Source organism: Periophthalmus magnuspinnatus, chromosome 4 (assembly GCF_009829125.3).
Source record: "Periophthalmus magnuspinnatus isolate fPerMag1 chromosome 4, fPerMag1.2.pri, whole genome shotgun sequence".
NCBI classification, from domain to species: Eukaryota; Metazoa; Chordata; class Actinopteri; order Gobiiformes; family Gobiidae; genus Periophthalmus; species Periophthalmus magnuspinnatus.
The window spans coordinates 13,123,678-13,412,035 of record NC_047129.1 but is presented as its reverse complement, the minus strand read 5'-3'; the positions used below and the strand labels follow the sequence as shown (position 1 = coordinate 13,412,035).

General features: G+C 39.1%; 1 protein-coding gene across 19 annotated transcripts; it reads left to right on the top strand.

Moving 5' to 3' along the window:
* Positions 1-114,510: 114,510 nt before the first annotated feature.
* Positions 114,511-222,600, top strand: adgrl2a (adhesion G protein-coupled receptor L2a). 19 transcript variants are annotated; one of them, XM_055221113.1, is made up of 24 exons: positions 114,517-115,265; positions 135,965-136,141; positions 156,879-157,092; positions 167,724-167,833; positions 173,254-174,054; positions 190,375-190,665; positions 191,884-191,987; positions 193,226-193,411; positions 194,698-194,736; positions 197,144-197,327; positions 198,616-198,738; positions 199,513-199,718; positions 200,341-200,514; positions 200,992-201,201; positions 203,151-203,371; positions 204,083-204,149; positions 210,871-210,962; positions 213,760-213,928; positions 214,113-214,241; positions 215,462-215,558; positions 217,386-217,514; positions 218,677-218,694; positions 219,592-219,630; positions 220,244-220,334. In XM_055221113.1, exons 2-23 carry the CDS (start codon positions 136,066-136,068, stop codon positions 219,627-219,629), a joined length of 3,678 nt encoding a protein of 1,225 aa, XP_055077088.1. In that variant the 5' UTR covers positions 114,517-115,265; positions 135,965-136,065; the 3' UTR covers position 219,630; positions 220,244-220,334. The 19 variants fall into 19 exon arrangements, with proteins under 19 accessions (XP_055077077.1, XP_055077088.1, XP_055077089.1 ...); XM_055221114.1 differs by having other exon boundaries at positions 219,592-219,643; positions 220,244-220,289; XM_055221102.1 differs by lacking the exon at positions 219,592-219,630 and having other exon boundaries at positions 114,511-115,265; positions 220,244-222,600.
* Positions 222,601-288,358: the final 65,758 nt, after the last annotated feature.

The following is a 288,358-nucleotide window of genomic DNA, read 5'->3' as shown; positions in this document are numbered from 1 at the left end:
CTCTGTCTGCTGCTGTTGCACTGTACGATGGACGTGACGTGACAGGAATAGCAATCTGTCAGAGCTGGCATTTAGGTGAAGCACTTGACATTGTTGAAGAATGGAAGAGTTTGAACATTTAAAAAGATACCACTAGTGTTTGTTGTACTCTGAAATCACTTGTATCCAGTGCAGTGGAGTGTACAGTGTCTATTGATTAGCTGATGGTATTTATACAATATTTGACCTTAAAATGTCTTTGCAACACGCAAAAACCACAGCTACTTCCCACAGTTTAGTATTGGTGTTATTTAGTTGAAGATTAGCCGCTCACTTTACTGAGCATCCATCATTCATGTGTATGTATTTTTGCTTCAGGCTCAGGAATTAGGAGTTCAGTTGCACTTCGAGTTTTGATATTTTCATCATTTTGGCTAATCAAATAAACTTTGCTTTTGCACATTTTGATCAATTCTGCAGAGAGTTCTCCCACTGCTTTGTTCCTGTTGTAATTATCGTGCAACAATCGTCAAACTATTCAAACTTTATGTCCTTATTATATTGTTTAAGTCAAAACATATTTCACTGATTTATTTATTTATTGTAGATTCACTGATATATCGATTGGCCCATATAGAAGGCAGATATTTGCACTTTTTAATGAATTATCGGCCTTAAGGTTTGCGATTAAAAATGACTGTGGGTGAGTTTGTAGAATTTTTAATTAAATTATTTGGGGAAAATTAAACTCGGGCCTACATACTGACCCAAAAATATCGGCAGATCTTATTGGCCATCGATCTCTCTGGAGTCTAAACATTCGGTATCGGCATCAGCCATGAAAAAGCCCGTATCAGTCGATCTCTATTTCATTGTATTCTTGGTTTGGTTTGTTTTCAATACAATGAATTTATCTCTATGCCTTGGCCAGAGATATACAACAAGTTATTAAATCAGCTTGTGGCACTATTTTCAGAAAATAACAGCAATAGAGTAAGAAACAAATCAAAATCTGGAGCTCTCAACAATATAAAGGTAGAATATGAAACTTTTCTGGTGGAGTGTCAGCCACTTCTCCATGGAGATGTTCCCCACTATGTCATTACACTTAAATTTCACTATAAAGACAAGAAAAGTTCCAAAGTGCAGCTTCAAGTCAGAACCTATTTTACTTTGGTAAACACTGACCTTTTATCACGTTGTTGGAGGTGTTTTTTGATCGCACTGGATTTATTTTTTATATCTTGGCAAGAAAAACATAAATTATACAATAAAGTAAACCTTATATCAGGTTTGATCAAACTTTCAGAAAAGAACAGCAACAACATTGGCCAAGAAAGAAAGAAAGAAATTCAAGCTGTGGATATTGCACTCTCATAGGATCATAAAAAATCTGAACTTTTTTTTTTCTTTTTCTCAGAACTTGTTATGAGTCATGATGCCCAAAGCAGCTTAACCGGCCTGTGGGAGAATTTGAACAGTTTGATGAGAGTCTTTTGTCTTTGTTCTTTTATCTCCAGCATTAATGTAGAAATCATGAATTGGAGTTGATTGACTTCTGTAATACTGACTGACCGTAGTTATTCACTTTTGACACTGCGGATATTGGATGTCACTCTTTTGGATCCATTGGCAAGTGTCAATCTTTGGGATAGTTTTCAGCCGAACCTTGCGGTGAGATGCATTACATCCAGGAAGAGGATCAGCGGTCTCTCACGGTGGCTTTTAAGGACTCCAACATTGGCAAAAACAGGAACCTGAAATTCTATATGACAGCCATTAAGTGCGGAGTAAACGCGCCGACACCTTCTCAAAATAAACTCAATACGATGGGATTTGTCAGCGTGTGAATAGTATTGATCATGGGCGACAAAAAGCTGTTAATTGATATAACGACCCGGCCGCTAAAAGGTATCTGCTCTGGTGTAAATAAAAAACTTTGTCATTTATTTTTAAAGGCAAAAACTGTCTCTAGAGATTGAAGTGAAGCGAGGTCATTCGAAGAGCGAATTTAAAGTTTGTAACTTTTCTAGTGGAGGATTCGCCACATGCTTGAGTCCATCGAGATGTTACAGCTTTGCCTAGAATGTTCCGCAGCATCGCATTAAAGTTATCTATCTCCATTGAGCGTAGACTGTATAAAGAAGTGGACTAAGTGAGTGTGACTTCACCCATAGTGTTCGGCTTGCAGTTACGGGACGAACTTGAAGCCTGGCTGGATATTTGGAAGTCTGGCCACGAGTATCATAGCAACCAAAGAGCCAATCTGGAGCGAAGTTCTGGAGCGAAGTTCTGGAGCCTGCGCCGCTGGTTTAGCAACGTTGTCAATCAAACCTGTTGCTTATCCTAGCGGGAGAGAACCTGTGAAAAGAAGGTAGCTGACTTGGACGGACGCAATAGTGAAATAAAAACACCAGGATCACGTAGTATGGGACAATACTAACATTTTAAGACCAAAAGGACGAGCCTGACAGCAGCGTTTAAGGAGAAAGGAACCACAGTTTTCTAATGTAAAGTGAATTGGAGCCAGAGTCGATGGACCCGGAAGCACACCCATGATCACTTCCTGTTTGGAACGCGGCGGCTAGCAGGTTAGCTACGTCCATTTACACAGTCTATGCCATAGAGTCAAGCAGGTCAAGGTCTGTAGAGGCTTTTCAAGATATTTTTGAGTAATAAAAGTGACTGCAATTGAATAAATGCAGAACAGGTAAGTTTAAGGCCAAACTGTGGAAATTCCAGCCAAAAAAGTAATACAAAAGTTATACAGTGCATCTTTAAAATAGTTTTTCTGATACTCATTTCTGTCTATACATACCATTCACAATCATGAACTCTACATCTCCTCTGGTCTTGTTCTGTGCTTATATCTGCACCAAGGTCTTCTTCTTCTGCAGCTCTTTTAATACACGCAGAATCAATGTATTCCATCTCTATACTTTCTGTACAATAAGTTGCTGTGCATTCACTGTATTTAAGTGCAGTCCACAAGGATAGTTGTGTTTTGTAGCATAAGTTCAAGAGGTTCTTTTTCCTCATCTCCAATACATCCGCGTGAAGGCGTTTGCTAGCCATTTAAAACAAAACTTTCTGTAAAATGAAAGCAAAGTTTTGTAATAGCGTTGAGATTAGCAATACTGTGAATTATGAGGCTGTGTTTGTTAGTGGGAAATACAATATAAAGTTGGTTAAGTTGTGAGAGAAGAGGATGTGTATCACCAAATGAAGATAACATTACGTGCCCAAAGAAAGGATTAAACAGTCCCATTGAATATAAATGAGGGCTCTTGACTAAAGTGTGCAGTGCTTTTATACTAATGCAAAGTGAAAAAAGGGAAGGCGCTCGTGTCAGTCAAAGAGATTGATTTCCTTGTTCACAGGGGGGTCAGCATTCATATCAAAGATGCTGAGATGGGATTTTGATTATGACTGCCTCAGTGCCACCCTACTGCGATGATGTTTTTTGGCTGCTGTCTCAGACGTTTGAAATTGCTTAAACAACAAAATGAACTGGCAAACAGATAGACAGACAGACAATGGAGCGAGTAAACAAAGAAGTAAAAGCAATTTTTATAATTACTTACCTTTTCAAGTTTGAATTCAGTGGTTATGTATTCTAGCGTTTGCAACGGATTACAGAACTTGTGTCACCGCCGAGTTGTTGTGCTGTTTATGAGAATAATGAAAGGGCGTTGGGATGCTTTGTTTCTCCTTGTATTACAACGGAGACCTCTTTCAATGTTACTGAGAAGACATCCAATTAAAATCGGAATATATGGCCTTTGAGCTGGAGGTTACGGCTCCCAATGGCGTTCCGCTAACAACATATTCATGGACAAAAGTCAGTTGATGAAAATAATACAGTGCGCCACACAACCTTTCAATGCATTCATTCTGGGAAAAGTTGGTAATGACACGATAAGGAGGAAGTCAGGCCTATACATCCTTATGCCCGGACAGGAAATATAAAAGACCAGAGAAACAACATGTTATTGTGGGAATAATTTCCAAATGCCAATGGGTTATTATTTTCAATAATATGGTTTTCTGAGACATTGGCGTGTGCATTTAGGTGGAGTTAGTGTTACAGGTGGGTCAAGGTTAGTTTAAGGTCATAGCTCTGTTTAAATGAGGTGTTTTGATTTGTGAGGACATAGTGCAAGAATAACACAGGGTAAAATAACAAGTGTCCTTTCCCATTTATGTACATTATGATGTGTAAAACACACCACTGGATTCCCCAAGAAAGACTTCATTCTTCTGTAGCATAGCAAGTGCTGAGATTTTAGCCAATTAAGCAACGCTCATTAAAACTGCTAAAGCATGGAGCGGTTATTCAGCCCATTCACAATAAAACCAACATTGTTAAATTACATAAATGTACTGTGGTATTTTTACAAATAGAAAATACTTAACAAAGAGCACAGAGACGTGGTGTGCAGACCTGGACTAGTACCAGGACTGCACCAGGACTCCACCAGTTCATCTGGAGTGCTTTCACCAGCTCACAGTTGTACTGCTGCTTTATATTAGTGTATTCATAGTCCTGATATCACTTTTACCTTCAGCCAGGATTATGGTCGGGAGTACCTAGCTGGAGGATTAATTTGCCGCACATGTGTTATGAGGGATAGAATACCAGGATAAAATCCTGTGGTTAGGTAAGAGTGCTAACCACCCTGCCACCATGCTGCAGTGCTGTTATTGTAAAGTACAGACCAATTCTGCAGCATCTAATTATACACCTTCTAGTGGGAACATGAGGGTTAATTGGGTTAATTGCCTCATAGTAAAACAGTGAAAGAACTAGAATTAAAATAATCCCCACAAAGACTTGTTACTCTGAACAGTTTAACCTTCTATAGTGAGAAATGACCTGAATCAATCAATTGAAATGAGATGAAGTCACTGTGAGATGGATCACTTGTACACTGAGGTCAGTGTAACTCCATAGAGCTGTCACAAACATCTCAGGCCTAATGCTCCAATGCGCCGTGTGCTGGGAGAGTGTATAAACTGACCGACATTTGGAATGGGGTGTGTGCGAGCGCTTTACACCTTGTATGAATTAGCTGGGCTTTGCCTGTGCGCCTGTAATTACTGCCCCCATCTGAATGGGCTTAGCAGACTAGTGTGGAGGAGTCCCAGTGGGCCCCAGCGTGGGTCCTTTCAGCCTTGTATATTTCTGCCCTGCCATTTCAAAAAAGTGTATTACCTTCTGGCGGCGCTGCTAAATGTCATGCCATTCTCCGCGGCGTGGGAGGACCGGCACACATCAGGGTGGTCAAAAGAGACCCCAGCCCTCCAACCCAACGGGACGCCAGACATTTGGAGCTATGGGAATAGATGAGCAAACAATACGTCTTGTGTATTTTTGCAGACTTCTCCCCTTTTTGAAAAATGGAAGGAGAGTGAAAGAAGGGAGAGAGATATTAGCATAAAAATGATCAGGTGTAATGGAATTTGTGAACAGGCTGTTTTTGAATAATAGTTGGAATAGACTGTGAATGTCCCCATTTTAAAATATATCTATAATGACTGCTTATATCATGCACAAAACTATTATAACAACCTTTCAAATCAGGAATGTTTTACTGAGCAGAAAGCTGGAGAACTGTCACCACCAGGAAGAATGGTTTTCATAAAAGTAGACGGATGATGTGGGAAGATGTGCTTATGTTTATAATACAATCTGCTTGGATCTGTTTAACTGTAATTGGACCAGTCGGAACATGTTTTCTTTATTAGCTAAAACATTTAAATAAACAACAAAACTAATTATTGGATGAAGAAAAAAAAAACATTTGTTGCAAAATTTTGCACTCAAATTCTGCAAACTAAGTAACTTTGAGCATAGTCGTGTTACAGTTTAAATCTGCATAATTTTGCACATAAACTTTCAGTGGACTTGTATAAAATGCAGATATCTTGTGGAATTCCTTTGGCTTAAAACCCCACTCGACACATCCGAGTAACACATCAATATTTGTCAAACATCATTAAATATAAAGCAGTTTATTTAAAATGTGCTGCTTGAGATGTGCTCTGGTTTGGAAAAATAAATATAAAAAAGATCAAATGAATCATCTTTATGTGCGGAGGCAATTAGGCGAGTGCAGAGGTCTCCCATGTGGCACTGCATCTACTCTGTGTGTTTTGAGTGCAAAATGTGCATTCATCATATCACTGTGTGCTCTTGTGATCAGCCTAAAGTGTCCCTCAGGTTTCTCTTCTTTAAAGGCATTAATCATGAATACTTATTACACCTGACCTGCTGATCCCAAGTTTCCGCCGTTTATCTTGGCTCAAGGAAGACTCCCCTTGCGTGTGGTCGGTAAAATAGCTTCACCCTGATCTCGGTGAACTGTACTTAACAGTCACCCGCGAGTACAAGCCACAGCAGAGGTAACCCACAGCAACAATAGGCTCATAATAAATCGTGTAACTGAGGGTTTGGGGGAAGCAGAAATGAAGGTCTCGCTATATTACTTTACTTAATTGTTCATGTGGGAGATTTGTCCTCTGCATTTGACCCCGATAACAGTGCTGTGTCAGGAGCAGGGGGCAACCACAGGCCAGGGCTTTGGGAACCTTCTCCGTATGTTGGTCAGGAAGGCAAGGCAAGTTTATTTGTATAGTTCATAGTAATTTGTACACAAAGTAATTCAAAGTGCTTTACAGAATAAGAAAGACATTAAAATCACAATGCAAACAAGTCAAAACATAAATAATCAAATAAAAACCTTTCAGTCATATGCACAGCTAAACAGAACCATTTTGAGCCTAAACATTGTCAAAGTAGAGGCCTGTCTCACATCTTGAGGGAGACTTTTCCAGATTTTTGCTGCATAAAACTGAAACACTGATTCTCCATATTTAGTCCTGACTCTGGCACCAGCAGGAGGCCGGTCCCTGACGTCCTCAGAGTGGTTCATATGGCACTAACATGTCGGAGATGTACTTTGGTGTTAGGCCATGGAGAGACTTGGACACAAGCAGAGCTACTTTAAAGTCAGGGAAACTGCAGAGTAAGCCTGTTGTTCCTGTTTTAGGATCATAAGAGTTACTAGACCCAATTTGTAAATAACAATTAAATGTAACTTTATTGAAGTAGAAAAGAATATCTTTATAGTCCATCAAGGTTCATCTTTGGCTCACCACATAAAAAATACAAATACTGCGTTAAAAAGTTGTAGTCCTAGTAAAAAGTTTGTGATTCTAAGTACGGTAGTATAATCCATGGAATATCTCTTAATGAGTGAACTCTTTTTCAGTGGGAGTTCTAAGCTGTAACAGTCGGGATCGTGTCAGGAATATCATCTTCAAATTTATGTGCAAAATACCTCACACTGCAGAAAACAAAAATATTGGGCTTTTTAATTTTCCTTTTGAAATGTATTAAATTGTAAACAGATTTTATATTTAATTCATTATCAGATATATTTTACATTTTATGAGTACAGTATGTGTGAACTACCCGTACTGTAAGCGCGGGTCTATGGGGCTGTTACTAGGCAGACTACAAGTTGTGTCCCATGTTCCGGGGTGAAACAGAGGCTATGGAGGCTCGTGAATTTTTGATAGAGGAACCGCTCCATAATTAGGCATATTACCTGTTAGCCATGCCTTGTGTGCACAAGCGTGCTTAAAACACTACTGTCCTCCAGGCAAATGGAGAGGAAAGTCAAAAGAAATTACACGCTGCCCTGACAACAGCTAAACTCACTATTAAGAGCAGTGCCATTGGCGAAATATACTAAAGCATCTAATGTCAACTGATGCTGATTAATATTTTAAAGATTTTTTTGAACAAAAGGTGTGGTTAAATTTTAAAGAAAGAATGGCTGCCATGGCTGTCAAATGTCAAAGTAGCTCAGGTCTTGTATGTGAGTGGTCCACCCTTCTGTGCCATAAATAGTGCATTTTGGTGAAAGGGCTTTTGTGTGTTCACAGGCTGTCTACTGTATGAAGACATCTCCAGCCGATGGGTTGCTGACATAAAAATACTCTACAACTCATGAGATCATATTTTATCGTTTACACCCATGTGATATTTGTTTACCTTCAGTTTGGCGTACTTTAAAACTGCACACTGGCATGAAGTTTTGACGTATTTTTTTGTCATGTTTTGGCGAAATAGCAATTTTTTTTTCTTATTTTCTATTCCGATTGCAAAATGTAGTAATAATAAACAATACATTTCCTGTCCATTTTGTGTAGACAGATACGAAACAAGAAGAAAAACTTTTAAAATCGGTTTACAAATGCATTTTGGCTAGGTGTTCAAATACAAGTGCATGTTATGAGCACATTCAAGAGCAAAATATATCAGTTTCTAGGCAAGACAAGTTTATTTGTATAGCACAAAAAGTAATTCAAAGTGCTTTACAGAATAAGAAAGACATTAAAATCACAATACAACAACTCAAAACAGAAATAATAATAATAATAAAGTTTTTGGTTTGGTAACATCAAGCATTTTTTTTTTCTGCCTCTTCCCGCACAAAAAAATACAAATCTATGCACTCTGTTCCCATAAGTCCTTGTGTCTCACGTTCTTAAAGTGACATGCCCTCGTTAAATAGGTACAATGAAATGATAAAATATAAGTAATTACACATTAAATTAAACAGTTTTTAGCTATTTAAATGGCATATACATTTTGAAATCAATTGTCTAATGAGTTTTATAACAGCCTTTTTGTATTTTTAACTTTGAGAGCACTACAGTAATAATAATATTTTGAGCGAAAGTTGAATAAATCCGTCCTCAAAAGTTAAGTTATTCTGCCAATGCAAAAAAAAAAAAAAAAAAAAAAAAAGTAAAAATTCTGCACATAACACCATTTCTGCTTTGGCCGCGGCTGCAGTCTTGCCAGTGATAAAATGGTGACATAATTACCATATTACTGTATAATTCCTGCTGTTCTTAAACTGTTCCACAAATGTCACACTATCTCTTCGGCTGGTGGAGTCCTGCAGTAATTAATGGCTCCTGTGTTTCCGATATAATCACCGTCGTTTCGGGCTCTATATATATCTGAGTACAGTGTGATGTTTCCCCAGTGGACATGGGACCATCTGTGTTGTCATGTTTTTACTGATGACACCAGTGCACAAGTTTCACATGTTTCTAAACTTGGACTGTACTGAAGGGTCTGGCTGGTCCACTGTCAGGATTCAATCTGCTGCTGCGTTATCAATGAGGAAATATAAGGAGGTGATGTTTTTTGTATATTGTTGACTATCTAAAGCTGACACATTAGTGGACTCACGGGCGACTGTAGCTCAGTTTGTTGACCAGTTAGATAACTTGCTAAATATATGCACTGAACCTAAGCCCACATGGGAATTAGAGACATCAAACTCATTAGTCATGTGACGATCATGAACGAGTCAGATCTTTTGAACGGTTCCTCAATGTGAACAACTGGATCCGGATCTCATTTGTTAAGAGCCGAATCTTTTTTCTTTCTAATTTGTATGCATTTTTATACTGATAAACACTGAACCGACACAAGAATCCAATGAAAAACCAATGAGAGATTCATGCACAAAAAACCTAATTGACATCATAATAAAAGTTAGTTTTAAAATTATTATTATTATTATTGTAGCTCAATGTTTTGTTTAGATTATTCATAATTCCAAAGGGTAAACACAAGCCCACTCTCAGTTTGAATCATTTTAAACAGATCTTAGCCTTGGTCGTTTCTCTCCGTGATTAGTTTGTTTTTAAAATAAATTATCACGTCAGCTTCTGTCAAATACATAATAAAAGAGTCAGTCTTTTAATCTCTTTGAAATGAACAGATACAAAAGATTCAGATCCTATAAAAGAGCCATAAGTCGCATAAGTAAAACCCATGACCTTCTTGCTTTGAGGTTGGAGAATTGACCGATATGCCACTGTGCCAGTCCATATGGCTGTTTTAATCAATTCTTGTTATACAGTATATATGTATATATGTATGTATGTATAGTAGGCCTATACATTTTCTATTGAAACATTCACAAACAATTTTCAGTTCATTCCTGTTGTAAGTGTAACCCAGGTTGAAATAGCAAATACATGCTACATAAGCGTGCTCCATCTGCGGCAGAAAACATGATGCAAACACTTACTTTCCATTCATTTTGAGTTGATGGCTGTCAAATCTTTATAATCTAATGAAATACATATGGGATGTACCAATTAATGTTTAGTACAAGTGATACAGCTTGTATAAAGCCTGTTTCCTCTGTCAAAGCAAAGTCGTAAAATAAAAGCAAATTGAAGAGATTTCATTTGTGGTCATTTAAACACCCACACATAATTGACACATAATTAAGTTTAATCTACATTATTACATATGTTCCACTTAAATAGCATTCAGACCCACAGTTAGGACTTTGCAGACATCATCGCGCTGACACCATGCAGTCTGCTATTTCTGTTGCTGATTGAATTTTTATGGAGGTCATTGTAAACGTCAGGCTCTGGATTTCAAAATACAAGAAAGAGGGCAATCCTGACGCAACATTATATCTCTCAGCACCCACATAAAGCCTAATGAAAAGCGAATACATCATGAGAGCTGCTTCCACCGCTACTCCGGTCCTCAATCTGTATGCAAAGATGACGATCCAAATCTTGAGGGACTTCAGCCAGGGTAGAGTTGAGGACACGCAACTGCTTTCTCAAACTAACTCAACAGCTCCCTTACGCAAACAGCAAAGAGATGCCAATTCCGCGACAAAGCAAGTTGGATGTTGGCGTCACAGGCGTTCTATCAAGGGGTCTACTGTCTTTTTAATCAACTTCGCTCATCGTAATGTCCAGAAGCCCGATCACTTCTACGTCGATTGTGAAAGCTCTCTCCTCTCCCCGCCGCGATTCTCCGTAGATCAGCTTTGATTGACCCAATTAACCCAGTCCACCGGGTGATGCTTGCTTGCTGCTTGTTAGTGTTTCGTGTTGGCTTAATCATCGAGTGGAGGAACGTGAACGAGGTGCAGAGCAGACCTGGGCTTTTAAGTGCAAATCAAACCGAAATGGTAACCTGTGGTAATTTCAACAGCTGGGAGAAGTTAGCGGGTCACTGTGCGGAGAAGTGTTGAAGAAATTCCCCAAGCAATTTCATATTCCCCAGAGTGATATCCTCAAGTGTGTGTCAGCAAATGTTGAAGGACCTGATACCGTACATGCTATACATATGCTGAGGCAATATCGCTATGGTCCATCAAGGATTTAGTTAGTTCTAGTATTTCGTTAAACTATTTTGGTTCGAGAAAATACAGCTTATTTGAATTGTTTTGTTGCAGCGCGATCAAGGCCACGATAACATATTTTGAAGTTAGATATAACTGAAGTAAATACTGGCGTTAAACAATAATATTGAAATGAATTTATGCCACAGACATAACAATAACCCAAGAGCAGATTTAAACCACAAAAATAATCCTAAATGTAAAAAATGTAAAAAAAAAAATCATAAGCTGCAATAAATAAAGAGCGGAATGAAACTAGTGCGTAGTTTGCATCTGTAATGAGGCATACAAGTTATTAATTCAATCTTTTCTGGCTTAAATCTTATCATACAGCCAAAAAGTAACCAAAAAATTCCCAGTAGTGCAAAGAAATTGTACTCACGCTAAAAACTGACGGCAAAAACTTGACGGCAAAAAATATTATTCCAACTTGAACGATAAGTCAATATAATAATTATCATGACAGGCCTAGTGTGAGCTGCTTGCCTCCATAGAGATGTTATTGCTTTCCCTGGAAGGTTCCCCAGTATGACATTAAACATATATTTTGTATTAAATCGATTACATATGGTTTTATTGCTTGAAGATACCTTGAAAGCAGGTGACGGGCCCTCCAGCTGAAAAGTCACGTTGAAGTGTCAATGTGTCTTGCTCGCAGGGATCCACAGACTATTGAAACTACTGTTTGGCCAGTATTTTTGTGTCTACCCTGTATGTCAAAATACAGTAGTATTTCACATCTAACTTACTTTTCTGATGGTCTGTTTGTTGCATCATAGTTTTGGCTTCTCGTCCACTCATTTGATATTCTTTAGATGATAGAGAATGTGAATTTTCAAATATTGCTTCAGAGTGTACTGCAACATACCAACTAGTTACGTTTTGTGATATCATCATCAAAATAAACATATCTTCATCCTTATATTTTTTGTTCTAAATTGGCACCATTTTTATGACTATTCTTTTGCAACATAATGAAGCGTTTTAATGTGACATACAGTGGAGTGAGTGGAGCCAGCAGCAGAGCACAGAGCTACAGCGCAGTCCCTGGTGTGGTGACGATGAGGGGAGCAGAGGCCTGTGCTGCCAACAAGATGAAGAGTGGCTCTTTGTTCCTTCTGTCCCAGTCAGGAGCCATAAGAGAGCCCAGCTTATGCACTCATACCTTGACTGGCAATTGTGGGAGAAAGAGTCCATTCTCCAGACAATACATGTGTTTAAAATAAAGAATATCATTATGTTTTGATTCTGTGTCATTGGTGCGAGTAATTCCTCTTCTCGCAGTGACACCGGCGCCTCTGGGCTTACTGTATGACACTGTTTATAAACAGAATGGGCTCCTGAAGCACTCCGCCAGGCATTTGCTAACGGAGACAACAGCAGCTAAATTAAGGAGAGAAGTTGAGGAGTAAAACAAAGATTATTTGTTGTGTCAAACTTTCATCACAACCGTCAATCACTTTGAATATTTCACTTTATAGGCTGTCACCATTATTACGATGCCATCAGCATCATATGCTCTGATGCTCTGTTGATGTGCCTGTTCAACATTTGTTTCAGCAAAACAGAGTCAGACTTGACTAAGCTTGCGTCTAAAATCCACTGTTTGTTTGAGTGAATACATAAGGGTCTTGACTCGCCCTGAGAAACAGTACTGCCCGTGGCACTTCTCACAACCACAACATGTTTTCAAAAATGTAGAAAAGGCAGTTCTTTGGCACTTCTTTTACCAGACGTCTGCAACCTGTGGTGTGCAGCCCTGCGATTGAAGCTCTTTGGGCATCTGACAACTATAACTATTTTTAATGGCCTACAGCATTAACAATGCACTGTTTAACACAGATCACTACACAGATCACAGTTATAGTTAGCAGTAATTAATGACTCTGCTTTGGGGTTTTGTTATGGCTTAATCAACTTCTGCGCACTAAAATTAATTTGTGAACAGATTGCAATGCTGTTGTCAACGATGTTTTTGACAACAAATTACTTGGATCCTGAAGGTTGCAGACGCTAAAGGAGCAGCAAAAAGTGTGCCACAAAATATAATGGACCAGCAAGGTACCAAGCTGCAGGATTAGAACTGAGGTGGCTGAAGGAAACTCAAGCAGGCAAGATTAACTTTGCTGGTGTATTTAGGTCAAGTTTAAATAATGTTCATGGTCCTTGTCAAGTAATAAAGATAAAATGATAATAATAAAAATCAAGATGCATCTAATCAAAAAAAGCCCCACTATGTTGTGGAATTGAACCCTTGATTTCTTTACTATATGACAGGAGGACACTGTGCCAAACCACAGGGAGTTTAGTCGTTGTATAGTGTTTTAATGAGAAAGTGAATAGTTTTCATGTCACCTTGTCAGACCTGCTACTTGTTGGCCAGTGTCCAGAGTGCACCCTGCCTGAGGCACATACATGGATTGGATGTCAAGGGGAATAAATGAATATGTACATTTCTCACCTAATCTGAGATGCAGACAGGTGTTTTCAGAAGCAGCATGTGTCTATACGCTCGTCCCTGAAGTGTGAGACAGTGAGAGACAGTCAGGAACACATGAGGACTCCCATCTGTCATAAAGAGACGAGGCCGGCCCATAGGAACTCACAGGTACATTCAGGAAAATCAATGAGACTGCTCCCTGGGCACTTAACCTGCTATGTAGAACTCCATAATGACTTGTTTCAAACCATATTTAATTTATGTTGTAGGGCTCCTGAGGAATACCTTATATTTTCATGTTATGCACACTGTAATATGGGATCAGTCAGATGATACAGTGCATCACGACTCTTATGTCTTGGTATTCATGAGTTTCAGCGTCTTGTTATGTGACATTTTGAGGACTTTCTACCATTAAAAAGATATAATATTCACAGCATTCTGAAAAGATGAAATAGTTAGGGAGATCAGTAATGTGGCACAGAAAAAAATGAATAGATAAATGAGAGCGTACATCTCTGTCAGTGATCTTGACTGTTGACTGAATGTCTCTCCCATCTTCCCCCCCATTTCACACAACAACAACATTGGCAGAGCAGTAAAATCCATTGACCCACAGGTTGATGGTGCAATTCCAACTCCCACAGATGAATGGCTTTTATTGTGTACTTTGGCAAGATACTTAACCCACCTTGTCCCCAGTGTCTGCGTAAATATGTGTGTGAACCAGCGAGTTGTTTCTTGACGTAAAGCGCTTTGAGTGCCTTGAAGGTGGAAAAAAACGTTATATAAAAATGTGTATTTACCAGATGTCCTGTCTTTAAGAAACTAGCTTGTATTATTAATCTGTATCTTTTTTTTCAAGCTATGTCATCGCAGAACAAACAGAAGGTGGTACAGAGATGAATACAATTTGTACTTTTGAGTTCAAGGTTGACTCATACAAGTTTGATGCTCGAAATGGAGTGGGAAGAAGTAAGGCTTATTTTAACCCAGTCCAATGGGTCCTTTACAGGAAAGAACATCCTATGCTAACTCAAACCACAAGCCACTAGCTTTTTTTTTGTGGGATTTCAAAGCTGAGCAAAAGATTGTGTTTAGATGGAAACCCAGTATAAAACCACTTTCAAACTAATACAGATTACTGAGAAGACGGCAGTTCATTTGTCGCTCTGGAAAACAACAGGAGGAAGATCATCATTCTGTGTTATCCTCCATGTATTTCATTCTTTCCTTGAATAGTCCCAAATATTCGCGCTGTCTTTCAGGGAAGCACGGCCCTCTCACAGTTGTCACCGCTATCTCCCCCTGGACAGCATTAGTGTCAGCCCTCTCCCTCGAATCCTCATTGTGTGTAATCATTGCATTGTCTCGCGTGCCCCCCCGACACACACCTCACTGCATGCAACTTCCTCAGTCCCACCAGCAGCACCCCCCCCCCCCCCCCCATTGTACCCCCCTCCTCCCCCCCCGTCCCCTGCGCCAATGAGCTGCACTTGTCCCGTACCTAAAGGGATTGCTGTCACGCTGAAAAGGCCGGGCCCGTTATGCCTGACAACTTGTGTGTTTGTATACGCCAGTGCAAACGTGTCCCCGCTGATATCGCTTTGTCTCTTAATACTGACCCCCACCAGAGTGCCATTAAGAGTCAGGCATTCCACCATCGAGTTTCTGCAAAACTCAGCCCCGTAGGACGTTTTGAATACTCGTCCCTTTTGTCATCCGTGTGCTATTGTTCTCATTGCAAACCTATTTTCTGCTTTATTTATGTCCCACAGCAAGATGCTACTGGGGACCCACAGGGAGTGACATTAGTCCTTCACTGTTTTTGCATGAAGGTTTAACTCTTTATTTTGACTGTCATTGGGTTGACACTTGAGCGTTGTCTGTAGTTTGTGAGTTTTTATTTTCATTGCAAAGTAAAAACTGTGAAAGCTTGTACAGTGTGTTAGAACTGTGGACTATGTTGGCTAGTTATGTGTCATTTTACAATTTATACTTCTAGGGTTCTCAAAAGTAAAAAAATAAATAAAAAAGAAAAAAAAAGTCACGACTAAAACTGTATTACTATATTGAACTAGATACTAATTTGGGTGAGTATCAATATTTAAAAAAATACATAAACAGGGCAAAAATTGTTCTTTCACATTTTTAGAATGATCTTGACCTTCATCGCAATTAGTATAATATTATGTTGTGTTTATTGTCCAAAAAAAAGGATTTTAAATGTTTATGTGGCATTGAAATCGAGTATCAAGGCTATTCCTCAATTTTGAAATGTTACTATCATGACAGCATTACATTTTTCTTGTTTAAAAGTTAATCGAACTAAATAAACTCGGTGTACATCCTACTCATTGTTCACAACTTTTTAATTTAGTCTAATCTAGTTAGTTCTAATTTAGGTCTAACTGATATGACCCCAAACACACAGAATTTCCAATTACTTTGAAGTAATGAACATGGAATGAGAACACTAATAAATCATGTGAGCTGTTTCCCAGTGCAGAGCGTAACATATGAGCCATATGGTGCCATATTGTTTTGTGCCACAGAGGCCGCTGCCCTGTCTCTATGGCACACTCTTTACCCTCATACCTGTCCCTCTCCCATCTTTGAGGGCCTTGGTGTCAGCAGTCACTGTCAACAGTGAGCTGCTTCAAAGGCAAGTACTTTTACTCAAGGAAATGACTTTGTTGAAGGCTACTCTCAGAGGCTCACTTTAGTAGAAGGAGGATAAACTTTTTCACCTTAGTAGCAAAGTGAATAGCAGACTTACCTTGCAATCTATTGTAGCTCTCCAAGGAGATATTTGTTCAAAACCATTCAAATATACTTGAATGTGAACTATCTAACTTTTTTAATGGGGGGTCCTTGTCTTCATGGAGATGTTATTACTTTGCCTGGAATGTTTCACAGTTTGACTTGACAGTGTGCCGTATTCCCTTGGTGAGAAATGTACAAACTTACATAGATTTGTAGTTATTCTTTTTTTTTTTTACATCTACTTGAACCAAAACCCCCTTGTCAAAGCCTGATCTTGTCAGAGTTTAGAAACTAAGCAAGGTCAGGCCCTGGTTAGTACTGGGACGCTGGGAATTCCAGGTGCTGCGGTTGGGCAGTAGTGGCAAAAATTGTCGTTGTGTCCTTAGGCAAGGCACTTCACCAGTATGCCTAATATGAAAGAGGTCTGTGCATGAAAGTTACTGATGGACGGATCTGAATGATGGTGCTGAGTGGCAACCTTGCTTCCGCCTGTCCCAGGGCAGCTGTGGCTACAATAGTAGCTTACCACTACCTAGTGTAAAGTGAAGGAATAATGTATGAAATTGCAAGGGGACTTTGTGCGTCTGGAAAACCGTTATATAAGACAAAGGCATTATTATTATTTCATTCATTTTATTTCTGCACACCTTTATTTGCACCTACTCCATACATTGTTGCTTCCGATGAAATGGTATAAAACATGATCGTCAATCAATCACTTGAAACTGAAGAGGCTTAGCATGTCCTTGAAACTCAATAATTGTTGCCAAGCTCCACACATGATAAAGATTTCCAATTGCACCTTTTTCTTTGGCTGTGTCAAGTCTGATACTTAGAGAACCAGTTAGTGACGCTGCCTCGTCGCCTTGTGCAACATTCGCCGAAGGTCAGAAAGATTAATTGAATGTATTCCACATCCCCTTCTGAGCACTCGCAACAGAGAGGCCTTGTTTCTGCTGGAGATGTGTCGAGGATTAAAAGTGTTCGAACTGTTGCTTTCAAGGACATGCCATTGCTAACACTGAAAAATACCTCGGGGGATATTTTACCCCTGCTTAATAGTACATCTTTTACAGTACGTAGCATCTCGTTTTCGCCCCCATTTTAATTAATTGTGAAGACTGTGATACGTGCATACTTATCAGGATGCAGTTCTAAATAGGTAGAGTGGAGCGAGGAAGCCATATGGTGTTGTCTGACATGAAGAAATTAGGCCACCAATGCTGTCTGTTCATTGTCATCAACCTGGCCACCTGCTTTGGGTAGTGGAGATCGCTCCCGCCCGCACATCCAAACTTTTGTTATGTCTTTATTGTTCAGATACACTATTCAAATGCCAAGGGTTCATTGCAGATTGAGTTGAAAGAGCCAGTGGAGGTGGTTTGGCTATTTTCCAGACACTAGTTTTTCAAACATTTCAGAAGTTAAAAGATAAGTTTGAGATACAGATGGTTTGGACTGGCCATGTCCTCTCCGGTTATGTCCTTGACGTAGCGTACGTAGATACCAATGCCAAAAGCCCACGCGGCGTTTCAAACCAACATCCAACAAATATTTTTTACACCTCTCTGCGGTCACGTAAGTTATTATTAGACTGTTTTATCAAGCCACCTTGTTGTTACTAAGCAATGCCTTCATTTGAAACCAATGGAAAGGACATAGCTGGGACTAGGAGCAGAGGATACTTAGGTCACATTACAACTCAGAATAGACATGTTCAAAACAGTACAACACCTCCAGGGACGCGGGCAGCCATCCCGAGGCACTCAATATTTTCTGTGTCCATATTAATTTTTCATTGGTGCACATCTTGACTTGAGCATGGCTTCCCCAGTTTCACTGATCTACAGTGAAGCAAACTGTCATATCCATTTGGCAACCACTCACAGGCTACACCCAACTGCTGTTTGTGGGTCCACAGACACGAAATGCAGTTATTTAGACTGCACTCTGTCATGTCAGCTTATACTGCGTCCTTCACTTTGGGAGAGTAGGAAACCAGCCAAAGATAACATAGCTCTGGGCTGCTTTTGTTTGAAATCTCTTCCAATTTGTTCTTTTACTTCTTTTTAATAGTCGACGAATACTTTGAGTTGAACTAATATGTGTCCCGAGGTTATAAAGTACACTTCTGGGAGATCTAGAAGCCTTGACCTTAAAATTCAACATACCAGTGCTCAAACGCGACCCCCGAATGAAGTAAATGCTCTATGAATAACAGGCAGAGCTCACAAGGAAAAAGAATACACTCACAGAAACATCTTTTAGCTGTCTCTTTACTGTAGCACTACAGGGTTAGCAGTCTCCAAGGTCACGGGTTCGATTCCCAGACTCTGTGGGACCTGCGTAAATGTTGATGCTTACCCCTGTATCCGTCTGGCTTTAATCCGGGTGGTCCAATTTCCCCTTCCAGTCTAATATAAACATGATAGACTGCTCTTCTTGCTATAGGTAATCCTGACCATAAACATAGATCTGGATATGAAAAAGGGTGCCTGGGTGCACATCGGTCTCCATTGTTGTGTCAGTGGATTATGTGTTGAGATCCATAAACTATGAATAACTTTATCCCTTTTGTGCTAGAAGCCTCCCTCCCGCTGCAAATGCAAAAGAATATACTTGAAATGTTCTAATTCTAAGGTCCAACTGTCTACTTCAGGTTAGATATCCATGTAACCCTTGTAATATATTTCTATTTTCTAAAATATGGACTCAGGAAATCGATAATAACTGCAATAACATCATGTCATTTTTAAGTTTTATCAGTCGTAACATGCAAAGAGAAACTGGAATGGGTTGATTTCATAGTGTAGAACAGGGGTGTCAAACTCATTTTCACTGAGGGCCACATCAGCAAAGTGGTGCCATCATGGGCCAGGTGTAATTGTGCGGCAGTATAAATATGACTAAATGTAACCAAATGTCACGTAAAATAAATGTAACTACTTTTTAACTTGTTAAATAACTGTTTCTGTATTTATTACTTATTCAAGTCGCAAATATTACATGTATGTGTAACTGCGTATATCTGACATTTTTAAAAGTGTGTATCTGGTCAGGGCAAACCTGCTCACAGATCTTTAGCGCTGCTTCAAAAACAGCCATTTACAGCCTTTTAATTATTGGACAATTTGTTTGTTTTTTCTTGCATACTTGGCTCCGTGTTTGGTGTCAAAATGTCAACATAGATTGTACTCTTTCACAACCAAACCCGCCTCATAACACAAAAAAACATACAGGTTTTTCTCCTTAAAACATAAAGTTGTATTCACCCTAACATCTTTCTTGAAACTGCCTTCCATACCGACAACGTTCCTCTTCCTGAATATTTTAGGATGATTATTTGCGAATATTTCTCAGCTCCACTTGTTGGGAAAATCTCATTAATTTATGGTCAATGCACACATTAAAACAGTATAGATTAATTTTATGACATTATCTCCTTGCGGGCCACAAAAAAAAAAAAAAAAAAAAAAAAAAAAAAAGACACGGCGGGCCACATTTGGCCCCCGGGCCTTGAGTTTGACACATGTGGTCTAGAATGTGAGGATGTCATACTCCTGGGTGGGGGGCAAGAGCCAGATTTTCCTCTTAATTACATTGTTTTTGTCAAGTAATATCTAAAATGTAAATTCACAAATGTTGCCCCTGATTATTTCTGTTAGTGATTAGACCCATGAGCCTTTTGTATTACAGCAAAAACGTGCCTTTCAACTAATTTCATTTTAGCTAGCTCCATCCGTATTAAAAATGAATGCAGTGATGTCATCTGAAACCCAGCAATAGAGAGGCGTTGCCATATTACAACCCCGAATGTCAGTAAACGCAAAAAAAAATCTTGTAAAACGATATGCAAATCACTTTTTATAATCCATGTGGCATCGATGAAAAAGTGGAACAACCTCTAAATAAGTGGAACGAGGAACAGGGGCCTGAATGTTGGAGCGGGACACCCAAAACAGTAGTTAGGCGGGTGGGACGGTCACCCTAGCTTACATACATCTGCGCTCCTTACCCATGTCAAGGCTTGGAGCAGAAGGGGTTAAATAGGTCCCCTGTGTTGACTTGGCCCCTGTCAACTGTCAACAGGTTGTGAAGGCCTTTGCGTGAACCTTGAATGCTCAGGGTTCCGGCCTCATTCTGCTTTAACGGCGTTGGTTTTCCAGCTCAGAGCGGCCACGAAGCCTGAAGAAGTATTAAAAATTGATGAGAGCTCTCAGAATCAGTTCATTGCTCCAGAGATCCACGCATGTGTTATAAGTGGGAAGATTGCTGTTGCTGCTTTGCTTGTATACTGATGCATTGGAAAAAAATCAAGGCTAGATTGTTGTTCAGATTTTTTTTTCTCTTCAGTAGCAGGAATGATAGCCTTTGGATTGCCAGAGTAGCCATAAGTATGTAGCTGAATGTGAAATGTGATGAAATGCTAGTGCTATCAGGAAAACAGTAGCTTTCGTGTTTTCACAGACTCATACTTTTAAAGCTGATTCACATAATACCAGGACTCTCTTGAATGAAATTGCACTTTGAAAATCTTCGCATCTGTCTAAAAAGAGCGCCAGAAGAGAATGAGAACTTACAAGGACTTGCAAGGGAGTCGGGAATCAAATGTATACTAAGAATATTGTTTCAGCTCTTACCAAGTAACAGATTTTTTTTTTGTTATTTAACGTCTGGCTATTTGAGATGTAGGTCAACAGATTGTAATTTAGTTTTGGTACATTTTGATAATTTATCCCAGGAATCGTCACAACTTTTGGCGCTGCACGTAAAAAGGGTGGGTTGTGTCAGGAAGGGCATCTGACGTAAAACCTATTTCAAAGTCATCGTAGCCCATAACCTATCGTTTAATTGGGATGACCGTGGCTAACAGTTAACGCGAAGCAAAAAATGAATCTTTGAATAACACAGGATGCTACGTGTTAAGCTAATATTGACAAAAAAAAAAAAAATTATATTTTTATGGACAAAATATTTAACTCCAAGTAACAATAAATCAAGTTAATTATTGCGAATAACTTTGCATATAACACGCTTCTTGTCAGACGGGAGAATCTAATATTGCCCGCGTGTGTTCATGACCTATCACTGTAGCGGAGCCGTCAGTGGGGACGCATAACGCCATGTTCGAACAACGCCTTCATTTTTCGGTCTTGAGTTTAATTTTTCTTGCATGAGCCATATACCCAGCACGGCTCCACGCTTTAACTGTCATGTTCATTTGGCAACTCGTCACCAGCTTCACCCAGACGCACCCTGCACAACCACACAACGTTATTACCTGGGAAATTAATGATCTGCGAGACTAAGACATACTAGAGGAACATCTGCAAGAAATCACATCTAAAAAAAAAAAAGACCTCCCCCTTTGTGTTCTATAACAGTTTTATTTCTACTTTATTCTCCGGGAGCATTAATCAGGGCGCTAATTTGCTCTGTTAGCAGATGACAGTACAGTTAGCAAACACCGCCTTATGATTGATCTGCTACTATTAAAATTGACTAGGGATGAGTTATGGCGCGGAATGAGTTTGTTGTCTCGTAATCGGAAATTTGACTTAAAAGTAGTGGATATTTGAATAGAAATGCTCAAACTTTTAGGATTGTTTACTTCATGAAGTGTTTGTTGATGAGGTTATGTTCATATGGTTAGCGTTGTGCCGAGGGACGCTGGAGGGACTATGGCCTGGGAACGCCTTGGGGTCCCACCGGAGGAGCTGGAGGAAGTGTCTGGGGTGAGTGAAGTCTGGGAGTCCCTGCTTAGACTGCTGTATCCGCGACTCGGCCCCGGATAAGCAGAAGAAAATGGATGAATGGGATAACTACGGACTGAATTGCTGTCAGACAACAAAAGCGTTCGCAGTCGCCAGCAATTAAAATGTCAAGAAATAACTGCAGAATTGTGTAGAATTTGTTTGTCAACTGCTAATAATTTTATCAACAAAAAGTAAAAAAACAAAAAAACTTTTTGTGACAGTTTCTTGGTGCAAACTTTTCCTCAAAGTTCCTGTCGCTGCTACTGTTCATGCACTTTCTCTGAATTAGGTCTAGGACCAAAAGTGAAAATTTTGAGCTGGTTGAAAATTTTGAAACTTGAAAACTTAACTTTTGAATTTGTAATTTCAAGATTTTTTTTTCTTCTTTTTGTCAGTGCCAGTTACTCAGGGAAACTGGGACTTGAAGGTTTACGCTAATGAATGCACTTTTTGTGAACCAAAAGCGTAAAGTGGCATTTGGCTAACGGTTTTATGGATGGGACCAGTGGGATACTGTTGACTATTGTTCAGATCAGTATTTGATTGGAGTTTTATGAAGTTTGAAAATTATTTGTTGAATTCACCATAACGTTCAATTCAACTAGAAGAGGAAAAAACACCTCTTTGTGCTGGCTTATTATTACTATTTGTTTTGTCTTTTATATTGGGGCGGCAATTGTGGCTGCAAGTTCAGTGTTTCAAGCTGTTTCTGATTATATTTTTTTGTATTTTCCCCCAGTTTGTGTGAAATTAAACAAGGTCAGGTGATCATTTTTGCGAGTATAATTATTAGAAGGAACAATTCGATTTTCTGAATATTAAAAGATTTTGGTTTTTTTCCCCCAAACTATTATCGTTAGTTATTGTGGTATGACGGGGTGACGCCAGTGAACAGGAAGGCAAATGCTAAGTTTATTTGTGCCGAATTGAAACTTGAACCAAATTTGAACTTTGGAATTTCGTTGTTTTTTTTGTTTTTTTTTGTGGTGGAAAACGGAGGCTCAATGAAGTTGTCGTTCATGAGATTACGTGCACTTCCAGTTTCTATGGGCAGAAAAGTCTTACCCGAACGTGATTGGTTGACCGCGTTTCGGAACCAACCAATACCGTGTCTAGTTATACGTGCAGTGTACGTGCGCCAATTGTGAGCCGTGGCATCACTGTGTTGCACGCTTTCTGACGTGCTAGTTTGGCTGAATCGTGAGCTTACACCACTGGGCTTCACTACGCTCCACAGTTTTTCAGATTAGCGCTACAATGCTATGGCCTCTGCAGAATTTGCCTTCGTTTTTCTCCATAAATCCTGCGCGTTCTGTTCGCGGATTTGTTACTGTAAGTGTTGAAACGGCCTTTGTGATTGGACAGCACACAGAAAAGACTCGATGAAAATTATTTTGACAAAAGGCCGAAGGGGGAAGAATAGCTTGAGCTTTCATGGTGAAATGTGATAGGATTATTCACATGGTGGCACCACAGGACAAAGCTGGAACCACGCAACTTTCTTTTCTAGAAAAACTATGTTTGGGCAAATAGTACTAGAAAGTATATTATTATAAGAATATTTTTACTATATATTATTTCAAGAAACTATTGTAAAAAAAAAAAAAAAAAAAAAAAAAAAAAATTCAAATGAAATATCTTAAATGTACTTTTTATTTTTGTTATGTGACGTGATGTAAAATTTCTCCATGAGGAAACGGAAATAAATGAAACCTAAACCTAAAACCTGCATGAATACTGAAAACTTAAACACAGGAATAAACTTTATATTATGTGCATCGATTTTCACGATTTTAAGGTTATTTGAGAATTTTCTTTAAAAGCAGTTTAAGCAGTTTCTTTAAAAATCCATTCTAACACATCGCCACATGGTTTAAAACTACACAATGTTCATTTTTTTTACGTCCCTGAATGCCCCTCACCCCTGTGTATTTAATTGAGCTGTTAGCAGCCCGGCTACAGTGTGTATATGCTAGCTAGTGTACCTCATCTCTCCCTGGTGCACACAACCAGGAGGCTCCCCGTATAGGCAAAAAGCGGTGACCTTTCCTTTGTGGTGCAATCAAATGGAGCTGCCGTGGTCCTTGGCTCTGAATAATTAATTCCTCCCTCAGTAGGAGTGTTTGCTAAACACTGGGGTCCTCTGCAGTTCACTTTTTCTGCACCGCTGCCACTGCACCCATGGGGGACGCGGCCCACACTACGCTTTAGTCAGGCTTCAGATGTGCTTTTCCCCCGAACACAGAGACAGTCAGAGAGACATTGGGACATGCTTTTTTAAACCTTTTTATTGCTTTATTTTTTCGCCCGTGGAGGAAAGGTAACAGTGTATGTTAGCTGGCAAAATTAGCATTATTTCTCTTTACGGATCGTGCCACGCGCAGGGGAGTGAGTGTTTGGTGTCTGGATCGTATAAAAAGTGTTCAGGTTTTCAAAATGTAAAATTGCTGTAAATTTAAAAAAATAAAAAATAAAAAAATAAAAAAATTGGGGTGCATTGGATGAAATATTGCAAGTTTTTTTTTTTCAGTATAATTTTTTTTATCTATTTTTTTTTTTTTACAATATAAGTCCATAATGTCTTTGCTTGTCAGTTAACCACACTTTTCATTAACGCTTAAACAATTTCTAACACAGCTTCGAATCAAACAACTACAACAAAATTTTCGTTTCCATTTTTCTCATTCAAACGTACGTGCAGTGAATTTAGGAGCTAACGCATTTCTTTTGCTGCTTAAAAAAAGAAAAAAATATATATATTTGTGTCATTTTTACCTCACCCAAAAATACCAAATTTAAAAAAACCTGTTAATTCAACTTTTCGCCGAACGCCACCGCCATTCACACATCGGATTGGTTTACGCAAAAACCCCTCACCTCAAACTATTTGTTCCGCCAGCCGTCGGACAAACCAATCCCCAGTGAGGAGGTCCTAACGTAACGCCCCCTGCTGCATTTGCCTCGTAACAGCGTCATCTCCTCTCTCCCCTGAGTACTACTGCCTTTCATCATACCGGGGCGAGGAGTAGGGGATAGTCTTGAATATGGTACTGTACGTGTGTGTGAGCGCACGGGTGACAAGTGCTTTGATCTCACTCTCAAAAGGGCCCAAGCTGTGCAAAAATTATCAATGAGATGCAGGGAGAGGTGGAAAGCGAGTACTACGATGTGGCTAGGTACATAAGCATCAAGATGTCAGGACGGGCCAATCAAATAACGACATATTTATAATTCACAAATGCACTTTTAAACCAGGTTGGTGACATTACGAACGCTTTTGTAGGGCGATTTCCCTGTGTACAAAATCACTCACACTGATGCGTTGTAAAAATACAATACCAAAAAGTGTATATTATGTGTATTAAAATGCATAGGAAGTTTGCACATTTGCACATTTGCACATTTTTTTAAGGTGAGATAGAAAGCTGCGTTAAGTTTTATGAATGAACCTGTGTAGTTTTTTTTTTTTTTCAGGGCAAAGTAGGAAAAGCCAATACACGAAGCCTGACCTAATTTTCACCAACAATAGTAAGTGACACTATTCTATGTTTATTCAGCAAACACCAGCTTCTCTTCCGGACGTGCTTGAAATCACATGCTGAAATAATGATGCAATTCATGTTTATTTAATTATTGCAGTGTGCTGGGTTACTCTCAGTGTGGCTCATTATTGTAAATTAAACCCATTTTAACAATGTGCTTAAAGCTATGAGGAAAGTGCCTATGTGCAACTAGTGCAAGCAGTGTTTAGACATGCACGAGTAAGACTGTGGGTTTAACTAGCTCCAAAATTACACGTTTTTATTGTTAAAAAATGACATGTATTTCCTGTTTATTGCATTTTTTGTTGTAAGTTATAACAGCAACTTAAGTTACCCTAGTTTAGCTTTACATTCTGCCCCTTTTTAAACAATATTTTGTCATTTAATTATTATTTTCCAATTTAAAGCGCGGTATTGAACTTAAAAAGAGTTATATCTTGTGAATGAAAGAAAAATCCCCTGTGTATTTTAGAAAGAGTACAAAAAAAACATAAATCTTGGGGGGGAACGTCTCTGTGGTGTATGTGAAAAGTGTGTGTAATGAAGACATATGCAGCCAGCGCAGTGTATTGTTGTGTATTGTTGGAAGGCAGAGCTGAAGGGGGAGCTATGACTCTGCAGCAGGTTCAGCTCAGGGCTCCTCTCAGCTCCAGCAGCACGCACACACACACACACTTTGACGAATATTCATATCCACACACGCTGAAACATTCACACATTTTCACACACACAATTTTCTCAAACATTCACACAGGCTCACACACACACATATTCACACACGCATTCTGAAACATTCACACTCACACACACACACACACAAACAGTTTCAAACGTTCATACTCACACACACAGACACACACACACACAGAAACATTCTCAAACATTCATACTTACACACACACATCCACACACACCCCTACACACACACACACACCCCAGCATTCTCAAACATTCACACACACACACTCATACACACACACACTCACACACACAGAAACATTCTCAAACATTCACACACACATCCACATAGTTTCTCACACTCCTCTGGCTGCACTGGGGCACATTGATTTCAATGTATTTGTTGAGGGGAAATAATCAATGTAAATTCCCTGGCAGAGCAGCCCCAGAGTAAGACATGCCTGAGTCATCCACCGGACACCAACTGAAACTACTATAATCTTTAGGTTGTTGTTTTTTTTCTTTTTTTCTCCGCATTTTGATCTTCCCAAAACACTGTAACACTGCAGCTTGCTATACATTCATTTTCGTAAAAAAAAAAAAAAAAAATAAATAAAATGTTAAAATGCTGTGGTTTGCTAATTTGATTTGACTGTATCAAATAGATATATATATACACACACAACATATTGATTACAAATGATCTCAATGATTTGTATTGTTTATATATATTATTGTATTGTAGAAATTATTATTATTATATATATTTTTTTTTACAACTATATAGTTATTTTTTCCAGTAGTAAACTAAATCTTTGTACTAAATATTTAGCTTAGTTTTAAAAGCTTGTACTTAAAACTGCAGTAGTTTAATATGTTGTTTAAGTATCATTAATATGAACCATGCCTATTTCTTATATTCATAAAGTGGGCCAGCATGTTGGGCAGGAAGGAAGTCTAAGCTGACACATAACCTTAACATTTTGTTTTTGCTCCAACTTGAACTTGGTCAAACGCTCTGGCTCCTAACAAGGGCAGAGTGCAGCCGCTTGTGGATATGTAAATGTACTACATGTGTGAGAGGCAGGGAGAGAGAGCGTTGCAAAGAAAGGGACTGGTCTATTTGGAAATTCCTGCGTGATGAAAGGGAAAGAATATCCCTCCAAAAATGATTAATGTGGTGTTCAGGTACACAGAAGATTGAGTGATCCTGTCATCGCACCATATGGTACCAATTTATTCCGGCAAGAATAAGGCAAACTCACTGGAGGAACTGCAAAAACTGTGTCTCCTTCACCAGACTTCAGGAAGGAACCATGCATGTATAAACCAAAAGGACTGAAGCCGTTCTGCTCTCCGTAACATGCACTGGTGTGGGAAAGCTCCTCTTACATGACACAATTAGTGCTCACTTTGCGTTTATTTATTTTTCTAATTGTTGGAAAATAATTTTATAAGAATTGTTTTTTCGCCCTGTCCTGAAATACATCTCCAGTTATCCAGGATTTGGCTCATAAAAACTACCGTATATCGCAGCGTATGTGGCTGGATCCTTCGTTCACGAAAAAAAAAAAACATGTTGAAATAAATTTTTGCAAACATTTGAAAACAGCCTTAGATGTGATGTTGCAACACTCCGCAAGGATTATGCAGAAACAGGCTCGGGTAGAATGCATTTTACCGCATTTACATTCCACGTCTGAATTTTGTTTCAAACTGGGATTATATACAATATCCAGATTTGTGGGGGTGTGGCATATTCTGACCCAAATAAAATTGATGAAGTCATGGGATATTTCCAACCAATGCAATCCTCCCCCGACAGCTCCCCCCATTTGGTTAAATATACCCAGGTAGTAGTGGAATGTAGTGTGGATGTGACAGGCCTGTCAAATCAGTTTGAGAGCTGTAATCTGACATGGTTTGTTCATCCACTCGCACTTTAATGGGGTCTTTTCCCCAAAATAGACAGCAGTTAAAATCTACAGGACGTGCTCTGAGCCAACTGACATAATGTATACAGGATCAACACTTTATTTGTTCCATACGCTGTTATAATATTGTTACACAGTGCCTTTTATTATTACTGGTGCTAACAATAATAATAAGGTTTGTAAATGAGCTGTAAGCATGAGACAATATTGAAATTTGGTGTCATGATTAGACAGTTCAGTTAAAATATTTTATTCAATTCAGTTTTATTTATAAAGCACATTTAGAACTTCAGTTAAAAGTCAACAAAAAACGATATACCGTAAATTTCGGACTACAGAGCGCACCTTGATATAAGCCGCACCAGCTAAATTTGAAGAGAAAATCAATTTTGTACATATATAAGCCGCACCTGAATAAAAGCCGCAGGTTTTCATATTGTAACATGAGATATTTACACAGAAAGACGCTGCATCGACACGCTTTTTTTTAAACTGTGCCTGAAAATTGGCACCAACACGACAACAACACGGGATGAACACATCTGCAGGTTTAGAAAATAAAGCTGCACCAACACGGAAAATCTGCTTTTATTTCCTCTGAAAACTTTTGTCGTCTTTTTACATTGACCAAGTTGGATTCATTGATGTCGAGCTCACGTGCAGTGGCTCTATTTCAGGGGTCGGCAACTCGCGGCTCCGGAGCCGTATGCGCCTCTTTCAGCCTTACACTGCGGCTCTGCGTGGCTTGGGAACTGACACAGACACAGCTCACAGTCCTGCGTATAGAGCCCTGATTTTCAGACGTTGTGCGCACAGGGGTCAGGAGCAACTTTGGCCCGTCCCTAATGACACACTAATAAGCTCGTCCGTAGATGTATCATGAAAATCCTGCTGGAAATCGCCACAGAAATCTATTTGATGTAGTAGCAAGTTTATTATCTGCTCTTGTCTCCGCGGTGACGTATCACGTATAACACATCAGACACGACGCACAAAAGTAGAGCCACAAGCGAGTGAAAATGAGCCAAAACAAAAGTCTTTGGAGAGCTTTTAACAAAGGGGGAAAGGACAACTGAGGAGCCAGAAGAGGAGACTACGATCTCCAAGAAAAAGAAAGATAAATTTAACAGACAATGCCTACTTAAAATCTGGGTTTGTCGCTACAGGTGACTCTCACGCACAGAGTCCGCTCTGCGTAACATACGGGAAAAGCAAATAAGGCAATGAAACCTTCAAACCTGCTTTGGCACATGGAGAATAAGCACCTGGGATTAAACGATACGCTACGAGTTTTTTTGTTGTTGTTTTTTTAAAGAAACTGCGGAGTAGAGTAGACATAATCACATAATCAGCGCAGGGCTCCCTCTGATGCAGCGGTTTGGTGAGTTGTATTTTTTTAATGCACTTAAGTTGTTTTTGCCATATTTATCTGCCACGTGTAGAAGGCTTGTCCGTGAAAGTAAAACCTACATTATTCCGTTACATTATTGTTATTATACAGTGTTATCTTCATTTTAGATGTCAAAAAGTATTTGCGGCTCCCAGTGTTTTATTTTATGTGGAAAGTGGGTCCAAATGGCTCTTTGCGTGTTAAAGGCCGACCCCTGCTCTGTTTCCTTTCTGTTTCTTTATCTTAAAAACTGCATCATATCCATTTCATGATGCGCAAAATGATCGTTCAAAATCAAAACTAGTGAATTCTTCAGAGCAGAATCTTTCCCCACGTCTGTCTCACTTTTACGTTTACAGCTAGAGAGCGCCCCCCAGGGGCCGTTATCCAGTAAAATTCCATATATAAGCCGCACTGCTGTAAAAGCCGCAGGGTTCAAAGCGTGGAAAAAAAGTAGCGGCTTATAATCCGAAATTTACGGTAGATAACATGACACATAGGAGAAGAACAATAAAACTGTAGCTACTGTTAAATGCCAGGGAGGAAAGGTGCTGGGTTTTCAGGCAAGTCTTGAATTAGTCATAAACTGCTAAAGACTGAGAGAATCTATAGCACATGTGTCAAACTCAAGGCCCGTGGGCTAAATGTGGCCCTCCACATCATTTTATGTGGCCCTCGACAGGGTAAATTAAAAGGTATGATGGTCTTAAAATGTCATTTTATCAGGAGATACACAGTTACACAGCCATATTTTTTTTACATCTAGGCAATTGTATATGCAACATTTGTAACTTGAATAAGTAATAAATATAGAAACAGTAATTAAAAAGTTAAAAAAGTAGTTAGATTTATTTTACATCTGGCCCTTTGACAGCAGCCATTTTGCTCATGTGGCCCTCAGTGAAAATGTGTTTGACACCTGATCTATAGTATCGTACTCGTGGAAAAGTAGTTATCTGCACATTCTGGTGATATAATGTGAATGAACTGGACTATAATGCCATAATAATAATGACACTTGTTTTTTCAGTCTGTGCCAAAAGAATAAATATATTTTTGTGTGAAATCTGACACTGAAAATACTATGCTCCACAAAGGAATATTTGACATAAAAACATGAGCATGAATGGTGTGTGTCGGTGGTGGTCAGAGAGGCAAAAGCGCTGATTGGTGGACTCTCTTCCATCAGTCTGTCCCAGGGCAGTTGTGGCTACAGTAGGAGGACAATAGGACCACTGAGTGTGGCGTGAATGACCGTAAATACACTGCAAATGGTCTTTGAATGTCCAAAAAGTGCTATATAAATTGAACGCATCATTATTATTATGACTGTTTTTTTTTTGTTATATTATGCCATTTGCATATTATTGTAAAACTGTTTTGTTTGAGAGCCTGTAACAACATTTAAATTAGCCGACCTTCCCTGTGCAGTAAAATTTGAATTATGGAATTGCATTATTTCTACCTCACTGATGTCTTATCCAGAGTTGCTTTGTATATTGGAATGCATATGGGCGCTGAGTGAGGGGCTGGGGTGGGACGGGGCAGGTTAGGGGGGTGGGGCGGGAGCTCGTAGCACTTTTCTCCCCCAATAGTGTGTCATTTGTGGCATTAGCCCTGCAGGGCACATGGACAGGAACTGATAACGCTCTGTGTAGCCAGGACTGAATTGGGCTCTATTATCTGAGGTGTGGAGCTGTTCCGTGTGGAAATAAAGGAGTTTATCCACTGCCCATCGGACCGGCGCTCACTCTGTTTGGACTGGTCCGGGGCATTCCACAAAGCGCAGCCCCCCCCCCCCCCGGCACACTGGGGACTACATCTGGGAAAAATATACACCTTATGCACGTTTGCCTTCCAAAACGCTTTGTTCAGATGTAAATATAACTAAATAAATACAAATATAATCATAGAATACACAGTGAAAATACATTCGTAAGTATTAGCATTTGAATTATAGTGAATATCTTAAACAATTTTTTACATATATTTGAGTCAAATTAGTCTCACCCCACTTCAGAGGTATTGAGGTCAAAATATATCCGCTTTGTACTGTCTGCATTGAATTATCAAGCGTTTTATTGTATCAGGACGTGCAAGGTTAGCATGCTAATTGTTCTTAGTATAACTGTGATGGCAAAACTCCCCTCTGACATTTGAAAATTGGGAAAAAGCGCTAATAAACTTACGTCAGTGAATAATTAGGATGCTCTGAATTCATTTGGTTATGAGGAAAACATTTGGACCACTGCAAACTGTTTAAAACTAGTTCTGTTTTTCATATTTAAGACCGTAAAAACAGGTAGAGCGCTTTTAATACAGCTTTAGACGAGGCTGGAAAGCTAGAGTAGCCCTTTAAAAACTGTTTGCATCTGATATGGCTATGGGAGAATTTACAGCGCATTTTATAAAGGTTATAATATATATGTAGGCACGGAGTAAACATAACAAAACACAGAAAAAATATGCATTAAAAAGTTCAGAAACCCATCTAAAAGTGTATTTGATCAGCTGTGTCAATTCTGTTTATTCTATTCACCATTTAGAGTTGAGCCAGGAAGGGCATCTGGTGTAAAATATATTTCCACATATGCACATATTTCCGTCATATTATCATTTTATTTTGTCCAACTTTTCGACAACCTTGGTGGTACATTATTGGCTGCAGTTTTGGGTGTATAGCTGAAGTAAAAACAAATATGGCAGCTATGGAGGGTGTGACGACAGCGAAGTGCATGTGTGTGTGTGTGTGCGTATGTGTGTGCGTATTTGGGCGTGACCGTACCAGTGAGCAGAGAAATGGATTTGCTTATACAGCCAGGGCTACGGCCAGATCTCAAATGTTTGACTTTTAATCAAGGAAGTTAAACCAAAGGGGGTTTTAAAAGTCACTCTTGTGGCTTTTGGTGCACTGAAAGGGTTGTGCGTGATTTCACTGGCATTGGACAAATGTAACTGTTGAAAGGGCAGAAGGAAACTGCTCCGGTCCCATAGTGAGGAGTCAATGTGCTTTTTCTACTGAGTGCCTGACTAATGGGAGGCTGAACTATACGGGCATGAACCAGGAAATCTCACAGAATATAATCTGAATAAGTTACAAATGAGGGAGCTGTCGGTGTGTGTCGCTTCCAAATCAACTGAGCATTTACTGTTCTTTTACTATGTGACCTCCTTAAAATACTCTTTTATTGTATATATATATATGTATTTTTCAGAGATTTTTTTTTCCAGACCAAGGCTTAGTTTGTTTCATATCAACTGCTCACTAGTGATCTTCCTCAGAGTGGTCACGTGATGTTGCTGCCACGTGTTCGGTTAGCTGACTGACTGAGGTTTTGGCGCTGTCTTCCTACTGGTGGCGGCAAAACGACAGCGCCATCTGCAGTCGGACCTTTTCAGGACAGTATCCCAGGTGCGTGAGAGTAAAAAAGTCCCCTCGTCCCAGGTTACAGTCACGTTTCCACATTTTAATTACCTTCTTCTTATCGATGGAGGAGGGACGACATCGCCATCTGCAGTCCGAGGTGTGTGAGAGTAAAAAAGCCCCTCGTCCCGGTTTATAGTTCCGTGGGCATGTTTTCGTATTTCAGTTGCCTCCTTAAACAAGCGACACTGTTTGTTGTCCTCCTGTCCCAATGATGTTTGCTCCGTCCCAGTGTTTTATGGTATTGGTTTAGTAATTATGGTTCTTTTGGCATTACAGCGGCATTGAAATAAATCATCAATTGGCTTGTGCTTTCAGTAGAATATAAAGCATGTCAAAATATGGTACGACCAAGTGTAGTTGTTCATTTTCTCATTTTTGCAGTTGAAGGTCAATATTAATGATGTCTTTCTTGGAATAGGCCTGTCATGATAATTACTATATCAACTTATCATTCAGTATGTGAAAGCTGGAACAATATTTTTTATGGCTCAGTATTTATCGTGTGTACAATTTCTTTGCAAAAATGTGGAGATTTTTATTATTTTAGTTGTATTACGATACGATTGAGGTGTAGAGGGTACAATAAGTGACTTCTATGACTTCTAATAATACTGTCTATTTAAGATTGGTTTACTGGGATTATCTTGCATTATTGTTATTGTATCAGTTGCATAAAGTAGTTTCAGTGTTATCGTTTATCGTTATACGTCTCTGTAGCGATTCTGTAATTGTCAGCAAGTTCTCATTTATCAGAAATCATTCCCACAGACAAATAAATAATAATAACAACGAGTCTAATCAAAGGCAAATCCATAAAGGTTTTCAGAAACAGTTGAATCTTAAACACCTACAACAAACTTTAAACTAACTCTGCAAAATAACAATATAAAATAAAATATAAAATGAATAAACGCTTGAGGCTCTACAGGGAAAACTCTTATCAATAACAAGATATAGTTGAAATCATTAACCTGGGGCAGTGTTAGATCTATGCAGTTATTCCTATACAAATAGTTCTTGGTACATAGTTTTGGAGGTTACTCATTACCATCTGCTCTCGCAAAAATACCGCAGAACACAGCCAGGCCTGATAAATTTGTGAAGTATTTCTGATTGAAAAGAGTTTTAATCCAGATCAATACTAGTTGGATATACTTGCGTTGGATGATGTAAGGGCAGTTAATAAAACAACAGTGATTGGCTGGATGGAGCAGAGGGAGGCAGCTGCTTGTGATTTGTGGGCACGTTCAGTATATTTGAAAAAGCCCAAATACCACAGAGCTGCAGGATTCCCGAAACACACATTCTCTCCACACTCACAAGATGCAACGTGACAGCCAAACAGTGCGCTGGAAGCATATGCAAACCAAAATGTACTCCCTGTTTTACTGCTGCTAATGTACAAAGCAAATCTATGATGCGTGTTAGTATGGTATGTGGCAGGGTAGTTTGTGGTAAACCGGATTAACAGTGATTAAAGTAATGCTCGTTCTAATTTTTACTTCAGTTGTGGTAAATAAAAATCATAGTATTACATTCACCAGTCAAGTGGTCATTGTTGAAGAATGACTGTATAAAGAAGTGGACTAAGCGAGTGTGACGTCACCCATAGCTCCAGTCAAATGAAGCTTATCGAGGTTAGCGGTTATAGCGGCGAATTTGAAGCCGAGTTCCATATTTGAAACTCCGACTGCGAGTGTCATAGCAACCAAAGAGCCAATCCGGTGCGAGGCTGTTGAAGGTAACACCCCTTCCTGCCCGCACCGCTGGTTTAGCAGAGAGCGGGCACTTAGCAACGCCGTCAAGCAAGCCTGTTGCTAAGAAGGTGCCTGATTTGTCTGTTATTAATGTTCATATTTTGATTTATTGACACAATAGCAAAATGCAGCTGCAGCAGTTACAGATAGAGGGGTGACAATTTTTCAATGTAAAGTGATTTGGAGCCAGAATCGATGGAGCCGGAAGTGCGCCCATGAGCACTATTTGGAACGCAGCAGCTAGCACGTTAGCTGGGTCCATTTATATATAAACTATGAGAATACAAGAAAGTTATAAAAAGGAATCCTTTAATCTCATCAATACACACAATTCTAGAAACACATTTTTTCAGGAAGTTTAAACATTAATTTAAGACCGTCATTAATTTGTATGTCACATCTGCTGCCCATGTCCAGCCAGGAAGTAAAATATAAGCTTCATCAAAATTGTCAAATTATAAAGCTGATTTCGGATTTGTCTGTTTGTTTTGTTTGTGAAATTATCTTGTGAAATTAGTATTCTATCCTGTCATATTCACTTTAAGTTCAGGTTAGTCCCAGTTTTTGGCTCTTGGTTTTGTTGTGATCATAACTTTTATATGTTTCTGCTTCTGGCACAGGTTAAGTCTATGTTTACAAGATGTTTTTGCAATCTAGTTTAGAGGACTCAGGTTTCTTTCAATCCACTGAAAACCTCATGGCTGACCCAAGGTTAGTTTTAATGGCTGCTGTGTGCATGTACTTTGAATACTTTTTTTCGATACTTTGAAGAGACATTTCTTGGTGTTTACTTCCACTACTTTATCAGTTTCGTATCACACTGGAGAAAATTGTGCAGAACATTTTTGTGCATCATTGAAAAGTACAGAATCCATTTCCGGGCCACCTGAAAGAGATTTCATTTCCAAAGATTGCAGACGTCGCTATAAGTCAGTGCATAAATGGGTTTTTTCAGTCGTTTTTTAAAGTGTCGTTTTACAGCCCAGGGTACTACTAATCAAATACTTGAGTCACCTTGAAGTGATGTATCCAATCCATCAAAAGTGCTTCAGATGTGTAATTGTTCTCGTCAAGTGAACAGTATTAGATTTAAGATGAATGTTATCTAAAGTCATCATAATAACTGCAAAAGAAGAAAAGTAGAGCCTGAAAAGAGCAAAACTGTAGAACTGCATTTTGAGTAATTAGTCTAGTCTTTTTCAAATAAGTCCTATGGGAAATCTCACTTCACTGTTTCATCTCCTGCAGCACTTCTCAGCCCAAGACAACTGATACTTTGCCGCTGATGTCATCAACATTCCCTGAGGGCGTGATGCTAACTTGAGGCTCTGCTCTGTCTAAATTTCTGTTACTCAAGCTAGATTTATTTGAACACAATCTGACCATGAAGAACTGACTTAGGTGGAATTACAACAGGAGAGCTGATGTGCACTGCTAAACAAGTCCCTCTCAAATAACATTACGGTCACAAACGAGCTAGCATTAATCAATGTTTGGGTTTTTTTCAGTTAGTCACTCTCGCCGCTTTTGTTGAACATAAAAAAGTACAGTTGTTAAATCAGTTTTTTTTTTTTACAACAACATAAAAACATATGTATTGCAGATGTTTATCTTTTAATGATTGTCATTTTTGCAGACAATTTGTCAACTTTAAACAATTGTAGCAAGAGTTAGGTCATGAGTTAGTGTGCATTCTTTTCTGTTGCAACATCGTTTTATCCCCATGAAGTGTTAGCAGTGCTCAGATCACTGTGCGCAAACCATATGTGTCTCTAAGATTGGATGCGTGTTTGTGGTTTACCCCTGCTTCATTTATTCCCCTGCTTCTGTACCCAGAGATTTCATGCATGTGAATACCAGTGATGTGCCATAGGGTTTATGGGAGCAAGGAGCAGGGACTATAGACCAGTTCAATCTTTTGCAATTTGGATATCACGTACCACATGTTTAAATAACATCCATTACAGCTTAAATACTATTGTATACATACTGGTTATGTATTCAAGTGTATGTGTGCCATAGTATATTGTTTATATTAAAGCCTGCTCCTCATCTGTACCAAGCAATAGCACTCATTTACTCACTGTCAGTTTTCTGAGCGGAGCCTTGTGAAACGTCTGCGTGCAAAAGGTGGCTGGAGCCAGTTCCGCTCACTTAATATTAGCATCAATGGGGTGGTTTAAGAAATACACATGTCACGGGTCCAAATGCACACGCAGGACTTGGGCTGTTTGACAGGGAATCTTTGCCCTAAGCCAAGTGTATAATGGCACTGTTTGCATGAGAGCGGCAGCAAATAAAGCCAAAAATGCTCTGTCTGTGTAGTTTTGAACTGCTTTAAGCCAGTTATCAAAGCCATCTGTTTAGGCCTATGGGGCAAGGCTGATTAATATGGCGGTGGAAGATTGCCACATAGAAGCTAACGTCACTTAAACAGGCTATAGTTGTTAGCAGCAGCATTCAATTAGAGCAAATTTATATGTCAGTTATTTCCCAGGTATAGAGTGAGGAGATATGGCTGCCGGTCATTCTGTCACGTACCATATTTGACACTGAAAAAACATGCCGTAGAAATCTTTGCTAGATATTTTTGGGTCAGAATAGTGGAGAAAAGCCCCAGGCCAGGCAGAAAAGTTATTGAGTTTTTCAGCAAAACTAACTAGACTGAATTTGGGGTGTGATGTCAAAATTCTGCTTGCACAAAGTTACATGTAGTTAGCAATCAGCAGATTACCAAATCGGTTAAACTGAGCAATTTTCACACAGCTTTCATCCTATTAGCATTTAGATGGGCATGCTAAATGGATATTGCTCAGGACACAGTGTAAAAGCAGCCGATTCATTGACTGCGCGCTAACCACTCACAAATACATCAATAAAAACAATCACGGCCAGTCGTATGCCGCACATCCTTGCCATTTGAATTATTTCAATTCAATTTAACTGCGGGTCCCTCCCTCCACAACAGCACTCACAAGTCTTTCTGTTTTGGCCTAATAATCCAGAAAACAGATTTCCCTTTCGGAGCAGTAAGCTAAGCGTCATTGATAGTTAAAGGAAGACATTAGCATGAGTCGCTGCTTAATGACATTGTTTAATGGTGTGTTCACTTTGTTAATATGGCTGACAACACAGACACATTATGCCCCCAACTTTGAGTTGTCGGGAGTTCAGAATCAAGAGACACTTTGAAGGATGAGGCCACTTTCAGACTACTTCATCACCCTCTTAAATCTACACTGTGTGGTTAACCCTATAGGCTTCTACAGCTGCTAACTGAAGAGCTACACTTTCAATCTGAGGTTAATAAAACGCTGTGTTATTCACCAGACGTCAAAGAAGCTGCTCTTACAATTTGGTAGAACATTTTTACAGATTATTTTAACAAAAAGGGAAATTATTAATGATTACCCTTTACATTAAATACTGTTTGTGGTGACTGGACATTATCAACTGCCAAAATCTTACAACTTAAGACATAAATAGACTTTTTTTTAGTCCTATTTTCTTTGTCCTTTTGCTAAATATTATTATACATAGCTTTTTTTTTTTAATTGAAGCCCTACTGTATAACTTTTTAGCTAAAAATAGACTAAACCTGACTCATACTTGTCCAGGAAGTGGGCCTCCACATTCTTGAAACATGAAAATATAGTTTCTTTGGCTCTAGCGTTTCATAGTATGGCATAAAACTCATCTATCTCCACTAAGAATGTTCTGAAATATGGTTTTAACGTCGTATTTCCATGGAATCATGCAGGTGACATGCCACCTCCAGAAAGTTACGCAGTGCTGTTTTATGGTTGATTTTGTTTAGGGATTGACTGATATGGATTTTTCCATGGTTGATGCCGATAACGATTGTGTAGAATCCACATCAACTAATGGCCAATAAGCTCTGCAAATATTTTTGAGCACATGTGTTAGTCCGATTTTGATATATATTATTCTCATTAAATCCATAAGACAGCTGTGTTGTTACGATTTCTGTAGTTATTTCTTCACACTTAGGTGTTCAAGTAAAGTTTATGTGTATCCTTTAGACAGCTAGTTGGCCAAAATTAAATATCGACCTGTACTGAACATTTAAGGCCGATAGCTGATACGCTAAAAAGTGTAAATTGCAACCCGATTTTCCGCCCTGTAGCAAATTTTGTTCTCTAATTTGGTCCAGACATCACATACACCAAAACTTGATTATTCTTATGGGACGGCATTTGATCTGTAATTGTAATTCTTGCATTGAACATGTATTTGCATCTGCTAAGCCTTAAGCTCCATAACCGCCAGCCAACATTTACATGACTGCTACAATCCAAGCCATATCAGTGCTGCTTCCACCATAGGAAGAACTGACATGTTTACAGCATCTGACGTCGAGACACTTATGATGAGCCCGATCCTCCACTGAAACCAGAAGATAGTGGGTAATTAGTGTAATCTCTAAAGGCTTATTTCACTCTTCTTAGTTAATTATAACAAACTCCCTGTTCACGATCCGAAGCCTGTGTGGATCAAATACTCCAACTGTTAGCGCAAAGACATAAGCATCTGCCGCCGGTCTCATCCATAATCCTGGTGAGGTCATGATCCAGAGTCTTTCAAACCTCTGTTATCATTGTGTAGCTGGAGTGTCCTTGCGTTTGTTTCATTGTAGAATTTCAGTCTCGAACGGCTCCCCCTTCCCTTCGCCTTCCAAGTACCCCCTTTTAAAAACTCGCTGTGCACTCAACCTTGAGAATGTATCAATAATTCAGAGACATCATTGTCTCATGATGTAGCTGTCTGAAATTGGGTAGGCTCTGTCACATGACTAGCTCTCACCTGCTGCAGCATGACTACACCTACAACTAATACATGCACAACCAAAGCTAGCATACGACCATGTTCTCAGAGCGGAGAGTGGAAGCTACATCTTTGGCAGCATCAGGACTAAATATGAAAGTGCCATTTTATCCATTCTGTCATTATCAGATACAGTAATGGAAATACTTATACTGACCTTGCTTTGCCCCGCCCACTTTTGCCTCTAAATGCTCCTAAACTACACTTTCTCTGTGCTGGTACTTCCGGTTAAGCAGGAATTCCATTCATTTCAATGGAGAATATGAGAAACCTCAAAAATCTGATGTAAAGTAGATTGACTTGTGTAAAATGTTCTATGTTTATGTGACCAACAAGTCAATGCTGCACCAATTCCCTGGGAAACTTTAAAATGGCTCTGTAGTCCGTATAGAACTTATTTGCTGTCAAGATTGGCAGCTCCATGCAAAATAATACAACCCGAATGCCGATGGTGGCGCCCAGAACAACTTCCGATATAAAGTAAATAAAATACCTTTGAATTTCGACTGAATCATTAATATAGTGTCACTTGCCTTTATCAAGGATTGGAACTAGCTGGTACTAAGAGCCTTAAAGCTATCATTTGCAAGTATATTAGATTTTTTTTTCACCAGTAGATGGCCGATGTGAAACCTATTTCCCCGTTCCCTCACTTGATCTTTGTTCAGTCTTACCTGTGTTCTCTGGTCTTCTTCTGTCAGGTCAAAGTTGGCACACTGTCAAACAAAAGTAACATAGATTGCAATGGGAAGGCCAATCTAACAGATGGTAGCTTTAAAGATGTCTGTGTAATCCCTCAGTTGTCTAGGTCTGATCCACAGCACAAGCCGAAGTTAAATCTGTCAACTGGACAAAACGTTGTAGGAGAGAAGACGTGTCGCTGCTCATCCAAGCTGCTTCTTCTGTTCTAGTCAAATTACTGGTGGACACTGCCTTATATCTATATCTAAGGGAGGAACTAACTACACTGAAACTAAAAACAGCTATTGCCTCCAGGTGCAGCCTTAATGGCCCTATTCAAACTTTAATGGCCCTACTGGCTCGCACTATTGTTCTCTTTTGTTTATTTTTGTTTGCTTTGGGTCTGAGGATGGACTTATGGATCGGGGAGAGATTATGTCTCAGGCCCCCATTCCTGTTTAAGGAAGGATTGTCTCTCATAACAAAAAATGCTTCTTTAACTCCTTTCTCAAACATTTTTTTTTCTCTGGCTAAGATCTGAACTTCACTATCTTCAAAGGAGTGGTTAGCGGCTTTGAAAATGGAGATGAACAGCAGACTGGGGTCCAGAGGAGCTCTCATGGCGGTGTTGGTACATTCTCTTATGGAGTGGCTGTTGAGTTTCTCCAATGTAACGCTCACTGCACTCTTCATTAAACTGAATGGAGTAGACTATGTTACTTTGTTTTTGGCTCAGGGTTTTGTCCTTTGGGTGAACCAGTTTCTGTCTTATTTGTCTCTGAAGTTTTTTGAGACACACCCACTGTGTAAGGAATGGTTATGCCAATCCTTCTAGATTCAAATTCCCTGTTGTCCTGTTTTTTATCTCTCTTAAATCTATAGAAAGCCCATTTTCCTCCTTCACTTTTCCCTCTGTGTTTGTGGGCACCACTTGAGCTCTGTGTTGAGTACGGCTAACTCTGAGTTTGTGCTGCAGTGGATGGTGTGAATCAAACAGCAGGTATTGGTCAGTGTGTGTGGGTTTCCTGAAGACTTCTACCTGAAGACACTGGTCCTCTCCTATAGTTACTGGACAATCTAAGAAGGCCAGTTTGTTCTCCTTGGCCTCTTCCCGTGTGAACTTGATGTTTGGATCCACAGCATTAATATGTGCAGTAAAGAGCTCCAGATCTTTAATTTTGATTTTAGTCCAGTTGTCATCCAGATATTGATACCAGTGTGTGGGTGGAGTGCCTGGAAATGAGGCCAATGCATCCTGTTCATATTGTTCCATGTAATTTGTTATAATTCCATGTAATTGTTACATCGAACAATTTGAACAGGATGCATTGGCCTCATTTTCAGGAACTCCACCCAGTCTTTAGGAAGCCCACACACATTGACCAATACCTGCTGTTTGATTCACACCATCCAATCCTTCCTTAAACAAGAATGGGGGGCTTACACATAATCTGATCTGTATCCATCCTTGGACCCAAAGAAAACAAAAGAAACAAAAGAGAACAATAGTGCAAGATAGTAGGGCCATTAAAGGTTGAATAGGGCCATTAAGGCTGAAACTGGAGGCAATAGCTGTTTACAGTTTCAGTGTAGTTAGCTCCTCTCTTCAGATAGATATACGGCAGTGTCAACCAGTAATCTGACCAGAACTGAAGAAGCGCCTTGGATGAGCAGCGAAATGCCTTCACTCCTACAGTGTTTTGTCCATTTGACAGATTTAACTTTTGCTGTCGTGGCTTTAAATGGGTATACTGGAAAATAAAAGTAGGCTTTAGACTAGCTTAAAATAACATTGAGATTTAAATTATATAACATTCAAAGGTCAAATGTATGCAAATTAAGTCGTTAGCAAGTCTTAAGAAGATATTTTGACTTGACTTGAATGCATTATCTGATTGCTGTTCACTTTAACTTGAGCCTCTACACAGATTATGTACATACTCTGAAGTAGATTTAGCATTTAAAATAGGATACATATGTTTCAACAGAATGTAACCTAGGATTGGTTGATATTCATTGTTAGTATAAAATGAATCTATTATGTAGCGTAACCCCTTCCTTTTGCACTTTTCGAGTTCATGGTAATACCAAGTTCTTTTCCAACACTGTATATGATTATCTCCACTCTTTAATCTGCACTGCGTTTCACACCATCTCCAACGATACACTCAAATAACCCTTAAATTTTTTATCACATCTGACGCAAGACTGATGCTGCACTCTATATAGCAGCAAAAGGTTATCAGCGCACTTCATTACTGTACAATTTAAGCGTATTAAATGGCTTGAATGGAGGGGTCGAGAAATCTCTGTATCTGTTGTCATTTTCATCACCAAACAAATTAGATTTTCACCATCATTAGGGGGAAAATGAATACAAATGTTCTGGATTGATTTGGCATCCTCCCAGTTTGTTCCGTTTAGCGATAACCCGGCATAGTTAATTAGGAGACCTGAGAAATCATTACCCCCTGTTAATCACATTGTAAGTTTGTCTTGCTCATTGTTGTTGCAGTATTGGCGCTGTTGGAAGACCGGAATATTCCACTCATGTAATGTAATCAGAGATGCCAGAGAAGTTTTGGCTCAATTAGTCCTCCTGAACACTCCACGTTGAGTACAGCCAATTCTGTCCATCAATGAGCACCTGCAGGAAAGTAGTCCCGGGCATCAAAGTTTTAAAGATGACTCGAGGCTGTTAGGAAGTATCTGTTTGCATAGCTAAAACGTCATATTTCTTCCAAAAGGTTGTAAGGAAATCCACAACTCCCCAAAAATACTAGCTCTAGATTTTCAACTTGATAAAATATATCAAGAAATAGATGTGCATCGAAAAAGGAACACCACCAACTTCGTGAATTCATTTTGAGACAGAACAAAACAATTAAAATGGTCAAATAAAATATCTTGTAAAGTAATTAAGATTCCCATAAAAAAAACAAAAAAACATTGAAGCTATATTACCCAGTTTTGCTGTGACTGGAGAAAGTCTGAATTTAAAGCCGACCTATTCTGCAAAATTTACTTTTCAGAGCTTTTAACAATGCTATAATTGTTTCCCCTTCTCATTTACCCTCTTGAAGTTGTTTTTGGAGTCATTCGTGCGTGTTTGACCAATCTTTAATCGACAATTTTCAAGACGCCATTTTGCCGATCAATCCCCGTTTTCACCGCCACTGCTCTGTATTTACTTTTTTCTTCAATTTTATTTTCTTAATCAGTGATACATGTAGGATTCGGGTAGCGTTGCGTAGCCATTTTTGGTACAAATTTTAAAAATCTGCTCCTTGCTAGTGTGATCTGCAGCTATCCGTAGGAGAGGACGACACAGTTCTTTGTTGTGATGCTGACGTCAACTCCCATCGGGCTCTGCAGTTTTTTAAATGTGCAAATGATAACATAATGATCCATGGGTGTCATAGATTATACCTATATAGCAGACACAAGCACAATACGTCTTCTTTAAATCTAAGTTAATAGCTCTCATAAAGTTTTTGGCCTATCGTTTATATCTTTCAGACCGTAAAATGAAACTGGGCAGGACACCAAAGCGCATTCAGTGCTTGTACAGTTTACAGCTCTTACTTATGGGTTAGTGATAGTGCAGTCTGATTTTTTTTGAGAAAACACTAAAATTACCCATTTACAAGAATGAAGTTGGGTACTCTGAGTTTAAGCACGAGAATGAACCAGAATAATGGTACAATGGCAGAGACCCCAATTTTGACACGGATCCAATTCCAGACCTTTTGTTCCTGCCTTTGGTTCGTTTTTACCCGAAAGTCCTTGAAATTAACATAAACTTAACACTTTCTGCTGACAAACTCACCAATGCAGAGCAAACCAAAATGCCCTTGATGAAGTGTTATTTTGAAGTAAATTGAGCATCAAGCATAAACAAGAGGATTAAGAAGTCAGTGCAACATTTAGAACAGGCTTTTTGACAACCGTCTTCTCAACGACAAACACCTCAAAAACAGAACATCGCCGCCACACATTACCACGAGGTCGAGCAGGCGCGTGCACCGCGGCTCCCTCAGGGCTGTGAGGATCTGTGGATGGCTGGGTGAAAAATGGCCCTGAATTCTGACCAATGAAACGTTTTGCACATGCTTTAATGCTTTTCATAAATAATCGCGGAGAGAAGGTAATTAGTGCAGGTGTTTACACATACTCCTGCCATCAGGGCGCACAGTCGGATCACAGTTGGCCGAGTGAGTTTGAGGTTATTAAATTACAGGCCCAAGGTAACAGCAAGAAGGATGGGCTACAGCACGAAGCCCATGAGCAACTACAGGTTAAGCGATTTATCAAAGAAACAACATATATGTGGAGAGCTGCGCAGGTTCAGGCTTATTTCACCTTTATATTAAGCTTAGTCATTTCTGTGTATTGAACAGAGAGATTCCTGCAGGGTTTCTAAGACTAAGCAACCTTGCTCCTAAAAAAATATGTGTTAAATGAAACCAGTTAACTTTGAAGAGAAAGTCAAAGCATGATTATTTCAATTTGATTCCATATTATCATGTTAGATCTTATAATATAAATGAAGACATGTATTTTGGTTGCTTTAACAATAGAAGAACAGCTTAAATGTGGTTCATTGCTTCTAATGGTATACAGTGACACAGACGCAGTACATCTAGACTAAACCTTGAACCAAACCTAGACTAGTCTAGATCCGGACTAAACTGAGCTCAAAACAGGATGAAGCCATGTTATGTGTGAAGAAACGTCTAGTCCAGCTTGCTTCTTCAAATTTCCTCCAGACGTGACAAATTGGCAACTTGGTAAGTGTCACAATACATACATTTCAGATTTGATTTCAATACTAATAAGGAAAAGACTCGATACTCAACCAATTCCAATACCACAATTGTTACATGCCACTTGGTCCAGGGGTGGTGGCACGCATCAAAAAGATGTTAAAACCAGGCGTAGAACAAAATGGGAGCGTGGAGATGTGGTTAAAAAATGATAAATTTGATTTTATTGTTATAAAAATAATGCTCAAAAAGGTATATATATTAAACAACTGAGTACTAGAAAAATAAAATACAAATAACTAAAAGAATGCTGCAGCGGAGGGTCGCTCGTGTGGTGCGCTGCTCCGGGCTTTTATTCACAAATTGATTGCTGGACCGCTTCTGCGTAAGTGGAGACAAGGCCAGAACAGGACTGGTCCGTAACAACAATGATATTTAAAAACACTTTCTTTAGACAATAGAATGTAATTTTCAACATTGTAATACTTTCTCTTATATTAAAATGTGGCCTTATATGTGTGTAATCCCTGAGTCGTCCACTAGGTTTCGTAGTGGTCCATGGGTGTATACTAGTCTATGTGTCTTATACTTATTCTGATACAGCTAAAGCTATTCAAAAAAGGTTCATTTCAGTCCTGTGAATGTGACTCAAATGAGAACTGTGTCTAGTTTCAACACTAGTTTTAGTATCGGTTAGTATCTGATTTGGCAACCCTATTAACGTATTAAAAATATTGTACTACACTGTGTAATGGTTTGGGCTCTCCTGTAGCAGCATGTCTTCTATCCATAATGAGTTGACAGCTCATTTTATCAGATCATTCTGTTGCCAACACGGAGCATTGATTGATTGGCTTTTACAACTCACATCTGCCACTTTACTCTATACACATATATCCCCAGCTTCTTTTGATGGGCTAGTACGGACTCATAATGATTTTTAATGCAGATAAAATTGTGATTGTCTTGGGTCTTGTCAAAACATTGTCCGACATTTGTGAATTTACATTTTGGATATTTTACGGCAAAGTACAATGTTATCTATAGGAAAAACTGTCTCTTGATGCTCATGTGGGATTATAACGGCTGAAATTGAGTTTGAAATGGTTTGATTTTGATATGACAGAAGCTGCGTTTAAGTACTTTTTCTATACGATAGGCGGAGGACAACAGCGCCATCTGCAGTCGCCAGAGCCAATTGAAATTCGGAAAGGTTCCCACGGGACTATAAACCGAGACGAGGGGGCTTTTTTACTGTCACACACCAGAGATAATGTCCTGAAAAAGTCGGACTGCAGATGGCGCTGTCGTCCTGTCTCCACTGGTAGCAAGACAGCGCCAAAACCTGTTTAAATCAGACAACGGGACACATGACCACTCTAAGGAAGACCACTAGTGAGCAAATAATAATATCAGGTATGAAAACAAACTAAATCTTGGTTTGGGAAAAAAAAACAAAAAAACATATAAAACCTTTCTAATAAAGCATTAATGATGAAACATGATGATGATATTCGCAAATTAACTGCTATCTTCTATGAGTCTGGTGCTGTTACTAAAGTGTATCATTCATATATCGCAGTGTTAACATGCCTTTTAATGAATGACAGGGGTGCCAGCTCACGCCTCCATATAACTGAGGCATCACTGAGCAGGATCTGCAGTGATGTGAGAGGAGGCATCACCCTCAGCATTAAGACTTGTTCATTCAGCATTATTCTATCAGCACCCACTAATTAATAAGAAACATCGGAGGAGAACTGTCAAGTAAAATGATGACACTTCCATAATAGTTCTTTCTAATTACACTGTACTTCTAACAATAAGAAAGACTTACAATTTGCATATAAACTTAATATGACTTTATGGTGACTGCTAAAACTGCTTGGTCAAAAAAAAAAAAAAAAAAAAAAAATCCCGGGGTAAGATGGTGGGTGTCATTAATGAATGATGTCAGTCGACGTGGAGTTCACACCTTTTACTCCAACTTCAGTGTAAGTTTCAGTAACTTATGTTCTTAAAGTGGCGCTAGTAGAGTGTTTGTCCACTTATCCGAAGGTTGTCCGTTCAAATCCCGCTCTCGACGTAAACATCACGGGTTGAGCTGTCAGATCCACCGAACCGCAGTTTAGCAGTGCGATTCCAGCTCCCACAGATGAACGCTGTTGTTGTGTCATTTGGCAAGACATTTAAATCACCTCAGTGTGTGTCTTTCAGTATATGAGCAATATATAAAAATGTGAGTATATCCCAGTTTGTGTTTTTCCTCGATAAATCCACAGTACGACAAAAAAAAGCGGGCAATCTCCATGGAGACCAGCAGGTGAAACTACCAAACCAAGTACCTTTAGGCAATAAAAAATCCTTTAAATGAATAAATGATAAGATACGTGTATACCATACCGCTGAACATTCCAGGCATTTAAATAAATCACCAGAAAAGTTACATTGGAGGCTCTTTCCCACCACCAACAAGTGCATATTGTTGTTGTGTCCTTGGGCAAGACACTTTTCCCGTCTCGCCTGTGTACGGATGCGGTGTGCGAGTGTGAGTGATAGTGACTGGAGCAGATTAGCAGCTACGGTCCGCTGTGCTGCCAAGTGGGGAGTGGATAAATAGTCTAATGTAAAGAGCTTTGGCGATTTCCTAAGACACAATATAAATCTGAGACGTGGCGGATCTCTCTGATTGGAGCCTGCGTGTTGTGTTTGTAACAGATTTGTTTCATAATGAATTCACTACTTGTTCTTAAACTAGATAATTCGCTCTGGCAAAAAGCATCGTGAGAGGTGTTAGAAGTTTAGCGATTATAACAGAATTCGGAGTGTTCTAGTGCTGAACAATGAACACAATTACAACGTTCAAGTAGCACGTTTGAGTCCTGATATTCCGACTTTGCGGCTCTGTAGATGATATAAAAATGTGTGTGTGCATGCGAGCGGATCAGTTGCGTACTCATCTAAGCCCACGGTTGCTTCTGGAACAGCCTCAGCCACACGACCTTGTGCTAGAACAGGCGGAAGGCGATGATTGCGTGAAATATAGACTGTCTGCACGATGACCGCTGATATCATTTTCATTTGTTTTTGTGGGGATTATTAATGTTTTGATAGTTATATTTTTGTATCTAGAAGGCTCTTTGGAACACGGGGATACATATACACTTGGGGAGATATAGCTCATCTCAGACAGGATTTGATAGATACCATGTTTATTTTTGTAATATTTCATATAAACCGCTGCATTTCCTCAACCTCAGCTATGTTATTGTAGCCTTAACCTAACCACATGCAGGACACTGGATAGTTCCATTGTGTCTATGTGCCTCTTTTTATGATGTCTTTTGGCCATAGCGGACTCCACACAAACTCCACACAAACTCCCAGATGAAAAGTGATGAAAGCCCACACTTTCCTTCTACGAGCGGTGAGTCATTTTAACATGAATAAATCATACGATCTCTGTACGGCTCAACAGGCTTCATAATATCCTTAAGATCTTACTCAGAGCCATTCATTTGATTCTCTCAAAACTGGTAAACAAAATACAACTTTAAAACTTTCTGCTAATTTTTATTTTACCATCGTCTTGTTTTTTTCTCTTTGGCAAAATTTGAATATATTATTATTTCTGGAATTAAAAAGTTTGTAAAATTCCTTCATCTTAAGTCAGAATACCAGAAATCCATCCAACCATGTTCTTCCGCTTATCCGGGGCCGGGGTGCGGGGGCAGCAGTCTGAGCAGGGACTCACAGACTTCCCACACCCCAGACACTTCCCCCTGCTCCTCCGATGGGACCCCAAGGCGTTTCCAGAGATCAACAAATATTTTTAGATGAGAAACTACAGTACATCATTATTAATGATAGTGTTAGATTGTACAGTCAGCAGACGATCAAACCAGTGCAGTTTATATGGAGCATTTGGGAATGGAAATTTTTAAGGCCAACAAAACATTATTATTATTTTTTTTATAAACGATGCTGTATCATAGCGAGATACAGTCAGTTGATAGTATGAAATTAAAAAAAACAGTGAAATACATATGGAGCATTTGGGACCAGGAATTTTTAAGTCTAACAAAACATTTATTTATTTTTTTTTTTAAATAAACAATATTTTACCATTGTGAGATAGAGCCATTTGATTGTGTTATATTTCAAACCAATGAAATGTGTATGGGGAATTTGGGAGTGGCAACAACAAACAACAAAATGTATTATGTAACAAAAATGTATTATTATTACATAAATAATTCTGTGCCATTGCGAGATTTTTTTAAATCATTATTATTATTATTTTTTATTTTTTATAAACAATACTGTGCCATTGCGAGATATAGCTATTTGATAGTGTTAAATTTCAATCCGATGAAATTTTGAATTTGGGACTGGGAATTTTTAAGTCCAATAAATTATTCTGATTTTTTTTCTTTTTTAATAGATAATTCTGTACCATTGCCAGATAGAGCCATTTGATTGTGGGAAATTTCAAACCAATGAAATTTATATGGAGCATTTGGGGGGTGGGAATTTTTAAGTCAATCAAAAAAAAAATTTATTTTATTTTTATAAACAATACTGTACACTTGCGAGATAGAGCTGTTCCATCTTACCATTGACTTACCATAATTGGACTTTATCTCTATGGGACTCTATGAAGGCTCCAGTTCTTGTCACTAAAGTTTGTCAATTAAAGCAGAGGCCAACAGTCGCCTCTGCTGTGTGTCTGCTGTGTGTCTGCTGTACACTGACACAACTATTTGTTTTGTTGGTCAGCTCATATTGGAAAAGCGCCTGTGGGTTGGCGCTCTCTCTACTAGTTTATTTCTAGGGTATTAGAGACAATAAAAGGTTTGTTTATTACCCTGTTATCACCATATTGTACTGTGGCGTGGCAAACATCTTTCAATGCGTTGCGATGCTGCGCGAACCCTTTAGTGCTCATTTATGCGTGTGTTTTGATAGCTCGTAGCTCGGGGTGACGACTGTGTAAACTAGAGAAAAATACTTCATGGTAATTGCCGCGAGGAGAAAAAAATGTGTTTGTCCCAATCTTTAACCCCACCAGCTTGAGGGAGCAACGCGACGCCACAAAGATTTTTAATTTTAACTGTAAGGTTTTGGTGCTTGAAAAATGAAAAACAAAATGGCTATATTGAGTAAACAACTGGCGCTTATGAACCACGCATAGCTTCTTCAGATATTGAAATGTCAGAAGCATCACATGACCAAATGGAGGAACGCCGCGTGATTGACAGCGCTCGAATACCTCGCTAATCAAAGCCTTCTGTAATATAGCTTGTTTCATATGAATTCATGTGCTCCATCAGATTGCAGCCTATGGAATGCGCGGTGGACGCAGGAGCGAGATTTTAATTAGAAAAGAGGGTTTGAAGTCTGGACGCCAAATAACACAAGCACATATTTCAAATTGTTGCACCAATACAGACAGCATTTTAAAGGTCTAGAGAGATACGGGTCAAATTGTAAAGCAGAGGTGGTGAGAAAAGATCGAATACCAAACTTGAGAAATGTAGTAAATTTTTACAGCTGCACAAGGGAGCGGCCGGTCCAAATGTGCCTGGAACTTATCTATGTCAATGTGTCTTCCAAAATCACCACATAAAAGATTTAATCATGTTTTTAAGGTCAGGCAAAATTAGCAACAGAAAAACTGTCATACTGTAACCCAAATCCAAAATTTGTATGAAAAGTACTGCAAAGACATTGAAAAATACACTCACTGGATTCAACACAATGACTAATTTTCACAGTACAAAATGCTTCAAACGTGCTCCCTCTGTGCTCGAAATAAGAATACTGTGAGGATTAGCTTGATTTCTAAATTAGTTTCTCAGTACATATTAAAATGAAGGCATCCTCTTGTGAACAACTTAAAAAAAAAAAAACAGAACACAACAGAATTTCCAAATTTTATGAATTCAGGCAAGTCAGGGCGAGTTTATTTGTATTTGTATGCCACAATTTCACACGCAAAGCAATTTAAAGAACATTAAAATCACAATACAACAAATGAAAATGTAAATAATATCATAAAATTTACATTAAAAGAGAAGAGTGTAGAGTAAAAACCTTTCAGTCGTATGCACAGCTAAACCGCTAAAGCCTGGATTTAAACATCATCAAAGTAGAGGCCCGTCTCACATCTTCAGGAAGACTGTTCCAGATTATAGCTGCATAAAACTGAAACGCTGATTCTCCATGTTTAGTCCTGACTCTGGGCACCAGCAGGAGGCCAGCCCCTGTTAGTTGTCAGTGGGACGTTATGACACTGTAAATGAACCAAAAGGCCAGTTTTCATCAGCAGTCCCTTAATAGACTCCCCAAAAGTATCATAATTCATATATAGGTCACTTGCATTTCACAGTATCAATATGGTAAAATACATCAGGATTCAAATACAAAACTTTATATTTACATCACTATAACTATATTTGAAAAACAGCTCACATTTTTATTAAAGGGCCCATATTACGCTATTTTCTGATCTATGTTATAATGTTTCCTCATCACAAACAGACCTGGAGTTGTGTTTTGTTTCACTCACACATGTTTAACACACAAACCCTGCATATTTAGGCTTTTTTCAAACAGAAAACACTCTGTTCCACCTTGTGATGTCATCATGTGGTAATACAGGAAGTGCTCTGCTGTATTTTTAAACTCCTTTCACCTTCACTAGAATTATGTGGGAAAAAAATCTGCCCTGGAACTGGCCATCTCAACTGAACTAAAGGTAAAAGGTAGCGGATAAGTCGAAAACTACCACATCGTGACATCACAAGGTGGAACAGAGCATTCTGAGCTTTGGAGATGTAGACAGTCTAATAATGCATGATTACTCAAACATGTGTGAATGAAACAAAACACAACTCCAGGTCTGTTTTTGATGAGGTAGCACGATCACAACATAGCTTAAACCTCACAGGAGTCCATTTTGTGTAATATAGGACCTTTAAAATACTGAAGTGATGGGGTTCGTCTCACTGGTTGGGGATTGAATGTTTTATCTCTCTCTCCTTACCATTTATTTCCATTATCACTGTATATTTCCATCTCCAGGGGCATTTGGTGTTGGCCAGTGAGCAGCTTGTGCGCACAGGTCTACGTGACTTTGACAGAGTGAGGAAAGCCCCCTCAGACCACTACATCTTCAGCTGCGCTCCTTTAATTACCCCGCACACAATGGCCCAGTGTGTCCCAGTCTACTCCGATAGTGGCATCTCTTACAGACTTCAGAAAGCACCTGTCAACGAGGATTTTGACATTTCTCCACCTCTCCTTTTTTTTTTTCCATATACATTTTATCTGCACAATGTTGCTAAGCGCCGGGGTGTTGGGTGTTTGTGAATACATTTTTTTGTGAGGGAATCCATCCAGATATGTATTCCAGTGCGCACGGCTGGATGTCACTTAGCATTTAGAATATAGAACAGGTGTGCAGGTGGGGAGCGCGAGGGAGGACAGACACGCTGTGCTCCTGACCGCAGCCGAGACGTGTCCAACCAGATTACTGAGGCAAGTGAATGCTGTGGGAATTAACATATATACAATAAACACGCAATATCTGCTCGTACGTTTCAGTGAAATATAATAATATAGAAAAAAAAGAAAAAAAGAATCAAAGCCGCACACTACAAATAAATATACAAAATAAACTATCAATCCCAGACAAAGTGTTATGAAAAAATAACCTGGCAGTGTAATATATATGATGTTATGTTAATTTGTAGATTGCATTTTTAGTTCTGTTGTTAATTATATGAAGAATTATATGAGGTGTGCTGTGTAACTTTTCTGAATCAAAAGACTTTTATTGCCATTGTCAGTGAACGCAACTCACAAACAAGGAACTTTCTTCGGTGATAAAGTGCAACATAAAACGCTGACTAATAATAATAATAATAATATGTAAGTTAAAAAAGATATGCTTAGTAATAAAATAGTCTTAGAGGTAGATATATACAAAAACATCAGAACAACAGTGCAAACATGATTTATTAAGGTGACCGGTATTATAAAGTGACCAGTTTAGTGCAGATGTTCTAAAGCGTTCTGGTGTGGATACGTAACTTTCTGTTCTCCATGAAGATGTTAATGCTTTGCCTGGAGTGTTTCACAATATGGCACTAACTTTCACAATTTTTTCTTTTTTTTTTTTCATAGGAGTGCTTATATACCTGGAGAATCATGCCGTCTCAGTGTGAGCAGTGTCGCCAGTCCATATCATTGACCTGTCACTTCACCTTGTTTGTCTCCTTGGAGAAGTTTAATGTTATACCGTGGAATAGGCATTGTATATAAAAATCCGATATTGTGCAAATTTCAGTCTTGTGAGCTTTAAGCCATGTTTGAATGTTGTTATCACATCAAAAAACATACCTCAAGTTGTGTTTTGTTTCATTCACAGATGTTTGAGTAACACTTTATTCTTATAGGGTCCCCCATCCTATATTTATCTCCAAAGCTCAACATCACCCTGCGCACCATCTTTTTCACCTGCTGCCCTCAGGGAGAAGGTACAGGTCCATACGGGCCAGAACATCCAGACTGGCCAACAGTCTGTATCCACAGGCTGTGAGGCTCCTGAACTCTGCCCCTCTCCCCTCTCGGCCCCTCTGTGCCCCCCTCTCACGGACAAAAAACACATCCAACTCTTAATAACACTGAACTGGTTGCATTGTTGCATTTTGTCATTATTCTCAAGTCCCTGTCTGTGTGTCCCTGTTTTTATGCACCTTACTGACACCATCATGCTGCTACAAGACTGTCATGTTGTACTGAAGCCACACTGGGTCAATGTTTACACTGGGGTTTAAGGGTATTTATTATTTATGCACTTTATGGGATGCTCCAACACAATTTCGTTGTTCTTTTGTGACAATAACAAATAAAACTGAACTGAACTGAAAGCTCAATATGCTCTGTTCCACCTTGTGATGTCATGAAGTGGTAGTTTTCAAGTTAACAGCTACCTTTTACATTTAGTTTAATAGGACTGGCAATTCCAGGTCTGAAATTATCCAAATGATTCTAGTGAAGGTGTATAGAGTTTAAAGACACAGTGGAGCACTTCCTGTATTACAGGGGTGTCCAAACTTTTCTCATTAAGGGCCACTTACAAAAATACAAAGATGAGGCATAGACTGGTCACCAATACAGTGAAGGCACTTACATCATCAGTGGGACACATTAAATATTTGATATGGGCTTGTTAAAGTAGATTTTCAGAAATGTACAGTAAAAAGTACTGTTTAAGGTAATATGGGCCAATTCACCTGGAAGCTTAAGGGCCAAGAAAAATTTATATATTTATCTGAGGGCCATATTTGGCCCCTGGGCCACAGTGTGGGCATGCCTCCTGTATTACCACATACCACATTACATCACAAGTTGGAACAGAGCTTTTTCAGTTTGAGAGAAGAACTCAGCCTAAATATACAGGGCCTGTGTGCTAAACATGTGTGAATGAAACATGTGTGACTGAAAAAAAAAACCCCACAACTCCAGGTCTTTTTATACATTTACATTTATAACATAGATCTGTAAACAGCATTATATGGGCCTTTTAACATCTCTACTAGAAAAGTCACATAGTGCACCTTTAAATACTTCATATGGCAACAAATATGTGTGCTGTACTACATGTCTGAATATTTTATCACGCATCAAATTGAAAACACTTTAAGCACAATGAAAACATGTTTTAAAGGAGAACAATACGAATCTGTCTGATCTACAACACCGCAGGCTACACGCAAACAGCCGCTATGTTATTTGTGTTGAGTTATAGACAGATACTGGTTACTGCAAAACACTTTTTTTCTCGTTGAGCATTGGCAGCAGTGAGTGTTTGATAAAAGTGGTGGGATTTCCATAGAATACCAAGCTGTGCGCGAATACACAGCTCGGCGGGAGGTATAACAGCTCCACTTATAAGATGCACGAAGAAATGTATAAGGAGGTTTACATGTTATTGCTTATGTTGCTCTGCGGATTGAGTAGAACAAGGTAGTGTTTAAACGTGTCCCCCCCCTACAGCGCTGAAATAATGACCCCTCTCTCAGTGTGGAATCTCACTCGCTTTTCTCCTCCCAATCTCTCACTTTTTTGCTATTGTGTTTTTGTTTTTTTCTGAGTAAATTGTCAGATCTCTGCAGGAAAAACTGTTACGTTCATTAGACAAAGCTAGACTGCGATGCTAATTAAATCAACTCAAATTAGTTGGTTTGGCTAGTCTAATTAATTAGTTATTAGAGACTGCCTTTTTCACTAATTCAGACTTTTCCAGCATGTGCCACATTTGTTTGTTTTGGTCTTTGTGAAGTCGTACAATGGGTTTGTATTTTCCATAATACTGAGTCATGCAGTGATATCAACAATCTTTGTGTAGTTCCGGGATGTAAAAAAGAAGCACTTACCTAAATTATAGAAGAATTTTGGACAGGTTTCACCAGTTACATAATAGATGCCACATCATAAGAGAAAATACGCTGATTTACTTCCACAAACCACCGCCCTGTAGACAGCATTGTGCCTGGTTTATTTATATTGACTAAGGAAGTGGTAGCTCATCTTCTTAAGATCCCACTCAGACATAATGCTGACTTCTGGATATCTGCCATCACTTCATCTTATATTACAACATCAACACCCCGCCCACCCCCTCCTTTACATCATTTATCTTTATTACCAGCCCTGTGACAGATAATCATGTTATAAGTTCTTTGGGTCACCTAGATACTTTGCAGCTGCTAGCATTGTCTTTTGTTTACAATTTCAAATATTTGTGGGGTTTCTTTTTGCATTATTTGTACTTTTAGAAATTATTTGAATCTTGATGAGTTGAGTCACCCATTTAAAGAGGTTGCTGGTTCGCCACATTGTGATGAATGCATCCTTGGTGTGGTCAGAAGTGTCCATATCTGGGACAGCTGGGCCCATCTGTCATCTTTTGGCGGTGACACTCTTGAACGTAACTCAGGTCCTATCAGGGAGGCCATCCATCACACTGGTAAACAGAGACGTCTCACATTAACAGCCCCCAACACTTCTCATCATATACCATAACAGACAAGCAATCATCTGGTATTATGTAGCGCCACAGGCTAATGTGAAATATTAACGGAAATATACAGCGCGCCAGCTGCCCATCGGACGGGATGGCATCTGTGCTTTAGCGTAATGGGTGGGTTCATTTTGTTGAGACAGAAATTTGGGAGAGTTTGGAAAGGGTTTTTCTTCTTTTGTGCTTTTTGTCACTATGGTCTTGCGTAAGAGTAAATCAAAGCTCTGAAAAGACTGGAATATTGATCTGTGTTGTACCGTCAGCGTTTGGCGCCAGAGCTGCAGAGTGGACTACAGCGTTTCACTTGTAATTAAACCTGATCAACTGGTCGTAAAAAATGACTGATACTACGGAGAGGCAGATGTGGAAGAGGTATGCAAAATCAGAACTCAAAATTTGTTACTTTAAACTAAAAACACATGACATAATTATTGCATTAGTAAAAGTTTAAGTGTACTTGTATACTTAATACTTATACAGCTTGGATGAGCAGCGAAACGTCTTCACTCCTACAACTTAAATTAAAAAATTTTCTTGTACACTGGATGTATTGGATTGGATTTTCTTGTAAATTTTTCTTGTACATTGAATCACAGCTGGAAGACCGAGGGATTACGCAGATGTATACTTGTATACTTAAGTCTACTGTTACGGACTCTAATACAACCTTTTAGTTATCCTGACTGCTATCACTGTTACATTTCGACTTGTATTATACTTTTCTACTACTAATGTTCTAACTAATGTTCCAACTCATAATACCACTGGTAGTACTCGTGAACGTATTTAACATAACATGCTCTAATAACTGTGCTCCTATTACGACTATAAGTGTGTTACCATGTTACCCATCACCATGCATGTCACTGATATCATACATACTTTAATGTTAACACGCTACAAATTGAGTAAGTAACACAAAAAAAGATCTTCAAAAACGTATTAAGATGTGCTCAGATGTGCTTGATATTTTAGCTACTCAATGCTGCTCCTCGAGAGAAACTGGAAATCCAATACAATGCATTTGAATGTTGCCTCTAGGGGGCAGAAGAATTAGGGAATTGTGCTCCATGAGATTGGTTACTGATCCGCCACTGCTGCTGCTCAGATACAGTAAGTGCTACAGGGGTTAAGACCACAGGACAGCTTACCATGGATCAACCTCATTGCCTCCTCCACCCCCACACCCTCTCCACCCCCACCCACTACAACCACCTCCCCCCTCCCCTTCACACCCACTCATAAACTGTGTCATACTCACTCCTGGCAGGGATTATGCTGACACTGTAGCGAGTGGGATACGCACTGTGAAGAAAAAAAAAAAAAAAATCAAGATATGGAGCTTTTGTCGGCGGCTGTTGTCAAGTACAGGAGATAAATGCTCGCCTCCAAAATGGAACAAAACATTAGTCCGCTTATTCCGAGTGGAGATAGTTTTAAAACGTAAAACTAGAAACAGCTCACCAGGAGAGTGGGTTTTCTGCCTGATAAATCGGTTACAGCTGGAGATAGAGCGTAGCCGATGCCGGTGATAAAGAACTTTCTTAGCTTCGGCAGTGGCTGACCATCACGGCACACTGTTTGATTTACGCTACAGCAAACCACATGGCATTTGAGAGCAGGAAAGCTCTATTAGATAAAGGGGGTCCAAATTAAGCACAGCTCCCCTGAAACTGAAGCAAGATAGTATTTCGGCAAACTCTTTTGAAATCCAAGCACGCATTTAGAAAAAGTGTGGCTAATTGCATCAGCACCTCTGCATAAAAACTCAGTCACTTATGAAGATGTAATGGGAAACAGGAGTCTTCTGCAATGCTTGAAGTGAAGCGCATTTGGTTTATTTCCGATTTTGCATTTCTTCCGCGCTTTGTGGTCAACAGCAGAGATGACCAAAAACAATGGAAGGCTAGTAATCACGATGGGGAAATAAAATAGCTGAATGTGGAGTATAGTGGCCGGGATGGAGATGTGGTAAACGGCTGCTATCGCTCAATGGAACATTTTGGCCCCAAGCAAAACCTAATACTTCCTGAACTTAACGAAATTCACTTTACAAGTCTCACAAGAATCACCCGACATTGATACATAAGAGTAAGTAGGTCCAAAAAACATAGACACTCACAATGTGTGGTTAATGGGACAAAAGATATGCGGACAACCACACTTTGTGAAAATAGTGGTGTTTACTTTTATCATTTCATAACCACGATGCACTCGGCCTGTGTGGAGAGGCTTATTATTAATGCTTGTCCTGGAACGTTTCACAGTATGGCATGGAACAGATCTGTTTTATATTGGTTCATTTACACATGTTTTTATTTCTAAAGAATATATATTGGAAAAAAAAAAAGGATTCTTCTTTTGCCTTTCCATGGATTTGACCTGTGACTTTGTCTGGAGGCGCCACTTGCTTGTCTCCATGGAGGTATGTTTAATACCATACTGTGGAACATTCTAGGCAAAGCAATAACATCTCCATGGGGACAGAAAATATACTATTTGGTAATAAACCAAATATAGTCACATTTCTGTAACTGTTTGTTCAGAGTAAGTGGTGGATGAAGTTCTCAATTTTGTTGCGTAAGTAAAAGAACAGATAGAGAGGCAAAAAGTTTTTCAAGTAAAAGTATCACATGAAAAAATCTACTTAAGTAAAAGTATCTGTTTAAAAATTTACTTAAAGAGTATTTCACAAAAGTGCTGTTGATTTGTTAAAGTGTTAAATGTAGTTGATATGTATTCAAAAGTGATTCACAAAATTCATAAGAAATTCAAACAAAATTGGTTTGTATTGCTACTGGCCAAAATCTGTATTTATTTGCTGAAAGCCGAAGCTTGAACTCAAAAGCAGCATGTTACCGCAAATATAGTAAAAATAACCTCTCAAATCATATGAAAAGTACTTTTTACTTTTCAGTCCAGTGGAGTAAAAGTCAAAAGTATCCACTGTAAAATGTACTTAAGTAAAGTACAAATACCTAAAAATTCAACATAAGTACATTACTTTACTACGTGTACTTGATTACCTTCCACCATTGAGTATAATTACAGGCTGTAAATACCGTTTAGGATTTGTAGTAATAAACCAGCTAAATGAATAATAATAATAATGTTTTATATCAGTGCAGTTGAATACACATTGGTGAGCCGTAGTAACTTGGAATCCAAATGGTCTTCTTTGCTTATCAACGTATACTAACTCAGTATCAGTATATGCAGTAGTGGAATAATCAGAGCCACTCTCCTCCACATCACATCTGTTTAACATGTGTAATTGTCCATGTATTGTCAGCTTCCTCATGCATCCCCGTTAATAGTCATTTGGCTCTGTCTGTCCCTGTACGTCGACTCCGCTCTCGCTGGTCAGCCTTGTCTTTTTATTCACTTCCTGAGCGCAGATGCTGACTTTGCAAACTCACATAATTAATCACTGCTCGTAGCCACAGCTCTGCGCAAATGTGGAGATTTATAGAGACATCGAGTGCACATAAGTGAGGAGAATTGAACACTCTGGTAATTGGGTGAAAGTTAGTGATACTTGTAAAACACCATGACCTCATCATATCAAGATTGACCATATGAAAGATCGCAGAAGCACCTAAACTGCTTAAATAATGCTTGTAATATGGATTAATGTATCAAATTTATTACTAAAATACATACATACATTTCATTATGTAGCTTTTCTGTTGCTTGTGCCCATGTAAATCACATTGCTTTGCCTTGAATGTTCCGCAGTATGGTATTAAACGTGTCTATCTTGTATTCATTTAATTATGGGTGTGTCTGTGATACTAAGGAATACCTGGAAAACATGCTTTTTTTGTCTTTCTACACATCTGGCTTTATCGGTGTGGCTGAGTTAAGGACTAAAAAAGCTTGCAATGCTTTCAAAAAACACATTTACGCCGTCTTTGAAAAGTGTTTGCAATTAGCACCGGATATACATAGACTGATATAACCTCCAGCCAAAGTTGTGCAATGAATGCTTCTTTTCACCCAATCACAAGCCCCGCAGGAGGCCCCTCTCCATGTGCAGGTTGTGTGAATACCATTGCCACACCTTAGCGAACAGCATGCTACGCTAGACTTCAACTCTGTTTGTACAACCTAGCATAAAACACGCTAGCCGTTTGTTTCACTCAAGTTGTAATGGCGCTTGACTTGCCGGCATGTCTCCCTTCATATCTTGGTAGCGAAGGTCCCGCTGAGAGGTGCTCGCTAGATAACTCATGCCACAGGTACAAAACCACGCATGGCCTCCCCACATTACCGCGCTCCCCATGTTGTCTGGCCGATGATGCTCCTAATTAGAAGGTCCTTGGAATTTACGGTCCAAATTTGAATTTTACTGCCTGCATTAGCGACCAGAACCCATTGCAAACCCCTGCAGAAAATGCTAAAGCTAACCATATTTTATGAACATGCGGCATAATTGACAGGCTAACTTCATTGCTTTGTTTAGCGTCGTCACCAGTGATTAGCCCATTACTCACATGACTATTTCCTCCCCTGACAATGGCCTGTTTGCTGTCGGCTCGTGATGGGGTGCTCTGTTGAAGCCAATGAGATAGCTGCCAATTAGAGAGGCTTACTAAGGTGCATTTTAGCTCAGACGCGAGCTAGACGTCGCACCCCATGGTGAATCCTTATAGAGGCACTTTAAATCCGCTATAGACCGAGACCAAAACTTTCCAAAGTATTACAATTACGGCCAGAGACTGCAGACCTTTTTTCCATTGGGTCAAATTTCTGGGGATTGTACATCGTCATGACAACTCACTAAATTCTCTAAGCGGGTAACACAGTATCACTTTGTCCAAACTGACTTTTGAATTCAGAGCTAGAAGTTAACAGTGAAAAAATAATCCGCTTGCCTTTGTTCTGGATAGATTCCAGTGTAAAAGCTTGGAAACAATGTGAGACCACACAGTTATTTGGACAGCCCCCACAATCCCAATGGGGACAATGGGCCTATTATGAGACTTTGCAAGTAGCATGAGAGCTGAAAGAGAGATCAAACCCTCTATTACTTAATGTACAGGTTAGACATGAAACAGATGGTGCATTTTTATTAAAGCATTTTTCATTCATTTTATTCAGTCATACTTTAAATGGCAAGCACAATATCAGCGAAAAACTGGCTTTAGCAGTGTGTGGGAAATAGTACTGCATTAAAATGAGCCTTATTGATAAAACCAACACAACAACTAGACTCAAACTAGATTAAATGAGGAAAACCAGTTGGTGTAAGGCCAGAACCAAAACGGCACCAGCTAAATCAGGTCAGAAAAGTTAACTGAACCAATCCAGCGACAAACCAACGGTAAGAAAGAACTAAACCAAGACTTAAAAGCCATGTACTCCGATTTCAAACCATTAGCGAGGAACATGGTTGTTAGCTCCGCCCACTATAGTCCCTTCTCTCGCTCGGATGTGGAACCATGACATAGAAAAAAGCATAGACTGTATAATGAAATGGACTGAGTGAGTGTGACTTCGCCCATAGCGTTTGGCTCCAGTCAAATGAAGCTCATCGATGCTAGCAATTATATGGGCAAATTTGGAGCGGAATTCCATATTTGGAATTCTGGCCTGTTGCTAACGCTGGCTGGAGTGACCTCGGGGAAAGAAGTCGCCTGAGTTGCCTGTTATTAATGTTCATATCTTGATTTATGGACACAATAGAGAAATAAAAATACCAAAATGACGAGCCTGACAGTAGTAGTTATGGATAGAGGCACAACAGTTTTTCAATAGAAACTGAATTGGAGTCGATAGAGCTGGAAACGCTGATTAGCTATGTTCATTTATACATAGTCTATGAAAACAAGATAGTCGCAGGCAGTTGCTTCCTTATGGTTCTTATCCAAGTTGTGCCTACATTGAACAAAATGGGGCTTCACATCTGGTTGCCACTGCATGGTTCTTATTCAATTAAATGCCTATTAAAAATCACAGGCCATGTCATAAAGGCTCACTCTTTGTTATATATCTGCTTTTTCAACACAATATGTGCTGTAAATAGCTTTTTTCCAACTAGATGAAAGAAAAATCAATTGCAGGGCCTTTAACCACATCTATATTAGAGCTAAACCATGGATTGCAAGAATAGTCTACACGGTTTATTCTGTACAGGACTATAATGTTAATCATAACACTGACAGACTTCTGAGTGCTACAAGGGAGCTGCATTGAGAAGCACTAGGTTTACCCCTTTTAAAGCAACACACTGGGTTTTAATCATGACTGAAAAGACAGGAACAGCATCTACGCAGGTTATGCCACAACTGAAAAGGAAGTGCGAGCCCGCTTCCTGTTTCTCTAATGCACAGCAACGCAACTCCAAAAGTGCCATTAATTTAGATCTAGATTTTTGGTGATTATTCAAATTAAATCCAGTCAGACGAGCGAAGCGGCGAAAGAGAGGGAGCTCGCTGTTGTAAATCTTGCGGCACTACCTCTGTGATTGCTCAGGCCACCGCGGAATAAAGATTAGAAGAAAATCACTAATCACAGCGGATGTCATTAGCATATTACCAATAAGGGCTGCAAAAGGGAAAAGAGGAATTGCCTTATAATGCTGGTTAAAGCACGAATCAATGCCATGTATGGATGCACACAGCTGCTTGACAAACAGATATATTCACTCCCAAACATGGGCGAAGGAAGTCTCTGATAATGATGTTTTTTTTGACTGTTTTTGTCTGAGTCTCTTTTGCCGAAGCACTTGATGGTAATATCACATTCCCCTCTTCTCTCTTTTGATCAGCTTTTGCAGCTGGCCTGCCCTGCCTCACTTGGATGCATCAACAAAGCCTGAAGTGGCCACTCTAATCTGGTTAAGTATTGCCTGGTTGGGGAGAAATTAGCCGGATTCTTTTAACTTTTCAAACAAACATAATGCTGTGAAACTTGCTGGATAGGAATCAATTACATGATCTGAAAATAGGTTCTGGTGGGGGGTGCTATCATTTCATTTCTCTAAATGATCTATTCAATTGGCACGCGCCTGTTCTGTCACATTGGAGACATGGCAGAATGAATGAGATGTGATCTTTGGAAACATTGAGAACGCTCTTTCAGTCACTCATGCTCTCCCCATTATCAACAATACTACAAACAGTTGTTTTTCCTCGAAATCAATTGTCAAACACGATATTGAGCAAATAACAGGAGGCACTGCAGCAAATTGCATATTCTGGTTAAATGTTTTCTACTAAATTAAAGCATCTTAATTGGGCACATATACCCTTCTAAGGATGACGCACGTGCCACACACAGCTTAGCACAAAGAATCGGCTCATTTTTCATATAAAGAAGATGTATTACATGATATTATATTATCTTTGATGTGCAGTTCCTCATGACTTTGGTTGGATTAAATCAGATCTTGCAATGTCAAACAGTGTGATGCATGCTAATTGTGCAGCGTATAGATGCTAAGTAAATGTCTACTTGTTTATACACGCTCTAATGAACCAGTTTTGGGAGTAAGTGTTCAAGTGGTTGTCAGTCGTCATTGTTTGGTGCTAATGCTAATTCCTCAGTTTGAAATGTCTTATGATTTGTATAATTTGTGCGCCACTATTGTCAACTCAGTGTTTTCTGCTGACAAAGAAGCGGTCTGCAGTGCCTGATGTTACTATTGTGATTCAATTAGAAGCCATCCACTGGAATACATACACCTGTAACTCTCCACACAATGCCTCTTGTTGTGTTTTAATAAATGAGTCTACCTCCGTCTGAAGTTGCATGTTTGCTTGTTTTCTGTTATTTGTCCATGTACCTGTCACACCACATTGTCCCTGAACTAATCGCTCTAATTAATGACACGATCTGGAATTGTACCAAATTTCACCCATACAACTTTGAAACTCCCCAAATCTCCAACTTTAGCGACGGCAGATGGTATCGGGCACCCGAAAAAATCAGATCACAATACAAACATTTTAGCATTGAAGATTTTCTCCTATTGGATCTTTTCGACCAGATTGTGCCCATTTTTCAAACTTGTCTGAAAGCCTTTGTCTGAGAAAGATCTGTTAAATCTGTCTTGCTTCTAATAAACTGCCATTATTCCTCACAACAAGGCAGCTCTCATTAATAATGCTTCTGTCACATGCGTATTCTCCCTGTAGAAAATAGAAAATATCATTAATTACAGTTTGTGTCAGCCCTCCTGACAGCTCAGCCGATTGTTCCCCATCACTGCGTTCTGTCTCATTGTGCGAGTATACCTATAGTGACCAGACTATTCTTTACAGTCTGAATGGGGATGTCCGCACTGTGAGGAGCACAAAGGCCTTAGGGATCAGGGCGCACATTGCCGCAGCTTCTGTTCATTAGTCATGTGCGGGGCAGATCCATCTCACTCTGTCTCAGTCACACGGCCAGGCCTGACTGCTGAGAGAGGGTTTGATGCAACGACACACGGAGAAACAAAAACCTGCGAATACAATAGCATTCACACCACAGAAGTAAGCATACATAATACAACACTCCAGTAGGATAACTATCTGCGGATTTATACTGGACGCATGCTGACAATATGTAAAGAAGTTTTTATATTCGGTGTCAATTCAATTCTGTTTAGTTTTGTAAAGCCCAAAATCACCTCTTACGGCTGAACATGACGTGATTTAACCAACAGAAAGTTAGAAAATCAACAATGAAACACACATTAGTCAGTAACAGACAAGCAAATTAATCAGCAGAAAACGAGCCAATGGAGAACTGTTCTTAGACCCTCCTTCTCAGCACGGAAAAACTCAAAAAAAAGAAAAACCTCGAGGAGAACCACAGTGACGGAGAGCTCCACTCACATGGACGGACAGGCTGCAGATGTGTCCAAGACTAATGTTCATCCATTTGCACTATTACTACACAATAACATACGTAGATCATGATTTTAGTGTTGTGGAATCTGTACAAGCAAACAATTAAAGAATAAAATGAACTGAGAAGCTGTTTTGAATCAAAGAGTCTGATTTATTAAAGCAATTACGCACAATTGTAAAGAGCTACTTGCCTCTGACAAAGCGTCGTCTTGCCCTAAGCTGTATCAGCGTCAGTGCACACAGAATATTTCTACCACACAGATACAAATTACATGAACGAGAAAACCAGTTTAGACCCGTTAAAGGAGCACAAAGCCAAAACACTTCTTGGGACATAGGATAATTAGTTTGTCTAATGTGTATGAGACAGTGGACAACAGAGCAAATGGATAAGATATAATTGAAGTAGGAATTAAGAAACTGGGACTAGGAGGTCTGCATATAAGTACCCAGTCTATATGACAAAGTACTAACTAGGTAAAGCACTGTAAGTAAAGATTTCCAGAACATTACATTTTATTAATTGTAATGGGAAATATTGAACTAAAATTGGTTAATATTTGATTGACTTTCATTGACCTCCTGTTCAGAACTGTAGAGTCGACAGGTCCCACCTCCTTATAGTGGCATTTCACAGTGATATGGGGCACGTGAATACATGAATTAATCTAAATATTACTTTGAGTATAAGGGAACACAGTTTGAACATGGTTAGAAGATCCTAAAAGTTTATTTCACACGTTCTCTTTAATATATGTGTTCTTACATGGGTCTTACTTCAAATACATCAAAACAACAGAAATAATGAATAATTCACATAGTTCCAAAGTTGCAAGACACCAAGGAAACAGAACGTGAATATCTCTAATTGGTAATAGCGTTCTCCAGTGTCCTGCTCTCTACCAGTCTCTTCCGTTGCGTTGAGTGATCCGTGTGGGTGGTGGAATTTAAACATGCTGGTTTGATCTTGTGTGATCAGCTGCATCACATTTGGATGGTGTCAACAAGTATCCATATTCCACACAAACACTGATCAAACACTGACTAAATATAAAACATAAACTTCTTAGAAACGTGTTTGGATAGAACAAATTTCCTCTAAATGTTTACAATCACCATTTTATTTGCTATCGCTAGAAAACTGTAGGTTTTTTTCCCGATCCGTCAACAAGAGAGATGGATGGAAAAGAGTTTGGACCACAGCTGCTGAATTGAGAAACACATTTTTATAAGAGTACCCATGGATCCCATTTTACGTGTAATGCATACGAATGAAATATGACAGATCAGCAGCGCGAGGAGGCCATAGCAGGACACGAGTTACACTGTGTACACGGTTTAAAAGAGGCGTTATATCTGTTCAGTTGTGTTTACATATTTTATACTCGCTCAAGGGGTCTGGGTGAATGATGGGAAATGCTCTGTGAACCTGTTGTTACTTGGGCTTTAACTTCGAAGAAACGTCATCAGGAGTATTTAGTTCATTCATGATTGGGATTATTCAAGTTGTAATATATATAGAAAATACTCAAAACAACACAGTTAAAGTTAACTGGCTGTTTATGTTGCATTAACTTTCTATTTTATTTATGATGGCCTTAACCTCCTGAGACCTGGCGTCCTCATATGTGGACAACACGTTTTTGGCTTTTAACAGTTTAGAATGTTTAGAATATTTTATTTATTTTTTTTTTGTTTTTCTTCCTGCTCCTGTCAGCAGCTCTTCACATGAGACACATTGTTCCAAGAGGCACAATTGTTGTTTCTCATTTTGTTTTTATATTCAGGACAAATGATGCTGTGTTCAAGGTCTTAATAAATAGTTTTTGCAAATCATTATTCAAATGTTTTATCAAAATGAGTAAAATGTCCACATATGAGGACAGTTGCTTTACATAATTTTTTCTCAGAAACTACATAATGTAAAAAGATAATTCTTTGTATTTAGACTCATCAGGTCCCAGCGAGCCCAAATAACAAAGAGAAATTAATAAAGCGTGTCATGCAAGAGCTCGGGTCTCAGGAGGTTAAAATGTCATTTTACCAGGAGATACACAGTTACACAGCCATATTTTACATCTAGGAAAATTCACATGCAATATTTGTAGTTGAATAAATAATAAACACAGAAACAGTTAATTAACAAGTTAAAAAAGTAGTTAGATTTATTGTACATCTGGCCCTTTGAGAACAGCCATTTTGCTGATGTGGCCCTCAGTGAAAATGTGTTTGACTCCTCTTTATTAGACAATGTGAATTAAATGGCTCATATTGCGCTATTTTCTAATCTATGGAGTTGTTGTTTCTTTTGTTTTATTCACACATGTTTAACACACAAACCCTGCATATTTAGGCCCATGTGTAATACTGGAATTTCTCCACTGTGTTTTTAAGTTCCATCCATCTTCACTAGGATCATTTGGATGATTTCAACTCTGGAATTGCCTGTCTTTACTGAACTAAAGGTAAAATCTAGCACTTAACTTGAAAACTACTACAACATGACATCACAAAGTGGAACAGAGCATTTTGACCTTTGTAGATGCAGACGTCCCAATAATGCATGATTACTCAAACATGTGTGAATGAAACAAAACACAACTCCAGAAATATTTTTAATGAGGTAATGACATTCTAACATGACTTAAATCTCACAAGAGTCAATTTTGCCTAATATAGGACCTTTAAGGATTCATTGTTGTTTGGTCATACTTTAAAGTTAGCTCTAAGCGCCTTAAGAACACAGATTTACGAATGCATATATAGAGCTGTCTTAGAAGAACAAAGCAGGGCCAGTCAATAAGCTGCACCACAGTGGGTCACGGTCCTTTGTCTCCATTGACGCAGACCTTATCACCCCAGTCTGAGGCACATCAGCGCTGAATGATGGAGGAATCATCAAATGAAAGGAACCAAAGTTTAATAAGGGTTAAAACAGTCTAAAGGCAAAACATATTTTTCCATAGTCCTTGTCTATAACCCCTCTTGTAACGCACCGCTCTTGTAATTACACCTTCATATTAAATAGTCAGGCGATTATTTATCAGAGTTGCACTATAGTTTAAAGCTCCTATATGATGCAAAATTGACTCTTGTGAGCTTTAAACCACGTATAAATTGTGTTTTGTTTCATTCGCACATGTCTGTCTACATCTCCAAAGCTCAAAATGCTCTGTTCCACCTTGTGATGTCATGTAGTGGTAGTTTTCAACAGCTAACTTTTAACTTTTATTCAGTAAAGATTGGCAATTCCAGAGCTGAAATCATCCAAATGATTCTAGTGAAGTTGTATGGAGTTTAAAAACACAGTGGAGCACTTCCTGTATTACCACATGACATCACAAGGTGGAACAGAGTGTTTGAGAGAACAACTCAGCCTAAATATACAGAGGTTTTATCTTAAACTTGTGTAAATGAAACAAAACACAACTCCAGGTCTGTTTGTGACGAGTAAAGAACATTATAACATAGATCAGAAAATAATGTATAGTTAATATAGTACAATTTTGTTTCCTGAAATCCAACGATGGAGGTGCATTGTCTAGAATATTCCACAGTATGGCATTAATCTATCTTGCATTTATTTATTCATAGGTGTTTTTATAGCTCAACCAATCACATCTTGTAAAAAAAACGTGCATTCTTACTGTGAACAGACCTGCTCACTGCTTTAATGCCATACTGTGGAACATCCCAGGTAACACAATGTCACCTCCATGAAGGCAAGCAGGTGAGCAGGTGACAAGATCCTCCCTTCTGTAGGAGTTACACAGTGTATCTTTACATAGCAGTATAAAGTTCAGTGTTCCTCGTACTTGCTCGCACTTTAAAATGTGTCCTTCTGTGCCAGAGTTTGGACACCCCTGGTCTAAATCATAACCGGAGCGTCTCGGGGGAGCATTGTACGAGCTCTTAAATACAAATGAAATACACTTCCCACCACCATCTGCAGTACTGTGGACCAGATGGCCCTTTTACCTCAGTCCAAAGTTTCCAAACATTAGCCACAATTCAAAGCTTATATAAATCATACATTGTTTTCTTCTAAAACTACAACTTTCACAAACAAATAATGGCTGTGTAGTGTAACGGTCTAGAGCCGCTGCATCGATTTTTCTCGTGAAGAATCATCGGTTTGATTCTTGGCCTTGAAGAAATGTACATGATGACGTATGTATGTGCTTTGTATCTTTTTATTGACTGAATAGGTGGTGTGTAGCTAGGTAACGGAGAACAAGTAGTAAAGTACTGCACGTAGAACATGAAATTGCTCCCAGTATTTGCGTACCCTGGAGGACTACACCTTAATGTAAAGCGCTTCGAGTGCCTTGAAGGTGGAAAATCGGTATATAAATTCATTAGAAAAATTAAGATATTGATTCATATTGTTACTGTTGACCCAATTATTATCTTTTTTTTTTTTTTATCAACATCACTACATTTATACTTTAACAACTGAACAACACTTGTCTGAAATACTTTTACTTACTCTTAAAGTACATTTTTACTGAAGTATTTGAAATGATAACAATAGAACGTTGGTTGGCCTTGGTATCCCACCAGAGGAGCTGGAGGACGTGTCTGGGGTGGGGGAAGTCGGACAGTCCCTGCTTACACTGCTGCCCCCGCGACCCGGCCCGGAATAAGTGGAAAGAAATTAGATGCATGGATGGAACAATAGAACATGGTGGTACAACTTAGAACCCAAGAATTAGTTAAAGATATCACTATATATCCCAACGCTCTTTCTGCCAGTCCCAAACCAGAATAAATGTAGACAGTTTCATGCTCAGGGAGGGCATCTGGTGAAAAAAAACAAAAAAACAACCCAATACAACTAAGCTGTTAATTTGAAACTGAATGTTATGAATCTTGCTCATTAAAAAACTGGTGATCGTGACTCAAATGAACAGACAAATCACAGTTCCAAGCCTTAGCTAATTCAGAAATAAAGCTGCACTATGTAACTTTTCTGGTTGGCTCATTGGAGATGTTATTTCTTTGCTTGGAATGTTCAGTTACTGCTAAAAATGATTCAAAAACTGTGAACGTACTTGCCTTTCCACAGGTCTTACTTGCAACTTCACGTTTTTTTTTGTTGCTGCTTCATTACTTGTTCTGAACGTGAACCTCGCGACAGTCGTTTTCGTACCCATTACCTGCCTTTTCTTTCAGGCCCCCGTGTCAAACCGTGGATTAAGTGACGCAGGGAGCTTAAGCCTGACTAAGATAGATCCGTGTGGAGGGACGTGACAGCGGACCACATACACGGGTGTAATTAAACAGAGCCTGAGATAGAGAGCGTGTGTCGTGGCAGCAGCTGAGGTTGTGGCTTCTTCCATAAGGAGACAAATGATCTGCAGCGGTCGCCACCATCACTTGTAACGCTGGAGCTGTGTGGGCGGGTATTTGTCACTGTGCGGGGACTCGGATCGGTATACATACTGAATTTATGGGGACATGTCTCCATTATAGGGACAACAATCAGATCGTTGTGAGGACAGTGCTTTGTTATTAGATCAGCTGCATGGTTCTAAGTTTAGATGTGGGTTACAAAAGGTTAAGATTATGGGTTTAGGCAAGTTTTAGTCTGCTTTATAGCTATAATCTATGACAACTTTGGATCGCTAGAGTGACAGTAGCTCAGTCTCGACGTAAACATCACAAGTTAGTGGTGCAATTCCAGCTCTCACAGATGTCCTTGGGCAAGACACTTAACCCATCTCACCCTCAATGTCTCCGTATACTAGTGTGTTAATGGGTGAGTGGTTCCTTGATGTAAAGCGCTTTGAGTGTCTTGAAGGTGGAAAAGCGCTATATAGAAACGTGGCCATTATTTTACCATCATGTTAGGGTTAAATGACAGTACTGATCTATAACGACTCGATGACCATTCCCTTTACAGTACTCTAAACTTCACCACAAGTGCCCTTCCTCTGGGTGGCTGCACATAACGAGCAGCAGATTTTTTTCATTTGTGCCAAAAGGGCTATGTGACACTGCAGAATCCTATGTGCATCACGGATTAAGAGAATATAATCGGAGAATGAAGTAATTACAGAGTAGTGGGCGTGTATAGGGGACAGTGATGGAACGTAATGAAGTAAAATTAGTAAAGTGCTGTACTTACGTAATATTTTTAGGCATCTGTACTTTCTTTTTTACTTTTACTACACTACATTTGAGAGAAGGTATCTGTACTTTCTACTCGACTACATTTTTGAACTGGACTGAAGTATTTTTTATAACTATTTGAGACCTGGTGAAAAGGCTGATGTTCGTAGTTCGCGCAAACAAAAATATACAGATAAAACCAGCCAGAACTAGAAAATTCAGCACTAATCACTACATTTGAAGATTTACGTACATTTTTAAACCAGTACTTTAATATTTTTACTTGATTTTTCCATGTGATCATTTACTTATACCTGAGTATTCGTTTGTTCTGCTATCTGTACTTCGACTTAAGTAACAAAATTGAGTACTTCATCCACCACTGATCAGGGATTGGAGCGTCAATAGCGTCTTGAATCCAGGACAATGACGCTTACTCAAACATGAATCACTCCAAATACAACTGCGAGAGGGTCAAAGAGAAGAGAAAACAATTACAACATGGTTAAATTCCCTGAAAAGTTGATTGTGCGTAATGTTTCCCCTTTAAGCTAGGATCAGTCTGCAGGAAAACAATGCAAGTCAGTGTAACGTCCTCAAGAAGCATAGAACACCAACATGTGCGTGTATGTATGAGTGTGTGTGAGTGTGCGTATGTGTGTGGAACAGTGGTGGGCCCGGCCAAGACAAATGGGCCCTCATAATCCGCGCGCTGGTGGAGACAGTGGGCTGTATTACAATACCATACACTGCACATGAAGTATGTGTCTTCCAGGGGGTTCACAGTATCGCATTCCTCCGCACACGACATGTTTTCTTTAGTTTCTTGAGTGGATTCAGTGTCCGGGAGACGGGGCTTCAAAGTGAGATAAGTTGTCTGTCATTACTCACAACTGAATTGGGGTGAATGTATCGTAGACTTTATGAAATGTGTCTTCAGGCATATGGCCCAATCAGGTAGCTCACTGGTGGATATGATCACTATGCACATTTTAGACTGATTTGTTTTACAGGATGCATTTATTCTATTTATTTTTTTAATTTTGCAAGCATCAGTATTTATAACATGAAGTGCATATTTACAAGAGAGAAAGGAACAATAAGTAGATATATAAAAATGAGGGAAATATGGGATGCAACACAGAGGTTTGTAGTAAAGTAAAGAAACAGACGCCACACTAGAGATAATAATAATAATAATAATAATAATAATAATAATAATAATAATAATAATAATAATAATAATAATAATAATAATAATAATAATAATAATAATAATAATAATGAAAAAAACATATAATAAACATATATACACGCCAGCTGGAGCCAGACCCCCGCGATACACCCAGACTCCCCCAGATAGACCCAACCCCCGCAATACACCCAGACTGCCGCAATACACCCAAACCCTCACGATACACCCAGACTCCCCGATACACCCAGACTCCCCCGATACACCCAGACTCTCCTGATACACCCAGACTCCCTCGATACACCCAGACCCCCCTGATACACCCAGACTCCCGCGATACACCCAGACCCTTGCCATACATCCAGACCCCCACTATACACCCAGACCCACCCTGAATGAGACTCCACAACCCGTCCATCCTCGCTCTTTGTCGCATTTCACAACACAAGTGTGTGTTGCATTAAAATAAGCATTTGTCTTAGCGTAGCCTTTTCTGTGAACATAATTGTGTGTTTTTATTCTTTACATTTTTTCCCTTTTTTTCTTTTCCTTCGTATATAAACAAACACAGATAAATGTCACTGTGGTATTTTTATTACATGGACTAGTAGATGTATTTCAGTGACAGTAGTAGCAGTACTGTAATTACAAACATGATCTTAGTCTTGATTCTCGATACCAGTTTGAATACCGTTTTGGTTTTTTTATTTATTTATTTTTTTCAATACATGCACATGCTCTTAACGAGTATTTAATTTTAGTATCAATCAGTATCAGTCAGTATCTTGTGACTCCAGCAGTTGACAGTCAAACATGGTGTTTTTGCTTGCACACAGATATTCAGCCTCATATCAGAGTTGTTCTAATATTGTACTGTTTATTTATTCGGCGCTGAGATGTTCTGATTTGAGTCTTCCTGCCAGAAACGCTGACACCGACTGATCCCCACATTAATGCATATGATTACATGAATAAAATATGGGGATGATTACACGCAAAAGTTTGTTAAACAATTCTCCAATTTCACTTTGTTTGGGTTAGAGGAGGAAGGGCTGGGCCGAAGCTTCTGTCAATACAATCACAAGTAATAACCTGTATTTATAATTCATAATGCACTTGTCTTTTTAAACACAAAGAGGTCAAATACAGCTATCAATGTTTTTCTGTATTAAATCATGTGTTACGTTCTATATAAATAGTTTTAAATCTTTGGTAAATGTATTTGGAGTTTCTACGTACACACACAAATTAACGTATATAAAGTATGACATATTTGGGCCCTTGATCATTTCGTTTAATACGAGATATTCATAAAATGTCATTAAGTCAAATGAGTGATAATCTGCTAAATTTGTTAGAAGGATTTAAGGCTTAGAATACAAAAGGGTCAACAAAGATTACATTTGTATTAACTCAATAATATTTAGAAAGTTTATAGATATTGTTCCTTCATCCATCCATTTCCTTGCGCTTATCCAGGGCCAGGTATAAGCAGGGGCTCCCAAACTTCCCAAACCCCAGACACTTCCTCCAGTTCTTCCGATCAGACCCTAAAGTGTTCCCAAGCCAGCCAAGAAATGTTGTTCAATGTTATCATAAAAAAATAATAACCCATCATGCACTGCAGATCCTCATAATTGATGTTGCTAGACTGTTATGGGATGTTGAGGCCACAGACGTATAAAGAAGTGGACTAAGTGAGTGTGGCGTCACCCGTAGAGTTCAGCTCCAGTCAAATGAAGCTCATTGACTATGAGTATCATAGCAACCAAAGAGCCAATCCAGAGTGAAGTGAATCATTAAGTGAATGATTAAAGTAACGCCCCTTCCTGCCTGCACCACTGGTTTAGGACAGAGAAGGCATTTAGCAACGTTGTCAACATTGTCAAACCTGTTTCTAACGTTAGCGGGAGTGACCCCCGGGAACAGAAGGCCACTGATTCATCTGTTATTAGTGTTCATATCTTGATTTATGGACACAATAGTGAAATCAAAACACCAGGATCATGTAGCGTGGGCTAATACATACATTTTAATACCAAAATGACAAGCCTGACAGCAGTAGTTACAGAGAGAGGGGTGACAATTTTTCAGTGTAAAGTGAATTGGAGCCAGAGTCAATGAAGCCCGAAGCCGCCCACGCTCACTTCCTATTTAGAACACAGCGGCTAACAGGTCAGCTATGTCCATTTATATACAGTCTATAGCTGAGGCCAACATACATCATAAAAACCTGGGTAATTCATTTGCACATTAACTCCTAATTATATACAGAACTTAAATCTCTTTTTAGTGGGACAGTATTCATTTGACAGTAATTACTAATAAAAATAAAGGCAATAATTAATATGTTTTTGCCACTGACGCTTTGACATTAAAAATCAACCAGTCAATCAACTTAACGTTAAACTATCCCCCATTGTCCAGCCCTGTTTACATCAGATCAGGTCTAACCTCTTCTGCAGTACTACTCCCTCCCCCCGACAGCCCTCTATTTGCAGTAGGTCCCAGAGGATGCTAGCTAGCTCCGTGGATCGCGCTCGGGGTTAGCGTTTAGCCGCGGAGCCGAGCTAACATGACTCATAAGCTGTAAAGAGCTGGCATATGTCTGCATCATAAGTCCATTTGTGATCGGACAACATGACCTTTGAATCCGCGCCCATCTGTCCTGTTCATGTTTACAAAGGCCCAGCGAGCGCCACTGCTGATCCATGAATATAAAAATAAAACGCTGCTTTAAAAGTCAACCGTTTTCTCTAGAATCAAAGTTTGTTTTTCATTTTAATGGGAGAATAAATGCTAGGATTTGTCTTCCTTTTGGTAAAGTCTGACATTCAAAGTTATAATCACTATAAAACAAGTCTGGTAAAATCACTAAATCCTTTCTCCTTGTGTGCGTTGTTTACTTCAGCAAAGGCTTTCCTAAAACGTTCAATGTTACTTTCGTTTGTTTGATTTAAGTCAGGCGAAGTTAGCATCCTGTGGTAAACTTTGTGAAGGATTTAGTTCACAAATGGGTCATCGATTGGCAAGAGCCTGAAATATTTAGACAAACTATTAGCTTGGCAAATTTCCTTCTCATAATCGATCATGATATTGTATTCAATTTTATTTTGGCTTTCACTGTTCATTTCCTGAAAATAAACTCTACAGATTTTTAATGATTGCCATTTAACACAAAAAGAATCAAATTTCATCTTCCCAAATCTGAACTCAGCTCCAAAACCACAAGCTTCACTGACAGAGGATTGGCTCGCGCTCTGCATTAAAAATGAATCGTTTGACAATGGGATTATGCGAAACCTTGAAATGTACTTTTTGTGGACGGTATATTTTATTTCCTAACCTCAACAAAGAAGTTTGAATTTTTGCTGATTTTACATATCATTTTTTTCTTAGTTAAGCTTCACTATGTAACTTTTATGACAGTTGCTACCCACTTGTCTCCATGAAGCTGTTTACTGGAGTGTTCCATATCACAGCACGTATAAGTAAATGTAATAAATGCCTTTAATGCCGTACTGGGGAATCTTTCAGGTAAACCAATAACACCTTCACAGAGACAAGCGGGTCCACAAGAAACGTTACACAATGCAACTTTAAATATACAATACAATGGAGAGGGATCTGACTGTAGATGTCCATCCAGAGGACCCTCATGTGTCTTACCTCCATCAACACGTAAGCAAACATGCAAAACACCACCAAAGTCTGCGATTTCCTGACTTTTTTTTTTAACGCTAGAAAGGTTGACATGGTTTAACGCTATAGTAAAGGCCAAACCCTTTTATCATGTTTAAAATTTGTTCACATTTAATAGACAACTAAGCCAAGAACTGATGAAAAAGTGTAGTTAAACAGTTTATAAGGAGTACACTTATGTAAATGTAGAGACTTGTCAGTGGAGGTGCATCCCAGTGGAGGTCGGGTCCTCTGAGTTGAAGGTCTGCGGTGTTGGGTCTTCTCGGTGAAGGTCTCCAGGTTGACTCTCTTGGTACAAAGTGACAATCTGATCTCATCAAAACTGTTTTAACAACCTCCCAGTTCTTTGTAATGTTCTTAAGCACGACCAAAATGAACAAATGTTGAGTAACCGTACCCACTCCGTACTTGTTATAATTGTCTTCCTTTTGCGCTCGCACGTCCACTAAACCCCATGTGCTTTGCAAACCGCACGGACCAGGCAATGACAAAACAAGGGAGCAGCTATTTTAAATGAGGACTCCAGTCTCTGTGGACCAAGTGTAAAATTGCTTTCACCTCATGTGTGTGGAATTGTTAGCAACACTATTACTGCTATTCTGCCATTCACTGTATTCCACTGTGAAATGAGGAAATTACAAAGACAAAAAAGTGAAAAATACAATTAAAAAAAAAGTTAAAGACGCTAAAATTTTAGAGACTGAAAATAAATCTGATATTAAAACAGCAAGCGGCATTGTAGGCATGGCATACGGCATACTGTTAGTGTTACTGCAATGCAAGATCAATTTTTCTCTCAAAATTGTTGCCTCTAATGTTTGGCATCTTTTACTACATATTTGAACCAGTTTATTAAGACGGGAACAGGCCCCGGGGAAGATCCAGGACACGCTGTAGGGCCTATTTCTCTCCGCTGGCCTGGGAACACCTTGGGGTCCCACCGGAGGAGCTGTATGCCCTGTCTGGGGTGAGGGAAGTCTGGGAGTTCCTGCTTAGACTGCTGCCCCCGCGACCTGAGCCCGGATAAGCGGAAAGAAATGGATGGATGGATTTATTAGGACTGATTCAGGGTTACTAATTTAGGGAGTCAGGTTACTGAGCTGGAATCATTTGTTCATTGAGAATAACACTCACACGTTCTTCATGTTTTATTAAAGACACACAATGTAACTTTCTTGTATGATTTTATAAGAATAGAAGGTTAAAACCGTACTTTGGGATATTCTCCATGGAAACAGCTTGGCTTTATGAGATATGGTTTAAAACTATACCCAAAGAGAGACGAACGGGAGGAGTCAGGTTTGTGGAGATGCAAGCAAGGACGCATAATTTTCAGTTCATTAACAACAAAAACAACAAATCCCTCAGTCGTCCAGGTGTGATCCATAGCAAACTGCACATTAATTATCCTTAAAGCCACACAAAGCACTATGAAAGTATGTGTAAAATAATTAAAATTCAAAGCAAGTGGGATGTCCAAAAACTATAGTTATTGGTAACGTTTAATAAGAACTGCATATTAATTATCCTTAAAGCCACTGTATATAACGTTTTGGCCAATAAATAGAATGGTAAAAGAAAATTTCAAATCTGTCAACTGGATTAAATGTTGTAGGAGAGAAGATGCTTCGCTGCTTCTTCAATCCAGAACTGACCAGAACTCAGTAATCTGACCAGAACTGAAGAAGCAGCTTGGATGAGCAGCGAAACATCTTCACTCCTACATCATTTAATCCAGTTGACATATTTGAATTTTTCTTTTAGCATTCTATTTATTGGCCAAAACGTTATATACAGTGGCTTTAAGGATAATTAATGTGCAGTTCTTATTAAACGTTACCAATAACTATAGTTTTTGGACATCCCACTTGCTTTGAATTTTAATTATTTTACACATACTTTCATAGTGCTTTGTGTACAGCGGTGTATAACAAAATTGACAAGCCCATTCTTCAAAGCCCTTTGTTCCACTTTCCCAGATGTGCGGTGGTCTGTGTATCTTCATAGTTTTGACGTAGGAAATAAAGACTATACAAATTAAACTCCGCTCCGTCACTCATTAAGACCATCCATCACGCGTGTTAAAGGGGTTTTAAATATACAACACCGCTGACATGTGAAACTAGCTGTTGACATAGCTCAGATACATTAGGCCCCTAAACAAACCATTCCCGGGGAAATGATCTGTTAACGTCACGCTCTCCTGAAAAACCTGTTTGGCTTTGGTTGGCCAGAAAGTGCTCCACTGCTAAATCAATTGATGACCACCATCAGTCTTGGCCGTGTGAGAAGAGGGAGATATTACACTGTTAGATTGCTTCTGTTTTGAGATCATAACATCGTTTTTCCACCACAAGACCAGAGCTGCTGGCGGAGTTTAAATATGAGCGGAGAATGGGCGTTATTTTGATAAGATGACAGCACGAGCTAACATTTACGCTTCTAAAGGTGAAGTATAGTCAGCGAAGGCCGTACACATGCCAACAAAATTTCCCACACATTTTGCACTTGTAGTAAGCGTTAAACATGAAAATAATGAAGTTAAGTTTTAAAAGTACATGAATCTCGTTTACTGATCATCACGTTTTAGTTAGTTTATATTTTATTTTACTTGTACATTTACAAATCTGTGTAATTGTTCTTTATTCGACACATTAGACTACATTAGTGTTAGTGTTTTAGTTTTTTCTCAAGTGATGCAGAAAAGAGCGAGCCACTGTCTGTGTGAATGGTCTTGTATTTTGCGATGCTTGCGACTTTAATTATTTAGAACTTTAATACAATTTAGTTCTGCTCTTTTATATTTTAATGTGTGTGTCCAAGTAATTTCTTGCTTGGCAAATTCAGACTGATATCTCTGCATTTTTTATACAGATTGATATCAGTCTGGTCCCCACATCCTCTGTTGCATCTCAAGCTCAGCCAAACGTGATCGCGCAATTGGATCCATTTTTTTCAGTGGCACGTGTGAAACGAAGGATTACATTAACAGACTTTAGCACTTCGCTCATTGATTCTGCAGAAATCTGTGATGTTTTTCAGCCTCCTGTGATATTTGTTTCCTTTATTTTTTCCTAATATGGACGGACCATGCATGCCCCTGATTGGCTAATCCACCTGTTAATCACGCCCATTTGAAAACAGGCAGATTCACCGGTGACCAGACTCACATATTCATAAAGTATTGAAGAAGTGTGTATTGTGAATCCCAGATAAAGTAATTACCCTTGTAGATCCATGAAGTTTGTCTAAAAATCTAATACCAATGTTACCAAAATGCTAAATTCCATGATTCAAACAAACGATTTCTTTTCTGCAATGAAAATCAAACTTTTTCTCTCTTTTTTGATATCACAACAAAGCCCTGATATCTCTCTCTCCGAAAGACATTTCCGTGTACAAACGCAGAGGTGTGAGAGTCCCTTCCTGCCTTGTCAGCTTAGCCCATCACAGTTTATCTTACTTAAGAAGCTGATAACTTAATGATCCCTGGGGACCCTCCACTCTAATAACGTAAAGCATCTGATTCCTTATTGGATGGTTTGTTTTGGGCCAGCCAGGAAGTAAACCCCCCCTCCTCCTCCTCCCTCTCCAACTTCTCTTCCCCCCTTCTTCCTTGTGGGCGAAATCTGACCAGGCCACGTAGGTCACCATCTTGTCACAATTATCCCTCAGGTCCTTGTTGCTTCCACTTAAAGCAGAGGTAGAATGGCCCCGGTGTCTGCTCAAACGCTGGCTCTTTGTGCCTGGGGCCAATCAGGAGTGACACAGGAAGTGAAGACTCCGGTTGGCAGAGGCGTTATCGGGCCATCACGGCAGGCGCACGGGAAGACAGGCAGACATTCTTCTCACACAGGAGAGCTTAGGCTTAAGTGGACTCCTCTGCCACTCCACTGCAGCTGATAGGAGCTCATTTGGCACAGAGATAGTGGAAGAAGAGCCGGGCTGTGGCCATAGAAGGAGAGACAGCCAACCCCAAGGTGTAAGACGTGAGCTCAGTTATATTAAAAGACAGAGCATGGACAATAAAATGTAATTCAAAACGCAAAATAAACGTAAAAACGAGGACAAACATAGACATCTGCTTCGGAATATACTTCTATGTAGGGCTATAGGTAAAGAGTAAATGCTGGTTTAAAGGTGCACTATGTAGCTTTTCTGGTGGAGAGCATGCTGCATTGCCATGAATGTTCAACCCGATGGTATTAAGCTTGTCATTCATTCAGTTTCATGCGTTTTTATTGATGAAAAATTACCTAAAAAAACCTGCATTCTTATTATGAGTTGACTCGTCTCTCCACAGATCTGACCTGTAGCCTGACCTAGTGGTGTCACCTGCTCGTCTCTATGAAACTGATCAAGAGGCAAAGCATTAACATCTCCTTGGACACAAGCAGAGACCCTCTACCAGGAAAGTTACACAGTGCACTTTTAATTAAGCCAGAAGGATAATAAGAATTTGTTCAAGTCTTTAACTGTGTGAATGAGGTCTACTCCATTGATTCATTTTAATAGTATTTTGATGATAAGTCTTTTGAGCAGTTTTCTATAAAGGCAGAAAATAATCTTTAAACAAATGGACTGGAGATGAGAAGAGAAGTTTGTGGTCAATTGAAAGCTTCCAAACCAAAAGCTCAACAACTTCCTGGACCTGGCAGTGATTTTGTTTGAATAAAAGCATTTGAACTTCACCAAAAGTCTGATCCAACCACTTTTCAAAACATTATGCACTTATTTTCAGTGTTCTTATACAAAGTAGCTATCACTCTGAGGTAAAATTAACTACTAATGTTATTGAGTAATTGCTTTGGAAGTACTTGATATACTTGGAAAGTACGAGACCTCCGCCAAAGCCAAAGTCCCAGTGCCATTCCGCAATAAACCCAAACCACAAACCTCAAAATAATGACATATGTTTTCCACTTGTATGTCTGTCAACTTAATTTAATGCTATTGCTAACAAGGTCCAAGTACCGTGAAATCATACAGATTTACATGGCTCAAAAATGTACTGACCCTCGGCCAGAGCCGGGATGTACAGTAGTATAGTTTGTTCGGTAGGAGGTCGTTTAATTTGCCAGCATGTGCTCAAATATCATTTACAAATACATAATGTGAAGAGCAGAGCCAGTGTTTCACATGAGGACCAAGAATAGAAGCAGCGGTAGCACTGATAAACTGGTGTATAGTGGGTTTTATTAGTTTAGTTATTCATATTTATAAGTAGTTGCAACAAATAACTTTACAATTGTTCAGAACCTTTTAAAGCTTTTTCATATTAGTTTGCCCCAAAATTTTTAGAATTAGAATGAGATGATAAATAATAGGTACTAGCCTTAATAAAATGACCCATAATTCATAATGAGCAAATAATAACTCAGGCTTAGTGACGATTTCATTACGTAATATCCTAACCATAACCTCTAACCCCTTAGTAGTGGTTAAAGGCCTGAATCCATCCATTTTCTTCCACTTATCCGGAGCTGGGGCAGGAGTCTAAGCAGGGACTCCTAGACGTCCCTCACTGCAGACTGGCGACACATAGTCCCTCCAGCGTGTCCTGGGTCTCCCCTGGGGCCTCCTCCCGGTGGGACAAGCCCAGAACACCTCCCGAGGGAGACGTCCAGGAGGCATCCTGAACAAATGCCCGAGTCATCTCAGCTGGCTCCTCTTGACGTGTAGGAGCAGCAGCTCTACTCCAAGCTCCTTGCATGTGACGGAACTCCTCTATCTCTAAGGGAGCGCCCACCTAGCTTGCAGAGGAAACTCATTCCAACCCTCTATCTGCGATCTTGTCCTTTTGGTCATTAGCCAAATAGGTGAGGGCAGGAACGTAGATTAGCTGGTAAATCAAGAGCTTTGCCCAAGAGTGGTGCAGGCCCAGCTTAAGCACAGCAAAGCTAGGCCTGGATCACTGTTAATAAACTATGAGTATTTGTTCATGCTTTATTAAAGCTACCATCTGCAAGTTTGTTTGATTTTTTTATCAGTAGATAGCAGATGTGAAACTTGTTTGTTCTGGCTCACCTGTGGTTTTCTTCTGTCAGGAGAAAGCTGGCACACTATCAGACAGCAGTAATGTAGATAGCATCTAGTGGTGATATGTGAGAATGCAAGTGGGACAGGTCAACCAATCCAATTACAGATGGTAGCTTTAAGGGTAATTAATAAAGTGGTACTGACCCAAGACACCGTAACACTTACATATGCAAATGTTTCTGTACTTATAAAGGTACTTATATTAATAGTAAATAGACAAAAAATATACCACATACTAGGCCAGACATGGGCAAACTACGGCCCGGGGCCCACAGGGCCCACAGGGCCCACAGGGCCCTTTAGGCTTATTAATCTGGCCGGTTGAACGTAACCAAATTAGATTAAAATAGATAAGAGTAAACCTTGTTCAGTTTACCTTTTCAATATGTTGCTGATCTTTTGACACTTGATTAAACTGAATTTGTGTTTTTCTGTTGTGTTTATTTAACTGAAATTTAATACATTAATTATTCATTTAATTCATGCATTTGGAAAACAGTTTGTACAATGAGCCTTGCTACATGTTACAGGCCAAATCTATATATACATATATATATCCTGACCCAGCCCCTCTGTCAAATTTTAGAACCCGCTGTGGCCTGTGTGTCAAAAGGTTTGCCCACCCTTGTACTAGGCTTACAACTTTACTAAAATATTCTTCTGTCATTCGTTTAATTCAAAAACTGAAACTGACTGTTTTGTTAGTTAGTTGTTTCCTCAGAACATGTTATTGTTGTTTACAGACTTCTAATCAATAGCCTCGTGCACTTTTCATGGGAGTGAAAACTATTCTCTTTGAGGTTTCAGTCTGAGCGTTCATCAAATCAACTCTGTGTTTGTTTAACAATTTGTGGGTGCCTCGTGTTTATGTTTTCCTGTGTGAGTAATGCAGCTGTTTACCATTGTGATTGGTCCAGATCTGATTCGGAGGCCCTTTTGACGAAAAGGTTCTGCTGCAATGATAAATACGCCAGTCAAATTTACCACAACAAACAAATAGTTCCCATTAATGAGCGGTGCTAGTATTTGGGGTGATTTATACCCAGGGTATTAGCAGGGCATGATTGAGGCTAACTGCCCGCCCCCTCTCTGCCACATTGTGCCTGCTCCATTGACACGGCTCCAGCCCGAGTCCCATCCTTCACGTGGCCCCTCTCCTCTGTCAGAGTAGAGATTATTACAAGAGCACTGGGGGAGAGCTGGGGTCCCTGTCGTATTATCCGTGTACAAAGGCTGTTGTGTCTGGTCAGATTTTTCTTTGTGAAATGATTCCTCAACACTTACAGTCGCAACTGACTGTTATGTAATAGTTTGTTGACAATTTGTAAATTACACAGATAATGAAATCTATCTGTACAGAGTTGTTATCAGTATCAGTAGAATTCATTAGTGCTGCACTGTGTAACTTTTCTACTTGTCTCCATGGAGATGTTATTGCTATGGCATTAAACTTTTATATTTCCAGTGAGACACACATATACGCCACCATGCCAAGTCACATGATCATAATCTTTTAGAGCAATAAAATGCCTCTAGTTGAATAAGTGCAACGTAGATATGTTTAATGCCATATTGTGAAACATTCCAGGTGAGGTATTGCTTTTGTGGTTTGCTGGGGTCCTATAGATTGCGTAAGATTATTCGAAGATAAAATTGTCTGTGTGTTTGTGTGGTACTTTACCTATACGTTTCTTTCTTCTGTTACATAGTTGCAGTCTTTTGATGCCAAATACAGATAGTTTGAGTTCAAATTGGTTCATTTTGTCTATTCCCAGAGATGACATGTGGCCGCCGCTGCAGCCCTGACGTGTTTAACAGGAAACTGAGCATATAAATATAAAGTAAAGACAGAGGGAGATTGAGCTCCTGACCATGAATCAGATTTCTTGACAGATAGTGTGGCCTATAAATAGACTGGAATTCGAACTGTTCACTGGAATGCAATATGTGCCCTATTCAATTTAATGCTATACTTTCTTTAACTGGCGCCATGTTACTACTAGTGATGTCAGTATACAGAAATATAGAACATATTAGCACATTTTTGAAAGAACTTGCCAGAAGAAACTAAAATACTGGTAAAATGCTCAAATATCCCAAAAATGTTCAAAATGGTTTAAGCGGTGATGACGTATTATAATTGTAATAGGTGCTGTATGTGCAAATAGTAGTAGTAGTAGTAGTAGTTGGTACCATAGACAGTATGAAGAAGTGAACGAAGTGAGTGTGATGTCATCCATAGCGTTCAGCTCCAGCCAAAGGAGGCCAGTCGAGGCTAGCAGTTATAGTGGCAAATTTGGAGCTGCGTTCCATATTTGGAATTCCAACCGTGAGTATCATAGCAACCAAAAAGCCGATCAGGAGAGAGGTAGTTGAAGGTAGCACCTCTTTCCGTTCGCACCAATGGTTTAGCAGGGTACGGGCACTTAGCTATGCTGTTTTTTAAATTATTGATTTATGGACAAAATAGCTAAAGAAAAAAGCAGGATCATGAAGAGCAGGTAACTTAAAATGAACATTTTAAGCCCAAAATGGCGAGCCTGACAGCAGCAGTTGCAGAGAGAGGGGTGACGGTTTTTTGACCTGTGTTTGCTATGTCCATTTATATATGCAGTCTATGGTTGGTACACAGGTCTGGAATACTTTTAGTTGAGCAATATTTTCAATACCACTAAATCTGGAATCCTGCTACCTAGAAATGGCATCTTTATATTTACATTTTGAAACTACAAACGTAACTGTTCCCTTTGGTGTATCTTAAATCTCACTGAATATTATGTAAGTGTGCATATGGCTGTATATGCAATATTAATAAGCTACATCGCAGGTTATATTTTCTACTGTGTCATCTTAAAAACACCATGCTGCATTCAAAGCCATGTCGTAAATAGTAGATGTTTACCCATTCACTTGAAGTCAGCATCCATTCATTTGCCTCCCAACAGGCTCTATCTGTGTGCATTTCTCAGGTTTAAAGCCCAGGTTCCTACATCTTAAACCAACACATTGCTTATTAATAGAATTTATGTGGTGTATAGCTTATTCTCAGGGTCCCCGTGCCTAATTATCCCACAAGCCACATGACATTGCTGTGCTTTATTAATGTTGCCAGAGACAACCATATATACAGCATGGGGTAATGTGCCCGATGAAATGGCAATCTTTCAGTCTTATAACAAAGGCACTTCCTGTAGAAACTTTATTAAAACATGCTCACCTTTCTACATAAGTGTATTATACAAAGAGAGGGAAAATGATGGCTGCTGACTGGCTTTTTACAAGCACAGAGCTGCTTTGTGCTGCCCAAGGTCCTTCCTCATAAGCAAAACAACCGTAGTGCATATAGATAGGATTCACTACATGATAATATTGTTCCTTTGGTGTACTTAATGAGCACCCAGAGGCCTCGTGCATATCTTAAGCATCTTTCCGTGTGTCTAATTATGTCACAATAAATAGCAAAAGTTATATTGTCGGCTTAGCAACAATGGGGTCCGGCTATCCGAGTGCCCAGCCTCCTCTCACCTTTTATTTGAACATAATGGAAAATCAAACATCATTATCAGTACTCGGAGCTGTAAAAGACAAATGTGTGTGTGTTGTGACGCACACACACACACTGTTTTCTACAGTGTTTTATGCTCTCCCTGAGGACATGTTCACGCCTGTTGCAGACTGGACATAAATCCCAAACAGGGCTTATCGTTGTACAGAGAGGTGGCCGGAGAATGGACGGGCGGTGCTGAACAAGTAACAGTCATACACTTAAAGTACAGTATAGAAACACATGACATGCTTCAGGTTAGGTACTGCCAACGAAGGGTTTTCATCCAGTCATATTTTCAGTGTCTAAGTTTAAATGTACCTGGGGCATTCTCAGCCAATATCCAAACAAAACAAATCCGGTTGCACAGATGTATCCCTCTGCCATAATTAGAAGATTCAATCATGTGTTAAAAATTAGAAAACTGTATGTTGTACACAGTGATATGAAGTCTGATATAATTATATGTTAACATCACAAATATACCATAATATAACCCATAATGAAAATTAGTTTCATGTAGTTTTCCTAATGCAGAATCTAATTATTGAAGAAGGCTTTTCAACTAGAAAGAGGTGACCCTAAATGCATCCTTTGGCAGAACACATTGCTGGGGATCCAAATTGTCCTTCAGAGAGTGTTATTATTTGAGAGAGCTATTGCCATGCACAGAGCACGCTGAGGCTGGAACAGGCCTGCATTTGCTGTACACTCCACTGCAAAATGAGACTAGTCAAGCCCTAATGTAACCAGCAAAAGCTGGATAAAATCTATACAAACCCAATTATGAATCAATTTGAGTTTGTGTCAGACTGTCTGGTGCCAACAGAGTGGATTTTTTATTAACTTATGGTCTGGGAAGAATGAAACACTTTTCATTTGTGTACTTCACTATGTAGCTCCGTGATTCAGGGGATGGGTGTTCACACTGCCTTTGTCTCTATTGGAGCTCGTGAGAAGATTTGGAAAAATGGAGATTATGATTTGAACATCCTCCGCTATAATATTGTCTTATACATTACAAGGATTAGGCGAACACTAGGAGGTCTATGTCTTAAAGCAGAGCAGAAGGTAGCTCAACAGTTGATTGAGTCGCTCAAATCTCTCACACAATGATTCCTATTACAATGTTTCTGTGGCACATTTGAGCTGAAGCAGATCTTAGCCTGCACCCCACTGTCCTGCTCTGGCATATCAAACTGGGTCACATGCTTGAATATTCATGATCTTCTATGACAACTCCCTGCTATTCCATGTCAAGACCTATGTTAATTCAGAGTTTAGCACATTGAGCTCACTTGAAACTCAAACTACCTTACCTGAAGATGTGAGCAGAGATGCAGTTTGGTGAGTGCACAGCTCACTTCAAAGACAATAATGCTGCAGCACCAACTTATTAAATAACTCTTATTTTTTCTGTGTTTACTAGACATATGGCAGCCATTTCTCCAGGGTCACTGAGGCTACAGCTGTGATACACTCAAACTGTATTGATCTGAACAAGATAGCCAGGTGGCCAATGGGATCTGTTGGAAAGTGGTCCTCAGAGTTGGTGCTTTAACGCTTCTGTGTCACTTGATGAAATGTTGGTTCCATATTCTGAAATGCACAGGTCAGCTGGGCTCACGGCTCATCACCATCACAGTCCACATGTCAATGGTTTTCTGTCAATATCTTTAGCCACACGCCCCCCCTGTAGAGACGAGGGGCCAGACGTCATCAGCATCAGGACTGTGGTGTACAAGAAACACACAACATTTATAATAGTCATCAGCTGGAAACAGATTCTTCAATAAAAAATATAAAGTTTGATTTAGCAGTGTTGTCAAGATGAGGAAAACATATTTGGTCCCTTTTTTCCTATCTTAATTTTTTACAGAGCTACAAAGTTTGAATCCACCCATTATTTTGATTAGCTTCATAAAAAAACATTAAACAACTTAAAAGGCATAAGAAAATGTGTGCTTAATAAATCAGTTCACAACTACCTATCTTGGATGAAAGAGAAATGTTTATTAAAGCAGGTGCATATATGTTTTAGGGGCTTTGATGGGGCCTAAGCTGCTGGACCTTGTATCCCTCCCTTATCTGAAGATAAAGCAGAGAATAGAGTTAGGAGAGGGTGGAGGGTGGGAGGGTGAGGCACAGAGACATGAGCAAAGTGGTATTTGGTCAGGTGGTTAAACAGCATAGCGTCCGCCAGAAAGGACGTGGATGAGGTGTGGTCCTGCTCTTAAACTTAAGATAACAAAACTTATCTTTATTAAATAAGCATCATGAGTCTTTCCAACACACTGTGTCTACAATGTATGTGTGTTCATAAGTACCAGATGTTCTATGTGTGGTTTAGCCCTTTACTTTTCAAATACCAATCCTCATTTATTTTCTCTGATCTGAATTTTTCTTTTATTGTAAGTGACATATAACATACTAACCACATGCCACATTTTGCCGTGATCTCTTCTGCCTCTATAGGTTTGCCAGTAGCTAACAGACATAAAGATCCCATAGGTTCCATTAAATGGTGCCCTACAGTACTTTATCTCTGTGCTCCCTAAGCCATTCAGCTGCCACCTACAGCGAACACCTGCACGATCCCTACAGGTCAATAAAGGCTAAAGGACTGGGCAGCAGCAATGACAGCACACTCCCCAGATGCTTCCTTCAACGTGCGATGACCCCTCATTAGTCCAAAAGTAGGTCATATATACGATGTGGTGGTAATCAGCTGTGGAGTGAGCGGAGTGCACTTCATCGAGGGATATTAAACAAGACTCTTGGTAATCATTTACTCCTTCACTGCCAAGAGCGCCATCATTAATTGGAAATGGTGCGGATTGCTTGGCATGTTTTTTAACAAGTTTGACTGAGAAACACTGAAGGGAGCCAAGCTGTGGGAGTGTTCGAGACAGTAGAGGCATTAGTGGTAAAAGCAAAAGTGCGAGGAATGTGTTGTGTTAGAAAAGAATACAAGTGGCGTGGTGGCAGCCTGTGCACTATTCCTGTTTCATCCTCTATTCTTTTTAATCCTGGAAAATTTGCACTGTGACAACACCATAACTGAACGCAACACAATAGTCCAAAGTCCATGGAATGTCTGGGATTGGCTGTGAATGTGGTTAAACATCACATTCTCGGGGAGCTAAGGACTACACACGAGTCACACTATGTGTTTCCATGAAGAACCATCAAAACATACAAAACTACGAGGAACGATGAAATCAAAACACTGGTCGCAATAGTGCTGGCAGCTTGGAAATGTAGTTTTCCATGAACAACAAAATGTGTCCCTATCTGAATGAATCAATCATTTTTAAGTGGACATATGCAAACAGCATACGCTCAAACAAAGTTGTATTTTGAGTAATTAATTCCTGTGTTTTTCTGAATTTGATGCTTGAGTGCTCAGACAATTCTCATTTTTGTATACCCCCTATCCACCCAAAGCTTTGTAATTACTTCACTCTTCAGTTTGGTTTCATTCAAATTTTGGAAACCTGTTTTTCACCAAAAAGTTTAAAGTGACATACTATAAAAAGCCATTGGGAATCAGATCTGATCTTTTGAATCGGAAGTCAATGGACCATTTTGTTATAGATGAATTTTGTGATGTTAAATGAACACAATATAAAATAATTATCTCTAAGATTATAGATTATATGAAAAATCTGAAACATATTACAGCTTTAAAACATATGAATGAAGTGTATGAAATATGAATTTTCTTCTTGACATAAATACAAAATGTTATCATTTTGTTTCTGTGGCAAGAAATCCTGTCTATATACAATACTTCCTATTTCCTCCTGCAATTCCGCACATTTTCTCAGCTCCATTTGCTCAAAATGACAACTTCCTCTTTGAAAGATTAGCTCTCTATATCTGAATCTATATCACTTTGCAGTAATAGTCGAGAACAAAGAATCAGACAAGTAAGGGAAGAGTGGCAATTCCACGGAGCTCCAACAAAGCCCAGATTCAAGAGCACACCTCCCCCTCTGCCGGCATACGTCTACAGCAGCAGCAGCACCCAGGAGTCAGATATACCGAAGCTTATTGATCATCGTCTGCTTACAGCTGTCATTCATTCAGACAACTCCACAGTCTAATAAGAAGCGCTATTTCCGTCTGGACTCGGAGCCTCTGCATCTTCCTCTACCGACGCTGCCCCATACCTCTTCACCACCCTCTCTCGCCTTCGACCAAATCCAACATTTAAAGATTTATCTCCTAAATGAGAACCTGTAGTAAACAGGCTAATCTGTTTGGCAGCACTCTCGGCCATGGCTGAATAAAACATTTGACAACGCTAAGCTCCCTGAATCTTCCTATCTCTCCCTGGCAAAAGACATCTCCGTGGCCAGCTCACTTCATTGTTAATCCCTGTACTGATCGCGTTCTTCCAAGCTCCTTCTTTTTGTTGCCTTGCTGCAGGGGTGTGGCCGCACTTTTGTCTCGCCTGACAGAGAGTTCATTATGCGATTGGCGAAGAAGAGCTAATGCAATAACGGTGCTCACTTGCTAGCAAATCAGGGGCCAAGTCCAACGATTCATGCAGCACAGTCCCCAGTCCCCCTGCGCACTTGTATCGTACGGGCAGTCTGCCATCTTGGTCTGTGGTGACAGGTTCCCTCTGAGGCGTTTAACCACTCGTAGCGCAAAACCCCTTTTAATTGAAATTACACACTGGAAGATAAACTTGTGGAGGCTTATCGAGGAGGAGATGTAGCGGTGGCTCAAGTCTTTCATGCCTTTGTTCTTTATTATTATTTATGTCTCTATAGACTATGCCACAAGTGACGACTTTGGAAGATGACATTTGCATTCTGTTTACAATTACTTTTAGGATGATTTTTATAGGATTTTTAAATGGTTGGTTGGCGGAATTGGTCAAAGTACTGTCTGTATTTAGCAAAAATGATTATCAGTTACATTTAAGTTGACATATTTTAGATTTTTATGGGTCAAATATGGACCAATAAATCAAGATGAGCTGCTGCTGTCATTGCAAGACACTTGGTGATGTTAGAATATTGGTAGTTAGTGTTGCTTGCATGTAATTAAAAGTCATATATGTTACTGCCAGTGATGTTAAATGTAATCTTAGTGCGTTTTAGTGATATGATGTTCGTGAACAAGTCTCCTCTTTTGAACGGTTCCTTAACATGAACGGCTGGACCTGGACCTAATTTATTTTTACTGATTTACATTAAACCAACACAAGAATCAACACGGAAGTAAAGCAGGCAACACAAGTCAAAGATTTGTGCAGAAAAAAATGAATTTGACATCATAATAACAAAATATATTATTATTATTATTATTGTAGAGCAAAGTTTTATTTAGATTTTTGATCATTTCAAAGGGTAAACACTCACCCACTCTCAGTTTGAACCTTTTTAAATAGATCTTAGCCTTGGTTGATTCTCTCTGTGATTACTTTGTTGATAAAAATGAGTTCTCACATTGGCTTCTGTCATATAAATGCATAATAAAAGAGTCAGTCTTTTGAACGGCTCTTTGAAATGAAGGGATCCAAAAGATTCAGATCCCATAAAAGAGCCGAACGTCCCATCACTAATGCGTTTTCAAATGCTTTTTAACTGTGACATTACATTGATTATGTTTGTTTTTACATTTATTGGATTTTGACTAACCTTTACAGTGATTTCTACACTGTTTTGCCTGCTTTTTCTCACACTTCCTTGGTCTTCCCACTTTTTGTCCTCAGTATTTTGTTGTTTACGACCCGTACTTTACAATATAGTGAATCCGCCTTCAGTTCTTATCTGACATTCCCGGGCCGGTGAGCTACAGCGGCACTCGTCCTCTCTGCTGGAAGCCGTCAGCAGGCCCAGATGGATCAGCCTTCTCCTGCCCGTGTCACCCATTTGTGTCTGAACTAAAGAGCTTTGTACCTTTGTCATCCATCAGCTCACAAACTCCTCATTTTTCACCGAGGCACTTTACACACTAATGCACAAGCCCCATAATTAGGTCAGAGACAGTCTTGTCACTTGATGTTATTTAAAGCCAGTTATAAAGTCGTCCACTCACCTCCTACACTCTTTTTACTGAATGAACAGATAAAATCAAGCCGATGCCATCATTTTGTAATAAACATCTCAGTCACTCTCACTTCAGCCCTACTTCAAGTCATCACTACAGAACCATTGTGTTGGATTGGGAACTTCGGAGCGTGCTGAGTCCTTTTGTGTGAAGAACAATGTTATCAAGTCAGACTTCTACACTACGCTGCTTTGCCAATAGAAAAGCACATTAGCTCGGTTCAATATCCCTCCTTCCTACTCACAGAAAACCACAGTGCACTTTTGAATGGGATCCAGCACAGCAGGCCTAATTCAATATGAAAATACAATAAGCGTATGACCAGGTAAACAAGCTCAGAATCTAAAACGCTCACTTCTGATATGTATGTTTAGTAGACGCTCAGTGCAAGCGGCTTCCACCATAGCCTAATACTAGCATTAGCACCATACTCGCAGTAGCAGTAGCACCATAGGCTAATTCTCACAGTAGCAGATATGGGTGTCATTGTTGCATATCAGGTGTATGTGTAAAAGTGTCTGTATCAGTTGTAGCAGCTTTTCACTTCCCTTTCCTACTTAAATTAATGAATGAATGAGATTATAGACTGAAGTAAAAAAAATATACTGTATGAAAAGAGTTAGTGCATATATATATATATATATATATATATATATATATATATATAATAGAATTGTCACAGGTGTTTTGAAGCATGTGAAACATCTCTTTTGGGTGCCACTTACACTCCATACAGTGCTACAGTTTATTGGGAACTGAACACAGATGTAAAAGATGAGGACTCGTACAATGAGGTGCAGATGGAATGTATTGCAGAAAAGTGACTGGGCGTGACCTCTCAAACACCATGTGGAAGCAGAGAGCTTCAGAGAGCCACCTGAGCTCTGAAACAGGAGTCTCTCGCTGACAAGGCTTCACCAGGGACCCCCCGCTCCCAATCTCCCAACACATGCTCAAACCCTACACCAACGTATGTCAACATGGTCATTAGTCTAATTGCTGATTACATGCACAATTGTCCCACACAGTTTGGCCAGATGCGCACAAACTACATCACCAGAATATTTGGCCCCAAACCTGAAAATGAATCCTTTTTCCCAATAGCTTGTCTTGTGTAAATGTATATGCATGAATTACTCATGCATAACTGCACTACGTGTCACAGATTATAAAGTACACTTATGGCCTGTCCAAGTATTTGTGGAATTCAGTGGTTATTCTTGTGGGCTCTCCATTATTTTATATAAGGCAGCTCTGGCTGTGCGTCTGAGAGAGTGAATGTAATGTTTTTACAAGGTCTCATAGATGTTCTTGTTTAAATACCTGCTGCATATTTCATATATTGGGTAATGCATATTTTTGAGACATTTCAGGAGATAAACTGCTGAAACATATTGTAATGATCTGATATTTTGTTTTTAGTTCAGAGTTGACACCTTTTGCTGTTCTTGTAAGTGTTTATGTGTTGTTAATGTACCTACTTTTGTATGTGACACTTGGTTGCTAAGTCGACAAATTGATGTGAAGGTTTTATTCTTCAGTTACTGGTCTGTTTTGGAAACTGGTTATGGTGAGTTGAGGCTGCTGTTGTTTTGCTCTTGTTTTGGCGTGGGTTACGGCCTACAATAGCTCTTGTGTTCAGACAATAAACAATCAGATGAAATTTGGTGCATTTCCTTGCACCACAGCTCTACAGTATATACTGCTTTCTGCTCAAATACGCACTCTAACTAAGCCATGTTCAGTTTCTTTCTGGTTAAAAAACTTGATATATTGAATGATATGCACTTACCTTGAAAAGCTTTTTTCCAGTATACTTTTCCAAGTGCCCCTCACTCTCAGTGCTTAAACTGGAGAGACCACTGGATCTTCCATTTGGACTCCTCATGAGAGATCAGATTTTGCCTCGCTCACAAAGCAACAGCTGTGTGCACTCTGCATCCAACAACACCCGTTTGATCACATCATTTTAAACCTGGCACCGTCTCACTGATGAATATTTCACATTGCATTTGGAGGAAAATCAGGTCTCCTTGTTAAAAATGCAATGCATTTCATAACAGAATAATAACCAATTCAAACAAAGGCTCACCTTTGCAATTACACTATCAGGAGTCAATATTGGGGCAAGTCATGTCTGACCTCCAACAGGAAATTCCCCAATGTCTTGACTTTTGTGCACTCACTAGGTCAATAGGCTTTCTGGGACACACCATGGTGGAGAGAACTGCTCCTGTTTGCTGGATTGTGTTGTGTGATTGAAATGGGATATTTCCCCTCATAATTCATCTATTCTGGGCCCTTTTCCTCTGTGGAGTTCACTTACCATTTGAGCACTCTGCCATGATCCCGAGAAACCAAGCCCGTGCTATGAATCTATCAGTGTTTGCACATTTTATTTTATTGTTTTGATATTGTGATATTTTAGCTTTATAACTGTAACAAATTAATCTGCAAAAGTACCGGATTTGCCCCTTCATCCAGTTCATCCAAAGATTTGAATGAAAGTAAGAAACATTGTAGCTTTTGTGTGTTGTTTCCAAACCAGTGAAGATGTGGGTGGCACTGGGAGGTAGACGCCGCTAAAAGGATCTCTCTCCCATCAGTACAAGGTGATGAGTATAAGCATTGTCACTCCCCTGGGTCTCCGAAGCCTTGACCCTTAACCATCCCTCGCTCTCATTCATTTCACTGTTATACATACACGCAGTAATGAGGGAAAGAGACCCAGGCTAAACACTTGTTGTGGAGACATGGCATTGCTCTTCAGAAATACATGGTGTATGGCTATTACTAAGGTCAAGGAGGACATTTTCTCAATCATTTCTTACCTTTCCGTGAGTAAACATCGGTCGGGCCCTCAAATGGACTGACACTCGGAAGATGGATAGGCCTTGTGTACACTGGGGTTGATGGAGCCATGGCTGTGTGCATTATAATATGCTTGGGAGCCTGTACCGGGATTAGCGGCTCATTTCGGTGGCAGCACAGTTGGCCTTCGCAGAGTCCCAGAGGAGGGGGACAGCTGAGGGGGGGTGTTTAGATAGGGACTAGCGCTGTGCGAAGGAGGAAGAGGGGCCACGGCTCTGGCTTATCTGACACCAAGGGCCAAATTTGAGATGGTCGGCCACCAGCTTACCCGATACACGGCACTGGGCTTAACCACAGCAGCTGACTGGAAACCTCTCCAGAGATGTCTTATCGCATCCAGACTCACTCCAAATAAACTACAACTTTAGGAGGATTTACATAGGATTTTAGTCGAGAGCATGAACATGGGTGGAAGAAAAAAAGAGATTTGCAATCATTAAAATCGAGCTATCGATATCCCAGGGAGGTCAGTTTAGCTACAGTGTCCTCTGTAATGATGAAATATACACTGCATATATAAACGGACATAGCTAACCTGCTAGCCCGCCGCGTTTTAAGTAGGAAGTGAGCATGAGCGTCGACTCTGGCTCCAATTCACTTTCTATTGAAAAACTGTTGCCCCTTTCTCCGTAACTCATCATTTTGTCTTAAAATTGTCATGTTTACCTGCTCTACATGATCCTGATCAGTGAAGTTGCCTCTTTCCCTGAGGTCACTCTCGCTAGCGTTAGCCACAGTTTTGACTGACAGCTCCGGATTGGCTCTATATGGTTGCTATGATACTCGCAGAATTCCGATTATGGAACGCAGCTCTACATTCGCCCCTTTAGCTGCTCTAGCCCCGATGAGCTTCATTTGGCTGGTCCACGTCTTTATATAGTCTATGTTTCGGACACTTTCTGGCCCCAATGTTAATCGCTTTTTTTCTTTTTGGATGTTGCCCATAGTGTTATAACAATACTAGAATATTAAACTTGATTTTTCAGTGTAAGACTTGATACTCGATACTAACCACATTACCACAATCATAATTTTTAGACAATAGAAAGTAATTTTCAACAATTTTGCCCTTTTTTCAGTATCTTTTCAGTACTCTTCAGTCTCGAGTCTCTTCCTGATTGTGGGACTTGATAAAAAGGTCCCATTGTACGTTCGTTTTTTAAAATTTTGTAGAGCGGAAAATGATGGCGGTATTGTTCTGTGGTTTTATTCTTTGAGCTGACGAATGATTGAAAGAGATCAACTTTTATGCAAACTCACACATATTGTTTATTATTTTTCTTTTAGACTGAAAGATTTTTCAAAGACTGCAGGGTGTTTTTGATAATACTCAGAGCAGAAACATTTAAACCCCAAAAATAAATATTTGCCATGGTTTCCAGGATCAGGACTATGTCAATTCAAAAGAACTGCAAAGGGCTAAGCAAAAACCCCACAGAGAGGACAAGGGCCAGGCTTTGTAGCGATAATTACATGTGACACTGCTAACTTAAATTAGCTTTGGCTCCCACAGACCATGGGGTTGACTGGTGCAGATAGGATCCAGGTGGGGCTGATTACGCACAGGCAGCAGAGGTCCTGAGTGACGAGGGTCATGTGAAGATGGGCAGGAGCCATGAACTTTCACTGAATCATTTGTAAAGCAGCTCCAGGCAGCTTTTATTTAGACCCTCTGTGACATCTGAACTTACAGATAGTGACATATGGATGGAAACAGTGCGATCTTGCAGGTTTGTAAGATCGCAGTTGAATATGACAAAAGTGTTGAGTACTACTAGATTTGTAATATTATTATTCATGCAAAAAATGTATTAAATTTAAATTTAATTATTATTATTATTATTATTATTATTATTATTATTATTATTATTATTATTATTATTATTATTAATAATAATAATAATAATAATAATAATAATAAATGAATATCATATATCACCTTTTACCACAGATATATTTGATGTTAAATTAATGTATACTGTATATTTAAATATATTGTAAAATTTATTTACAATATATCTAAATATATTGTAAAATTGATTTAATTTTCTTTGGATCAAATTAAATAAAAAAAAATAACTTTTTCTCTTTTTTGTTGTTTTTATTTTTTTTTATTTTATTATTTCAACATTTTAGAATATAGACTTTTTCTCATTTACTACCAGTGGTGGAATGTAAAGACGTACTATATTTAATTACAAATACTAGATGTCTGTACTTTACTTTACTACATTTGAGAGCAGTATCTGTACTTTCTACTCCAGTACATTTTTAAACTAGACTGAAAAGTAAAAGTATTTTTTTATTATTGTCTGAGATCTGCTGAAAAGCCTTTCAAAGAGGTTTATTTTTAACACATTCACAGTTTGAGCAAATAAAAATGTACAAATCAAAACAGCCAGAAAAAATGATTGATTTAATTGTGTCTGTTGAACAAAACTCAGCACAAATCTTTATCAAAATTGATACATTTGAAGCTTTACAAGCCTCAATATATGTGCAAAGTACTTACTTTTTCCTTTATAAGTCAATTTTTAAACAGGTGATACTTTTACCATGTGATACTTTTACTTTTACGTAAGTTTTTTTTTTTTTTTTTTGCTCTTACATAACAAAATCAAGTACTTCTTCCACCACTACCTACTACAACCATAAAACCATCAGCCAGTTGGAAGATTTCCGTGTTTAAACATGAACTAAATCCTTGATAATAAGCTGCTTTATAACATTTTATCTAATGATCCAATGGTTTTCCTCAAATATCTCCAAAAATATGAAGTCACTGTTTTGTCTTAGCTCCTTTTACACATGGACATGGAACTGTGCGTATTTTGGGATTGTACAAAGTGAATTTCCAAACTCACTTAACACCACAGTAATGCCATATTAATGAGAATTTTCAGTTTTACACACAGCTGGGTTTGAGCAGCTCCGGTGAGGTTGTCGTTGTGCCACTAACACAAATGTGCAGACTGTTGTTCCAGTTTAGGGTTTCATGACGGACGGTGGGCCAGCTTCCGGAATCCTACAAAGTGAAGTCCAAAGCAAATAGGGCCGACTTTGGGACTGATCAAATCCACACACAAAGCCAAGCACTCCAGGAACGCCTCTCACTATGTCATGACCTCAATATTTCCCATGCATTTTTGGACAAAGTCTGTGGAATCCGTTCTCCATTTGGATTTGAGCATTTACATAAGCCTGGTCTGAGCCTTAAAGGGCCCATGTTACGTTATTGTCTGATCTATGTTATAATGTTGTTTCCTCGTCACAAACAGACCTGAAAGTGTGTTTTGTTTCATTCACGCATGTTGATCACATAAACCCTTCTTCTTTCAAACAGAAAACACTCTGTTCCACCTTGTGATGTCATGTGGTAATACAGGAAGTGCTTTGTTGTGTTAATAAACTCCACATACCTTCAATAGATCCGGGTTGGCTCATTTCAGCCCTGGAATCGCCAATCTCTACTGAACTAAAGATAAAAGTTAGCTGTTAACTTGAAAACTACAGCGTCCTGTCACAAGGTGAAATAGAGCATTTTAGGACTTTGAAGATGTACAGACTAATAATAAAGGGTTATTCAAACATGTGTGAATGAAACAAAACACACAAAACTCCAGGTCTGTTTTTGAGGATGTAACAACATTATAACACGGCTTAAGCTCATAAGACTCAATTTTACGTAATATAGGACCTTTAAAACTCACTCAAGAAATTTAAAAAACACCATTTCAGTTAAAAGAAGTGAATATTGTTATTAGTTGGATTAATATAGATGTAGTTTATGTAGGTCTAATATTTACTTTGGAGGCACTTTGAGTTTTTTGTTTCTACAGCACATTTACAACAACCCAACCTGCCCAAAGTGCTTCACATGCACATAAATGGTAATAAAAAACTGTTAATATGCAGTATATAGGTATTTTGGAGACTTACCAGTGCTTTTTGAAATAATCAATTCCATATATTGAAACTGCATTACTTCTAACGACTGCTTTTGGCAGCTACAACTTGTTGCCATCCATCAGTGGTGGAAGGTGACAAAGTACAAGTAGTAAAGTGCTGTACTTAAGAAGACATTTTAAGTGTCTGTACTTTACTTAAGTCCATTTTACAGTGGATACTTTTTACTTTTCTTCACTACATTTGAGCGCAGGTATCTGTACTTTCTATTCTACTGCGTCATTAAACCAAACTGAAAAGTAAAAAGTACGAGGTTTTTTTTTTTTTTTTTACCATATTCGTGGTAACATCCTGACTAAAGTTTTCGAGTTCAAGCTTCGGCTTTGAGCAAAAATAAATCCACAAAATTCATAAGAAAAATTAAGAAATGGATTCATATTGCTACTGTTGGACTAAAATATTTATAACTTTTTAATCAATAGAAATACATTTAACACTTTAACAAACACACTTTAACAGCAGTTGTGTGAAATACTTTTACTTTTTACTCTTAAAGTTCATTTTTAAACAGATACTTAAATACTTTTACTTTTTCCATGTGATACTTTTTACCTCTGTGTCTGTACTTTTATTTAAGTTGCGTACTTCCTCCACCCCTGCCATCACATACTTAACATGCATTAGCGTTTGAACATAAAAGGGATCTCCAATCAATTTGCACACAAAGCAATCTTTAAGCACATTGTACCTTTTCCATTGTGGGGTATTTATCCATTTACATGAGAAATAGAAGCGGTGGTGTGCCCAGGCTTCACCTCACAGTTAGATGCCTCTCTAATCCAATCTAGTCCCATAGTGTTTTGTGTGTAGTAGCAGGACTGCACCAGCGGGGGACGGCTGTGGGCACAAAGGCCGGGGTTATCGTCCAGGGATCCGCAGCCCATGGAGGGGTCAGTGGATCGGGGGAGCGGCCTCTCTCACACTGGGCCGACATGATACGAGGGATTGAGTGGATTTGCACAGCTCTGACATCACAGTAGGAAACGGGAGCGCTGGTTTACTGCTGAAATGTTCACACAGGATTTCAACACGATCACACTTGGGCTTTGGCTTTAAGAGGTCATAACGATTTGAGTCAATATTGGGAAGTATGTTCAAAAAATCAAGAATAACACAGTTCAGGTTAGGGTTTATAAGAGAACCAGTGCGCAATTTTGTTACTTAAGTAAAAGTACAGATACAGAGGTCAAAAGTTGCTTAAGTAAAAGTAAAAGTATCACATGAAAAAATCAACTTACGAAAAAGTTTTTAAGTACCTGTTTAAAAATGTACTTTAAGAGTAAAAAGTAAAAGTATTTCACTCAAATATTGTTAAATGTAATGATAACGATTAACAAAATTATACATATTTTGGTCAACAGAAACAACACCAATCTTAATTTTTTTTAAATGAATTTTACGTATTTATTTTTGTTCGCTCAAAGCCGAAGCTTGAACTTGAAAACTTTAGTCAGGATGTTACCACGAATATGAGAAAAATAACCCCTCAAATCATATGAAAGCTACTTTTTACTTTCAGTCCAGTTCAAAAGTGTAGTGAAGTAGAAAGTACAGATACCTGCTTTCAAATGTAGTGAAGTAAAAGTAAAAAGTATCCACTGTAAAACGTGCTTAAGTGACTTACAGATACCTAAACATTCTACTTAAGTACAGTACTTTACTACTTGTGTGTGTAAAATTACGAGAATATAGTCCAACCAATGGTCTAAAAACGAAGCGACTGGTTTGGTGCAGATTTGCTTTGTAAGTTTGGAGTAGTGCTTCTCAAACAGTGGGACGGAATGTGAAATGTGAAAAGTTCATTACCAGGAGGATAGAGGAGAACTTATGACAATGTGGTGCTGCTAAAAAACATTTATCTGAACAGGGTGTGAGAACAGTACTCCTCACGTAATACTAGCTCTCATTCTACTTACCGGTAAACAGCCTCCACAACTAGTTTGAAGCTGAGTTTTATCTAAATGTACTTTTTTTCCTTGTGCTTATAGCGACGGCTGCACAATACTTTGCCAAAATATCGATATTACAGTATTGGCTGATGTCTGTGTAATCCCTCAGTCGTCTAAGTATGATCCATAGCAAAAGATAAAGCATTCTGTCATCTGGACTAAAGTTTTAGGGTGAAGACGTTTTGCTGCGTTTCAGTTTTTGTCAGATTGCAGGTGGACACTGCCTGGAAGAAAGGAGCTAACTACACTGAATCTAACACACCTCTTTGTTTATAGTTTCTATTTGTTGGCGAGGTCTGTTCAACTATTGATCTTGGTCTGTTGAACTTATTGGCTGATGCAGTAATCGATATTGCAAGAAAATAAATATATCGCAACAACATAATCTAGTAATTCTCCAATTTACAAAAAAAAAAACAACGTTGTTTTTTAAGTAAAATGGATTAAAAGGAAGAGTTTATTCAAGATTTTCCTTATTTGGTCATGGTTTGGTTAGCGTTTTGGTGTTTTGTTTTGTTTTTTTGACCCAGTTTGACTCATACATAAAGTGCTTTTCTATTGAACTCAACTTTTATTGTGCCAAAAAATATCACAATAATATCCTTATCACAATACAAAAGCATAGTTATCCAATATAGCATCTTTTTCTCATACCGTGCAGCCCTATAGCACATATAAACACAATAGGCATAGTCGAAAGAGGATAAAGTTTCTAATGCATCTTTTATTTCCAAACTATTAAGCTGCCACACAATTATCTGCTCATCCAAATTAGGTCTGAACTTTGAATATTGGGGTTTGGGAAGGGCACTCAGCCATTGTCCCTGCTCCAACAGCTGTGACTTAATGAGTCCGTCCCAGGCCTCGTCTGCTGCCTCCTCATTGACCACATGACCACAGTGTCGCCGAGGTATTCACTGGGACTTAATGGTAAGACACACAAGAATGTTTTAGGCTTGAGCTCTTGGTGCTCTGTCGAAGTTTGTGGGAAAGCTGCTGAAACCAATTTCCAAAGGCTTATGTTTACCATTATAAACCAGTGACCTATAGGATCACACTGATAATTTAGGGAGGAAACCCCACACGCTGCATGGGGTCTATTCAACAAGCCCGTGTATATGCTTCTTCAGAGCTAATTGTGAATGGATTTAAGCAGACCGTGAGCAGAGATGGAACAAGTAAGACACTCTTGCATAATAATTAAATCTTAAGTAGCCATATAGATACAAATACAAACAGTAGAATACCATTGTCAACATTTGCTGTACAAATATTGTCACAGTGCATAGAAGTTCAGTGATATAGTTAGCTCCTGCCTGGTTGCCATGGCATTACGGATGAAAGGCACAATTGTAATGTAAAGTTTCTTATAACGAGAGTCGATAGCATACAGCTAACAAACTAAAAATAACAAAAAAACAACAAACAAATGAATTGCTCGACACAGATCATTTGCAAAGTCCAATAATCCTGCGTAATAAAGGTGTTCACTTCATTACAGACATTTTTATGACTCTAAAATATCTTTAAAACCATGCAAACGTTCTCTGAGGAGGCTTGTCTCTCCACAGACTTGACTTGTAACTTTTCTGCTCCTTACTTTGCTCTTATGCTTTGCTGTGTTTTATCATAGCGTAAGTTTTGGCAGTGTTGTTCTTCTTTAACTAGGCAATTATTTACTTGTTTATACGGCAGGTTTTGGCGAGATATCTTTATTCTGGTCCCAAGTTCTTTTAATTGAGCTGCACTTTTCACAACATTAAGTCTAGAAATGTATTTAAAGCAGACCTATTGTGCTTGTTTCTGCTGTACAGCTACAATCTATGACACCCGTGGTTAAATATGTTATAATTTGGACATTTTAAATCACAATATTCATTTAAAACGACTTAATAAAAGAAACACATCTGCGTTTAACAACTTAATTTTTTTCATTTGTACCAGAATGACTACACGACGCTGCCGAATCCTACGCATATTACTGATTAACTTGATGGCGTCTTGATAGTAAGTGATTAAAGATCGCTCAAACGTGCACGACTCACTCTAAACACAACTTCCAGAGGGTAAACGGGAACAGAAAACAACTTAAAAGCTCTGAAAAGTCAAGGTCTGCTTTAAATATTACCCACTGTTCCATTTCAATTTCAGCATAGAGACTTTCCTCCCATCACTATTCTACGAAACGTTATCTCGCACCGCACTTGAACATAAATCTTACGGAGTTACAGTGCATCCCAGGGCTAATCATGTCAAGTGTTCCATGCATGCAGAAGTGGGGAGGCGTCAGGCGGCACATATGCATACAAAGTGGTACTCCTTTATTAACAACTATACAAACATGAATGCATTAAAACGCCTGGAGCAGAGATGATGCTAAAGAGCCCGCAGTCACAGCCCCTTAACCCCAGGTATGACCCAGCGTGTGGCTGTCATTTAAGTCAGACGCCATTATCCCTGCGGGTCGGAACTCCACTCAACACTGACGCACACACACGCACACACACAAACGTACACGGTGATTTGATGTTCTGGAGTAATGAAGCAATTTCAAAAGCAGATAGAGACTGGGATTATGTTTGACTGTGAATATTGCATCTGGATTTTGGATGGTTTGACATAAACTGATATGGGTGAATAGAAGGAGTTTGGAGTGAAGGTGTTATGCGGCGTAGTATAGGCTGAGTTTGTTTCTTTTTTGGTTCTGATTTGAGCCGAGTTTAGTCCTGATGTAGACTTGGTTTGGTTCCGGTCTAGTTCCAGGTGTATAGCCCCACTGAACATAATCCCAATCTGATGTACGTGAGGATGAGCGTGATGGTTAGTCATGTTTTTGTCTGTTTTGTTCATTTTTATCTGTGATTTGTGTTTGCTTGTATAATACTGAGTTCATGTGATAATAATTATAATGCAGTACACTTGCAGTACACTTATAGCCTCGTTGAAGCCTCTCAAAGCTCTACACTGTAGTCATTACTCATTCACTCCGTACTCGGTGGTAGTAAGCCCTGTGGTAGACTGATGAAAGCGAAGCTGCCAATCTGTACCTCCGACCACAGCCAACGCTCATCACATTCATACGAGGCAAAGTGGGTGAACCGTCTTGCCTAAGGACACAACGACAGACTAGACGTGTCACTATAAATACTATATTGACTGATTGTTCAATATATAACAGATGGAACAATGTTTTTTGTGCGTCAGTATTTACCGTGGGTACTTTTTCTTTGCAGTAGTGGGATTTTTTTTTTTGCAGTATGATTAGATTTGAGCTGGAGACGGATGAGTAAATAACTTCTATGACACATTATAGATATAAACTAATTACTTAAGCAGGGGTGTAGCATCAAATTATGAGGCCTGGGTGCAAATCATCTTGGTGGGTCTTTATTATGTTGTCTAATGAAAAATGCATAGTTTGTGAGGAACCCTTCCCTCACTGGGCCCTGGGTAAATGGTACTGTTTACCCACCCCAGTCCGACGCCCCTGTTTTAGTGTTGTATTCTATTATTTTGTTATTTCAGATCATTTTTTTTAAATATTGCTCCTTTGGAATTGTTTTTGGGATAATTCTGCTTCATGGTTTGGTTTCAATATCATCGTTTATCATCTATATTTACTTCAGCAGTATATCGCTTTGTCCGAGGAATTGATCTGGGGACCTTCAGGTTGGGGAACCACTGCTCCAGCCACTGAGTCACTGCCGTCCTTCTGCATTTTCTTGATATTAGCACTTATGCATTCACCATACGTTTCATATAATATTTGCACCATGGCTTGTCCTTAATAGTCTTTGATAAGAAAAGCCCAGTTAGCCCCTCTCGTCTTAGATAACATGTTCAGGTTGTATGAAATGCTAGTTATCATCTCTCATCTGGTGGACACGCCATGCAAAGTGAATGACATCATATTAAAACACTTTCTCATGGTGATTGAAGGGCGTAGCAGCCCCTTTTTTGCCTGCAAGCAGTCAATTATTAGACAAGTACACATGATGAACAATGCAAGACTAGTTGGAATTTAATCAAAAGGCAGACATGGGCACTGTGCAGATGGCAAATGATTAAGACAGTTAATCAAACATCCCTGTGTTAGGTTAAACATGGCAGGCCTATCGCTCTCATCTGAAATATGGATCAGCCCCTGTATGCTGCCGCAGTGTAGCCCCTGGAACATTTGCGGTCTTTACCTCCTGTTTGTATGGCTTTTACACAAGGCTATTCACAAAGCCAATTTTTTGAAAAGTCAGGAAGCTGTGTAAGATGTAAATAAAATCAGAATGCAATCATCTCCCTGTCTGGATTCTCCTCACAGTAGAATACCAACTACATAATGTGGGGAAGTGATTACAGACTCGACTACAAACATGTTTTTCTATGTGCTAAAGGTCCACTGTGCAGCTTTTCTAGTGGTGGATCTCATACCTTCTTGTTTCCATGGAAATTGTATTACTTTACCTTGAATGTTCCACAGTATTGCATTAAACGTCATTTATTTGAGAGGTGACCCCTCTCACAGTAACAATGCATGTATTTTTTGACACATAAAAACACCTGTATTTGAAAAAAATAAAAAAGAGAGATAAGTTTAATGCCAAACTTTGTAACATTCCAGGCAAAGCATTAGCATCTCCATGGAGACAAACAGGTGGCTTATATGTAACTTCAACTAAGGAGGGTCTGCCACCTGCATATTTGCTATTGCTTTGCCTAGAATGTTCCAGGATATGGCATTAAACTCTTGCACTCTTGTATGTAATTCAATTACAGATGTTTTATTGATAAAAAGTTTTGTCATTATCTTTGACCTACTTGATTTTCTCTTCGATTAACCCTGATGCAGAAAATATGGGGATTTGTCTGTCTTATCCAGGTGGTATTATTTATGTAAAGAATATTAGATTTTTCTTCTCTGAGTGTTGCTATTCAGGAAATTTGCACCAAACACCCACACAGTTTGTAAAGCGAGGGCTCTGGCAGGAGTCCAATGTGAGCAGGTCAAAGTATAATAGTTGGAAACTCAATAGACAGGCACACATGTAGTTTCAGCCCTTTAGTTTTCATTAGTCTGACACAAACGCTTAATAAATGCCAAAGGGCAACATTGATGGAGCAGTTACTAAATTTTACCAAAGCTTTGCTTTGTCACTTATAATTAACCACCAGCCTGTCAAATGATTCTTTAATAAGTGTGCTTGGGGATTTCTGTTGTTTTTGTGCATTTAGGGCCGACCAACAGCTTGATACTTACTGTAGGCTATTGGCAAAAAAAGTGAGTTTAGAAATGAAATATACTTATTTATATATTTACTTTCAATTTTATTGCTGCCGCACATATTTATTAATTTTGTATTTATTTCATTCTCATGCTATGCTTCTCATGCATGTTCTGAACTCAGAAACAACAATATTGCTATCCTCACTTTGCCATGCAACAGTAATTATCCGTGATTATAAAGGATCTCTTGAGAAATTGGGGCAGCATGTTTGTGTTTGTTATTCACATAAATGAGACTTTCTCTACAATTTCTCATTTTTTCTTTACAATTTAACTCATTTATGTTGAAGTGGCCCGAACAAACACATGTGAAAGTATGAACTACTCAAACAGAAAGTGTTGTTATTGTAAATACACTGATGCAGAGCGGAAAACCCCACTTCACAAAACTATCAGAGGAAATACGATCCATTTCTATTCGAGTGAAAGTGACTACTTCACAGAACAGTTTTATTGCTGGGACCAAAAAGTCATTTTAAGATTAAAATTCTTTTAGATATTTGCTTATGCATTTTCAATAAAACAGTAAACAAAGAAATATACAAGTAATAACAAAACTATAAATAAAAGAATAAATAAATAATAGTATGTAAATGTTTTAATATTACATTGGACCAAAGCTTCAAAATGGACGCTGACCTTGCAGAGGCTTTAAGCATCTTCGACCATGACAATTTGGAGTGTTTTTATGCCCTGGTGAGCAGCTTGTTTTTTCCAAATGTTTTATGGAAATAGGCTATATGCATTTAAAACTTATAATTGTGTTCTTTTATACTTGCACAAAGCAGTTAGTTTTAAATGAGTTGAATTAATCGCAAATGGAAGGGAGGAACGCCTGTCTGTAATGGTGAACGCCTAAGTGAGATTTTGCTTCAATTAAAATTTGAGGCAATTATTGTGAAAGATTATTGACCTCTGTGGGACTGTGGAGGTCATGTGTTTGCTCCTCATTATGGAGAACAATTGGAGGTACCTGGCTCTCATACAGCAGGGCATTAGCAGAGGCAGATAATCCAGCCACACTTCACTAATAAAGTTGATTTCTATTATTGTTCTTCCAGGTGGGGCTTTCCGACCCCTGTCTGTTTGGGCCCATGCGGTATGCCTTTTGTTCATTACATCCACTGTGGAATTTCATTTTGGTTTTATTAACAGTAGCCATTTTTAGTATTGTTTCCTAATACAATAAAACAATGCTGAGGTTTGGTCCAGATATGGAAGTGCTTTTATTACTAGTTCACAAACAGTAAGACGTGGGTTGAGTACGGCTGTCACAATGATAGTTCAGTATTTGAAAGTTAGAATAATATTTTTTGGGGTCAGTATTTATTGTTTGCACTTTTTCTTTGCACTACTGGGATGTTTTTCGTTATTTTTGGTTGAATGGTAAGATTTAAGCTGTAAATTGTTGAATTAATAGCGCCTATGACTCATTACTAAATAGAATTTCAGAATATGTTATGCCTAGGATCGAGTAGCTAAAACTTATGTTGAAGTTGTCTGTGTAATCCTCAGTGATCCAGGTGTGATCCATAGTAAAAAGTTGTCATCCAGTTGACAGATTTAACTTTGGCTTTTGCTACTTATGGACAAGTGACTCAAGTAGAAGTACAAAATAGTAATCAAAAAAGTTACTCGAGTACAAAAACGAATATTTTGGGAAACTAGTTACTACTCAAGTAAAAATAAGTGCTGCATTTTCCAAACTATAAGTCGCTCTGGAGTATACGTCCCAGCTGCCAAAAATGCATAATAAGGAAGAAAAAAAACATATGTAAGTCGCATTTTTGAGGGAAATTTATCTTACAAAATCTAAGACTAAGAACAGGCATTTTATCTTTAGAGGCAAATGATAATAATAACAATAAAATAGACAAATACAGGCTGAATAACAGTACAGCACACTATAGTAACACATAGACAGCGAACTGAATACATGTGTGGTTAATACAAGATATTAACAGTTATCAGGTAACTAAAACATAAAAAAAAAATAACAAGCTGACAAGTTTACTCTGGATCTCACTCCAAATCACTAAATCCATTGAATCCTTCATCCTTGGTGCCACTTTCACTTCTGCATGGCTGTCATACTGGTACAAGCCTAGAGTGTCCTCGCACAGTTCTCAGTGTGACAATAACAAAAATGTGAAATTATATATTCAAATAATTTCACATGTAAGTCGCATCTAAATATAAGTCGCACCCCTGGACAAACTATGAAAAAAGTGCAACTTATAGCCCAGAAAGTACGTTTTATGGATTGAACATCTGACTCATAATGTGGAGTTAATCTAATTGAAAGGACAGACATAATCATTTCAAAATAATGTCACTTATAGACTCATAATGAGAAGGGTAACCAAACTTTTACTCAAGTAAGATTATCGGTACTGTGTAAAGTATTGTATGTTGCTCAAGTACAAGTAAAAGGATGGAGTCTGAAAAGGAAAGGAGTAAAATGTACATGTGTGTAAATGTAAGTCACTGAAGTAAATGTGTATATAACTGCAAACTGCACACATCTGCAAACAATAAAGTCCTATCATGTACATGTAAACCGCCACTGAAGCAAACCACTGAACCTCAAAATTTTGCTTAACTAAACTGAACTAAAATGCAGTCCAAAGTTTTCAAGTACCTCCTTAGAGCATCACTGTCTGGTCTATGGAGAAACACTGACCAGACACATCAGTGAGATATTTAGATGACCTCCTACGGTAAAATACTTTCCAACTTGTTCTGAGACCTCCGCTGAGAACTATTTGTAAATGTTTTATATTTAATAACATTTTAAAGCAAATATTTAATCCCCATACCAAGCAATTATTTACAGATATTAGTAATTTATTCAAAGTCACGAGCCGCCATAAATCATAACAGAAGCACTTGCAAGAACACGGCTGAACATGTAAACCTACTCCCTGTGCAGTGGAAAGTTTGTGGATATGATGTACTTGTGTGAGACAGCAGACGAATAACAACGCAGGCAGAAAATGAATGAGTTTATTATTTCGGAGTTTCCTTGAAAGCCTCAGAAAGCCTCCCAGATGTGCTGTGCTGCTGAGGAACTTTGTTGTTTCTATAAATTATAATGAATCATTGTGATAGATGATAGCGGGGGTAAGTGTGCGTTTGACAGAGAACCTTTAGTTTCCAGTGTGCAGCCATCATAAATGACTTAGGCTCTCCATCTGCTCATTCCAACGTCTTCTGTGCATTCCCAAACAATGTATGGTCTGTTGGGAAAAATATGTCTACATTAAAAAGAGTTTTTAGCAGCGGAAATCTTGTGGAAACATTGTGAAAATGTGATGATTAAAATGTGACACTCGGGACTTGCAACGCTGTACAGGTCTAGTTCTAGTGCCGGTCCCATGCCTGGATAAATGAAGAGGGTTGCGTTAGGAAGGGCATCTGGTAGAAAACTTTACCAGAACAATATGGAGCAGCCAACATGAGTAGTTATTTTAATAGATTCTTTTTTTTAGACCAAGGTTTAGTTTGTTTTCATACCTCACAGTTGCAGTCTTTTTCAGAGTGGTCACGTGATGTTGCTGTGACGTGTCCGATCAACTGATTTTTAAAAGTTTTGGCGCTGTTTTCCTACCGGTGGAGGCAGGACGACAGCGCCATCTGCAGCCCGACTTCTTCAGGACAGTGTCGCAGGTGCGTGAGAGTAAAAAAGCCCCTTCGTCCCAGTTTAAAGTCTCTTTCCGTTTTTCAATTGCCTCCTCAATCCAGCGACGATTTTTGTTTTCCCCCGTCCCAATGCAGATGGAACGGGGAAAACACCCGTAGGAAGATGCCAGAACTTGTTTAAATCAGCTGAGTGGCCACGTTACAGCAACATCATGTGACCACTCTGAGGAAGAGCGCTGGTGAGCAGTCCAAACTGTCAGATATGAAAACAAACTAAACCTTGGTCTGAAAAAGAACCTATTAAAATAAATAATCATGAGACCAGACGAACCACTGTGGAGCAATTCATAATCACAACATGGTCAAAACACAACATGGTTTTCAAATGTTCCATAGTTAAACTTAGCCTGCTTATATTGTATCTTATTCAGCTGCAGGTGTATAAAAAAAAGAAAAACACTTAAAAAACATACATTCTTACTATGAGTGAATACACTCATAGTAAGAATGTATCTTCATCTCCATGAAGATAGATAAGCATAATGCCACTTTGGAACATTACAGGCAAAGCAATAGCATCTCCATGGAGACAAGTACGTGGCCAGCCCTTGGGAGAAAAGTTACATAGATCTTGTTTAATTCTTGTGCATGATGTGTTCTTGATTCAGTCGTATGGAGTCTCACGTTCACAGAGGGATTTAGACAAACTCATTGTGTTTGAGAAATATGTCCACATTTGTAGTGAGGCTAGAGAACGGCAAAATGAAGCAAATTGGAAGTGCTGGCCTCTGCTGAACCATATTACTGGAGAGCATATATCATTTTTTATAGGTCACCAGTGAGACACATCTGTTTCCACTTGGCTAAGTTTCCATAGCAAACATGTGAATGAGCCTCCTCACCTCTGTCTGCTGCTTGTCTCACTTGTTAGAGGTGACACATGTGTCATACAGCTCCGAGCAGAGACAGAGCAGAGACAGGGCAAGCCGCCACAGCATCACAAAACACAGGTCATCCTCTACGTTTACTCACTCACACGGCTCCCTCCAAATGACTTGTTTACTCTGTGTGGTCTTTTCACAGTCAACTTATTTGACAGTTGTGCAGCCACAGCCCGGCGTGCCCGCAGCCGAGCAGACCTGCCTCTTTTTTTCAATTCTGATCTCCGAGCCCCTCATGTGTTTGACTTCTTTTTAATTGCTTCCTGTCTGTTGGGTCAATTATGAGCCGTGGCCCTCTCTCTTAAAGGGGCCTGAGGAGGGCAGTCTTTGGGCAGAGCGAGGATTAAATAACAGAAATGTGAGAGCACGCTGATTTGATCATATTTGACTGGGTGACACTGTTCAGAATATTAAGGGACTATGTGAGTGTGGCTCTCTGTTCTAGGGCTGTAGTCAAAGAAAAGGAACTGAGACAAAGAGGAGACTATTGATTTGAAGAGGCTTAAGACTGTATTTGCTCATATTGATTTTAGGTCAGGTGCAGCCTGGTGAAATCCCCACTAGTATTACTATATTTAACACTAAAAACCGGCTTAAGAGTCCTCAAACACAAAGAAGAAAAAAATCTTAAGGCGCTTTAAAGGCAAGTCATGTCTGTCTAGTCAAGTGGAAATGGAATTCAGCTCAAAGGAATAAGTATGAAGTGTATTACATAGATACAGCCAGTGGTGGAAGTACTCAGTGTTGTTACTTAAGTAAAAGAGCAAAAAAATACTCAAAGTAAACATATCACATGAAAAAATCTACTTAAGTAAAAGTATTAAAGTGAAAAATGTACTTAAAGAGTAAATAGTAAAAGTATTTGATGTGTATTTTTAGGTTTTATTAGGCTTCAGATGTATTGATTTTAATAAAGATTTGCACTGTGTTTCGTTCAATAGAAACAATTGAATGAGTTGTTTTCCGTGCTGTTTTTATTTGCATATTTGTGTGCGCTTATGAACTATGAACTTGATCAAAATAAACCCTGCAGCCTTTCGAGCAGGTCTCAACCAATAATACAAAATACATTTACTTTTCAGTTCAGTGGAGTAGAAAAGACACATACCTGCTCTCAAATGTAGTGAAGTACCCACTATAAAATTGACTTAACTACAGTACTTTACTACTTATAAGTTATAAAGCGTGGCAAAACTTAAAATAGAAAAAAATATGTTCATGTACTTTGGATAAAAAATGGAGAAACTCATTGGGAATATGTGCTTTCATGTGTTTTAACAGAAGATTGCACTATGTTGACCTTTCCTACACTTAATGATGTCTTTTAATATGAATAAAAATAACCACTGCCTGATCTTTAAAAAAAAAAAAAAGAAAACACACATCATCAATAATGCCTGTAATCTCCAGGCCCATAGTTGGACCGGCCCTCAGATTGTCTCATGCTGCAGCATTGAGGTCAGAGCAGCCTAGTTGCCCTTAGCTACATAAATATTAACTTGAGTCTTGGCTGTATGGAGAAGAGCTGCTTTGATTATGACTGTGCTCCGAGTCTCATATCCAAGGAGACGGCAGTGACTAAACTGGGGAGCAAATGGACAGACAGACAGATGGACAGGAGCCGTGCGAAGTTCAAGGATTTTTAAAACCAAAGATGTTTGATTCGATGCTAATGTGACACAGGGAATACTTGCTTCATTATAAATATATGGAGAAGTTGAGCTGATTCATTTATGTATCAGTGTTCACGTCATGCACTGTGCTTTTAAAACCGACAGTCAAAAGTTGCACCAGGAAGGGCATCTGACATAAAATCTAACAAAAGCGTTTCTTAAAATTCTGTGGTCTAAAGGGGGAAAAAAAGTTTGATTACTTTTTGAATTGTGCTCAGTTGGGAAAATGGAATATCAATAAATGTGAGAGCAAATGTTTTATTAAAGTTCAGTGACCCTTAAATCCAGTCCAGAGCTCTGGCTGGGTGACAGAGGGCTGGGACAGGGAGCTGGGACAGGAGCCTGGGACACGGAGCTGGGACAGAGGGCAGGGACAGGGAGTTAAGACAGGAGGCTGAGACAGGAGCCTGGGACACGGAGCTGAGACAGGAGGCTGGGACAGGGAGCTGGGACAGGAGGCTGAGAGAGGGAGCTGAGACAGGGAGCTGGGACAGAAGGCCAGGAGGCTGAGACAGGGAGATAGGGCAGGGAGATGGGACAGGGGACTGATACAGAAAGATGGGACAGGAAGCTGAAACAGAGAGATGGGACACGGAGCTGGGACAGAACGCTGAGACAGGGGGCTGGGACAGGGGGCTGTCCCAGCCTTCTGTTTCTGTGTCCCAGGAGCTGGGACAGGGGGCTGGGACAGGGGGCTGTCCCAGCCTTCTGTTTCTGTGTCCCAGGAGCTGGGACAGGGGGCTGGGACACGGCTCTGAGACAGAAGGCTGAGATAGGAGGCTGGGACAGGGGGGGCTGGGACAGGGTCAACATCAGCCATGTGACTTGTCATGTGAGCCGGAGCTGTCAATCATGTGCAAATATTTTGGGAAAGAACCAAAAAGCAGATCCCTGTCAGGCAGATTCAACACAGCACATAGAACATTCAATAAATACATAAAAATCCAAATACATAATAATGAGTTTTATGTTTTTCCCCACATTGAAACACAAATAGGACTCATACATTTACAAGGCACAACTGTGACATATAATGGTTTGTTATGTCTAGAATTGGATTATTCTCAGTAGGGATGTGGTTATTTATTGATACTTCTTATTTAATCATCTGTCAAAACTACACTTACTCCAGTTACTTTTAAAACTGACCAAAAATGTGTTTGTTTTTGCATCTCCCTGAATACGAATAAATCCCCATTCACACTTGAGATTCTATAGAGCCTTAAATTGGTGCCACGCGCGGGTCAAGGTCATTCTTGTAGAACCCACATTAGTAAAAAGGAGCTGTTTATTTTCCTTTCACACATACTTGTCTGTACCTATCTGCTCAATTATATCCATTCAGAAATTCAATAAAAGTCTGATGCCCTCTGTTGACAATGTGAAGAGGAAGCAGGCTCCAATCTACTCCTGCACTCCGGGCTGCATGTGTTTTTCTTTGGGGCTTATAAATAAACATTTCCCCAGATATGGATGCCTGCCACCGGGTGACCTTTTTATTACATCTGTTTTCTCTTTTTTGTCCAGTACATGGGAAAAGATGGCTGTATTATTATGTAAAATTATGCTTATGAAAACATAAGTTTGCCCCCTCTCCGTTGTTCACCTTCACCTGGTAAGCATGATTCAACTTTACTTTTTCCCTCATTGCAAAAGCGTTTCTTATTGGAGCCAGGTGCGCAGCCACGTCCTTTCTTATAATGGCTCTAGTCAAACTTCTCAGAGCAGATCATAACATGTTCCCCAACTCTACAAAAAGGATGTAAACATGAAGCGTAGAATCATTTTCCGATGCAAAGATAGAGCACCTAATGAAAATACAAAAAGGCAGCTGTTTCTCTGGCTCCATTGAATATGAAAGGACTTGCATTCCACTCTCTTACACACACATGCGCATTGCATCTTTTGACAAGCCTATAGCAATACAAAAGAGCCGTATCAAAGCCTGAATACTGAGTGTGCATGGCTGCGGAGTAATGCGTCCAAACTGTAGCGAGTGCAGGGGTCAACGTGGAAAAGCTGCCCAAAAAGTGCCCTTGAATGTGGAATGGTGTCATGAATCATGTAGGAGACGAGGGCTGGAGAGAAAAAGAGAAAATCTACACTGGCTCTCACAATGGAGATACCTAGAAAAAACACAGCCAGTTCTGGTCAAGCTGCTGCGGCTGGTAGCACAGTGTTATCCTGTGGGGCCAGTCGCTGCGAGGGTTAAAAAGAATGTCTGTCTGTAGGTTCTGTTTGATGCGTGGTAGTATTACAGTAGAATAAGTCCTCTGTCATTGGCTGAATGGGCTGGACTTCCTGTGACAAAGCCCAAGTATGAATAAACAGAGCAGTGTAAAAAGATAGCCCAATATCCAGACTACACCATTACTTGTACAAAGTCTGGAGTGACTTTCTTTAACTGAATGTGATAATGTACTGATGCAGTGCACAAACGCACATGCACGCGCGCGCGCGCCGTCCCAGTCCAGGTGATGCCTACTGCTCCATGCCGGGTTTTCGTGCGTCCCTACGCTCAGACGGCTCGTGCAGACGGCAGCCTGTTCTCCGCTCGCTGCTCTGGCGCTGTTTACTGGAAGCCCCTCAACGCCGCTGCTTCCACCAAGTGTCTCAACCAGACTGTCTGCGAGCCGGATCTTCACTGAGCAACACGCGAGAATGAAACAAACTTTACGCACGCACACGTAGGGACAGAAGAAGGCAACGGCGCACGGGGAAGGAACAACTGACCATTTTTCATTGACCAGAACAAAAATCTTCTCTCTTGTCCACATCCAGTCACTGTTTTTGGTCACTACTCTGCCGCTCCTCGGGAGCTCAAGGCACATTGCACTTGTACAGGAGAGTGTGTGGATGGAAAGCCGCTGAGGTGCTCACTTAACACGGACTTCTATCTTTTGAGTCTTGCCATGGAAGTGTGGGTGAGCCGCGGGGAAACGTGCGGACTGCGAGGAGGACAAGACGACTCCTAAGTACCCCCACATTCTCAGACCGGTGTCCCACATCCGAGCAGGGATCATGCCTGATTCATGCGCTCTCCGCTGCACTGGACTTCCCCACTGACTGTGTTTCTGCCTGAAATGTGCACTATTTCTTTACTTGCATCTGAACTCGCTTTGGTTTCTCAACTTTCTTACACGGTGAGTTAAATTCACTTTTACTGATCACCACACACAAGTGACCTGGAACTTTTTGGTCGACTATAATAACGACGATCAGTTGCAAATTAACAATAGTGGCCCGCATTGCGTTGTAAACGACCACATTCTCACCAAATGCAATTAAATCCAGATTTAAGTTGAGCTCAGGCGTGTTTGTAGTCTTTTAAAATTGCCCGACCGGCAGCGTGGCTAATTGAAAAATGGTTAATCAAAACATAACCAGATGTGGATTGATATGTGCGGCTCCCGACTCTGGATGAATGGAAACTATTAAAAATCGTGTGTATGTGTCTGGAGAGGGAGAAGGCTACAGCGTATTGACGTGATGTGAACCAGAACATGTAAAGGGGCCAATTAACTGTTCTTTTTAAAGAATTTACAAGGCGCTCCAAGTTTTAAATCCATTGCTCGTTCTTCAAATGGAATTTACATTGGACCCATGCAAGTCATAGCGATTCGAAAGCATTTTAGTCCTTTATTCTAGTAGCTCTCGGCTCATGGTGTGTAAGTAAAATGTAGCGCTGAATCGCAGTAATAAGTTTGTGCCATGGACATGTCAGTCTTTACGCGCCACTAGGAATAACCTTTACAAAAAAGAAGAACGGCTGTGAAGAGTCAAGTCCTGATGCAAAGTGCTATCAAAATTAGATCCTTTTACCGGGCATTTATTATTAAAGTCTAGCAATTGTGAAAGCATCTTGTCGAGAACGTGTTAAAGCGAGCAGCAATAGCAGCACTAGCAGAAGTAGAGGCTTTACGCACAAGCCGCTTTATGGTGTGGCGTGCGTCCTCGTCTCCCTCTGACCCCGACGGTAAAACACATGGTAAGGCAGCTTTGGTGATCGATCAGGACGACTAATGTAAATGTAGAACGTACTTTGGTATCTTATTTTAGTGCAGACACTCCCCAGGTTTTCATTGCGCTAAATCCCCCCCATCTCTTTGTTACATTAGAAAGATTATTCTTCATTAAAGTGAAGAGTTATAGACACGTCTGGGTGTCTATATCACATACACTAAGAAGACTATTAATCCAAGAGCAACGAGAAGCTTTTATCTCCCCTCACTATACATAACAAAGCATGCATTCACCTAAAACCCCATTGAAAAGCCCCTGTTGAAATTTAAAGCATGTAGTCAGTGTAAGCATTCTGGTAGCAGTGCCCAAAAGCTAAAAGAAGCTACCATTTTATTTTGGGATAATCTGAGTTTTATTTGGCCATGTAAGACATTTTGGAAGAGAAAAAAATTCCTGTTGCAGAGTATTAGCATATGAAAGTAGTCACAGGAGTTGCTCAATAGGAGTCAGTGTATTTGCGACTTGGTTTAAGCCCTGAATAAAGGTTGTGTGAGCTTTGCCTTCCCCGTGACATCTTGTTTGTAAGATTCCAGGGCTACGCAAAAAAAAAAATCTCTTATCTTTTAGCATGTAAGACCTCACACTGAAAACATGCACCTCCAGTATAACCAGTAGCCCAATTGTAACATAACAGGTGTGCGTGCCTTGTTTGCAAATTCTCACTTTTGAATGAGCTATCAAAGGACATTTTTTGTGAAGTTTGTCCATTGAAGTCTCTAAAAAGCCATTACAATTGCGACTGTACTTTTTTCCGGGCTAGACTCATTCTCATTTCGCTGGAAGTGCGTCCGGTTTCAAAGCAAACTGCAGCTTCTTGATCTGCCAGAGTACTGAATTTCGTCTCTTTGCTTCATCTCAACAAGCAAATCAATACCACACAATTCTATACAGGATTTGGAATAGGGGAGATAGAGTGGTGCGCTGCGTACATGTATCACTCCATTCTCAACTCTTGATATCACACTCTGGCAGCACATGGGACTCTTAAGATAGTGAGTGTGAATGACTGAGAAGGTGTGAACACATCAAAATTTGTGATATTACCGACTGTTGCTTCATATTTGCCTCTTCCTTCTCCAGCAGTGAGCCCATGCACAGACAAGACAACACAGCGGGATTGTTAATTAGCCTATTTTAAATACAAAAAGTGTTCCTACATTTTCTTTTGTGTGAAGGTGCTATAGCCGCGTACTACCATTTTGCTGTGTATGGCGTGGTCTCGGGCGCTGTTGTCTTTGTGTTGAGCTGCGATTCCATATGACTAGTGTAAAGGTTGTGATGTGACTCAAAGGATTGTATTGTTTGAGCCTGCACTAAACCAAAAGGGGGGCTGTGCTGTGCTGTGCTTTCTTCTCCGAGTACTACTGTCTTTGTGGGATCAATATGTAATTCATACAGTACTGTATTAGCTTCTTCATGGCTACTGAAAGGCGTGCGTACGGGCTAGGATGTGGGATTGCACTGTACTGTGAAGGCGATTAAATGTACATTCCATAGCTTATTTGCCGTGTAAATTGTTTCTTGTTGTTTTCAGATGTAATCTATTCTGTCGCTAAAGCAGTTACACGGAGCCATACTGTGCAGATAAGTGCACACTGTTTAAGGGACTAAACAAGGCAGTATGTTTTATGTAGGCTAATGTGCAGGCAATGGTGGCCCACAATACCTGCTCCTTTATGACTAATTTTATTTTACGATTAGTAATTATAGAAAAAGAAGAAAGAAAAAGCTGTACGTAAAAGCTGCGTGTTCTCTTCCCTTCCATTTTGTTGAACATTTGTTTCCACTTGCCAAAGGCCCTGGTGCAGCAGGGGATTCGGTGCCCCTGAAATGGCAGGTGAAACTTTCTGCTTGCCTAAATAATTTTCAAGGAGCAAATTACACGGCAAGGACACAGGCGGAGGGGAGTAAGGGTCAATTCAAACTCTTGTGACAAGGAACAACATGGATATTAGGCGATGGCTCTCGTGTAGCTCTCTGCTGCGTTTAAGTGGCAGCTCCACTGAGCTTATCTGGCATCTCTTTTCCATTGCCTCATTCAATTCATTTGCCTCTAAAAAAAGGCGTTGAGAAAAGAAAGTGCAAAGTGCAGAACTTGGTTGTAAAAGTGCTGGGGCCTGGTTATAAAATAACCGAGTGTGTAACATGTTAGCCTGGTTTCTGAAAGCATGTCGAGTATTTACATCACACACTGGTTCTCTGTGTGTCCTACGTGGTGTGACCATACTGCTAATGAAATGTACAGTACAAAAATAGCTTTTTTTGCTCAAATAAATAAATAAATACAAATATTCCGTACATATAAAAATGGTTTCCCTCAGATAACTTTTTTCGCACACACTACACATGCGTTGTATTGTGGATTCAATGTTTTTCAAATGTAATTTAAACTATAGGCACACACTCACACATCGACCCTGCCTTTTGTTGCCCCATACATGAGCATGTCTTGTTCTTATCAGTGCACAGCTGCAACACTATAGTAGAAAATATTCAATTTGTGTGTGACAGAGGAGAACCTGGGAGGAGTGGCTGTGAGCAAACAGCAGTTATTGCGGCAGTGCCTTAGCAGGGAGAGAGCGAGGCCTGTCTTGTGCACAGGCAGCAGCAGCAGAAGAAGAAGGGGGATCTGCGTACGTCTGCCAGGGGAAGCACTCACGTCTCGCCTGGATTATAGCAGCGCGCTGCACATTCACACTTAAAAGCCCCTTCTCTAACAAGGCAGGCCTGTTATTTAGGCATGTGGGCAAACAAGCCACAGTGCTCTGTCCCCAACATAGAGCCCGCCGCCAGGGTCAGTGCGAAATTTTTTATTTTTTTAAATTATTATCACTTTTTTTTTTAAACTGGGTGTTTAGGTTTATTACCAAAAACAAAGCTATAAAAAAAACACATTGATATTTATTTTTATTTATTTTAATATGTTGTGGAATTTTGCATGTGTAGATGTCGTTGTAAAATCAATATAACACAATTATGAATATCCACATCGGACACAGTTACACGAACAATTCTTAAAGTTATTGTTAAAGGAAAAGAGATCGCGATGGTAATCTGCTGTGATTCCACTTAAAGTCTTTCATATGTATTCCATATGACGCAGTCAGTATATTCTGGGATATTTATCCTCTCAGTTCATTTGGCTTGGTGCAGCCCTGTAACTGACTTTCTATTGTACAGTATTTAGTTGGGAGTGTGAAAGCTTTGTTCTTGCAATGCTCCTGCCAAGTCAGATGGAGTTGAGCGTCTGGTCTGGGACTTTCAGAGGAATATCACAGGCATGGGAAGTCGCTAAAAAACCAAGCTAATCAACAAAATAATTGTCTGTTGAGTTGCTGGCATTCTGTAGACATCAAACACGGGCGCGGTTTGAAAAAACAATCAAATTATCTCTTAATGATAGTTCACGCTGACAGACTTTGACTTTGGGGTTTTGTTGAACGGAGATCTCGTTGTTGTAAGTTAGTGATGGTGTGTAAAACGGCTGTAGATTGTTATAATTTACATACAAATCCATCATCACCTGTAATGAAAAACAATTGACTATACTATGTGGGTTTTGGCACAGAAACAGAGGAGTGTATTAGTCTATTAATTTCCTGCAGTGACTGGTGAATCATGCTGCTTTTATCTGAGCTCTAACCTCCATGTGTGGTCTTCCAAAAATGTTTCCTAAAGTTTGGAGCCCTTATGTGTTCCCTCTCCCCGTTTGCCCCCTCCTCCCCCCACACTCCTCTCTCTGCGTAGATAATGTCTCCGCAAATGATTTAACTGCCCTCGTTGAAGCTCCTTCCAGTAATTGTACCAGAGACTTGGTGCTTTACAGGAAAACAATAGTGGTATTATCAGATCTCTAGCACTCCAGAGAAATTCTGCTAAAACATGGCAGAGTGTGGACACTTTGATGGGCTGTGAGAAACGGAACAAAAACAGGTTTGCTTTCTAAGACTTTGCAGAATGACATTTGGCTCATATTGTTGCATGCCAGACCTCTTTGCATGTCTATTTACATTGCGCATAAGGGTTGAGCACTTTTTTGAGAGCATGTGCAAATGAAAACAGAAACTCGGTAATTACTAAGAATTGTGTTTTGACAACAGTAAATTTGCTTGCAGCAATAAGGCATTAAAGCTATATATTTTGGAATTTATTGTGAAGTATCTGCTTTGGCTGAGCATTTTTCTCGTCCTTGTTTGGTATCGGATTCTGATGGTCTGAGGTGGCCCGAGGAAGAGTTGTTTCTGACAGAGATGCATTGTTGGAGTGGTCCAATAAGTTCTGCTCTGAGTAGCTCCATGTGTGGGTCTCCTCTTGACTACATTAGTACAGGGACTGTCCCTGCTGCACCTGCTGCTGTCGGCTGTGAACATGAGCAAGCCCCTCTTTGCCCATGGAAGTGCATCACTCTAGTGCTCATGACAAGCCACAGGCAGCGTTTGGCGTGTGGGTCAAATGCACAAGAGCTGCTCAGGAAAACATTTTGGAAATGTCAGATAGAAGGAGATGTTAAAATGTTGGTCTGCAGGCTTGTTGATTTTGAATGTCACTAACAGGCAGCATTAGATATTGTGTCTGTGATATTTGAAGTAGGTAATGCAGGTGCAACAAATATTCATCAATCCTTTGCATCACTGTGGGCCTCTATAGCATTGTTACGGAAAGCAATATTTCATCCCACACCTGTTGTGTGCATCAGGGAAAGTGGTTTATTTTAAAACAAATATGAGGCCATATGCCTGTGAAAAGTGCTGTGTGTGTGTGTGTGTGCTATGAATCCACAGTGTGCATTAATGCAGGGGAAGATTGAGCGACAGTGGCCACTGACTCCTTACAGCTCTGATTGTACAGCTGTGCCAGGCCTGGCAGTCGCAACCGCCTTTTGGATCCAACTCCTCCTCCACTCCAATGAGCGGAGTTAAGGAATGAGCATTTTAAATACAGCTCATAAGTCACTGTGTGTGCCAGCAACATGTCAAATTATTCACTTGTATATGATAAAACTCCAACTGCTGAAAATTGTCTTGTTTTTATAGCCAATTTTTTTCATGTATACAAGAGATAGCATGTATTTTTTTTTTTATCTCTGTAAAGGAGTGAGCACCTTGTGTCATTGTGATTTTGGTCACTTAAACACATGCTCAGAATTATGTGGCCACCCACCTTAACCACACAGAAGCAGGTTTCTCTCCTTCTGTCTCCTGCTGTATTCTTCTGCATTGGTATGGCCTGTTCCTGTAGTAATGTGACTTGGGTTAGATTGTCATCGGAAAAATAAGATCTGTGTATCATCTTATACCTAAAAATGGATTAATACAAAATATGAATCTGACCAGCTTAAAACAGCTGGAACAAACAAATCCTTTAAAATCAAACATTTTAGTGAGGACCTTGTAATTATTCATAATTTTGTTTGGGTTTTGGAGCTCATAAACCTCCCCCGAAATCTGTAATTGCATTTGAATTGCAAAATATAAAAGGAAAAAAAAAATGTTTTCAAAAATGATTTTACACCAAACTCATCTCATCATTGGAATATTTTTATTCACATGAAAATTTAACTCAGAAACATTTGGTAAATTGAATATGACATTAGCTAACATTATAAAACTGTTACTATTTATAGACTTTATGTTCACTGAGGAAAATAGCAGCACTCAACGGAAGTGTGTGTGTGTCTCGTACAAATCGCTCAGTGATAAATCGTCATAAGGTGAAATGACATAACTGTGAGAATCAGAGATGTGGGTCCTGGAGCACAGGTTCTAAAGTGTGCAGGACGTTTAGCTTTAGCCTCAGCTGCTGCACCTCTGCATCTGTTTAGTCCCTGAGGGATGAGTGGACAGAGCAAGTGCAGAGGGAACTGTTAAAGACGACAAAATGTAGCTGCATGGACCAGTCACACTTTTGTCATCAGGTCTGAGCTGATTGTGGTACCTGCCACACACGGGCCTGGGACAGTGGTTTGATGGTGATCGCTTACCTAAAATGACCCATAACGCACTTCGGCCTTTTATAATCGGTGATTTTTGGTCTGATCCAATCTGATATTGTAATGTCAATCTTATACCAATGATTTCTGTATTAAAATGTATTGAAAAAAAAACCTGATTACAAATTTGAATAATGTATATTTTTGCATGAGAATTGACATTGACACCTCGCCACATATCGATATATCAATATTGATTCACCCATCACGACCTATTATTTTAACTTTTTAAAAGACTAGTTTGATGTTTTGCCAAAGTAGATATTTTGTGGCCAGGCCATGTGTGTAATGAAGCTTTCACAATCCAATTCATACAACTAGGGCATGCAGTAATAGCCTCAGACAAGCACTAATTAACACAGGGGATGAGTTGTAAAAAGGAAGAAGTTGACAGACTAAAACATCTCCACATGGCTGGAGATAACGCCACAGTTTTCGGTTTATTATGAAATGTGGTGCAAGTGTGTGATAGTACTTAAAATGTATATAAAGATGTCATTTTTTTATGCGTTTTTGTATCCAGTTAAAGTTTGGACCAGATATATATATATATTCCCTATTCTTCCATTGATATGGCGTACGTGTTATATTCTCAAGGAAGATATTCATGGTAAAATAAAAAAATATATTTTATTTTCTGAACTTAAAAAACATAATAATTGCGAGGCAGAAGTAATAACATCATCAGTGTAATTGATGGTCTAATTAACGGTGTATTGCGTATATTTTGGCTGTCTGGTTTGACGATCTAATTAAAACTTCTTTTTTACCTATTCAAAATGCCACAGTTCGTGCTCAAAACTGACCGTGATATTTTTTGCAAACTGGATTGTAAAATTTCAAGTCCTTCCATTCCAAGGTGACACCAGGACAATATTTCTCACTTTTTTCTTCATATTTTCAGGCACAATTTGTTTCTGACTGCTCCTCGTCTTGTTGCTCGTCACTGGAGAGAGCCCCTCCGCAGCACGAGCACATGTCAAAGCCTATCTTTTCCTCCTCTAACATATGAAACTCACGTCTTATTCCTAGCCAGTCTTTTACTTTTCTCATTATTTTTATAACGTTGCAGTCGCAATTACACTTTAGCGGATTACCTATGCCGAGATGTGAAGATTATAGTGATTGCTTTATACTCGCGCTAGTTCAAAAGTGTGACCTGTAAGTCGATACGCTTTCAGGTTGGAAGTGAACAAAATTGGTCAACCTTTTCCGAGTTTGTTTGGGAATTTGAATCCCTTTGGTATTCAAAACAGGGGCCCGTAGAACAGCGAGATAATTTACCGCTGAATGTTTTATCGCAGACAGGTTTTGACAGTTGCTCCTATCTGCGTCTCTCCTTGTGTCTTTTAGATTCTTTGACTTTGGTCCAGGTACGAGGAGAGCGAGGAGGAGGAAAGCTAGCCCTTTTTTTTTCTTTTTTTTTTGCCCCCCTGCTCGCCCGTCGCTCCTTCCTTTTGTTATCGCCAAAGAGCAAACACATATTAAACATACACAAGGTGGCGGAGCAGCGATTGGCCTATCTGCCGTCCTGCTGTGGGTGGCAGGGGGTGATAACGTAAGCCACCGGAACATTTCCATATTTTTTAATCATCGGCCGAATGCTGGACACATTCTTGTAAAATAATACTTTTGTGGGGGGAAGACATTCGCCAAAGTGTCATTGTTTTTGCCATGGACGAGCTCTTGGATTAGGGCTGTGTATTTGCACCAATCTGGGAGTATATGTCTGGGGCTGACAAAATAAATGTATTCCCAGATACTTATCAATAAAGCTACAAGTTATGGAAAAAAAAACACAAAAACGCGTAATTGGACAGTTGGACATTCACTGTTAGAATGGGTTTGATGTTAAAAGTAGTATCGGACTAAAAAGTAATATATATGTATTTGAGTTTAAAATAATTTCTATGTAAAAAGGAGTGTTTTTTGCAATCTGTAAGTTTGAAATTTTAGTATTTTGACCACAAAGTAACTACAATTTTATCATTTTTCTACACCACCTTTGGCAATTTTCTAAAATATATTAATAATTATTTCACAATTTTTAAGACTTCCAATTTCAGGTTGAAATTGTGTTCATTTTTACACCATATGCCGCTCCATAGTGTGATTCTGTAACTAGTTTTGACATTGCACTTGGTCATGTAGCTTGAAGCAGCCTCACCTCCTACGCCAGTGTTTCCTCAATCCCCAAACAGTGTACAGTAAAGAGTTGATATTTTTCTAATAACCATATCCCAAGAGGAAGTATAAGTTTGTAAAGTAATCCGCAAAGTTTTGGCACATTTGCGAGACTTCTTGTATCCCTCACTCCCCAAGTAGCTGCTCGGCTGACAGTGAGATCCTACAGCATGTTTAGTTATTAAAGCAGGGGGGATGGAATGGGCCAATCTGAGCTGGTTTGCATCACAATCCCCCACACTGTGCTGATGTTATGCTAATGAACAGTGCGGGGAAGAAGGCACAGCCCCAAAACTGTCCTCTCTTTTTCACAGTGAGAGGTGGAAAGAGGCCAGGCAACGGTGACACCCAAACCGCACAAGGAAATCTAATGATACAGCCTTAGCTTTAAGCGCAACTTAAATGAGTCCAGTTTGTCACAATAGTGTGGAGATGTGTGCTATTAAAAGCCTGCCTTTTTAGCCCTCTTTGTAAGCATTGTCTCTTTGTGCAGTCATGGTTGCACACACTTGAACACGCCTCTAACACTTTGGCTAATTCAACTTAATAGTATTTCTTAAGGTAAGGCTAGACTTTATTGATTCACAAAGGAAATTAGTAGGTCACAGTCACTCAGTAGTAGAGCTAATAAAACACATGTTCAGTAATATATTGTACTTCAACATTTGTTATTGTGACAGGACTAGTTTATTAGTTTATTGATTGGTTTATTATTTAACTATCATTATGTAAAAGCAATGCAGTCAGCTAGTCTTCCTGAGTCCATTGAAATATACATTATAAAATCTCCATTTTATCATTACAAATAGAAATACATTTGATATTTCATTGCAATAAAATATCTCAGTGCAATAAAATTACATTTACACTAGTAGCTACATAATAGAGCTGCAGCGATTAATCAGAATAATCAGGACAAAATGCTAAGATTACTAAAAGTATACGCCAAAAGACCAAGACAAGGCATTATTAAATGAAAGTGGCATAAAAACTTAAACTTAAAAAATTCAAAATTTAAAATGTGCATCAATAATACACTTTATTCGTAAGTATTCTCTATCTAGAAGTCTTCAGTCAGCATATTTCAAAATGTATTCAGTTCAAAATGCATTTAAAAAAAAATCAATATTCAGTACTCATACATTCTTGCAAAAGTACTCTTATTAATATTCAGTAGAAATAATCCCCTCCGTTAATCAAAAAGAAAAAAAAAATCACTGACTACTCGACTACTAAAATAACTGCAGCCCTATTACACATTTATTAACTCTTTACTCCCTGATACTATTTTTTAATATGTCACAAAAACGATCCATCCATCAAAAAGCCAATCTACCCTCATTAACGTTAACTAAGCGTTACCTGTCAGGGCAGTAGTGAGTGCACATTTAGACTGGCGTGTGATTGCACTGAGCGATGACTACACCCACCTCTTTGTGCGCCCCTGACGAGACGCCGTTCCTTAGCCCGCTCTAGTTTGACACGCGGCGTCTCCGTCTGACAAAGGCATCCGTGCCATCTTATAGATTGAAAATAGACACAACATCACTGGAATAGGAATGTGCCTGGGTAGAACAGAGCATACAGCTGTGCCTCCCTGCAGTAAGGATGAGGTCCTAAATGCTGTTTGCTATTTTGGTCCATGCTGAGATTATGTGGTCTGTCTTATTTTGGTTGTTTTGTTGCTCTGAGCCACAAAAAGGTTAAAAGCCCCAATTAGTCACTGAGCCAAGGTCACCACATAATGCACAATGCCTCTAATCTGCGAAGATTTTCACCCTTGAAAAGTTAAAATATCTGTAATGTTCCAGAAGTGCACCGCAGATGTTTTCAGAGCCTTAGAATATTTATAAAAGAATTTAAAAAGCTTCTTCGTACAAGTCTTCTTTGATAGTTACCTTGAACAAATGTGTACATATGAAAAAGCAGCATTAAAGCAGAGGAATGGCAAATCCACGTAAAAGCTGTCATTAAGCCTTTCCTTTACAGCCACAAACAGATGTATCGAGGAACAAATCAAAGCATACACAAGATTTCAAAGCTTTTTTGTGCTTTGAGCAACGTATTCCAGAAAATTTTGCGTATTTGTCAGTGTATTTTCCCAAACAGACAGACTCCGTCACATATTTTTACACGGATTTCAGTTTCAGTTATTTCAATGTGTCAAATATATTGTATAAGCAGCTCTTGAGGGCAAAATAGGTCTGCTGCTGTGTGCTGTCTGCATAAAGCTTTTACTGTCCCGTAACAGCAGGTAGTGCGTGGTTGGCATGTTAGTTGTTGTTAGCTTTACAGTGACAGCAAAACTCTTTTTCTGAAAATAGTGAAAAGTGGTTATAACCTCATCGCGGTGAGTCATTAGGACGCTCAGGGTGCATATGCTAAGTGAGGAATAACTTTGGACCACTGCAAACTGTTTAAAATGAACTAAAAATCAAGTAGCCTACAGCGTCTTTACTTTTTCTTTCCATTTTTGTCACAATAACACAGCCGTCATTCTCTACATTATAGGCGTACTTGGAGAGCGCGTGTTTAATAGATCATAGAGATGTTTTTTGACTGTTGAGTGGCAGTTATTATCATGGACTGCAAACCAAAGCTGTGTCCCATTGAACGAATAGCTTCCTCTTTTCTAAACAAATCTGATGTTGGAGTAGCACCAGAATACAAATGCTATTGTTATGCGCAAACTCCAGTGACCGCAAAGCTCTGACCCCGGTTGAGTCTTGTTTAAACGAGTTTAAATTTGACATATTTTGTTTCACCCCGTTGCCGTGACAACTGGAGACACACAGCTGTTTATGTTTTGGTCTCTGCTTGTTTGTTGGCTTCATTATATTAGTTTTATATGAATGACAAAACTGTTATGTTATGACAGTTTGGGGCTGCTTCAAAGTGAGTTTTGTCAAATATAAAGTACGTCTGGAATATATTGTCTATATGATGATCTGGACAGGGTAACAAATACCTATTTTATGCTGCCCCGTAATGTATTCCCTGTAGCGACAACCCTTCAAAGTATTTATGTGCACATGCTAATTGGTTTGGCTGGGTGAACATGGGCAGTATACATTACGCATTGCATAGGCTGAATCCCAAGGTGAATAATACTATGTCAAGGGCTTCTTGGGTCTTGATTGGCAGCCACTATCACTATAAGATGCCCATATAATAGTGAGGCTCCTATTCCTGACCTTCCTATTTATCTTGCTGTATTAATGTCAGCCCATTAATTCCTAAGCGGAGGAACATTTGGCAAAGACACCGTTTAACAGTCCTGGCTGCATTCTTATCTCCAACTGGCCTGAAAGGAATAGTTTTGTGCTATCAGCAAGTGGAAATGACATTTTGAAATTTCATTCGAGATAATCCACTTCACTCCCCCAGAATAACATCAAAATTACAAGTACAAATGTATGGAACCTGTATTAAAACTTTGTCACGGTGGCAAATCATTTGGCTATAATCCGCATGGACAGACAGGTGTAGATATCTTTAGCTGTAATGGGATTTGGTTGCACCGCTAACGTGATTATACCTATATGGATTCAATGTATTTTCGAAGGGCAGTGTATCTGGGAGGTGTTGTAAAATGAGTATAATAAAACATTTTTAAATTAACATTTCCAAATTAGGACACACTCCAAAAAGCGGCTGGGATTTTGTCTCTTTCATTCAGGGAGTTTCCCCACAACACTTCCATTTTACTTCCCATAAATGTATTGATGAGGCCGAGTGTTCCAGGGCCTCATGATTGCTTTAAATAGTAGCCATATGTCCGGACCAGTGGGGAGTAGTCTAATCGATTAATTGAGTGCCTCATAAAAATGATAAATGGCGCAAACAGTAAGAGCTATAACCATGACGAACTGCTGGCTCATGTCACACTCTCAGCCCTACCTCTTACGTGAATCTCAAATACAATAATGAAGTGTTTATTTATTTTGACTGTATTTGTGTGTAGTTAAAGTGAATACTCAGTAAATGGATTCAAATATGCATTAAAGTAAGCACAATGTGAGTGTAAAGTTTGTCTGGAAGTATAGAAATAATACTACATACTATACTGCAACTACTACTGCACTTTTCAAACTCCTATTATCATTAGCAATCAGGGTCAAAAAAACATCTTTGTGCCAATTAAAAAATGTATTGTATTTTCCCAGTGCACAACAAAAGTAGGGCGTATAGTTTTGTGAAGTTGAGTACTTGCCGATGTTTCTGTAGTAATTAGTCATCGCTGTACTGTATAATACGGAGTTCTCAAGAGTAATATTAAAACACTATTTTTATTTTTTTTGCAAAAGATTGAGGTTAAACTGTTGACTTGAAAATCCAGGATTAAAAACATCAAATAAACCTTGCACTACTGCCATCCACCTGTTTCCCAAGCCCCTCTCGACTATATATCTTGTCCCCATTCCTCCTGTCGTCCTGTCTCGCCAGGCCGCTGTGTCGCCGCCAACATGTGTGCTCCCTGGTATTCCTCCGGCTGGGGTCAGGGACTGTGTTTGGGGCACCCATGTCACGGTGTTTAGTTGGGTGTCATTCAGCTCCTCTCAGGCTAGTACCTCTCTCAATCATCCCGCGGGTGGAGAGGTCAGCGTCTGATTCGTCCCTGCCCCATATCTGACTCAGCAGGGGTCCAAGCTCATCCCATCACAGGCCCAATCTCAACAGCCCCCACCCCCCTCCGCTCGCCAAATTTTCTGATTTACGCTTGCAAATTGTACATCTTCAGCACTGTCAAAGCGCGGAGCAACAATCTCTTTTGGGAATATATTTCTTCCACGGCTAAGCTTGTGTGTTCTGACACTGAGCTGTGCGTCCCCAGGTAGTTCAGTTTTTCTCTCAAAATGGCGAAGAGAAACATGGATAAGAGGAGGCTTATACTGTAGTACTGTACGTATGAATTCATGTATGAGGCTGTTGTCCAAAAGCCCAATACAAACCAAATGTGAGTCAGTGTCGTCAACATAAGGATTTCAGCTGTATGATAAAACGAGGAAAGTCAAAACAAGAAATACAAAGACTATTCGACCAAAACTAAGCCATTTATTTCAAATGCCTGATTACAATGGAGTCTAAAAATTCAGGTATATTTATTTGTATTTTTATTTGCATTTATTTATGTATTTATTTATTTATTTACTTATTTATTTATGTATTCATGTATTTACTTATTTTTTATGTATTTATTTATTTTTTATTATTTATTTATTTATTTATTTGTTATTTATTTGTCATTAATACTCTAATATTTTTAATTCACTTAAACTGTAATTATTACTTTTTTATTTTTATTTTTTTAAGCACAGAAACTACTATGAAGAACACATGCATTGCCACATACACAGAAATATTGTATTCTTAGTAAAACTGGACTTATTGCATTATCCTTTGCAATTTAATTCCTTTTAATTAGAAATTCTACACAAACGTCATATTTGTTTATATATTTTTTACAATTTTTTTAACATTATCATGAAGCTTCTGGAAACGCTTGCTCTATCCTGACACCCCGCTTTCACACAGTAGGTCTTTACAGTTTACATATAGATTTACATTTCTATCTGTGTTCAAACATCCCCTTCCTGTGCATTCCTACGATGTGCCATGACAATTAACATCCCTTGTCTTTCCCCAGTTTGTTGAATGCTTTCGGGGCTAATTCACGGGTCAACCAAGTCTTACAAGCTGTCAATCTTTTATTGTTATGCGTGGCCCTCCCCCCCGCTAAAGTTCTGACCCCCCTGTTTCTCCTCCTTTTTCCATTCTCTTGAGACCTCATTTTTTGGAGAATGGGGCTGTTCTTCCGTGCTCCTCTTAACAGCCAGGGAGGGACATCCAAAAGCTTTGTCTGAAGAAGTTCTCCTTTGTCTTACATCTGCCACTTGTTTTTAGCCCCCCGCTGTATTCAAATTTCCCAACTGTCCTGTTCAATCAAGCCACATCCCCTTCTGTCTAACTACCATTTTCCTCCCTTAAAAACTTTGTCTTTTGAGGAGAACCAACTGGGCGCACGCAATTCTGAATTTTCCTCCTAAGTGTTGCATCGTGCGGTACATATATCAAGCCTGCATATGGTGAAAGCCTTTGGGCGCATGCTCCTGTGGCTTCTCCATTTCTCCAAGTGCTTAAACATCTGTCTGAACCCACTTTGTATTTAGCCCCAACAGTGTGTCGCCTGTTAAGTTTTTCAGCAATCTGTGCTTAACAATCAGTAAACATAGCCCACATTTGAGTTGTTTGGTAAAAATAGCTTCAACCATGAGGCGTGTTGACAATGATTTTGTACACTGTCTGTCTGTTCACGATAAAGAAATACACAGTAAAGTAACAAATAAAAGACTTTATTTCAAGTAAGTAAATGCTGCTACTTGTGAATTTAGTAGTATTTAGTGGTTATTAGTATTTAGAAGGCCTGTAATATATTTTGAACATATTTTGAAGTTTGATTCTTTCTTTTTTTACACAGGGGAACCCAATGAGAGCACTTGGGGTGTCTTTTTCATGTTCGCCCTGTTTAAAATACAATACAAGCAGAAAAACTAACAAAACAAACAAGTATACAAGTCCATATAAAACATTAAAAACAGGTGCAGATGTGTGTGTAAAATCAGATTATTAAATTGCAATTGTGGCACCAAACTATCCTGTTTTACTTTTCTTTGGAGTGTATTCCATTTTTGTGAAGCAAAACAGCTAAAAGCCTCTTTTTTCCCATCTCAGTTCTGGTGCAGCTCGTCCTGAGACTTATGCAGTCATGTGATCTGGTATTAAATGTTCCGGTATCAATGATTAACAAGCAGTTTTTGACGTAGTCCCTTATAGATACATTTCATACAGTGCTGTTCTTTTCTAATAGACAAGTTAGGCCTGTCAGGATAACAAATTTTGAAATTTGATGTATTGCTGAGGAAAATATCGATAAATGATAAATACTGAAACCAATTTATGCCACTGACACAATAACCCAAAAGCAGATTTAAACCACAAAAACTATTCTAAATCTACAATATTGTTAAAAAATCATGAGCTGCAATAAATAAACAGCAGAATAAAACACTTTAGTACTTAGTTTGCATCTGTAATGAGTCATAGATGTTATTAGTTCAACCTTTTTTAGCTTAAATCTTATTATACAGCCAAAAAATAAACAGAAATTTAACCCCCCCAAAATATTATTCCACCTTTTATATATATTGAACGATAAGTTGATATAGTGATTATCATGACAGGCCTTAGTGTATTTATTGTAAAGTGCATTACTAGTATTGTGCTGTGGGTTATACTTTTATATTTACACCTCCATTTTACAAACCACACAGCCAACAGCAAAAATCTCCCCATTTTTGCGAGTAAATAGTACACACGATAAATACAAAGCCCCAAAATATATTGTTCCAGCTTTCATATGTTGAACACTAAGTCGTGACAGGCCTAACCACACCCAAAGTTGAGTTTTATTGAAGAACAGAGCCAAGGTGGGATAGGGGGCGGTTTCTGTTGAGATGCGCAGAAGAAAGGGTTACCCCCAGCCGAGAGCCGAGACCTCGACATGTGTAATGAGCATCGCACCAGTCTCCTAGTCTCCCCCCAGCCTGCCTCAGCATGTTAAACACTCACAGCATGACGCCAAATATATTAAAGTATAGCACTGTTATCATCGATTTACACAGAAACCTAGCCCATGTACTACCAACTACATCACGCATTTTATCAAGGCAGGGGGCCCGGACTGCCTCAAAGCTGCACATGTTTAAATCTTTGTCTTTGAATTCTGACACTGGAGATCTACGCTCAAAGCAAAGATGACAGGGGAAGAAGAATAATCACATTGATTCTACACTGCGTTCCTAGGCTCCACACGTATATAGTTTGTTGACAAATGTAAACAGCGAGCACCCCACATACAACCGTGACGCAAATGAATAGAAATGCTGTTGGTCTAGCTATTGTTTATTTATAGTGGTAGGAATGACTTTACTTTACTTTTCAATACTTTTCTTGACTTTATATTACTATGCGTTAGATTATGTTACAGAGAAATTGCCTTTCCGTGCTGCCCCAGCCCCACACTGCTAACTCAGAGGTATAATACTCCCTACAACTGAAGCACAGCCAGACCGGGCTTGACTGGAATGACCAATACTATCACATACACTACCAGTCAAAAGTTTGGACACACCCTCTCATTCAATGTTGTTTTTTTTCTTTATTTTTACTACTTTCTACATTTTATATACATACAGAAAACATGGGATATATGAAGTAAGATATATGGAATTATGTAGCAATGGTAACTATGTTTTAAAATATATTTTAGAGTCAAATCCTTAACCTCCTGAGACCTGGTGTCCTCATCTGTGGACAACACATTTTGGATTGTTTAGGCCACAGTGCAAATTTTTAGAAGAACAGCAACAAGAGAATGTTCAATTTTGAATATTTCTAAGAGTTTAGAATATTTATTTTTTTGTTTATTTTTATTTTATTTTTTATTTAATTATTTTATTTTTATTTGGTTTTATTATTATTTTTATTGTATTTACTTATTTTTTTTTTATTATTTTATTTGATTAAAGCTCGGGTCTCAGGAGGTTAAAGTAGCCACCCTTTGCTTTGTCAAAAATATTTAGTAGAATTATTTGACTTTTTTGACAAAGCAAAGGGTGCTTACTTTGAGGATTTGAATATAAAATACATATATATTTTTAAATGTATTGTAAAATTGAGTTATATACCTTTTTTCTTTTTCTTCTGTGCGTATATTAAATGCAGGGGAAAAAAAACATTGAATGAGATTTTGAGTTCATGCCTCTTCTACTGCTACATAAATATATTCTGCAGCAGTGTTACTTTACATTACTTTTACTTTTTTTTTAAACTTTTCATTACATTGCTGTACACTGCTTCACATTGTACTATACCCTACTTTACTAACTAGTGCATTTAGAGTATTTAGACTTCCACATCGCTTTACCAAATATTCGATATCATGAGCTACTTTCGATTTACAAAATAAACAGAATTTTAAAAACAGTTTTCATCCCATTACCAAATAAAACTTGCCATGTATTTGTTAATATCTTTGGGCTTTACAAATCAAAGCATCGTGAAGGAATTGTTCTGCTGTGACAAAGCCCTACCCAGGACCATTTATTGACTGAATGGATGCTCACTGCCTCTCAGATCCCATTGTCGCTGCTATCTCCGTATTATCTTTGTATGTGGACAAAACAGCTTATAGTCTGTGTGCACCAAAGATCCTTAAGCCAATAGTACAGCTTTATATACAATCTCCTTAAGGTCTCGTTATTCCAAATGAACCGAGATCAAAGCGAGATTATTCACTTGCCTGATAAATTTAATTAGGTCCACAGCCATTGGTCAGCTAAAACAAAGGCTTTGGGATTAAACGAAACTCTATACTCCATGTTTGTTCTTTCCAGGGTACTTTCATTGAGAATATTCCAGCCTGCACATCATTCCATTTGATTTAAATACACCTCGGCTTGATGTGCTCCGCTCCTGTTAACCTCTATAAACGCTCTGAAATGAGAGGTCTCAGGTGAGGCATAATGTCATAGGAGATGAGCTGATTATTGCAGGCTTAATTAGAACTATGTTGGTTAATGTGTGCGTTTTCTTAATGGCGATTATTATTAGACTGCAGAGTTGTAAGCTCCCTCCAGTCTGGAAGAGATGATGCTGCGCGGCTTGTACTTCTTTGTTACGATTTATTAAATGCAATTACTACACCTACTGTTTAAAAAAAACTACGAACGTGAACTCAGAGTTAGAATATCCATTAATCGTCTAACTCCTATGCAATTAAGTAGTTACTATGAATTAAGTCTTTGCTCATGGTCTATTAGGGCTAACGAAGCTGCAGATATTATACGCTGGTACTCATTTTGTAGAAAGAAAGTAAAAAAGCAATGATTTTAAGTCAGTCAATCTTCATCTTATTTTATATTTGAGAGTACTGAAGACTCAAGAAACAAGGAACAAGAGGTGTGTAAAAGAAGTCGCATTCAGAGTATGCATCCAACTAGGATCCAAGTACCACCTCAACTCATCTCCTCTGAATTCCTCGTGTGTTTTGTTTTAGCCTCGACTATTATGTGCAAGATCCACTCCTTGCAAATCCTAACCAGCAATCTCGGACTGGTGGCGGACACGCAAATGGAACCTTGTTTTTCAATCTACTAAAAAGGCGAACAGAAAAACAGTTTCTGATGGGGTCCTATGTGCCTTGTTGCCGGAGCGATGCCTTATCCCATGGTGAATGTGCTAATGGTTGATGGGAGTGAGAGAGCAGAGCCTGGGCCGGCAGTGTAAACACGCAGACAAAAGGGAGCCGCTCGGAGTGTGAAACGCATGCCTGGGCCCGCGCAGGTAGGCATTAGGTTTCACCCACTCTCTATCGGTGACAGGGAGGAGGCCATTTATGCCTTTGTAGCAGAAAGAGCAAAAACAAACACTCCAAAAACAAACTACCATAGGAACAAGTGTGATGAGATAGAAAGAGGATTTTAACTTGAGGAGGTAAAAGTCACTGTGTTGTCTGGGTACCGGTGGGTGCAGGGAAGAAAATGTAGCGGTCAGTCAAAATATGCAGACGTGACCAGTCAGGAGTTACTTTGTTTGCAGAGGCGTCACGGGTCATAAAGCTTCAAAAAAGTTTCATATTTGTGTAGCTTTTGGTGGGTTTCTCTTAACAGTTTGCTGTGAGTCCTTGGCCAAATCAGGAAATTAAATCGATTTTTTTCTATTTTGTTTATTTTAGACAACAAAATCTATTTTTTTGAGTTTGTACAAGTCACAAATCTCGACAATATTTTTCTATTTTTTTTTCAAAGTGCTGTCTGACACAATGTTTTATGACATGTTTAATCATTAATAAGCCAACGTTAAAAATAACTCTTATCTGCTGCTAATTTTGAAGCATACTTTTTGACATTGATTTTTGGACATCTGCAAAGCTAATGCAAACCCATATTACTACAACATGTGGAGAAGCTTTTTGGATAATGCTTGCTAAGCTATTACCACGGATAATTTTAGCATTTACTGTTACCATCAGCTAAATTTGCCTTTCCTCCGTGACGTTGGAATGCTTACAGTTTTCTCAGTGTTTTTTCTAGTTTCTGAATACCTTTTGCATTGTTGTAGAAATGGAATTAATTGGCAGTATCGATCGCATGTTTTGACAAGAAAGACGTTATATATAAAATCCCGGGTTTTCTGCAGGAGGCATTCGTGGCCCTCTTTAGCATGGACACCAAAATGTAACCTGACACAGCTCTGATAAGGTTAACATCACTTAGCTATGGGTCATGGGAGCTGGACAGGCCGTGCTTTATCTGTTTGATGACGATGCCAGACAAAGCTCGCCTCCTCTCTCTCTCTCCCTGTCTCTCCTCCCTCTCTCACAGTGAAAATAGTTAGCATGCAGCTCTCATTTATACCAAGATGAATATTGACCTTCTATTCCATTGGCTTACATTGGCTCCGTGGCGTGTCACACATCTCTGCCTGTGGAATGTCTTCCTATAGCATCAAGTGCCTTGTGATCCGAGTGCAACTGGGAAAATCCCCTGTATCTAAAAAAAGGATGTTTCTTCTTGTGCTGTCCAGGTGAAAGGGGGTCAACGATGAGCATCACAGAGAAGGCCTGGCGTGGACTTGTTTAATCCTGAACTTTTAAGCACAAACCCTGTCCACGGACCGTCAGAGCCATGGCATGCGCTCTGTGGAAGTTACCCACCTTCTGCTGGTTTATCCTCACCTTAGCCCAAGTCCACTCTACAGAGGGTAAGTCAAAGAGTTCACTTCTTACTCCTATCAGTGTTTGATTACGATGTGGGTTGATGTCTGTCATTGTAAATCCGGTTGCTTTATGACAATGTCGTTAGTTTGCGCAGTAGAGAAAATAAACATGTGCCTTTTCTCTTGTACCGTATATATAAAACGATTGAATTTAATGCATTAACTTAGGTGTGTGTGATGTTAACAACAATAAACAGAACCATTTTTTGACTTATCTCAATGCCAAAATTCACAACGATATTACGGCGCTGAAACAATCATGGCGGTATTTGAATTTTTTCGCCCAGCTCTGAATGGAATACAGTGAAATTGTGGGACTATATACGTAATTGTTAGTATCACTTTGTCATACATTTATAGAACTTAAAATGTGACTGGATTTTGTATACAGAAAAAAAAAATGTGGCAGCAGTTCTGATTATGTGTGCTAGAACATGTTCCTTAAATCAGCTTATTTTGAAATATACTATATCTCACCACATGTTTCTATGCAAAAGCTTGCCAGTTCGTGCGTGTGTGTGTGAGAAAGTAGTGCTGCTCTGAAGAGCGTGCACAGACCGATGGGGGATAATCTGGCGTACTTTCATTAGTTGGTAAATTGTGATTTGTCTGAGATTTTCTGCTTGAAAGCATAAGTTGTTCCCAGTGGCATCAGAGCTGGAACCATTTGTAAAATTCCTTCCTCTTAAATGTTCTGTCTCGTGGCAAAAGCTCACGCACTGATTCAACACCTCCGAACGTCTAAAGCCTGAATATGTTTTAATCATAGTGCATTTAGCGTAGATCTAATCACTCTCGGCAGTGTCATAATTATCATTTGTAGGCTGTAACTACACTATCCAGGGCTCATTCCTGTTTAATGAGAAGAATAACAGGCCGCTATTAGAGATATTGAATGACTCAGTTAAAAACCTATAACGTAGGAAGACAGGCGCCATCCGATTACCCTTCTCCAGTAGCTTTTTTGTTGATTTTCAAATATCGCACTAATGTAGGGATATTGATTCAAGTTAGGACTAATAATTCCCCAAGATTCTTAATTTACATGGCAGTCTGACTTGATATACAATATTGCTTGTGTCATTTCGCTCAGGATGGAAATTGATCATAAAAAAGTATGAAATCTGAACCTTAAGAGGCACAAAAATGAAAAATGCATTTGTTCAGTTGTGCGTTTGGTTGTTGTGGCGTGGTGCAATGATAAACCTCGTACAAATAGGACAAAATTGACAGGCACACTGAGCTTGTATTGACTTTGGCTTTACTAAGCAATACACAGAAATCAATTGGCAGTATTCGGTGAGTGATGGTGTCGTTAAACTCCCACTGGGTGAACTGGCTTTTTCTCTGCCAAAAGACTGGACCAGGGTGAGCCATTTTCTCTTTGGATTTGAAAAGTATAAGAATTACAGTCTGTCAGTGTCATTCAGTCATCAGGATCACAAAGATAGACGTCCAAACCTACATAAATGGACAGATTTGTAATATTGACATGTGGAAAAATACCTCCACTGTATTTTGGCAAAATGTTGGACTAAAAGCTCCAGGAAAACAGCTTGAAAACCACTTATTTAAACAATTTATCATTTACCTTCAACCCGCCTCCACCCCATTCCCTGTCTGTGCTGCCGGGATCAGCCCAGACACTGTTCATTACAAACAATATCCCCAAGTTAACATGCTTCATTAAACGGCATCTACTGCTAATATCTTTTTAATGCATTTTTATAATTAAATTAAATGGGTTACTGGAATGCCGTGAGTGCTTTATTCAGTGGCCCTACCTTCTATTTTTGGTTTTGAGTCTCAGCCGAGATCGATTTTGTCTAGCAGGGTTAGTTTCTCTGTTGACCTAAACTATCAATACATTAGTGATTTCCTTCGTATGACTTCCTGCAACAATCCTCTTCTAATTCGCTTCAAGTTCTCTTCAGATGAGCAAGGCATAAAAAATACGAGCCAGCCTACAGTTTAGATACTCACAACGGAGCATTCGTAAACACCGTATGAGTGTCTCTAGTGGTGTGAATTATTGTTGTCCTTGTGTGCTCTGAAATGTTCTGCTTGTCAAGTGGATTTTTAGATTATTTGAAAATTGCATTTAGTTGTTTAAAGGCATCTTAATTATGATTATTATGGTACTGACATTTCTACCAAGCCTTGAGTGTATAAGTGGGTAATATTTTAGTATCTATCTATATTTTTTTTGCTGCATTATTACAATAACGATGTTCAGACTATAGCTGACAATGCCGGATTGATTTGCTAAAATGTCCCTGTAAATGTCTTGGGTAAGATTCATGCCTGTTATAAAATGCAAATGTAAATCCCGCCTCTAGTCCTAGTGTTTCTGTTGTTGCCTATTACACCAGTCTGTGTGCATTTGCTATTATCAGTTTGACCACCATGTACTTGCATCGTTGAATCTTTTACAGCAGCCAAGGCAGGTTACAGACAGCAGCCACACCTTCGTCTGGCTCTAATGATGGTACTTTCTGTCCAACTGCTTTGAAACTATTTGCTTTTAGCCCAGGTGTTCCCCTTTGGCATTTAGAGGATTCTGTACTGCAGATCTGCCGTATTTCCCATTGTCCAATATGCATGTCACCATAGCAACCTGGCTGAAAAAGAGGTGAAGATGTAATTTGTAAAGTAATTTATTTGAGCCAAAAACACTGATTTATCCGGTGCAACACATGATTAAATTGGCTCACATGTCTTCCAAAATAATTTAGTCAAGTCTGGCCCGGTTGAAAGGATTTGTCTGTATCAGAATAACAATTCGCACCTAGCTCCCTTCAAAGGCTTTCTCCGCTGTGTGTGCATTCATTGTGTCCAAAGAGTTGCATTCTGGGACACTCTGACTCCGAGTCTCATTGGTGATGTTTTAGAAAGTGTAAAAAGAGTAGTACAGATTTTATAAACATATGCAACATGTCACGTTGTTTCTGAACAAAAACAAAAAACAAAACAAAAACTAAATTCTGAATAGGTGTACACCATTTTTTAAATATTAAAACAAATCTGATATGGTGCTGCTTCCATCTCCAGAATCACTTTACATGTAGAAGGCCTATTGCAAAAGTGCTATAGGACAATACTGCAGGTGTCTCATGTTGTTGGGGTAGGTTCTGGCTGTGCTGATTGTGTTTGTGAGCTGATTGCCATATAAAAGGAATGTCATGGGATAAAAGCTTTTCAATGGCACGACCTGTACGAACAAGCCTGGAACAGGCACTTTTTGTCCAACCCATAACAGCTCTAAACCATTCCATTGTTTCTGTGGCCAACTTAAAATGTTTGAAGTACTCTAAATTCTCAAGGGCAACAAGCAAGGGCACCTTTAAAAGTCCCATTTTTGTCTGGCATGAATGGAACGAGAAAGACTTTAAGACTCCGTCTTCCACTTTCATAGTCATTGGAATGAAATAGACAATCAAGGTGCTCTGAAATGTAATTACAGCAGGTAAAAGCTCAGGGCTCAGTTTGAGAAAGAGCCTGAGAGAATAGGATCTGTCATCAACAGTACAACTCTGACTTTTCACACAATAACAGCTATGTCTGTTTACTCAGGGACTGCAGGTGGAATCGTGACAAACACAGTGGCATTAAAATACATTTTTATGATAACTATAACAGTATACAATAAAGTCCTAACTTTATAATGCACTGAATTATGTGCATTCAAGGCCATCGCGCCTCATTATTGTTGTCAAATATCATTTGAAAACAATAGACATATTGTTTCTTAATCATGAATCAATCCTTTTTTTAATTTTGGAGAGCTGCTTTGAAAAGGTTTGAGCCAAAGAGGTGAGCTTTCTCTTTGTGTGTGTTTGTGTCCTTAGTAAACAGCTCGTGTTAGCTTTGTCTCTCTGCTCCCTCTTAAGGTCCTGGGTTTATTTGTTGGTCCTGTGGGCTGTGCTTCCCTGTGGAGCCGTGCCGGTGTGGGGTCTGTATGAGACCCGGAGTGCTGTCACGTCTCTTTCATCGGCCTGGGCCAATACCAGATAAGGAGACAATGGGGCAGGGTGGGACCACGCCCCCCGGGTCCTCTCCCTGCAGAGCACTTCAAATCCTCATTAGGATTTTCAGCAGAGGAAGGAGGGATTTTCAGGATTAGGACTTGTCACTGTGGCTCCAGGTCTGTGTTTGTCATGCATCTTTGAACCACCTTTATCAAAGCTCGATCCGCTGTCACCTACTGTAGCACCTAACTGAAATATACTCTACAATAGGGCCAGAAATATGACAATAAATATAATGATGACCTGATCCTTGAGACAATCTGATATTTAGTAGATATGATCAAATTCCCACTCACCGATTCTCTGTTTAATGCAGCTCCATGCTCAAACAATGAGACCTTTTCCCATGCACTCCTTGAATTGGACAGCCTCTGAGTGACAGATGGATTTAACCAATCACAGGGAAGTATGAACTCTCAGAAACAGCAGATGGTTTTGGTTACATCTTGAAGGCGTATATAAACTCAAGATTGACTGATATGGGTTTTTTCATGGCTGATGCCGATACTGGTTCTTTAAAATCCAGATCAATCGATAATCTCTATTGCTATTTTTTGGCCAATACGTAGGGCCGATTTAGATTTTTTCCCCAAATGGTGGAATTCAAGCTCACCCATAGACATTTTTTTTACTCCAAACCTTTAATAGAGCTTTGTAGTCACGTTTTGAGCAGTTATCTATCGTGTTCAAATAAAGGTTTGTGTGTATTTTTTAGGCAGCATGTCAACCCAAAAAAAATATCGGCGTGTGCTTGAGATTTAAGGCCTATAGCCGATACGTTAAGAGATGATCATGATAGAGTTTAATGACAATACCCATTCTTACTGTACTGTACATGATTGTTAAGGGTTAAGTGTAAGATGGCACTTCTCTCAACAAGGAAATGTATGTTACAGTCATTTAAAATACTAGAGGCAACGCCATTCTTTCATCTTTTTGTGTCTGTTTGCCAATAAACAAAAGAAAATACTACAATTTCTACAAAAGATACTTCAATGACATGGCTCAATGTCGTGACATTCGCTAAAATCAAATTGCCAAAGTGAAGTCATGCATTTATAGCCTCAGTTAGCCTAGTTAAGCCTGCATTCCTCACTGACTGTTCCTTTCCATCCTTGGGAACGACCATGAGTTTGTTATTCTAAAGTTTTAAATAGTTTGCTTTGACAAATAGGCCTACTGTAATTAGTGACACTAAAATCGTAAAGCATTTCTAACCCACTCGTGTTAAAAGTTTGTCCCTTTTTGCTGCTCATGGTGCCGAAGGTCATCTGAAAACCAAAAAATAGACGTTGCTCACTTGCATCGAGTTCCTAATGCCTCTTTACTGGCCTGAATAGCGCTTCTACCTAATTCCCTGAACTTGCAGCATCAGCGTCCTCCCTAATGCTTATTTATACAGAGATAACCTTGGGAAGCATCATTAGTTTGTTGTTTGCTGTCACTGTCTATAATTCACACTGAGATCTTTGGCCTTGACATGGTAGCAGGAGACGCACCGGATTGTTCAACTCTACTCGTCTTCCTGTCACAGCGGGGCCACCTCAAATTACATTTTTAACCAAGCAGCCATGTCTAAAACCAAGTCTGTTGTGGTTGAAAGATGCAGCCATTTGTTTTGCTTGAGGAACAAAGTATCCGCTGGACTATGCAACATGTGTCTCGCTCAACCTCTAACATGGGCCTTAATTGGTTTTCAGTCGTGTCTGGGAGAGTAGTTGGGGTTGACAGAGCTACAGTCTGGCTTCTCCAGTCATTGTCAGCGCTGATGCTTGTGGATAATGGGTATTCACTCTGGTCCCACGAGGCTATGCAGGAATCCCAGGCACCTCACATTAGCCGTTTACCTCCCTGTCCCCATCTGCCATGTTTTGCTTTGTCTTTCTCTATTCTTTGCACAGGTAAGCATGCAGGTTCCTATTATGCGTATTCGGACCATATTGTGGTAAGCGTACAATGTCCTTTATGAAAGCAAAACAACAGGAGAGAGATATCACTTATCTTTATGCTGTGGTCGAGCCAAAAAGCTTTTATTTGTAGAAGCTCTATTGTTGGTTGATCTCAGGAAATGGGACTATAGCAGTGAGTGTGGGCATCTTTGTATGGACACAGTTCAATTGTTCAAAGTAATGTATTGTATGCTTTTGAAAAGTTGTGTTCCAGTATGCTGCTCCGATTCAATATAATTTGGCACAGGGCCTTTCTACAGTGCATACCATTTAGGTTTATTACAACAATTTCTGAGCAATTAGTCCTATTTACCATACTTGAGCGCATTCTGCTTGAGAGTATGTTTAATGTATTTTTACAGTACTGCCTTTAACAATTAATTTAATGTTTTATTAGTATAAATCCAATACTTGTACACCGCGTCCAAGCTTCTTCCAGATGTTGCTTCGAAACACACAGGAGCCCAGTCTCACTTCCTATACGTTATTTAGAAAAACAGTCTCTTCCTCCCAAGCCTGGGCAAATGGAGAGGTTTGCGTAAGGAAAAAGCATCTGACATAAATTACTATATGCAAAGTAGTGGAATATTTCCAGTGGCGAAGGGAAGCAGAAGAGGGAGATTTGCAAACCAGCGCAATATGTCTTTGTTACTATTCCACCCAGAGTTCCAACAATAGGGTGAGTAGACAGGCAGCAGTATATGTCACATAAAAACAACCTTTAGATAACTGAAATAGCACATTGGTGTCTCTTTAGTGCTTGTAATACTTCCATTTGGTGCAGCCTGTGTAGTGGACATCAAGGAGTGCGCTGGGGCTCATGTGAGGACTGTTGATGAAGTGCTACGTGGAAGGGGCGGGTGAGGAGACTGGTTCTGATTATCCACTATAGATAGAATATCAAACAGCAGCCGGTCTGCTCCTCATGGACACGCCAATGGAACCAGTCCGTTTGACTGGAGTTGTGTCCGGTTTAGAAGGTTAGGCGTCAGGGTTTGGATCAAACGGTGGAGAGCGTGGTTCTAGTCACACAGACTCATATCATGACGCATCTAGAGACTCAACCCAGACAAAGAGAACAGTTTAGGGAGTATGTAGTACTGTATTAGTACTTTAAGAATTGCTGGTTTTCAGTGATACTTGAACATTTTTTTCAGTAAATATCCATGAATCATTATCTCTACAATGTTTGTTGGAGAAGTGGGCTGTGCTTCCTTCTCCCAAAACCACCCATGTATCAAAACAATACATTTTTTGGTAGCTTTTTTTTTTAAATCCTTTTTCCCCTCACTGTAGTGGTACCTTTTATAAATCATTTATATCATTCCATTATTATTTTTATACAGATTAAGTTTCAGTCTTTTGTGTTGACTCGCATTTAAATAATTCACTACATAATGAGCATCATAGTCCTTAGAGCCATTCAAACAGAAATAATTGTTATATTAATATTGAGCAATTATGTATGCTTCCATTGTCTCGTGCCTGAAACAAAGCCCAATTAATTTACAACATGCATGTGGTTAGTGGTGTGTGATCACCTTCTACATAAGACTTTCTTATTAGCTGGTATAACCAAAGAACATCACATACAGTGTAGCAGTCCCCAGATACAGTCCAGGTTGCAGAGTGAGTTAGCAGATACTACTGCTTGCCCTTTGTGGAATCCTTTTTGTCCTCTTGCTTTGGGTCCTGATTTAGAGCAGCCATAAATCGTGGTGAGGCTCCTGTAAACGATGGGTGGTGAAACTACATCCATAAATATGAAGAATTCAGAGGCAGGCCCTTTGAAGCCTCCCTAAGAGCCCATTTATGAAGCTTGTTCCTGGACTCAGTTACATGGTTTCAAGTGCATCTGCTGTTTTCCTTCAATTAAATGCTTTTAGGCCAAGTCAACATGAACACGGAAAGTTTGTTCTGTCTACGTGATATGATGTTTAACAAAATACACCTGGCAGGAAAGTTTATTTTTACATCCAAAGATTTTGCTTACCGTTTAGTACACATTATTTGACGATTTTCTTTTATGCGGATTAGGTTTCAAGTGAATGTATTCCTTGCTTTACTTGTGTTACCATATGACTGTAACTCCAGCTATTCTGCTTGGAAATGGCTGAGGAATTTCACTGATGCATTGCAACTGGGTCCTGAGCCCTGAGACTGAGATTATAGCAGTAGTAACATTACTTCTGTCATGATAATACATTTTGAAGGATGATATAATGCAACGGAGATATACTGCGATAAAAGATAATATTGAAACTACTACTGACACAATAACAATTATGTAAGATAATCGCAGTAAACATTTCTTTTTTTTTAAATAGATAGTACTATTTACACTTATTCAGTCTTAGTGCATGACACTTTATTCTTATTGCACAAATTGTATTCTTATTTAAATGACTTTTTATTTTTATTCTTAAATTCTATCCTGTGGTTGTGGCATCTGGTAACTAAGAGAATTTCCCTTCGGGGATCAATAAAAGTGATTCTGATTCTGATTCTGATTCTGATTAGTCTTTTACAGTTCCCCAAATCTCCCTACTTTTACAAAAATAGCGCACACACCACAAGTTTTGAGCCACAACATACAGTTTAGTGTTCAAGCTTTCATATATTAAACGATAAATTGATTTTGTATTTATCGTGACAGGCCTAGTAACAATAGTTTGAGAAGAAACCGTCGTTGTCATAATGCCATAAACAAATGATCTTCTTCCACGTGTATATTATTCCGTAAAGGTTTTAAATGCAAGTTCAGGTGCTGTCAGTTACAAATTGCGCCTGACCCCTGCACTTTAACCTTTGACCTTCTGTCACTCTGACCTCAGGTTGTGTTTGCCTGTCAGGAGGATACAGCTTTACTCTGCAGTGAAAGATGAGCACAGAATAGAGTCGAAAAGCAACTTCGGAAACACTAAAAATCTAGTACTTAAATTAGTTCACTATTAATTATTCCCTGACACAGGCACAGCTGGACAATTCCCCTTTGCTTGCAACTTGCTGTTTTCTAATTTACATAATATACTTATTCTTCCCACAATAAAAACAAGCTATAATTAAAGTTGATAACCGCTAGAGACGTTTGATAAATCCTGAAATGACAACTTGAAAGTGCTCTGTCCCTTCAGTGTGAAGCCTAGACAGATGGAAACCAGCGATATAGCTTCCATTGAGATTATTTTGTTATTAAAAAAGAGACAATTAGGATCTGTATTTTTAACATTATAACCATTACAAAACCCATTGAGATGTACTAGTCTTTTATATCGCAATGAATCACAGCCAGATCTGTGATTAATGTGTGCAAGACTGAATTCAATTATTTCTTGGCTTGTTTTCTATTTGATTGATTACCTCAAGATGTAAAAATGTGTTCATTATTGCATTATCTGTGAAACAATATTTTGTACTTTCTTCTGCTGCTGCTGTTGTGTTTGTTACCACGTTGAAGCTGCTAAAACAACCCATCTTAAAATGTCTCCTTGCAATGGCGCCACTTCGTCCTTTCTGACTTAATCTGTGTTTAAAATGTACCTCAAGTGTAATACCCGCCTATACTTCCACCTCAGAGTATTCACATTTTGTCACTGAACAATCATGTGACATAAATTCTGAACAAGAGCTGGGTGAAGAATTCAGTTAGGTCTGCCGTGCATGATGTCGCCAGGGCATGACTAGCCGGTTGGTCAGGGAATTTAACTGGCAGGCGGGGGTCAGGGGAGGCAGGGGCTGAATAATGTACCACAAATACATACACATGAGACAGAGGAGAGAGAGGAGGAGAGGGGACGTGATGCCGGGGAGAAGGAAGTGCACTTGGGGAATGCAAAAAACCCAAGCAGATGGACCCTTCTCATTTGTGTGTACTGCCACTGGTGACCCATTGGGAAACGCTTCCTTATTGAATCGAGGAGCATCAAACGGTTCATTGAAGCAGAGAAGGAAGTCTGGGCCCTCACCATGTATCTCAGTCTATTTATTGTAATGGAGGGTGTGATGGAGAGAATAAGGACATGGCAAAAACAACAAATCCAGCATGAAAGGTGTCATAGGTGAAGTGCGCTGTGTTACGTGGTTAAGTAGCTGTCAGTGGTAGAGCTGGTCCATTATCTGTATATGTGTAAGTTTTGGTTGTCAGGAAAAATCTCTGTGAGTGCACCAGATAAACTATAAACGAAATTCAAATAAAAGAGAAAATTATGTTGCCGCCACACCCATTTTTAATATTGAAAATTGGAAAAAAGAAGACATAAAATAGGCCTTTCTGCACACAAATCAATTAAATGGATATTTCACTTATTAGTCTTGGCAATTCTGCAACACTAATTAAAACTCGGACATTAATTCGCAAAGTGTGTGTTTATCTTAAATTACAAAATATTATCAGCGAAGGATTTTTGTTATAATGTTAGAATTCTTCTTAAATTCGCGATCCACCTTTGTTCAACTTAAGGGCAATTTCATTATCCTGTCTTTCACTGACCGTTTCTTAAAATTGAACGCCGCACATTTCTTGGTTACTAGAAGATGGATGTCCTTGCTTTTTGTGTGTGACCTAAAAATCTGTCGTCTGTATTCTGGTGTACACACACACACGCACAGACTTATACACACACACACACACACACACACACACACACGCTCCGGCTGCAGTGCCTGGCCTCAGGGCTATCCGATATTAGACAGTGGGATGACATTGTGCAGACGTGGTAGCGCAGTGCTCCGACATGTGCTGATGATGTGGAGTCAATAATGCATTATGAAAAAAGGGATTTATGACCTTGATGAGGCCCACAGAGCTTAATTAGGCCTAAAGGTTGATTTACATACAAGTGTATATGGAATCTGATGAGGCTGTCTTTCCCTGCCGCTGCTGCTGCTGTGCATTTGGATGGAGCTGCACTTGACCTGAAGGAAACTAACATTAAAATATGAAGTAGAACACTTGCTATTTTTAAAAATATTTTCTATTTTTTTTATTTTTTTATTATTTATTCCCTTCTACTAACTTAGAGGAGCATAACCAACAGCTGGAAAAACATTAATCATACAAATTAAATAAAAATAATATAAAAACACTGAAATTTGATTTTCAAGAAATGTCAAGAAATTCAATTACATTTGATACTTGCTTGAAATGTTACACTAGACGAAGCAATTATCTTTAATTTGGTTTGAGTAGCTCATGAAAAAGTATACCAGCCGTACTTGATGCTAACCACCAGTATGCACTGCTCGACAGCTCAATTAATTTTTAGTTTTAATGCTTTGGGTGGTGCGAATACAGTTTAAAAAATGAAACTGGAATAAACAGTACCCTTTTACAGCTCATATTCAAAGCAAAATGACAAGATCGTCTCCTGACTCATGTACCTATATCAAAGATGCTGCCGATAGCCCCCTGCTGTTGCTATGGAAGTAGCAGAGATGTAAATGAACTGGAGTGAATTGGCTGGTGGAGAATACAGATGAGACGGAGGTGCTCATTCCCCTGCTACTCCGTGCCTCATCTTTGCCCAATAGTTTTCTCTCATCCCCCCTTTTCCCCCTCTCGCTTTCAACTATAGCCCTTCTGGATCACCAATCATTATTCTGCATAAATTTACAATAAAGCAGCTTATTTGGGTTGTAAGAGAATATTCAGGGTGGATTTAATGGTGTAATAGTGAAAAAATGGAACGTGACTAAAAACCCACATCTTCTCCCTGGCATTTAATACAAGCTACACATGATATATTGTTGTTTTATTGTTCTTTGCCTATGTATGCCTGTGTATTTTTTATCCAAAGCCCCTTTAGGCAGCTGAAGTTGCTCTTAAATGTGCTATATAAATAAAAAGTGAATTGAATACGTAACAAAAATGTATTTAAAACTTGTATTAGTGGAGCATAGGTATAGCTATCCTTTTGGTACTATAACACAAAGCCTATCATGCAAAGGAGTAAGTATTCAGTTATATTAAGAGTTCTCATTAAAAGTTCTCATTAAAACAACATTTTGTGGATGCATATCAAATGTACATCCAAAAACATGGAAAACATTATAGCACAGCATATAATTGGCTACACCATTTTATCCAAAAATACTCACGCTTTTGCATATCGCATTGTTACCATAATAACACAATATTGTCAGATTTGTTTTCAGTATATAGCCTTACATATAATCTCATATCTTTTGGGGTTTCGATTACAAGAACTCCACATTCAGACTGATTTCCACACACAAATCTCATTTCTATAGATATCTCAAAAACACATTTAAATCAGAAAGTTTTGCAACCATTTCCCAGCCGCAAAAGTCATAGTTTGGACATCACTTGTCACAAACTTTAATAATGTTCAGATGTTACGGGCTGAATTACAGGAGAAGCCAAAACCTCAACATAACTGACTGTCTTTTTCTGTCAGCCGCTTCCAAAAGTGACTTCAGTTTTCAGCATGCTACACAATGATACATGTACGCAAATAGGAACCCAGTGTCCAAGTGCGTAAATGAGAATTTCAAAAAGACATTCAAAGAGTTTTTCCCTCTTCAATGACCACACAGCGTCAACCGTCCAGCCTCTTCCCCGCTGTTTCCAGGAAATTTGCAATATTTTTCGTCTTTGCCTCCCCTGCGTAGAACTGACATGTTAAGAATACAGGATATCTCGGGATTATCGAATCAGCCCTGTTGGAGGACTTTTAACGTAGAGGTTTGCAAGTGGGGCACAACCTCGCGGAGACTTCAAGCTGAGTTTCCCTATGTCTCCACAGCCAGCGCCGTATACGCCACACTTTTCTTTTCACCTCAAATCCCCCCAGTAAGTAACCTCTGCTGCCCGTGATGCTAGCTCATTTACAAGCAGCTGTTTTTCCCTCATTATAAAGAAGCAGGCGAATCAAAGGCTAGCGCTAATGCAAGTCGACAAGCTTTGGGAGAGTGGACAAGCATTGACCGGGACCTCGACAGAAAAATTATCTGCTTTCACATCAAAATAATCTGGAGACCCCCTTTTGTCCCCCCGGTCACAAAGATGGCAGCAGTGGAGTGGACTGAATAGCGCTTTTGATCACTCGCTAGGGTAACTCTAGTGGCATGAGCAACTCAGATTACAAAGAGGTATTTTGATGGGAAAACTTACCAAAAGCAAAAAAAGTAACAGGAATAAGTTTAGTTTGTAACTTTTGAAGGTAGTATATGTGTAAATATTTTTAATGGGTCCTATACTTTCAAACTACTATAGTGAGACTGACTTTCTAAAAAAAATATACATATGTGAAAGTAAATAAGTACAAAACTACTCTTTTCTAACTAAACCTGCATTTTTTTGTCTATATAATAAGATTTAAGCCATAAAAGGTTGAATTAATAACTTAGATATGCAAACTAAGAACTTAAGTGTTTCATTCTGCTGTTTATTTATTGCAGCTCATGATTTTTTTTAACAATATTTTACATTTACAATAGTTTTCGTGGTTTAAATCTGCTCTTAGTGACGTAAAGCAGTTTCAATATCAGCGTTTATCGTCTATATTTACTTCAGCAATATATCAAACTTGTTTCTAACTATGTAAAACGACAATTTCTGTGTATAGTTTGTAATGTTTGCATATTTGAAATACATCTATAGTAAAAAAACTACAAGACTGGATAAATATAACACAGTACCATCAGGTTGCCATATAAACTGGATTTTCTCTTTGCCACTGAGCTGATGATTCTCTATTGACCCAATATTATTTTAAAGGTTACCCAGGACATGGCAGTCGGTGAAGTGAAAGACATACCTCATTAGAGCAGTGAAGTATTATGACCTATGAATTGAGGAAGAATGGACCGTGTTTGAAATCAATGACATTTAACGATAGTATGCTCATGTTAATAGACTATTACCTTAAAAGTTGTCATTAATTTTGAATATAAAGGAAGCCACGGTGAAAAACTGTCCCATAACTGTTGAAAACTGAAGAAGAACGATAGGACCAGAGGAGTCAGCATCTTTGCATAATAGTTAACTGTAATTTAGACTGTATAAAGAAGTGGACTAAGTGAGTTTGATGTCACCTATAGAATTCGGCTCCAGTCAAATGAAGCTCGTTGAAGCTAGCAGTTATAGGGGCCAATTTGAGGCAGAGTTCCATATTAGGAATTCCGACCGCGACTATCATAGCAACCAAAGAGCCAATCCAGTCAGTTCCAATGAGTGAACGGATATGTAGCAACACTGTCAATCAAACCTGTTGCTAACGTTCGCGGGAGTAACCTCAGGGAAAGAAGGCACCTGATTTGTCTGTTATTAATGTTCTTATCTTAATAATAATAAATAATAATAATAATAATAAAAAAAACAGGATCATATAGAGCGGGTGAATACGAACATTTAAAGACCAAAATGACGAGGCTCACTGCAGCAGTTACAGAGGGAGGGGTGACAGTTTTTCAGTGTAAAGTCATTTGGAGCCAGACTCGATGGAGCCGGAAGCGAGTCACTTCCTTTTTGGAACGTGGCGGCTAGTGCGCTATCTATGTCCATTTATATACTGTCTATGTTTAGTGCACAAGATTTTGTTCCTCTAAGCATGAGTGTCCAAACTTTTTTCCACTGATGGGCCGGTGTTCATTACCGTGGGTCATTTTGATGCAGTTTATGTAACGTAGAGCCACTGTACCTTTAATAAGTCTTATTTATAGGTCTGTACCACAGTGCCATTATCCTATTGAAATTATAGTGGTAGAAATACTTTAATTTGCTGTAAAAAGTTCATCAGGGCCAATACAGCAGGAGTTCTGAGGGCCAACAAAAAACTGTCTGAGGGCTGCATTTTGCCCCCGGGCCATAGTTTAGACACACTCGCTCTAATGCCAAGAATAATGTCTGAATGCTTTAAATATGACCTTTTTGAATAATTCCCCTGTAAGTGAAATCTAGGCCCTATAAATAAATGCTTAAAAAACGTGCTTAATGTATGCTGCTGTATTTGATTTCTAAATAGCTGAGGAGAGTGTCTGATTAAGACTTCTGTCAACAAGGCCACAATAAGGATCCCACTAGTTTTGTCTCTCTGCTTGTTGCCATGGCCACCAGAGCGGGCATCCTTCACTGCATCACACTGAGTGAAATTAGTGCCTATATGACATAGGTACATGTGATGGAGTTTGATTGACAGGCAGAGGTTGAAGTATTCTAATGGCAGCCTTCTTTGATATTTGGAGGAGGTGTTCTGCATCCTGTGAAGAGAAAAGTGCGAAGTTTCCCTGGCTGAGTGTGAAAGTGTGGCTGCGCGTGTGCGACTGACAATCATAAGGGAACACAAATAAGAAAAAACATCTCTGCTTTTTAATCGTGCAGATCTGTTTTTGCACCTCGCGCCAGTGTGTTGTGTGGACTCTCATTCTGTTGGCTCAGCATCCCCTTTCAGCACAAAAACATACCTCAATTACAGCAACAAGTCTCTCCGGTTTCTTTCTTGTTCTTCTTGTGAAAATCCCCAACATATAGAAAGATTCTGTTTATTTATTGCCATGTGAATAGCAAATAATTTACAGATCATGTTTTCCATAAATAATTATGCTAATGATGCACAAGCTAAATCATGATTACTTTTCAGGCTCATTTGAATAATGATATTATTTGGATTAGCACGTCTAAGCATTGGGTGCAATTTGAACATTGTGCTACACTGTGCCAGCAGATGATCGATGGTGTTTGGCTGTCTCAATATTATCTGTATGAAAACAGGGGCTATATAAACTCTCATTATACAATATAAAGGGATTTATGCAATTGTATTAGGATCAGATTTTGATTCAGCATTGCAGAGTAAATATTGCGTTGTTATGCATTATAGATAGATCTCTTTTATTGCTTTCCTTCCACTATTTATAAAGCATTTGATGGCTCCTTCTAAGTTATGCTTTATTACAATAATGTATTTGTGACCATGCAAATGAGATGTGTAGAGTTTAAATCATGTGTCTTTATTAGTTTAATGCTTTGACATTGAAATACACTTAGCACTAAAGCGCTCGGCACTTTTAAAGCTGGGGTCTGCACTTTCTGGGTCATTGTGAAAAGATCAATAATAACTTTCAATTATAATCCTATTGTCAATCTGACAGTTGACCCTATTACGGCAGTATTGATAGCTGCTCTCCATTGTGTAATTGAGGCAATAGTGGAAGAAGAGGGAAAATATTGTATGTCTGGATTGTGTGGACTAAAGACTGGATCTTAATATGATTGATCTGAGTAAAGTGTCTACATTTTGATTTGATCCTTTCTTCAGCTGAATGAGTTATTTGATTCAAACTGAAAGGGACGTTACAATATAAAACGTTAGTCTTATGATCATTGTGAGAAGAAAAATGGCTTGTTTTTCTATCTTTTATTTACAGTTTGATAATGAGTTTGACGATGTTGTTGGCTCATTAGTGTGTGTAACGCCATAATGCAGTTACGCTATTAATATAATGAGACAAACCAGGTGGCTTCTATAATTTTTTATGGACTCATAGTAACACTACCACAATACCTTCATTGCATATGATCTACAGTGAAACATATGGTGATTTAACAGCCAAATTAAGAGTTTAACACGTGCGCGTACGGCCGGTGGGGTCATCCGTGTCTCTGTATCGATTCTATCCGTGCCATTCACATATCGTCTGCTCCAAAAATACCCGTCTACTCTGGAATGAAAAAGTAGTCCAGTCTCAAACGCAATCAATGAAGAGAGGGAGAGGCTGTCCGCTGTTGTTTATGACCATGCGTTAGCTCTGTCAGGTCTAAACCGCTCTGACAAATAAAATGTCCTTTAAGCATGGCCCATTTAGTTTGATTTGCAGATATTTGACAAGAAAAACATCATATTTTTCAGGTTAGGCCATCAGCACATTTGTAAAGTTGCAAGTAGTTTTTGGGTTGTTCCATGTTTTGGAGCACACATTGCATCAGTCTGTTTTTGTACTTTGTTGTAAATCATAAAAGCAGAAGTGGAGTTAGCCGTGCCGAGTCATTTAAGTGTTTTAGCAGCGTTCCCGGGACACTCTGAGCATCCGTGGTTTTGGAGGAGGATTTGGGGATCAAACCCGAAGGACTTAAACGCGGCCCAAGAAGTAGATCATACGCAGCTGCAAAGTAGGCCAGAGTGAACGGGCGGATCCCACCAAGTACATGACGGCTGCTTCACTGACCCATGAAAACTTCTGTAAACTATAATTTTAATGGGGATTAGCAGTGAGAGAAATATACTATACAACTAATGTGTGTTTGTTTTTGATGTACATACTAAACATTCTTGTGGAAAAAACAGTCTATAGAATTTGTTTTTTGTACATGCCAGTTTGATATTGTAGCGTGCAAATTGAGTTAGTGCATTTTAAACATAAAAGCAGCCACGATGAGTCTTTACAGATGGTCACATTTTTATATAGCGCTTCTCCTCCTTTTACTGCACTCAAAGCGTTTTACACAAGGAACCACTCACCCATTCACACACACATTCATACAACAGTGTGCAAAGAAACGGAGGGTAAGTGCCTTGCCCGTGGACACAATGACAGCAACACTCTACCTACGTTGGGACAAAAATGGATGTCAAGATTATTTGGTTAATTGGTAATCATGTATTTCAGGTCACAGTCTAATTGGAAATACAACAAAAATATAAATGAATAATTACAGTAATCGCTAAAATAAGCCATTCCAATTAAATCTTCGCACTAAAAAGTGAACCTAAATGTAAAGTGAACCTAAATGTAAAGTGCTTTCTTATCACGTTAAGTTAGATAGTTTTTTTTTTTTTTTCATAAACTAGAGCAGGGGTGTCAAACTCAATTTCACCGAGGGCCACATGTAACTGTAAAACCATATAAATGCAACTGAATGTAATGTAAAATAAACGTAACTGCTTTTTTTTTTTTACTTATTACTTGACTACAAATATTGCATATGCGTTTAGATGTAAAAAAAAAATGCCTATAACTGTGTATCTCCTGATAAACTGACATTTTGAGACAGTCATACGTTTTAATTTACCTTGTCGCGGGCCACATAAAATGACGTAGCGGGCCGCATTTGGCACACGGGCGTTGGGTTTGACACATGTGAACTAGAGGAATAGTAGTGGATAGGACAGTTTGAACTAAGGATTTCACCGTTGTTTTGACTTGGTATCAATAATCGTGAATAATTGTAAAATAATAAATTGTAACACACAAACCCACAAAAGAAATATTGTAACATCCCTAGTGAAAAAATGGCAAAAAGGATAATAGATGATTCGAGTAGTTCTGGGTACTTTGACTTCTACATACATTTGTTCAGTCGTTGTAGAGTTTGCACCTGGGTATGAACCCTGCAAATCACTCCATATAAATCTGTAAATGTTTGTATTGCACTATATTTGCATTTCATTTCCATCTGTCAGTGTAATTAGGCCAGTTCTATTTTGATGATGCGACATGTGAAAATGATAGTGGAGAGTTATTCATTTAAATTTAATTCATTACGTCCTCTGAGACTTGGTGGTTTACAGCAGCAGGGATCTCTGTATTTTTAAACAGCCGGCGTGTTCCACCAATTAATCAAGTGCTTTAAAACTTAAGATTTATTATTGTCATAATTGGGAAGAGGAAACCACCAAGGACCAGAGAAAAATCTACAGATCTGCAGTGAAAAGACTGTGGTATTAATATAGCCAGAAAACTGAGCCCATGGCAGAGATGGTAAAAAGGCTTAGAAAGTTTGCTAATGAACATTTTACCTTTTCCAGAGATGGACTGTGTGACCAACCAAATAAAAAGAAGTACCACCAAATCTTAGTATAGCTGACAAACCAGTAACCACATGTATTATTGCTGTAATTCAAAACAATGTAGCCATCACATAAGCCAACAAGGTTGGTGCAAAAGTGTAAAAGCAGATTCCGCTACTGCATACGAATAATTTAGCTTACCCTGAGACCTGAAACATTGAAACCAAGCAGGTCCATTGAAAGAAATTTGAGAACCCAGGTAAGAAACCTGACATAGGCCCCCTCTCATATAAATCAACAGGAAGAGGGACCCCTAAGACCTTGGAGCCTGAGACAACAGATCCTTTCTCCCCCCATGTTGACTCCCCTATTTTCAACTGTCACAGTTTGGATGCACAACATCACAGTGTAATGTAAAGAAAACTGTAAAAGCAATTTAACAGTTTACATTGTTACGCTCTGCTCATAAAAGTGAATATTCTGAAATGTAGCATTTGATGAAACTGCACATAAACTTGCATACTGTATGTTTTCTGCTTATACATAATGTCTTTTCAATTATTTACCTCCCATATTTTAAATAACTGCATCTAAATATCTCACATTCAGCGTATCCATCACTTTCTATATAGTGCCTGGTGTGGTGTTGCAGTCAGCGAGAGCACAGCCTTGTCTTTCACATCTTCTCCTTCTCTTATCACCGTTTAAGAATGTAATTTGACATTGACTGATGTTTAACATAGGCCTATAGCATGACTACACATTGTATTACTTGACTTTTGATGGCGCGGTGCTGGAGTGCATTGACAAGAACTCGAAATTGCTTGTCAGCTTCACTAACACGTCTTTTTTTTTTTTTTTTTTTTTCTTTCCACCAGGGCTTGTATTTTTGTTCAAAATATACTTGCACAACATATCTGATAAATAGTTTATTACCTTAAGCAGCTGATTCTGACACTAGAAGGTGAGAAAGGCAAAATAAAATATGGCTGAAATATATCATATTTGAAAGCCTTTAGCCTGTCGGCCACTCGCGTAAGCTTGCTGTCAAGAATAGAGCAAAAAGACAAGAAAAATCATTCCCCACAGATTGCATGTGCCCAAGTAAATAGTGCTGCAAAGGTGAGATGATATCTACTGTATATTACTGTTTTATAGCCCTGAAGTCTTTAATCTGATTGGTCCACCATCAGGAAATACAAAGTGACATTTATCTTCCTTTACAAAACAAGAGTTGCTATATAGAATGCAAATTACTTTTATAGCATTCAATCAGACTAAAGATAATTGTATTTAGACTTAATTGATGAAGTATTCCAACAAAGTAAAATGAAGCCAGCCGCTCCTCTGGCCGAATGGACTGAGGTGAACTTAAAACAATCAACACTGAGCTTTGTAATCACGCAGCACATTGTTGTTGGAGTGCTGACGAGATTAGTATTATGCTCATGTGGTGTCTGCAAATGTCTCATTTGACCTGTCCTTGTTGTCTGAAGCGATGCTAGCTCTTGTCTCTCGTTTTTAGGGAGACTGTATGTTCATTTTTGTTGTGTTTTTGGAAAGGTTGCATTCAAAACCCACCAACTGTTATAATGACTGATTTGAATGAAAACTAGTGCCAGTAGAGTTTTTGATATCATGCACAAAGGTCATAAAAAATATTACATTTTATAATGCGTAAAACATTTTTAGTTTTTTTAGACAAAATATTATGTTCTTTTTCTAAATGTTATGATATTGATCAGAGACAAAAACACAGAAAGGTCAAAACTTTCCTTTTATAACTTCTAATGAGTATCTTTTTCAGTATTTGTTTCAGTATCAATCACTATCTGGGTATTGATTTTCTTGACAACCCTTGTAGCTTATGTCTGTAAAAAAAAAAAAAAAAGAAGAAGAAAAACATTTGAACAGAATGTATTCCTTTCATTTTTGTGTTTTGAAAGCTCCGTCTCCCGTTCATTTCTATTCTCACCCAGTTCTCTCTTGTTGTCTCCAGGGTTTAGCCGCGCTGCCTTGCCGTTTGGCCTGGTGCGGAGGGAGCTGTCATGTGAGGGCTATCCCATTGACTTACGGTGTCCAGGAAGTGATGTCATCATGATCGAAAGTGCCAACTACGGTCGCACGGATGACAAGATCTGTGACGCTGACCCCTTCCAGATGGAAAACATCAACTGCTATCTTCCAGACGCCTACAAGATCATGTCACAAAGGTAAAGGATATAGAAACACTGCATGGGCAAGACGTTTGATTCGACACAGTTATGTTTTTAATATGAACTAGCGCTCTGGGCGTTTCGACTTGGGCACTTGTCAATAGTAGCAATTCCATGCCTTTTGACACCTTTTACGTTTGTTTCGCCTTTGGTAGAAAAACATCTGCCAAAAAACACAATAGCAGGCGATGCTGAATTGATTTATTCCATCAAAAATAGCAAACTAGAAGTCCTGACTGGAGAGAAAATAACTGCAGTTTGTCAGTTTGATTAAATTAAAATAGAGAAAAGAATTCTGCAGCAAATAACCTGCTTCCAAGTGTAATGTTGGTGTGGCATAGGGTTTAGTCCAGATGCCCTTTTCTCACACAATCCTCTTCATTCATCATACTGGCACTAATGGTACACTTGGAGTCTCTGGGCAGTACACTATTATGCAATTCACTACAAAAGAGTTATACCAAGATCCTTTCCTTTCTAACCTTTATTTAGCTGCAGGTTGGGGCTGGACTGGATTTTAATGCATTTTGTATTAATATTAAGAGTCATTAAAAGGACTTTGGGAACTATAGGACTCCTGCTTTTCTCTATTATAAAGCCCGTGTCCTGGAAATACCTCAAAGCCTTAGTTAGCATGACATTTGGCTATACAAAACTGCATCTCTTGGCGTTTGTACAAACTTTGTAAAACTAAAGCTTTACTTCACAAAGTTAAAAACCAAAACCATTTTCACACAGATCAAGTAAAAACACAGAAAGGACTTTAAAAACATAAAGGAGAGACAAACTGAAAATGCCAGATTACTGAAACATGCTCAAATGTAATGATGTGAAAATGGTGTTCATAAGGCTGTGTTACTATCGTTACTATTTTGCTCAAATGTAGAGATAAACACCGATATATCAGGCCGATATTTGCACTTTTTAGCGCATTGGTTATCGCCCTTTGATCTCCAGCACAGGACGATATTTATAATGCACGTCCTGCAGTTTAAAGAATAGACACAAAGCTTTATTTGAAGACTTCAGTGCGAAAAGATAACTGCACAAAACATCACAAAACACAGCTCTTTTAAGATGCATAATTTGGGGGAAATAATCAAAATCAATTCTAGATATCGACCCAAAATATCGGCAGAGCTTATCGGCCATCGGTTGCTTTGGATGCTAAATAATCTGCATTGGCATCAACCATAAAAAAACCCAAAACATATCAGTGGATCTCTACTCAAAAGCTAAAACAGAACAGTTAAACGTGAAGAAAAATGTGCAGAAAAAAAAAAAAAAAAATCAAATACAGAATATTATATCTTTTGAACAGTCAAGAACTCACTATCCATAACCTAAAATGCGTTGTGTTGGTGACTTTATTCCAAACACATTTCCCTAAATTCAAATGATTGCTCTTTTACCCTGTGCTAAATCCTGCTGGGTCAGATTAAGGGCAGCTTCTTTGGCAGGGCGCACTCTAAGACGCCTCATACATCTTAAACTCTCACTGATTGATCACTGACATCCAACCCCGGGCCTTGAGCTTTCTACTCTCCTCTCTCCCCTCGCCATCACTCAAAACCAGGATTATTTCAGGCGGAAAGCCAACCCAGCCGCTAAGGTGTATGGACTTGCCCCACGAGCAATACCATCTGCATGAGACCTTAGACACGAGCGCAGTTGTCGCATACAGAGATGCCATCGGAGCCCAAAATACAGTGGATGGAGGGTCATATGAGAGAAAAGGGAAAGAGATATTGGCTCGCTCTAGGAATGTCAGCATGTCTGTGGCAATGCGTCCTGGGAAATAAAAAAATAAGAGACGCTTGTATGCAGGGGTTTATTGTCAAGCCAGGTTTGATGAACGCGGATAGCTCACTGAAGTCGTCCGTCTTTTCTCGCTCGTGGCCCTCGTAGAACCAGTGTGCTAGTACTAAGCCCGTCTGGCCGCACAGCGCACTTATTGACTCAACAAAATCCACGGCTAAAAAACTTCTCACAGAGCATTACAAACCAGTAGTTCTCAAACTTTTCACACCGGGTCAGAAAATATTTACCTGTCCTGTCTTTATGTCAAGTTCCTGAAGTGTATAGAAAGTTCTTCAAATGTAATAGGAATCTCGGGGTATTTTTTACTCTGTATTTCTCTAATACTGCATCACATGAAGTAGCCGAGTTAATCTATTTATGAACTGATGTTTAACGCCTACTTTTGGAGCCAAACTATCCAATCACAAAAGGCATAGGGAATAACGCGTCACATAAGGCAACGTTTTGTTTCTTACGTAACCCCAAATACAAAGTGTATTAGTATTATACATGGGTAGTGAGTAATTCTGTAGTAGCGTGTATTAAAAAACTCGAGAACCACTCAAATCTCATCTGTTTTCGTAAAGCAAAAACCATCTTCACACTGGAGGCAAGATGAGCACCAACATGATCAGATCGAGTAAAAGCGCATGGACTTTAAAAACACAGAAGCTTGAGTAATTCCAGGTGTAGTGAATAACATGTAAACAATATACCAAAAATATGTTTCTTATGCAACCTCTAATACAAGTTGGTTCGAATCTCATCCACGCTGTTACAAAGCCAGGGGCCGAGTTCAGACGTTACTTTAAATATATATTTGGCATTTCGATGTCACTGAAAAAGCTATTGTACTGTTTGAACAACATGAGAAGTGTGTGTTTTAAAGAAAGCCACTGGATATGAAAGGTCTCTCAGGTGTGTGGGAGGAATTATTCACACTCAAAATCCAGAGAGTGAAACACATTGGCTTCCAAAGAGAGCAGGGCTGTGCAATAGTAATGTTAAAATACCAGCGGACATTTGGGACATGTTCTTTACGTCTTTTTTCCTTTTGTAATTGCCATAAAAACTTTTACTACATCCCTGTTTTTCAGTTTGGAACATGACAACTTGTTTTATGCCAGATGCCTTACAGTATACTACTCTTTAGTAATGAAAACGAACTGCCTCACCTCAGTTAAGATCGTTTAACTATGATTATAAAGGACTTTTCATATATATCTGTGTTTTCACGCAGCCATCAACTTAAAACAAATATAGATTTTTACTGGTAACATGTTTTTTTTTTGTCTTTTTAAACTGACAATCAAAAAAACAGTCACAGATTCTTATGTTTACATTTTACCTTTTACTGTTTAAGCCAATTATCCAATCAGAAAGCAGAATACGCTCTACACTTTTGGTTGCCATGAACATGAACATGAAACCAGTTAATAAAACCAGTTAAATAATAAGCTATTTTAATTATAGGTTGCCATGTTTTCCACCAGCTTTACAAGAGCTTGGGCCTGATAAAAAGATAAAAATATGCATTATTCCATATGCGATTCCAGCAGGGAAGAGTCATATCTACTGTACTGTCTCCATTACTAAAAGATTGAGGAGGCTAAAATTATTTGTTGCCATAATTACCCCGGCCTGTTAATTTTCAGCGCGTGTGTGGGGGAAAATCACATTAGCACTTGTGGAAAGCTGTGTTCACTTTTAAGCATGTGAAATTGATGTGGTCCTAAAGTGTGGAGAATTGGATTAGGCTTCGCTGCGTTTGATACATCCTGTTGGCACACTAGATTGTTTTTTCATATTTTTTTCTTGCTTTTTTATATCTGGCTGGCATTTTATATTCATGAGCACAATGATTTTTATGAAAATAGCCCTAGGACTGTTGTGGCTCAATTAGAACATTCAGCTGCAAGCAATTAGTCGACTCAAGTGGGTGATAATCTGTGGAGGAATTTTTCACATGGACACCTCCCCGGCAGATGTGAAACTGCAAGACTTTGAAATAATTAATTCAACGATAACAATATTCAGCGAGGAGATTTTTCATGTCCCCCCCGTTTTCAAAATTCTAAAATAATTACATAGAATAACGTTAATGATAATGGCGGCGACTGCGGCCACAAGTCGCTGATGAAAACACTTTAAATGTAAAAAAAAAATGTATTGCAGTCGTATTTGTTAATGCCGAGCGCACACGTTTGCCCATCTGGTTTAGTTGTTATTGTTTCATTATATTAGCAGCCCGTAGAAAGCCTTAAGCAGGAGCAGAGATGCAAAGGGATGACGGATCATTGTCACTGGAGCAAACACATTAGGATATACAATATGAATAAGTGACCCGCATCTATGGATTTTCTTGACTAATGAGCTTCAGCCTAAGTATTTGATAACAACACCATTGATTCCTGTAATATAACATGACCAGGCCCTGCCACCACTCTGCCTCATGTGATATCCAAAGAGCATATGACAGACAAAGTGATCAATGCAGATATGCCACTAAATGACTGCAGAAAATTGAATGGAAAATGACACAGCGCAGAATACAATGAGAATATCCATTCATCACACAAAAACGCTAACTCCGGCTAACTCTTAGAAGCTCAGTTGTTTTACCGATTTTGGATTGTTGTGGGCCTTATTAAACCTAGAATATTACATAGATTAAATAAATATAACACAATAAACAACCATCATTCTTACTTCTGCTTCTTTTTGAGTAATATTATTTTAAAGTAATATATTTAGATTCTTTACAATAATGCTCTAAATGTTTCGAGTGGGTTGCAGAATGCTTACTGTGCACTTAATAGCTGGTTGATAATTTATTTATTTATTTATGTTTTAATAGTAAAAGAAAAAGTTAAATCTGTGAACTGGACAAAAAGTTGTAGGAGTGAAGACATTTCGCTGCTTCAGTTTTGGTCACATTACTGCTGGACACTGCCTTATATCTGTCTGAAGGGAGGAGCTAACTACAACTGTGCCTGAGTCATAGTTAGTATAACCATTCAGGCCCCTAATGGATTCTCTCACATCATTTTTACCATATATTTCTTTGATATTTCAGATTTGTACGTTTTCTGTCACATAAAAATTGGTAAAAATCGCTACATTTTCCACATTGTCTGAACACTATCACATTGTAGTTTGTAATTATTATTTTAATGCTATTTATTCAGCCTGAACTGTCTTAACATTTCCCAGCCCACAGTAAATATTCCGCTGTGTTTCTCTTGTGCAGCAGACTAAATGCTGCCTGAACACTATTTATATCAGTGACAGGACTGCTTGCACGGCTCTCAGAGGAGGCACAGTGTGTCCGCCTGACAGCACTCTGCCTTGTTCCTGCTCTCCCTACATACAACCTCAGTGTTTATTTAAAGATCTGCAGATTAAGATTTTATGAAGATCCACATTCAGTTTATGAGTTTCACTGGGACACACACAAGTTCACCAGCCATTAAACCTATCTTAATTCTCAACTTGGTAAAATACTCTTTGGGTTATGTTTTGATATAGGACTTGTTTGAGATGTTTGGATGCTTTCACTTGGTTTTCATTTTGCACTTTTTCTAAATTTGATTTGTTATACTTTAGTTGTAAAACTTTAACATGAAGGTGTGCTCCCTCTGCCTCTCTCTCTCTAGGTGAGGCACTATTTTGATCAAGAAAGTTCAAAGATGACAAGGTTTGTTTCATGTGGATAGCCTTAGAGATTATAACCATAACCCCATAACAAATGTTGGACTCTTGAGATATGATACCACATTAAGAAGATATAATGCAAAAATATTGGTAATACAACCTTTAAGAAGAGCACAGTGTAAACAGTGTATCACTACGCCTCCCCCATACTAAATGTGACTCTTTAAGGTCATTCCATCAAATGTCACTGGAGTAATCCCTTTGACTTTAGTAACATGGATAATACCTCAGCTAGTTTAAAAATCAATAGGTGTAAGTGACGGATGTGAGCCAGACAGACCCGCCCCGAAGTCCCCCTCCCACCAATAAATATAGTCCTAATTCCAACATATGACAGTAATTACACCATTCTTGAATGTCTTAATCCAATACTGGGCCAGAGTCAAGTGGAATGTGAATGGTTAATTCCTAACTACCTATTTCCTGAACAGGACTGAGGCAGAGAGAGCACAAAGTGTACTGGGGCCGCAGGTGACTGTGTGTGTGTGACTCGTGTAATACTTGGGTGTGTATGACTCGTGTGTGTGTGTGTGTGACTTGTGTGCGCGTAATGCGAGTGTGTATGGCATGTGTGTGTGACGCGTGTGTATATGTGTGCGACTCGCATGTGTGTGACTTGTGTGTGTGTTTGTGTAACTTGTGTGTGTGTGACTCATGTGTGTATATCCCTCGTGTGTGTGACTCATATGTGTGGGACTTGTGTGTGCATTTGACTCGTGTGTGTGTGAGACTTGTGTGTGTGTCTTGTGTATATATATGACTCGTGTGCGTGACTTCTGTGTGTGTGTGAGACGTGTGTGTGACTTGTGTGTGTGAGACTCGTGTGTGTGTGTATGGCTCGTGTCCATGTGAGACTTGTGTGACTTGTGTGTGTAAGACCCGTGTGTATATGACTTGTGTGTGTGTGTGTGACTTGTGTGTGTGAGACTTGTTAGTGTATATGACTCGTGTGTGTGTGACTTGTGTGTGTGTGTGAGACTCGTTTGTGTATATGACTCGTGTGTGTGTGTGACTTGTGTGTGTGTGTGAGACTCGTGTATATGAGACTCGTTTGTGTACATGACTCGTGTGCATGTGTGACTTGTGTGTGTGTGAGACTCATTTGTGTATATGACTCGTGTGCGTGTGTGACTTGTGTGTGTGTGAGACTCGTTTGTGTATATGACTCGTGTGCATGTGTGACTTGTGTGTGTGTGAGACTCGTTTGTGTATATGACTCGTGTGCGTGTGTGACTTGTGTGTGTGTGTAAGACCGTGTGTGAATATGACTTGTGTGCTTGAGACTTGTGTGTGTGAGACTCATTTGTGTATATGACTCGTGTGCGTGTGTGACTTGTGTGTGTGAGACTCGTTTGTGTGACTCATATGTGTGGGACTTGTGTGTGCATATGACTCGTGTGTGTGAGACTTGTGTGTGTGTCTTGTGTATATATATGACTCGTGTGCGTGACTTCTGTGTGTGTGTGAGACGTGTGTGTGACTTGTGTGTGTGAGACTCGTGTGTGTGTGTATGGCTCGTGTCCATGTGAGACTTGTGTGACTTGTATGTGTAAGACCCGTGTGTATATGACTCGTGTGCGTGTGTGACTTGTGTGTGTGAGACTCGTTAGTGTATATGACTTGTGTGTGTGTGAGACTCGTGTATATGAGACTCGTTTGTGGACATGACTCGTGTGCATGTGTGACTTATGTGTGTGTGTGACACGTTAGTGTATATGACTCGTGTGCGTGTGTGACTTGTGTGTGTGTGTGAGACTCGTTTGTGTATATGACTCGTGTGTGTGTGACGTGTGTGTGTGAGACTCGTGTATATGAGACTCGTTTGTGGACATGACTCGTGTGCATGTGTGACTTGTGTGTGTGTGTGACACGTTTGTGTATATGACTCGTGTGCGTGTGTGACTTGTGTGTGTGTGTAAGACCGTGTGTGAATATGACTTGTGTGCTTGAGACTTGTGTGTGTGAGACTCATTTGTGTATATGACTCGTGTGCGTGTGTGACTTGTGTGTGTGTGAGACTCGTTTGTGTATATGACTTGTGTGTGTGTGAGACTCGTTTGTGTATATGACTCGTGTGTGTGGGTGTGTGTGTGTGTGTGAGACTCGTGTATGTGAGACTCATGTGTGTATATGACTCGTGTGCGTGGGAGATTTGTGACTTGTGTTCGTGTGACGTGTGTGTGTGTGTGTGTTAGGTGTGTGCGCTCACCTCGGCTGTTTTCTTAGCTGCCATCGCTGTGGCCCTGAAAATGATTTAATTTTTCAATGGCCTGTCTGCTATCAACAGGCTTGCCTCTTGAGAGAGATGTCTGCCTTGATAATTGTGCCATGAACCTCATCAGCATTTCAGATGAAATGGAGCCAGACGGGTCACTTTGAGTTTAAGAGACGCTAATTTGATTGAAATTCTAACTGGGAGCACCAGGAAGTAGATTGTGCCTTTGCCGTAATGCGCTGCCCTCACTCATGTCGCCTCTCTGCTCCAGTTACACAGCAATTGTCTTCACTGCAGCGATTCTTTAGTCAAATTGAGTCTGTGAGGGAACTATTAGAGGGCACACAGGGAGCAGGCATAAACAACCTTTTGGCTTTTCAAATCAGTCTAAATTTAGCTGGGCTTAATGGTCATCCCATGGCAACCAGTACAATTTTATGTAATGTCAAACTGATTGTTCAAAGCTCACTTACTAAATGTTTTCAATTTATCACAGAACAGCAATAGTTATTTTCTTGAATACATTTGGCTCTGTTGCCATTATAAAAAGCTGCTGAACAATTGGAATGTTTCACCATGGAACAAAATTGCAAAAGCCTCATTTTATTTCACATTCATTGCAACCCATTACATTATATTTATTTAATTAGCGTGTACTTTGAAAACAAGCCCAAAATGAACTGACAATTATATGCACACACTTGTAAATTGAGACCTAACACGAGGCACAGTACAAGCCATTTGGGTCTTTTTCTATTGGTCTCACGAGGAACCTGAGGTTTCACAAATGAGATGGAATCACATGGCCATAGATCAGGACACTCCGGCTGCACTGCACCAAAATGAGGGCCATCCATCACAAAGCACTATCAACACTTATGTCAACTTTGCTTTGGAAGAAATATGAGCCATTTGTGCTTATGTGCTGTTGTTTAATACATCTGCTGGCAAGTCTTTGTCTCATTAGTGTCATAAATTTGAATTTTGGTTTTATTTTCTGTCATAAACATAATATTAAGTATGTCTTCATTTCCCCGATGAATCCGATTACTATTTATATGGTATTCTTTACATGAGGAAAAATGTCACGATATTCCAAAAGGCCATAATAAATCCAAGTTATGCTTCTTAGTCATTATTACACAGGTTTTAATGCTAGAAAGAAAGAAAAGTATAATAAAATAAACAGAATAAAATAAACATATTCAAGGAAATAATGTCAAATACATTGATATGAATCATTTGACGTGATATCTTTTATGTCTTTGTTTTCTTTGTAAAGAAACAGCATGAGTACACTTACAAATCTCAAATATCTACTTTTAATCATTCTAAAACATGTTTGTTTGGTGCCCAGTGAACACAGGGGCAGTGTGTTTTACTTAATGATTCATTGCACACAAAGGTGCCATGCAGCTGTAGCTGTTTTAGAGCCAAAATAACACCAATTTCTGGCCTTTTGTCTGTGCTCTGTTGCCCACACCTCCAGAGTAACCAGTGCTAAAACACCTAATATTATATTAATAACATGTGGACACTGAGCAGTGATTACCTCAGCAGCCCAAAACAAAGCAGGCGCTCTCACAGTAATACATTTTATAATGATCCAGTGTGAGTGGACGCACTGCTCTGTCATAAGACACAAATATTGTCTCTGGACCCTGCTAAATCAGCAGAACATACTTATTGATCGGCCTCCTCACATTGCCAATAGAATTTTAAGTCCCACTGGTAGCACAATGTATTGATGTCATTATCATGGTTCAGTTGAGCACAGGGGTGGTCACTGTGTCGGCTCCACTAGAATGCCTCTTATCCACTCAGATTCTCTCACAGGTATTCTTTTGGGACATGGTGTAATCTTTTCAAAACTCAAGCTAAAATGTATGCTTTAATTAAAAAGTATAATTCAGAAAACACCAGCTTAGTACAATCTCTGTTAAATATCTACAGCCTATTCTCATGGTACTTTCATAAATACTTCGTAACGCTCAAGGATTTACATTATATTTTGTCCTCCGATGGGTTTATGCGGCAGCAAATCAGCATCTATAGATGGAAATGATTAAATCCAACAGCTTACATTAATTAAACGGCATATACTGTCTACCACACGGTGAATTGGCAATCAACACATATATTGTCTAATACTATAGCTCAGTATAATAAACATAATGCAATTTTCCTCTTTGAATGATTCCATCGCACTTTCTAATAGCAGTGATTTGAACTGTTGAGAAAAAACTTGTATAGAAGAGCGTACAAAGCCTATCTTTTACATAGTGGAGAACACAGGCGAGGTCTGAGTGAAAAGCATTGACCCTGACTTCAATGTTAACACGCTAAATAGGATAGCTGCAGCTTGTGGTAAAAGCACTTCACCTCAACTTTGTTTCCCTGTAAATGTAGTTGCTTGAGAATTCTTTTTCACCTGTATTAATAGATTTTTGCATGTTATGTTCTTGTTATTTCTATTGAATCCAGCATTAAACAGACACAAGTCAAGGAAATGGTGACTTGGCTCCAGTTGCAAGTTTAAATGATCAGGAAAAAAGCATGTGACAACAAATCATTCAAAAAAGATGGGCTCTGACAGCTCCAGAAATGCAAATGTATAACAACAAAATATATAACAAAACAAAACTATATGATCTAAATGATTTTGCAGTTGCTAGAAAACGGTAATATTATGTGATTATGTTGAATCCAATGCCTTGATTAAAATGTGGGTTGTGGCATCTGGTGTAAAACATGTGTCTTCTGAATGCTCTGAAGAGGCATATTTGTTTTGCAGTCACACCCCTATCTGAGTAAATAAAGACTTTCATCACGCGTTCTTGCAGGTAATTTGTAAAACCTCAATCACAATATAGTAATTTCTCTGTCTTTTGTTTTCCAGATGCAACAATAGAACCCAGTGCATTGTAATCACGGGGTCCGACGTCTTCCCTGACCCCTGTCCAGGAACCTACAAATACCTGGAGGTCCAGTATGAGTGTGTCCCCTACAGTAAGTATAGCCTCCTGTCATGATTTGTACACCACCTCACTTACCATTCCCTTCACTGCTCCCTAATTTGTCTTTTATTAACTCCACTGGCTTATTCTCTGTTCTCATTATTTCAATTTTTTCTGCCGTTTTACCTTGTCCAGACACTCTTGCAACACCTTCCAGCAGTTTTTTTTTCCCCCTTTCCCCATCTCGTCCTTCATCTGTGTCACACTATGAACTTTTCATGAAATATGACCTGTGAAAGCCTTTGGTCGTCCTCTGTACTGCCTTCTATTATTGATGTACTCACCGTGTTTTCAGCCTGGACCTACAAGCCTGTTTATAAGAATGGGTAGAGTAGATGGAAAGGCCAATGTCAGTCTATCAAGCAGAAAAAACAGAATTACCCTGATGACTTAATATACATCTATACAACAGGTGTTTGAATATGCAAACAGATGTTTCATTATGTAACAGGCTTGCACCAGTAAGTCAACAAGTTGATAATTTCACCCATTTTCTCCACCTGTCCCATGCTAAATTATTCATCCCCAAATCACCCAACAAATAACATTTAGTTTGCCCTTTCAATTAAACCACCTCTTTGTCCTTTAAGTTGCGAATATGTCATCTTTCGACACACCTTAAGCAACATTTACAAGATAATTATTCTGAGTCTTTCTTTAATTGATATGACAAAGAAATATTATTTAGTTATATCTGTAGATTTAAATCAGGCCTGCATATAAATAACATTTTCAACCTTTTGCAACACGCATTCCAGACTGCTCATTACTATCCAAGCTGTCCGAGTATATCTCCCTTACTACTAAATCAGAACACATTAGTGCACACCATTAGATGGGGAAACTCATTACACCTTAAAGGTTAACCTCACCAAGGCTTTGAGCACCTGTAATTAAAACCGGAATAAGAAATAAGTATTCCAAGTCACCTTTTTGAGCGGGCCCAATTTTAGCGCCCTTTACCTCTAGTGTTTTTGGCTGACTTGTGAGCGAATGTCTCATAAGTGCAGTATCGATTCTATGTCTTGCTACCTCAAGCCTTAATAGCAGGATTAGCCCAGAGGTGCATTTACGTCCACCTACTGTTATCATCATTGTATTCTGCCACTATTTTTTTTTTTTTTTTTGCACACTTACTAATCTTCTGCCCAAGGACTTTGTGCCCTGGCCAAACTTGCAAGCCGGTCCAATTCCAACTCACTTAAAGTTTCAGAAATGCATGTCTGTAGCCCCTCCGTCTTTTTTATGCTTCTCAAGGTCCATGCCCAACCAGAATAGGATCAAGAACTCAGAATGTTTCGTATCGCAACTGCCCCGGTAAGTGCTTAGTGTTCTCCCCGTCTGATTCAGTCCACACAAGCCCAGTCCAGTCCACTTCTCCCCCCCCCAAGCCCCGAGTATGTCCCGTTCTAAATTGTCTTTTTTATAAGCAGTCCCCATTTGATTTGCCCCTTACCGAGCTCCCATTTTCACCAATGTATACTGTCAAAATTCTCCAAAACAAAATGCGTTTAGTACCATATTATTGCGAAATTAAGGTTTACAAGTGGCACCGTAGCAGTAGTTTCTAGCGGCTTAGGATCTAGCGGATTTGCTGTGGATACAAGGCTTGAGAAGTTATTTTGTAAGAAAACATATTAAATCCCTATTAAGCTGATCAACGACAAGCCTCTAGACAGTGCCCTATTTTAATATATATTTTTTTTGCCACTGCATCTGTGTCATATAAATTTACCCTGAAGTTTACCACACTAGCAGATGTTATTTTTATTATACACTAATAAATAATAAACCTATCCTTAATGCAATTCCTGGAGATTTAACTTGCAAAGAAATGGCCGTCATTTCTACCGTTTTGGCGCTGTAATTCAGTTCCTGTCATCAACTGCCCTCATTAGCAACATTATCTCCACGTTCAAGCCAAGGATGTAAAATGTGCTTCCACCTGGCACTGACTCACCCTTTTGAATTGGCCCTAGTAATTGCACAAATCAGACGACATAAAAGTCAAGATGTTTCTTTATTAAGGTTGTTCAGCGCTCACTATGTTCAGATAGCGAGACCTAATAATCTCCAACTATCTTTATTTCAGATCACATAAAATGCCAAGTTGAGTCATTGGGCATGCAGTCCCAAATGCTAAAAATGTCGTCTTACATCAAATGCCAGTAACCCCTTTGTAATGTACAGTTCACACTCCCCTTTATATCGTAGTTTGCATCTGTTTAAACAATAGTGTGACTGCAGAATCCCACAAAGCATCTCACGTAGATTAGCCTTTATGTCTTGTGATTTTGAGTTCTTTATGGTTGGCGTGGGCTGGGTTGTGCCATGTCTGTTCTTGAATGTTGCTATTTTAAACTACTGACGTTTCTTCCCTTCCTTTGTGCAATTTTCAGGGAGCCTCATCACCTTTGTGAGATTCTTTCTGACACCACTGATCTGCTCTTTACATGTCTACTAACGTCACCACGTCCTTCGCCATGTCTCGTATTTTCCCTTTCAGATGCTCACGGTTTCTTTGCCTGTTGTCTTACCGTCAAGGACACTGCAGTAGTTATAATTTGTTTGCTTCTTCACAATCTCTTTGTTAACAGGGCTGTTGAGTTTCCTTGGCAGAACGACCTGCTTTTATGTTGCATTTTACTCACATTTATTTTCTTTACTCTCTGATGCTTGGGTCAACATCTACACATCTATGTAATTAATCTGAAGTATTTTGGAATGATGAAAATGAAAATGTTGCTTTACCAGTTCTGTTGTTGGTAATTCAAATTCATACCAAATATAATTCTGAGAAACAAATGTCTTCAATGGAAATTATAATGTAACAGATCTATATTTGCATTTTAAAAGGTAAAGTTTTAGAGTGGAACTAAAAAGGTTTACAGTGAAGTTTTTACACCTGCTGTTACTCATTTAATTCCAACTTGAGTGATTGTGGATCAGTAAAAGCAACAGAACCATTTTTTTATTTTTTTTTTTCCCCCCGAGTATTGTTTTCACAATTGACCTTATATGAAATGCATTAAATGTAAGCACGTTACTTAAATTGGCCAAATGTGTAGCTGATGTGTGGGTTGACCCTGGCATATACATAACATACACTGTCTCATGTAGAATCCTAGTTTTGCTGTTTGTTTGTTTCTATATTACATATTAGTAAATTGTTAATATATGAAAAGTAAAGTCCGATTTAGTTTGTAACGTCATAGTCCTGATTAATTGCTTGGCAGAGTTTTAGCAAACTTAAATGAGTGCCTTGTTAAGTATTTCTTATAATGTATGGAAGCCTTGCACACAAAAGGACAAAAAAAACTGACTAATTACGTTTTATTGCTGAATTAATCCATGTTTCAACTGCCAAGTGCTTTAGAAATGGAGCTTGGTCCAGTGATTAACACTGATTACTTGTTTTCTTGATAAGGCCAAGTAGAAAGTTGGTAAATTAAAATGGCAAAACCAAGCCAGATTTGGCTTCTTGTGGTCTAATTGCATTGTACAAACATAGCAATTTATTAATTCCATTTTGGTGCCCGCTCCAATGGAAGCCATACAGTGGTGGGTGGATTAGCATGTTCACATAAACTTCATAACGTTGTAAAAATGATAAATCATTTTTTGGCTTGTGTAAATAACCAATTTAGAAGCCCACAAAATATATCAGAGTGACAACTACTTAGCGGTTGACAAATAGATTATGCAATACAATTTTTTGTATTTTTTATGGCAGCAGCAGCATGGTGCCACAGGCTACTGCACTTTGGGGCCCATGTAAAAAAGAGCAGAATGAATACTGACTTCACATTCATTATACTACTGGCACTTTTGGATTTTTTGATAACCTCTACGGACCAGGTGCTTTGTGTTTGTAATAAAGTTAAACCGATTGGAAAAGCATATAGAAGAAATATGACAGTTATTTGTTGTGGACAATCTTCTGCACTGTTAAAATAAATGTTGGTACTGGTCATGTGCCATGTTAAATCCACAGTTATACTTAGTTATAAAACCCCTCTTTGCTAGATTTTTGTTACATTTACTTCCTCACACCACTGTAAACCTTTCATGAACTGATAATGACCACAGTCTGACTTAAACAAGGCCTTGGCAGCTGAATGCCTTAATGCTAATACTTTACCTTCTCTAAATAGGTCTCCTGGACTTTGTCAATGTCTCATAACGTTTTTCTGCATATGTAATCATATAGCTCTAGTAGTTAATTCATATTAATCTCTTCTTTTTCCCTTGCACCCCTTTCATTCTCTCTCCAACGCTTAAAATAGAAGTGGAGCAAAAAGGTAAATAACAGACACGATCCAAACCCTAGCTCCTTGTTTTGTGGCATCTGGTTGTAAACTTCCTATTTCTCCCATGGTGGCCCCTACAGCCCATCACAGACTATCTCCAGATTGGCCCCGACTGTAATGCTAAAATGCCTTTTGTAGTGCATCAAGGGAAGTGAGTCTGGTCATTGCAAAGACAGCACAGAAGCAGCCAAAAATGTAAATGGGGGCATGTTGGCTGCAGTCCACAGGGGCTTCCTTCTCTCATTCTCCCTGGGTGCTTTTTGCTACTCAGCAGAATCTCTCATATTGCCTGGCTTCCAAACCCTCCTCCATAGCATGCCATGGTAACAGTGATTCTTGGCCCTTGTTCTTCAAAGCCTATTGCTTTCTACTGTCCCTATTTTTCCTCCTTGAGCCCACATCTCTTCACTCTTCTCCCCATTTTTTCCACACTTGACCACTTGCTGCTTTCTTCTCTGTCAAGACGAATGCCTCCAACAACCAAAACCACCTCAGCAGATATACAAACTTGCCTTCTTTAGTAGAGCTTTTAAATTAACTGATTTGCACCACTCGACAATGACACACGCCACAGGTTTATAGTAACAAGGTGGTGTTACAGATACAACTGTGCGTATACATTTTTCAGACTGTGGTGACTCCTGCTCTCTCATAACCTCTCCCGTCTTGTTGCCAAGTGACTTTAGTTGGCTGCAGTATTTTTTTGTTCACAGGACCAAATGTTTTTTCTGTATTTTTATTTTAGTTTTTTCCCTTATTTCTGTTTTTACTCCCAACAGTAGATGTCTTTGAGGCTTCTTTTTATTTCAGATTTTGTAATATCTCTATATATACATCCACATTCTGCTTAATAACTTCTAGTTCTGTTTTTCTTTCTATGCACAATGCCAAACACCTTGTAATACTTTTTTTAATTATTGGCTATAGTGTTAGTTGTGTTTTGGCCACTTTTTAATGTGTGTCTGTCCCCCACTCCTCATGGACCTGCTAAACAAACTGGACATAGAGATTAACATGATTGTTTAGATGCAGATTATAATGGGTTTTGCTTTTCACATGTTAACCTGTATTGTTTTTTATTTTACTCTTCTTCCACCACTAGTTTTTCTTTGTCCTGGGACTCTGAAAGCTGTTGGTGACCCTTCATTTCTGTTTGAAGCGGAGCAACAAGCCGGCGCCTGGTGCAAAGACCCACTACAAGCCGGTGACAAAATCTACTTCATGCCTTGGACTCCTTATAGGACAGACACATTAATAGAGTATTCCTCATTGGATGATTTCCAAAACGCGAGGCAAACTATCACATACAAACTGCCCCACCGAGTAGACGGAACTGGATTTGTGGTCTACGATGGCGCTGTGTTTTTCAATAAGGAACGTACACGCAACATTGTGAAGTTTGACCTGCGGACTCGAATCAAAAGCGGAGAAGCCATCATCAACAACGCCAATTACCATGACACATCGCCGTACAAGTGGGGCGGAAAGACGGACATCGATTTGGCTGTGGATGAAAACGGCCTTTGGGTGATTTACGCCACGGAGCAGAACAACGGGATGATGGTGATCAGTCAGTTGAACCCTTACACCTTACGCTTCGAGGCGACATGGGACACGGCCTACGACAAACGCTCGGCTTCCAACGCGTTCATGATCTGTGGAGTATTGTACGTGGTGCGGTCGACCTACGAAGACAATGAGAGCGAAGTCAGCAAGAGCCTGATTGATTATGTTTACAACACCAAGCAGAACCACGGGGAATATGTAGACATCCACTTTCCCAACCAGTACCAGTACATCGCCGCAGTGGATTACAATCCCAGAGATAATCAGCTCTATGTATGGAATAATTTTTACGTCCTGAGATACAATCTGGAGTTTGGCCCACCTGATCCAGCTCACGGTAAGAACTCACATCCCCCTGTGTAGAGCTTAATTTCAAAATGTCTTCCCGCTGTCTTTGATAGCATGATCTGATTTGTTGCTAACATTCCAGGAACATCTTTCTATTTCCAGCAAAGAACGAATCCACTTTTTACGATGTCATAAATCAGTGCTGTCACCTATCACTTGAATGAGTTAGTGAAATTGTAATTAAGATTCGACGCTGGATTAATTTAGGCTTTAATGAAGGGCTGCACTATATATTGCAATCAAATGGAAATCGCAGTGAGTGTGGGCAATTATCAAATCACAAAAGGCAGCAGTTAATTCTTCTGCAAATAACAGATCCAAATATCCAGACCCATTTTAACAATATAGCTGTTGTTAGGTCTTTACAAAACTTCACGTGATTCTTGTAATAGTTTACCAGTTAATTTTTCTGTTGTCAATCCTTTAGTTGCTGAACAAAATACCACTTTTTAAACTTATTACCAATCTAATCACAATCGCAATACTTGTTCCTAATCTTTTTCCAAAATCATGCAGTACTTTTTAATGTATGTCTATTCATGTTTAAGTATATTTATTGCGAGGTTGGTGGTATTTAAAGAAGATGATCCTTTACCTTGGAAAAAAAAAAAAAAAACACCATAGGGATGTTCCTGGAAGGTCAGCAGCATTGGGAAATCAGATCTAAATCCCATAATGTATGTATCAGGTTTCACAGCTGACTGATTTTTAATTTAGAATGTCATATGTAGTAGGTATGTTAAGGTTGCTTTTGCAGTCAGCAGCCCATCGAGGGTAAGAGAGACTGGGCTGTAGTGGTAAACAACACCTCAAAGCAATTATCATAAGGGAGTGGCATCTTGGGGATTTGGGCAGGTTTACTATCCAGGTTTTCCCTCACTCCCTGTTGCCTACCATAGAACTCAAGAGACCCCTGCTAGCATATGCCTTTTTTAGGTACAGCGAGGGAGAGAGAGCGATACTTTCACCTCTTGCAAACATACATGTCCGGACAGGTGCAAAGTCTGGCTCCAGGCAAGGTTGGATCATTCGCCCTGTGATGCCTAAGCTCCAAATCTCCATTGGCCATTATAAAAAAAACACTTGTGAAGGTGTGTGGATTCAAGGTTTCTGAGCTGAAGCGAGAGAAAAGTATGCACCAGAGAGCAAAGGTTCAATCATCTTGGGTCACATCAGCGGGGCATATTTTTCATTTAACTGTCAAGAGCTCCGGCACAGCTAGCTAAGGCATGTGATAGCCTTTACTCCGAGAATATAATAACAGTAATTACACTAATCCCGTTCACACCCACCGTCCTAAGTCCTCGTAATACTCAATACATGCGCTGATGAGGCAACTTTTCCATCGATAATCCCAACAGCTCATTTTTTATAGTGTTTGATAATCCACTTCTGTATTGACAGGCGTGGCAAGGGGTCTCTTTAAAAAAAATAACTTATTAATTCATTTTGGGGTAAAAAGTAATTCTGTATAACAAGATATAAGGCACCTTGGGCTTTTCGCTGTGCTATTTGTGCTCCAGATGATACAATCCTCTATAAAAAGATGAGCATATGGCATCAATGTAAACTGTAGGTCTGCGCAAGTGCATTGATTCAGTGTAAATACAACCTATTTATATCAAGTTTAATATCAAAATCAAACATTTTTTTCCTTTTTTCTGAACCACGGTATATTGTAAGGATTTTTTAAATACAAAAATAAGTAATACATTTTTCTTCCCTTTGTGTTCCAACTCTGAAAACACACGGTAGTTTTTACCACTTTTAAAATAAGTGATTTTTCATTTACAACCTCATACTTTATCTACAATGGAATGAACAAACTGTAGCTGCATGTATTATCTAGTGCTGAAAAACCAAAACAGCAATATCCCATAATTTATTCACAACAACACATTAACATTGTTATTATTAGGCCCTATAAACTACTCTATTGCTTCTATTCCAGTTCTGGCTCTTATAGATTCCAGGAATAAGCTGTGCGTAGAGGCGAGCCGCATCCCAATTGATTTATTCATTTGTTGAATAGACAATGAGTACCGACTTAGAAATCACAGTGCTACTTCCCATTGAACATCCTGTACTATACGTTTAAGAATGCACAGGGATACTGACTCACTGCATTAGCTCAGGCGGCTGCCACGTTCACAAATCTTTATTCCACTGTCAACACCAACCCTGCTCCATCCTCTTGACAAATGAAAGATGCAGGCCAGCCACGTTACAGACTAATGTATGTTGAGCCCACAGTCGATGAGTGCAAGCAGAATGGGTCCAGAATGATCATCAAGATGTCAATAAACTTGTCCTCCCACACAGCTGATGTTGACACATAAATGATGGCACTTTTTTCTGCCTGTCACTGGACGCCCTCACGCCTGATATCTTGATGCTCCATTCTTTGCCTGCATCGCTAGACACTGTAACAAGCGCAAAGAAAGGTCCCCATTGCTTTTGTGGTAGTTATAGTGAAAAATAGCTATACTGTGGTAAATCTGGTGAGTGTGCTAAAGGGGCTAGAGATCAGATCTGACCTAATGAAATCCACTTCAATAGAAAACTTACAGTTGCCCTTTATAGGAGAGATCCAATATTGTCTAGATTAGAAAAGGCAATCTTTGCTAGCAGGTTGTGGAGTTAAACTTGATATTGAGATTCAGTTATGTGTTATGGTCAAGGTTATGTTCTCATCTTTTTAATCGTGAAGTCTACAGTCGATCCTTTGTCAGTGAAAATGTGATTTGATACAGAGTTCATATTTTGAATGAAGAAATTATAAACATCTGCATACTTGTTCAGAAAAAAATACTTGAAAGTCCTTTTTAATAAAATAAAACAATGATTTATTTGAAAATTATGAGCAAATATGAGGAAAAATATGTTCTCCTTTCTCTAGTTCAAATAGTTAGCGTAGTTTTCTTAAGTATATGTGCTAGTGCCTCTAATGGGTGAAAATAAAAGTGAATGGTTGTCTTGCATTGTCCAGCTATGAAACATTCCTCACACAAGGTCTATAGTGTCCTGGCAGTGCCCAAACCACCCATAATCTCTAACTAACATTCTAGGCAAAGCTATATCAACTCCATAGAGACAAGCAGATGACGTATACTGCACCAGAAAAGTTACACAGTGCACCTTTAAACCTCAAAGCAGTGGTCACTGTGGTCACATGTCGCAGCTGAGCCCCTTTGAAACATTTGGGTAGTTGTCCAGTGCAATAACAGACGCGTGTTGAGGCCAGATCATCTCTTGTAGGATTAGGGGTGAGGGTGGATGGGGTCACAGCTCACTGGAAGTGGACAGTAATTGGGTCAGTAAGCCCCTCTTTTGGCTCTAAGCAACATTGTAATCCACTCATTTAGCTTCGCTTTAGTTGCCTCTATATCTAGACAACGAAAAAATAGACTTATTGCATCATATGTTTTCACTTATACGCGGTGTTCCTTCCAGGGCGGCACAGTATATTGCTATCAAATCGAAATCTCAGTTTGAGTTGGTTAAATTATGAAATAGCAAAGGCGGTAATTATGCAAGATAATGGAACGTCCTTTGCAAAGAATGTAATATCCTGTCTCTCTGATAGAAAAACATTGTACCTGTGGTTTTGACTTCTACAAACATGTTCTAAAATTCATGGCATGGTGTTTTTTTATTTATTTTTTTTTACACAAATCGCTTGAGCAATACTGGGCAGAACAATCACACTTTGATTTTCCACTTTGTTCTGATGTTCTTGTTGAGAAATGGGACTAAAGCCACATGCCCTGCAGTTGATGACCCACATACAACTACTGATCTGGCAGTAATTATTATCATCGGTATTTGCTATTACATTTGGTGCATTTAGACATAACAACATAAAGCATTCTCGCTAATTTCACTGCCACGAGCTTCACTGTGGCCTCCAACCACTAAATAAGCACATAGAAACACATTTTTCATTAAGTATGCACAAATGGTTCTCTCAATGGGACGCAGGTGAGCTTTGAAAATCCCTCATTTATCCCACATTGCAAAATTAGATTCAGAAGCTTACACCCACACAAATGTAAGCTTTTCAAATATTTAATTGTTGAAATGTCTGTTCTGAACGAAACAAGAATTTAACAAACAGATGTACAAAGAGGAGAATAACCCAATTTGTCGCAAATTACAAGCTACTTCACACTGACGCAACTTTAGCCAATTAGCTCCCCAAACACTGTATGTGGCCATAACAGTGCTCTTGTAGTTTGTGCAATGCAAAAGTGCTTCCCAGTGCAAAAACGCTCAGCTGTTCTGGACCCCCGTGAGTCGTTCGCATTAGCTGTTACCCCTGAGAGCCCGCCTCTTATAGTCTGATGAATATACAGCTCCTCTAATAAGCATCGCTATGACTCATTCTTGTGCTGTGCTTACATGGAGGTCAGTGCTGTAGCGTTTAGAGACAAAACCGGCGCAACCAGACATAGACAAGATGAATTGCTAAATAGTTGAGATTTTACATTGTTTTCAAATGGCACAAAGAGCAGCTGTTTACTCTCGTAGGCCAATTGTCTACCGCCTAAACGGACAAGCACGTTATTCTGTGTAGAGAATAAATAGGAAAGCACTGAAGTTAGACTTTTATGGGTCAAATTTGTAATGCAATAAAAACTTTGTAAGATTTCAACTAACAAAAAGTCCTCTCAACTTATTATGGGCTTTATAAACATTATTAATGCAAAATGAAAAATTATTTGTGTTTGAATTATTTAGAGAGAATTCTCTCGAAACTTATAATTGGAAACTTCACTGAAATTTCGTCAGGTTTTCAAAACAAGTTGCGTAATGGGAAATTGCAACTTGCACTTGATATATAAAATTGCTTCATACTGATATGACTTAGACTGACTTCAGTGGCCAATCGTGCATTGTTACATTTCACCAAATCAAAGTTTCTACTCTTAGTATTTTGTGCTGCCCACTTAAGTCTTATTGTCAGGAATATGCCCTTCAAAGCTCAATCATTCATCATCATTTTTACTTCTTGTTTCATTTTCCACTTTGTATCCAATGTTCAACTCGTTCTGTCCACACTTTACTCCAAAAGACCCTCGAGATCGACCAGTATGGGTTTTTTTCATGGCTGATGCCGACACCTCTTGTTTAGACTCCAGAGAGACCGATATGTAGGGCAGATTTTGGTCATTTTCACCAAATGATATAGTTTAAATTACTACAAACTCACGTACAGCCTACATTTTTAATTCCAAACCTATAAGCGAGCTGTGTAGTCTCGTTTTGTGCAGTTATCTCTCCGCACTGAAGTGTTCAAATAAAGCATTATGTGTATTCTTTAGGCAGCAGGTCGGCCAAAACTAAATATCGGCCTATGCTGGAGATTTAAGGCCGATAGCTGATTTATTAAAGTGCAAATATCGGCTATATGGGCCAACCGATATATCGATCTATCTCTAAAAGACCTACTATGACTTTGTGGCTGGATAGTGAAGGGGAGTAGTGTTTAGAGCTTTAATACCCGGCCACACCACACAGTGTAAAAAGCCTGCTGTGAAAGAGGAGAGACAGGAAATTTGTTTTAATATGGAATAATGGGCTCGGACTTTCCTGGAAGGGCAGAAATCATGTTGTAAACACAAAAGTGAAAGTTGCATGACCTCACTCGCTTACCAACTACCCTGGCACGCCACACAATCTTTTAATAGCTGCATGAGAAAAATGTAGTAGCAGGATCAGGGATTGTAGATTTTGTAGATTTTGTGCAAGAGTGTGACAAGCTCCCTTTGTTAGACCATAACTTTGCCCTTGAGTCCTTTCTTCCGTGGTCTCTCAGGCGTGCTGGGCCTTTGCTGTGCAGTGTGTGTGCATGTGTGTGTGTGTAATTGTTTGGCGTCCCTCTTGAAGCCAGGCTAAAGCCCGGCTCAGACTGCTCAAATCAAGTTCAATGAGGGCAGTAAGCACCACATTCCGGGATTTAGGAGCATCTTCAGCCTCTGCATTTCGAGAAAGTAGATTAAATACACAGATTTTGGAGACTTCACTGGGATTACATAGGTTTCTTAAATGGACTATTGTGTGAAACTTTCTCAATAATCTACTATAAGTGATTTTTGATCATTTTAAATATTTCGTAGTTATTTAGACTAAAATGCTGATACTTTTAGGGGGCGTGGTGGCTGGTTCTCTAGCTCCTTCCAACCATCCATCTTGTCTGCGCTTATATACTTAAATCCATAGACAGAAGCTCAGTTGGTAGAGTGTTTGCCCACTGACCCACAGGTTGGCGGTTCAATTCCATTTCCCACAGATGAATGCTGTCGTTGTGTCCTTAGGCAAGCCACGTAACCCTTCTTGCCTCGTATGAATGTATGGGTGAGTGGTTCCTTGATATAAAGAGCGTTGAGTGCCTTAAAGGTGGAAAAGCTCTATATAAAAACGTGACCATTTACAATTTAGTTGCGCAGTTGGCACAGAAACGGAAAGTTGTGCATATTTTGGACATACATTGTTTAAGTTATGCCAGTATAGTTGTCTAATATGTTGCCTTTCTGAAGTTGCCAGTTTCTACGATTCAAAGTTTATCTTAGCTACATCATTTTACCCTTATACTGAAATACCATGGGACTTGTGACTTCTTCTCTAATTTTCTATGATGCCGAAAAAAAAAAGATGAATTATACTTTTTCCTATATCTTGCCTGCTGTTAAACACACTGTGCCCACTGACAGCAAACAAGATTTAAGCAGAGACAGCCAACCCAGGGTTAGGATTTAGTGTGTCAGACAGAGATGTTTTATATTAAAAGAGAACAGAAGCTGCTGAGATTATGGGCACACTGAGTCCCACGTATAGCCAAGGGGATGCACAGTCTCTTGTTTGATTACCGTCTGACTGTGAAACAAACCATAGTGAAATAATTATTACCACACATCACAAGGCTCCCTTCTCACCCTGACATGTGAGATTTATATCATGGAGTTTTCAGCAGCGGTACATCTTATCTGATGCTGTGTTTCAGACATGTACCTCAAAACAAGTGAGCATCCACTTATCTTCACTATAATATGTAATGGACGATCTTAATAATTCCAGGCAACAAAGCTTATCTTGCATTTTTTTAATTAGAGGCACTTTTATAGCCAAAAAATACCTTTACTAACGCACATTTTTACTCTGAATGGGATCGCCTCTCCACAGATCTGCCCTGTAACTTGGCCTGTTGGCATGTCTCCATTGATATAGATACATTTTATGCTATATTGTGGAATATTTCAATTACCAATTCTATCCATCCATTTTTGTCAGCTTACCCAGGACCGGGTCAGGGTGCAGCAGTCTAAGCAGGGACTCCTGGACTTCCCTCACCCCAGACATGTCCTCCAGCTCCCAGTATACAGATTGTTAAAACGTAAAAAAAAGAAAGAAAAACAATCTCTACTGTTTACCATTATTACAAGACATATACTTCTAATTGCGCATTTAACAAAATATTGAATGTACTTATTTTTTTAAAGCACTTTTTAAGCATAACTCGAAATGTGACAAGTACAAGTCAAGATCTCGAGTTTGACACCTTCTATAAAAGAACATTTCTCATCACATCACCAGAATTAGTCCCACAACAGATGTTAAGGTCAGCTCCCTGCTTTGTTTCCACGCTTTGGAGTACCCAGCACAAAATTCTGCCCATGTTTGGGGAAGATTTAACCATATACCTCCTAGATCCTTTTGGTCCATTTACTCGTATGTTGGAATACTGTAACAATGCATACATGATCTCACTGTCACGTTTTGTTCCCTTTGACAAGAACACATGCTGCTCTCCAGGACGCGACTCGTGGGAACTGATGTGAATTTTCACTCAGCTCCTCTCATATTTACTGCTGATACACAAGCAATCATGTGCCACGCTCTCCTCCACCGCCGCCAATGGAGCTCGCTGTGAACGACGTGTAATCCAATTTCCTTTGTGTATTATTGTTATTATTTGTTGATATCAAAATGCATCACAAATGTATTATAAATCATTACAATGTTTTATAAGACGGATTTCCATTCGATTTTGAGACGGTGTGCAACTTGGGAAGAAAGGACGGCATGCATCGTTCCAAGGAAATTGTACCGTCTATATCAACAACAAAATATGCAATGATTTTTTTTTTCTTCCCCGCAGCAGATCAACAACCTATTTTACACATATTATAATTTGACTGGTATTTCTTCACAGGTTTTGTCCAATAGCAGCTGAGAGAAATACGTTTATTTTCTGACTTGTTAACTTGCTGCATTCCTTTTTCATTAGGAGATCATTACCACCAGGAGCTGTGTAAATGGTGTGATTTCTTGAACTTAGCATGAACAACTTCTCACTCAACACTGTTCTAGAAACTGCTCTGTAAATTCACAGCCGCTGCAGCGAGAGACTGCTAAATCCCAATATGTTTAAATGTGGCAAATTAGCTACAACAAATGCTATCCGTGTGTTACCTTAGCTCTTTGACTCCTTTGCAAGATAAACAGCAGCTGATAACGCACATGAAAGATTAGCCTGACGAGCAGTGTGCCGTGCCTGCTCAAAGTGAAGCCATTAACCATAATATAAAAGACACACTGGCTGTCAGATTGCATTTGTCACCCTGGCACAACTACAGAGGCCGGCTCCTCTCGTGTGTGTGTATGTGGCTGTATACCGTGCATATGTTTGCGAGCTTCCTTTCATCTGATTCCTGTCATCTTCTCCAGACCTGTAGCACTAGTGGTAATAATAACACGGCCACAGTACAGCCTGTTCAAGAAGAGTACCAGTGCGTGGGTGTCCCATCACAAGAAGCACTTATGAAGAGTATAAGTCAGTACAGTCGAACTCAGATATGAAAGGGTCTGATATGAACTTCTAGAAGAATTATTCCCTTCATCTGTTATGCTCAAATCTAACATTCACTTTTTGATACAAAATGTCACTATATTACAATTTAGCTTTAGATCAAGAAAGTTAAAGGTGCACAATGTATCTTTTCTGGTGGCGGGTTCACCAGCTGCTTGTTATTGTTTTACCTGGAATGTTTCACAGTGGCATTAAACATCTATATCCATGGAGTGAAGCAGGTGATGTCACCGAGCGAAATTAGAGGCCAGATCTGTGGAGAAGTAACTCCACGCTTTTCATGGTATTTATGGGCAGTGAATACACCCATAATTAAATAACACTTAAATAGATAAGTTCAATGCCAAACTTAAGTGTACAAGTCTAAGCAATAACATCTTCATGGAGACAAGCAAGAGGCAGAACCCCCACCAGAAAAGTTACACAGCGGACCTTTAAAGGTATAGTATCTTCTGATGTTAGTTATAAGCCTGGATAAATGCAGAGGATCACACAGGCTCAATGCTATTTGTGAAGCACTTTTCATGGGTTTTTTAAGCACAAAACCTTAACCACATAATCGCAACATGTAAGGGACAGAACATTCACTTTGGCTTACCCAGAGAGGATGAGATGGAAATAAGTAGAACATATACTACACATTTATCTAATGTACTGATGATGGACCTGCATAAGCTCAAGTGATTTTTTTCATTATGAAGGGAGCACTATCCATGGTTTTCAAAGTGAAAATTAGCATCGTGGCCATAGCAATTAACCTTTCTTATTAAAATACTGTATGTATTGAATGGGCAAAAGTCCTGAAAATGTCGCCTATAACAGAAAGGTGAAACCCATGACTAAGAATAGGGTGATACATATTTAGAAGTGGCAGCACTAGTAGCAGATCAATAGTCATCCCTCACTGTGACTTGCGCTAAACCTATCCGCTGAGATACTGGTGTGGAGAAGGAACTGCCTGCAAGAATACCTATGGGCTAATTCCTGCAGCTTTGAGTGGATTACATTAAAGCAGGCTATAGTATAAAGGTAATGAGATTATTGTGTGGCTGTCAGGATTATAGGCTGCACAGAATGGGCAGCAGTGGTCAGAGGTGGCATTGTTTCTGCATAAATCTCTCTGGTGTGGTTCGCATTCGCATTAGCCTGTTTAGTACAGAGGACAGGGGATTAATTGTGTTACAGAGCAGTAAATGCTTCTGACAGGATTATTTTAGTGGTTATGCATGTTTAGTTAATGGGTCTATTTAATGTACAGCTGTCGTGTAGGGATGTACTGTAAACATATCACTACGGGGAAAGCATTCATTTGTATTGTCTTTTTTTGTTTAGTGTTAGCTTTGCCCTTATTCTATTTGTACTCAGTCATTAGCAGAGGTAACAGGACTCATCTTATAATATAATTTGGTAATACTTTTCTGCATATCGCTGTGGTTTTGTTTAGTGCAGCTACTTCCACCAAAAGAGAGGTTTGAACTTAGAACTGTGCAAATAAAAATAATACATTTTTTGACATGTGCATTGATAACGTTGTATTATTAACAGCAAATAAAAGTGGCGTTCAGACTTTTAGAAATAGCTTTTATTAAAAAAAAACAAAAAAACTTCAATTTTCAATTTCTTTCCTCCAAATTGCTTCAAACCACCTGCTTTTTCTGACAGAGGATTGGCTGTAGACCTCTCGGTTACAACCCGCGCAAACCTTGATTAATAGCACAGCCCTACTTGAAAATATGAGATAAGTTTACTGCAGATTTGCCACTAAGCACAAAAATGTTTTAGTTTACTTCACTTATTATTTAGTAGAGATTTAGGTAGAGCATCTGGCTGAACACCTGTGCCAAAGAAACACTGAGACTAGACTGACTTGAGCAAAAGTATTCCATTACGTTCTACCTTTACCCTTTAGTTCTTTTGGCTTTCCATTAATAGAGCTGACGTTAATTACCCCTGCAGTGGATTAGGCCGACACAGATAGATAGCAGTTGAAATGAATGATAAAAATGCACTTCAAAGGGACCTAATTGTACAGGATGTAACTGGAGCACGGGACTGCACCTCCTAGCGAGCCGCGACAGGCCGGCCTCCTGAGTGACAGCCAGGCCTCCAGACTGAGGGGTGAAGACAAGATACAGTTGTTAGTTGACATGCCAAAGGAATGTGCTTGGATTACAGCAGAAGCCTCTTTGATTTATAGCTCGGAGTCGTGAGAGCCTTATCTTAAATCACCCTGCCCAACACCGATTCTTACTCATTTTATTTCTGTCTGCTTCCAAAACTCCCCACCCATGGAGAGCACGGCTTTATCGTCATCATCTTTCATACTTTGGAAATGAGAAACCTATGAAGGGCCTCACGGTTTCTAGGGGAATCTGCTGGAAGTTTGCCAAGCAACGCTGACTTAGATATTTCTAAAAGGAACAAATAATCGTTTACACACTTTGTCAGAGCGCATTTGGCTGCATTTGTCAAAGTTACAGTATGTGATGTAGTGTGGGAAAGTACACCCAGTGGATATGCTATGTTATGTGCACCTGGCAATATGAACAAAACTACTGTGTACTCTGACACATTACTGGACGTAGCGTGAACTTCCTCGGAAACTGGATCTGACCTATTGGACTGAACCAGAACAGATCACCCCAAAGAGCAGTTATGACCCGTTTAATCATAATTTGGAGCTTGACAAAACCCAAATAATCATTTGTTGCTTAAAAGGCACATATGACCCTATTTTCTGATCTGTGTTATACTCTTATTTTCTCATCAAAAAACAGACGTGGAGTTGTGTTTTGTTTCATTCACACATGTTTAACACACAAACCCTAAATATTTAGGCTGAGTTCTTCTCTGAAATAGAACAGGAAGTGCTCCACTGTGTTTTTAAACTACACAATTTCAAGCCTGGAATTGCCATCTCTACTGAACTAAAGGTAAAATGTAACAGCTAACTTGAAAACTAGCGCTTCATGACGTCACAAGGTAGAACAGAGCAGCAGAACATTTTGAGTTTTGGAGATGTAACAGACTGATAATAAAGGGATTTAACATGGCTTAAATCTCACAAAACTCAATTTTGCGTACTATACATGCTTTAAAGTAGACCTGTTACGAGAATTTTTATATCGTTTTAGCGTTCGTTACATGATAGATTGAACTATTATTTTTGAGGATCAGTATTTATCGTGGGTCTAGCTTAAAGGCGCAGATATAATTTCTCTGGTTGAGGGTTGTCATTGCTTGGGCTGATTTTTTTTTTTTTTTCAATATGGCAAAAAAAAAAAAAAGTATCTGTATCCATTTTGACAGGCAGGTGATGCCAACAGGCCGAGCTCAGATTAAGATTGGATGTTTGCCATTGTATTTTTTAATAAAAACTCATAATTGAGGTAGAAACATGTCATACCAAACTGAAACATGTTCATGAAAAAGCAGGTGGCGTAGTGCTACTGTAATTAATTAAATGTACAAGCAGGTGCCTCTGTAATGCTTAATTCTCTACACCTGTCCATAGTCATAATATTATGCCAGACTGGAGGACATTGCAAAGCATTTGGTTTCACTTTCACCTTTTCGGGGCTTGTTTGAACAGCGTTTTGGCTATACAAGTTTATTGGTGCAGAATGGAGACAGGTGTAAATGCCAGCGGTTGACGGACACTAAGCACAGGTTGTCTTCACTGCAGTGACAGACCGAAAAATTCAGCGTGTTGAGTAAAAGGATACAGGTAGGGGGCGGCAGAGGTGACAGGAGAGGGAGGGGGGGTGAGGCCAGTCAGCTGTGTACACCCTCTTCGCTGTTTGAAGCTGGTGTAGGCTCCCTGTTGCATGCACAGCACTCGGAGTCATAGCTCTGGTCAGTGGGACCTAATTCACCGCAGGTAGCAGCCAGGTTCACAGGAGATTCCCCTTCATCTTTCAACACTAAGCACTGGGTAGTGATAGCGACAGTAGTGGGGGAAATGCTCACTGATTGGTTGGGGGTCTTCAATTGTGGTGCTTGATTGGCTGGTACAGGTCTATAATAGTTTTTATAAAATTTAAGGAGAATATAAAAAAAATAATTCTTGTATATTCTGACACAACTTGATACAAAGTTTAAGAATCGTATTGTTGTTTTGTTGTGTTCAGGAAGAGAATTAGGTAGTTTATATGTTCATTTAAATTAGCTTTGATCATTACTTTACACAGCATTTATGAAACCACAGGTACTTGTTTTTCTCCAAACACAATCCATTTGTAAAAAAAATAAATAAAATGAAAACATCAATAATAATAATAATAATAATAATAATAATATCTGTGAATTGTGTTTTTAAAATCTTTATGTACAGCCACTGTATTTTGTCATCAGGCTGTGCATTCTGGGTTTTTATACACACACATTTTTAAAAATATTATATAAATAGTATAATACAAACCAAAATAAATGTTTTCTCTCGAGGCCTTTAATTACGCTCGTCTTACTCCAGCATCTGTAAATATAGTCTTTAGCACACTGCCCTTATATTCTTGTCTATGTATATACAAGCATGGCTTTGTTGATTTAAAAAAAAAAAAAAAAACTGTTGTTGGACTGTTTGGGGAATTAAGCATATCCTGGATTCACCTTCTCTGCTTTCAACTGCACTTCCATGCTGCAGATTTATGCTCTTACTCCCTTATGGCACAAGCAACTCATAAAATCAAAATCTCACTGTCTGCTTCGAGACATGGCTGCATCTGTTGCCTGGTTAGAGCCTAAACAATGATGTCCCTTGTCATTTTACATTTGTTTGATATACACAGAAAGGTGTAATAAAGCCATTGCATTTGAGACTACAACAGCAAATGCAAACAGAATAGAAACTGCCTTCTCTTGGATGAATTCATTGTTTTATAATTTCCCTGTCATCGGTCGTCTCATCCTCCCACCTCGCGTACTCATCGCAGTGCTTTGTGTGCTAGTACAGAGGCCCTGCTTGGCTGAGGCAGTGTAGCAGCCCCTCTTCACATTGGCTGCATGCTCCACGGGCAGCCTAATGGAGGAAATCAAAGCACTCAAATACGATTAGATTCACTACGCAGACCGCATTCAAATCAGAGACACTGTGATTGATGTGCCGCTGCATTTAAAATCTATGTACACATATTTTTAGAACATCAGGGTACTATCATCGGACTGGAATTTGGCTCAACAGTCTCGTTGAGGAAGTAAATTTCATATTTTCTCCGTAGACTTTTCAAAATCAAATATTAGGAGTTTAATGGCACGACAGAGACTAACGTTGCCTTGTGATAACTAATATTCATAACACCTTTGTTAGTCCAAAAAACGCATTTAAAACACAAATTTTGGTGTAATATTTTAATGACAAGCATTATATAAACTTTTAAATATTCAGATGTTAAATAAAATCTTGTGGTCATTAGTTAAAGGGGACCTATTATTCAAAATGGACTTTTTAGAGCTTTTAACCATGTTATAGATGTTTACCCCCACCATTTACTCACCTGAAGTTTTTTTTTGGAGTGATTCGTGTTTGAGCAATTTTGAATCGCTTATTCTCAAGACGCCATTTTGCTGATCAACTCATTTTCACCACCACCGGCATACGCTCACTACTCTGTACTTACGTCGTTCTCCAATTTTATTTTCTTAATCAGTGATACGAGCTCCCATTGAGCAGTTTTCTAACGTGGAATAGAGCAGACTTGTTTCTTTTATTAAGTCGTTTTAGATTAATATTGCGTTTTAAAATGTCCAAATTATAGCGTAATGATCCATGGGTGTCATAGATTATAACTATAGACACAAGCACAATAGGTCTTCTTTAACTCAAACTTTTAATATTATTAGTCAATTTGGAGTTCAATTACTTTTTTGATTCACAATTTTATGTAACCACATGTCTATAATGTACAGTATGTTCAAATATATATAAACATACATACATCTCCTGGTTTGAAAGGGCTATGGAGTGTATGGGCCTTACACAGAGTGCGTCTCGGCCAACTATTTGCAACATATACAAATACTTTTAACAGGTGTACTATGCATTTAAATTGAATTCTATAATGTTTAATGGATCACAATGTCACCTCTTGTAAACTGTAATTACCTTTTACCTTACACTTCTCCACTGCACAGCCACAGCGTGAAAAATGTTGTTATAGATTTTCCTTAGTGGCTTTTGTTAAATGTACAGAGCCCACTGTTTTCCCCCAGACATAATGCTATAGCCTGGAGCGCTGCATGAGTTACTACACACCTGTTTTATCAGTCTATGAGTTGTGGTGGTAGGAACTGCAGCTACTGTGAAATGGTTGTCCAGGCAGCACAGGATACAAGTTTTGTGTTGCAGTAGTGAAATTTAATACCACAAAATCTCCAAAGCATAAATGATCGTCAGGCAGGAAGATGTTACTGTAATTATTGCCTTGTTTGTTGCAGACAGAGTGGCTTGAATGAGGCATAGTCGTTGGAAAAGCAAATATGTTTGTAGCACTAGGCACTTAGCAGCAATTTACTCAACGGGGAACTTGTATGTATAAGCTAGGCCAGGGAAATAAATGGAATGTGATGGGTACAAGAGGGAGTGTTAAAGTTTAGAGTGGACATATGTCTGCCACTAGGTCAAGATTGAAAATGCATTAAAATGTGCTGAGCTGAATACTGACTGTCTGTCCTACGCACCAGGTGACAAACTAATGAGCTAACCTTACACTGAAGCAACGAGACAAGAAGAGCATTCGGATTCAGTTTTTACCACTACATTTTAAACTGTTACATGTTTTGTTTTGGCTGTTTATTCATTCAACTTATTTGGGTAGAAGTTGCAGGTATAACAAAAGTATGTCAAAGCTACTATGGGCCTTAGACAGACAGCTCTGTACTCTCATATTCTTTTGTCACCAATTCACCACCCGTTTTGTCCAAAGATTAGTTCAAAATGACGTTAGTTTGATCATTAATGTGTCGTAATCATATCTTATAGTATATAAAGTGTGTTTGAATATATTTGTGTACGTTTATCCATTTAATCTTGAAGTTGAATGTTCCTGGACAGTACAAAAACACAGGGCTGTACATAAACATAATCACAAACTCATCTAAATTGTAAAAGGTGCAGTTATCAAATGGCAAAGACTGCAAATATTTGGGTAGAATGTCTTTTTATTGAGAAAAAAACAAACAAAATCAAAAACTGCTGCTAACTCTTTTCTTTTTATACCTCTGCTTATACAATATAATGCCATTACTGTGATCAACATGGTGACTTAATCATAGCATAGTATCTTAAGGTAAGTTTACTTGGGGGTGTTTGAAAGTGCCTGCATTTACCCATAAAAATCAGGATGTGCAACTTTTACATTCCTGACCAGTAGTTCAAATATATGAAACTGCACATAGAAAATGTACTAAAATCCCCTTTGTTTGTTTCTTTCTTTCCTGCCTCAGCAGCTCCCACATTGTCTGAAACAGTCACGTCACCGGTGCCCATGAGGACCACCACCACCACAACAACAAGCACCGCACACAAAGCATCCGGCAACACCACCGTCACCAGTGTCGTAAAGGGGGGCAACCGAGGAGCGGCCAAGCAACCCCCTCAGACAACGTCCCCTCCCACCACGCAGTCCGTACCCCTCCCTGTGCGCTTCTGTGAGGCCACAGAGAAGAGAGACATCGTGTGGCCTGAGACCCAGAGGGGCATGCTGGTGGAGCGGCCCTGCCCCAAGGGAACCAGAGGTAAACAGGGCTCCTCTGCACCTCCAGGGCCTATGGTGTCTGTGCTGCTTTAGTGTGACCTTATGAGTCCAGGGAGAGTGAGCATTGTGCATAACAATCTTTACCTTTAGATAATGCTGCGCAAGCTTTTTAGTGAGTGCTTGTATAACTCAATTATATTTTTGTAGGAAAAGGTCATCAAAGTGCTAACGCTAAGGACAAGAACATTTGCGTCATTTTGAGTTACTGACAATTCCTCAGTGCTTCAATTTGAAGTCCGTAGAAACTCTCACACTGCACTGCCCGATAGTGAGGATGTCAAAAGTATAGAAACTCAGACACTAATCAATACTAAAACTAATATGAAAACTAGATATTCAGAATGTGACCTTTTTTTAAAGGTCTGGATCTATATCAGAACTAGTATAAAATCACAATGTTACATGAAATATATATGAAAGTGCAATTCATTTGTGTTAAAACATTCTGTTGACTAAAAAAGTGTTTTTATTATTATTGCAATATCAAAATGAATATTGAACATTAAGCCTTTTCCTTGGTATTGAAATCAAGTGTGAAAATACTACTTCATAATGTCATTTGTATGAAGACATCATAATGCCAACTTTAAACTAACCAATGGCAAATGGCAAAGCTGATATTATTATAACCAATGCTTTATCGTCGCGAGATTAAAAGCAGAAGAGCGGCTTAACGAAAGGAGCTTTTACCGTTTTCACACTGCTCTGTTTATTCACCATGAGCAATTGCTGACTAACAGGACTGTAGTAAGGCTTTGGGCTTTTGCTGTGTCATTTGACATGGAAACATGATTTTGCAATGTGTGACGGCGGGCTCAGCCGTGTGTCCCCGGAGCCTTCCTAGAGAAGAGCATCCCTCATCTGATTGTGTGTGAAATCCTGTTAGCGTACATCAGACGTGAGGCTAATTAGGACAAAGAAAACAAAGCGCCGGGCATTCGTAACAATAAGGACAGGAGCGATTGGTAGCATTTGGTGGAAGAAGAATCTGAGAATTAACCCATCATGGTTTAATTTGTTCTCTGACTTCATTGAAATGATTTTAGTATTGATGAAGTGAAGGCATCTTGTTTAATTGTGCGCACGTTGGTTGTTTTATCTGCATTCAGTTGCTCTTTGAAACCTATCATCAGGAAAAGTCTAAATTGAATCTGGTCTGATGATACATGACTATTCTGTTCTTGTTTTTCCCCGTCAGGCACAGCGTCTTATTTATGTGTCCTCTCCACTGGGGCCTGGCACCCGAGGGGCCCTGATCTCAGCAACTGCACCTCCCACTGGGTCAACCAAATCGCCCAGAAGGTTTGTATGCGCACTCTGTCTCACTGTGTGCTTTCAACTGACTCTCTGCATTTAAATATGATTGATGTAAACATTTCAGTTAAATAAATCAAATGCAAATGCAGGTGAATTATAAGTGGGCGTCCTCGCGTGGCTTTGTGCAATAAGTTTGATGAATTAGGCAGTTATTAAAACTTTCTATTGCAAAATACCTTTCAGCACAACATAAGGACAGAATTAGCATCAATAAGAACGAGACCATAAAGCACTTTGAACAGGCAAAACATTATGACCAGCAGTGGAACGTGACAAATTAAAAGTCATAAAGTACTGTATTTAAGTAAAATTTCAGGTATCTTACTTGAACACATTTTAAGGTGTGTACTCTTTACTTTTACTACACTTCATTTGAGGGAAGGTATCTGTACTACATTTTTGAACAGGACTGTAAAGTATAAGCATTTTTTATTATTGCTTGAGACCCAATGAAAAATCTGAGGGGTTTATTTTTAACACGTTTGTAGTTTGAGCGAACAAAAATATAAAAGCAGCTAGGAAAAAAAAAAAAAAATCAATTGTTTCTGTTGAACAAAATTCAACACAAATCATTATCAAACTCAATACATTTTAAGCTTTATTAGATCTAAAATTCTGTGTAAAATACTTAAGGTATCTTTTAAAACAGTTACTTTAATACTTTTACTTACATAGTTTTTTCACCTGATACTTTTACTTTTACTTGAGTATTTCTTTGAGTAAATTGAGTACTTCTTCCACCACTGATTATGATCACCAGTCTAACGTCCAGTTGCGTGCAAAGTCAACTGTAATGTGTCGTAAATGAGTAACTTTTTCAATTTTATGAACTATGGAGCTGATTTATTGTTATAGATTCAAGTTTGATAGGAACGGACAAATATGGACACGCAACACCCCTGAACGGTTACCATGGAGATGCGCTTATGCAGTAATGTTTATAATTATGATTTATATTTCTACTTTTGATTTATCATCCCCTAAAACCATGAGTACCATTTATTTCTACAAAATTTTTTAAGATAATTTGTTAATCTCTTAGCTCTGTGTTACCTGTTATATCAGCTTTTTTGTTCTTCCAACCACCGTAGGAACTATTTCTTTCTTCTTTGCTTTTTCAAGGACTCACTCAAGTGCGATTTAAAGTTCGAAAAACAGCAGCGAAACAAAAGTCTGTCTCCTTGCATTCTCCAGAACATTATTCACTGTTTAAACCCCCGCAGATTCGGACCGGAGAGAATGCAGCGAACTTGGCCAACGAGCTCGCCAAGCACACCAAAGGGCCCATCTACGCGGGCGACGTCAGCTCCTCCGTGCGTCTGATGGAGCAGCTGGTGGACATCCTGGACGCACAGCTGCAAGAACTCAGGCCAAGCGAGAAGGATTCAGCGGGGCGGAGCTTCAACAAGGTAACACGGGTGTCCTTACAGAAGTGTCATGTACTTGTAACTTATAAGGACTAGAGTGTAGTTCTCTAGTGCGATTGAGCGGAGCCTGTATTTATCATTTAGTTAGTTTCTTTTGAGAGTAAAAAAATGAGAAAAAAGTACACTAATTGTCTACACATTAGCAGTTATATCCAAACGGAACTACAAATACAAGCCAAAATAATGAGTGAGGTCGAGTATACTATATCAACTTTATTCATAACGCTAATCAGACTTTCACAAAATACAGTAGTAAGTCTTCAAAACATCAAGTACAGTGTTTGTGTATGACCGAGCAAAGTTTTAAGCCTGAAAAAAAAAAAAATAAAATAAATAAAAAAAACAAAACAAGAAATGACTTATTCTACTAGTAACACTAATACTACCTTGCAGGGGTGTAGCACCAAACTCTAGGTCCTAGGTAAACATCATCTTGGGGGGCCCGCACTACATATACATACAAAAGTGTATTACAGAGGGGCCTGTACTTGCACTATGTCCTGGGTAAACAGTACTTAAACTTTACCCCCCCCCCATCCAACGCCTAGGCCTGTCACGAGAATTACTATATCGACTTATTGTTCAATATATGGAAGCTGGAACAATATTTTTTGGAGGTCAATATTTATCATGTGCACACAAGACGTGAACGATTGAATAAATAATTTCTATGACTCATTACAGATACAAACTAAGTACTAAAGTGTTTAATTCTGCTGTTTATTTATTGCAGCTCGTGATTTTTTAAACAATATTTTACGTTTAGAATAGTTTTTTTGGGGATAATTCTACTTCAGGGTTTTTCGTCTATATTTTCTTATATATTAATCATCATTAATATATCGCACATCAAACTTTGTTATCGTGACAGGCCTACAGGGTTGAAGTTGTAGACTATACTTAGTGAACAAAAGTATCAGTCCATGAGTTAATAAAACTTTAAGAATCTATTTGTAAGTACGTGCAAATCTAAGACTGCACTACTGTTCACAGAGCTGGTTTGAACCTCTGACCTTCTCGTGAAAGTACACATTATTTTAACCAATTTCAGCAATTTGTGTAATCAGAATTGTAACGTTCCACATCTGATACAGCCTTCTTCATAAATAGCGTGTCGAGCGTTGTTGCCCTGTACACTACTGCTCTGTCTGTCATGAGGCGATCTGATACAATTATGTCCTTTAGGTAAATAAATCAACAGGGCTCTTTAAAGTGTCTCCAAAATTACAGTATGTGCCTGTTTGTGCTCTTTCTTTCTAATAAAAAAGCTTCAAAAGCGTGAAAGGACATGCAGGGCGTACATGAAGGTACTGAAGCTACAGCTGCAGCCTGCTCCCCCTCCTCCCTCCCTCACTATCTCTCTCTCTGTCCGTGCATGGACCCTGTGCACTGTCATGTACCTCCTCCCTCTCTTTCCCTATCCTCTGCTTTTTTGAGTAATTGCTTCACACATAGTTATTGTACTGTAGTTTGCCAAAGTGATTTCGAAGTCAAAAAGAAGTCATATCCAAATACAAAGCTGCCTTTTGTTCTGTGCTATGACTGTTTCTGTGTATTTTTCCTCCTCATTTTCAGGTTCATGACATTGTGTTGTTGTTTTTTTTTTCCTCCTAATGTTTATTTTACCAGCGCTGTGCAATACATCTGATATTGTGAAGATGCATTTCAGTTGTTCAGTTCAAAATGAGAGCCCTATATACAGACACAGGCTACATTCAAACATTCATTTATTGTTATTGTTTAGGAATATATTACCTGTAAAACCATCGCCATGATATCGTCTTTTTTTCTGTATTTATATTTTGATCTAAGTTTGAGTTGAACAACTGAAATAACTTTGTATTTGTGGTATGTTTTGATTTGTTTGTGGATAGATTTGCATGTGTAGTTTTTAAAATCATCCCATCCTCATTCATGACCAACACTTAAGTTACGTTACTGCTCATACACTTTGTCTAATAGGTACTTCCTTTGCCGTAAAATTGCTTTCAAATACAATTGTGATTTATCTGAGCTGTTTTTACTCAAGCACTATCCTTAGGCCCTTTACTGTCTTGTAAAAGATTCTCACGTTTCACAAGGACACATGTAATCTTTTATAGGTCACGCAGGTCGCTTAGTTTTGGATGCACGACTTTAAGATGTACGCAGCTAAAAGGAGGTTAAGCGATTTCTCCGGATTTTTTTATTGTTGCAAAATTCACAAATCAAAAGCCATAAATATCCCTCCCTTCAACCATTAGGGAGATCAGTGTCCTCCACCTGCCACCAAAGTCATCCCCCTCAATCCAGATACATCTCCTTTGGGAGGGCATTAAAATGGATTGCGCTAATTAGCCACTCAACGGCCGTAAAAGAGCTAGCGGAATAGGTACTCGTCTCGGATAGCGCCAAAATATTACATTCATCTACATACATACTCGCAGTAATTTCGTTTAGCTGATTGGGGGCCAGGCTTAATGTGATTGGTGACTTTTGGGTGAAGTTTGCCTGACTCAGCATTATCTGACACCTGCCATACTTGATGCGCCATCACATCAGTACCTCCCCACCCTCCTCTCCCCTTCCAGCTGTCGCCAGCATTGATTACCTAATTAGACTCATTGATTTGATTTCTTTTTTCCACAAGGTACAAAAAAAACTGCGATGTCTGGTACGGACAATTTATTCTGTCTGGTCAGGTTGGGGTGACTTCAGGTTACAAAGAAATTCAGTCCATCTTGTGTGATAGATATAGTTTAATTAAGCTATTGAACTCTTCCTCCCAAATAATTTGTGGTTAAAGACATTCTTAGTTGTTGTAGTTTCCGAGTTTTAAAAGACTCGTCTGAGCTGTGATTGGCTCGCCGCTGTGACCCCGCTGTGTGGCCACCGATGTAACGTCCTTGAAATGGAATCTGCTGCATCTCCCGTGACGCCGCTACCCTATTTCTCCTTTATTTGACGCTTTTGTCGATGATACAGAAAATTACGTCTACTTTGATGACTTTCTCAAGTACAAGCAGTAAATGTGGAAACTTATTTTAGCTTTTCAAAAATAAATCAACTGCTTTAAGGTGAACTATATGTAAGTTTGTTTTTTTTTGCTGGAGGGTTAGGGTATTGCTTTAAATATGCACTACCAGTCCAAAGTTTGGGTACATCATCTCATAAATTTTATATATATCTACAGAAGCATCAAATATGAAGTACGATATATGGAATTATGTAGCAAAGAAAAAAAAAACAACAACTTGCATTTTGTTTTTTTTATTATTTTCAAATACACATTTTGCTTTGTTAAAAATATTTAGTTGAGTTATTTCACTTTTTTTCCTTCCTACATAATTCCACATATCTTATTTAATATATTTGTTGTTTTCTGTGCATATAGAAAAGCTAGAAAGTAGTAAAAATAAATAAAATAAAATTGCACGTTTTTCTATGCAACAAAATGCCATAATGAAATAGCTTTAAGATAGAAGTTTTGTGCATTACTGTGGAAAATTGCAGGCAAAACAATAACTTTTCCATGGAAGCAAACAGAAAAGTTACAGTATATCTTTAATTTCGAAGTATATATCTTTAATTTCACTCTTTCAATATTCATGGCTGTGCGTATATTGTTTACCCTTGTATTCACTCATTTCATTTGTACGCATGCCACTTCTCCCCGTCAGTGTCTTTAGTGTACATCTCTGCATTATTTTGTCTCTGCATTTTGTTACCACACAGGCCATAGTGGACACAGTGGACAACCTCCTCCGACCGGAAGCGCTGAAGTCGTGGCATGACATGAACAGCACAGAGCAGACCCACGCTGCCACCATGCTCCTTGACACGCTGGAGGAGGGCGCCTTTGTACTCGCAGACAACCTCATGGAGCCTGCTATTGTCAAAGTACCAGCAGACAACATCAGTGAGTCAAGTTTGGAGTATTTGACAGTACAACCAACAATGGATAAATTGATACAGGTCATACAAAAAATTATAAATAAAACATACGCTGGAGGGCTGGCCTGGGAACGCCTTGGGGTCCCACCGGAGGAGCTAGAGGAAGTGTCTGGGGTGAGGGAAGTCCGGGAGTCCCTGCTTAGACTGCTGCCCCCGTGACCCGGCCCCGGATAAGCAGAAGAACATGGATGGATGGATGGATAAATAAAAGTTGACTAGATTTTGTAAATTTATTGTTATTATTGTGATAGTAATGTGCAGCATATGTCTCTGGAATCTTGCTGTAGATTATAGATGTGTGTGTGTAGATAGATAGATAGAGGGATTTTACGAGTGAAGTTATTGCTTTTGGATATTTGAGCTAGTAATATCGCAAAAGACAGATAAGTATAAATACAGGTGGCTTCAGAATATTAAAAAAACACTAAAAGAACAAGTATTTTAGGGAGTTCTTTACTAGTTCTTGTCCAAATAAAAAAAAAAAACAAGTCCAAATCTGAGCACTATTTTTGCCACTGCAAACACAAAATGGTCCCATAGTCTTCCTTCTATTTGATTGTTCTTTTATTGCCATTTTGTGCAATGCTTCCTCCATAGACATACATAGTCAATTTCTTCATATGGCCTTTCCTAACAACCAGGCTATTTGCACAGTACTGTACACGGGGCGTTTTGTTTCTTGTGATGGGGAAACAAGACTACATTAAAAAGAAGGGACTTTGTTTTTCATAATAAGCATTTAAACCTCTAGGGAACAGCCAAACAACGCATATTAGGTTTAACGAGTCGCTTACTGACAAAGTGATGTATATCGGACAATTAAAGGGACTGGATTCTGTGATTGCGCTCGCTTAGTTACAAATGTGTGTGTCTAGACCTTGTAACTCTATACATTAATGCGAGCATTAGCCTGCTGCAGAGTCAGAAAACTGCATTGTTTATCTTACGCATCCTCCTTAGCAGTTTTTGTTTGATGTTTGCATATGAAAGAGAAAATTCACCGCCATTTAAGATTTTGATCATATATTACTCACATCTATTTGGGTCTTAATGGGATGAAATCAGCCCTTGGTTTGTGAATGGTGCTTTTATCATTGAGATCATTGTGTGATTTAGTGAAGCCATCAGCGCGCCCCCCCACCCCCGCACTATAAAGACCGGACAAAAAGCTTTTGTATCAATATAGTCTTATTTCAATTTTATGTCTTTGCAAGTAAAATGTTGACTCTGATCTTAACCTTTTCCTCCTTCAGTCCTGGACGTGTATGTGCTCAGCACCGACGGCCAAGTCCAGGATTTTAAGTTTCCACAGTCAAGCAAAGGGGGAATCTCCATCCAGCTGTCGGCCAATACGGTCAAACTCAACAGCCGCAATGGTAAGTTTGACCAGTAGACTGTCTGTATTATGTAATTAATCTTTTATTTTGAAAAGTTGCTTTGGGCACCGCCATCGTCAGTCGGGCTGTTTTATTTTGCATGGAGCTGCCGATCATGTCAGCAAATAGGTTCTATACAGACTGCAGAGCTGTTTTAAAGCCTCCCAGAGAATCGGTGCAGTGCTGACTTATTGGTCACATAAACACAGAATGTTTTGCACAAATCAGGCAAAACTTTTCTCAAATTTTCCATTGAAATTAATTAGGTTTCCGCTTAACTGGAAGCGCCACCACAAAGAAACTGTGGTTTAGAGGCAAAAGTAGGTGAGGCAGAATATGGTCAATTATATGATTGTGACTGGTTTGATTTTTTGAGCAGTTTCTAGAAATTTCTTTTAAATATTAGTTCAACAAAGTGTGTAATGATGAAGGATGTGTTTAGGTACATTGAAATATTACAGTTCCATCAATCTCAACAGTTGAAATTCTGCAAACTAACCTAAACTTTGCCTTACAAAATGTTGCAGATTATGCTTCATTAAAAGTCAATTCACACCCACAGCCCAATAGTTTCTCTAAAGTGATTCACAGATACTATTTATAACATACATATGAATCATCCATTTCCAGGCACTGTTATTCTCAAATGTAGACAGATTTCACACACTTATAGTTTCCTCTCTCGTGGCTTGGCTTCAGACCCTAAAATAAACTTCATTACTGCTGTTTGCTACATTGAAAACAGCGTTCACATTTCTTCTTCTTTCTGTGTAGGAGTCGCCAAGCTTGTCTTCGTCCTGTACAAAAACCTGGGGCAGTTCCTCAGCACTGAAAACGCCACGATCAAAATGGCCAACGAGGTCTACGGTCGCAACGTCTCTGTGGCCGTCAACTCGGACATCATCGCCGCTTCAATCAACAAGGAGTCCAGCCGCGTCTTCATTAACGAGCCCGTGGTCTTCACCCTGGAGCACATCGACGTGAGTGCATAGAGCAGACGTCTCATATTAAAAACTCCAGGAGGGATGATCCACTGTAGGCACGGATCCTCCATTTGAATTGGTAATGTCTGGCGGAGGTCAGGCGGTAGATTATTTAAGCCACCGAACATCAAATTAAAAGTCTTTAAGTGAATTCTTAATAAAACATAATTCGTTAATCAAAATTGGGATATAAATGATTTTCTTTTATAGTGGCTTGAATTAGAGTCTAGATTAGCCGTACAATCTTGGATGAAATTACTTTAGTACCCAATTATCTTTTTAAATTTGTCACCATAGTTCCCAGAGGGGCACGCAGGACTTCATATTTTATCACTGAATTACTACAATTCCAGAGACAGGCAATCAAACAATTATATTATTAAAGCTCTTATATAGGCGCTGATGTCGTGGTTGATTTGGCAAAGCATGTGCCAAATGAGATCCAATGTACTGTAAGAATTGCCTCATAAGAGCCGTGGAGTGAAAAATACCCATTCTTATCGACAATGAGTGAATACTTTGTACAAGTAGGGGGTAAATGGTCCCTGTATTATATATGTACTTCAATTGGAGGCAGTCAATTATTTGGACACTTAAGCGTATCTCGTGTTATCTGCAGATGGAGCACTACTTCAACTCCAATTGCTCGTTCTGGAACTACTCGGAGCGGAGCATGATGGGATACTGGTCGACTCAAGGCTGTAAACTGGTGGACTCCAACAAAACCCACACCACCTGCTCCTGTAGCCACCTCACCAACTTTGCGATTCTGATGGCTCATCGACAGCTGGCCGTACGTCAGGAATTATCCTTTGTCTTCATTTTATAAGGAGTTTTATTATGTTATATTTTTGGCTCAATTAGATGAGTGTGGATTTTGCCAAAGAAGTTTCTTATATGTGCTTTTTATATTTTACTGAAATGCTGCCAATTGCAATTACGATTTATAACTATATTTACTCACTGCTTATTATTCCGTTTTTTCACCTGAATTATTCTTGTTTGTTTACATTTAATTAAAAATGTCCCAGTCTCAGGTGTATGAATGAAAAGGTTGACTAATGCTTGAACACAACTGTCTAAATATGGTTTTATTACATATGGATTAAACATAGGAAATAGATAGAATAATAAAGTCATAATAATAAATGATAACATGTGATCTAACAGACTTTACTCCCAAATGTAAACATACTTATCCTGTGATTATGAATTAAGCCCCAGCTGTCCAAACTAATACAAAATCCCCGTGTCTGTTTTTTCCTGACAGGTGAACAACAGGGTGCACGAGCTGCTCCTGACGGTCATCACTCGAGTGGGCATCGTGGTGTCTCTGGTCTGTCTCAGCATCAGTATCTTCACCTTCTGCTTCTTCAGAGGCCTGCAGAGCGACCGCAACACCATCCACAAGAACCTGTGCATTAACCTGTTCATCGCCGAGCTTATTTTCCTCATAGGCATCGACATGACCGAGCCCAGGGTAAGAAGGGCGCGTTATTGTTGCATCGTTTCTTTCTTTATCTTTGTTTATACAGGGGAACCCAATGAGAGCACTTGGGGTGTCTTTTTCATGTTCGCCCTGTTTAAAATACAATACAAGCAGAAAAACAAACGAAACCAACAAGTATACAAGTCCATATAAAACATTAAAAACAGGTGCAGATGTGTGTGTAAAAGTTTGTTATCAGATTATTAAATTGCGATTGTGTCACCAACGTATCCAGTTTTACTTTTCCTCAAAGTGTCTTCCATTTTTGTGAAGCAAAACAGTTAAAAGCCTCTTTCCCGTCTCAGTTCTGGTGCAGCTCGTCCTTAGTCTTATGCAATCATGTGATCTGGTATTAAATGTTCTGGTATCAATGATTAACAAGCAGGTGAGGTATTTATTCACTTCTCATTCCTGCCTCTTTATAGAGACCGTGGTAGATGGTGAAACTGTTTTCTCAATCAAAATATTCTTACTTCAAAATGATTGTAATTTAAGCAAAAGTAAATATGGCAATTTGATCTTATACTGTGGTTGTGATTTTTTATTTACTTAAAAGACCACTATGTAACTTTTGTGGTTGTGCTCGTCTTGCTTGTCTCCGTGGATGATCATGTTTTGTCTTTGCCTAGAATGTTCCAAAGTACGGCATTGCCTCTTCACGGAACAGTAACTTCTGGAGTCTGCGGAGAGGCAACGGTCTAAACATCTTTTAGCATTATAAACACCTGTAATTTAAAGAATGAATACAGTATAGATAAGATTAATGCCATATTGTGGAACATTCTTTTTTTTCTCTCTTTGTTTTTTATTGATATTTAATATACAGGGCTGTAAGTAAATTAACCATCGATACAAAAACCAGTATCAAAAATGTAAATATGGAACGTTTTAGGAAAAAATAGTAACTTTTCCCTGGAGACAAACAGACAACAGAACCCCCCCCCCCCTGAAAAGTTGCATCATGCACCTTTAAAAATATAATAAAAATCACTCAGCGTCGTGCAATAATAGCTTTTTTAGAAGTACAAATGATGACATTATATGTAAATGCACTTGCTTGCTACACAATTTAAACGTGCTTAAGCCTGCAAACTACAACCACCAAATCCCATTGAAAGACTGTTTGTTTCACAGCCTCCCTGACATGACACGACGAGGCCAAAACCATTAATATAGATTACTATGGGACCATGTCTTCCACTTGACAGCTCTTTTCTCCTCCCTCACTTAAAGCCACACGGTTGCCATGGCTCTGCCCGCAGCCGTAGCATTTTGAACACATCTCGCCGTTACATTTTCGCTTGACGTGAAAAGCATTTGGCTGCATACAGGTGGGAATCAAGGCTTCAAACGGCGAGCTGTGTAATTAAATCTTCTAACACTAGCTTTCCAATAATCCCCCTGACGGAAATCTAAACCTGTGATGGTGGGGCATGAATATTCATTTATTTTTATCATTTTTCATTGGGAAAGTGCTCTGCTGAATAGGTGAGGCGGCAGTCGATGTGACATTTATGTGGATTCATTAAAGGGGCACTAACTTTTCTTTTACTTTGGTAGAAATGTGGTTTAATATCTATTTGTGAAAAACTCATAATAAAGTCATATGCGTGAAGGGCATCTGTGGCAAAATCAATACAAAAATAACAAAGAAAATACTTTGCCACATAATTTACAATAGCAACACATTAGCAATAGAGCTATATACAATTTACAAATGGGGAATTAGATTTCAGTGATAGAAATATGATAGCAGATGATGATGATCTTGAATTAAAACATCAATCAAATATCAGTTTGTATGTCAATTTACAATATTTTGTTCTTATCTGTCTGTAAAGTTTATTTTGTATTATTTTTTTTTATTATTCTGAATAATATTAAATCCCAAAAATGTGCTTGGCTAACTGTGTTATTTCTTGATTTGGTTGTTGACTCAGATCGGATGTGCCATCATCGCGGGGATTCTCCATTTCTTCTTCTTGGCTTCCTTCACCTGGATGTGTCTGGAAGGGGTCCAGCTGTACCTCATGCTCGTGGAGGTCTTTGAAAGTGAATATTCTCGGAAAAAGTACTATTACGTGTCAGGCTACCTCTTCCCTGCGATAGTGGTCGGCGTGTCTGCTGCTATCGACTATAGGAGCTATGGGACTAACAAAGCGTGAGTGTACTTTGTAAATAAAGCTTTTCAAGATAGTGCTACAGTGTTAGACTAGTTTGTCTGTTTTTCTGTTAAAAGAAATTCTCATCATTTTAGCCTGAAGATCCCTGGAGAGCGCACCAAAACATTTGAGCTCTTTTGCCAGGGCTGGGATGGGCAGCTCTTAAATATTTCATGTCATTTGAAAGGGGCTGACAGACTCAACACTGCGGTTTCAGAGGGCTGCGTCTACATTAAGGCTTTTCTGCACAAAGACCCTCCAGTGACCTCTTGTTTGTAAATGCTTTTTTTTTAGACAAGCCCAGTGCAGAAAAGTCCTGATTAATGGACACAGCAGGCACAAGGTCTTTTTACTGACAAAGAATTATATTTTAAGTATTCTTTCAAAAATGACAAGACTAATTATTATCAGAATAGAATAAAGGATTTAAAAGGATTTATAATTATATTTTTTACCAGATATTTTGTTTACTTTAAATCACAAATGTCCTAACCTAACCTAATTATTTAGCCTTAGTTTAGATGCTCTGTACAACTTTTGATTTGATTTTAGCCAGAAACACTTCATATACATATTTTTTTATCTTAATAGCCCTCCTTTTTATTCCAAATCATTGTATTCTCTTGTAATATCGGACTTGTTGTACACTGTACTGGTGTTTCTTCTGTGCACACTGTCCTAAGGCTTAAATGTGTTTCCTTGTCCCCTAGGTGCTGGCTAAGTGTGGATAATCATTTCATATGGAGTTTCATAGGACCTGTCACCTTTATCATCATGGTAAGCTGCTATATCCTGCTCTGAATGTTGGGCCTGAGGTGGGGGAGGGCTGTAGGGCTCAGGTCAAAGTGATGCTGTGAAAGGCAGAATTGAAATCAGGAAATTTATAGGATTAGCCTTATGGGGTCTCACGGGTACCAGACAGGTTAATTAAGCTGAAGTGAACTGTTTAGCTCCACTTTGGGAAGGATTGGATTTATTTTTTTACTGTTATGGTTAAGGGACATAGTTTCCTTTATGTAATAATAAGATGATCACGGTCACAAACACATACTGGTTCGAAACTGGTAATACGGAGAAGCTTTCATTCACAAGAAACTAGAATATATGTGCATGATTTGTGTTAGAACCATTGACTGTATATATAAATGGACGTAGCTAACCTGCTAGCTGCCGTGTTCCAACTAAGAAGTGAGCATGGGCGTGCTTCCAGCTCTATCGACTCTGGCTCCAGTTCACTTTCTATTGAAAAACTGTCGCCCCTCTCTTTGTAACTACTGCTGTCAGGCTCGTCATTTTGGTCTTAAACTGTTTGTATTAATCCGCCTTGATATTTTTATTTCGCTATTTTGTCCGTAAATCAAGATATGAACATTAATAACTTAACTTTTTTTTTTTTCCTGAGGTCGCTCCCATTATCGTTAGCAACAGGTTTGATTGCTAAGCGCCTGCTCCATGCTAAAAAGCGATGCAGGCGGGAAGAGGTGTTACTTTCAATAAACTTGCTCCAGATTGGCTCTTTGGTTGCTATGATACTTGCGTTCGAAATTCCAAATATGGAACTCTGCTTCAATTTTGCCCTATAGCGGCTAGCCTCGATGAGCTTCATTTGACCGGAGCCTATGGAGCTAGTCTATAGTTACAACCTATACAGACAGGCTGAATTTCTGTCTTGATCTGCGATTTTCTGTTTGTGTAATAAACCCCTCTTTGTAGCCGAGTAGAGGGGAGGCAAAGGCACCTCTGTGTTTGGCCAAGACCTGCTCGTGTGAAGGACATACAGCATATCATATTGACATATGTCCCATTGAGGCATGCAATTATTTACTGGTCATGACATTATTATCCCCCGCTCCATCAGAGAGGCTTGGAAGAATGAGACCTCGGGGAGTCTTAGAGGCGTGCGCGAGGAAAACGGGAGAGGGAATAGCAGGAGGTATTCCAGCGATATATGGACACGTATTGGTTTGCCCTTCTCACAGAGGGATGAGGAAGTCTTCTATAGAGATGTTTGCTCAGCAGTGTGTTCATTATGTGGCGTTTTGGTCCTTACAGTATGTACCGATGACCTCCGCCTGGCTTCAGACTGACACTGTGGATATAGCAGAAGCAGGGGGCTCCCATGTCAAACTGCAGACTGTCTCACTGCACAATGAAGAGCTTTTAGAAGTGAGGATATAGAGCGGCTTTTTGTCTGCGGGATAAATAAAAAACGAGGGAGCCGAGTTGACTGGGCCGCAGTTCACAGTTTGTTCAAAAAGAGACATTGCTGTTTCTTGTATGGGTTTAAAAATGGAGGAGGACAGAAGGTTGGTGCTGGATAGAGATGTGTTGAAAGTTGAGCGATTTTCGTTGTTTTTCTGTTGTGTCTGATACCAATCTTGATTTGCAAACTTGTATAACCCCAATTTTGAAACAAGCTAAGAGTTATTCAACACATGTCAAACTATCCAAGGACAACAAGACGTAATGATATGTTTTTTCCCTATTTTCCTTAGATACTTGGGAGAACTTGTATCAAAATTATACAAAACAGTAGTGTACGATGCAGTGTTGTAAAGTCATATTAATACAGGATACTTAGTTTTTAATAGAAAAATAATGTTGGATGGTGTTACCAAAAAGGATATAAAAAAATATCTATTGTGTTTACTATTTCTCCTTGTCTCAGCAAATGTTCTGTCAGCCACACAGGAACCTTCATCTAAATTAGGGCCTCATTGTTTCCTATTGTATGTGGGTGCTTTTGTAATGATTTGCATGAAAAATGTGTCTGCAGTGGAAATGATGATCAGGATCCCAACGGTGATGACCGGAGAGATAGAAGCATGACCCCGTGAGCAGCTAATGTATTGCATCCCAGCTAACGTGTCACAGAAATTAGCTTTTTTGGCCGTTCTGGCTTGAGCTCTCCCACACCACGCTGCTTTTGTCGGATTCGGTGCAACAATTGACTCAAAAAGACAAAGTGCTGTGGAAAGGGGCATCTCAGGGGAGCAGGCAGGAGCGAGGTTTGTCTACAACATCCCTGACCCCGGGGTTCTGCTACAAATTGGCTTTGTCCTTGTCAATGAGAGAGGCAGAGGAGAAAGGAAGGAAAACAGAAGCGATAGAAGAAGTGTGGTCAGCTGGAGGCTGTCTGGATCACTGGTTCTCAAACTTTTCACACAGGGGTACCACCTCATTTAGCTCTTAAACTTTCATACGATTGTTAAACGAGACATATTATGCAAAATCAACTTTTATGAGCTTTTAAACATGTCACGATGAATCTCCCTCGTAATGATCTTATTTGATGTTGTATTTCCTGCATATCTGAGCAATCCTGTAATGTCCTTTTGAGGCTTAAGTGGTCAGAAAATGCTGTTTTCACCTACCCCCTATCTCCATCCACTGCTCTGTATTTACTTTAGTTTTGAACACGTAGCCAAAAAACTCTTTAGTTCTAGAGAAATGGTCATTGGACAGTGAGAATAAAAGTGAATTTCGTTGTTGTTTGGTGATGTCAGTAATCATGAATAATTGTTCAACTGTGATATATCTTCTCACAAAATTTGAAACATGACATTGTGACTTTGTTAGGTTTGACAGAGCGGAACCAAAGCAGCTGATGCATACTGCGTAGTGCTACAAATACTTTTAAACTTTCCTCCTTTGGTTGTGTAGAATTGCATTAAAACAAAAATAAGACTGTTATTACGCCACTTTCTGATCTATGTTATAATGTTACTGCCATCAAAAAACATACCTGAAGTTGTTTTTTGTTTCATTCACACATGTTTAACACACAAACCCTGCACAAACCCTGCATATTTAGGAGTTCTTAGAAGCTCTCAAACAGAAAACACACTGTTCCACCCTGTGATGTCATGTGGTAATACAGGTGTAGACTAATATTAAAGGATTACTCAAATACGTGTAAATGAAGCAAAACACAAATCCAGGCATGTTTTTGAGGAAGTTACAACATTCTAACATGGCCTAAAGCTCACTTAATATAGGAGCTATAAACAAAAATTGGTATTAGTTCAAATCTGCAACAAACTAGATGTCAACTGCAAAATTGAACAGCAGAAGGACTGTTTATGAACCTTATTTTGACCAGGTACTAAAGAACACGGGGAAATATTTTGACCCCTTTTGTTTTTCTGACGTGCGCTCGTAGTGTCTATATCTTCCCCGTTGCTGCTGTCTTAAAGTGCCCAAACCAAAGCCACGGTGATGCGTTTGGATGTGTTCTTGTTCCTCGTCTCAGGGCACAGAGGGTATTAGCTCCATGAAAGGAGAACATGGAAGTAATGAGTGGTGGGGCCAACCATTAGTATGCTTGAGCTACGCTTCTACACAAGGCCTTTTGGATCATGACACGTCGCAAGCAGTTCCTCTCATCTGGACAGCTCCATCTGCACCTTTAATATTTTATCCCTAGCAGTTCACATGGAGTTCACTGTGTACACTCAAAAAAAAAGAAAAAAAAAAAAAAAAGCTTTCTACCCAGTCCCTGTGTGGTGATGTGCTTCTGCTTGGCTTGCAGTGGTGATGCAGAGGCAGAGTGAAGGGTGGAGGGGGGCAGAGTTAGTGAGTTAGTGAGGGGATCCCGGGGGAAGGCCAGCCAAAGCATGTCGGTGGGGGTGGGAACATGTGCTGCACTGCTAGGTTACTTTAAAGTCCTGCTCTTGTGTCTCATTGGAGCCATGTCGCCACTCTCTGTGTGAAAGGCCTGCTCATCCATTTTGGGTCTGATAGGTTTATTATCAGCAAAATAAAACAGGGTCAGTGCAATGTGATGGCATTTTTTTTTTTTATTTTGACCCAGTTTTGATTCAATTCCAAAACATATTTTCCAGATTATTTTAAATGGAAATATATCATCAAACAGCAAATGTAAAGTAGGGTTGTAGGGTTGTAGGGTTGGCAAAAAAAAAAAAAAAAATTGAACCTAAAACCATTTTTGATAATTTAGATACGTATTTGAATTGATACTAAAAATATGACAGAAACAAAATTGGTCTTGATCCATATCAGATTTTGTGTAAAACCTCATTGTAATATGAAAAACAACTATTATTTTAGTATTATAGCAGAGGTGCCCAAACTTTTTTTTATTGAGGGCCACATCTCAAAACATATTGGAAGCAGAGGGCCACAGACCAGTGATCAATGCAGTGCAGTGCTTTATAAACAGCTTTGACAGAGCCGCTGTGTATTAATAAGGCTGGAAACACTTTCATTTTAGGTCTGTATCACACTGCAATGTGATGTTTGAGGTTATAGTGGTAGAAATTGTTTAATTGCTGTTAATTGCTGCTAATTGTTTAATTTGCTGTTAAAAATACTGCTTATGATTAATTGGGCCGATTCAGCAGGAGGCCTGAGGACCAATAAACACTGGTCTGAGGGCCGCATTTGGTCCCCGGGCCATAGTTTGGAATTTGTCTAAATATTCATTGTTATCATTGTCGTATATTTGTATGGATCCATCAACTTAGAATTAAAATTGAGTTTGCATTTTTTTGTATTGTAACCCTAAATTACACGCATTAGCAAGTATATAATTTATAAAAAGTTTTCATTTAACATCCCAACCAATTAGCACATTGAGATGACATGCTCGGGCCAGTATTAACACATCTTTGATTTTAAATGAACGCCCTTGTAGCTTTGTTTTTGTGTAGTCATATTATTATTATTATTATTATGTCTCTGTTTCAAAAGCGTATTACCAAACGTACTGGTATTATAATATCCAACATGGTGCTGCCCTGCTTTAGTTTGGTTTTCCGCTCGGCTTATTGAGGCTCTCTCTGTGAGCTGATTGCATGTGGAGAGGTGATGTATTGATCACAACAGTCTTTTGATAGCGGCAGCCGTACACAGCCCATTCTTGTTCTGGAGTGAATGTCTAAGGTCTGCAGTCGGGCTTACAAAGGTCACTCCTTTATTCCAATCCATTTTTCTTTCCACTGTGTTTTGACATTCCTAAGATAACATGATAAAAAGCTGTATTTACAAGGCCCTTTTTGTTCCTCTCAAGCTGAGATACACCATTCCTTACTCTTTGAAATTCATATTGGAGGCACATATTTCTATTTATTTACTTAGAAATTCCTTGACATTATTTATACATGCCTAGCTAGCAGAACAAACACACTGCTCCCAGCTCTTGCGCTTGCTGTGTCAGAAAGATGAGTTTGGACCCTGAATACATGTTTTTGAACAAAATTATTTAGAGCAGGTTTCTCGCTAGCCACTCCTGCTTTTATGTTCTTAAAATCAGGCTATTGATTTTTAAGGGCAGCGAATAGATGCATGCAGATATCTATGTCCATGCCAGGGGCGTGCTTTAGATTTAATACATTAACACAAGAGACCAGGCCGCGTATCTCTTTCCCTTTGTTCCCTCACTCTATCCCTCCTCATCTGTCCAAGAATTGAACACAAATACACTGCAGCGTGCTCCCTCCAGCCTCTCCGTACAAGATTTCACTATGAGCACAAAATGATATGCAGTTGTTTTAACAAGAGGGCTCTGATTTCTACTTTATATTCCCTTTTGGGTACACCACACTGGCAAGGCTGCGTATTTTTTGTATTTCTGCTCAATTTTAGTTGTTTTTCTATTTTTTCTCTTTTTTATTTTGGCCCTGATGGATTTTAATGCGTTTTCATGCTCGCATTGATATAGAATGACACTAAATTTGGCGCCAGTCAGCCTGTCTGAGGCCAAGTGGAGCAATAGATGGTTATTGGATTAGTCTGTGGACATGCAGACATCTGAAGGCTCTCCACTCTATAAATACGAATTAACAGATTTTTTCCCCTCCTCTTGTCTTATGTTATATTTGAACCATTCACTCCCATGTATCCACCTTGATACTGGACAATCCTGGTGTCTTATCATACAAAACATGACATATAGCCCTATTGTTTTAAAGGAGACAGATTACACAAAATGGACTCTCTTGAGCTTTTAACTATATTATAATGGTTCTCTCTCATAATAAACTTACTTAGACTTGTCTTTTGATTTATTAATGCACATTTGAGTAATCTTCTGTGTTCTGCAGTTGAGGACATTCTGTTTTCACCTACCCCCTATCCCCTCCCACTTCTCTGTACATGTAATTAAAATATGTTGACTCCAGGTCGTACACAAATGGTTCAAAAATGTCACATTTCTCAACATTAAAATACGCTGCTGGTTACACTAAAATGCCGCTATGAATCAGTTCATCAGTTTGGAACAGGAAGTCGATGAACCCGTTTCAAGTCGTTTTAGGACAATACTGTGATTTACGCTGAGCAAAATATAAGTAATGACCAACACATACTAAAATGAAATACCAGTGAAAGTATAATAGTGTTTTAATTCAAGAAGGGAGAGTTTCAAACGTTACAATTTTTATTCTTTTTGTGACAACCAAAACGGCTAATTAGGCCCAATTTAACTATTCATCAAACATTAAAAGCATTAACCCTTTCATTTCTGTGTTTCTGACAGCTCAACCTCATCTTCCTGGTCATCACAATGTACAAAATGGTGAAGCACTCCACCACCCTGAAACCAGACTCGAGTCGACTGGAGAATATAAAGTAAGTTAAAGGAGTCACGTCCACAAACCCACGCACTCCCAACATTTAACACTGGTGCTATTCTGCTGCTGTAGCCTGCAGCGAAACCCTTTTATTTCTGTGATAATGATTTTACTCATAACCCTACGCTCCAAAAGAATCATATAGACTTTGCTTTGTCCTCGTGTGTTCTTTTTCCCGGGAATAGACAGATCTCAAATGCTGACTGCACATGACTTTGTGAATTGTCTGGTTCGTCCTCTGTTGTGTGGATCCAAGCCACAGACTAGAGCCAGGCCTGACTCACATCATAAAGCGGCTGGAGTTTAACTGTGTGTGCTGAGGCGCGGTGGAGGCTGTGTGTGCGCTTTTACATAGTACTAAGTGAGGACACATCAGTCAGTACAGGATTTTTTGACTATATTTGACTGAAAAAAAGAATGTGATATTGTCTTCTGTATGTTGTTATTTGGAGAAACAACAGAAAAATCAAAGTTAAAGTTAAAATATATAAAATAATTGCAGTTTCCTTTTACAGGCACCATTTTGAGCACTTTTATCCATTCAAATAACGCAATATATTGTATCAAACTGTTAATTTCTATGGCAACAGTGATATTTTTTCATATTTTTTTCATAATTTGGACTGAAAAAGCAAGTTCTAGTGAAAAAGTTTTGACGTGCAGACACATTCCAGGCCTTATTCCATTTTTCCCACTTCCCACAAATACGAGTGTGTATATACTTGCCATTTACCAGTGAAAATTCCATCTTACACACAAATATACAAGTGTGTATTTATGTGTCAAATAACAGTGAATGTCCCCACTCTGCTACAATGATGAGCGTGTGTTTTGTTAGAGAATTTGCCTCTGGAACATGTCAAACACCCCATTTTCCTAAATAGATCTCGGAAGAGAATTCCAAACCGCATCCTTCGCCAGACCACCACCCGCTCCCCATACAGTTACACCGTGTTTCACTTTGAAATGAAAACCAATGTCTTTTTAATTGTTGTGTTTGTTGGTTGGCGCTTCCCATGAATGATGTATTTATCATAAGATAGAACGCCAGAGATTTCCAATTTGCTACTGTACGTGTGTATGTACATGTTCCATTACTTTTTTTTCCTTTGCAAACAGGAATCACAGCAGTAGCAGCTCTTCTATTTTTACCCTCCGTTTGTTTATTTTTTTGTTTCCCTTAATGAAAGCATGCAACATTACAGCTCTGTGGTAAAACAGCAATCAGGGCCAGCATTCAGGAAAAAGGGTTTATTTTGACTCGTTGGTTTATTTGAGACAGCCTAGTGCCTCATCAGAGAAACCGCAGTTACTGAACATAGCGACACATGGATTTGTGTGCATAAATGTATTCTTTTGTTGTTGTGGCGTGTTAGTCAGCATAGCACCAGTGTCACCGCATGCTGCATGTCAAGCCCAAGTTAACGCATTCCCTTTTCTCCTCTCTTTCGATCTCATTCTCTCTGTCTCTGTCCTGCGCTTCACAGTACTTATCGCGTATGTGATGGCTACTATAATACAGATTTGCCTGGGTAAGCTTGTGCTATGCATTGCAAATACACTATCACAAAAAACGACCACTGAAATAATAAAGATGTTGTTTTAGACGCTTTGGAGTCACACATAATAGTGAATAGTCGGTAACACTTTATACTAATCACGTTTTAATTAGTGATTAATGAACAAATTGTTTATTACCCTAATGCGTTTGTTACTCTAACCCTTTAATTAAGTAGTTACTGTGAGGGAAAGTGACATAACTAATGACATCATCTACGGACACTACAAAATAAATTAACTATATACACTTACATAGAGTTTGGATCATTTTTAATAAACTATTTGTTATTATGATTTGAGACGTTGTTCATGGTTTATTAAGGCAATGCTGTTGTTTTAATAAAGTGGTACCGTGGAATAGTGTAGTAAAAATAACAAAATTCAAATTAAATGTTCCAGGCATGTTGCAAATCCTTTATTTTCATTATAACAATTTGCAGCCATACACATACACACAAGTTGTAAAGTTTCAGTTGTCCAAACACCATACTAACACACATGCCGACTAACCCACGCTTATTCTAACTGTGTCTCTCTTTTCCTGCTCATCCTGCTCTCTGTAGCTATGAAGATAATAAACGCTTTATCAAGTAAGGACACGCTGCCCGGAAACCTCTAGATTTTAGTTCTTACTCGGACTTCTCCTGCTTCCTCTGTCTGTCCCGATGTTCCTTTCGCCCGTTTCGCCCATCCTCGCTCCGAAACTCACGTCCCCTCCTCATATGCATCATCAGTGTGGACATATGTGTTTGAATACCGATCTGAGCTGGTGTCTGAAGGCTCCACAGACCTTCACACACAAGCCAAGAACCTTTGTCAGTTTAAACCTACTTAACGCACTCCGTAGATAACGAACAGGCTGCTTGCACCGTTATGCCAAGCTAAATTGCATCAAATACGATCAAGATTCAAGGCGGGATTTGTGGATATTTGACTAGGGGTATTAAATTACAGGCACATCTGATGAAACACGAATATTGTGTGGAAGTTTATTCGGAAAGTGACACATACGTGGATTCTGTTACATAATATACGTGTTAAATCTATAAAGATGAGGTATTAAAATGAATGCTTTTTACAATATTTGTTTTCAAAGATGTGCCTGTAGCCTATATCATGTACATGTATTTCTCTCTTCATAATCTTTTCCCTACTTTCTCATTCTTAGCCACAATCAAACCCATAGCAACACTACTGGGCCTTTAAGCGTTGGTTGTGTTGGTTTTGTGTTGTAGGTCTTGGGTAATGGGCGCGTTCGCTCTGTTGTGTCTGCTGGGTCTGACGTGGTCCTTCGGCCTCTTCTTCATCAACGAAGCGTCCATCGTCATGGCGTACCTCTTCACCATCTTCAACACTTTCCAAGGAATGTTCATCTTCATCTTCCACTGTCTTCTGCAGAAAAAGGTAGGCCCCGCGCTCTGTTCTTTCAGGGTTAAAATGCAGTGAATTTTAAACAGGAGGCTCGGGGGGAATGCGCTGGGCTTTGTGTGCTGATATGAAGAATCAATAGAGCTGGTGTGTCGATTCCAGGCTCAGTCATATGTAAAGTCAACATGTAGTGTAAACCGGCGGCTGTTTGCGTATGCAGGTCCGCAAAGAGTACAGCAAGTGCTTCCGCCACACGTACTGCTGCGGAGGGCTGCCCACCGAGAACTCCCACAGCTCAGCCAAAACCTCCACCACCAGGACCAGTGCCAGATACTCCTCTGGGACACAGGTAGGACAAACCTTATCATCTGCTCCCATTACCAGTGAAAGTAATGTGTATCAGGCCTACAGTCGGATCAAGACTCCAACACGCCATGTACCGCATGAGTACCTTTGTTCTGCTCTGCCCCCCTCAGCACTTGCTTTTATCTTTTCAACACTAACGTCACGTGCATGAGAAATATGTCACTATTTAAACAGCACTGCCAGCACTTATGCATATGAGGAAAGTATAGGCATTGTGCATCTATAGAAGGAGCTGCATCACATCGCTCAGACGGCCTTTGTGAATAAGGGCCTTGTGCTGTTACTAAAGGACGGGACAACAAACTTTAAAGCCGGTGGTCAGCAAGTCTTTTTGGTTTAGCAAAGCTGACACAAGCACAGGAGCTATTAAAGATATATCAGTCAAATATAAAAACAACTTTACATACATTCATAAAGTTTTGGAAAATATAACATTTTGAGATTAATGTTTTATTGGTGTGCTTGAACTGTTTTAGGCACTTATGCTTCTGGGACTAAACCGATCTAGGTATATAATTGGAAATCTCTGTAAGGTTTAAGCCATGTTATAATGTTGTGACCTCACCAAACACACCTGGACTTATGTTTTCTCACTTTCTCATTCTCACATGTTTAAATAATCCTGCATGATTAGTCCTACTACATCTCCAAAGCTCAAAATGCTCTGTTCCACCTTGTGATGTCATGAAGCTGTAGGTTTCAAGTTAATGACTGCCTTTTACCTTTTGTTCAGTAGAGATTGACAATTCCAGCGCTGAAGTTATCCAAATGATTCTAGTGAAGGTGTATGGAGTTTAAAAAGAGTGGAGGGTGGAGTTTTTTTCATTTTGAGAGAAGAACTCAGGATTTATGTGTTAAACATGTGTGAATGAAACAAAACACAACTCCAGGTCTGTCTGTGATGAGGAAACAACATTATAACATAGATCAGAAAATGGTGTAATATGGGCAGTTTAGGAGTAACATTTCATCGGTGTGTTTAAGATGTATTTAGTTGTTTTTTCTTGGTATAACTTTTGGGACCGAACCGATCTAGGTACGCACTGTCCTTAGCCGTATGTAGGCCAGCTGAAAAACATACACGTCTCCATCGCGCCCTTGTCCTCATATAGTTCGTATCCCGACCACTTTCCTTTTTATCTTACATAAATAAAATAAATATAAAACCGAGCTAATGGCCCTTGTCCCTTGTTGACCTGGCAGAGTCGAATCAGGAGAATGTGGAATGACACCGTAAGAAAGCAATCGGAGTCCTCCTTTATCTCAGGTGACATCAACAGCACCTCCACCCTCAACCAAGGTCAGTGCCCACCTCATCTCTGCTCATACTCACACTATATGCACACATTTCATCACCCCGCTAAAAATACCTCCCTGTGGTTTCAGCCACACACTTCCAGCCCTGGTATTCACACTAATGTCTATATGATAAAAGAGAGGAGAGTCTGTTGTGCAGTTATGTGAAAATGTGTGCGGGTTTTTTTTTTTTTTTTTTTTTGGGGCGAAAGATTTGATTAAATTTCAGTATCAGCCCTGCACAACATTATTACTGTTATTGTGGATCAAGTATACATTGATACACATATTAATAGCCTTTCCAGTGTACTGCATAGTCCTGCCAAAAAAGGATTAAAGAAATCTGTTAGCAAATATCCTGTGCTATCTCTATCTGACCGGTAACATCTGACTTAAATTGGGGCAAGTTCAAAGTTCGTGTATGAAAAATCCCGGCTGACTCCGGCAAAGATATTATCAGCAAAAATACATTTCAGAAAGAGCACTATTTGTCGTCGGGCATCTGAGGTGACCTGTGTTACTTTAGCGAGGGATTTGTGAGAGAGGCAAGAGGGAAAAAGCGCTGTCATTTATTATTTAGCTGGAGCACAAATATGATGATGAGAAGATGATGTTCAACTCTGGCTGACCTGGAATGCGTAGCCCTGTCTCTGAAATGGCTTTCCGAGCTTGCCTCTCCTCCTCCCTCCTGTGACTTCTGACGCTGCAGCTATACATGTCCATTTTCTTCCTCTTCTGTGGCTGTCCCGTGTCACAAAGTAAAACACGTTGATTCATGCTTTGGCCCCATAATTCTTATAGACATTTTGTTAATGCAGAGGGTTTGTATTGATCACTCAAGGGGGTAATGGTAGTGGGTTAGTGCACTTCCCTGTCATTAAAAAGATCCCTGGAGACTTAGGAACATGACAGGTGGCATTTAGTACGGGTGATGGATGGCAGGGGAATACCGCAGTACCTCAGGTGGCCACCGGAAAAGGTTCAGTAGCTTTTAAAGGAAATGTCTTTTGGTCAAAATAAAGATGTTGTTGGTAACACGTTATTTTACACCACTGAACTACAATTATGGTAAGTTATGATAGTATTTAGATGGTAATGTTAACAAAAAAGTAAAACTGTGTCAATAATATACCATTACAATGCTGCACTATTTTAAAGCATATAAAAATATAATATATAAGTATACACTTTAGGTATCTGTACTTTTTACTTACTTCAGTACATTTGAGAGAAGGTATCTGTACTTTCTACTCCAGTACATTTAGAGTAAAGTATTTTGTATTATTGTTTGAGACCCACTGAAAACGCTGAGGGTTTATTTTTAACACATTCATTTAATTTAATATAAGCAAACAAAAATATACACATAAAAACAGAACAAAATTCAGCACAAATCTTAATCAAAATCTCTACATTTAAAGCTTTATTATAGCACAAAATCAGCACAAAACAGGTACTTTAATGCTTGACTATTTTTGCTCCAGTATCTGTACTTACAAAATACTACTAGCAGTATGTACAGAAAAATATGACTTCTTACACATTTGTTTACCACCTTGATAATAACGTGACAGTTCAGGGTTTACGTCCAACAATGGATGAATTGTGTTTAGATTGTGGTGTAAAATAAAGTGTCACCCAACTTTATTTGGCCTCCTCACCCTCCAAACAAACGATCCAATTTAAACTTGGCCCCAAATGACATTCACTGGCTCTTACACAGGCTGACTGCATCCTCCCTCATCTCTCCTCACTCTATTCAATGTGTCTGTCGCTTTGTGTTTGCTGTATGATTCTCTGAAATGTATGCACTTGTCTTTACACTTTGTAGGAATGACCGGAAATTATCTACTAACAAACCCTCTTCTGCGACCTCAAGGCACTAACAACCCTTATAACACCTTACTGGCCGAGACTGTCGTATGTAACACCCCCACGGCTCCAGTCTTTAACTCGCCAGGTGTGCTTCTTTGATACTTCACTGCTTTCACTTTGCTCTGCTTGTGTGTCTTATAGAAGGTTACAGCCATCCAAGAGCTGCCAATAGTTTAGTTTCACTGTTCCCTCTTAATCATTCTCCCCTAAATCCACCCAGAATCTTCTAATGTTGTCAAAGATCCGAATAAGTTGGGGTACTGTATATAACATGACGTTTTGAAGTTGCTAGAGAATCTGCCATCTGCTTTTCTCTTTCTCTATTACTCTGCCTGAAAGCAAGGTTCCACAGTATCGCATTAAACGCATGTATTTCCCTGGACACAAACAGCTGACGGTACCATGCCAAGTTACGGGTCAGATCCGTGCAGAAGCAACTCCGCTCACAGAAAAAAATGCATGTTTTTCAAGGTGTAATTGAGCAATAAAAACGTGCAATTTAATAATGCAAAATAGACTCGTTTAATGCCATACTGTGGAACATTCTAGGCAAAGTAATAACATCTCCACAGAGAAAAGCAGATGCCAGAACCCTCCACCAGAAAAGTTACATACTCAATCATCCCTCACTGAGTCTGGGTCAAATGCAGTATTGTCCCAAATTGTCTGATTGAGGCTTATTTCAAATTAAGTTATTATTCATTTTAGTTGAACTTGTAAAATTGTTCTTTTGCATTTCTTTTGAGGTTTACAGTGCCCCACCCTATTCAGAAGTGTGTTGGTGCAACATTAGTGCGTAAATAGTCTGTGTGGTAGTGCACATATCCACTGTGTATGTGTAAAGCCCAGCACATGCTCACATTGTGGGTGCAGATTCCTGTGGTTGGTCCTGATCCACCCGGGGCACTCTCGGATTTCCCTTTTCCAAACCCGGAATGAGACATAATGATTAAGAGTGGAATAGGATACTGTGTGTTCAGGCTGGAGATAATGTAAACAGTGGTAAAGACGTGAAGCTCTAGTATAAACTGCATGCTTATTAAGATTTATGCTGTGCAGTTTATCAGGTGATTCATTATTTGTGCCTTAAAACACATGTTTCCTAATGCTTTTTGCGCTAAGCCTTGGGTACATACATATGGAGATGTACTGTGCAGCTAACAGTGAAGTGAATGCCCTACTGTAACTGTGAAACTGAAACAACATCTTCCATTGTTTGTGCTCTTCCCTTGTGCTTCCCTCTATAGTGACCTACAGAGAGACAAGTATGGGAGTAAAACTTAACTTTGCCTATCAAATGTAAATTTTTTTCAGCATGCTTATTTAAAAACAACCGAACCAACCCCGGCACAATCACTGGTTTTACTTTTGATTTAGGCCATTGACACACACTCAATGAGCAAGTGGTTCATTAAATTATTCAAACATACTCTGGCAAAAAAATAAAAATACAAAATCAAGAAATTGCCTGATTTGTCAGTTTCCCCAAATCTAAAAATGTTCACACGATTAATATTAATAAAATACAAAAATAACTACAGCTATGTTTTCCTCAAATAGTTGCAGCCCTATTCCTTACTATTCAAACCCAGTCCTAGCACACCTTAACTGACAAAACATCCACATCGCAGCTTAAATCCATCACTGATAAATGTTACTTTATGGTAGCTGTGAAATCTCCACATGAATCTGTTGTTTTACAAGTGCTTTATCTGAGCTATCGTCCACATTCTTTTTTTATCTCCTCACTTAATCATGGAGAAGCTAATATTTATGTTTTTGCCGATGTTTCGCCTGACCCTCATGCCCAAAGACATTCCTGACATGACCGGCAGTGACCCCAGCCGCTCCTCTGTTATTCTGCACTGGTTCTGTTAGGGACTCGGGGAGCTGTCAGCGTGACAGATGCCAAGTGCTGGGCTGGAGGCGAGATCTGACCTTTACCAGTTTTGGAGACACAAACCACCAAGTAACGCCAGCAAGCCCCCAGAACAAAGACTCAACAACAAACGTAGCATTAAATTTGTCAGACAAAAAGCTCTTTTAAAGCTTGTTTCCCTAATTTGCTGAACCCTTGCTCCCGCTAAGCTGCAGTTAAGACTTTGTTTTGTTGTTTCTTTTTCATGTTCCAATAAATCATTTTACTTTCTTTTGTACATCAGCTGCTCTTAGACCAGATAGGCTGAGCAGACAGACATGATGTGAGTGTCTTCAGTGAGTCTCTTCACCTGCTGTGTGTGGTGATGGTGGAGTGCTGCTTGTTGGCTCCCCTTGTAGTGAGAACAAAGATGGCTGTCCCATGTTGATACACAAATATTTTCCCTTTCTTGTCCATGTCATCTTTTTCATCTTTGTCTCTTTCTTTCCCTCGGCACAACCAAACCCATTAGCTGCTAAAACCTCTTGAGTATTGTAGCTCGCCCGCTTGCGGCTTCATTCCTGTGGACATTCCTTTGCCCCATGTGTCTGTGATAGTGATTAATGTCCCAGTTTGTCACTTAATGTTGTTTGGGATCTTTTTCATCGCTGTGTCACGTCTGTGGCGAACTAAAACTCATAGTGCTGTGCTTTTAAAAAGCAATTTTTCAAAGGGAAAATAAAATATATAAATGCCAGAAAGTAAAATGATTTCTCACTACAAATGATGCATGTGAGTTTATTGTTTGTGAAGGATTGTGCCTAACTAACCAGTTTATGGCATGGCTTAATCTGACTTGTGACACTGCATCCTAAACAGCATTAAACTTGCTTGACATTTGCTGCTTTTTGCGACTGACTAATGTGAAATCCCCTCACGTCTTCCTCTGTTTGCAGGGCACTCACTGAACAACGTGGTGAGGGATACAAGTGCAATGGATACACTACCGCTAAATGGTAACTTTAACAATAGCTACTCGCTACGCAACGGCGACTTTGGCGACAGTGTGCAGGTAGTAGACTGCGGCCTGAGTCTGGACGACGCTGCCTTTGAGAAAATGATCATCTCTGAATTAGTACACAACAACCTGCGTGCCTGTAACAAGAGCCACCCACCCCCACCACCCCCGCAGCAGCAGCAGCACCTGAGTTTACACCACCCGCCCCGTCCCCGCGCGCCCCCGCAGTACCACCACCGGCACCACACGGAGCGGGCTCCGCCGAGGGTGACTGTGGTGGGCGGCAGCAGCAGCGAGGACGACGCCATTGTGGCCGATGCCACGTCTCTGGTGCACGACCCTGTGGGCCTGGAGCTGGAGGCTCCGCTCATCCCCCAGAGAACTCACTCTCTCCTGTACGCCCCCCAGAGGAAGGGAAGGGCGGACGTGGACGAGGACACCTACACCACACAGCTCACCACCACCACCAACACAGAGGACAGCCCCCAGTCCCCCAACAGAGACTCACTGTACACGAGCATGCCAAATCTGAGGGACTCTCCTTTCCCCGAGAGCAGCCCTGACGTGGTGGACGACCTGTCCCCGTCCAAAAGGAGCGAGGCTGAGGACACTTTCTATAAGAGCATGCCCAACCTGGGCTCCAGCAACCAGCTCCAGGCCTACTACCAGATAGGCCGAGGGAGCAGCGATGGCTACATTATCCCCATCAACAAAGAGGACTGCATCCCCGAAGGCGACGTACGGGAAGGACAGATGCAGTTAGTGACAAGCCTTTAAATGTATTGAAATCAGCCCCGCCCCCTCGTCCTTTTGCAGCCCCTGCCTCTGAGAGGACACTCCAGTCAAGCTACCGGGGCGCAGGTTTTATTTTTAACAGAGCTTAGCAGCCCCAGGGCATCGCCACCTTTTGGAGCCTCACCTCCCCCATCTGCGTTGCCATCTCGATTCAAACATGCCACTCGACCCACTTTGTCCTCAGACCAACAGACTCTGATGACATTGCAAAGTTTTAGACTGTACATACAATGCAGAGTGGAATTTAAATTTAAAGAGACAAACCAACTATGTATTTAAATGTGCTGCTGCTGTTGAATAAATGAATTTTAAAGTACAACAGTAATAAACACTAAAAAGGCCAAAACATGAAATGGTACACTGAATCAGAAATCTCCCAATCTAAAGGCTGTACATACATTCACCTCCATGTTTATGAAATCCTGGTTTTATTGTAGACAAACAGCACACACGGATCAGCACACGGACTCACATATTCCCTCAGACTTTTAAAGGTGCGGGAATATGCAGGCCCAGTCACTCCCATCACATGAAGTTTGGATTGTATAACCACTAGCAATCAAGCCCCTGGCCTTATATTTTCTCAACTGTACATTTGAACTGTTGTCGAGGAAATTGCTAAATGATATATTTTGTTGTATTGCTAGTGTAAAAATCCTGGGAGACAGTAAATACGGAGAAACCTTTTACTTTCAAAATTTTAACATTTGAGAGACTATTGTGTAGAAGGTGCACATATGTTAAACAGCGTGTTTATGGTTTTAACACTTCATTCATGGTAGTAGATTTGAGAGTTTAGGAAAATATGGAAGGTCCAACAAATGGCATACTCACCTTATCCACTTGTGAACAGTGTTTTGCTTACGCCCATTTAAGACTATTGCTTTGATTTCTAGTGGCATTAGTAGAATGGGACAAACAGGATATAGGGTGAATTGTACGCATTGCACAGTTTTTTTGTGTAACTTAACTTTATACAGGAGCGACGGCAAGAGAGACTGAAACTGACTTGACAATAAAAACGTTGCTTTGATAAATGTAGTTCTTCCACCAGGTTTGAACAGTTTTAATTTATTGAAAAACTTTCCAAATGGACGGAAAATGTGTGAATATTTTCCAGCACTGGTATATTTGCTGTACTGTAGCTCATTTTTTATGTAAACATATTACCAAGGGGCTCATCACTTAAGACTGATGTAAATTTCAACACTTGTTTAACAAATAAAATAAATGTGAGATTTTTTGTCAACTGACAGTTTCTTTTTTAACAGTTGAAAAAAGTCATTATTTTGTTATGAATGAAGTATACTTTTTACTCAGGTTCTAAGTATGTCCCAAGCACCTTGAAGCAAAATTTGGTTTTCTAGCAATTTTATTTAACATTTTTGAATTGCTGCATAGTAGATAAAGCTAATTTCTCCATCTGTGTTAGAGAAGCCAAATCCCCATGTGATTCAAGTTTAAGAATCTCAGGTAGGAAAATTGCATTGTAAAATTATGTTCCCTATGTGTGGTTGTAACACTAATAAAGGTTCGAAAAAATGACACTGTTCCCCGCATTGTCCACCTTATCACATTATTGAACAAGCACTTGTCCTATATAACACCATTAGCCAACCATGGGCCCATAGAGCTAACAAGGGCTGCAATGTTCCACTTGGCTGGCGTCGTGGAAATACATTACCCATAATACATCTGCATATATGACATATATTGGCTTTAATTAATGTCTACTGCAGATGCCAGGGCTCCTAGTCATGTCTGGTTCAGGTAATGTAAAATTATGGAGCATTTTAATACAACACCAGTCGAGGCAAAGTGACAGCGCTCAGTGGGGAAGCTACAAATTGCACTGTTTACCATTTGGCTTTGAAGGAAGTGAGTCAGGAGTTGGCAAAAAATAAAAAAAATAAAAAAGCTAGCACTTTATGTCAGAGTGGCTACACATAATGCCGTGTGGGATGTGTGTTGTTTTGACTTTTTTTCCACAATTAGGTGACATTTGGAGCAATTATCCAAGGCTACAAAATTGTCGCAGAAAAAGAATTATGGTGGTTTAGGTGATCCCGCGTACAGAGCACTTGAATGTCAGTCTGTGTTGAGGTGACTGACTGTTGAAATGGCAAACATAATGACACAAGGCGTAATAATGACGGAAAATCATAGTCATTTTTAGCAGCTGTTAAATAAGATACATATACGTTTCGTATATGGTTCGAAATGGAAGAAAATACATAGATTGTGTTTCAGAGGTGGTAAGGCAAAATGACAACAGGACTTGTGGGTACATTTATAAAGTTTTTGTTTTTATGTGCAGTACAACACAAACTATAAATCAGGGAGTGGAATGGGAATAGAAGATTTTCCCAGTTGGGAATTGGACTTGTGTTGTTTATAAAATACCTGCAACCAGGTGAGCCATGGAGGCATCTTCTACAAACAGATCTATATTTTGCTAAATATAATTTTCTTTACAAAATTATTCATTTAGACCTATTATTTTTTACTTGTATAGTGCTAGTATAGTATATGCTGTTGTGATGAACAGAGAATTGAAGAGAATTAATTATATTTAAATATTGATAAAACACAACCAATAACAGCTCTTGAAGTAGCACATCATAAAACTGTATCCATATAAAGCCAAGTTTCTTTACTGCAGAACAATAACACACTCTCAGATTTGCCAGTGACCAGAGAAGAAAGTCTTGGTTCTTTCATTGCAGGACACTGTTTAAGTCCTCTTCTTCTCCTCAGCTTCAGACTATGGACCTGTGTCAAACATGGATTCAGAAATAGGCCAGGGGACCAGGGGCTGCGAGCTCCTCTGGTCCCACTGAGCAGCAGCGCTCTGTGGAGCACAGACCTAAAGAAGCCTGTCAGCAGAATGAGGTGGAGCGCTACAGACGGATGTGTTATTGACTAACACACACAAGACTAATGTGAGAAAAACACATGGAAGTGAGCGGGAAAGAGCTAATACTCTCCATCAGGGCAGTCTCTGATGGATATGATGCAATTAGTGGAAAACCATGATCCAGTTGATGAAAATCATAATGCAGTGTAACCAATGCAGGTTATTGCTAAACAGACTGTGACAGACAGTTCTTTGTGATGTACTTCTTTTTCAGAGTTTGTGTGTAAATAGTGATTGTGCCGATACCAAGCCTGGATAAAATGCAGAGGGTTATGTTAGAAAAGACAACTGACATTAGAAGTTTTAAATGATAATTTAATCAACAGATATGTCCTGTCTCTTTGTGTTAGTCCCAAGCCTGGACAAATGGAGAGTGGAGGAAGGGCATCAGGACTAAACTCTTCTCCAGAGCACCTCACTGTAGGAGGCAGATCTGCTATAGTTACTGTTATTATAAAATGTTATGGCAGAATGGGTACGTGACATAAATACTGAGTACACACTGGAGTAGACGTGAACTTTTTGCCAGTCCCATGCTTTGATGAATAAAATATATATCATGACTCAAAGTCTGATATTTTAGTGTTGTGGAATAAAAAGAAACGAAACAAAGGACTTTTTAAGCAGTGTTTTTTTTTTTTCAGATTCAGTTCATTAACACCATTTTGCCAGCAATAAAAACATCTTTCTTAAAAAGCCCTGAGGGGACATGAATAAATATAAAAGTTTCATGTTGTAATCAGGTTTATTCACCCTCTTTCAAAGTTTTATTTCCAATCCTTCAGCACATTTCAGAGGTTATCAATAACTAGTTTGGGAGTCACTCCACTGACTCCTCAGAGTGGAAAACAAAACTGCAATTATAGATGGCATCAGCCTCAAAGTCAGCCACCACCTCCACGCCAAAAACACTCTGGCAACGCAACACTAACTTCTACAAGTCTCCAAGTCAAAGGCTCTCACTCCTTTCTTCCCTCCATCTCTTTTGTCCTGTCCCCAACTTCAAACAGCCACACTCACGGCCCATAGGCGACTTAGATCTGGTCCCGTCGAGGTGAAAAATCCAATTAACCTGGCGCTCCGGCTGCCTTCGTTATAATCCCCTCCCATAATTATGAAATTACCAGATGCAGGATTTCAAATAAAAAGGATGAGAGCGACAGGCTCAAAAAGAGATGAAGTAAACCATCGGCGGCCATAGTTTATAGACTTCTCATTTACTCAAGAAGAAGCACTGATTCTACAGAGTTTGAAGGTTAGACCCAGTAATAGGACACATCTATAAAAGACACCTTTGATTATTGAAAATATGACAATTGAAAACGCGTCATGCAACAGGGGTTTGTGAATTCAAAAGAGTGAATTGAGTCCACACAAGACTTAGACAAAAGCTGACAAGTTTGTGGAAAAAAAAAACTAAACAAATGAAATAAAAACTCAAAAGAAAACCCATTGGAATAAGATACGTATTTCTTTTTATTTAAGCTTCCTCTTCCTAAGGCTTGTCATAAAAACGTTATCTATCACTATTGGTATTTGACTCCCCACGGAGACACTTCGGGGTGAGGTGGGTTAAGTGTCTTGCCCAAGGACACAACAACAGCATTCATCTGTGCGAGCTGAATCTGACCATTCTACCAAAGATGTTTACGTCCAGAGTGGGATGTAGCTTTAGCGTCTTCACTTCTTAAACTCTAACTATAAAACGCTCTACCCGCTGTCCGTTAAACCTCTTATTAGATGAAGGAATCAAAGTTATCCAGTTTACCTGTCAGTAATGCTATGCCAGATGGGGTATTTCCTTCCTCACACCAGTCTATGAAAGTCACATTATTACAGAATCTGCATTTCAATTTCGAAACAAATTGCATCTTCTCCCTCATTGATGAAGACAGGGGCGACCATTTTGTTGAGATAGATAGCTCGAAGCGGAGAGTACAGTATTGGTTGCTAACTATATCGGCCTGCGCAAGCTTGTACATGGCAGGAGATCGTCGTTATTGCCGGAGGCGTTCTTCCGGCAAGTGCCAATGAGTTTATCTGATGAATGTTAGCTTTACTGATGAGACAGACGGCCGCCTCGGATGTAGGAGTCCCAACTCATCAAATGAAGAAATGCATTGTCCCTGTTTACTGCGAAACAATGCGATAACTCTCACTGTTAGATCAAATAAGTGTTGTATTTATTATGTGGAAGGATGGTGGGTGCTCGCTGGTGCACTGAATGGGATTTGTCAGAGTCCATAAATAAGGCGCGTTTGGGAACTCACTAATAAAACCACTTCTGACATCAAAATTCATCTCTATTTGCGCTGGCTGTCCCTGTTTTAGGATCGTCTATGAAATGGGCTGTGTGATTTATACAAAAGATAAAATGAATTCCTTCCCATTTTTCACTTTTTAATTATCCTCATTAACAGTTATTTGCTTTTGCGCTACAGCAGGGGTGTCACTTTGAAAAGTCCCAATTTGCTATGCTTTAACAACTACAATACATTTTATTACTAGATGAAGCAGTCATCAAAAAAATAGGGCTAGACGATTTTGGAAAAAAAAAGAAAAGAAAAAAAAAGTGCAATAGCAGTAGCTCAGTTGGTGTCAGAAGGTTAGCGGTTCGAATCCCGCTCTCGACATAATAAACATCAGTGGTTGAGCGGTTAGATCCACTGACTCACAGGTTGACGGTGTGATTCCAGCTCCCACAGATAGATGCTGTTGTTGTGTCCTTGGGCAAGACACTTAACCCTCCTCGACCTCGCCCCCTAGTGTCTGTGTACACTGGTGTATGAATATCTGTGAATGTAAAGCGCTTTAAGTGACTTGAAGGTGGAAAAATTCTATATAAAAATGTGACCGTTTACCAATATTGTGATTAGATTTACAATTTTAATTTAAAAGGTAGGATTTTATGCACAAATCCAGCCACATTAACATTTGAAAGAAGAGTGAAATATAAATGGCTAAACCCTTGCAATTCCAAACATATCTGTAGAGCTCTCAAAGGTAAAGGGCTAGCAGTTCATAAATAAATAAAAAATATATATATTACAATGTACATTCTATTAATGAAAAATGTCAATTCCTGCAAATTGATTTCGATATATGGCCCAGCCGTACTAAAAATATAAATAACAAATGGGTGTATTACATAAAACTCTGCATAAATGTTGCGTATAACAGGAATCTTAAACCCACAAATAGGCTAACATGTCTCGCCCTCAAGGCAGTTTGCGCCTTGCCCAAGGAAACTGTTTGAATGTAAACAGCACGATAACAAGCTCAAGGGAAGTGGACTAATAGTCACGTCTTAGCTGGACCGTGGTAAGTGTAGGATCCTTATTGAATCCTTGTAATGTCATTCAAACATACATTATGACCTGATGGTGAATTACATTTTCCACATTTTAATTTATTGATGCCTGCTCCATGTTCTCTCTTCTGAATGGTAAAAATGTTATAATTAAGATATAAGCATTGATTGCGCTTGCCCCCAACCTGTTCAATGTATGGTGACATATAGATAGCAGTACTGGATCTAAGGTTGTGTTTATAATTGATACGATGAAGGAAAACACCTGTAACCTTGGGCTCAGGTCTGAATCAGAGCTGAATATTGATTGTGTGTTTCCTTGCTGGTGGCAAAGGGGCAAGGAGACTGAGGACAGGAGAGCAGATATATTATAAATGTCTCTATTGGAGGCTGTGTTCTTATTAAGATTCAGGGAGACCCGTGCACCAGGACCTTGTCATGCTAATCCTGGCCAAGTGGTCCCACTGGGTCCAGCCAGCTGTAAGTGAGCTGTATCTGAGCGTGATCTTTGCTATGGTGTTTCCAATGCCTCTGCGCTGTCCTGTAAAATAGTTTGTCTGTGTCAGAATAACAAAGTGGAATATGCTAAAGAGAGGCTTTAAGGGCATTAAGTTTTATTTTGGTTTATGTTTTATGCATATTTAACTATATCTGCTGAACCTTAGGTCACTTCTATAAACCAACACTTCTATAGCATATCATCTGATATGATTTTATTCAAAGGTGCATGTTTTCTGAGACATCAGCTTGGTTATATCAACATACCACACTGAGCAGACACTGGTGCTGTATATGTGTTTTGTTTTGTCACCAGTTACAATACTTGCAGTAAAATGAAATATAGTCTGTGCCAACCAGGCCTGGATAAATAGAAAGGGATCGTTCAGGAAGAGCATCCGATATTAAAGTGTCTGTGCCTGATTTCTGGTCATGTTGTTGTGCAAAATAAGTCATGTCCCATAGCCTACAGATATAGTGTAATACTCTTAGTGGTCTCATTTTCACTGTGTATCTTATTATAAAGAGTTTTATTGTTCGAGAAACAAAAAGTGCACTGTTAGCATGCTAGTTATTGTTTGCTTTACTGTGATGGCTCTACTTTTGGAAAGTCAGGAATAAGTTAAGTTAAGTCAGGAATAACTTCTGCAAACCGTTTAATATGAACTAATTCTGTTTTTCATTTTTTATAAGACAATAAAAATCAGGTACAGCGCCTTTAGTTAAAACTACAGCAAATCTAAGGGGCGAATCATCTTTGGTGATGACCTTGAAACCACTTTACGTGTCTAAAAAACGACGTTAGTTGTAACACATGCTACAAAGGGCCATCAAACTCATGGTGATTAACATCTTTTAAAGGGAAAGTCCTGTGAATCTATCCCCATTTTCTTAGCTGATGAAATGACTGAGCTGACCTTTTCAAACTTTCTAACAACCAGCTCTGAACAAATGACAATAAGATGTCTTGCCAATCATGTAAATTACATCTCCTATTCAGTGGATCTGGTTGCAGATAGGAACGGAGCAAAGCATTATGTTGACTGAAAGAAGGCAGGACAAGCAATTAATGATACCCGAGCCAGGGGTTTCATATCTCCCACAATCAAAAATAGATTTAAATGATCAGATGAGCTAATGTCAAGCACTTTCTCCCCTTTCAAACCCTCCTTTCTGACTAATACAGAAGCCTAAATTGCATGGAGCTTATTTGCGATAATCATAGTATTGATACTCGCTGCTATGAATGGCAGTTATTCCATGTTAGCGGCAGCCCTGGAAATAGACTTTTAATTTGAATGCATTTCAATAGCACACGGTCTAATGGGTGACGGTGGCAGTGCCGGCTCATTGATTGGTTTCTGCTTTTATGTATAGTACAGTCTGGTGATGCTGGTGATGATTTGCGTCTCACTAAAAGAACACGGTAATAATACACGGCGCTATGGCAACAGTATTGTACATTACAGTAATACCATTGGCTCTTATGCACGCACCACTGAAGTGTAAAGCAAAGCCAGGGGGGATTCTAACAGATGCTGACGAGATGTTCAGTCTTGAGTTTATGCGTTTGAACCACATAACAACTTATAGCTTACAGCTGTGGTTTCATGACATGCAAATGAGATTTATGTTTAATGTGTGTTAGATCTTATCACATACGCATGGAAATGTTACTGTGTCCTAAAATGAACCAAAGTATTGATAACAGCTTATCCTTTCATATCTCATTTTTTATTTAAAATTAAACTATAGTACAATGAGTATTTTATTCTCTGATGTGAGTCCATATACTGAGATGAAACTATGCACATTGGATTTGTTAATACATGAATTGGAAGAGAAATATAAGTGACGTAGCTCACTGTGAAGGATCCAAATCACAAGGGCCGTCTGAAGGAATTACTCAAATTATTCACGCATTGAATGTAAATGCTTATAAATGATGTGCATCTGAAATACAACCTGATATGGTAAATAGTCACATTTACATATAGAACTTTTCCACCTTTAAGACAATCAAAGTGCTGAACATCAAGGAACCACTCACTCATTCACACACACACATTCATATGCTAATGTATGCAGATGCTTGGGAAGAGTTTGGTTAAGTGTTTTGCTCAAGGAAACTATGACAGGGTTTGTCTGTGGGAGCTAGAATCGCACTGCAAACCTGTGGGTCAGTGGATCAGATCACTCAACCGATGATGTTTATGTCGAGAGCGGGATTTGAACCGCCGACCTTCGGATCAGTGGACTCTACTAACTGAGCTACTGTCGCTGCTAATACAGCTCTATTACATTTACAGAATCTTTTGCAAGCAGCTACATATATTTTTCCTTTTCTTTTCGACTATTCAAATAGAAAAATGACAGCATAATCTGGTAAAAAATCTCAACTGCTTGTGTCTCACGCCCTTGGCTCCAAACACCATTGCATCTGCCCTAATCTGACCTGCCTTAATGATTTCAAATGAGATCATTCTATAGCCTGTGCTCCATCCAGCTCTTTCTACCTCTTTGCATTCCTATTTGCTTGTGCCCTGTTGACATTTGGACCTGGGATGCGGGAGATAAGCCGTTTGTATTTGTATTCATATAGAGGGCTTTGTCTTTATGTGGCCAGTCTGTGCCAACAGCAGTGGACGGGGCGAATCGCTATAGTGCACTGGGGCTACAGCCTAGGTATCAACATGTGTCATCGCGATAGACATGTCAATTTAAGTGTGCCGCGTGCCGTGTGCAGTGCCCAGAGCCCTGCATTAATTTCCTGTTGTCTGCAGTTCAAAGTCTTTGTCACCCTGCGCCACTCACATCACTGCCTTCCACTCGCTGGCTGCTCAGGGGAATGGGTCCAGGCTTGAGGAAATGTTGTTTTCCCCTTAATAGTACACTGGGTCACTTGGTCGATAGTGGCAGAGGTCCAGCGGGGTCGGCCGGAGCTGACAGGGAGCGCCCACAGTTGCCATGGCGTGATAAAATGCTACGGCGGATTTACAACCTCTCTCTCCCGCAGCATGGAAAGGCTCTAGACGGATGAGGAAGAGGGGAAGGTGATTTGTGCCTGGGAGCGGAGGTGGGGTGTGGAGGAATGTAGTAGTAAGTACTTTGTCTGAAGACTTATCATGTGCTGTGTAAAAGTTTGTTTGTGTTATAAGGGTGCACTGTGCAACTTGTGCTGGAAGATGCAACACCTGCTGGTACCAATGGGGATAGTGTTTTTGCAGGAGTATTCAACAGTATGGCGTTAAATGTATCTCTCTTGCATTTATTTTATTTATTTATATCTTGGTGATGTATTGTTTTATTGTTCTTTGCCTGTGTGTCATGTTTTCAGTTGTTTTTTATTTTGCTGACTTCTGTGGGAAGCACTTTGGGCACTTTGGGTTGTATTTTAAATGTGCTATATAAATAAAATTGAATTGAATTTGCTCAGTTGGCTCTGTGCACAACAGCGTCACTATTTCCTGTCCAATTCTGTCTCTATGAGGTTTTTCCTGAGTCGTGCTAAAAAGAATAAATATTTAAAGATAGTGACTTGAGGGAGCAGGTCTCTGACAACATGTTAAAGACAAAACAAACAAGGTGAAAACATCAGCGGAGGACACTTCTGCGTTTAGAAAGGGAGGTGTTTGTGTCTCATTTCTAACACTAATTAATGCTAATGTGGAGAGTAACAATAGAGACAAAATAAAATAGCTTAAATAAAATAGAGAGTGAAATAAAATAGCTTAAATAAAATCCAACAAACTGTACACCCCATTTATCTATTTCAGGTTTCGGCAACCAACACCCAAAGAGCCATTTGGACATTTCTATTTCCACGGAAAAAACACTGGGAGCCTCAAATACTTTTTGACCTCTAAAATGAAGATAACGCCATATATATTGTTTTTTGTTTTATTTTACCTTTACACTTTGTATAAACAACTATAGTGTGTCGCTTATGAAATCCATGAGGTGCTACAGAGACTTGTGCTCCTGAACCTCTGCACAGCGTCTGCAAATCGGGGCTGTACGAAGTCACTTTCATCTTTACGCAGGACTGTGAGCTGTCGTCTGTGAGGCCTGAGCGGTGTTTGTTTTGTTTTGGCAGTTATACCAGCTTCCGTGAGTGTGACGCTTATTAAAATAAAATCTTTTTTTGTTTTTAATATTTCGAAGGTCACAGTAATCTTCCAATTTAAAATACAATTTAATAAAAAGAACTGACACAAATAAAATACACTTCAATGAAATATGTATAATTTATTTTCCTAAGCCACACGGCTCCAGGTTGCAGACCCTTGATCCATATAGTATACGTGCTAATATAATTATACTATATTAGTGTGCTTTCTATGTTAATATAACAGAAAAAGACTTCCTTTCCCCAGCAGAGCCTCAGAGAGTGGGCGTACGTACAGAGCCAGAGTCTGAGTCTGCCGCTTGAGTATTTCTCCATCTTTGTAGATCAATACGTAATGACTATGCACAAGTGCTGGGCCCTGGGCGAAGGAGGCAGCTGGACAAAACAAAGGTCCACTTGATTCAAACAGCAGCCACCCTGTACACACACTCTCTGGACGTTCATCAGACGCAGATCCACTAGCTTGAATATAAAATGTGATTATGTGCGGCTCTTGTTCCTGATTCTTGGCACGAGCCGGTTATGAGGCACTCGTCAGTTGAAAGTGATATAACAACAGCAATTGGGAAGTACAATAGTAAATCAGCAGCAATCAGCCTGGTTTATACAGGGACTGCATGTTTTCTGTGGGAATGTGATCTGGTAATGGCTTAATTTAGAATAAGCATTAAATCAGGCTAACATGCGTGGGGGATTTGATTTTAATGTGTAAATTAAACGAATTGTTGTTACACTAAAAGATTTGATGTCAGTTCATTTTAATCGCAGTTTTGACAGGTTGTTTTGGCAGCAATGGATTTTTAGCGATGTTGGCAAACACGGCTTTTTGGGATCTGTGTAACTGTTTTAACGACGAGGGATGCAGTTTTAGCGGTTTGCGACACTTGATAGTTTTAAATTTTACTGTCATATAATAAGATATACGAACAGTAAAGTAACAGTGTGGTACTTTCATGATCATAATAATAATCTGAGGGTTGGCATTGTGAATCCGGCTCCCACAGATGGTAAATGGTCATGGTAAATGGTTGCATTTTTATACAGCGTTTTTCCATCGTCGAGGCACTCAAACGCCCACTCACACACACACATTCATACACCAGTGTACGCAGACACTGAGGGCGAGGAGGGTTAAGCGTCTTGCACAAGGACACAACAGCAATTCATCTGCTAGAATCGCATCGGACGCATCTGACCACGCTACCAACGATGTTTTTAAGTCGACAGTGGGATTTGAACTGCCAGCGTTTGGATCAGTAGACAAACATTTTGCCAACTGAGGTCCTGCCGCCCACTACTGTCTGGAAAGCTGTTGTTGTGTCCTTGGGCAAGACACTTAACCCACCTTGCCCCCAGCGACTTTAACCATTTATCAGTATTAAGTTGATGTCACATGAATTTTTGTTAACCACAGTTATGTAAACAAGTATGTGTATATTTATAGAGGCAGTATTACACTTTTACACTAATATACATAACATATATAGATCACCAGCCTACTTTTTTTTTTTTATTGTTTTCCCCCTCTTCAACCAGAAATATTAAGAATAAAAGTAATGCATGTAATATAATGTGTTTCCTATTATAAATGACAACTTTTACTGTCACACAAATGCGGTTGTGAATAGGCCCAAATAAACGAAACCAGGTGTATAAGAACAGTAAGACCAAAACTTCAAATATAAAATCCTCATAATTGGTATTGAAGTGTAATCTGACACCTTGCTGTGTAACACTCCTGTCCAGAAGATGCTTGGTGATGAAAAGGCGTAGTTTTAGCATATATCCTATAATTAACCTCATGAATATATATTGGTTTGTTTCGTTTTTCCAGCATCTTAGATTTTCACCTTTGCATCCAATCAACACCCAGAACTGCAACTCAACGTTATTAAGCCCCAAAGATAAAAACTGCTGAGGCCGAGTTTTATAGTGACGCCGCATTTCTCTCCATATATACACACATCTGAAAAGTGCCTCATATTGACTGCACTGAATCTCGTAAGATAAAGTTGACAGATGGGAGTCATTTTTCAAACTAATGCGAGCTCTCAGACAGACTGACAATGATCACTCCAAATCCACTCCACACGATTGCACCGCTACAAGACCCTGAGATCAGTACTAATTGGGGTCAGATACTCCAGTCATAAGTCCCCAGCTTGTACAAGAATATGGATGTGATTGCAAGGACTTGAAGCTAGAGAGGTCCTCACATGGTTTGAAGAAGATGACAGCACTGTGGCTCGGCTCCCTAAGAATCTGTAATAAGATAAATTGAAAAAGATTAGGGAAGTAATCTGGAAAATGTGCAAGTTGAGGGTAGATAAATGAAACTTTCAATATTCTGTATTTGCCATGAGAGATCCTGGTTATAAATGATAGGTTTCATTTTTGCTTTTAGCTGATGTTTAAGAATTAGGTGCTTAGTACTTGGCTGGAAGGGCCAATCAAAATCTAATATTTTTTACTCTAGAGGTAAAGTAAATGTCCAGTTAGTTAGACATTCACTGACAACTGCTCTCTGCAGGGTACGCAGCCAATTAACAGCATTTAATCACTAGTTTCCACCTAATTGATTCCAAAATCTAATTTATTCTGTTGTTGTAGTTGTATATTGACCTCAGCACATTGGCAAAGGGGTTAGCACCTCTCTGGCAGACGACTGGATTGGCCTGATGTCCCTAAAAGTTAAGAATGGTCTGCCTCTGAGCTTTCACAACAACCAGGCAAGGAACGGATCTCTGTTTTAGTCCCTTTTAAACATTTAAACATGTTTTTGGTCATCTTGGAATACACATTTCACATTTTCTAATTTAAAATAATGTCTAGATTTGAAAAACACATTTTATAAACCACACATACGTTGGAGCTCCCTCTACTGTCAGCAATGAGGATGAACAAACAGAAAATAAACAAATGAAACCCTGTGGTCACATGAATGCTATGCTAATAGAGACATGTGTATGTTGTAAACAATATTTGACCAAAGAGCGGGTCTGGAGATGAGTGGAGATGATCAGGAGAAACTGCAGAAGTCCGGATTTTTTCCTGTGATGCAACAATCTGGGCAAAATGCAAACAGAGGCTTTTTCACTGCTCAGAGAAAACGACATAATTGATTTATGAGACAAACTTGAATGAAGCAAAATACATCTCAAAGTACACTTTTGACAAAGGGACAACAAGAAAACATGGTTAATGTGTGATATAAAAGACAGAACAGTGACTCCAAATCGACATTGTTTAATATCCCCATAACTTAAAACATGTGCAAATATATGGAGGAGCACAACCTGCGCCCAAGCGAAGCACTCTTTAAAATTCAACACAAAGTCTGCGCCGCTCGGAAGCTTTGACTTGTGATTTGTTTCAGCTGCACAAATGTGAGCTTTCCCAGAGCGAAAAAGAAATATCGCGAGCCCCCACAAGAATATTAATAAAAGCGTGTCTGGGTTTGAAGGTGTGCAAGGGAAGATCAGGTCACCGCGCACCCGCAGAGGGGAGCCAGGAGGGGGAACAGCGAGCCTAATGTGGGAATGGAGTGTCATTGTATTTCACCTTCATTAGCCAGAGTCACCACACTCCCACACCCGGCCTCAGTGTAGCTAACCACCTCAGCTGCCAGCGCGCATAATGACGAGGAGCGCTAATAGAGAGTGAACGGGTCTGCTGCAAAGCTCAGGAAAAGTTCTTTGGCTTGAAAATGTTTTGAACTATTTCAGAAAACCAAGGTGATTGCAATTTTATTGATGAATTTTGTTCTTATTTATTCACTAAAAGGACAATGCATATTAAAAGGCAAAAAAACATATACCTGTAAATGGGCAGGACTGTAGCCAGTGCTAATTTCCACCCATAATCCCCCTTTATATTTATGATTTTTATCTGAGTGGGTAAATTATAGCAAAAAGTTAAAAGAATGCAAGTGTATTATTGTCGTAGTATTACATTTATCCATGGGTTTCAGCATTATGACAAATTAGGACATAGGGGATGCTCACTTAACATGCTAATTTAGATTGTTTTAGTAATGGAGCGTACCCCCACCCCCTACCATGTTTGCTTTGCTGTTAAAAAAAAAAAAAAAAAAAAAAGCTTAAATGTAGTTAGTACCTGTAGTGATATATAAAAACTCATATGGATGGATTTTTATTTTATTTTTATTTTTTCATTTTTGTTATAAAAGTGAGTTAAAATGTTTGGGTGAGTTATGTGGGTGCATTGACCATTCCAGGTGAGACTAGTGTCCCCTCAAGCACCCGCTGGCACCACCCCTGATGTCATAGCAATTAACAATTTAAAATGTATATCTTCTGAATGGTGAAAAGGCCTTAAAATGTTTCATATAAAAGGAAGCTGAAAGCCGTAAATGCCAAGATGTGTGAAGGCCACTCACAAAGTCCTATCGCCCATCTTTCCATTACCGTTTTCTGTCATATCATTTGACTAAACACAGGTCTACACAGCTATTAAAAGTAATTACTCTTAAATAAATAATTGTCTTAACAAAGCTAATCTTGACAGAACCAACAAAGAACACTGATATTTGGACCCAGACATGTTTATTGATGTGCCTCTTCTGCTTTTTCTTTCTCTACATTTATTTATCCTTTTTATAGCGGCGCAGTACTTTATTGGTGCAGCTGTTGTTTTTGGTGTCATTGGTATTAGGGAATGAGGAAGCATCCTGCCATCATCGGAAAAACATGGACAACGCTGATTTATAATCCTCGTGAATAATTTGCAAAACAGTGAGATGTGGCTCCCCGAATGAGCGTAGGGCCGATATAAAGCTCCTCATTTGAGCTGACCCAGGGGAGGTCTAGGACACTCGTTTTCAGTGTGTGCACGCTCTCTCAAGGAAGCAGTAATGACTTGCTATCTCCAGACAACTTGCACTATTGTCATTAGCATTGCATTTCTGGGTTTTTAAAGACATTTCTGGGTTTTGTTTAAAAGTTTGAGTGTCTGTTTATTGGTCTTATTGGGAAACACGCTTGGGTAGGGGGGTTTCTGAGATGTTTAGCTTTTATCTGACTTGATGATGTAATTTTATGGGTATATTTTATGTCTGATGTTTGGACTAATAACCAGACCAAGCCAGACCAACTTTCTCATTGTATTTTCTGTGGTACCTCTGGTTAGGTACCTTGAACACTTCCAGATCACTTAAGTCATTGGTCAGTAATTTGTTATGTACTACATCACTGAAAAAAAACCCAAAAAACTACACTTAAGCAAAATGACTAATAGTGACACTTTAAAGAGACGGTATGCAGCCCTCGCTCTTACTGGTGACTACAAATACAACTGAACCTGAGCCTGTTATGTTGCTCCAGTCTTAAGCTGGTGGCCGTGTATTTATTTTTATTCTTGCTCAGATAAATCACCTGATGCATTTATAGTTTGTCCCTGGTTCTATAGAGAATAGCTTTTTGTGGAAAATTGCAGTACCCGTGTGTGTATAACCATTAGCCACCCGCTTCATCAGCACAGTCATTTAAGTAATTAGGCCAATGATAAATGTGCAAAAGATTTGGAGACAGAGCTATTGAGCAGTGGTCCATGGATATAGTGGTGTCCTCAGGCTCTACCTGTGGCCGTTCAGCGTGCTTTAGCTCAGACCTTCATTGGAAATAAAACTTTAAATATGTAACATTAGATCTGTGCTTGGACATTGGCGTATGTGGAGAATCAGAACTGCTTTTACTGATATGTGGAAGCCTCCTGTAGATACAAGCGTTTGAGTCTCCTCTGAGAAGTGCCCCGGATGAAACAAAGCATACACCTCAATAGGTCTCAGAGGAACTGAGGCTATCTGCCTGCTCTTAGAAGATTGACAAGTGAGCATTATTTTTCAGCAGAACGTGGCAGGCAGTCCCTTATGTGATACAGAGGCAGTCTAGAGCCTGCTCTCTATCTCTCTGTCCGTGTCTTTTTTAACACCTCTGCTATTCAAGCCGCCTCGGAGCATTTAAATGATCAGAATTCTGCAACATGGCTGTCTGCCCCCGTGCTGTCAAATTTGGACGGATATGTTTGAGTAAGTGAGAGAGGTGGACATGTACTGCACACACATACACAGTGCACAGGCTAGCCCACTAGTCCAGCATCGCTCCTCCAGACAGGCTAACGCCTCTTGGCATGGCCAGCGTTTGAGCCAGGCAGAAAAGTGGAAAAATGTGCTCCTCGGTGGAGATGCAGTCAGTCATCCAGCTGTCCAAAGCAGCAGCTATCGCTTTAGTGAGCGACTAGAGGGTAAAAGGCCACAGTCTTTTTATTCAACTTTCACTCATTTGTCAAGTAGAGTGTAAATGTAGCACTGAGGTGCATTGTACTAGCCACAGTTACCCGGGGAAGGGAGGCCTAATGAATCAGGGGAGTAGGAGCAGGAGCTCAAATCTGAACACATAGTGGATTCATTCACAAAGTGCTATGTTATGCAGCGATTTCATTTTAGAAGTTGTCCATTTTCAATTTTAAAAATTGGGTTTTTCCTTTGCATTTTTTTCAAAGAAGATTTGCTGATATACTTCTCATATTGTATTTTAGTTCCCAAATCAGAGACGAGACTCAGGGTGCTGCCATTACGTACATTACATTGTTTGAAGTGAATCAACGCATTTCTTCTTACAATCAAACATGCGTTAGTACATCTACATTTAGCTGGACTGTTGCATCCTCAAACACAATGGTCTAATTATACACTAGAGCCATATGACATGAAAAACACAAGGCAAACATAGGCACATAGATCTACACTGGGACCATTTGGATACTGCTGAGCACAGATGTCACTGTCAACACACACTGATTAAAGCTGATAAGAAAATAAATATGCCACAGGCAGTCATTGTTATTGACAATACCATAGTGTGCCTCTAGTGAGCAAACGCTTGCCAATTTTATACAAAAAAAAAAAAAAAAAAAAAAAAAAACACAAAAAAAAAGAAAACACACAAATCAGTTGTGGAGGCTAGATTTGCTTATGAGAGTGCCTGCTGGCACTAAAATGGAATATAGCTTTTCCCTTGCTCGTCCATTTGAATAAAACATGTTGATGTGGCTATGCTAAACAGTGGCTTATGAAGTCATTTAAGCTGAGATGGTCTGTCTAGATTTTGTAAATAAGAGGCTAATGTTATATTAAATCGGATGGAGATGGGGGGGTGATAACAATGACTCAGCACTGACAGATGTGGAAGACGCAGTTTAATAAAAATCTACAATTTCAGCGATCACTCTGTAACAATAAACTCATTCTCGATGTGTCACTTACAAGTTGAGTTCATTTGTGCAGCTGATGAGTCCTGTTTATTAGCTCAAAGACAGAGGAACAGACAGTGGCACAGAGGAGCACATCTGCCTGCCATCTCTTATACATGTCACACTTCCTAAATGCTATGGGAGGGGCCACACAGGCTCACGGGGCTCCTGCCTTCTGTAATCCATCCACAAGGGTTGCAAAAACAAATTTGGTTTATTTGTAAGTAGCAACTAGTTTTGTTCTTCCAATGTGGCATTGTTAGTTTATGTTTATAATATGAGGTTATGAGCTATTTGCTGATGCGTATCATGAAGTTATTATTCTAAATGCATAAAGTGGATAGTGTGAATCCATAGAACAATAATTCATATTGTCATTGTTTCACATGGGAATCATGCCATTTGTATTTCTTTCATTCAAGTAGAATTAGTTATTAGTGCAGACTGGTGGTACAGCACAGTCTGTACATTATAATAATGATTTTTGAAACCCCACAAGATTCAAGAAGTGAGACTCGTGCCCATACCGATAAAAAGACCCTTCTCTGTTCCAGCCCTTTCACCCGGACAGATAGGGAGTCAGTTATTTCCACAGAGATGGAGACATGAGGCTTTGGAGGGTCAGAACAACATGTGTCTGTTAAGAACAGGAGATGTCACAACCTGCCTGGCCTCCCTCTCACAAGCAGATAGAAAAAAATCGACATTGGTCACAAATAGTTTCATCTGGGGAGGAAATCCAATATCCCCGGGATATCTCCAGGAATCATCCGTTTCACCGGCTGCATGGGACTCTGAAGAGACCTGAGCGTCCTGAAGCAGGATATGTGAGCATTACGATGGCTATGATACAACACATTGAAATTCTTAAGGCGGCCCCTTCGGTGGATTTTCACCCAGGTGAAATTGAACAAATCAAATATACAGTATCTAGACAGTAATCTAAATCCTCAGAGCCCTTTCAAACTATTTGGATATGAGATGCAGCCGTAAGTTTGTGTGCGAGTGTTGACTTTGAACATGTCTAAAGGGATAGATTGAGTTTCCTTTTGGTGGGAAACGCTTCTCTTTAGTGTCATTTCTTCTTGAACCCACCTCGCTTTAATGGCTCTGTATTAGTCTGACTTAAATAAACACCCAGTACATTTTCTGGTGTAAGTCTAATGCAATGTGGGCGTGCAATGTGTTGCAGCCATTGTAGGCGCTGGTGAGGCGAAGAAACAGCTGTGCTCTCCCTGTGTGTAAGAGTGTGTGTGACATGGATGCAAAAGAAACAATCTGGTACATTAGCTTTAGCTCGGCACAATCGTCCTTCACAGAGTCCGGCTCTCAGATAGGAAGTAAGGTCTGACATGACTAATCCTCTAATTCTATGACAAATAATGTGCACCGTGTTGGGAGGATTGGGGCTTGAGTACTCCATCAGCTTTAGTGTGGGAGAGATAAAGCTAAATGCTAAGCAAGGCCAAAATAGCCCATCCAAAACAGCCTTGGACAAGGTTATGAGTAATGCTACACAAGTGGTGTGCAGAAAATGGGTTAAAACAGGAAATACTTTCTCTGCACACAAAAACCTGTAATGTAGAATTGTCTTCTGAAAAAAACAAAAAAAACATCAAAGACATTCCGCTAATTAATATTATCAATATAAGGGTTGTACTATAGATGAAAGACTCACTGATTAGAGATCAGCTTTGTTTTCGTATATTGCAGACATGGGGGTACTTCCAAATACTGCAGGTTTTCTGGCACAAAGACTGTGGAAAAATGTTGTTTCAGGTGGAACAAGTTGCAACTATCTGTCTGTCCCATTAGATAATAGAGAGCTAGATAATGACCACTGCCTTCTTGTCTCCATGGAACTGTCGCTTTGCCTAGAATGTTTCACAGTATGGCATTAAATGTAACACATCTGTCATTTTAATCAAACAAGGTTCTTTCATTTTTAATTTGTTCTTATTTATCTGTGCTGTACTAAAAAAAAGGGAAAAAAAATATGCTTACATTTTCCCACTTTATAAAAAAGCCGTTCTGACTCCAAAAAAGATCTGAAATGCAGACAGCCGAGTGTGATAACTGATGTGATAATTTATTAAAAAGTTTCTATCCTACCATTAGGCACTGCGCTCTTTCCCACCACACACACCGCACAGCACCAGCCCCCCCACCCCCCCCACACACACACAACACACACACACAACACCAGCCCCACACACCAAACAGCACCAGCCCGACACACAAACATAAAAAACACGTCGAACATTCACAGGCGGTGCACCATGTGACTCTTCTCCATGTCATTAGGCTGCATAGAAATGTGTCTGCTCTAAAATATGCTCTAAGTAGACTGAAATTCATCATCCTGACTGTGTTATCTTCTGAGTCATGCTGCTCATATGCTGCAAGCCTATAGCGTGCACACACACACATATAGCACACACGACATAAAGGGAGGAGGGAAAAGGCACCAAAACTGCAATTTACAGCTGCACCGCCCCCCGCTGTGTTTGCATGTACAGCATCAATCCATTCTCAGTGGGAAAGTATTACACAGCTCCTCGCATGCAAAGTACAAACAAACACGGTCAGTGGCACAAATGTCTCCCCCAGTCGTCTATACATTAAGCCATCGTCATAGAAACCGGGTTGTGAAGTAACTGTTAAAAAAGAAGAAGCAAAATCAAGTAAAATTTGTTTACTTGTAGATGTTGTTGTAGATCCTGCTGATATAACTGACATTACAAAAAGAATAAGAGACCGCCGCAGTGGCATTGGCTGAAACATGGGTCAGATGCAGGGAATGAGTGAACGTTAACATTAAATAAAATTACCCGAGAGTCTAAACAAAGGCAGCGCATGAGTGTCTAACACAATATAACTTTATTTACCATGAGTACAGGACCCAGACCCTTGAACGCTCAGCACATTGTTGTATTGTCCATTCACCTCTGCCTATGCTTCCATTGTAGGGAGTATTATACCTCTGATGAATGAGGCTAAATAACAAAGACTGAACTGGCAGTGTCCTTGGTACAGAAGTGCAATTTCTCTTTCAGTAGGATAAACAAGTGTAAAGTAGCACAATAATTACTATATCAACTCCAATAAATGAACCCCGGAACAATATTTTTTGCGGCTCAGTATTTATCTTGTGTACATTTGCATTTGGGTTATTTTTTGGCAATATGATAAGATTTCGACTCATTACAGATGCAAACGAAGTACTAAAGTGTTTCATTCTGCTATGTTTTTATTGCAACTCATGATAATTTAACAATATTGTAGATTTAGAATAGTTTTTGTGGTTTAAATCTGCCCTTGGGTTATTGTGTCAGTGGCATAAATTAGTTTCAGTATTACCGTTTATCGTGTATATTTACTTCAGCAATATATCCAACTTCAAAATATGTAATCGTGACAGGCCTAGTAGCGCACAACTCTTTTCAAACAAGATAATTGAAAATGTGTTCTGAATACGCAACCGTTTTACAACAAAAACACTTAAACATGAAAAGTTTCAAATTGATTATTTTGTTTTGATGGAAACGCACTTTTTCTTTCCCCCTTTCTTCTCCACATGTGTGATATGTCAAAGTCCTATTTCCATGTCCTGGCGCCACTTGTGCTGAAAGAAAACACAAGGCAGTTCGTGTGTTGATGATTGTCAGCGCTGGCCATTTATCACCTGTCAAGCCCGTGTCCTCTGAGGAGGTAAATACAGCCAGTGAATTATGGTTGTTTTAGTCTGCAACCGGAATCCCACATGACAGCCAGCAGAAGGCCGTGACAAAATCATTTATGAGGAAATAGTTTATCATAGCCACCGTAAACATTGTCCGTCACTGAACATGAGAGGATAGGTGGCCTTTTTGTAACATTTGGACCGGAGACGTTGCGGGAAGCTGGAGTACGGACCGGGAAAAGTTGTAATCTGTAGTGATGGAAGGAAAACATCATAATCACATGTTTTTGTTGTGTCTCATTTGTGCAGTGTTCGACGCAGCCATGTGTAAAAGTATTGGTTTGAGAATCTGTCGGTGGAGAGGAAAGACGAGCACGATTCATTCAAAATCATTGCGGTCTGCTTCAGAATGTCTTTTGTTTTCTTCTGTCTATTCTCAAAGGCATTCCAACAACTACTGTGAGAACGGCAATTACGCTCCATAACAGACACAGCTCTCATATAGGGAAGAATATATTTCACTCAATCAAGTTTCCCCTTTGCTCCTTTTCCCCAAAAAAATCTCCATAATTCTACAGTTTACTACTCTTGACTATTGTTCCAAAAGTTTCACATTTATGTTCAAGAATTTAAGATTGCATTAGAGTATTAATCTATCACCGTAGCAACCTGAGCAATTTGACACAATTCACATTTTTAGTATTTTAAGTATCTGGATATTGTTGTGGAGTGCTCTGATGGAAAGCTACCCAAAGCTTATAGTGTCAAGGACGTATCACTCTAAGTTCATATGAATAGCTGCTATAAGTACTGAGGAAGTACCTGTGAAAATACCTACTGAGTATCATTGTACCTGATAACGTTTGGCTTAAGCATCTAGGAATTACCATCGGAAAGTATCAAAAATAGGCTCTATGTACAGCAGCGCGGTACTAGCGCACTGTGCCTCAATGCTAAGTCACTTTTACTGAAATCGGAAAACACAAAATAAACAGTGAATTAAAAGAAAGACTCATAGGGTAAGAATATTCGTTTCTGGTATAGGAGTTTTATGAGTTCCACGCAGGTAAAGTGAACAATGACTGTCCGGAAAGGATAGAAGAGAGTCCTGATATGTGCATGTTGACAGCTTTTAAATGGTCCCCCAATGTGTGTGAGTATGTGTGTGTGAGACGGGTCTTCTTCTGGTCAGCAGGCTGTTACACATTAAGAAACTTTAAGCAAAGTCGAACAAGTTGAGTGTTTTATGACCCTCTCAGAGCCGGGGTCACACACTCCTGAAATGAGGCTTTAACCGAAACGACCAGAACATAGCTGTTATCTTACTGTCCACAGTCCTTGTAATCTCCCACATTGGTCTCCATAGCGTCCTAGTGATCCCCCATGTATTCCATATCCACTGTTGGGCACGTGTTATTTACCTTAGCATGAGTAAATCAAGATACCAGTTTGGTGTAGTACTGCACTGCTAGAAAATACTTTATACTAGAGATGCGGTTGGACAGGAAGTACTGAGGCCGAGCGCTATTCTGCACACAGGCTGTTTACTTCTGTAGGTACATGTACTGCTGTAAGTACTTGTAGCGACGGGTATGTGTGGATGTAATTACCTCTGTAAGTATATAATAATTAGCTAAGTACCAAAGAATTAGTGCTACAAGCTGCAGCTGCGGACTACAACTGTACCTAGTATTTACCATTGCAAATGACTAGGCTATTATTAATACAGAACAGCTGCTCATCTCTATTTACCTTGTTTTTACGTAGGATTTACAGCAGCAACTTTTAAGAGTCCATAATAAACCGTGAAGTATTTGAGTACTTATTCTGTGTCCAGTTGTTTGTTCAATTCCCAGATGCACTTGTCACACTGCTGTTGCATTTTTACTGACAGAAACAGTGTGCATTGTGGTCATATGTATAATGTATAGATTTTAAATTGGAGAATCACAATAGCAGTTCAACAGCACATTGAGCATTCGGCAAAGTGGAGCAGTCATTAACAGAGCTGACCCCTTTTCCTGTCTGCGAGGGAGAGTTTTGGCTTGAGCCGGAGTTCTGTGAAAGCCCTCAGGCGTTCCCAGCAAATGGCCCCAACATACGGAGAGATGTATGCGCCACACTATGCAGGTGCTTTTTCTAAACGGCAGCTCTTTTTACTAAGCGCTAAATGCTGCAAGGTATATTTTAAAGATTCCAACTCGGAGCTGGGCACAAAGTATCTTCACCTACCACAGTTGGTAACCCGCAGAGCCAAAGTACAGGTGAGAAATACAAACTTTCACAACTAGCCATTTGTTTTGTTTCATTGTGGTAGCTGAATTGCTCGAGTGTAGTCATTAAATTTGGCATCTTCACCTCATTTGAAAGTATTTGCAATCCTAAAATCTACTGAATACTAACTAGCATAAAACAAATCATGATGGTCTGGGAGATAGTTTTGTGTCATTATATTAAAAAGAGTTGTTTTGTTCTTTAAGGATATGTTCACATTTGTCTATGTCCTGGTTTGGGCCCAGTTTGAGTCTAAAGTAGATTTGGTTTGGTCCTGTTTGGTCCTGGTCTACTCCAGGTTTAATCCCAGTTTAGTCCAATTTTGATGTGGCGAAAGTGTAAGTGTGAATGTGCCTTAGGATTTGCAACATTTAACAAAATTGTAACAAAACTGCTTTTGACACAATGGATTAATTTGCAGTGGCCTAAAGGCATTCTAAAAAGGTCATTGGATTGGTTGGTCTGTATTCTTTTGTGAAAGAAAAAAGACATTATGTGATATGATTTGCACTTGGATTTGTCATTGGAACTACATCAAGAAATCCGTGTGTGCAGATCTGGCATCTTAAAGTGTCCCTTCGCCGTCTCCTGACTTCAATCAGCACATTCCACATAACTAGTTCCATTTGCTTCGGCCGGAGCGTGAAAGTCGTCCGTTTGTGTTGGGACTGTCCTGCTAATAACATGTTGAAAATTGATGCACACACCGTCAAAGTCTGGAATGATATTTGAGATGAAGGGATCATTAGAGATGATGGGAGCTAATCAGGAGGTGACCCGTAAACGCACTGCGATTGGTCAGAGCACTCACTTTGACTAACAGTAAATGGTGTGTTCAGGCATTCAGACCACTTTATATTCCATTTAGAGAATAGGACCACTCATGCATTAAACAATATTTTATTACTCTTGCATTTCAAGTGTCTCCACTGAGGATTGTCCAAATTGAAAATGTAAAACCGTCCCTTACTTATTTCACGCAATTATTATCAATAATTAAGTTCTGAACTATGTTTTATCTACTTTTAAACTACTGTTAATTGTGAATTCAAACTATTTAAATGTAAAAGAACTTTTAAAATCAAATTATAATGAAAAAATATAAACAAACTGAAGGGTTCATAACACGATTTGGTGTTGTCAAGATGGCAGCCTGCACATATGGAATTGAATCTTGGTCGGTTATGCAATAAAAATAATTGTATATGCATTTCCTCTGGTTGTGGCTCTCTTAGGGACACACTATAGATAACTACTTTACATTATATGAGGTGTTTAATATAACATATGCTCCTATTATTACCTACAGCCAGATGAATAATGTCAGTGCTCATAGAATATAACAGCCCATATGAATAAATAGAATCATTTGCAAGCCCTTATGGCTCAGCTGCTGAAGAAAAAGTACACTCCCAGGTTACATTTACACTTGCATAGTAACAGTCTATCTAAAGAATTAGATTGTTTAGTTTTTTCCATATTTTGCACTGCTGGCAGCTCTGGTTCCACATCGTAGCCCGCCTCCTTTAAGTGTAGCTTCTACTTCAAGATAAAACCATATATCATTGGGCAAACTAAGACATCACCATCAAAGCACACCAAGCATTTTAATATTATATAAAAAAAACAAAACAAAATACATCTTTTGTACTCAGGTGAGCCCCAACAATGAGATTTTGGATTTCGTTTTTCTTGTCAAGCGCAAATCAGACTAAAGAATCCCTCATCGCCTTGACTATATTTTGGTACATCTCATTTCCTAAAGACTTATATGAAATGAGCATATGAAGGTCCCAAGCATCGAAAGAGGGAGTGTGTGCATGCTCGTAATCAAAGCTATTTCATCAGTCTCCCTTCTGTAAACACTGCCATCCCTGAGCAAACCGCACAGTGATTAGGAAAACTCCGCAGTTTGAGCAGTAAACTTTAAACTTGTGCCAAAACTTCCAGACTGATCAAAAGAGTCGTGTTTTCTCTTCTTCCTTCTTCATAGATATTCATCATACAGGCACTGAAATTAACCCATAACCCAGCAATGATCGTACGCTAACTGGTTTTGTGATCCGGTAATTACACTGTAGGCTTCCTGTGATGGACAAGTAGTATCGTGGTGTGTTCTTTTCGCAAATATGTCTGATTTAGTTGACCTTTGTGTCCTTCATCATAGCAAAAATTTGAAATGTAAATCTGGAAATAGATAGCAAGACATTGACTACAGAATTAGCATCGCATTATAAGCTGTGCCAAACCAAAGCATAGTATTATACATTATAGCTTCAATCAACAGAGCATACATTTCTGCCATACAGTTTTAAGCTTCTGGGGTTATTGCCAAAGATCTGCCTTTTGTCAGCTGGGAGAGGCTTCTGCCGTGATCTCTCTAACCCTGTGATTAAAACTGATTTGTTTAGGAAAATGAATAGAACTAAAAAAAAATACCAGGCATTTAAAAACCACAGAACATTTGAGCCATTTGTCATCATAGTACAAAAAAATATATCAATACCTGCTGTGGGAAGAAGTTGGAATAATTAGGAACAGTAATTTCTACGACATTTTGATTTAAAGGCAGTGTCTCCAAAACACGAAAAACAGAACTAGTTCATTTTAAACAGTTTGCAGTGGTTCAAAGTTATTCCCCGCTTACCTTACATTCGAAGCATTCAAATTATTCATTGCGATGAGTTTGTGATCGTTTTTCACAACTTTCAGAGACGAGTGTAGAGTTTGCTGTGGTATAGCTGACAAGTACTAGGATGCTAAATCGTACATCCTGATTATTGGACAAGTAAAACGGTTTCTAATTAAAGGTACGATAAGTTTGTAAGTGCTTTTCACATCTTTCTGAGACCAGTGCAGAGTTGGTTGCGGTATAACTGCCGACTACAAGTATGCTAATGCGCACATACCAATTATCGGACAAGTAAAGCGCTTTCTGATTGGAGGTATGATGAGTTTGTAAGTGCGTTTCACAACTTTTAGAGGCCATTGCAGGGTTTGCAAGGGTAAAGCTAACAACAACTAGTATGGTAATTCGCGCTTCCTGATTATCGGACAAATAAAATGCTTTCTAATTAGAGGAAGACAGCAGGCAGAGGACATACAGTATATTGTATAAACAGCTCTGGAGGTCAAAATATCTGTGCTGGAGCAAGACAAATCAGGCTTAAATCAGACGCTTTAAGGCCCTGCAGTCGGATGGTTGTGAAGCAGGCACTTGCCCAAACAGATAAAGTAATGTTAGACTAATGGTCCCTAACCTACGATGATGAGGGTCTTCATTCGTCAGGGCCTTGTTGATGAAAGCTTAAGGCCGCGCTCACATCTTTGCCATCGGGCCACAAAGCCCATCTGTCTGTATGTGTCTGAGGGACTGCACTGGGCCACTGCCAGCGCCGCTCCAGGGACAACCACAACAAATGGGTGCCGAAAAGCCAACAGGATTTATGGTAGAAAATCCAGGGAGCGGGCGGGGCAAGAGGACAGATTCCCATTCATTTATGAAGCAATAGCTCTGCAAAGTTGTGCCGTCAGCAGGAGTCGATGAGTACCGGCCAGCTACTGTTGAAGCTGTGCCCGCAGAGTGATCGATATGTTTGATCACATAGCCTTAAAGATAGCTTTCCTTCATGCTTCATACACATCTTATAGAGGTCACACATCAGTGCAAATCAATGACATTCAGTGAGCACATTTCTGATCACGCAGGGATGGTTAGCCAGTTCGTGTCAAAACAGTTGTGGATCAATAGTGAACTTAAATCTCACTTAAATACTTCATAAAACAGCATTTATGTCCGTCAATACTTTCATAGGCAATGTTGGTAGCCATATTTACAGGTCAACGCTGTAACTTTTCTGGTGGAAGTTCCTCTACCTACTTGTCTCCATGGCGATGTTATCACTTTTGCTGGAAAAAGTAAGTAAACAGCAGGTGGCACTGTCAAGTCAAGCTAGACAGGTCGGATCTGTGGACTGCAGTAAGATTGCAAGGTATTCTTAAGCCACAAAACATCTTTAACTGTACATGTGCACTGCCATACTATGTGAAAATCCATACGAAATACCGCAACTGCAGAACCACTGACTTCTGGATTAGAAAACTGCGGTGCCCAATGGGAACTGACGTCGCCTTAAACGTCATGACAACAAAGAGCCGTGTAGCTGTCGGCCGCTGCTATGGATCGCTAACGGATTTTGCAGCCGAATCCCATGTGTATCATCGATTAAGAAAATAAAATTGAAGAACGAAGTAAGTACAGAGCAGTGGGCGTATGCCAGTGGCGGTAAAACTGTGGATTGATCGGCAATATGGTGTCTTGAAAATAGGCGATTAAAAATTGTTCAAACATGCACGAATCCTTTCCAGAGGGTAAATGAGAAAGGGGAGCAATTATAACACGGCTAAAAGCTCTGTATAGTCGATTTTGCATAATAGGTCTGCTTTATGCTTTAACCCCTGATTGAGCACACCTCCTGCTTGCAATGCAGTTACTCTGTCATTACACCTATGGAGTCTATGGAGTCTGTGGACCTATGGAGCCTGCGGTACATGTGTGTTTGCTCTGAACCGTGTCAGATATACCACTCTCTCAGTATTTAAGTCCAGCTGAGATGACGGATGGCCACAGCTGCCACCCGCGCGCGCTCGCATGTCCTTCTCACTAAAAGCCAGAATCCCAGGCCTTTTAGGAGCTAAGATTTGGTAAATAAGTGCAGTGAAGCAGTGAAGATAGATTGTCCCCATCACCCAAATTCATTTATCTTTCCAGCCACTGCTTTATTTAATTCCTGATCTACAAAAAGACGTTATTGCACTGTGAGCAGCTGCTGTTTACTCTCACTGGTGATGACCAAAAATATGGCCATGAGTGAGATCAAAAACATGTAAAAAAATCTATAACAATAAGGCTGTTTAATGCATTGACCCGAGTCTGATCTAATTCACCACAATACATGTTTATCGATTGAAGCCACTACACAATAGGAATCGTACTAAATATGCTTTTCCATACATTAATTTCATTATAATGTTTTTTTTTCAACCACACAAGGCATATAAAACAACATTATCAACTGTCCTGGATTATGGAGATATAAAGTACATGCAGACTTAAGCCTCTACTTTGAAACCTCTACATACATTCTTTCACTCAGCCCTTCGTTTCATAACAGGTGATAAATTTAAAACCCATCACTATGCACTCTATGAAAAAGTAGGTTGGCCATCGCTGTATAAAAAGTATTTATAGGGAATACTTGATAGACTGCCTGAATATCTCACTTGCTTGTTGAACGTACGGGAACTTTTAACACAAGATCTCATCACGAGGCTTTATTGAGGCTGTAAAATAGTGTTACCAGGATTAAATATATTTGACTCACCTGGCTACATTGTGTATCTTTGGGTATCACAGGACATTGGATTGTATCATAGCCCACTCGTATTGAACATGCTGGTGTGTTTGGACAGGGAGAGCAGAGATAGGCCTGTTACCTGTGAGTCTCCTTCCTGTTATTGTGGAACGCTGTGTCCCAGCTGCTGGAGCTATTCTAATGCGCTCATCACAGGCTCTGACACTTTCCATTGCCTCTTATCTAATTACCTTTAGAGATGCATGAGCGCTGCATTTCAGGCCACCACACAGACTGCACACAGACTGCACACACAGACTGCACACAGACTGCACACAGACTGCACTGCTGTTTTGGAGATCAGACCCAGAGCTCACTTTTACAGCTCCCAGGCTCAATTGGAAGTGCATTTAAAACAGATAATGCTCCCTGGCAGAAAAAAGACAGGAAGTGCTGCCACGGCGGCTGGTCCAACAGAGCTACGCCTGGTTAACGTGGAACAGGAGTCTGACTTGTATCTCCTACAGATGTGGCTTTATTGTGCACATCTGCATGGAGCGATAGAGAGCTTCCATGCGTTCAGCGAAATAGATATTTTAATCTACCACCTCCGATGAAATCAATGTGTGTGCACAGACAAGCACGGGGTCATGTCCTCTCCACTGGGACTAGAGTTAAGTTCTAGGTTTCCTTAATTAAATTACAATATACAATGGTTATATTTAATTAGTTTAAAAGCATTAGGAAAATTCCATATTAATATTAAAGAAGACCTATTGTGCTTGTGTCTGGTATATAGCTATAATCTATGACACCCGTGGATCATTAGGTTTTAATTTGCACATTTTAAATCGCAATATTCAACTAAAATGACTTAATAAAAAAACATGTCCGCTGGCTTCTGCGTTAGAAAATTGCGAGGCCCAATGGGAACTGACATCGCCGTAAATGTCATCACAACAAAGAGCGGTGTAGCTGTCGGCCTCTTCTATGGATAGCTATGGATAAGTAGCAAACAGCGGGTTATTTTTTTCCTCTTTGTACCAAAATGGCTGCTGAATCCTAAATTAAGCACAAAGTAAGTACAGAGCAGTGAGCATATGCTGGTGGCGGTGGAAACAGGACTTGATCGGCGATATGGCGTCTTGAAAATAAGCGTTTAAAGATTGCTCAAACATGCACGAATCACTCCAAAAACAACTTCGAGACGGTAAATGAGCAGGTGAGAAAATGATAACATGGTCAAACGATCTAAAAAGTTTACTTTGCAGAATAGGTTTTAAATTAATCTGGTAAATTATTGTAATAGCAATTAGCAACATCATTATCTGTGAGTAAAAATAAATAAATAAATAAAAAAAAAATAGATTACCATGGAACTCATTGTATTTTTGCTGTGTTTTGTATTTTGTTTCTGTTAATAAGTGCTTAAAGTCTGCCCTACATTTGTTCACAAGCTTTTCACAGAGTTTTGCACTATAAAAGCAGAAAGGATCGCTGAGCAGTTGTGTGGAGCAGATGTTGGCGTTGCATCAGATGACAGCAAGGACAAGCGTGTAAAGCGCTTTTAACAAATGTTTTAGGCTCCAAATTCCACACATTAAAATGCTTAACGCCTCATGTTTATATTTATCCTGATTTGACACCGCATAATGGACATTTATTACATCCACTTATTTGAAGATGTGAAGCCTTATAAGACCTCAAAATCTGCATGAAATACTTTTAGTTTTTACTCTTTAAGCACAATTTTAAACAGGTACTTTAATACTTTTTGTAGATTTCATGTGATACTTTTGCTCCAGTATCAGTACTTTTACACATATTGTACATTTATTCCATCCCAACATTTGCTCTGCTGTCTCCAACACACAGCAGTAGTACAGTTGTGCACTTGTGATTAGGGTAAAAGCATTTTTTATTAAACTGAAAAGGCTGAGGGGTATATAAAATATACAAAAAAAGAAAAAGAAAGAAAAACAGCTAGAAAAATATATCGATTCACTTGTTTCTGTTCAACAAAATTCAAAATTCAGCACAAATCTTTATCAAAATCAATACATTTGAAGCCTCAAAATATGCATGAAATAGTTTTACTTTTGACTCTTTAAGTACATTTTTAAACGGGCACTTTAATACTTTTACTTGAGTTTTTTTTTTTTGCTCCAGTACTGTACTTTTACACATACATATTGTACATTTATTCCATCCAAACATTTGCTCTGCTGTCTCCAACACACAGAAGTTGTACAGTTATGCAGATTTTTCCATATGATACTTTTACTTGAGTATTTTTTTCCTCCCGTATCAGTACTTTTACACATATTGTACATTTAATACATCCAAACATTTGCTGTGCTGTCTCCTACACACAGCAGTAGTACAGTTGTGCGGTTGTTGTGATTACGGCTCCGTCTCACACTCACACTCCGTATCAGGTAGAAATTCATCAAACATTCATAAGAGTTGTGGAGGCGCTTGTTGCCTGCGGCTCTCAGGACTCGTCTTTGTAACAGGTTGATAACGCCGGTCACACCGTGTGGAGTGTCCTTCAGTGAAACAAGGGCAGCACATTTGTTTCCCAAGTCCTCAGACGCAGACTGGCAAACAAAGTCACTGTTGAGTTTGAGTGACAAGGTTGACAATTCTCCGAGTGCATTATTAAATATTACCTGAAAGAAGCGAAAGTGCACTATACATTTGCTCTATACACAATGTCAAGTGCTAATATTATGTATGTATTTAAAGGGACTGTGTGTGTTTAAAGGGATTGTGCCCAAGTTTTACATTGTAGTAAAGATTTTGTCTGCTCCTATACAGTACAGCAGCACTTTTGCACCTTCCATGTACTCAAAACACTTTACATCAAGGAACCACTCACCCATTCACACACACATTCATACACCAGTGTACACAGACATTGAGGTAGAGGTGGGTTAAGTGTCTTGCCCAAGGACACAACGACAGCATTCATCTGTGGGAGCTGGAAATGCACTGCAACCTGTGGGTCAGTGGATCGGACCGCTCAACCAATGATGTTTATGTCAAGAGAAGGAATTCAAACCACCAACAAACTTACGTTTTCTTTAAAAATGCAAAAATTAAAAAAAATAAAAGTGTAGACATTTTTGAAATACATTGTCTTTATTTTAATTTCTTTGCACATACATTATAAAAGATTGGAGCAGTTGGAGCAAAAATAAAATATGCTCTGCTATATTAAGGTAAGATTCAAAAACATTCTTTCGATGCATTTTAATACAAAACACATTGGTATCAGATTGATATTGTGAGACTTGCCATTGTATTACTTATCGTATCGTATCAAAACAAAATTCTGGTATCGGCACTCAACAACACTTTGAAATTTGGAAAATGTTTTGAGTTTCCAAATACCATCCATAGACTGTATAAAGAAGTGGACTAAGTGAGTGTGACGTCACCCACAGCGTTCGGCTCCAGTCAAATGAAGCTCATCAAGGCTATAGCAGTTATAGGGGAGAATTTGGAGCTGAATTCCATATTAGGAATTCCGACTGCAAGTATCATAGCAACCAAAGAGCCAATCCGGAGTGAGGCTGTCGAAGATAACACCGCTTCCTGCTTGCACCGCTGGTTTAGCAGGGAGTGGGCGCTTAGCAACCATGTCAATCAAACCTGTTGCTAGCGGGAGCCACCTCAGGGAAAGAAGACACCTGATTTGTCTGTTATTAATGTTCATATCTTGATTTACAGACTCAAAGGTGACATAAAAATACCGCGTAAATCACGTAGAGCGGGTAAATACAAACATTTCAAGACAAAAATGACGAGCCTGACAGCAGCAATTACAACGAGATGGGCAACAGTTTTTCAATAGAAAATGAATCAGAGCCAAAGTCGATGGATCTGGAAGCGCGCCCACGATCACTTCCTATATGAACGTGGCGGTTAGCAGGTTAGCTATTTCCATTTATATATACAGGTACTATCAGATCTAAACCACACACATTACTATTCCACGTCTAAACGAGGCCTAAACCAGATCTAAAAGTGGACTACAACAGTTGCTTATAAACAAGAAATGAACCAAAGGAAGACACCAAAGTGGATAAAATGAACAAATCTAAACCAGGCAAACCCACACACTGAAGAGCTCTCCATGCACTACCTGAAGGAGTCCACGTACCACAGTCTGAGAAACACTGCAATCACCTATTCTCAATTTGAGAGCGTCTTATTGCAACAAAGATCAATGAAACGTTTTTGAAAATATGAAATTCTAATACATGTGAATAATTTGTCAGTGTCACCTGCCTGCAGAGTGTATGTGCACACTCTCTCTCTGTTAACCCTTTCACAGTCAAATGGCAGGGCTGTTATCATGGTAACTGATGACTTGGTGAATCCAATAAGTAAGCAGCTTAGGGAGAGGAGTGTATAGCTGTGCCTCCGCTAATCTACTTATCAATCACAAATTGGATTAATCTCGAACAAAACAAAACACATCGCGCAGCCCATGGAAAACGACAAAACAACAGCGTGTGTGAAACTTATTAAACTCAGAAAATGACACAACATCCTTCATGTGTCTGCAGCCACGTTTCAGACTTAAGAGCTTGTTCCCAACTAACAATGTAAAAGTTTCTTATGTTTTGCCTCCAGGCTGTTCTGACTTCATTTTAAAAAGACTTTTCAATGATTTCTCCCAATGAGCACAATAGGCGTTAAGTGCTCATTTGGTTAATGCTGGAAATGACGATGTGACGATGTGCTGCAGATTCAGTTTACAGTGGGGTTTCAGGCATTTCATTCACAAAAAGTAGATCTGGCTTCATATAAGTGTGCACAGATTTGTGTAGAAGGAATATCTAATAACTGCACTGTTGATAACCCCAATAAAGTATAAACAAGGACGTCAGCCATTATGAACAAAGAGTTTATTTGTAACAATCTAGGCTTAGTAACTACTGAATTAAGTAAGCCGGAATCATTCTGAATAAAACTATTTCCTATATTACTATTAGGAAAACGTAAATAAGAAAAAAATATATATACAAAATGCATATATATATATATATATATATATATATATATATATATATATATATATATATATATATATATATATATATATATATATATATATATATAGACATTATAATATATATATAATGTCAATCATGTTTGTCAATATGATTTACATAATTATATATTATAATGAATGTCTGAACATAAAGCAACGTCAGTGCTACATTCCGCTACATAACCCGCACCCTCACCTCCTTATGTCTGTTGTGTTGCAGTGGTGGAACAAACAAAGTAAAATAGTAGTACTGTGCTGTACTCATTTAGGTACAGGTTTATTTACTTTTACTTCAATACATTTGAGAGCAGGTACTGTAGTTTCTACTAGACTGCATTTATGAAGAGGATTGAAAAGTAAAAGTATTTTTTATTATTGTTTGATACCTGCTGAAAAGCCAGAGGAGTTTATGTTTAACACATTCATAGTTTAAGCAAAATAAAATATACAAATAAAACCAGGCAGGCAAAAAAATAGCCTACATTCAATTGAAATGTTTCTGATGAACAAAATTCAGCACAAATTTTTATCAAAAGTGATACATTTGAAGCTCAAAATATGCGCAAAATACTAATAATAGTAATACATTTTACTCTTCAAGATTTTGACTTAAATAGATTCATGTGACACTTTTTGCAGTATCTGTCCTTTTACTAATCAAGATGTAGTTATTATAAAGTTTTATTTCAAGTAGACTGGGAATCTAAAACTTACTACATATTGAAACTAGACAAATATTTTCAGTGGTGGTACTTGGAGTGAAATTTTAAAATAATAATTCATAGATTCGGGCTGTAAAGAACCTGAAGAGTTTAAATATCTCTATTAATTCTCTCCTACACCACATACAGCTCATCAGCGACTTCATGTGTCTGTCTGGACCTGGGGCGGTGGTGTAACGATAGAATAATCTGACCCGACCTCTCTCTGCAACATTTCCCAGTAACTTTCAGCCAGAGTGTAAACCACCTGTACTTGAACAATATCCATTCTTCTGGCCGGAGAGCAGTGGCCTCAGAAATCAATGTGCCCTGAGAGCAGTAGTGAGGGGTTGATCACCTTACGCGGAGAAGAGCCTTGTTCACAATCGATGAGTTTGATGTCGGTTGAGTTGCTGGGAACGATTGATTGCTGGACAAGTAATTGGTCTCATTTGACAGTGTGGAGGGTCTGAGCTGAGAGGAGCTGGGGGAGACCCATGTCCTGGAGAAAAGAACACACTGAAGAGTACAGTTTGGGGATTTTTGTGCTGCGTTTGACTCTTTTGATTGGGGGAACTTGAGAACTTTTTGTATTGACGACTTGAAATAAATAGTTAAGTTACTTGTTTATACAGGTTTTTTTTTATTGTTTTTTCCTCTTTGTTTCCTGTAAATGACACTGTTCACTGTTTTACTCTTTTTTCTTTTACATTTTGCTGGTTAAATCAGATTATTGGTTTATTAAGGCCAGCGAGGCGACTGCTGCTGTTGTGCAGAAATGAATTGAATTGAAATTGACTGGAAATATATTGCTTGTTTTTGAAAAGGCCCAAGTGTCATTTTTCTTTTTTTTTTTATACATCATTCAAGCATCTGGAAATACTGAAAATACCAATTCAGTGTGTCTAGATATCTGTAACATATTATTGTATTCATTTTGTTTGTGTAATGTTTACCATGTTGTCAGTGACATCCCCACACAGCTCCCTGTCCACTGTCTGATCTTTAAACATTTATTCATTTTAGCGTCTCGGCAAAAACCTCACAGAGATAAAATTAGACAGGAAGTAGAGACGCTAACTGTGAGGTTGCCGGGCTCCATGCGCAGAGCCAATTATATTTATTTCAAATCTGAAAAAGCTTTATTGTCATTGTCAGTAAACAGTAATTCTCAGGGAAAAAAGAAAAACAATTGGTAATAATAGTCAAATATGAAGTATGATCAAATAAAAGTTATGCATTTGTCTGGGAAACAGTCTGCCACCTGTTTGTCGACATGCGCGTGCTGTTTTGTTGACTGGGATGTTCCAAAATGGCATTATCTATCACCATGGAGATAAGCAGATAGCGCAAGCCAGAAAAGTTACACAGTTCACCTTTGAATATCTGTGTTTGACAATGACAAATGTCTGAAAAGAGACTCAACCTTGACCTGCTCATTGTCTAGGCACCGTCATAAAATTTCAGGTTTTGTCAAAGCAGTTACGATACTTGTAAGTAAAGGCCGATGTGTGTGGAGCTTTTTCAATAAACTCATCATGAAATTAACCCTAACGTTCGTTCATTTGCTGTTCACCTTACTCCAGAAGTTGCCATGGACACCGCCATCGTCATCAGGGTTGAATTATGTTGCATGGGGCTGTTGATCTTGACAGTAAGATCTAGCTATCCATTTTTTTTTTTAACTTATCTAGGAGCAAGTCGCAGGGACAGCAGTCTAAGCAGGGACCACCAGACTTCCCTCACCCCAGACACTGCCTCCAGATCCTCTAGCGGAACCCCAAGGCGTTCCCAGTCCAGCAGATCCTCCACTGAAATGCATGTGATTCCCGTTTAACTTTTGGAAGTGCCACCAAAAAGAAGGTTTGGAGCATTTAGAAGCAAAATTAGGCGGGGCGGGCAGTAAAATAAGATACAGGACCAACATGCAACGCAATTAACCTCCAAGTGCAACATAAAAGTCTAAAAGTTAAGACAACTCAACTATAAATGGACTTCCAAACTGCAGAAAAGTTGGTGTTTACGTGTTGTTAAGCAGTCTCTCCTACCTCGAGACACTCTTTGTAGGAGTTTTGTGAAATGTGTCTAATTTTTGTGCTTGGAGAGCAGATTCCACAATGGGTTGGTAATTTTCTTTCTAATTCCCTTTGTCCTCAGGCAAACAGTGATTGTACGAGCATAGCCATCTCCCTCCTCTCCAAAATCTCCGTCTTCCTGCTTCTCTACGTGCTCAAACCCAGCTAATTAAACAAAGTACACCATTTGATTAAACAAGTAAATTGTGCTAGTCTGTGTTTGTGATAATTAGGATAAGCCAGAGTTTCCTTAAGAACATTAACGGTGATGGATCTCGGAGTGGGAATGGCTTCACCTCAACAATAGCGAAGACCTAAATGTGTAATAATTTTACACACAGTTTGCTCCGTGACACCGATAGCTGAGGGAAACGAGAGCAATGGTGAGCGCAGCCTTTCCCAGTAAACAGATTGGAGCTATTGTCTTTAGTGACAATAGAGCTCAGTTGGTTCAGCAGGGCCACACAGGGACAATGATGTTAGCACGATTCAATAAACACCTTCATATTCATACATTTTAAAAGAGGAGAGGTTTTCTTGTAACCTTTAGGCCAAACTCACATAATCTTCTATCTTGTCTTTACAGTTTGATTTGAATTTGTCTTGGTCTCCAGTGTCACCTGTTACTAATACTGTGTGTGTGGTGTTTTTTTTTGTTTTTTTGTCTGGAGAGTTTTGGTGACCACTAGGGCCCAGTCTTTCCTTGGATTATAAAACACGCACTTCCGCTGCCTCCGCTCACGCAGCTCTCTATCCTCCGGTCCGCAAAACTGCATCCACTGGTGTTCTTTTGTTTTGGCACCTTCACACACCTCACAAAACCTTGTCTTACTGATCGTCATTCACACCACACAGCACACAGTTCAGATACACTGGCGACAGGAACATCACTATTATTGCAGTTTCTAAATAAATGCCCTGACAAAAGGGTTAAAACTCTGCTGTTGTTGTCCTCTTTATTTTGTTACAGTCTTTTGAGCCGAGGCCGTAAAACAAATTATGCTGCGATACTTTTATTCATTCACTTATTGTAATAATATCAATATCTCATAAGAAAAACAAACTTACACCATTTTTTGGGGTTTTTGTGCTTAAATAAAAATATGATTCCAGAACGATAATAAAAAAATAAAAAAAACACACAAATTTTTGGGAATAAAATGTAAATTTCAACACAAAATACTAACCCATAGCACTTTTCCACCCTCACGCGCACATTCATACACCAGTGTACGCAGATACTGAGCGGGATTCAAACTGACAACCTTCAGATCAGTGGACAAACAGCTGAGCAACTGTCGTATTAAAGGAATTTCTTTAATATTACGATAGATCTTATACTAGCTTTGATCCAGACCACTCACAAAACAATTATTTTTCCTATTTTTGCAGCTTTTTTTCGGTATTGATGCTACAATTTTTAGATCATGGTTCATTATCGATTAGTATTTTTTACATTTTTTGGTCACCTTACCACATAATAATACTGAAATTACTACATAACCTAGACGCAGGGAATAGCAGTACCAACTGTGTTTAAATGTGTTTTCTTGATCCCTAGTCCCAGAGTCAGAGCTGTAGGCTGCAGCAGGAGGCAGGACCCGATTAGAGAGCGTCTTTGTTATGTAATTACGTTGCATATCCGTCCACAACGCTGAGCGGTGTGGAGCAGCTGGTCTGGGCCCGTTGCTGATGATGGCACATGTGTTTAGCTGTGGCTCTTCTGTGGAGATTCATGCACCCACAGTCTCCTTAAGGACCCATTCGGAGACACCCGAGGGCCCGGGGGACGCAGAGCTCAGCTGCAGCCGCTGGAAAGGCACTATTTATAGAGTGGACTGTGTTGATCCTGAACCAGAGTGTGCTTATTCACTCTGATCAATTATTCACTCCTCATTTTCACGTCTCTTCACTTGTCACCAGGTTTTGTCTTTCATTCCGAGCGCAGATGTTATTGACTCTTTTTCCTCCTGTTGGAGAATGTTAAGAAGAAGAATTTCTCACTGCACTTCGTGACGTAACCCCATTTCATTTATCAAGTACCGTTTTAACACTGTTTAACTTTCTGGAGCTGGCACTTCACCTGCGTAATTCCATGTAAATAGAAAGTTAAATGCATTCTCTGGAACATTCTTCATGGAGAATGGAGTGGTATGCTATATTGTGGAATACTGGAACAAGTTAAGACACTGTACTTAAGAAAAAAACATGCTTTTATTTTCTATTTTTTGGCCTAAAAATTTTGTCAATAGTATTAGTACTTTAAGAATCTATAAATTGTCATTTTCAAATAAACTTCCAATGCATTTTACTCCTTTCTGTCATCTGCAAATTTTTAACACACTTTCCCCCATCATTAATAATAAATGTACAAATAATTGAATGATGATCACTGTGCTTCTACAAGGCTTCACCCATTAGCACCCCCCCCCCGTTTGGCTGTGTCTGTTCTTGCCTCACCTGCCCGTGAGGATTGAACCTGTGCGTGTTACCTGTGTATATGTCTGCGTGTGTGTGTGTGTGTTTGTGTAATGAGGGTAGTCCACATCTGCAGCCCGCCGATTCAAAGCAACGCAGGTGTTTCGTTTTTTATTTATTATTTCGTTGGAGGAAGAAGATCTCTAATCATTCGCAGTCCCTCGTCAAAATGATTCTTGTGGCGGTGAGTGCTGTCGGTGCTTATTTTAATATTGCTCTGGCTAGCATTCTCCCTCCCAGCACGCACGCACCTGCCGTACACAAAAAAACAGCCAAAACACCTGCACTAGCGCCGAGTCTCCCAGGCCCCTTGATCGAGAGCGCCGCATCCTCTTCTTGCTTATTTCCTCATTTACATCAACACGCTTGCAGCTTTTGGGATACATTCTGATGGCCAATCCCTTCCCAGTCACAAAAATCACTATGTATAAAGTCACCAGTCTTGGTAACTTTTGGAGATATTAAAAACAGAAAAAATGCATGTGGGTCTATGCAGCATAATGAGGTCAGAGGCATTCTAATAAGTCTGCAAGATACAGGGCTAGAAGCTATGAGGGGACGGGATATGAAAGAGGAGAGTTTTAGGCTAAAGTTCTGACTAAAGTGAGGGGACGCGCCTCTTAAAAACTGCAATTTACGATAGAACACTGGCAGCTGTTGGCCAGAATGTTATTGGAAAAGAATAACTTTGATATGAAATAAAAGGCCACTTCCCCAGTGTTTGTCGATATAAACAAGAACATTTGGTTGATTTGGAATAATGTGAACATTCTGTTACTGTTTATTGGTCAATTAATAATAGTATAAAAAGCAAAATGGTCTAAAAAAAAATGTTCAAGGACTTTGTTTGGCTTTGGTCTTTCTGGGTGGAAAATGAATGCAAGTTTATTCCACATACATTTTCATAAACTTTAAAACACCTGATTTGATTGATTTAATCAGTCAATGTTGAGGTTTTAGCTTAATTTAAAAGGCAGTTATAAATATGCAAATGTACACTTATTAAATCCTCCATGTGTTTTTGCTTAAAATGAGTCTCGGTGGTCTGTCTGCTTTCGAAACATTTGAAAAGCTATAGCCTGAAGATGCACATGGTAAAAGCAGGTGGGCTGATTGTCTGGGTCCCGTAGATGTATAGAATAATAGAATCCACCCACCGCTTGTCATCCACCTCTAGAATAAAGTGTGCTGTCAGAGGCAGAGATTGAGCCAACAGCTCCCAGTGTTAGACAGGTCCTGTACCTATAGGCCAATCTGCCAGCCAAAAGCTCTGCCTCATGTGGTTTATTCTGTGGGAACGATGGGCCTAATTTCACCTGTGGAGTGTCTGTGTGAATGGGGCAGAGGCAGGCCTGTCACACTCAGCGCTGCCATGATAAATAGTCATTTACTGTGGAATGGCAGCAGGAGCGGCACGTACTATGTGTTTTTGGAGAAGTTTTCTCCAACAGCACACAGCTCCAGAGGTAAGACACATACAGAGCTCCAGGCCTAAGACACGCACAGAACTGCAGCCATAAGACACGCACAGAATTCTAGGTCTGAGACACGCACAAAGTTCAAGGTCGAAGACACGCACAGAACTGCAGCCATAAGACACAGAACTCCAGCCATAAGACTCACGCAGGGCTCCAGACGCGCACAGAGCTCCAGCCTTAAGACACACCTGTGCTGCCTGGCACTCACCACAGACTGTGACAGAGGAGCTATTGCTACATGTCACATCTCTGCTGCTTTAGATGGATTATATAATGTATTTGGACTGAACACTTTGCATTTGTGCTATTGCTGGGTTTCAGATGGCATCACAACATTCTTTAGGGCAATAATATTTAATACAGGTGGGGTGCAGTCAAAATTAATATTGTTAAACGTACCTTTTACATATTTCATGGCTAAGTAAAATGTGATCATTGGAGAAAACTGGCTCTTTCCCCCCCGTCTGATAGTACGACACCATCACATTCTATAATCTGAAAACCACTAATTAAGTTACTGAACATTTTCTTGGTAGTGCAGTGAATTCCAAGAGCTAAAGAAGCGCAAAACAATACTGTATTCTCAATACGGCCCATTCATTCAGCTCTTGTAATAAATATTCAGTTGTTTTGATCAATCTCATAAAAAGCATTTGATTATACATATATAGATCGTTTTAGCTTAAATCAACTCAATATGTATGGCAACTCTAAAATGTTTTGGGTAGTCTCCAGCTACAGAGTCATCATTTATCCACATTTTGAAGCAGTTTACAATCGACTTTTAAGAAAAACAGCCTCTCCTTGTGTTTTATTGCACTGAAACAGAATGATAGCAACGCAGTAAAGTGATGTTTCTGGACAGAGGGTAGTGTTAGATCTAATGGTCATTTGTGACACATTTGAGTTTGATATTAACAGCTCCTTCCTGGTCAGCTCCCGGCCACCTGGAGCTGACCAATGAGGACGCCAGGCTAACTGAGCTACGAGCCACAATGTACACCAGGGCAGCACTGTTGGGATTGTAAACGGTGGGCAGGGTATGTTTGTCATAGATACTTAACGTCACCCGCTGTGCACCCAAGAGCAGAAAGGCAAAAAAATTATAAAACAAAATAAAAAATCCCTCCATCGTGTGAACCAAGCCCACGGACAATTTAACTCAGCCCTCCCTGTGCAGTACTCACGTTGCATGTATTCGTAAGTTCACACACACCTCCTCACATCCCACTTGCACACTCTTTTGTGTAGTTACAGATTGGAGTTCCTTAAGTAATCAACAGGTTAGCAAAGCACCACCCACAGGCATTACTTTATCAAAAGTCTACAACAAATTTTGGAAACTAATTTTGGACTAGCAGGTGTCAGATTGTGGTCTTGTTCTTTTCAAATTTCTCTTTTTCCAAATTGTTCTTTTCAGTCTTTTCACGAACTAACCACCAAAACAACTTAATTTCAAATCTGTCAAAATGTAAAATATATTCTTGGTTAAAGATAGTGGAAAGTGGTGTGTGGGAGTGTGTGTATGAGGGGCGATGGCACAGATTGGCAGCCTTGCTTTTGTCAGTTGACCCCAGGGCAGCTGTGACCACATAAGTAGTTTAACACCAGTGAGTGTTAATTGAATGAAATGCTCCATATAAATCCAATGCATTATGACGATTATAATGTAGTAGTTGAAGTTATAGTGGGGCTACTACTGTAAATGTAATTAAATGTACTTCATTCCTTGAAATTAATTAAAGTAAAGCATTGGTTTGAGTACTTTTCCATTTCTTTCAGTCTAATACTTAATCTAAAACTCTGCAAAAGCCCAGGGTTATTTTGATAGCCTCGCCAGCGTCTTCTATAGAGCAGCAGCAGATCTGTGCTAAAAGGCCTGCCCATACTGTTCACATCGCCTGTGTGTTTGTGGAGGAACCTGCTTGTTAGTTTTGTTAGCTTTTACTTCTCCAACATTCTGTCAAGACCGACAAAGAGATTCGCAGCAGACACGCTGTATGTGTGTGTGTGCGTCTCTGGAAGAAAAACCTGTTTGATGATAGTATTAACCAGACAGCTGAGCAAGGCTGGCACTGCAAAAACCCATGGAATATAACTCCCATAGAACCTTCTCTCCAAGTCCGTATAGGCTGCAAATGGCACCCGTGATATAATGCGAATCTTGTGCTGCCCAGACTTCAGCCTTGAATCATTCTTTCGCTTCCGTTCAAATGAGATATTGATTTTGAAGCGAGTTCCTTTTATTACTGTGTACCTGCGCCAAATCTACTGGATGTTTTCACTATAGCAGTAATCACTCTAAAAGCACCTGCAAAAAGGCCCATTTCCGCGAGTGGATAAATCAATCAATTAGTTATTTGTGTTAAGTATATGGCTCTTAATAATCAGGCTTTCATGATAAGATGGAGTACAGGCCTACAGGTGCAGCCTAAATTAGAGGAACATGGAAAAAATCTGTTTATCCCAGTAGTTTGCAAGTGAAAATGGTGATAGAGCCGTGATACTGACAGAAATGTTCAGAGCATTTTATTATTGCGAGGATTTTTGCTTAAGAATACTAATAATACCTAGGATTTATATAGCCTGCTTTTGGACACTCAGAGAAGATGCTCTACGTAACATTGGATTATTCATTCACTGCCCACATTCAGCTGCTATTAGTCACAGCTGCCCAGGGCTTGACTCACAGAGATAGTGGCGGCTAAACTGTGCCAAAAGGCCTCTCTGTACTTCTACTGTATTGTACTGTACTGGAGGGCAAGGTGAGTGAGGTTTATACATAAATTAATCATGTTTAGATATTTAGGGCATAGTGAGCATAGAACATTATGTTATTCAGTGCAGTATAAACAGTGTTGGATGAAGTACTCAGGATTGCTGCTTGAAGTGAAAAGTTACTCAAGAAAAAAGTAAAATTATCACATGTAAAATCTACTAGTAAAATTATTTAAGTACCTGTTATGTAAATATAGTTTAAGACAGGGGTGTCCAAACTGGTCCAATTGATCATAATCAGTACTTTTTACTGTAAATTTGAGTAATCCTACCAATATCATCATACAGACCAAATATTAATATTTCAAGCCTTATTTAAAGTATGAAGTCAAAATGTTAAATGCACCCATCTGAATTTGTGAGTTTGGGCACCCCTGGTTTAAGAGGAAAAAGTACAAGTATTTTGCTCAAGTGTTGTTAAGTTGTTAACATGTTAAATGTAGTGAAAATAATAATAATAATAAAAAAACAAACACTTATTTTGGTCAACAGTAGCAATTTTTTTTTTTTTTTTTTTTTTTTTTTTGTGTATTTATTTTTGCTCAAATCCGAAGCTTGAACTCAAAAACTTCAGTCAGGATGTTAACAGGAACATGATAAAAAATAACCCCTCAAATCATATGAAAAGTACTTTTTACTTTTTAGTCCTGTTCAATAATGCAGTAGAGTAGAAAGTACACATACTGCCCTCAAATGTAGTGAAATAAAAGTAAAATGCAAACACTGTAAAACTGATTTAAGTCAAGTACAGACACCTAAAAATTATCCGTAAGTACAGTACTTTACTACTTGTACTTATTTGTTACCTTCCAATACTGCAATAGATAATCATGCAGTAGAAAGTGTGGATGAATCAGTAATAATCTCATTTAAGCTCCAGTATATGACAGTATAAAAGCATGTTTGTTTGTTTTTTCATGATGGATGTGCTTATTGTGCTGAAAAACATAAACAAAACATGTGTCCTTACTGTGTGCGGGCTTGCATCTCCACAAACTTGACTCTCATTTGGCCTGGACGAGGGCCTACACCTGCTTGTTTTCATAGAAATATTACTCCTTTGGCCATAATCTTTCACAGTATGGCATAAAACTTATCTATCTTCATGGAGAATCTTCCGAAATATGGTTTTAATGGTTTTAACTTTTTATTTCCATGGAGTCGTGCAGTTTTCCACCCCCAAAAACGAATATACTATCCCTTTGACACGAGACCAGACAAAAGAAACGTAATGGACAACAGATTGTTTCAAATGGAGACCAGACTGAATAAAGAGGAATCATCATAAACCCAATAATACGTTTTGATGTTTTCCCCGTCAGCCCCCACACCTCTTCTACAGTGTTTTATCAGTGAGTTGTGGGACCTCATATTACTTTTTAAGCCGTGTCAGAGTTCAGAAGCGCTCGGTGACAGAGATGGACTGAGCCGTTAATCTTACTGAGCGATCTCCACAGACACGCAGACACTCTTTAGTCTGCGATCGCCTGCAGCAGTGTCCACCTCTCTCCCGTTCTCTCCTGCTCCCTCCTGAACAGTGACAGCTGAAAAGAGCGCCGCATCCTATAGAGCTCCTATCTGCTCCGATCGCCCGCCCAGAGGAGAGGAGAGATAGAGAGAGGAGGAGGAGGAGAGGAGGAGTGCTGCTGCGGCCGTGCTATCAAAGTCTGTCAAGGTCACTTTGCACATTGTTGGCTACTGTGAAAACTACTGGCAGGGCTCCTTCAACAATACAGCACTTTTGTCAGGGGCCTATAGGAACTCAATGAGAATAATATAACATGTTAACACATATAGTCTTCAATTTACACCAGCTAAAGACTTCACGTTCAGATCAGGTGGACATTTTGGACCTGTCTCTCCTCTTGGACCTCTTTGGACCTGTAACTTGGCCTGGTGACGTTACCTGATTGTCTCCATGGTGATAAATAAGTGAAATGCCATAATGTTAAATGTTTCAGGCAAAGAAATAACATCTTCAGTAGCTCAGCTGGAAGAATGTTTGTCCACTGATCTGAAGGTTGGCAGTTCTAATCCCACTCTTGATATAAACATCATTTGTAAAGCGGTCAGATCCGATGATCCACAGGCTGGCGGTGCGATCCCAGCTCTCACAGATGAATGCTGTTGTTGTGTCCTTGGGCAAGACGCTATGCATGTGAGTGGGTGATGACTGATGATGCCTTGAAGGTGGAAAAGCTCTATTTAAAAATGTGAAGGATGTTAAGTTGAAGTTCATCTCGTTAGTTTTAGTAAGAAGGTTATACAAATGTCTTGGTTTTGTACTTTTTGTATTCTTACCACAGATGTCACTATATCTAAAAGACAAAGATGAAAGTATGCATGAAAAAAATTTAAGATCTGAGTTTTATTTTGAAAATCCACTCTACTCAATCTCCATTCACTCTGCGCGCACAATAGCATCAATTAATACCTGGTTGACAATGGGAAGGAACAGCAGCCAAGAGCCTGATTGGATTCACTTTGTTTTGGAGTCTATTAATGAAGCGCTTTCATTTAACTGCCAGACAATTTTGCTGGTGACCTTTGGCTGTGACCTGCTCCCATATATCGAGCAATGTTTGAGGAGAACTCTTCAAGGGAGATTAATATTGGCTGTGCATGGTGTCCTCTGCAGCACTAATCTGCATGAGATCTGACTTCCTTTCATTAATCAAGACAAGTATGCCCCGGTGCATGGGCCTGTTTACCTCTACGCTTTGTTGTTGCGCGAGCTTGTTGACTCACAGCAAACAGCACAAATCACACAACAACACAGCACTTCATTTAACTATGGGCTAGCACATATCACATACAGGCTCTGTCGGGGAAAGATGGAGGAGAGCTGCCGGTATGATAATGACTATGGAGATATATGCAGTATGAGTTTGTAGGTTCAAATGTGTTGAATCCATAGACTGTATAAAGAAATGGACGAAGGGAGTCTGACGTGACCTAGCTATGTCCATTTATATATACAGTCTATGGTTGAATCTAGTATTATTAAAGCCATTAATGTCACAAAGTTCTGATTGGCCTTCAGCTTTGTTTCATTTCACAGAACCCTTTATAAAATGCTTTGTAAAATTGTCTACTGCAATAATGATTATGTTCAGTTTAGCCACTGTTGTCAGAAGTTAACAGTAAAATGATGACATTAAACTTTACAATTCAATTCAATTCATCCATTTTTAAACCAGACAAGGATAATACAAACAGTGAACTTTTATGTTTTACAAAGACAACCATACCAGTGTCTCCACATCATCATCATATTGCACTGAATTTTGTATTTGCAAGTGACACTATTATTTCATTTTTTGATTTGTTCAGCCAGCAAATAAAACTGTGCATTAAAGTTCTTGTTCTCAGCTTGTAAAGTGTTTACTCATGCAGTACCAAACACCTTGGTCACACTAGTCCATCGTGGCCTCCTCAGGAGCACCTGCAAAGCCTCATTATAAGCCACCTGCAGCCTTTGCACGCTGGCTTTTTTGTAATGAGTCCAGAGGTGGGCTGTGTACAACGGTGTTTAATGTGATTTAAACAATACTTACTTACTCCACAATGAAAGAAATTTAGATTTTAGTTTCTATAATGTCCTGATTTGTTTTGAAATTAACTATAAATCTGATTGTATTTAGCCCACAGTAATATTCTCAAATAATATGCAGTTAGTGCTCAAGGGCGTATTTGTCACAGTTTGAACTCTGATAGAGCAGTTTATGCCTTTAGAAAAGAATACAGTTGATTAATCAGCTTTCTAAACACCCACGGTCAGCTTACAGTAAAAACACATAAAAGCTGGGCACAAAAGTTAAAATTATAGATGGTAAGCAGCTTTGAATAGAAGTGTTTTAAGGCAAGGCTAGTTTATTTGTATAGCACAATTCGTACACAAAGTCATTCAAAGTGTTTTACAGAATAAGAATGACATTAAAATTACAATACAAGAAATCAAAACATAAATGATTTGCATGAAATTAACATTAAAGGTTAAAAGTGCAGAATAAAAATCTTTCAGTCGTATGCACAGCTAAACAGAACCGTTTTGAGCCTGGATTTAAACATTGTCAAAGTAGAGGCCTGTCTCATATCTTCAGGGAGACTGTTTCAGATTATAGCTGCATAAAACTGAAATGCTGATTCCCCATGTTTAGTCCTGATTGTGGGCACCAGCAGGAGGCCGGTCCCTGAAGTCCTCAGAGTGGAGATGGTTCATATGGCACTAACATGTGGGAGATGAACTTCAGTGCTAGACAGGGCAGACACCTGAGCGAATGGAGATTTGTATTTATGATTTGTATGTATTTACTAATAACACTTTTAACATTCCCCTAGAAAGACCACGTGTTCATAGTATCTTACAGGGCCATAGAGCACACTGAGGCGACCCACTGTTCCTTTTACCTGTTTCTTGCACCTTGAGATGCCTCGGATTGAAACCTCTCGTCTTTGTGCTTAAACCACTTTGAGAGCCCATAGCTGAGATGGAGCAGATGCCAGACGTCTGCGTTAGTGCGGTAATCACACTGCCGCTGCTTCCTGAAAGGCGTTCTTTGTGCACATGTGACTTGTCTACAGTGTGTGATGGAGGAGACCAGTGTCATTTATCACTTAGAGAGACACTTTTTTCCTCACAGTCCACCCGCTGCACTTCACACGCGCTGCACAAGGTCAACTCAACCAAATTAGCCTCCCACACAGAGCACGCTCATAAACTTGGTATGAATAATGTGGAAAATTACCCATCACAAAGCTGCTGAGTGACAACTTTACATCTGGTACCTGATCATGTGGAGTTTATTGTGACAGATTTGGAAAGAATCTTACAGAGACACATTTTAGCAAGATTTAAACTGGTCCTATCATAGAATCAGCTCATTTAGACTTTAAGTTCCCATATTATGTTGCTTCTTGATCTAAGTTATATTTTTGTTTCCTTGTTAAGAACATACTCAGAGTTGTGTTTTGTTTCATTCACACATGTTTAACACAGAAAACCCGGCATATTTAGGCATCTTTTCTCAAACTGAAAACACTTGGTTCCACCTTGTGATGTCATGTGGTAAAACAGGAAGTGCTCCACTGTGTTTTTAAGCTCTACACATCTTCACTAGAATCATTTGGATAAATTCAGGCCTGAAATTGCTAATCTTTATTGGAAAAAAAGGTAAAAGGTAATTTGAAAACTACCACTTTATGACATCACAAAGTGGAACAGAGCATTTTGAGGTTTGGAGACGTAGACAGGCTAATAATAAAGGAGTGTGTGAATGAAACAAAACACAACTCCAGGTGTTATTGAGGAGGTAACAAGAGCTTAACTTTGCACAATTTACAACCTTTAGTCACAGACAGAGAATCAGATTGGACGATGTAAGTATTCAGATCAGAGGGTGGATATATATCGTGTAAAACAATGTTTGCCAAATCGTTTCTCTCAGCGACCGGCACTACTCCAGCGACCCCAACACCCTTCGCCCACCTGATTTTCTAGGGTTAATAAAGACGCCCTAGAACTGTAATTATTCTAAAATACTTTGTAGGTGTGTAGTTTGGACTTCTTCGGGAATTTTTGAAAAACTACTAAAAACAAACATATAGCGACCCAAGCCCAACCTGTATTTTTAGAAACTCAGTACATAAAACTAATCTGTAAGACTCCTCACTAGTACCACAGTCAGGATTGTATCACCCCTGTGCTATAACGTCCCACCGCTGGCTCCTGAAAAATGTTTTAATTCAGTACATCTTTTAGTAGTTGTATTCATGGCAGCAGCTCAGTTGACAGATCCACTGACCCACAGGTTGGCGGTGCGATTCCAGCTCCCACAAGTGAATTGAAGGTGGAAAAGTGCGATAGTATGGATAATTGTATGTATTACTTAACATATAACAGTGACCATATCTGAAACAGTTCTTGTTAGATTATTTTGAAATGTGAGACTGCAGTGGGGCTTTCACTGTAAAATGAGTGCGTGCAATGAGATAAATATTAGCAAAGTTAGTTATAAAAGTAACAGATCCCTGAGAACTGAATGTCACATTACTGAAGTGTTGTGCACCAGCCTAATTTTCTCCAAATGCTTCTCCTTCACTGCCCACATTTGAAATACGATACTGTCATTAAATTCAAATTAAATATGATTTTGGTCATTATGGAATAGTAAAATAGATCTTCTGTCTTCACTGGTTTCATTAACTTAATTAGATCTCACACCTTTCTCCAGCGCTTCAGAGATGCAGCTGTAAATATGAATCCAAATGTCTTCATGGTTTAATAGTTTCATGTTAAAGTTGAACTCGCATGCGGTGCCATGACCATGTGACACATGCAATAAACTTTTACGCCAGTTCCCAAGACTGGTCCTGTTTTGCGTGTAAAGTGAGTCCCAGAGACGAGACCACAGCACTATCCAGCCCTCTTATTAACCCATTACATCACTGGAGTCCTATGGGAGCCTGTGGAGCTTCATAATTTCAGAAATATGAGCAAAACAGCTGAGGATGAAAAGAGTTATATCGGTGCAACACAATAGCACCAACACCACGAAAGCCATAAATTAAACATGGCACATTTTATTGCTTCAGAAATGGAATTAAAGTATATAAATTCTTTCCCTTTTACCTTTTGATGTGTTCTCTCATTAAGAAAGGGCTCAAATTGCGCCTCCCGCTGCTTGGTGCTCTCTTAGCAATTGTTCTTTTACAGTGTTGTGCTTTCAAGGCAAGAGTGTAATCAAAATCCCGAGCATTGCAATTAGATACAATGGCTTTCCCGATCCCTGTGTGGGCTTGTGCCGATCCGAGCGCGGAGGGGTAAGGCGGACGTGAATGTGTGGTGTGCGTTGGAGAAAGTGCGTAATCTAGCATGTATTGTGAGGGGGCACTTCACAGAACGGTGGCCATGAATAGGCTTTGTTTTATGACGCCGGAATAATGGGAATGTATGATTAAATGGCAGAATTTTGATGCCGGAAAAGAAAGCACGGAGGTGAATGGTTTAAACTGAGTCCCTGTCAAAACTCAGATAAGACTGGGTGTTTGTTTTTGTCATTCATCTATATCAGACAAATATATATTTATATGATGAGGTACGTATGACCTCATGTCACCTATTAAAAGTTCTATATTACGCAAAATGGACTCTTGTGAGCTTTAAATCATGTTATAATGTTGTTACCTCCTCAAAAACATACCTGTTTTGTTTCATTCACAAATATTTGAGTAATCCTGCGTTATTAGTCTGTTACATCTCCAAAACTCAAAATGCTCTGTTCCACCTTGTGATGTCATGAAGTGGTAGTTTTCAAGTTATCAGCTACATTTTATCTTTAGTTTGTAGAAATTGGCAATTCTAGGGCTGAAATTACCCAACTGATTCTAGTGAAAGTAGTTTAAAAACACAGTGGAGCACTTCCTGTATCACAAGGTAGAACAGACTGTTTTCCGTTTGAGAGAAGAACTAAGAGCCTAAATATACAGAGGTTTTATCTTAAACGTGTGAATGAAACGAAACACAACTCAAGGTATGTTTGTGATGAAGAAATAACATTATAACATAGATCAGAAGGTAGCGTAATATGGGCGCTTTAAGATTGGATATTTATTACGTTTGTGTAAAGTGTGGCCCTTTAATTAATTATTTTTTTTATTGTATTTGTGTTTATGTATTATTATTATGATAAACGGTCACATTTTTATATACCGCTTTTACACCTTCAAGACACTCAAAGCGCTTTACATCAAGAAATCACTCTCCTATTCATACACCAGTGTACACAAACACTGGGGGCGAGGTGGGTTAAGTGTCTTGCCCAAGGACACAACGACAGTATTCATTTGTGGGAGCTGGAATCTGACCCCTCAACCAACGATGTTTACGTCGAGAGCGGGATTCGAACCGCCAATCTTCGGATCAGTGGACAAACACTCTATCCAAACTTTTTTCACCGAGACTGAAACATATTTGAAGCGGCGGGCCACAGACCAGTGTTGATACAGCGAGGCAAACGGTGCATTTAACACAGGCATTATACCTTTAATAAGACATGGAAGATTATTTTTAGGTCTCTGTCACAATGCAATGTTATTATTATTCAGGTTATAGGGGTAGAATCTCTACAGTCTGTAATAAAAAATACTTCCTGATCAATTGGGCCAGTTTAGGAGGAGGCATTAGGGCCCACAAAAATTGGACCAAGGGCCGCATTTGGCCCCTGGGCCGTAGTTTGGACAGCCCTGACCTAAGCTACTGTTTTGTTTTTTGTTTTTTTTAACACTGAATCCATTTCCCATAAGTCTAACTCTCTAAACATATTGAACTTGTTTGTCTAATCCTAACCTTTCAAAAATATGCTTTAAATACGTTGCCAGTTTAACATTATAACATATGGCCTCTCCTCCCCTTTTACTCCTATTTTCCCCCATTTTTCTTCGTTTTTGTTTTTATGTCTCAATGGGGTCCCTTCTTAACACCAGCTTAGTAATACAGTCTTGACATGGCCTGATTTGTAGCCGCTTAAGTGCTGACCTCTGATTGGCCCGTGTTTCCCTATGGTGGAGGTCTGTTATGTGATGATGTCTTTTTGGGATTGAGCGCACACAGTCAGCCTTTTTTTTCCTTTGTTTTTATGCATCTTACCGAATGGGAAGGATAATCAAACACACATGTGCCCACTGTACTGAGGAAAGACTTGGATTTCAAGACAGTAGAATAAAAAAAATGAAAACTTACAGATTTAACCTCAGGGGACAATCCTCTCTTGGTAAATGCATGTGTTGAGAAGCAGTTTAGACCTTAAGGGAGTTCATTTGATTACTTATTTATGTATTCTGTGTTGTAGGAATCAAAAAGAAAGTTGTGATCCATCAATATGACACAGAACATTTTCATAATTTTTTCTATTTTTTGACATTTTGTTTTTAGGAAATGCAAATTTAGTAATAATTTTACATTCAGACTTATTCACTACTTAATACGTACAGCAGATTTTTACATACACATTTTCCCACATCAATCCTTTCCGCATTTTATTCAAATTCAGCCAATCAGAGCACTGCTTTTGCCGCTTACTTGCAGGTCAGAGCGAGAAATACAAATACAGCGGCTTTATTTTGCAAAAAAGTGCTGTTTTTGCAAATCTGTGGATACCTCAGCTTAGAAAGTGCAATCGCTGAAACCTCGTGCCGATATCGCCCAGTGTTTCGCCTGCGTTTGGACGGTCTCTTAGTATTCTTGTGATCTTCTAAGCTGCTCCGAAATTCCCATTCCCATTCCTTGCACAAATACACAGGTGTGATTGAACACATAAAAAAGGCTCTTAGCGTTGACCGAGCGGCGGCAGGGTCTCACGCCTGGATTGTGCAGGTGGAGGAGGGGGCACATTGGTCCATAGCATCACCTTCCGTTCAGAATGCGTGCAGGTTTTTTTTACGCAATGGTAGATCAAAACATCAATACATCAGCTGTTTTTATTTGATATTCTTTTATTTATGTCCAGATATCCTCAAAACGTCTTAAAATGTGCTTTATTCCAATATTCCAGTTTTATTCCAATGATCTACTCTTTGATAATATTTTTATACTGTCATTTGTGAGCTACTGTGTCCAAGTTTGTCTCAGATCCAGAATACACACTTAAAAATACACTACTTTACGAAGATTTGACTGTGGTCAGCCATGCCATTTTAACACTGGCATGACTGACAGGTGGATTAGTCAGTCAGAGTCACACATGGTCTATCCGTATTGGAAAAAATAAAGGAAAAAATATCACAGAGGGCTGAAAAACATTGTGGATTTCTGCAGAATCAATGGGTGAAGCACTGAACTCGGTTGATCTGAGGTGAGATAAATTAGGTTTTATTTGGAAATCATATGTGACCAATGAGCTCCTTTATTTCACATGTGTCACTGAAAAAAAAACAAAAAAAAACAATTTGTTTGGATGATCACGTTTGACCGGAGACCAGAATAATATCAGTCTATATAAAAAATCCACAGAGATATAATTCTGGATTTGAAGTGCTGGATTAATAAATGTAAGAATTGAGTCTCATTTTGAAAACACATTTTTATATGTTATTTCAAAATGATAAAGAGCAGTTTAAACCAGAGCCAACATTGCATGCTTTAATACTGAGTCTCACTTTTGTGTCACAATGCACTTATACCTCAACCCATAACCAGACGTCTCTCTACTTATGTCACTGAATCTCTACTCCGCTCTCCACAGCAGCACTTTTCTATACGGTAAAGACCTCTCAGGGCTGCTCTTCGACATAGAGATCCCACCAGTGTGAATCACAGAGAATCAGGAGCTAATGATGAGGTGAGCCATGATGGAGCGCTGATGTTAAGCAGCTGGGCACCTTGGATGGTTTCCACGCTCACCAAAAATGACAGAACTCAGAACGCTCACAGACAGGCACACCCACACTGTACGGCCACACACGGAAGAACTACTGCAAATGTGCTTCACTGTTCAGCATATAAGGAGGAAGAAACTGTAACTGTATTTAAGGGATATTTTTGATAAAAAAAATATTATCTAATTATCTGATTTCTTTCTGATGGTTCATGTGTGGGCAGATTTTGGCAAGAGAAAATATGCAAAAAGGCAAACTAATGTGACAGACATAAAAAAAAGGGAAAAAAAGGACAAAAAAAGTGAAAGAAAAACTTCATTTGACTTTGTGTTGCAAATACAAGGGTTACTGCAAAAACCCATTAATGAACTGGGACATGTTGCCAGGTGTTTTTGATGATCACATTTCTTTTGTGCATGTAAACACACACCAAAAACAGATCGAATTATTGGCTCATTTTGTTATTAATATTTGTACTTTTCTGTATTTTTAACAGGGCACCCATGCCCTGTATAAATAAAGATATATTTAAAAAATGAAAAATGTTACTTTCTGGCCATGTGGAAAATATGTGATCGCGTTTCCTACAGTTTAAAAGATTCTGAAAAAAAAAGAATGAATGAATGAATTATTATTATTATTATTATTATTATTAATAATAATAATAATAATAATAATAATAATAACAACAACAACAACAACAACAACAACAACAACAACAACAACAACAACAACAACAACAACAACAACAACAACAACAACAACAACAACAATAATAATAATAATAATAATAATAATAATAATAATAATAATAATAACAACAATAATAATAATAATAATAATAATAATAATAATAATAATAATAATAATAATAAATGGGTAATTAATTTTTGCTATACACAATAGAACACAATTTATTTTCAACAACTTTTTTCAACTATATTTTTTCATATACAAAACTACCTCTACCCAACCTGTTTCTATGACATTAATAATCCTAACCATAACATAGACTGTATAAAGAAGTCGACTAAGTGAGTGTGATGTCGCCCATAGCGTTCGGCTCCAGTCAAATGAAGCTCATCGGGGCTAGCAGTTTCAGGGGTGAATTTGGAGTCGAGTTTCATATTTGTAATTCCGACTGCGAGTAACATAGAACCAATCCAGGGCAAGGCCGTTGAATGTAACACACCTTCCCGCCGGCACAGCTGGTTTAGCAGGGAGTGAGTGCTAAGCAACGCTGTCAATCAAACCTGTTGCTAACACTAGAGGGAGCGACTTTGAGGAAAGAAGGTGTCTGATTTGTCTGTTATTAATGTTCATATCTTGAATCATAGACAAAAAATTGTGAAATAAAACAGAATCATGTAGAGCGGGTTAATATGAACGTTTTAAGACCAAACTGACGAGGCTCACTACAGCAGTTATAGAGAGAGGGGCAACAATGTTTCAATGTAAAGTGAATTGGAGCCAGAGTCCATGCAGCTGGAAGTGCGCTCATGATCACTTTCTGTTTGGAACGCAGTGGCTAGGGTGTTAGGTATGTCCATTAATATACAGTCTATGCTCTAACTCTAACCTGTTTCTATGACAATAACAACATCCCATTCAAGGTTTTCTGCTGTTTCAGCTCCTCGTGTCAGCTTATCTTACGGTAAACTTCTTCTCTCCTTGTCTCATCTTCTGATATGAGAGAAAACGCCCGGAGTCACCTGAGCAGAGACACATGCTCCTGACGTGACGAGCAGAATGTGAAATGAGAGCCCAAACAAACCACAATTAGAGCAGCCGATGTAGCTGATTATACATGTGTGTGGGAGCAGTGTGAAGGCACAGCTAATGAAGACCTCTGTGTTAACGAGCTGTACCACATGATTATGGACAGAACCAGACACTGCAGGCTGTTTGGGCACATACACTGTATATGCACAATTCTACCAACATGCGCCGTCTGTTCGCTCTTGTATTAGCTTGAGAATTAAAGTTGTTTTTTTTTTGTTTTTTTTTTATTTTGACGAGAACATTGCTTAAGTGTCCCAAATAACTGCAGTCACATGTATTTGGCCATAATAAAGTGAACCTTATAATTAACTTGCTGTCGGGGGGTTATGGGCCATATAGAGAAACTCAGTATTCCATTTTGTTCCTTAAGTAAAAGTACAGATATCAGAGCAAAAAAAAAAAAAAAAAAATACAATACTCAAGTAAAAGTAAAAATACCACATGAAAAAATCTACTTTGGTAAAAGTATTAAAGTACCCCTTTAAAATATAATGTTAAAGCGCAAAAAGTAAAAGTATTTAGCGCATATTCTGAGGCTTCAAATGTTCTGATTTTGTGCTGAATTTTGTTCAACAGAAACAGTTGAATCAATCGTTTTTTGTAGCCGTTTTATTTGTATATTTTTGTTTGCTCAAATTATCAATGTGTTCAAAATAAATCCCTCAGACTTAAAAAAAAAAAACAACAAAAAAAACCAACTTACTTTTCAGTCCAGTCAGTGGACTAGATACTTGCTCTTAAATTTAGTGAAGTAAAAGTAAAAAGTATCCAGTCTAAAACTGACTTAAGTAAAATACTACATATATACTACATACTATGTACACTGTACTATATGACTTGCGATGTCATATTGTTAATTATTCAACATTGATTTATTTATTTTAGTGCATGTGTTAGTTTTTTTTTACTATGCATATATATAATAATGCATCATTTGTGTTTATTATGATTTCAAAAGCTTTAGTGGGACAGTATTTTTGGACGTGATTGGTCCCATATCAGGGGAATCTCTTTGTTAACAAAAAACACTTACAAGGCAAATAAATAAGAAATAAGACAAGTATCATTAAATGCACGTCACGAAAGGCCGCCGCATTTTTACAGCCAATTGTCTGAGTCCTCAAACGTTATATTAGCAAATGAGAAGTGTTTTTACGGCACGTTAATGAGCATATGTTTCAGCACAAGTACGCAGAGTCGGGGAAGTCAGCTGTCAGCCTTTGTGGACTAACTATGGAGGTAAGCAATACAAATGGCCTCTCTCTTATAATGAGACGTTAGCCCCGGTTTCACATGGAGCTTTTAATCGGCCGTAACGCGCTCTCCGGGAAGATCAAGCCAGATAACAAGCTGAGTGTTGAGTTCAGAGCGAGCCGAGCAGGAGAGGAGCGCTATGGCGTCAGCTGTGTGGGACTATTCTGCGGGACTTCTGGTTGGGAAAGTTAGGAGTAAATAGAGGTGGACGCTAAAGAAGAAAATAGACACAAAATGGAGACGTACAAATTTGTATATTTTAACTACAATAAAATATATACTTTTACTTTTCGGTCCATTTGTGGAGTAGAAAATGGAGTAAAGAGGAGCATTGTGGTGCCGGTTGTGTAGGGTTAATCTGTAGAACTTCTGTTTGGGAAAAAAGACAGTGGTAAACTTTAACCGAGATGGATGCTTAAGAACAAAAATAGACACAAAATGGAGACACAAAAAGTACTGCGATGTTTGGAGACATAAACTTTATGTTCTGTTTGATTTTTATGAACTTTAGATTTGTTGATCCGAGAGAAAAAGTGGAGAGAAAATAAGTTAGGAGTGTGTCAAAAAATATTCCCAGCTGTTATTTGGTTGAAAATATCTCTATAGTCCGAATAAATTACAGAGTTGTGTTGAAAATTATTGTACTGATTAAAAAATAATAATAATAAATAAATCCAACCCATGGCAGATTATGAATTTCACAGGTTGTTTTTATTTTCTTTTATTTAAAATTCAAATAAAAAATCCCGGCTCAGCTCATACAAAGTAAAATAATAGTACGGTTACTGTATAAACGTGTATTACCAGTGCATCATTTAATAAATTTATGTGCTGCTGTTATAAAAGAACACACGTGGGCTTGTCCCGCTTCCTCTCTGATCCCAGCGTATCGACGATAAATTAATGGGCCCACGCTGCACCCAGCACTCAGCCTGTGAGTGGCACCCCATTGATTGAAAGGTGTACTCATGACCATATATAGTGTTCCTGAATGCCCATATAAGGTGCAGGAAGAGTGCTCAGACAGTCGGCCATGCTCATGAACCTCCGTCTGGATAAATATTTCAACACTTGGACTTTACTTATTGATTGGGGCAGTAATTTCCACACATGCCACCCCAGGGAGAACAACACTAATGACGCTGGTTCCACCAAGTCCAGCCAAGCCTTTCCCACAAAGAACTCTCTCGTCTCAGCGCCGAAGAGAATGGGCTTAAAACATTAACGGCTCTTCAAAGTGTTGCACGACTTTCTTTTTCCGCACCACAAACAAAAGTTGTGTCTGTGAGTACCAAGCCCCATAAGGGTAATAGCACGGCTGGTTTCAGGCCAAGTGCACGTGTGCTGGAGCCGGGAGTACTACAACAAAGACACAGAAAATATATACGTTATTATCTGATTTTTATTAGCATTATTTTGAAGTTATTCATTGATTTATTTGATTATTTTATTTTAAATTAAATTTTTTATTGTAAAAAATATATTATTTTTATTATAATAACTTGTTGATTAATGTATAGATTTGCGTATATCTTAAAATGCTACAGATGATGATGAGCAATGTTTTAATGAAATCAAAATGTTGTGTTCAAGAAGTTATCATTCAAGAAGTGTGTTATTATTACAATTAGTCAAATTAAAGGCACAGTATGTAACTTTCTGGAGGTGGAACATCACCTGCTTGATTCCATGGAAAAAGAAAGTTAATACCATACTATGGAAAATGTCTCTGATAGATAAGTTTGATCCAATGCCACACTATGGAATTTTACAGCCAAAGGCACAACATCTCCATAGAGACGAGCAGGGGCCTCCTTCAGGCCAAATAAGAGTCAGGTTTGTGGAGAGGCAAGTTTTTCAGTGCAATAAACACAACCAAAATGAAAAAAAAGCTTTTTCTTTAGTCAGTTTTGCAGCTAAAAAGTTCCATACTGTGTCTTTAAAATAAAATAGTATATTATGCTTTGACTTGAAATCTCCAGACTTCCATTGTCTCACCAAACAAACCTCGGAGCCTTTAGCGTTGCCAGCGCTGATGCGCTCGCCCAAAGCGCTGCAGCAGTTTGTCACTCTCTTTGCCCAGGGCAGGACCCATCCTAAATCCCAGTTGTTTGTATGCTAGTCTTCTGCTGCGCCCTTCTCAAAAGCAGCTCTATTGGATTTGTGTGTCCCCCATGGGCTCCATAAAGAGTCAAATATCTGGTGAAGACACAGGGAGCACGCTGCGAGGATCCTGGTTTAATATATGTAACAGCGCCGCCGTCCTCCGGGTGATGAGGTGATGAGAGCTAGTTTCCCACCTGTGGTTTTAGCAGTAACAATTTGTGCTAACACTGAGGGGGCTAACATGGGCTTCAACAGCAGGAGAGCTAATGGGGAGGGCTGTTACTCAGACATGCTAATTACTTCTCCAATAACAGGTACAGTGGCCCGTACCATTTCCTAACTCAATAAGTCTGTTAACACTGATGATTCACTTGATTTATTAAGACAAAACTTTGGTGATGTTTTTCATTCAAATGTGTTTTGTTTTCTATTCATGGCTTTCAGCTTCTTGTTATCTGTGATTTTTTTAGGACTTTTTCCAATTCAGAAATGTTATGTTTTGCTTTAAATTGTTCATTGCTATGGCAACAGTCCTATTTTTTCATAATTGTGAACGATAGATATGTGCATAAGTAAACCAAAACATACACCCAGTGTATAAACCAGGATTTGAAAAGGCTGTTTTGTGAAATAAATAAACAAAAGACTATAATCTATACAAATAAAACTACAAAACTAGAGAGAAGTGATGGAAGAAGTACTCTATTTTGTTAGTTAAGTAATCTAAATGTACAAATACTGGAGCACAAAAATACTCAAGTAAAAGTATTACATGAAAATATCTGCTTAAGTAAAAGTATTAAAGTACAGTTTTAAAATGCACTTAAACAGTAAAAAGTAAGAGTATTTTGCACATATTTTGAAGTCTCAAATGTTGTGATTTTGATAAAGATTAGTGCTGAATTTTGTTCAACAGAAACAAAAATTTTTTTAGTTAGTTTTTTTTTTTTTTCTTCTAGCTGTTATTTTATTTTTATTTTTTTTGTGTTAGCTCAAATTTTGAGCGTGTTAAAAATAAATCATTCAGACTTTTGAGCAGGTTTCAAACAAAAAAAAAAAACTTTTACTCTTCTGTCCTGTTAAAAAATGTACAGATACTGCTCTCAAATGTGCTGAAGTAAAAGTAAAAAGTATCCAATGTAAAGTAAAAAAAAAAAAAAAAAAGCAGTACAGATGCCAACATTTTTGACATAAGTAGAGTACTTTACTACTTTTACTTCATTGTCCCTCCACTGCTAGAAACACCCTGCTCCATGAAAAGAGGCCCGTGGCATTAATAGAACTGTGTAATCCCTCAGTCCCTGTGCGGTTCATAGCTTAGTCCATTTTCTTTTTACATCTTTGCCGACAAAATTGTTTACCTCAAGACATATAGATTTACTTCAATTTATTCATTTTAATCTCCATTTCTAAACATAAACAGCTTGAGGACAGTGAGTGGGACCATGTATCGTCTGAGGCCTTTGTATCACTGCACTGTTTGGACTAGGACCCCCCCAGAACATCATCCCGGTACATTATAGTGCACAGGGCCGTGTCAGAGCCAAATCTGGGCTGAGTGCGGTGACAGAAACAAGAGACTGAGGAGGCTCACGTTGGCACCAGGCGAGCTAACAGACCAGCGCTACTGTTTCTCACACATGCTAATTAGCTCTGCACTAAAGCTTACTGTAAGTTCCCTCTCTCCTTTTGGCCTGGCGCCTCTCCCCATCACCATAATGAGCACATAACTTTGGATTCTGAATACGTAAATATCTCCTTAAGTGATCGATAATGTGCATCACCATAAATCACATCTGGGATCGTCCCGAAATGATTACACCAGTCAATACCAGAAGACTTTTGAAAGCTAATGGTGAGACAGAACTGCCTTTGGGGAGACATGAAGCAGGCTTTTCATGCATATGTAAAGCGCTAAGTTTCTCACCCGCGAGTTGGAGAGGGACCGGCGTGGGCTCGTCAGACACCCAAGGGCCCGGCGCTCGGAGTTTAGGCCCAGCAGGAAAGAGCGGAGAACGGGTGTCTGGAGTAGAGCTTGGCCGTAAGAACGCACCATTAATTCTTAACGCAATTAAGCCGGCGTCGAGAAGAGAAATTAACAGGCTTCCGTATTTAGCAGACAGAGGAGTCTTTCTAAAGAGGCCGCTAATACTGTGATTACTCAGAATTGGGGGAATGATTCACAAAGGAGCCACATGGGAAGCAACAAGACTTTGGTGGTGTTGCTTAGCCGGCACTTCAGAAACAAGTTTGTTCTGTTTTTTTTTTCTCTCACTTTGAAAATACGTACTTTCTTGTATTCTTTGTGATGTTCATTGTTCAGGATTAAATACAGAATCAAGCTAGGAAAGATTTTTTTGTGTCCAAATAGTAATGTTTTTAACAGATAAATTTTAAAAAACCCATGCGTGCGGCCGTATTTTTGTTTTTACGAAACAAACATTTGAACAGGTTTAGTTGTGGACAAAGGTGTACAGTATAACTTATAGCATTTTTTAGATTTCAAATCGCTAATAATGCAACTATATATAGGGCTGTCACAATAACAAATTTTGAAGTGTGATATATTGCTGAAGTAAATGTAGACAATAAGCCAGACTATACAGCAGAATTATAAAATAATAATAATAATAATAAAATATATATAAATGATCAACTATATATATGTGTGTGTATATATATGTGTGTGTGTGTGTGTGTGTGTGGGGGGGGGTGTGTGTGTGGGGGTGTGTGTGTGTGTGTGTGTATGTATGTATATATATATATATATATATATATATATATATATATATATATATATATATATATATATATATATATATATATATATATATATATATATATATATATATATATATATATATAAACATGAGCTGAAATAACTAAACAGTAGAAATCAACACTTAAAGGGCGTAATATGGATTTTTCATTAGACAACATTATGAGGCCCCACCAAGATGATTTGCACCCAGGCCCCAGAATTTTGAGATATACCCCTGCTTAAGTAATTAGTTTATATCTATAATGAGTCACAGAAGTTACGTATTCAAACTTCTACAGCTCAGATCTTATATTGCAAAAAAATAATCCAAAATATCCAACTACTGCAAAGAAAAAGTACCCACAATAAATACTGATTCTGAAAAAATAGTCGATATCGTGTTTTGTGGGTTATTGCTAAACACATATGGACATAGTTGTTGTTGACATAGTTGAATTTTAAGACAATAAACTCACGAGAGAAAAAAAAAATAAAAAGTTTATATTCCTTCATTTTTGGACAGTTTTGTCTTGTTTTTCTTCTATACATTTCCATACACGTATTCATAATTATAGATTGAGCTGAGAGGCCAATCAGGTAAAACCCTTGTGATTTGGTGTTGGTTTGTGGGATTTTTCGAGCACGCCGCTGCATTTCTCCAGTGGCAGTGAACGCCATCAGCTGCAATCATTACTGTTTCCTCGGAGCTGAACAGGGATCACCCTCAGCCACTGCGGGATGTGGATCGGAATCATAAAATAGTGCAGATACACACAGGCATCTGCCACTTTACTCCACTGCATCCATGAATGCAAATACAGAGGAGTGGAGATGAGAACACACTGCATGCTATTAAGGGCTAATAACGTGCTCATAAAATGGGTCAAAACACAGCAAAACACAGATAGTAGAACATAATTGTGGACCATTGTAAGAGATAAGCACAGTTTTTAATGCTATAGATTCTAAAACACACAAAAAAACACTGCCCACCTCATATTTTTCATTATTTTGTAGAGGTTTTTATTTATTTTATATTAATGTGTATAGATAAGATTTGAGATACACTGGGGATGAACGCAGTCAGGTAAAGGCAACTCGAGGGGAGGGTACGCTTGCACGTTCCTAATTGTAAAGTGTGTGCTGACGTGAATAGTGTGGGCATAGATGTGTCTCTTTCGGTGTAAACAGCAGTAAATGGAAAAACATACACACACTCTGAAGCCTTTTTACTGGCCACAAGTGCTACACAAGGAAAATGTCTGTACTGGTCTAGTGGGACATGTCCGGTAAAAATCAGAGAGCTACAATAATCAGATAAATACTTAGATTTGATTTTCTGTTGTAAGTTATTCAAAGAGTTTGTAGAGTAACTGACAATTTAAAAATAACTCTTTCATTCTGTGACTTTTTCTGTATCATTTTTGTCTTTGTCACATTAATTTGACCGTTTTTTCGGATAATTTTTCTTGTCAAAACCTGCATACGTGTGAACAAGATGAAATCACAGTACTCACATCAGATTGAACTGTTTGCATGACATTCCAGAAATAGGATAACTCTGGAAATCCGATAATGATCCGGAGTTTGGTGCACATGTAAACATAGTCTCAAATCTGCTCAACTTCATAGGGGTAAAACTGCATATCTGAGTTTATTATATACAATACCATCTCAGTTAGTGTTTTTTTTTTTTTTTTTTTTTACTGCTTTCTACATTTTAGACACACACGGAAGACATTAAACATATGAAGCTAAATATATGGAATTATGTAGTAAAAAAAACAAGTAAATAAAAGTGCTATTGTGTTGTTTTTTTGGTTTTTTTTTTTTTCAAAGTAGCCACCTTTTCCTTTGTTTAAAAATATTTAGTTAAGTTTTTTTTTTTGTTTTTTTTTTCCTTTACAACATAATTCCATATATTTTGGAATTATGTATATATTTTAGTTGTCTGTATGTACCTAAAATGTAGAAAGTAGTAAAAATAAGGAAAAAATAAGAATGTGTCCAGACTTTTGACTGGTGCTGTTTAAACATAAAGTCAAAAGTCTGAACACATTCTCTCAATGAATATTTTTTTCTTTTTTTTTTTTTTCTACATTTGAGATACATACAGAAGACATCAAATATATGAAGCAAGATATTTGGAATTATGTAGCTAAGAAAACAGGTTAATAACTCTACTAAATGTTATGTAATTTTTTTTTCTACTACATAATTCCATATATCTAACTTCATATATTTGATGTCTTCTGTATGGAAATAAAATGGGGAAAAAAAGGAAAAAAATAAATATAATAATAATAATAATAATAATAATAATAATAATAATAATAATAATAATAATAATAATAATAATAATAATAATAATAATAATAATAATAATACTAATAATAATAATAATAAATAAATAATAATAATAAATTGAGGGAGTGTGTCCAGACTTTTGCCTGCTAGTGTAATTATTCTGGTCAGAGTTCAGTAACCTCCTTCACGTAGGAGATATCAGGTGTATTTACTGAACTTTGAATAAACTTTCTCAATATTATTTTCACATTTTAGCTGTTTAAAAATACCCCAAAGCCCAAATTGTCCAGCCACAGCCCTGAGTGATTTGCGCTCCTTAGTATGCACAGTGTTCTGCTCAGAGCATTGTGATGGAGCGGGCCGTACAGCTGCGGAGGCACCTGCAGCTTCATTTGCAAAGCCAGCATTCAAAACTCTCCAAGGAATCATTTTCAAACTCCTGATTGGACACCTGTCAGCTCTTCCCATGCACCCTACATTATTAAATTGTAACTAATGATTGGTGAATTTTATCCAATCACATGGATTGACAAGAGGAGTCCATAAAGAAGCAAGAGTGTGTCAGCCGCTGTGCCAAAAAGGGAAAGACCGCCATGTTTGGTTAATTAGTGTCTGTTTGGATAATGTATTTGATCCTGATTAGCAACATGTCAGAGGGTTTCGGAGAGAATGCTGACAACAACGAGAAGATATTTTAAAAGCAGTCAAAAGTTTGCTTTTTCGGACATCTTAAAAATATTTATGTGCGCTCGTGTATGTATGTGTGTGTGTGTGTGTACGTATGTATGTGCATGTTCTGTGTGTTTTTCTCTTGTCCCACTGGGAGGGGCGGAATAACAGGGCCTCTCTGACAGGCTGGGACGCTGAGCTGTCAGCCCACTCGCCAGGCCCGGGACCACTATGGAGAGAGAGAGAGAGAAGGAGGAAGAGAGGAGAGAGGAGGGGGGAGACACAGAGAGAGAGAGGAGGGGAGATAAGAGGGGTGAGAGAGCGAGAAAGAGAAACGGATAAGAAAGAGAGAGAGGGGGTAAGAGAAAGAGAGAGAGAGGTGAGACTGAGAGAGAGAGAGAGGGAGAGACGAGGGGATTGGGGGGCTCTGTGTGTTTAGACTAATAGGAGGCCAGCGTTCAGCTTCTCCTCCAGCAAGAACAGACAGTTGAAATCTCTGGGCAGTTAGCACAGCGCTGCCTCTCAAAGATTTCCTGTCAGATCATGTCTATAAAAGGGGAAGAGGTTCTCAATAGTACAGGGAGAGAAAAGACCAGATATGAAGGAAAAAACAGCACCTGGTAAAATGGTTTGTGAGAGTGGAGTTTTTGAGATCGGACTCGACAAGACTCTGAACAGCTTTGGGAGGTTTGGAAATTAAATCATACATTTTACAACACAGCACGAGTCAAATAAAATTAATGAGTGTGTCAAAGGTTACTAATTAACTAGTGTCATATTGATGAAATGCAGTGAAAGATTTAGTTATGGCGATGAATAAAAACCTTTACACATAAAACAGAAATTGATTTTTAATTAGAACAATTCTCAAACACAAAATATTTGACAGAGGGAAATAAAGTTTAGCGACTGCTCTGCTCTCACCAATAGCAAACCATAACAGATTTAATTCATATTATTGGTCTGCAAAGGGTCAAAGTCAAATTATTTTTAGCAGGGGTAAAAATTAAAATGAAAATTGGTTTTCACAATCAGTTGGAGGAACAGTGTAGCCCACACCAAAAGGCCTTTCATACACTGCCATGTCCAATCTGCAGAATAACACTGTTTAAAGTCAAAACAAAATGTCAACATTACGGCATGGGCCTAATTGGAAGCTTTATCTGCACTTTTTCAAACTGTGCGGCTGGCCGGGAATTGCTTTGCATGGTGGAGAATGCAAACAAGGTGTGTGCTCTTGTTTGGCCCCAATGAGAAAACCAGTGTGACCGAGTAAGATTAGCCTCAAGTCATTCTAAAGAGATGCAGCCAACTTCATTTGTAGTCCGTCAATATACAGACAAATGCATTTAACTTGATTAGACAGGCCTCACACTGCAAGTAGCCACAGACGCTAAGCACAGGTAGACTACTGCACTCACCCGGCGTCTATATATATATATGTGTGTTTTTATTTACGTAATTAGAACGATATTATATTATTCATTCATATGTCTGATTCCATGTATAAACAGTCTGGTAAATGGTCGCTTTTCCATCTTCAAAACACTCACCCATTCATACTCACACACACGGACACTGAGGGCGAGGGGGGTTAAGTGTCTTGCCCGAGGACACATCGACAGCGTTCGTCCATGGGAGCCGGAATCGCACCGTCAAGCTTCAGATCAGCGGACAAAAACTCTACAACTGAGCTACTATCTCCCAGTTTACTAATGATGAAAGTTTGAGCGGCATAAAAAGATGAAGTCGTTGGGAATGCTGAGGTGTTTTAGTTTCTAATAAATACAACTTGACATTTTTGAATTTTAGCAGAGTTTATTTTGAGTCGTACTGGAGCTATTTGGTCCCGTTTGCCTTAACACATCAACTGTGTGCATCTATTTGAAGGTTAAACCAGTGGTGCTCAATTGTGTTACTTAACTAAAAGTACAGATACAGAACAAAAAAGTTGCTCAATTAAATGTAAAAGTATCACATGAAAAAATTGACTTAAC

What these genes read in the sequence shown, in the direction of transcription:
- adgrl2a (XM_055221102.1), top strand. Translation starts at nt 136,066, where the DNA reads ATGGCATGCGCTCTGTGGAAGTTACCCACCTTCTGCTGGTTTATCCTC. An exon ending in AGTACCAGCAGACAACATCA is followed by an intron (nt 197,328 to 198,615) that starts GTGAGTCAAGTT and finishes TTCCTCCTTCAG; the next exon opens with TCCTGGACGTGTATGTGCTC. An exon ending in GATACTCCTCTGGGACACAG is followed by an intron (nt 214,242 to 215,461) that starts GTAGGACAAACC and finishes TTGACCTGGCAG; the next exon opens with AGTCGAATCAGGAGAATGTG.